Raw genomic sequence first — 231,404 nt, 5'->3', positions numbered from 1 at the left:
GCAAAAAACAATGGGATTGTCAAATACGTCATTACTTATGCAGGTGCTGGGTCAAAGTATTTTACAAACTGAAATTTTGAAATGTATTCCAATCCATCCCAAAAAGAACGTGAATGTCTATACAAATGTGTTGCCAATTTATCTAGAAGACGTTGAGATAAAAGTGATGTCATTGACCTATAAAAGGTCAGGACATGGTGAAAGTTAGTGGAATTTATTGTGTGGGAATGTTTTTGCAAAATTTCATGACAATTCATCAAACAGTTGTTGCTGTATTTCAGTCTGGACCAAAGGGGAGGACCAACTGAATGACTCACAGTGCCAGCCACAGAGCAGCATGACTAATAATAACAGTAATGTGTGATTTCTTCAAATACTTTTATTCCATGACCCAATATGTAGAAAGGTTTTGAAGAGGTAAATCGTCCCATTGTAGACTCCTCGTCATGCCTCAGATGGATGGATGGATGGATGGATGGATGAAAAAAAGGCTTTGACACACAAAGAAATATACTTATCAGAGGGTGAAAAATTAAAGGAAAAATTGAAAAATTTTAACCCTACAACAATGGTCACATTTGAGAAATGACATTTTGCTGCCATGCTTGGTTTCACTCATTCTTTTCAAGGGACTGATCACTGCAAATTAATACAAAGCTGTTCTAAGTGATCATCTTTATCCTATGATGAAACATTTCTATCCTGATGGAAATGGTCGCCTTGAGGATGACAATGGCCCCATCCACAGGGCACGAGGTGTCACTGAATGATTTGATTAGTACAAGCTAAATGCGGAAATACCTCATTTCCAGAGGCTTGGAGAGTAATTTCCAAGGCACCTGGAAGCTATGCTGGCTGTACATGGTGGACAAACACCTTACTAAGAGACTTTAGATAGATTTTTCAAATAAGGGAGAGAACAATTTATTGCAGAACACTAGGGATGCAAATTTTGAATAGTTTTGTAAATGAATAATTAGCAGCAGCATAAACCATTGGGATATTGGACTGCTGTCCTAATTGATTCCAGCTGGTATTAAACATAAGGGCACAAGACCATTAAGCGTCACAGAAGTCTTTTTCATGGTGGCCCATTGATAGCTGAGCCTCTACAATGACCTCTACTGGCCAATATAACACTACCTGTGGGCCTGGTTTATCAAACAGTAAGAACTCCACCTATTGGTGCAGCCAGGTACTACAGCTAACCTAAAATACTTTCTCTATGTACGTAGAGAATACAGGTTATTGGAGCTTACCAAGCTTGATACACCTTTCCCTCTAACACTACCTTTCAGACAGTGCCCTACTGGAGATTTACAACAAGGTTCATGACCATATATGTAACATTTGGGAGCAGCTTGGATGCAGAAATGCATATTCAGGTGTTCAGTTGTCAAGTATATACATTGATTTCAATAACTTGAATTAAGACACTTTACACACTTAAGACACTTCACACAAACACTTTTAGAAACCTTGCATTTTGTACTTTGTAGTCATTGTTATTTCTATTTTACTACTAACCTCTGTGTAATTGTGTATATTCCTCTAACCTTTGTTTATTGTATTGTAGTCTGGCAAAATAATTTCCTCTGAGATGAATAAAGTAAATCTTATATTATATCATATTATCTTATATTATCTTATCTTATCTTACCTGAAGTGTGTATTTTCCAAGAAAGAAGTATTGGATTGTGACTCAGTGTTAGTAGATACTATTAAATGACTTGGATTGGATCAAGGCCAAAGACAATCCCTAATAATAAGCAATTTTCCTAAATTTATTCTAAAAGGTAATAAAGTAACAGTAAGTCTGTTTGTTGAGCAGCTAAAGAGGCCATTGGGTCCATAGAACCCCAAACAGAAAGTTCAGCATGACAAAGATTCACTGAAACATCCATCCTGCCTGATATCCAAGGGAAAAGTGTGAGCTGCTGGCCAAAGCATGAGGGAACAGCAGAGGAATGGAAAGCAACAAGAGACCAACACAGGAGGAAAAGTCGCTTTTTGAAGTCGGCCAACAAAACAGTTTTGATTCAAGTCTCCCACATCTGTCTGCTGCCTCGTGCAAGAATCCTGGAATCCCCCACCCCCTCATCATCACCGTGTCACACACACACACAAATGCAGACTCGATCCCAATCCAGAGCATGAAAACAAACATTTTCAAGGCATTTCTTAAGCCAAGTGGCAGATAAGCATGGCTGCTAACCGAACACGATCACGTGCACACATACACACAAGAGCGCACGCAGCTGGAACAGAAGCTAATGACATGAACTGACATTGACCTAGTTTCCAGCGGGGTAGTGATAAAGCGAGAGTGGAAAGATGAAGATTTGGAAGAGGTAAAGAAACTCTGGGGCATGTCGCGCTTGAGGACAAAGTGTGTTGTGCATGTGAGTGTGTGTTTCCGGTCAGAACGGCCTGCCAGCAGTGCACACACACACACACACACACACACACACACCCATCGCAGCTACCAAGAAGAGCTGTCATGCTAGGCCGGGGTAAGAGGGCCAAGGCCTGGGAGCAGAGGGAGGTAAAAGCTCAAGTCGAGCACTGCTGAGGAGTGAGGCGATCGCTGTGGGGGTTAAACACACACTTATCCACTCTGCACTAAGTCCGGCCAACAGCAACTCACTGTATACTCATTTAACAGAGGCTCTTGGCTCGCCCCTCTGCAACACGCCTTCACTGGTTCCTGACTTGTGGAAACAGGAAACAGAACCAGGCTCAGAAAGCCGTTGGTCTCTTTGTTTGTGTGCATTTGTTTGCAGTCCTCACATGACTCACATGTCTCCTCGTCGGCTCTGTCTCTGGAGGAACATACATGTAGATTTTGGCGTAGCGGTAACTGCTGCAACATGGCCCAGTCAGTGGCCAAGACTTGCTTTGTTTCCTTCCAGATCTGAACTCTGTGTGACTCTGATAACATTGAAATGAGGAACAATTTCATGCTCTCGTACTCTGGGCGCTTTTTATGACTTTAATTGTTCCATTAAGGCGCTTCGGGGTCTGGGAATGCTTTGTCATATGCACAGTGTGTGTGCGTGTGTGTGTGTGTGTGTGTGTGTGTGTGTGTGTGTGTGTGTGTGTGTAGGTGTGTGTGTGTGTGTGTGTGTGTGTGTGTATAAAGTTAATGCCCTCAGGCTCATCAGCACTCAAGTTTATTCAGCAAAGGAATTCAAAGAGTTCAGGCTTTTTAATGCTCTGGATCTGAACCAAAGCCACAGAACCTGAAGATTATTCTGAATGTTTATCATTTCCTGTTTCTGAGGCTGTCATATCACTGGCCTGGTTCGACAAATAAACACACATGCACTAACAAATGCACACACAACACGTGGTTTAATAATTTAAGGTTAACTTCCTACTGTAGTTTGAGCTGCAGACTCTCAGTTTAACCTCCTGCCTGAAGAAAAGTGCAGTGTCTTGTTGCAGAGGCGGAAGAAGGAGCTTCTGCATAACAATTACTGGAGGCGATTACTTCATCAGAGATGTTTAATTACATTATCATAAAATGATTTACGGCAGTCACTTGTGGCAGCTGCTGCACATTATTTAGTAAGTTTAATCACTGGTTTACAGGATTACAAAAGTTAGACAGGGATTATATCATATATGTAAATATATAGTGGAAATTTTATTTCAACTATCAAATATTTTAATAAGCAATTTGTAAACTGATTGTTTTATCAATTAATTTAAGACCTCTTTGGTCTGTAAAGTATCAGGAAATCACTGAAAATGTCACAGTCTGTACTTACCATAACAATATGTTATCAACAGATGACATTCAGATTGATTAATTAGTTTCAACAAACATCTACAAGACAGCAGACTGTCACACAACTAGAGAAGCTGCAGCCGCTCATCTTTGGGTCATGTTTGCTTTAAAAAGATACTTCATTGAAAGTCAATTATCAGAATGGTAGCAAATGAAATTTCTGTCATTGTCCATCAATTTTCAGATTATTCACAGTCATCTTCATAGAAACAGGAGTTGGTAAAAAAAATGTCTTTTGTGAAAACATGTTACATATTTATGCATAAATCAGCCACAAGTTAATCCTCATGTTTTCCTCATTTACAGGCACCAAAAAATATTGTTTCCTTGACTGAAAAAAATCGAAAAAATCAGCAAAAAATTTGTTGTTTTGTTTCCTTTTTGTCTCGCTTGTGTTTTTTGTCTTTTTTTTGTCATTTTGTTTCTCGCTTTTGTCAGTTTTTGTCTCATTTGTGTCAATTTTTCCAGCCCTTTGTAACTTGTGATATTCCTTGTCTCATTTTTGTTTTATTTCGTGTTGTTTGTCTTATTTTTGACATTTTGTGTCTCATATTTGTAATATTTTATCATGTTTTTGTTGTTTCCTTTTTGTGTCGCTTGTGTTTTTTGTCTTATTTTTTGTCATTTTGTGTTTTGCTTTATTCATTGTTTTGTCTCGTTTGTGTCATTTATGTAATTTTTTGTCCCTTTGTAACTTTTTTGTCAGATTTATTGTCGCCTTTTTGTTTTAAATCATGTTGTTTGTCTCATTTTTTTTGTCATTTTGTGTCTCATTTTTGTAATCTTTTATCTTGTTCTTGTTGCTTTTTGTCTTTTTTTTTGTCATTTTGATCATAAAGTAAAATACTACATGACACTGAAACAATATTAAACCGAGGCTTAATATTGTTGAAATTGAATTTATTTTTCTTAAGAAATTTCAAGTTTAAAATGTTTTGTAAAAAGATAATTTCTTAAATATGATTTTTTTTTTTGCACTAAAACAAACAAAAAATTTGGAGTTGTGTTTTTTTCTAGATTTTTATGCAAATTTTTTACTGGTCCACCCCACTGGAGATCAGATTGGGCTGAATGTGGCCCCTGGACTAAAATGAGTTTGAGAACCCTGTATTAAACCATAAAAAATATGCTTCTCTTTTCTTTCATCTTGCACAAGAACATGGAGCTAAACATTAGCATCATCTTGCATGATATTTTTATCCAAAATTTCTGGTTTTCTATCGCAGTAAAATGACTGTTTTGTGAGTTTCTAGCCAGCTGCTGATGACTTCTTCAAAGACAATCACTCAAACACTCACCCAGCCCGTGTTCCTCCCACCACTGCTCGTTCAGAAACACCACACAGGTGACCAGCTGCTGCTCTGACATTAATGAGGGGTTGGAGGTCGAACGGTGACCTCACAGGTTTGACAACATGTGACCGTCAGCAGGCCTCACAAGTCTGAAAGAATGGCATCACACACTAGATCATTGTTATTCTTGGTGAGTTGTTCTGGGTGAGGTCCGTGTGACTCACAGAAAATCCACAGGGACGTAATAGAAGGGGGGAAACCACTTCAGCTGGATGAAAAATCACTTCACTTCACACTTGTGAAAGCCTTTTCATATGAACACATGATCTGATTTTCAGTTTGGGCCGAGTCGAAATCAAATAATGCACATATGATCGCGTTTAATTTGTGCATTAAGGGTGTAGGAAAGAGCAGGGGAAACACCTTTTGGGAGTTTTGGACAGCTCCTAGGCTAAGAATTGTGGGAAGTAAAGAAGCATGTGAATTCTTTGCTTTGAGTTATCTGAGCAGAAACGCTTCAAGTGTTGTTTTTCTTCAGATACAGTCTCGGCATTTATCTTTTTCTTGTATCAGTCCTGAGCAGAGCTGCTTCTCTCCCCATCAGCTGCCAGTTTCTCTCCAATCTCAGCCCAACAAGCTGCTCTGAGGGTGATTAATGTGGGCGAGACCCTCCGAGCCTCTCAGAGGACGGCGAGAGTTGCAGCCTCGAAAACAGCCGACTGCATACATACACGCAGTCATCTTTACTTCACCAAAATCTACAAGTGACAGGATGCTGAAAACTGAGGGAGAGGGGCTGCAGCATTTATTATAGGCTGTTTACTACCAGCCATTTTTACTGCTCACTCAGACACACATCTGCTTCAAGAAATAACCATCAGAGGTTGTTGCAGCTAAAGTCTGCGGTTCCAGCAGATGTGTTTTTGCCATTTTACCTCATGAAGACGTTCTAAATGTGTATACATGTGATGATGGGAAAATGCAGTTTTTAGAAATCTCACCAGATGGTATTTGACCATTTAAAAGTGTATTTTGGTTCATGATGAGGCTGAAAGAACTCTTGTGAAGAGTGACAGCGCCATCTTGTGGCTCCAAGAATCCAGACAGTGAGAAAGTTTAATACTTCATTGTCATAATAAATATTTTTACGTGAAGGCTTACTGTGACCTAAAAATAATGATAATAATAATAATATAAAACAATGACCCAATAATTAATAATGACTACGGGAAGTAGGAGGAATATATCGATTAAATAAATCATATTTTAAAATTCAGTATATATTTTATGGCAACGGCATTGACAGTGATTTCTGAATTTAGTCTGAATTGAATATGGAGGTGTCAAAATTCAATTTTAACCCAAATGAATGATGCACATTTTCATATTTTTTTAAAATGGTTAACATATAAAATGTAATTAAATTCTGTGATTTTACTAATTATCTGTAAATCTGTAAAATTACAGTTAAAAACATATCTAAAATGTTATTATTTTACAGTATAGAGCCTGTGCATTTAATTAATTAATTTTATTTTTAATTTATTTTTATTTTTTAAATTATTTTTTACTAAGATGAAGCAGTACATACTGGAGCAATTTATCATCTTGAGAAAATCAGTGTCTTTATTGGCCGCAAAGTGTTGCAGTATAGAATATAGAAATGCACCAGTGGGATGGCTTGTATTTCATAAGTTGAATTAAAATTCACATATCTATCTACATATGATTTTTAGGTGTTTTAAAGGTTTTTGTCGTGTTTACAGTAGAATAACAGAAGCAAGAAATCCAACTAAAGTTTGACACTTTTTGACTTGTTCTGAAAAAAAAATGGCTAAAATTATGTTGTGAATACAGCGTCAATTGAATATTTTCCATTTTGATTTTATAATTTTGACCTTGTAGCTATGTATTTAGTGTTGTTTGATTGTTGTGATATCAGAAAAAAAAACATCTTGGAAGCATTTAGTGGCTTTGAGTAACAATAAGTACTACAAATTTCATGATGTTAATGGAGATTTTGGAGTGAATCCTTGGATTTTTGTGTGTTTTGTAAAGTTGTGTTTTTGTGGTTAAAGTTCAACAAAAAAGCTAAGTCTAGTAATCTATTCTGTGAAAAAAACTGAAGATATATTTCACCAAAATTCATAAGGAACTATCGGTGCATTTGCCAATTTATCTGAGGCAAACAAAGAGCATTTGAATTCCGTGTTCAGGATGTGAGAAATAAGTGGGATGAAAAGTTATTTCCAAAAGTCAAGCATGGGAAATGGGAACATGAAATGATAACAAAAAGAGAAAGAAAAGAAAAAATCTAAACAAATGAGCACAATACAAATTTAGCATGTGAAAAATGATTGGGAAAGTCTGCCAACATTATGGTAATTTCCTTCCAACACCAGAAACTGCTGCTTGGACTCTGAGTAAACAGCAGAACATTAAGCCTGAGAGGGAGACGGGAAGTTCTGCTCTAAACACAGGCAAGAAGACACAGAGAGGGAGTTGAGAATTTACTCATGTTAGAAAAATCAAACTGACACAGTATTAGAATGACCAGATAACGCAATATTGTCCCAACAAGCTGAGGCAGTTTTCACTAATCGCCCCAGGAAATGAAGTTTGGCGTGTTGACAGGACTCATCTGTTTTTAATATTTCAGGCAGCAGAAGGGTTTGAAGTGTTTTTGCATTGTGCCTCACTCTGTGGATGTTAGTGCGACTGCAGGATCGGCTGTTTGAGACACAGCTCGCTGCTTCCAGAGACGATGGGCATCTGGTTCTCCATGTGGAACCTCACAAGGTGGCCTACGCTCAGAAACACCTGGTCACGTGTTCGCACCTGGTCGCACACAAAACAAAGACAACATACTTGACCCTCCTGTTGTCCTCATTTATGGGCACCAAAAAATATTGTTTTCTTGTCTGAAAAAAATCGCAAAATTCAGCAAAAAATTTCAGAAATTTCTGAAAATTTGCAAAACCTTCAGGAAGAAAATTCCTTAAAAGTTTCCATTGAAAGTTTTATTTAGAAAAAAAATTCCCCAAATTTGGCAAGAAAATTCTTGTAAATATTTTCAAAAAATGAGTAAAAATCTTCAAAAAAATTCCTAATAATATCTGAAGTGATTCCATATATATCAGTAAAACTTCTAATATTTTCTTTAAGAACATTCACAAAAAAATCCATGTTTTTGTCGATGTTTTTAAGAAACATTTTTAACATTGATTTTTTTTTCCACCAAAAAATGTCCAAAGATTTCCCAAAAATGTTGAAAATGTGGACATCAGAAGTTTCACTGTGAAAATATGTATTTTTTTCCCACATTTTCAAACTTTAAAACAGGTCAATTTTGATCCGCAGGACGACACGAGGGTTAAACTCTGAACACATTCTCCTCTTTTTCATTCATGTGTATTTCAAATCTCACAGCTCTACCTGTCCATGTGGGTCCACCAGCAGCAGGTGTCTCACCGTGGCTCCCTCCATACCGCTGAGGACGTACTGACCGGAGGCTGAGCTGCTCTCTCTGACCAGGAAATCTCCACTACAGGTGAGGAGGGACTCGGCCTGCTCCCTTCCTAACCTGGGAGGAAAGACACACAAAGTTACCGGAGAAAGAATGAGGGACATTAGCGGACATTAATGAGTCACTGATGGAAGAGAAGATGCAGAGATGTTGATGAATCACCTGCCGTGGAACCATTCTTCTTCCTGGATCGGGTTCTGGACACGAGTCTCAGACAGAGGAGGGAACTGTTCAATGTCAGATCGCACTGATGGAGACAAAGTAGAAGGAAAAATATTGACTTTAAAACAAGATTTTATCTTTTTTTTCTATTTTTTCACTATTCTCTTGCACCGAATCTTTAACCGTGTTGTATAGACTGGCCAGATTCTAGAAATCAAATCTTCATCTAAAACCACGTTTAAATATCTCTAGATTCAATCAACTCAATCTAAACGTTGTGTTTGATTTTGAATTGATAATTTAGGGGTTTTAATGGCTGCATTTTAATCCAGAAAACCGAGTCGAGGGACTTCACTAGAAATGTTTAAGGCATTACAAGCCAAACAAAAGTCTAATCGGCCAACACAAACGTTGGAGATGCTATCAAACCTGGGAGCATGCTAAAAAAAAAAAAAAAGCTTTCTGGTGGCATCTTTTTGTTTTCAAATTCTGTGACTACCAATTTAAAAAAATGAAATATGCTTTAAATGCATGTAAGCTGCTGTATGTAGCAGTAATGGCACTACTCTTTAAGGTTGTTTGAGACCTGTATTCATTTCTGTTGGGGTTTAAACTAATGTTACGCTTTGGTTGAAGACATTTAACAGAGTTTTAGTAAGTCATGCACTACATGTTGAATTAAATTTGACTCTATCTCAATCATTTTACACTAAGTTTGTCCAAACCATGCACAGAATTGCAGAAGAAGCAGTCAGATGTTTAACTTAAGTAAAAATAGTGCTCTCACAGTGCAGAAATAATCCATCAAAAGTAAAAATCCAGGCTGTCAAAAGTTTACTTCTGTAAAAATGCAGAACAGTTGGCATCAAAATACACCTAAAGTATTAAAAGTAAAAGTACTTGTTGTTCAAAATGTCCCATTTTCAATCAATCAGTCAATCAATCAATCAATCAGTCAATCAATCAATCAATCAATCTATCAAAGTTTATTTGTATAGCCCTTCATAACAGCCCAAAGGGTGACCAAAGTGCTTCACAGTAAAAAACAAGAAAATAACTTTAAAACACTACGGTAACAACAGGACAGACAATCACACTCACATTCACACCTATGGGCAAATTTAGAATAATCGATAAACCTCAGCATATTTTTAGACTGGAGGAGGAAACCGGAGAACCCGGAGGAAACCCACGCATGCACAGAGAGAACATGCAAACTCCATGCAGAAAGACCCCGGAGAGGGAAAATATACTTAGGATTTTAACATCCTAAGTATTATTTTACTGTATATATGCATAATTATTGATGCATCAATGTGTGCATCACTTTAATGGTAGTAAAAGTGGGAATAATTTGAATTGCTTGTATTTCTGATGTTGGAAAGCTTTAAGATTCCACCAATAGAGATCAATAAATGCCTGTTTTCACTCAGAATAAAATCTCATAATTACTTTGTTTGCTTTGACTCAAGTAAAGTACAGTTTCCTCCAAAATGTACTTGAATAAAGGAAGTGAGTAAATATATCTAGTTGCTTTCAGTACAGTTACATATATGCAAACAGACACATACATTATTCAGACACATTTGAAGCTGGTCTGGAGGAATATTTGTGGTTTCACCTGCAGGTGGAGCTGGAGCCTCTTCAGTGACAGAGCAGTTCTCATAGAGGGAAACCGGTGGAGACAAACAGACCTGCAACAGCAGCAGCAGATGAGTCATTCACACAAGACTGCGTCTGTCTGAGAGCATTCAGGGACAGCGATGGCCTAAAGGTTAGACATGTGTTGTAATGACAGGAAAGCTGCTGTCTCACTTCCCAGGCCGGCACAACTATTCTGGGAAGTGGATGAGGAGCGCAGAAGTGCATCTCTTATTACCAACCACCGCTGTGCCCTTCAGCAAGGCACTTAAAACCTCAACTGCTTCTCCTCAGGGAGCAGCAGATAAAACTACAGTAGACAGTCACTGCAACGTGTAAATGTGGGGAAGTTTGTGCTCAGTGAAATGATCCTGAACAAAAAACAATCTAAAAGTCCATGTGTGAATGTTTATATTATGACAGGATTATTCAAGAAGCCCACTCTACTTTAAAATCCCTCTTCCAGAAGCTCAGAGCTGTGTATTAGTTACACATTTGGAGTTTTTTGGGGTTTTTTTGCAAAACTAGCTGAGTTAAATTAACAGAACCAAAGAACACAAAATTTAAAAAAACTATTAAATCAAGCAGTCAAAAAGACAGTAGTTGGAGATAGGTTTGCTTTTCTTTTCCATTTTCTATGCTTAAAAAGTCTCAGCTATTAAAGCCATTTTTCACTCACTAGAAAGGATCTTTGTTTTGGCAAGAATTGCTTTGATTATTATAAAAGAAACAACCATAACTTGATGTAAGAAAGATCTAAGACACAGAAAGTTTTCACCATGTTTGAGTCGCAGGATATCCTTGAAAGTCTGCTTTTATGTTAGTTTTGTGTCTTATAAACTTAAATAAAGTAGGCATTCTTAGTTCGATTGACTAGAAATTAACAAAATTTGTATATTTAAATTAACTGGAAAAGATGAGTTCATGTAATAAATTCCTACATAATGTTTCGAGGTAGAAATGCTCAGTCGTGGTGTTGGATGCTTATTTTGCTCATGATGTGTCTTCAAGCAATAAAACCCACCATTTGGATGTGATACGAACACAAAAAAACTAGATTTTTATGAGAGGGTGTCTTGAAAGTATTCAGTTCACTACTGAAAATATAAGCATTGTGACATTAACCATAATCACCACCACTGTGAAGTAAATCATCTAAATGACCAACACAAGATCAGCTCGTTTCTGAAGCTAATAACCAAAGCCTGTGACCTTCTGCAGTGGAAGCCGTCATTATACAGAGAAGAATCCAAGATGTATTGTGTACTTACATAATATAATCGTTTTGATATTAAAACAATTAAGCCATCTCCGTGACGACTGAGCAATTTAATATGCTGGAGAAGATCACAGGATGTGGTTGAAGGCTTTGGAGAAAACAATCTGGACTTGTTTTGAGTTCTTCTTTCTAGTCAGACTTTGGTTGCCAAGGTTACAATACGTATACAGACTGATTAAACATGTTTTTGGTTTTACAGTAAACTCTCACCCTCTGTAAGTCAGCTTCTTGTTTGTTCTCCTCCCTTGTGATCCGTAGATCTTCTATTCCACCAGGAGGAGGCGTCTTTCCTGGGATGACGTTGTAGTAGTCACGGCGTTCGACGACCTCACCTTCCTTCTTGGCTTTCTGGTGTTTTATCGTCTCGTCTGGGCTCCGTTTGTGGCAGATTCTCACCGCTGAGCTGCATGGAGAGGTTTACACGATGTTCAGATGCTGAGGACGTACAGTCTGATGGTTCACTGTGTGCTGTGACATTAATCGTAGAACAACCTGGGACTGGTGGAGAGCAGCGGCGGCGTTTGACTGAGGAGTTGTCTGAAGCGAGTCTCGAAGGCCCGACCGATGCTGTTGATGACCTCAGAGGCCCGACCATGAGGACACTCCAGGATGTGACAGGCTGCCAGGGAGGGCAAGAGAAACGTTTGTTGACAGGAATCACAGTATGTTTTGTGCATTTACACAATGAAAGCTCAACTCATCATAATGATAGGCTTGAAGCACAAAACCTTCACTTTACCTCTCTGATCGACGAGGTCCTTGGCAACGTAAGCGATGTAATCCACCATGTCCTGCACACAAATACAGAGGAAAATATAAAAAAGGCATGACTTAAAAGCATAGATTCTATATAAAAGATTCCTATAGTGACCAAAGTTTGGCAGTTTAATTTTTTTTAAACCAAACGAGCAAGTGGTGGATCTGACTGAAAATCAAGAACACTATACTTGCCAATACAGTAACAACCTGAAGGGCCCTAAAGTATACCCTGCTTTATCGTCTATTTTACCATAAATAGGACCGTAATTTACAAAATCAAGTTCATGTTGCATTGAAAGAGGCTTGGAAGTAGCAATTTAGATGATAAAGTCATTAGAAAAATGTTTACCAAGGTAACAAATCAAGTGAGAAATAGTCGTTTTCTCATAGGCTTCTATAGAACTTTTCTGCATCAGAAATGACAATTTCTACTGATTTGAGTAAAATTCATTTTGCAAAGATGCCAGAAGTTTTAAAAAAAATAATTCTTAGCAGCAACCTGATCTAAGTATCTCTGGATAATCTGGAATTCATTCGTTTTTCATTTCTGTCCTTTGTTTCAAAAAGAAAAATGGAAAAACTGCTTCGGGAGTCAGAATCAAAAAACAAACAAAAACCCCCCAAAACTGTCAAGAAGGGTCTAGTTTTGGTTTGGGGTGATGTTGTTTGCATTTGGAAATTAAAGTCTTTTTAAACCAAAATTGAAATCAGGTGTTCAGTTTGGTTTTTGTTCCCAGATGAATAACAAGAAACTCCTTCTCACATTTGGGACAGACAGAGTCAGAATCATAGACTCTACCTGTAATTCTCTGTATGGTTTGTTTTGTGTTCCTGCATGAGTGTTAATGAACCTCTGGACAGTGTCTGTTCATAGTTTAAGCTGCTTATCAGGTGGGTTTCGGATCTGTAATCAGCCTTTACATTCTTAATGTAGCTCAGTGGCGCAGACGTTCCCAGCTGATGGTCTTCTGTATGTATTGTCTGTTTAATGTATTGTCTGTTTAATGTATTGTCTGTTTAATGTATTGTCTGTTTAATGTATTCTCTCCCCACCAGTCTGACACTAATACAAGAGCAGATTCAGCTGAATATGTTTCTCCATACAGCTTCTGTGGCAGATTGATTTTAATTCCCTCTGCTATCTTCCATGTGCCCGAGCCAACTGAGCAGAGGCTTAGAGTGCGCTACAAGATTATTTTAGCTAATTAATTAAACAGCCGGCTATAATCCCATCTATAGCTTCGCTGCAGAGAAACTTCCTTCCTGTTCTCTCACATTTTTGGTGCCATGGTGCTGTAATAAAATGAAATATTTCAGCGTGCACACAGCGTTTAGAATCACAAAAGGTGTTCAAACTGAAAAAGTGAACTCATGGATGCCAACAAAGATAAGTGAAGCACAGTTTGAGCTGGACTGACATGTCCTGTTGGCTGCTCACAGATTAATAGCGCTGCATTGATTTTTTTTTATCCATTATAGGCATTTAGGTTACAGGAAATTTTCACTCAGTGTGAATAACCCAAGTTCTGTCACATGGAAATAATGTGGGCACAAAGGAACAAAGCAGTAAAACAGAAAGGAGCAGTTGGTTTCAAACACACTTGGCTCATTCCTGCATTGATGGGTGCATTAATTCACAGAAGATTTCACGATTTGCTGCTTATAGTAATGAATTATCCAAAGAATTAGATTTAAGGGTGTTAAAATGGGCCAAATTAGGAGCAAAGCGCTAATTTGCTGTGTGTGAAGAATACCAGAGATTTATTAAGTGAGTCTTTCGTGAGTGGATGAGTAACTTTTAAAGTGGAAATGAGCTTGTAGCAGGAATATGAAAACAAAAAAAAAACAACAATAAAACCTATTTGAGTCATAGATATACAAACACTTATCACAAGCAAATCTTCATTTTATTCATGTGAAATCCTTAAAATCCCATTAAGGTTGCTATTAAAATGTGAAATTGATAGCATTGTAATGTATTTCTAATATACATGAATGGGAAAATGGTAGAGGAGGTGTGTCAGGGAAGTACTTTAATAAAAGGACTTTAGTGTCACTTTGACCAGTGCAGACAATAAAGACGCAAACAAATTGATTACAGACAAAGTCTCCTATCCTGTCAAGCCTGAGGCCTTTTTTTTTTTTTTTTTTTTTTTTTTTTAAATTTCCGCCTCAAAAACAACCAAATTCAATCAGGAGCAGCTTAATAACTGAAACACTGAACAGCTTTGAGCTCTATGGATACGAGACATTTGGGGGAACTTTGACATGCAGTAAATCTCTCTTTTTCCTTGACTATACCAGAGTGAGATTTGTCCTCTAAAAGTTAAAATTTTGACTTCTAAGTAATCAAACTAAAATAATGACTCTATAACTAAAGACAGACCATGCTGGATTTACTTGTCATATACAGTAGGACACACACAAACCATTACAAAACAGCTGTAAGTTGTGTTTTAATAGAAGATTCAGCTCAATTCTAGTGATTTTAGAGAGGGTTAATGCTGTTTTTTGGCAGAAAGGGTTTATTTTCATGGGAAAATCTTCTAAATGTGCAACTTTATACACATGGACAAGTATTTTGGGGTTTAATCAACCACTGAAGAGGGATCTTAAGACATGTTTGGGGTTCTTTAGGTGTATTAGCAGGAAGATTTGATAAATAGCCTGTACTCTTGCAAAAAGAGGGATTTTTCTCTTTCATTAGAGTCTTATGTTTGATAATTACAGACCCTAAACCACTCACCGCCAATTAAAAATATAGAATGATCAAGAGTTGAGGCAGGAAATAATTCAATGTTCCACGAATGGCAGTAAACCAAGCAGTAATCAAACTAAATCCAATTACTCGCTGTGTGTACATGCGTGTGTGTGTGTGTGTGTGCACATGCTTGAACCATGAATGAGTTTGTACATGTGAGAATGTGAACGTACCGGGTCTCCTCCTGAGGCAAACGAAATGGCCTGCATGGGGTGTCGGGCAATCTTCTGCATAAGAGAAGAGAGGGACAAATACAAAGAAAGGAAACGTTTATACGCATCAATGCACATGTGGCGGTTAAAATGTCGTTGAATCTGTAGCTGAAGCTCTCACCTGTAAAGACGAGGCAGAGATCAGAGTCACACTGTCTGTGGAGACGGTGACGATGACTCTGCTGCCAGAAAACTGCAGGTTGATTTGACCCAGAACAGCCGACAGGCTCTTACATACAGGCTGACGATGACAGAAATCACAGTTACTGCAGTTCTGCTTCTGTTGGTTGTATTGCTATGTGTGTGTGTGTGTGTGTGTGTGTGTGTGTGTGTGTGTGTGTGTGTGTGTGTGTGTGTTGGAGCCTTACCCTTTTAGTTTTTACTGCTGTTTTGGCTGATGTCCTCTCACACAGTCTGCTGATCGCCTCCCTGCACAAACAGACACACACACACACACACACACACACACACACACACACACACACACACACACACACACACACATTATTAGCATGTACACACTGAGACACACTGAACACAGAGATACCTTTGTAAATATGTTGCTTCCTGCTAACATGTGACTTGCATGTGAAAATATTCGAGGAAGGAACTTTTATTCCTGGAAACTCATCTACAGTGAACTAGCATGTACTGTAATCTTATATACAACAGTAGCACTGTACGCACTGGGAGAATGTTACTAAATAGGATTCAGGTACTATACATTAGTGACATTTTGAGGTATTTCAACTTCAGTTACTCATTTACATTCTAAATATTGTAGTTATTTGACAGCTTTAGTGACTTTTCAGATTCTAACAAGAAAAACTCCAACAACAACAAAAACTAAAACAACAACAACATTAAAACAACTACACCATCAACAATACCCACAACACCAACACCATCAACACCAACTACACCACTAACACCAACACCATCAACAACACCATCATCAACAACAACTAAAACAACTAAACTATCAACAACAACAACAACAACTACTACACCAACAACACCATCAACAACAACTACACCACAACAACACCAACAACAACAGCATCAAGACAACCAATACTACCAATAACAACAGCACCATCAACAGCACCATCAACAACAACAACAACACTACAACAACAACAGCTACAGTGTAGTGAAGTAAACAGTGGTGGGTACGACAACATAAAGTACCTCAAAACTCTGCTGAACTTCAGAATTTGGGTAAACTAACATTCTTTTCACCACAAAAAAGAATGTCAATAATACCTCAACAGTCTCAACAATAATGTATCATTATAGGGACAAACTCTTGAGCAATGACTTTAACCCACACCCTGGTCAGAAGTGACCAGTACACAAGACACTCCTTTGACCAGTGAATTTAAAAGTACACCTTAAAATGCAGCTTTATTTAAATGACACAATGCCACAGATGACAAGAGAAAGATGAACAATGGACATTGGTCTGCTGGATGCTGGAGTTTATGTATTTATCATCCAAGAAATGATTTCGGACAGCTCTGGATGGACGCGCCCCACAACATGATGCCAATGATTGTTACTGACTTGTGATTTCTGATCTGTGATCATTTTCATCTCCAGCATACTGTGCCCTTGGTTGTTTCATGACATCAATTCTGTCATAGAAATGCAATGTACTGGAATAAAAATACTTTTTATCCTATGCTAAAAAGAAAAGATAGAATTTAACTAAATATTGGAAGCTGCTCTGACACTGACATGAATCATTCTGAGTAGCTTTGATGCTTTAGTACATTTTCAAGATGATACTTTTACACTGCTGTATTGCTACTACGACTAGGACTGATTATAGTATTTATTGTACACGCCTCACATTGCTCACACAGTAGAATATGATTGCAGGATATGGAATAAAGCAGGGAAAATGCGTCTCTCTGCCATCTGCAGCACTGAAGCAGTGACACTCGAACACACTCGTGGTCATGTGTCTTCAGAGGAGCTGACTGTCGGGTCACAGAGGTCAAAGCACACAAACAGCCACACACACAAAAGCAGGAAGAGCTTTTCTCCTCCTTGAAAGCAAATTGTGTGTGACGCATTGAGGTCTCTCTGCCTCAATCTGCTTTAATAAGACTATGAGACGTCATTAGGAGGAAATTCATCTAATTGGATTTTCTGCCCCATCATTCAGCCGTGCTGCTGTGAACAGAGATCGCTGTGTTTTGGCATCCTGCACTAGAATGCAAATATCAAACGAGAAAGCCCCGGTTTATGAAACATTATACGTTTAATTAGATTTCCCCCTTTGAAATATTTTTTAAAATATGCTACACATGTCTGAATTGGGGTGATGTATGCTGAATTCATTTAGGATAAAGGCGTTTTTGTATTTTTGTTTTTCTACCTCTGTGTACGTGCAAAACATCAGACCGCGTCATGATTAGATCTTCATGTGTAGATACACTACCAGTCAAAAGTTTGGACACGCCTTCTCATTTGATGGTTTTTCTTTATTTTCGTGACTATTTACATCGTAGATTCTCACTGAAGGCATCAAAACCCTCTGTATTCTCCGCCTCACTGACCACTGCATTGTCCATCTCCCCTCCCCCATCAATCAATAACCCCACTGACCTCATCAACCACTATAATCATACTCTCTCTTCCTGTCTTGATCAGCTTGCTCCCCTCAAATCCAAATTAGTCACTTTCTCCCACTCTGCTCCATGGTACACCCCCGAACTCCACCGCATGAAAGCCCATAAACGACAGCTGGAACGTCTTGTCAAGAAAACAAACCTGACAGTTCACCGTCAAGCCTACTCCGACTTCCTCCAACAATACAAAGACGCCCTGAAATCTGCACGGTCCACTTTCTACTCTGACCTGATCAATACCAGCTCCAACAACCCCAAGTCCCTCTTCTCAACTGTCAATAAACTCCTTGCCCCCCCGGACACCGTCTCAAACTCGTTCACCACTGACAAGTGCAACCTATTCCTCTCTTTTTTCCATAACAAAATCATCTCCATCCACAGCAGCCTTGTCACCTCTCCCACCTCACTTGATCCCCCCTCTCCTCCACCAAACCCTCTGAACTTTCCCCCCCTGGCCCACTTCTCGCCCGTTTCCCCCCTGGACCTGCCCAAATTCATCACTGGAACTAAAAACTCCACATCCTGCCTGGACCCCATCCCCACTGACCTCCTCAAAAACTGCCTCCCTGTTATCTCCCCCCTCATCTCTAACATCATCAACACTTCCCTCAGTACTGGCTGTGTCCCCTCACCCCTCAAGCTCGCCTCTGTCTCCCCCATCCTCAAAAAACCTGGTTTGGATCCAACCTCCCCTCACAACTTCCGGCCCATCTCCAACCTCCCCTTCTTATCCAAAACATTAGAACGTGTCGTCGCTGCCCAGTTGAAAACTCATCTCACCTCCAACAACCTGTATGAAACCTTTCAATCCGGATTCCGCTCTCATCACAGCACTGAAACTGCTCTCCTCAAGGTCACCAACGATCTCCTCCTCTCCTCAGACTCTGGACAAGTCACCATCCTCATTCTTCTCGACCTCTCTGCAGCATTTGACACAATCAATCACTCCATCCTCCTGTCCCGCCTTCAATCCTCCATTAACATCACCGGCACCGCCCTCACCTGGTTCACATCATATCTCACAAATCGACAACAATTCATCAAGGTCAACAACTGCACATCCGCCACCGCCCCCCTGTCCCATGGTGTCCCTCAAGGATCGGTCCTTGGCCCCCTCCTCTTTATCCTGTACCTCCTCCCCCTCGGCAACATCATCCGCCGCCACAACCTACACTTCCATTGCTACGCCGACGATATCCAACTCTACATCTCCACCAACACCACCGCCACCACCACCCTCCCCTCTCTCTCCAGCTGCTTGGCCGACATTAAATCCTGGATGAGGAAAAATTTTCTCCTGCTAAACTGCGACAAGACTGATCTCATCTTTATTGGACCTAAATCACTCACACCATTTCCCCACCCCCCCATTACCATTGATAACACCACCCTATCTCCTTCTGCTCACATCCGCAACCTCGGTGTGATATTTGACAGCAACCTCACTTTTGAACCCCACATTAATCAGATCACCAAAACTGCCTATTTCCATCTCTGCAACATCGCCCGTCTCCGCCCCTTCCTCTCCTTCTCAGCCGCTGAAACCCTCATTCATGCCTTCGTCACTTCCCGCCTTGACTACTGCAATAGCATTCTCTTCGGCTCCACCTCCAAAGTTCTCAATAAACTTCAACTCATTCAAAACTCTGCTGCCCGACTCCTCACCCGAACCTGTTCTCACGACCATATCACCCCCGTCCTGCAGAACCTCCATTGGCTCCCCATTTCACACCGCATCCAGTACAAACTGCTTCTCCTCACCTTCAAGTCCATCCATAATCTTGCCCCCTCTTACCTTACCGATTTGCTCCTCCCCTACACCCCCCCCAGGAATCTCCGCTCCTCCCACACAAACCTCCTTTCCATCCCGCACAGGACCAGCCGGCGACATTGGGGGGACAGAGCCTTCGCCATTGCCGCCCCCACACTCTGGAACTCACTCCCCCATGCCCTCCGTGACTGCACCAACCTCACCACATTTAAATCCCTTTTAAAGACTCACCTTTTTAGATCTGCTTTCCTTAAGTGATTCTGTATTTTATCTTGAACTTGTTTTACTATCTATTGATTTTAATTAACAATTTTGTTTTATCTTATTGTATTTTATGTACAGCGTCTTTGAGTTTTTGGAAAAGCGCTTTATAAATAAAATTTATTATTATTATTATTATTATTATAAAACTATGAATGAAGACATATGGAATTATGGCATAAACAAAAAAAAGTGTGAAATAAGTCAAAACTTGTTTTATATTTTAGATTCTTCAAGATAGCCACACTTTGCTTTGATTACTGCTTTGTACACTCTTGGCATTCTCTGGATGAGCTTCATGAGGTAGAACCTGAAATGGTTCTCCAACGGTTCCTAGAGATGCTGAACACTTGTTGACCCTTTTGTCTTCACTCTGCAGTCCATCTCATTCCAAACCATCTGGTGGGTTTAGGTCATCGGACACAGCACAGCATCACTCTCCTTCTTGGTCAGATAGTCCTTCCACAGCCTGGAGGTGTGTTTGGGGTCATTGTCCTGTTGAAAAATAAGGGATGGTCCAACTAAACACAAACCGGATGGGATGGCATGTCGCTGCAGGATGCTGTGGTAGCCATGCTGGTTCAGTGTTCCTTCAGTTTGGTATAAATCCCCAACAGTGTCGCCAGCAAGGCACCCCCACACCATCACACCTCCTCCTCCATGCTTCACAGTGGGAACCATGCATGTAGAGACCATCCATCACCTTTTCTGGTCTCACAAAGATCTCTAATTTGGACTCATCAGTTCAAAGCCCAAATCTCCACTGGTCTAATGTCCATTCCCGGTGTTTCTCTTCTTCTCGTTGTTCATCCTCAGTAGTGGTTTCTTAGCAGCTATTGGACCATAAAGGCCTGATTGGTTCAGTCTCCTCTGAATAGCTGATGTAGAGATGTGTCTGCTACTAGAACTCTGTGTGGCATTTATCTGGGCTCTAATCTGAGCTGCTGTTAACTTGTGATTTCTGAGACTGGAGACTCGGATGAACTTCTCCTCAGCAGCAGAGGAGACTCTTGGTCTTCCTTTCCTGGGGAGGTCCTCATGGGAGCCAGTTTGGTCATAGTGCTTGATGGTTTTTGCCACTGCATTTGGAGATACATTCAAAGTTTTTCCAATTTTCCGCACTGACTGACCTTCAGTTCTTAAAGTAATGATGGACTGTCATTTCGCTTTACTTACCTGATTGGTTCTTGCCATAATATGGATTCTAACAGCTGTCAAATAGGGCTGTGTGCAAGCTTGACTTCTGCACAACACAGCTGATGGTCCCAACCCCAGGCAAGAAATTCCACAAATTAACCTTGACAAGGCACACCTGTGAAGTAAAACCATTTCAGGTTCTACCTCATGAAGCGCATGAAGAGAAAGCCAAGAGTGTGTCAAGCAGTAATCAAAGCAAAGAATCTAAAATATAAAACACGTTCTGACTTATTTCACACTTTTTTTTGTTTACTACATAATTCCATACGTGTTCATTCATAGTTTTGATGCTTTCAGTGAGAATCTACAATGTAAATAGTCATGAAAATAAAGAAAAACCATTAAATGAGAAGGTGTGTCCAAACTTTTGACTGGTAGTGTGTGTATTTCATGCTGTTGTTGTTGTGAGTGTCTCTGAGTGTGTTGTGATCCTGGAAGGACCTCCTACCTTGTGACTTGCATTCTCGTGTTAAAGTTGAGGGTTCTCATGGACTGGGTCACCTCCACGCTGCCCATGTACTGGAAAAACACAACGAAGCACCAGTTACTCTCTGATTTCAGTGTAAAATGATACACTGGGGAACAAGCACAGTAAAGTCTTACATGACCTCAGATAGAGAGCTGATGTGGGCAATGCTTCTGTCCTGTTCCTCCAACAACTTAAGTGTCCTTCACAGATTAGAAAGAAAACAACATATTTCTCCTTTTCATGACTTTTCTCTGTTTCTTCTCTTTTACATAACTTTATCTCTTAATGCCTCTAATCATAATGTTTAAAAATATAAGGAAGCAAAATCATTCTACAGCAGAGGTGAGAGAGTTTGCAAGAAGAATTTTAAAGTTTTAACTGGTCAGAAGCAAAAAATATAGATACTATGAAACAACACTTGAATCTGTGACATCAACTGACCACAGATTCAACACAGAGGAAGTGTTTTTGTTACTTTTTTGTTTTAATTTTGCAGCATTGATAAGTATATAAGTATTGTATTGAACTGTATTATTTTTCAGTGGACAGATCAGCTGCAGCTCTATGATATGGAAACCAAATATATTGAATAAAGGGACACAGTATAGCTAGCTGCACAATATGTGGCTTTTTAAATCTCCTTATTCATTATTTGTTTTTACTCTACTTGCTAAATTGTATTTGTTGTCTAATTTGTTCACCTTATTATTGAGTTATACAATTCTTGCTTTTGTCAATATTTTAATTTGATATTTATCCCAATGAACTGACTTGAATAAAATAAAACTGAATCGAATCGAAAAATCAATATCAAGGCCGCCGGGTCTTCTCACCGTAGGGGTCGAGGGTTGAGGTTTAATTTTGTTGCCTGTCTATGGTTTTAACTGGAATTAAAATAATGGCAATAGGTTTGATTTGTGGCTCAAAGTCTACCTGAGAAATAGGAAAAGTCAAACCTCATCTTTTCTTTTCTGACATTACACATTTCTATGGTGCTTTTATTGTTTCTATTCTTCACTGTTTTAGTCATTATTTAGCTGGACTCCCCAAAAAATCAGTAAAAAAAAGACTGAGTTTTAACCAAGAGTGTGAGGTTGTACTAGATGATGTTCACCGTGTATGTAATGTGAATTAGAATGAAGCACAAACTATAGGTGAGGCAAAAAAAAAGCTTGATTCTCAAGATGTAAAGAGGATGGAGCAGCAATCAAAGCAACCAGGCAACATTTAGGCCATGTGCTCGGATACACTTTGGCCTGCGCCGCTTCTATTGGCCCTCTGTTCCGGTAAAGCTCTCGCTATAGGCTGGAGGCAGGACGAGTAAGTCCATTGATGAAACCAGACTTAAATCAATACGTGCGTGTGTGTGTGTGTGGGTGGGGTGAGTGGGCGGAAGTGTAATGTATGTGTGTGCGATTGTTTATAGAGGACAATCAGACGGTCCGTTCTCATTTCCATCAGTGTTCGGCTCGCTGATAATCACCCATGCGGACACACCTCCAGTTCTAGGACAGCGTGGACTCCACTGATAGCAGATACACTCACACACAAGCAGAGCTGAAGTAGAAGAGGAGCAGGATGAGTCACTACTGCCTACACAGGAAGCTCTATCTGAGAGGGAGGGAGGGAGGGAGGGAGGGAGGGGGTGAACGTACAAAGTGATGGTGTGGATAGACCAGAGAGAGGCAGAGAGTGTTCACATGGGTTTGTTTTGGCAGGAATTAAACTAAATGTGGGGTTTACTTGGAGGTAAGCTGCACTTTGTTGCAGAGTGTAAAGAAAATGTAGTGGTTTAAACCCATTTCTAATCATGCACGGCGTGGATAGAGGTACCTTGATGTGATGGTGAACCGCTCTGCTGTCATCGGCTGCAGAGGAAGTCTTCAAACAGCACAGATTGTCTCCGTGTGGGGAGCAGGGAGGACAGCCGGGGGTCCAGGGCAGGCTGGCCATCCGATGCAGGGTGATGGGTCTCTTCATGCAGCGTAGAGCCGGGTGGATGAGGCCGGTCGACGGGGGGACGCTGAAGGAAGGGTGGCTGCAGAATCTCTCAGTCCTGGAGGAGGGTTTGCTGCTGACAGCTCTGTCCCTGCCCGTCTGTCCCCTCAGGCCTCGCAGGGAAATGGGGCTCTGCAGTCGGATGTTGGCCACTCGGGGGATGAAGTCCCTCAGGGTGGATGCTCCCTGGTGCGCAGGTGTCCCGGGATCCAGCTGAGCAAAATCAGAGTCCAAGCAAAAGTCCCCCTTCAGTGGTAGCATTCTTTGCGGATGATCCTCCAGAGATGTCAGCGAGTCGTTGCGCAGACGGCTGTATTTAGTGCGCTTCAGCATACCTGCAGACAAGAGAAAGTGTTACAATCAGACACGCAGCAAACACTGATCTTCATTGTGCTGATGTGGACTACAAAAGTAGTGACCTGCCTGGTAAGAGTCCTGACTGTGATTTGAACCTGGGTAAGGTTTGCTCTCTCATAATCAGGGAGGAGAAAACTGGAACAAAGTAAAGAAAGATAAAAGAAAACAAAAGGAGTTGCACACCGAGGCTGGACCAGTAGAGAAACGAGCAGCATAAAATGACATTAAGTTACGATTCTATTGCAAATGGGCTGATCTGTGGAGAACTATCGCAGCGTCCTGTGTTCTCAGATTACTGGACGGGACTCCTGCTGCACTCTCCACCAGATTCAACTCACCAGAGTGGGACTGGGAGGCGTCCTGTGTGCTTTAAAGTCCAGTCTGCTCCGCTCTGCTCACGCTGAGTTCCATCCTACTGACCTGGACACTTTCTCAGTCAGCTGCCAGGCGTCCAGCTCTGCTTCATCAACTTTCCTCTCCTCCTGTCTTTGCTTTCTGAGGCTCAGCAGAATTGTGCAGCTTTTATGAATGAACTTTTTTTTTTTTATGAATGAGGACGCTCTCGCTCACTTCCTCTGTCTCTATGACGATGCATGCAGATGAATGTGTGAATGGAGCGGTGGAGAGATTGACAGACGGCCCCTAAGGCTCTCTCTCTCCCCTTCCTCACCCATAAACTAGCGTCCAATCACAGGCGGCCGGGGTGACTCATGCTGTACAACACACACACTTACTGCACTCACAGTTATACACTGAAGCTGAGCCAGTGGAGTACATGAGTGCACGATTCCTCTCCTCAGCACCTCAGAGATGCTTTTAAAGTGTATTATTAAAACATTATTAGCTTGTCCTATCACCCTAAAAATGTTTCTCTTAATTTCAGAAAATGGTATTATATTTGTATAGCAGGAAAAGACTCAATCTGACTTATTTATACATAGTGTGCCAAATGCATGTGTTATCCAAATGAGCCGAACAAAGAGGAAGAGGATTTAACTGGAACATTTGCATTTCTGTTTGATTTTTTATCGTAGCAGTATTCAAGGCGCCAACTAAAGAGTGTTTTACATACCGGTTATTTCTGATTTAACCCTATAAGACCCAAATACAGAAAAAAAAGAGAAAAAAATAAACAAAAAAATTGAAAAAAACCCAAAAAACTACCAAAAAATATATACATATTATTCCAAATATAGAAAAAAAGAGCAAAAAATAAACAAAAATTTAAAAAGACAAAAAACAAAAAAATAGATATATATCTATATAATTCCAAATATAGAAAAAAATAGTAAAAAAAATAGAATAATACTAAAAAATATAAACAATAATAACAATAATATGTAAACACAAATATAGAAGGAAATGAGCAAAAAAAACAAAAAAGGAAACACACATAAATATTAGCAAAAAATGACATAAAACAAACAAATCTAAAAAAAATAATAATATTAATGATAATATATGAACCCAAATATAGAATAAAATGAGCAAAAAGAAAAGAATATACATAAGTAGATATATATCCAACAAATATAGAAAAAAATGAGCAAAACATAAATAGAATAAACAAAAAAATATATATAAGCCCAAATATAGAAGAAAATTAGCAAAAAAAAAACAATAAATAAAATAAATGTTTGTGTATAGATTATTTTCTTCCAACAGCAAGGAGCAGGAAGATTGCAGCAATACTTCCATACTTCTAATGGTATTACACGAGATTTCAAAGAGCAAATAACTATTTTTGATTAATAAAAAACAAAAAAAAAATCACAGATGAACTGGTAAATGCACATGTTAAGTTAACATAACAGTAAAAAGACAAGTCTTGAAGCTGGAGTGGATAAAATGGTAGAGCTTTGTCCCTTCCTAGTGGTCATCCATTAAAATTGCAATCTAGAATCTAGGCCTTAAACAATTATTTTCACCATCAATCAGGATATTTTCTTCATTAATTGTTAAATTTGTTTCAACACCACTGCAAAATATATCCACATTGCTTGTCTCATCGATCATCAGTCCAAAACCCACAAAAACTTCATTTACTACCACATGCGACACAAAAAAAGCATCGAATTGTCACATTTCAGGGCCTTGAAAATGAGAACGGGACATTTTTTAAATAGAAAAATGATTAAAATTATTGACAGATTATCAAACTAGCTGCTTGTTCAAAGGGATTCTTTGGATTTGATGGGATTTCTGTGCAGTGTTGTAGGATTTTAAGTGGATGTCCGATATTGTCTTTTTTGCCAATAACCGACATGCCGATATTGTCCAACTCTCAATTTCCGATTCCAATATCAACCGATACCAATATATGCGAGCTATTTAACTAATTTACAGGGGACATCACATATCTCCTGTGGTGGAATTAACAAATCATGCCAAATTTTATTGTGATGCCCCATTGGATGCATTCTCAAATGCAACAAGGCTTTCCAAATGCTGGTGAAATCCAGGCATTATTTTATCGGTTGTCATGATAGGCAAAAAAACCCAAGAACGATTGACAGATATTACATTTTTATACCAATATCGGCCTAATTTAGCCTTAATTTTGAAATTATTGAGGTATATTGGCACATTGCATAATATTGTGGGCTTGCTGGTAAATTTGCAATGTTAGTCTTAATCCTCTACTAGAAAACACTTTGGCTCAACTTATGTAGTTTAAAATATGCAGAATAAACAACAGTCACTCAGTTTTCTATCGATCTGTTGCACATGCTGAAGAAACAGTGAATAAAAGTTGAGGCATCAGTCAGACGATTTACTGAAACCACATTTTAATGATGTTAATCATCAGTTCATATAGGTTAAGAGTGATAACAGGATTATGAGAAACAGCCTCTAACAATGTTGCTAGTGATGTAGTCTGAAGGAGACGGTCTTAAATATCCATATAAAGACAAGGAACACGTTCATAAAAAGTACTTCATTGAACCTTTTTTTTTGTCCTTTTCTTTTGTTTAGGTTTTTTTTTGTTCACATTAGTTACAAGACCTTTACCAGTACTGTATTTACATAGTGCAAAAAACACACTTGCTGTCAATTAACATACTTCGAAAACACTTTGATGGAAGTCATAGCAACAAAAAGCCGACACGCAGCGTACCTTGAATCAAACTAGAAACACTTTCAGAATCCCAGGTATGATATTCAGTACACTGTCACCTCCCATGTCGCGACATTGGGCTTCACATTGCAAACAGCCCGACATACTGCTTTTTTACATACTGCATCGTTGTCGATGGGCTGAAATCTCACTATGATTCAATGTCAAATACCGTTATCAAATTGGATTCCAACTGGTAAAATGTCAAAACTATCAAATGGCTTTAAGAACATGATGATTGTATTGGTTTTTTTTAATACAATGCAAAATCAAAATCTCTTTTGTACACTTGTATTTACAAAGGTATGTGCATGACTTTGTGATGCCTTACGGTGGTGACTCAGCACTGCCCAGGGAGCTCCTCAACTCAACTGACTCTCGACTGGCGGTTGTCTAGAAAATCTGCTTATAAAATCTAGCCGAGCTGTCTACTAATTCACTTCACGGTGCATTTTTCAACGAGTAAACACCTGCTTGTCCACCAGTTTCCTAATTCTTGCTGTAAACTATACACACAGGCTTCAGTGCTTCACTATCTAAGAAATAACTTTACTACTAAGCTCTGTGTCTAGCTTCTAATTTACCACAACACTCGTAACATTTCTTTCTGGATGGAAAAGGATCTCAGTGTCGATAATAAAGCTGATAAAAATGGTGCTTGGAGCTTTGCTAAGAGACAGCTGGAGAGCTCCCTATCAGAGAACAAACACTAGAGAGAACAAAACAGGAGCACTTCTTTTTTTCTTTTTTTTATGAAGCACAGACAGCATCTGGGAACTCAAGACAATTCCATTCAGAGGAAAAAAACAACAACCCCAGATAGTTTCACACTAGGCAAGATCAATTTGACAAACCATCACATATTGTAGTAGAACCACCTAAACAAGGTTATATTCACAAAGCCTGTTTTGCTTCTTAGAAGTTAAGTCATTTGAATCATCTGAATACAGAATGAGACACTTATTATTTGAACATTAAAAAACACTCTCTGAAGACTGACGGCTGGGAGTGGTTTTGGTACGAAGACAGAACCCCTGACACTGTCATATTCGGTGATGAAAGCTAAACACCAACCAAGCAGTTAATAAGAAACTCTCCGAGGTGAAAACAAACACACACACATTATGTACAAAGATAAAGCCAATGAACACAGCAAAAATAAATGCAAACGGCGTGCCTTTCATGACACGCACAAGCACACGAATACTTGCAGAGCTGTAAACCTTCTGAGCTCTGAGTGAAGTAAGATGGGAGCTGAAAGGTTCCAACCCCCCTCCTCTGTGAGCTACAGACAGCAGTTCAACATTTTTTTACCACTCGTCACTTGCTCCCACAAAACGTCCCTGACTCTTATAAAGAGTTCAGCTTCGGAGGAGGAAAACCAAAAGCTTTCCTCTGAATTCAAGTGTTGCAGGTTATGGGCCAGAGAAGAGAGGGCGTCCTTTTAAATCACAGGAAGAGTTCTTTACTTCCCCTCAGACTGCGTTAGTTGTCAGTTGTGTGTTGGTCAGTTTCTCTGTGTTGTTAATGCTTTGCATGTGAGCATTGGTCAGTCGGTTGGATACCTGAGATTATGTCTGGTGTCAGGGGTTAGAGACGAAGGCTGCTGGCTGCTGTGAGGAAGATGTGTGAGAGCAACAAAGAACAGAGGGAATGAATGCATGTAACGGAGGGAAAAACTGATTTCAACCGGCGACTTTCTTTGCCTCCACTTGTTCGTTGCCCTCCATCCTCGTCTCCGTGATGTCCGCTGAATCGAGATCCTCCTCATCCTCACTCTGCCCTTTCTCCTCCTCATCTTCTTCCTCCTCCTCCTCCTCCTCCTCTTCTGTACTTTCTTGGCTCTTCCCCAGCTGCAGGTTTTCCAGGGTTTTTGACACCCAGGATTCGATGCGGCTGCTCAGGGTGGGCACCTCCACTGAGATAGGTTCAGGAGTGTAGTCCTCCTCCTCCTCGTCCTCCTCCTCGGCCTCCTCCAACATCCCCGGGACCAGGGTGGAGGTGGTGGAAGTGATGGAGGAGTTCAGTGGGCCTCTGCAGCTCCCGTCCAAAGAACCCGTCTCTGTGCTCTGCTGAGAGGCCAGCTCCAGCCGGTCGTCAACCCGGACCTCGTCTTTGTCGCCCTGCGTGGGAGGCCCTGTCCTGGGCTGTGGGGCGGTGGAGCTGGGGGGGACGGCGTTGGTGGTGGAGGCTGCATCGTTGTCTCTCTGGGCGGCTGTGGGAGGTCCAGGGCGACTCGGCTCAGTCTCTACAGGCTCCAGGGCGTCTGAAGTCTCCATCATACTCCTCCAATTGGTCTCTGAAGGAAAAATACAACTGTTAGGCTTCATTTTCTCAGATCAGCAACATTACAGATGACGGCACAATAAAGTGAGTTTGTGACCTCTAACAAAGTATCTACTCAGGGTGCCAAGTGACACATTTAACATGTCTGACGTTTTAGCAGTTCCACCAACGAGAGATTTCACATCAGATGTTTCATTTATATTGTTCTTTAAGTAGTCCTGTATAGCCAGACTATGCAACAGAAAGACTCAGCATTGTGTAGAATGGTCTGGTACATTATGACTCCTATGACTCAGCTTCAGGAGGAAAAAAAAAAGCTCTGACTTGTTTGGATTTCCTAAAATCCAATCACAATCACCTAGAGTGATGCAAAGCAACGATTTCTCTTTGAAGTAGTGATGAGAAAATAGTTTTGGTGTAACATCTACAAACAGGGAGATGCTGTCATTGAAATTAATAATTCAAAGAAAAAAAGATCGCAGGCCATCCTTATTTAAAACTTTATTTTTTTAGGATGGTAGGTGGCTGCCCAGAGATAGATTTTTTCTGTAACAGAGGGGAATTTAAAATCAGTAAAACACAGATAGAAGAAGCGGAGAAGAAAGCTTCGGACAACTGCAGGTTTCTATGCACAATCTGTATCCCCTGAATTGGACTATTTTAAGTTCCAAAAAAGTCAAATTATCTAATTAAAACAACAAAAAACAAATGCTATATAAAAATTTGAAAAATTAAAGTAATTTTCTGTAGCAGAACTTGGTGTTTGTCTTCTTTTCTTTCACTTTAATCATCTCAATGCATCAGACCTTTATAATTTTGTGTGGGCTTGACCTGGAGAAGCTAAATCACCTCAATTAGCTTCTACAGCAGCAGCAATATGTCTATATAGGAGGTCCTCAATTTATGACATCCTTGACTTAGGTCGTTTTGCTGTTACGTATGAACTGGTTCAGTGGAACTAGGTGGCGAGTGGAGCGGATGAATACGTCGTCACACGGCTTTGTTTACATTTTCACCGGTATTTTCCTACCAAGTTGTGCTTAAGTGTGAGCTAATGGTTGTTTGTCGTTACTGTAGTTGTACAAATATGTAAACTGATTGATATCGTGATGCACATACCGGCTTCGTTTACATTTTCACCGGAGTTCCAACTTATGGCGAAAATCGACTTACATCACACTGTAGGAACGGAACTCCGATGTAAGTCAAAGACCCCCTGTATTTATATGACAACTAGTATTTGTATTTGAGTAAATGATTTTAATACTTCTTCTACCATTCATTACATCTGACACTGAAAAATTATGAAAATCAGAGACCCAGAAAAGAGGGAGCTTACCATACTCTTTCTCATTGACCTCCGAAATGGGCTCAGAGAAGATGGAGCAAAAAGAGATGGCTGAAGCAGCAGAGTGGTTGCGTGAATGCCCCATGTGGTGCGGGACCTTCTTGTCATTTTTCAGCGCCTCCTCCGCCTGCTCCTGCTCCAGAGCTGACACCATGTCCTTGTAGGCCTTCCTGGCCTCTTCTGTCAGAGACACTAAGCGGTTGAAGAGGCCCTGAAGGACGTAGAAGCATTTAACCGAGTTAATAAGAGACAAAAACACACATGTTTACATTTTAAACAGCAGTTTGAAAAGCAGCGAGATAAAATTAAAGGTTTTAGTGCAGCAGAGCACCTTACCTCAGCTCCAGAATAGTTGAAAATGCCCACAACGCTAACAGGCACCAGCTTGTTGACGCATCGTCCAAGAGCTTTTCTGCCCAGGGCAAACACAAACGGGATCTCCTGCTCCCTCGCCATGGCGATTACGTTGTACAAAGCTTCATCCAAACCACCTGCAACACAGAAAACAATTAGTGACTCAAATATATCAAATCTAAGAAAATAAACCAATATAAAGATCAAAAAACACAAGATAATGACCTGAATGCCACAGTGCATAAACATGTTATTTTGGTATTACCTGTTAGCCTGAAAACAACATTAATGTGGAACCGCTGGGTTTGAGCTTGTGTATAAACATGTTTCTTTAAACATTTCTAGTCACCTGGTGAATACATGTCTAGCATTCACTCCTAAAGCTGTTTTTGGTCCCCTTGGGATCATTAGTTTGCTGCTGAGTGTGTCTGCCACCCTTTTGATGCTGGCTATTTAGTGTGTTTTCAAAGATTTATTGCTGAATAAAACTCTATGGAAGCAGCAAGTCTATGGGCTGGACAGCTAAACAAATAAAGAAACCTGGTGTAATCATTCTTTAAAAAAAAAAAAAAAAAGAGTGCAGCTACAGATTAGTGCGATCATCCTCTGTATGTTCACCATTACACGTAACCGCATTCACATGTCCCTTTATGCTTTGCTGTAACTACAGTTACTGCTTGTACTCTCTCATCCACCTCTACCTTTGTTCCTGAATCATGGTGTTAGATAACGGCCATGGAAGCGTTTTCGCAAATCATGATGTCACAGTAGATATAACCTTTGATCTTTTGGATATAAAATGCCATTACTTCATCCTTTTAACCTATTAGTCATTTGTGTGAAATGTCATCATAATTTGCGCGTGAATTCTTGAGTTCCGATCATAAACGTGTTCCACGAGGTTACAGTGACCTTCGATCACCAAATTCTAACCAGGTCATCGTTGAGTACAGGAGGAAGTCTGTGCCTAATCTGAAGACAAGTGTTCCTGAGATATCACATTTATGAGAATGGAACATACAGACACATAGCCTACAAACAGAAAGCTTTCCACTGCTGCTCTGGACACCTAAAAAAGTTGTGATTTGAACTTCAATCACATTTACAGCTCAGCTGGTCAGACGTCAGAAATGTTGCAACACACACCTTTAGCCTGGATCTTCTCACAGTTGGGAGAGATGATGACACACTTGATCTTATGCAGCTTCATGTGCTTGGTGACTTCTCTGAGACCCATGACCAGGCGGCGCTTGGACTTGGCCTTGGTAGGATCCTTCTGGTAGACTCGCTCCTGGAAGCGAACCAGCTCCTGCAGCAGCAGAGTCACGCTCTCGTCAATCTCCTTGCTCAGCACCTGGTTACAGTACCTGCAGAAGGAAAAAAAAATTCACAAGTAGTTCACAATGTTAAAAAGATGTTCTGCATCATCATTAGCGTTAACTGCAACAAATAAAAGCTTTAAAATGTAAATGACAATCTTATTAAATGATTAGTCAGTTAATAAAAACAAATATTGCAATTTTTATGTTGAATATTAAACATTTTCTTCTTCTTGTCTTTGAATTGTGATGAGATGCAGCTTTTTTTTAGTTTTAGGTTTTGGAGTGTTTGTCTGCAAGACAAACAATTTGATGGTATCAACTTGACATTTAGACAATCGTAGTGCGTGTTTTCACTATTTTGTCCTATTTTACAGACCAAACAGTCACCAGAAAAATAACTGTAAGCGCCAGCTATGACAAAAACAACTATTTCTGTTGAAGCTCGACAACATGTTAGACTTTGTTAACTTTAAAATGACTCTCACTCTATATTTATGCAGCTGTTCATTAAAACTTCATGTTGTTGGTTGTGCACATGCTATTATACTTTTAAATAATTGATCCACTTGTTAACTGGGATGCAGCCTCTAACAAAAGCAGCTCCATCAGATAACATTCATACTGTACTCCAGCAGCATTGGAGTTTGATGAAATGCCAATAGGGAGGTCAATGCAGTGTGGTCTGAGGAGCAAGTGTCCTGGCGGTCAGAGCTCAGAGGAGGAGCTTGGCTACAGAGGCCTTTTGGAGGCTTTAAATGCAAAATCTGTTAGAGACGGGTGGGCTGAGACAATAGGCCCACAACAGAGGACGCAGAGGGACAAAGCTGCGTTTGTGACGACCGGCATACATTTTGGCGGAGAAAGGACAATGTGCTAGACATCTGTGCCATACTCTACAATCCTTTATTGTACAGTTCCGCCCTTAAAAACACCCTTCAGCTTGCAGAGTTACGCTTCTCACAGCCAAGGCTCTGTGATTTCTGAGTGGGACAAATATTTGCTTTACTGATCATTTTGGTTTCCACATTTTTCAGACATTCCGATGCGAGGGATCCCTACAAAAGGTCTCCCTCGGTTCAATACTAGGGTGAACTCACTCTCTGAAACGTCGGCTGTGGATCTTGGTGATGGCATTTGAAGCCATGGGACTCCCGATGCCAGAGCTGGCGGGGGAACCCTGGGACACTGGGGTGATGCTGTACGGAGAGTTCTGACTGGCTGGCGAAAGAGATGCATCACTGGGCACGCTCAGGCCGTTCTCTGTGGTACAAACAGGCAAACAACAATCAGAAACTGTGTCATGGATAAAGGTACATGTCCACTAGATCCAGCAATTTCCCGCATTCTATTCATTGTCTATGCGAAACAATCGGTGCTGCATGCTGGTCCAGTTGCAGTGCGTCTCCCCGGAGCGGGCCGCAGCTCATTTGCATAAAGTAGACTCGACTTCTACTTCATGCAAATTCGATACGGCGTGCAAAGGTCCAACGCATCGCGAAACTTTCATCAAACGTCTAAACTAGCCGTTGGTGAATTAAAACAAGGACAGATTCAGCTACTGCACAGATTATTTCTTGTCTCAAATGCTTTCAGAAATACTTTTGCTTTTGACATTCACAAAAAAAATCAACCAAAATCCAGCGAATTTCGCTGGATTTTGGTTGATTTTTTGGTGAATGTTCTTAAAGAAAATATTAGAAGTATTACCGATATATATATATATGTAATCACTTTAGATATTTTTAGGATTTTTTTTGGAAGATTTTTACTCATTTTTTTGAAAGCATTTACAGGAATTTTCTTGCCAAATTTGGGGATTTTTAAAAATAAAACTTTTAAGGGAAACTTTGAAGGAATTATTGGAATTTTCTTCCTGAAGGTTTTGCAAATTTTCAGAAATTTGGGGAATTTTTTTGCTGAATTTTGGTTTTTTTTTTTCAGACAAGGAAACTATATTTTTTGCTGCCCGTAAAGGAGGACAACAGGAGGGTTAATAATGAATTCCCCTCACCTTCTTGGGAAGCAGGCTCTCGTGCAAGATCGTCAGTAAAATGCAGGCACTCGTCCCCATGTTCCACATGACCTGAAGACTCTTGTTCTAGACTTGACTTCCCTTTCTTCCCTTCGCGTTCCTTCAGAATGATCTGTTGGAAAACAGAACAAAAATAATGTAGAAGTTACAAATTTTGTATTAAGGATAGTTGACATCATCTAACTTGAACTTATTTACCTTCTTCAGAGCTGTGGGCCGTTTGACTTTGGGGATCTCTCTCTCCTTCCCCCTCTTGATCCGAGGTGCAGTGGAATCCAGGGCGTTGTGTGGGGCTGAGTATGGCTGCTGATGACCCTTCAACATGGACGGCAAGCTGGTGGAGCCTGAGCTGTGGAATGGAGTAGTTGTTCCAACTGGAGAAGAGGACAACAAAGTTAGTATGTAGGCAGAATCTGAGCATGTGTCCTATAGTCTCAAAAAAGAGCACTGAATTAACACATTAACTCATGCCACTTGTCTTATCCATACCTGTGAAAGACAGTGGCTTGGTATTGGTGAGTTGCCTGGCCTTCATAGCCTGCTGTTGCTTCTCTAAGGCTGCCAGCATGTCTCCCAGGTCCAGCTCCACAGATGTTTTACTCTTCTTCCCTGCTGCTTTGGTGAACGCTTCCTGTCGGGCGATGAAAGAAAAGGCACAACAAGGGTAAGAGGGTAATCATAGAGCAGGTGGCAGTGAGAGCCAGACGGTTGGGTTCATACCTGTAATTTCTTCTGCTCCATGCTGATTTCAGAGTACTCCTGTGCAGTGGCCAGAGCAGCAGCCAGAGCCTTCTTCCTCTGGCTCTTGGCCCTCTTGGGAACAGAAGTGGTGATGGGGATGGGTGTCTGCACAATGTTGATCGGGGAGTTTTCTGGAAGATTATCCAGCTGTGATGACACAAAGTAGTATTTAGTGACAATGTAAAGACCAACAGATATAAGAGTCAGTGATCCAGTTGTAACACACACAGAAAAATGAAGCAATCCTTTCAAAGTACTCTCTTTGCCTTTCTTAAGTGCCTTTAGTTTTCAAATCACATAGAGTGTCGAGTTATCACAACATTCACACACTGAACAATATATCAGTGTCACCGTGGACCGTCTGATGTGGAGAAGTGTTGTAAAGTCTGCCAGCGACACACCACACAGCTTGCTAATAATTTAAGAAGGTAATGTGCACTGACAAGTCCAGTCAATACAGGCAATGACGGTAGCTAATGCTAATTCCAAGCTTCAATGCTGCCACTGAGGCTATGTGCTGAGTAATTTACAGGGACTGGCCATGCTGGAGTGGTAAATAAATTATTTTCTGGGGATGCATCTGATTTAGTATTTCAAAACTAAATCATAAACAAATTCATTAAGTCACACTTGTTTTAATGCTCTTCTTGTCTTCATTTATGGGCATCAAAAATATTCAGCAAAAAAAATCCACAAATTTATGAAAATTTGCAAAACTTTCAGGAAGAAAATTCCAATAATTCCTTAAAAGTTTCCCTCAAAAGTTTTATTTTAAAAAAATCCCCAAATTTGGCAAGAAAATTCTAGTAAATATTTTCAAAAAATGAGTAAAAATCTTTCAAAAAAAATCCTAAAAATATCTAAAGTGATTACATATATATCAGTAAAACATCTAATATTTCCTTTAAGAACATTCACCAAAAAAATTTTTTTTTTTTTTTTTTTGGAATGTTCTGAAGAAACATTTTTAACATTTCTTGTTTTCCACCAAAAATGTTCAAAGATTTCCCAAAAAAGTTGAAAATGTGGTCATCAGAAGTTTCACTGTGAAAATATGTATTTTTTCCACATTTTCAAACTTCAAAACGGGTCAATTTTGACCCGTAGGGCGACACGAGTGTTAAAATTATACAAATAGCAAATCCTGAGCAAAACTAAACCAGTTCATATTGAATTTATATGCATTGTTTTTGAATAGAAGAGTGGACTGTCTATCTGAATGCATATCAGACCATGTAAGAGAGAGAAATACACATCCCTAGCATTTGATAACCGACAGAGGGAGCCCTCAAAGTAAATTGTCTTCTTCTTACCAGGTGTTTGGGTAGTTTAGGTTGCGTGTGCGTCTGAGCTGGAGGAGTTTCTGGTTTGTTGCTGCGTTGTGCAGCTCCTCCAGTAGCAAGATTTGGGAACTCGTCTTCATCCTGGCAAACATGTATGAGACTTTTTAATAACAACATAGAAATTCTCTAAAATAAACACATCATTAGTGTGGTGGGAACACTCTTGCATTGAGAATTCATTACAATAAAACCTTCTGTCACCTCGAAGTAGAGGGGCTCTGGAGTGAGGTCGGTGCCGGTGACTGCTGCAGGCTGGAGCCGAGGTTCTGACTGGTTGGGCGGCATTCGACCTGCATAGCCACTGTGGAAATCCTGCAGGGCAGATACAATGAACACGAGTCAGACGAGTAACACTGGTATTTAATAACTTTTAACCCCTCTGTGTATTTGTGCGCTTGCTGTCAAGTGAGAAACACACTGGAGAAAAAGAGCGAATATAGCAGCCTGCGAGCTAATTCATGCAGAGAGCTGTTTTTTTTTTTTTAAATCACTATTTCAAGGCACCTTAAAACAGCACAACATAATGCCAACGACTCACGTAGGTGTGATACTACATATATGCTAATTTTTTCTCAGGATGCCAGAGAATTACATGGATTTGCATCCAAAATTTCAGCTAATTATGGATAAGAAAATAGTGACACTGACTGTCTGAGTACAGTGCTTTCCTGCTCATCTGGCTACTCATTCTGTCAACTCCACTGTCTTTGTTGTTTACTGCTTATTTGCTTTCTTAAGAGCATTTTTATCTCTCCACAACATCAATATCCACATTTGGGCTCAGCTCCCAACAGTTAGAAAGGGGATTTACTGTATATTGATCCCTATATGCTGCTCAGTAAGCTTTACAGGATAGAACCCAGACATTGAAATTAACTGCATTTCACTTTTTTCTCATTACTTAATACAACAGCAGTCTTGTACTTAGTGTCTGCTCCAACTGGATCTACTTTACCTGTGAGAAGTTTCTCTGTTCAGGATTCTTCCTCTGATCTGCTCTGTGAAACTGGCCGTTTCTGTCCCCCCAGGACTTCGGCGTAGCCTGAGACGCTACGTTTACCCAGGTGCCTGCTACTGAAGAAACAAAGAAAAAAGTCATTCTCAAGTAAAAGAAACGCCTCCTTTCTTTCATAGTAAATATGACCATGAAAACACAACGTGACAGGGAGTAATGGAAGATTCTAACACCTCATTCAAAAACCATGGTGCATTTAACTTACCCGTCATTACGCCAGCTTCTACTCCCTATAAAACACAGAAAACAAGGAAAGGTTAAAAAGCTGAGCTACTTGTGTCTAACATGGTGAGGGCAAAAGTAATTTAAAGATTACATTACACTTCCTCCATCGGTGGTAACTCTACGCAGAACGCTAAAATATCCGATCTGTTCTTTCTGTTACATCTATGACCTCTACCAAGATTATTTGTTTGGCCTTTATTGGACAGTTGATAGTGTGTGAGTAGACAGGAAACAAGGGGAGAACAAAAGAGAGAGCAAGTGTGACGTGCAACAAAAGGACCCGGGCTGACCTTGGACGATGGACATTGTAGTTTTGTGGTATGTGCTGTAGTCATTGTGCTCCAAACGCTTTGAGTTTTAAAAGTATGACAGAGGTGACTGTGCAGTTAATGATGTAAAGTGTACTCCACCTATGCAGCTATTTTAAGTGCTTTGGTGCAATGCTCACGTTCACACAGCAAATTAACTCAGTTCAGCAATAATAATAATCTGACAATTCTTAAGCAGAATTGGAAATAAAATTTATTAGAAGTTTCACAAAATCAGAGGAGAATATGTAAATCTTTTGGTACTTTTTCCTTGATAAATGCATCAGTTTAAGCAGCTTTTGCTTCCAGATTGTGTTTTGCTCTTTAATAGTTCCACCAAATCAATCAGTGTAACTAAACACCCCAACAAATTCTGTGCCAGACACAAATCGCATTACTAGAAATACAGATGCTACGATTGAACTTTATCTGTGACTTTAAAAAACCTCAGCTTCTTACTTCCTGACTTGATATCTGTAGAGATTTTCACATACTGACTAATTTTGACACCGCCTGTAGCAAAGGCCCCAAAGTTATGTATATTAAGGCTATAGTTTATGTTGACATAGTGTTGGATTTCCTTTCTGTTGGATTTAGTGCCCATGTGAGACATGTGTGGGGAGTGATGTCATGTAGAAATGAGCAGCGATGAGTGACTGATAGTGTAATGGGTGACTGAAAAGCAACAGTCGGCAGAGAAATCCTTTGTCAGATGTTGGTTGTGTGTGAATCGAAGAGTGAGTATTTTCCAAGGAATGTGTGTGATGTTGTGGCTAGATAATGTTGTTGTCATGTTTATACTGTTTATTTAGTGGATATTTCTATTTTCTGCATATGCTTAATATGCTAATGAGCCGACATTGCTGCAATAGTATGCTCATTAAGTCTTACATGAGGCCACGCAGCAAGTTAGTACACGTTATGTGAAATTCATTATTAAATGTTTATTCTTTCTTGAACTGGTACTGCACTGTGCCTTTGTTAAGTCAGGAATGTAAAAAGAATAAGTTTATCATTGCCGTCTGAAGTTATGAGTGTTAAGTTGCTGCTGCTCTTCTGGTTTCAGAATAAGAGCAAGTGTTTAATTATGAAACGTAAGACAGGAAGTTGTATATTAATAAGTTCCACATAGCGGCAATAAGAGTCTTTTATGGTGTCTATGTATAGAAGTACATATGCTCATGACTGTAGAGCATTTGATTGCATTCCTGTTTGTCATACTTGTCTTACTGGAGTTAGATTATGTATTTAGATTTAAGTTATTGAGATACGTTTATTATTTTCTTTCCTTAACGAAAACCACAACCACAACTACAAGTAAACTACAATCAACCAAGTCTGCTTCTTTTATTCCTATACTCTGGAGAAACTGGCCTCAAGTGGTGTTCTGGCCGACACTCCCTGCTTGAATCTGGTGATAACACAGAACCAGTGCCTAAACCAAGTTCATATTAATATCTCCCTTATACTGCCGAACTGGCTGTGCAGTGCAGCACTAAAAGCATCGAGGAACTACTGCTGAGAAGAAGTATCACTTTACTCATTTAGATTCTATATTGTATTACAAATCTGTTGGATCTGGAGCTCATGGTAAGCAGCCAACATACCACAGGTGCTGCTGTGGACTCTGCTGTTCGCTGTGTTGCCCCAGTCGCCTGGTTGTGTTTGGGGCTACAGTAGCCGCTGTCACTGTCTATGTCAGCCTCACTGGCGCCCTGCTCATTGTAGCTTTCAGCTGGATGGGAGGCCCGTCTTCTCTTTGTTCGGTTCTTCCACAGCAGGGGACTAACTCGCTCAGCAGCACACCGCCCTGACACCTCCCCTGGGAAATCTGAGGACAAGGAAGAAGAAACTTAGACCTGAAATTACACAGAAATAAAGTCTCCAGTCATTGATTTAACCCCTAAAAACTAATCCCTGTATGCTAAAATTACATATTTAGATGTTTTTTTTCCAATAAAAATAATCTTCCTTCCTCTTTTCTCCTGCTGATCTACGTAATCCCATCTCTTCCTTTGGCATCTGAAGCACAACAGCTCTTTTATGACTGCTCAAACACTGTAAAACCTTTCTGTGTTACACAATGGTAAATTGAAACTGATTCTATACACGTTCAAGGCAAAAACTGATCCTGAGAAAGAAGCACCCTGCAAGTTGTCAGGATGAGATCCTTTGAGACATATCAAACAATAGAAGTTCAAATCTGTGGTTTTGAGACTGTTTGCCATGAAGTTGACATCTTATTTTGCTAATCATATGTCTTTTAGCACATAAATAAATAGCACATCAACATATTAATAAAGCAAGAAATCTAATTTTCACCACAGTGGGTCTATAAAATGGAATAAACTGCTATCATCATCAAATAAGGACATTATAGAGGCTCACTGAACACAAACTTGAACCAACTTATCCTGACTAATTGTATGGCATTTTTTGTATGTTTATGAAACCACAACTGAGCAAACTAACTATTTAAATGAGGTCAACAGATTCTCACTGGGAACATCATGAGCTGCACACATGTTAAACTTTTCAAACCTGAAAATCTGCATTCCAGGTCTTTCAGAAGTTAAGCACAAGCATCATCAGCATCAACCTGTAAGACCAGACGTGGCTCTTATTGTCATCGTGTCCTGCTTCCTCACTGACGAGAATGAGTCGGATTCTCAAGTAAAGCAGCTAACTTTAATAAAGTCTGGAATGTGTTGAGCTTCAGCTTCCTTTCAGCCCCAGGACTGAAGAGCATCATTCATGCTGCATTAATCAAACTCAGACTTTTCCATTGCTTCAGTTTGCACGCTATTTGTCTCTGTTGACAAGAGTTCCTTTTTTATGTCATTGATTTTCTTATTGTTAGATAAACTCTGTATAAAGCATGCATAAAGGAATTTTAAAGTATATTTATTTACTGCTACAGTATTATTACCGGTCTGCTGTGCTGCATCCACCAACATGACGGTCTTGGTCCTACCGTCAGGCCCTAAGGTGCACACCTCCTTCTGCACAGCTACATTTCTAGTTGGAGGCCGGCGACCCCGTGGAGGCTGACACACACCCAAATGTTGCTGTGGGAGAAAGAACAGCAGGCAGGGCATGTTTACTAAACAGACTGAGGATGAAGATGTACACTTTCTAGTGTAGAAATACCATATGGCATTAATGTGACAGAATCATGGTGAGGCTGCTGATACCTTTGGGAGGACATTCGATCGGACCATGCCTCTCCCCCTCTGACTGGCCATCCCATAAGTCGGCCCCAGAGGCAGCGGTCTTTCACTGACATCTGCAGAGACAGGATTGACCACTCCAGCTTGCACTGGACCTGCATAGGTGCCAGGGAAGGGCTGGTAGAAGCCCATCACAGGTGGGCATGGAGCAGGCATGATCTGGTAGTAAGCGTAGTCATTGGAGACGGGAGGCTGGGGGGAAGACAAGATGGGGTAGGCCAGGTATGGACCTCCAGGGGTGGGGTTAGGCTGCTGCCAGCGCAGCTCCCCTCCATTATACATAGGGTGTTGTCTGTGAAAGAACAGAGAGGACACATGGTGGATTATTTCTAATAATCTAGTCTTTCAACTAAAGCCGGGCTCAGACAACAGAAGTTTAAAAATCCTAACAGACTCGATTTCGGGTTACATCACACAAAGAAAAAATCTTCTCTCTAATCTCAGATATGCACACACTATAGTATTTGAAAACAATGGTGCTTCACACACTAAAGGACATTATTCAGATTATCATGCCAGAGGAAGCAGTGCACCAACTCATGTGATCTCATGGGGATGTAAACAAAATGAAGGCTGTGGGCCAACAACAAACTGTGATGCTATTCATACTTTTTACTGAGAAAAACCATAAGCAGAGGGCTATATTAGTCTGGATGAGAAAGCAGGTTGGAAAAATGTGGTCAACACAGTTTGTCTATTCTTTAGCTACAACTGGCAATGAAATTTATCTATCAGTTTTAATATGCATAGCTAACGTTTGCCTCGGGGGCTAGAATGTTTAGCACTGCTTGGCAACAGCGTCTACTGCTCCGGGAACATGCGTGATAATCGTAAGCATCATGGTTTGAACTTAGAAATATTAAACATGCCTGATATCACTGATGAGTCTGTGAGCTGTTTTGGAGATTAAAGACTGGATCTGTAAATTCCTCACACTACTAAATAATCTGAGACAAACAACAGGTCAGACCAAATTCTGAACAAGGTTTCTGCTCCAACTGTTGAGAGAGGAGAAAATAGGGACATTGTCTTCATAGTCCTGTAGTGTAAGCCCAGCCTATAAACCACCAAAGTCAGTCATTGATTGTTGAAGTCTTCCCAAATTCAGTCAAAAACTTCCTGTCACAATATTAACAGAATGATACTCCTTTTCCCATGAATATTACACAAAGTACTACAGAATACCACAAAATGTTTCACAAAACCAGAGAAGAAGCTTTAACTATAAAATGTTATTTTAATGTAGGCCAAGTTCTAACAGATGAATTTGCTATGTGGTAAAGTGCAGACTGAAAATAAATATGAACATACTCGGTTGATACATGGCTAGGGGATTTTGAATTAATCGTGACCTTGTGTAAGTTTTTTTTTTTGGACGTTGTTTCCTCTGTTTAAAACATTTTTCAGCTGTATTTTCTCTGGGAAGACTGATTATTATGCATCCTGCAAAATAAGATTTAAGTTCTTTTAGCAAGAGAGGGGTTAATAAGACAGTCTAATGTCTGTGATGCTGCAGTGACATGCATGCCAGCTGGTTTGTAATGGGCTATGTACATAGCATGCACAAACGCTGATAAGAATCCAGATGACATTTTCACAGCCAGCCCACTATAGCGGGCATTTCCTTGCATTCAAATAGTGGGGAAGGAAACAAAGGAACGGATGTGTGCAGGATACAGCAGATCATTCAGGACAAAGAAAGAGCCACTGGAAACATAGATTGTGGTTCCATGTAAACTCTGGGGAGACTTCCATTCATAATTAAGCACCGTTACAGTACAGAGCAATCTAACGGTTCAGCCTCAACAAACAACATGAAACAAAACAAAAAGAGACAAAAAATGTGACAAAAAGTTACAAAGTGACAAAAAATTGGACAAACAACAAAAACAAGACAAAAACTTACACAAATGACAAAAACGAGACAAAAAAATGACAAACGCGAGAAACAAAGTGACAAAAATAGACAAACAACACAAGGGAGACAAAAAACACAAAATGATAAAAATGATACACAAGACAACGAATAAAGCAAAGCCTAAAATGACAGAAATAAGAAAAAAACACACGCGAGACAAAAAGGAAACACAAAACAACAACGGGAAACAAAATGACAAGAACATGAGACAAACAAGTCAGACAAAAAAAGGCAAAAAACAACAAAAACAAGACAAAATACTGCAAAAATGAGACACAAAATGACAAAAGAACAATAAGCAATGTAGTATTTTACTTTGTGATCAAAACAACTTGTCATGGTCTACAAATTATTTTAAATTTATAGTTTTACTAATTTACAGTCTGCAGTTCATGTCTTCTCTGGAATTTTTACACTCTGGGGGCCGGATTGGACCCTCTGGAGGACCAGTTTTGGCCCACGGGCCTAATGTTTGACACCCCCTGCTCTAGAAGACCGCTGTTTGTTGTTGGGATGTCCAAAATTCACCAGACTTTTTACAATGCTAAACAGAAAGGCAATATTTCAAAGTTGACAGCACTGTCAAAATCCAGAATTGTCATGAACAGAACTATAAGAGTCATTAGTTCACAGTTAAATGCAGCGACTGCCTTTAGTTTCATCACAGGGTAACAGTACCTGTTGGGTTGGCTCTCCTGGACGAAAGGGTAGCAGGTGATGAGGTAGCTGGGTATGGGAGTGGTCTCCACACCTCCACTGCCTCCTCCTATACCTCCACCCCCTCCTCCTCCACCCGGCTCACCAGAAAGACTCATGCTGACCAGGGATCCTTCAAGACCTTTCTTCTGTGGGATGAACGGTTCCACTTCAGGTGAAAGCTTCACATCCTGTACAGGGATGAAGGAACAGCCCATTACTGTCACACTGTCAGCAACGGCAACCGGTTAATGGCTACATGATGCATTTCAGAGACACGTCTGCGCTTAAGACCACAGATTTCTTCTCTATATCCGTATTACAACAGATACATTTTACTATATTGCCATCCCACACCTATCTAATGAGATAGCCGGAGAATGAAAGTTCAATCCACAACAACACAGTCATGAAAATCCACCTACATCCATAATATGACTTTACTGCTTGGATAAGTTTGTGAGGATTGTTTAGCTCCGTCTCTTCTGTCTATTTCCCGTTAAAAACCTGAGTACAGCAAATGTCTAACAGGCATGGAGAGAGTGCTCTACATAGTCCAGCAGCTCACTGACCGACCTCTCATTTGTTTCATCAGTATTCATAGCAGAGTATTGCATTTCCTCATTATGTTCCACTTGGTTTATAGTCTTGAGTGCCTACAACCATCCATAAAAAAGGGACGGGAATTAACACAAGGACATAAAACTTTGAGCACAAATATGACATAACACAGGCATGCCAGAGGCTCCAAACAAAGCAGAGCGTCATTTTTGACGGTCACCGATATGACTAAGAAGTCTGCAGTTAGTTAAACAGTGATGAAGAATACAGCAAATGGCCTGGTTTTTGTTAAAATGGTCTATGCTGGAGTGAGTATCTGTACCTCACAGCCAAAAGGAGTTTTGTCTCGTAGTTATTTATCTAGCTGTTTATGACTATCATGTATTTACCTACAGCAAAAAAAAAAATATTCAAATGTTATTTTTTAAGTGGACAGTGGACAAACATTCAAACCTGAAGTATGATGCCTTTAAAAATCCACTAAGACCACCAAGGAACAAGCATTGGTTCAGAACCAGCTCTAAATTCTCAAACAAAAAGCTAGAAACAACAAGGAAGCTGGACTAAGATAGAAGATCGTCACATGTATCAGTCTCCTAACTGGTCTCATAAATATTTAAGTTTTTAACTAAGAATACAAAGAAAAGATTTGCCGATTACTTTAGAAAAAATCCTCCACTGTTACATCACTACAGTAAGACGTAGACCGCTTCCTGAAATCATTATTAAGCAGCAAAGTGGTAGTCGTAGGTATGTATCATGATGTCTTGTGGAATGAAGGGTAGCCAGAAGAAAAATGACTCACCAGCTGACAAAAGAATACAAGGTACGGCTATTTAAAAAACAGATTGGGTTTATGTAAGATGAACCACAACACAAAGTTTCAATCTCTGCGAATTAAACAAAATCTGAATAAATTAGGATTACAGCACTAGTCTCATTATTTAATAGTCACACAAAAAACTACTTCCTTGCACAAACTATACATACAATCAGAAACTTTATGAATTAATCCAGCAACTCAGTCACAAACAATGACAATAATAACTTTTTAAAGACCTTTATAAACATACTAGAGAGCTGCTTCTTGTCGGTCTAATTTTAAGGAACTCTTGATTTATGTTACAAGCACAACAAGTCAATAGGTGAGTTTCTGTGCTGTAGGAAATAAGACAAGTCGCACCACAAACAGCAAAGATTAGAAGAGTACTGGAAAACAGGCTCTGGACTAAAACACAGAGGTACTCCCAAACTTAATCAGCCACTTAAGACAATTGTTCTGTGGAGACATGGAGCCAAATGGAGCCAAATGGGCAGGATAAGCTCTGTGATTATACCACCTGACATACAGGCCTACAAATCCCATAAATAACTATTCGAAATCCAAAACATACTACTGTGTAATGTGCACTATTGTGTACCACATGCAAAATCAGAGTGATGCCTTTACATTACACACTCTAAGCTTATCAATCCATATTTTCAAGTCATAACTGCATTAAAATCATGCAAGATAAGGTCTATATAAATGCATTAACTTTTACTAGCGTGTCAGAGAATGCAAACTAGCAAGAATTCCTCCTAAAAACAGCAACACATAAGTATTGTGCAGGATGGAGGAAATGCACTTAGCATCGCCTGCAATGACATAAAACTTAAAATAGTGAATTGGATATTTCTTGTTGCAAAACCTCAAAACAGACAAAAAAACATAACAAACATTATTGTCCTTGGCTGTTTTGTTTCCATTGCGGTCTGCCAGCACCAGTCCTTATTTGACACCGTGGTGACATTGGTCTAACGAATTTTGCAAAGAATGACATGAGGTGACAGGGTTCAGCGTACAAAGACGCCCCCTCACTTCTCTGCTGCTGTGGTCGGGATGTATGAATAGAGTATCAGTGCAGACTGTGGATGTCACAGAGATAGCTATTGTCTCCCGCTGCTACTGTTTGTGGGTGCTTCTCTCAGTTGTTCTTCGGTGATCTACAGATCCAATCTTATCTCAACAGAGTCTTGGTAAATGTAAAGAACTACAGCGATAACAAAAGATTCTGAAACTCACAAACCCTTTTGGAGGTACGGCAGCCTTCATGTCCAGACCGATATGGCTGCAGGGTTCAGGGCGGCAGTAGTTGGTCTGATTCGGGTACAATGGAGCAGACTGGCTGATAGGTTGTTGTTATAGGATTAAGTTTGAGAGGATAAAGTAGGGACAGTACTACGGGATAAGCTAATTATCCAGCAAGCCATCGAAATGAGGCCTGGCGTGTACGCATGGAGCGTCTTGATTCCTCAACAGCAGTACGTTTCAAAAAAAAAATGTGAGGGAAGACCGAGCTGGTCAGGATTCATCCATATGTCTTTGTGTATCCATGTGCTAGTGAGAGGGTGAGTGAGAATAGCTGTGATTGTAAAAAAGGCAATGAGGTCAGAACCAGATGTGCATCCGTTGGGGATGACAGAAGTGCGATTAGATTGGGGTCTACTGATCTCACAAGCCTCTGTTTGTGTTAGCACTGATTCTCACCAGTTGCTTTCACACACACACCATCAGACGGTGTGTGTTTCTGCACTGAAAGCAGGGTTGGCTAGTTAGAAAGGAGCATATACATTATATGTACATTAAAGTAGGGGTGTCAAACATGTGGCCCGCGGGCCAAAATCGACCCTCCAGAGGGTCTGATCCGGCCCATGGGACAATTTTGTAAAGAGTAAAAATTCCAGGGAAGACATTAACTGCAGATTGTAAATTTGTAAAACTATAAATTTGAAATAATTTCTACAAGTTATTTTGATCATAAAGTGAAATATTACATTGCTCATTGTTCTTTTGGAGCTTTGTGTCTCATTTTTGTAATATATTGTCTTGTTTTTGTTGTTTTTTGTCGTTTTTTGTCATGTCTCATGTTTTTGTCATTTTGCTTCATTTTTGTCACGCTTCTACGTTCTGCCTTATTTTCCTCATTTTGTGTTTCACTTTATTCATTTATTGTGTATCGTTTTGTGTAATTTTTTGTCTCGTTTTTGTCGTTTGTCCATTTTTTTGCCATTTTGTAACTTTTTGCCTTTTTTTGACTCTTTTCTTTTTTGTTTCGTGTTGTTTAATTTTTTGTCATTTTGTTCTCGTTGCTGTAATTTTGTGTCTCATTTTTGTAACATTTTCATTAGTTTTTTGATGTTTTTTGTCTTTTCTTGTCCGACTGTTGTTGTTCTGATCATGACTAAATGTTTTGTGCCTTTGTAGACACTCTGATCTGTAAATTGTAATGTGTAAATGATAAACTGAGAAACTTCAGGTTGTTCATAATGTTTTTTTCATTAAATGTGAACATTTGAAGAACATACTTTTTTTTTGCACAAAAACAAAGGAAAAAATTGGAGTTTTATGGGTTAATATGGGGCTGCACAGTGGCGTAGTGGTTAGCACTTTCGCCTTGCAGCAAGAAGATCCCTGGTTCGCATCCCGGCTTTCCCGGGATCTTTCTGCATGGAGTTTGCATGTTCTCCCTGTGCATGCGTGGGTTTTCTCCGGGTACTCCGGCTTCCTCCCACAGTCCAAAAATATGCTGAGGTTAATTGATTATTCTAAATTGCCCATAGGTGTGAATGTGTGAGTGCTTGTTTGTCTTTGTATGTGGCCCTGTGACAGACTGGTGACCTGTCTAGGGTGTCCCCTGCCTTCACCTGAGTCAGCTGGGATAGACTCCAGCCCCCCCCATGACCCTAGTGAGGATTAAGCGGTGTATAGATAATGGATGGATGGATGGATGGGTTAATATGCTGCAATTTAACTCACTTTAGATCAAATTGGGCTGAATGTGGCCCTTGAACTAAAATGAGTTTGACACCCCTGCATGAAAGCTTTTTAAGAAGTTCACATTAATGAAGACAGAACTGATGAATATTACACCACTGGATTACACATGTTTAATATGAAACACTGTGAAAACCCCATGGTTCAGTGCTATAGATACCAGGGTGATTTCCAGAAGAAAACGCAGCCTAGGGACAGCAAACCCAAACCAAACTTTCTGCATCGCTACCAGCGTCAGAGGAATGTCATACATGCAGTAGAACCAGACATTCCTCTACTGAAACCTCTCCTCCACACACTCATGCACACATTCCTGCCTGCCTGAAACCTTTTTGGTAAAGCCAGCCTCTCCAGATATCGTGACAATATCTAAACAGCCCGCTGCCGCTCAGCTGACGCTCTAATTAAAACAAGTGCCGTCAAATGACAGCTCAGATGTTTAAGTTAGCTTCAGCTAGCTAGCCGTGCTAACATTTAACCAAGCCTGCCTTTCTGGACCAGAGTGCGGTCACAGATTAACATCTTAGCCATTTTGCAAAATGACCAAACAAACACGCACTGCCACAAAACAAACGAACTGGATCGAGGTCTGCCTTTTATAAAGTGCTTTGGTTACCGTTAGCTGTTTGAATGCTAGCTTACTAGCCGCTGCTTATCTTGTTGCATTTGACAAAACAGCAAAACCGATCGCGGTGTTCGCATGAATAAAAACTTAACTAGAATTAAACAACGGTGCTATTTGTGATAACAACAACTAAATACGCTCTTCCTGAATAACACGAGTCCCATTTTGGGGCCTCGACACTGTAAACTAACACTATGTTCCATTTCCATGAGCTAAAGCGTTAGCAGGACCCCAACAAAAACAAAATAAACTGTACCTTATTGTCACTTGCGTCCATGTCAGTCACCGACGCCGCTACAGACCGTCACTGACCACAACGTGGACGTCAGGATGCGGGCCTTTTTAATTTCTTCATTGTAAATTAGAAGCACTAAAGGCGTACAGTGACTCACACCCAGCTCCGACTGACTGGACTCCGCCGTTAACTGTTGCTGGACGCAGCTCCGTCCGCTAGCTGCGCTCTCCGCTGGCAGCTGAAGCTCTGAGCTACTGTCAGTGGAAATGGGAGTCACCTGGAACGGAAGCCGCCGAGGCCCAGAAAGCTCCGACGACTGGAAAATCCGGCAGAGTCAAGATGGGATATAGAGAGCAGAAAATATTTAAGGACTCCTGTCGCTACCAGTGCATTTCAAGATTCAAGAACTTTATTGTCACACACACAGCAGAAACACAGTGGTTACCGTGAGTGATGAAATTCTTAACCCTGTAAAACCCACTGCTGCAAAAATACATGAATTTATTTTTAAAGAATATTTCCTATGATATATTATTTTTGCTCATTTTCTCATTTTTTGCACATTTTTTCTATATAATGTCGAAAAATTGAAAAAAAACTATAGAAATATAGAAAAATTTTTTTATAAATTTTGAGTTTCACTTTTATATATATATATATATATATATATATATATATATATATATATATATATATATATATATATAAAAATTTAGTTTTATTTTTTGCTCACTTTTGTCTATATTTTGGGTTTATATGATATATATATATATATATATATATATATATATATATATATATATATATATATATATATGCGCATACATTATTGAAATTTAGTATTTTTTTTACTTTATTTATTGCTCTTTTTTCTATATTTGAGTCTTACAGGGTTAATTTGAGAGTTCCCTTCACACAACTAAAATAATGAAATGAAATGATATATAATTTTTGCTCATCTTTTTCTATAAAATGTCGAAAAAAACAGAAAAAAATTAAGAAAAAAATTATAGAAATATAGAAAAAATGAGCAAAAAAATTATTTTTTAAAATTTTTAGTTTCATTATTTTCTGTTTTTCTATATTTGGGTTAATATATATATATATATATATATATATATATATATATATATATATATATATATATATAAATAAATAAAAAAAAATTTCAGTTTTATTTTTTGCGAGTTCTCTTCACACAACTGAAATAAATAAAATGACAGAACATAAAAATGAAATAAGAAAAAATAATAATAAAATAGAATATAATAAGATAAAAATAGTTACAGATAAATTCTATGTGCCAATGTTGGCAGTATTGTAATACTGTCATGCGTAAACAGGCAAGGGATATGTTCAAAATATTGCTATTTATAAGACACTGCAGGTGATTCAGTAATTTAGGAGCCTGATGACCTGTGGATAGAAACAGTTTTTCATCTGGCGGTCCTTGCTTTGTCCAATATACAGTATTCAACCTCATGTGCAATACCTTTATGTGAAATATTTAAATAATATTCTAATTTATTACCCTGGTTTAAGCAAATGTATGTCTTTTTTACACAGTACTTCATTTAAACTTACTTTTACACAGTACTTCTTATTCTTCTTATACTTGTAGCATTTCTTATTTAGAATTCTCAGACTTAGATTTATTCTTTTAGTGTCGGTTGTTGTTGCCAGGTACTGCTCTCTATACACCAAGTCAAATTCCTTGTGTACCCACTTGGCAATAAAGGCTTTTCTGATTCTGATATATATTTCCCAAGAAAAAATGTCCTTGATCCTAAATTTCAGCTGGGATTTTTTTATGTTTTGCATCTTGTTTGATGAGAAATTAATCATCTTGGACTGTTGGTTGAACAAAACAGGCTATTTAAAGATATTAATTTGGGTTTTAGGAACTTGTGGTAGGCAGATTTATGGATGCTTTTTATACCTAAAATGAAGAAATTAGTCCTTTTGTAATTATCCTACGGGTCAATACATAATTGAGGGATTTTTGAAGTCCATGGGATATATCTTGCATACATTTTTATTAAAAGTAAAAAAAAATATGTTTTATGTTCATTCACATCTTTTACAAATTCCGTAACTATTTATTATCGAAACAATCACTTAATAAAAAAATGACTGGGTATCACTAAAATGTCAACTAAATAACCGTCTGAATTTAATAACAACCATCTTCTAATTAGCTAAACAATAATAAAATGAGCTTAGTAAAAGATTGTGGACTGTTGTGCTTCTAAAGACATGCAGAAATGTATTTTAAAGACAAATAATCACACGTTTTTGTGTCCTGGTTAGTTGCTAATGGATTTACAAAACAACACCGAGATCTCTGAATACTGTTTGTTTTCGTGGTGACACAGATGCACATATGGCACCGATATTTTAAAATAATCCCAACAAGAAATGCCCTTGATCTTAAATTTCAGCTGTGAATTTTGTTTTCTGGTTTTGCTGTGAGTTTATGTGCAGAACTTGGTGGGTTTTTGTGCAAAAAAAGTTTGATTAAAATATTAAAAGTAAGAATGCCTGCTTTTGTAACAGAAATGCACAAAATGAGGCAATTATGAGGCTTCTCATAAAAACACTGAATGCAAAAGGGTTTATCAATACACAAATCATTCATAGTTGCCTGGTTAGGCTAAAATATGAGGCTAGAAATAATACTGCATTAGGAGCCGTTGGGAGCTGAAAGAGCCGGCTCCTTTGGGACAACCGGGTCTCTAAAAAGAGCCATCTCTACTGAAAACAGCAAAAATGTCAAATATACCTGTCAACTACGTTACAAAAAGTCCTGCAATTATATATTGACCCTGCACATCATGAGCACACAGAAATACCTTCCACAAGTAGACTCCAATCAAAGAAAGATATGTCTATGTGTCATTTATGACGATTTAAAATCATTTATTTGACTCCACATTCAGCCCAGGTCAAACTGCAGCCAGTCAAAGGCAGCTCAATCCTTTTTTAGTGCTGAGAGAAATCTGTTTATTACCAACAGGCAACAGTATACATTAAAATACTGTGTACACGCTTTCATACACATTTGGACTTTTTTTTTGTTTTTTTAAACAACTGAAGCATTTGTGTGTTGCACATGGAAGGATCTGCCAATCAGGAACATGAAAAACAAAAATAAGTGTCAGTGAATTCCTGTCATTGGGACAAAACAACACACTTTGAACACGTTCTCGGGGTTCTGGCGAGTCTTCTTGAAATTGATGCATTCTCAAAAATCTGTGCTGTGTATCTTGTCTCAGAGGATATACTTGAAGAAGCACAGAAGCAACTTAATGGATGTCTTCAAACATGCCATTTTCCTCGTCTCTTGATGTTTACATGCCATCATGTGAGCTTGCTAACAATGGCTTGGTTCAGAGAGTTCAGCTGATTTGTCCATTTGTCTAAAGCTGTGTAGCGAGCCCCTCCTCTTTTCTGGTAGTCCAGTTCTAGTAGCTGGTTCACCTGGTCGATTCGTCCGTGGATTGTGCTGTGAAAAAAAAAAAAGTTTTATGATAAAAAAATATTCAAAACTACTGGGGCTTCACAAATGAGTCCAGTTTCAAGAAACACTTCAGTCGAGCTCTTGTAGTTCAGCTTTGAAATGCCATTTTAGCAATTAATTCTGCAAATTGTACTTTAGCATAACGCAGTAAAAGCAACAATAAATAAAATAAAATATCACCAAGGCAATCATGGAGTGTTAAATTTTCTTTAAACACTGGAGTCTGTATTTAACTAAAAAAACAACATTATTTTGGCTTTGCCTTTCCACCTATGCTTTCAGATGAGTGACATGTTTATTATGAAAGAGCACAATGACAACAATGAAAAAACAATTTAATAACAAGTTATTGTAATCTCGTGTTGTCGTGTCGTGCAAAATCATTTATGTCAGTGAACCAGTAGAGCTGGGTTATGAAACTGCAAACAGCATATCTCCATTACAGTTAGATTATCGACTGAGCACAAGACATAACACACTGTGAAATCATACCGCCTGACTCCCTGAAGGGCCAAAGGATGCAAACTATGAGGAAACGCAACTCTTTACAGGAAGGGAGCTATTTTGTGTTTTATTACTGGGCACGCACGTCAGTGACGAACTTACTTATCCAAGATGCACTGAACCAGCAAACTTTCCACATCGCACACGTCAATGTTCAGCTCCTGAAACACATGAGAGACAAACACTTATCCTCACGTCTGTCAACCTGCATGTCAGCTCGGATGATTTAACATTAAAGCGTGCGCAGATTTCAAAAGAGCTGTGGGCAAAGCATCATGCAAATATGCAAACCAATAACAAACAGCAGGGGTTGGAAAGCCATTAACAAAAATGCAAAGCAGCACTGGTGACGAATATCATGTTTAACGAGAGTAACGTCATTATGTCTTTGCTTTTTAGCTCCTCTACTCTAGTTACTGTCATTTTAAGTAAGACACACCCTTTTACGGGTAAATTATAAAACAAACAAACAAAAAAAACAAGAAGAAATTAGGAAATATGAATTCAGAGATTTATATTTCAGATTCATGTCATTAAACCAATTATTCTGGAACAGCTACACTTTCTAGAAACAGATTATATGAATGTATATGTTGTTTTTCATGGTAGATGGTATGATTTATGTTGATGCTTAAATTTTATTTCATTCATTTGTATTACAGGCTAATTAAGCAAATCAGTAGAGCCTTTAGGAGCCCTACCTCTACAACCAAACTGTTAGCCCTACAAAACCAGATCACATCTTGTAATGTCAGATTTTACTTTGGCACAAGCGTTCAGAAAATGTGCGCTAATCTTTGTGTTTTCATTCCAATTATACCCTCACAGAAATGACCGAATGGGCTTTAATCGACATTAATTTATGACCACATAAAGTCACTGTAAAGGACTTACCTTAGAAATGAAAGGGATGTGTATTCTTGTGTATGGTTTGATGAGTTTGATAAGTACTTGAGTTCTAATGTTCCTCAGAAGCTCTGCAACACAGTATCACACAATCAGCTACACTTTTAAAAAATTACAGTGTTTTTCCCAACACATTTTGCCGTGCGTGTGCACTGATGCCACGTTCTCCACTCACCCTCTATGTGCTCTCTAATGAAGGGGTCGTCCATTATGTTACTGTGATTTGTTTTCAAGATTTTCTCAAATTCGGTGATGTCATTGTTCTGGTAGGCGCTGAAAGGGAAAACAGTCGCTGTTGTTGTACCATATACATTGTGTCTCCATGACCCACACAAAAACTGTCATCCTGACAGCTGTCAAACACATTCCAAAATACAACACTTCCATGTAAACACTATTCTTATTACAGTTTTGGGTGTGCGTTGTTGGTTTCTTGTTTATGTAATAAAAATTTGAAATAAATACATGCAAAACCGAGACAATGCCTGTTATTTAGGTAAACATGGGGACAAAAATGAGCAAACAAGGAAACAGAGGACTACTTAAGGTTTAAGGAAGACAATAGTCATGCTCTATAATTTATATAAATACTGTGAAATGTATGCAAATGTTGACAGAGAACTGTTTATCAAATTGAGAAGAACAATAATACTCATAATGTATCAATGTGTAAGAGGAAAATATATAAGGCAAGGGTGTCAAACATGTGGCCCACGGGCCAAAACCGGCCCTCCAGAGGGTCCAATCCGGTCTGTGGGACAACTTTGAAAAGTAAAAATTACAGAGAAGACATTAACTGCAGACTGTGGATTTGTAAAACTGTAAATTTCTAATAATTTCTAGACCATGACAAGTTGTTTTGATCATAAAGTAAAATACTAGATTTCTCATTGTTCTTGTGTCGCTTTGTGTCTCATTTTTGTAATATTTTGTCTTGTTTTTGTTGCTTTGTCTTTTTTGTCTGATTTTTGTCATGTTGTGTATCATTTTTGTCATTTTGTATTTTTTGTCTCGCTTGTGTTGTCTGTGCAATTATTTGTCTTTTTTTCTTGTTTGTCCATTTTTTGTCGCTTTGTAATTTTTTAATCAAATTTTTTGTCTCTTTTTGTTTTGTTTCATGTCATTTGTCTCATTTTTTCTCGCTTTTGCCATTTTATGTCTCATTTTTGTAATATTTAGTCTTGTTTTGTTGTTTGTCTTGTTTTTGTTGTTTTTGTCTTGTTTTTGTCTGACTTCTGTCATTTTGATCATAAAGTAAAAGTTCCAGATACCTGTGACTAAATGTTCTGTGCCTTTGTAGATACTCTGAATTGTAAAATATAATGCGTAAATGATGAACTGAGGCATAATGTTGCTGAAATTGAACTTATTTTTTAAAGAAATTTCAGGTCGTTCATGTTTTGTAGAAAGATAATTCCTTTCATGTGAACATTTTCAGAATGTACTTTTTTGCACTAAAACAAAGGAAAAAATTGGAGTTCTCGTTATTTATAGGCTATTACGCAGTGATTTTATTGGTCCGGCCCACTGGAGATCAAATTGGGCTGAATGTGGCCCCTGAACTAAAATGATTTAAACACCCCTGATAAAAGATATCCACTGAAATAAGTGAACATAATGCACACAACTGCAACTGCATGGATGAAATACAACTCAAAGCCATAAACTAAGCATATCTGGGCAAAAGAGATCACTATGCATTTAAAACAAGGCAAGATTTGTCACTGTAAGCAATCTGGGTCCATTTGTATAGTTTTGAGCACCAGAAAAACTTAAGATACAGGATACAAACTAAGCACAGTCACACGTACCACGCCTGTTGTGCTAAGTGCACTTCAGTACAAACCTAACGTGCACTTGAATAGTACATAGAATTCTAGAGAATTCATTGTCACAGCCAAATTAAACCTCACCTTTTATCTAGTTGAAAGCTTGTTCTCTCTTACAATGACATACTGATGTTTAGCAATAAAGTGAGCAACAACAAAGTGCACGCAACAATCAGACAGATTTAAAGTCTGCTGTTCAACCACACTAAGCCTACAATAAAGAAGTGAACCACCAAGTATTTACTCAGATGATCTGTGGAAAACATTTCAGAGTATTTACGTTTGTTGTCATGTAAGTCTCTGGATTAAATGACTGTCTGTCTCGCTATTCTTAGAGTAAGAATGGAGAGTATATCTCAGAGTAAGACTGTGGAGTAAAATGGTTTAAAACAATAGAAACAACAGAAAAATGAATGTGCACTTACCTTACTAAGTTTGTCATCGCTAGGATCTCTGGGTCATTTTTGTATGGTTTGGCCTTTGGAAACATATTGAAAAATTGAGTAAATGCTCACTGATTAAGCACAAAACCCCAAAATACTTTCAGGAGATTATTATGGTTAGACATATTTGAGCTGTGCTTTATCAAAATTCTAACTGCATAAACTTATTTGGCAACCAGCTAGCCTGCTTCTTTGCTCTTTTCTGCTGTACATTCTTACATAACCAGTCATTAAAAGCAAACATTCAATATGAGAGAGATTGCTTTCATACCTCTTGAGAGTCAAAAGGGTTTATTCCTGACTTCATCAGCATGTTTGCTAAGACCAGGTACTTCAGGCAAGTTGTCCTTCTTGGGCTTCCGGACTCATCGTAGTTTTTAAAGGCCTCAAAGAAGTCTGTGTGAGCTTTCTCAAATTCACCCTCTCTCAAATGCATCTTTCCACCGCACTCTGGTCAAACAAACAAACACAAGTTATTTAGCAAAGAGTTCTGACATTACACATTCTATGAATAAGTGAGCAACATTATCATACCTCTGATAACTCCCATTATGAGCGGGTGAGGAATGGCAGATTTAATATGGAGTGACTGTTCATACAAGGCTTTCAATTTCTTGTTGTTTTTCTGAGCTGTGTACATTTGGATTTCCAGGGCATAGATCTCCAACAACTGTGTGCCTTTCTTCAGGTCATCCTCTCCATCATCTGTCTGTAGTTGAAAAGAATAGAATACTCAAGTCAGTCAAGAATAATCACTACTGCTGTCATTTCTAATTACACGTATACATGTAAAAGAAAAACACATATAGGAATTAGTGACTATATGTTTGAGAAAGAGGTGCTTCAACAACTCCAAATTCATATACTGAGATAGTGATACTCTTTAAAATAAATTACAGTGAGTGGCCACACTATATTTCGTAATATCTGCAAGATAAAACCTCTTTATTGTGTCAGACCTAGAAGACAAATTAATCCATATTAAGGAAATAAACTATTAGATTTGTAGAGTTAATTACCTGACATGACTGGTGAAGTTGCCTAAGAATCTTTTGTAGTTTCCCATACTCTTCTCTCTCCAAATACAGCTTCCCCAACTGCAGGAAATGAACAAGTAGAGCAAACAAACATAAAAGATCATGTTTTTAATCACCTTCGTAGGAAATGATCATGCTAGAATAGCTGGAGTCTGTCTACAAGGTCTGCTTCTATACCTTTGTATTGGTTTTGAACCACAGTCGATCATTTTTTGCATCTTTCAAAGCCTCCAGTGTGGTTTCGTAGAACTCTTGCAGCAAGTCCATCTAGTAAAACAAGACGCACATTTCAGAAAGATTTTAAACACCAGACACATACTACTGCAAGCACACAGCATATGTATGTGACAGCGTCCATCCATACCTGTTTGGAGGTAGAGATATAGTCCAGAATGGAGTTGATGGACTTCTCCGAGTAGTTCCTGGTGACTGCACTTCTGATGTACGTAAGGAGCTGCTTGTACCGGTTCATCATTTCTGGAAAGTTGGTCTAAAGGGTTGAAACACATGGAAAACAACTCATTAAGAATTCATGTCTGCTGGGATGAGCTTAAAATATGAACAGGATGTTTTACATAACATACCAGCTTAAAGTTGATTTTGATCATCTGTTTGAGAGCTTTGAACCCCCATTCTCCTTTCTCTCCTTCTAGTTCCAACACCTAAACACATCAAAATCAAAACATGCCAGGAAACATTGAGCTTGTAAGCAAATGGGATACACAAACAGACACAGAGAAGAGATTGTTTTTATGGAGCACGACTCCACCTTCTGGAAACTGCTAAGTGCTGCTTTGGGATCATCCTCCTTCAAGGCTTTGGAGTTGTAGTACTGGTTCTCCAGGTCCACATTTGGCTCGGAATTACTGTCCTCTGAGTATTCCTGAGTTTAAACAAATACACACGTTAAAGTTCAAAACACAAGGAATCCAGTTCAAACATATAAGTTTAGCAGAAACAGTAAAGCTAACCATGGCAGACTGCCACTGAATATTATTCTGCAAATACGAGCCATGAGCTAACGCAAAGTTAGCCAACGTCAGGGCTTGCTAACTAGCCCAGTGGCTTGGTTTACAGGCGTGCAGTGTGAATCCAGTGACAACCAAACATATGCATTCTAAGCAAGTCACCCCAAATGTTTCACGTTTGTTAATATTAGTAAGCTGTATAGTAGCTAATACCAACTAGCCAGCTAGGAAGCTAACGTTATTCATCCGCTGTCAGCCTGCTGTTAGCCACCATGCTAACTAAACAGCTAACGTTAGCTAGCCCGTACTTTCGGCGCTTCACTGTTAGCAGCTCAGCGGACAAACGGCGGAAAATTCGCAAACAGGCCGAGCGAGTTCACTTGTAAATACCAGGTCGTAGTCCTCTTCATCGTCGCACATGAAATCGTCCTCCATGTCAGACATCTCGATGGTGTTCCTCGTTCTTGTTCAGAGAAAGACAGTAGTCCGGCCTGTGCTGTGTTTTGCAGCGGTGAGGTGGTGACTCGGGGCGGTTGGAGGCAGAGACGTTGGTCCGTCCATAGATGGCGCTGTTGTATCGCGTCTGATGCAGGAAGAACATCAGGCCCGCATGTAGGTTAAAGCCACGGACCAGGGGTGTCAAAGTCATTTTAGTTCAGGGGCTAGATTTAGCCCAATTTGATCTCAAGTGGAACGGAATTGTCTTAAGAAAAATAAATAAAATTTCAGCAACATTCAGCCTCATTTACACATTACAATTTACAGATCACAAAGGCACAAAATATTTAGTCACAGGTATCTGGAACTGAATGATGTAGTATTTTACTTTACTTTTTAAAAAAAAGGACAAAAAAACCCAACAAAAAAGACAAAAGATTACAAAAATAAGACACAAAATGAGAAAAGTGAGACACAAAACGACAAAAGCAAGAAAAAATGACAAAATAAGAGACAGACAATACAAAACAAAACAGCCAAAAAAATTGGACAAGAAAATTTTGAAACAACAAAAAAATGGACAAATGACAAAAACAAGACAAAAACGACAAAAGCGAGAAACAAAATGACAAAAAAGAGACAAATGATACAAAACAAAATAGCGACAAAAATTCGATAAAAAAATTATAAAACGACAAAAAAATGGACAAATGACAAAAACAAGATAAAAAAATGACAAAAGCGAGAAACAAGATGACAAAATGGACAAAAAATTTGATTAAAAAATTATAAAGTGACAAAAAAATGGACAAATGACAAAAACAAGACAAAAAGTGACAAAAGCAAGAAATAAAAAATAGACAAACAGCACAAGTGAGACAAAAACACAAAACGACAAAAACCATACACAAAACAAATAAAGCAAAACACAAAATGACAAAAATAAGACAAAAAGCACAAGGGAGACAAAATGGAAACACAAAATGACAAAAACGAGAAACAAAACGACAAAAAAACGAGACAAATGACAAAAGTTTGATGAAAAAAGACAAAATATTACAAAAATGAGACACAAAATGACAAAAGAACAATGAGCAATATTTTACTTTATGATCAAAACAACTTGTCATGGTCTGGAAATTATTTAAAACTTATAGATTTACAAATTTACAATCTGCAGTTAATGTCTTCTCTGTAATTTTTACACATTTTTAGACATTCATATTTCAGAGGAAAAGTTTTGCTCCAATACCTGTCTGATATCTATGGTTAGCTACTTTCTAGATTTAGACAACACACACCTTCATTATCAGTTTACAACACATTCTTATGTTATTAGAACATAAAGTAGATCGAATTAACCTCAACCGACAATATTATAATCCTTTCTATGCCATTATGCATCAGTGGCAACAACCCAATAATAATAATCATAATAATAAAACACAATCCAGTAATCTAATATATGATGCCAAAACCTATTCTTCTGCATAATCCAGCAAAATTCCCTGGATTTTGGTAGATTTTTTGTGAATGTTCTTAAAGAAACATTTTTTTAACATTTTTTTTCCCACCAACTAATGTTCAAAACCCTCCCAAAAATGTTGAAAATGTGGACATCAAGAAGTTTCACTGTGAAGATATACTTTTTCCACATTTTCAAACTTGAAAATGGGTCAATGTGACCTGCAGGACAACACAAGGGTGAAAAATAAAGTTTAAAAAAACAAAGTTTAACCAGCAAAATTTAATTAAACCATCAAAAACAAGAGTATATTATCTTTATACATTATTTTTTTGCAAGCAGCATGTTGTAATTGACTTAGTTGGAGTTAATTTTACTTACTTTACATACTGTTGGACATTTTATTATATAACTAAGGATATTTTATAAGAAGATTATATGCTTTGTTGTTTTGCTAGTAACTTTACAGGTTAAAGAAAGAAAGAAAAGTGCTTTATTTGTCCCCATGAAACACAGTGTGAGTGTAAAGTACTTCAGCGTTTACTTTATGTACAGCACTTGGGTTCTTGTTCATTTCCACCGCTGCAAATATCCAATAAATTCCAGTTGTGCGTGTCAGATTTCAGTCGGCCCTGTGAATCAGGTTCATGTCAACTGGATTTCGTGACTCCTTCATCGGTCTTGGCTGCTACACAGAGAGACCGTTGGCAGCATCACGTCCCTCTGTAGCCTCTCTGCCTCACTCTGGGGGTCATTCCACATCCAACCCTGTGAACGATTTTATTACCGAAGAGATTAAGTTCCTGTTCCGAAAATTTACGCAATCAGCCCGTGTGTCATCGAGTTATGTGTCATAAGTTTATTTCAAAAAACTGATGAGTGTGGGTGAAAAACTCAAGTCCATCATCCTACGCAGTCAGTTTGGCCATAATATTTACAATATCCAGACATGAATCACTAACACCAATACGAGAGGGAAGAATGTACTCACAGGCTCACTTATAACTTTAAGAGCATTCAGAACGTCCAGAGTAGCATTACTTGTGCGAGTGTGTGTGTACAAACGTGTCACAGACTGTGCACTTTCCACAAGCGTATTATCTTTCATGTTTGCACTGACAGAGTTATTGCATTTTTTACATAATGTCACGCTGCGGCTGTCTACCGGTTTCACATGGAGACCAAATGATTGTAATTACTCAGGGCTGGTGACCTGGGTGTGTATTCAGTGGGGTGGCATGAGACAGTCTGTGCACACCTTTGTTACATGCGTGAGATGCATCAAACAAGCAGCAGGGGTGTGTGTGTGCTGCGTCTGTCAGCATTTCATTAATTGCACTTGGTTATCAGCACACAGGCTTAACAAATAAGCAGCGCTCTTTTATTGGAGTCAACAATGCCAGGAGAGCTGTGGGTTTGAGACAAAAGAGACAGTGGTACTAATACACCCTGATTTGTCATCACAACACCCACACAACCCCCTCAAATTATATGGAATTAGGCTTCTTCACATACCTGAAATGCACCGTTATGACCACAGACTGACTGTTCTGTTCAAACACTGACAACCTTTGAAGAGAGCAGGTCCCAGCTGTGGTGGCAAAGAAGGACCCTCCCAGTTTCAGCTTACTACAATTCCATTTCAACGACTTTTTATTTATCTGACTGAGTCAAGGGGATTTTGCGATAAACACAAGTTCATTCTGTTTAACCCTGCCATGTAAAACCACTAACCTTATTTAGAGATGTAAAAGTGTGGTATTAAGCCTTATAAACACCTCCAAGCAGGCTTTTTTTCCTTTCCGATAATTGTTGATGAATCATTTGACAAAATTAGTACAGTGATCTTACTCCCTAAGCATCAATGTATACACTGGGCTTTAGAAGCCGTTTAATTTTTGGTTGCCAAAAACTGTTTTATGCCGAACCTAATAACCTTAATAGAGTTAATATAATCTAATTCCTGACAGTTCCTTAAACATAACACAAGAGTTTTTAATATATCTCCAGCAGGGCAAAAGCCTATGTACCTTTCTCAGCAGGCAGCCTGCTTATATATTCTGCACAAATGACTCTCACACTAAAAGTGCTCACGCAGGGGGTGCTAACCCTTGTTGTCCTGCTGCCAACTCCCTTGTAGATCATTACTCATACATTAGCACAAATGCACACACACACAGTCACACCCTAAGAACCTGCACGGCTGCCAACCTTGTACAACTTAGCCTCAGGCCTGCATAGCTGCTCTCACTTCTCAACTTGTGCAAGATGCGTGACTAGCCAGTTTGTTTTTCTCCTTTTATTTTTTAGAAGTTTTTGCTGTTTTCATTTTTATAAGGTATGTAGAAGCATGTCTCAATTTTATGCAACAGCTTCCATCATGTGGGGTTGTTGTCTCAGATGAAATCCAACTTCCAAAGGCTGTAACAGTCGCTGGCGTCCACACGCAGCCCCTCTGCATCACACGCTATGTGACGTGTGTGGTATGGGCTCTGAGTGGGGTATGTGGGGTACAGTTTGAGGGTGTCGGGATATGTGTGCATCATAAATGTATGGAGGCTAGAAAAACACGATCCAGTAAACACTTTTTGGACAAACTCCTGGCACAACACAGTATAGATTTTAAAATTAGAAGTGTTTTTAAAGTCTATCTATCTATCTGTCTGTCTGTCTGTCTGTCTGTCTGTCTGTCTGTCTGTCTGTCTGTCTGTCTGTCTGTCTGTCTGTCTGTCTGTCTGTCTGTCTGTCTATCTATCTATCTATCTATCTATCTATCTATCTACCTATCTATCTATCTATCTATCTGTCTGTCTATAGTCGACCCATTGCTAATGTGCAGAAACTGCACTCAGTTCTAAACTACAAAAACAAGCTTAACAAGAGTGATCTGAACTGAGCTCTTGTGGGTCACGGTATGGAGGTTTGGGTTCAGTACTCAAATTATCAGCTCAATTTGCACTGTGAAATATGAAAACCACTGCTTTCTATCAGTATAGGTAGGAAATTACTGCAAATAACTGTGTTTTCTATCATGATGAAGCACTTCTTTCATGATGACTCTACATCCAGCATTCAATGAAACCTGTAAGAAATGTGTCTCTTAAGCTTTGTGTGCCATCTGTCTCCTAAAATTTAATTAACTTTTATTTTCAGAGCAGTTCATCCTGCATATATATGTACGGGGTTTATTGTTTTTTTATAACTGCAAACATGTCACCAAGTCCAAGCAGTTTAAGCTTTCCAAGAAGCACAGAGCAGTGGAATATCCCACCCACACCCACTGCTGTGACTTCCCCCTGACAATGGGATGGCAGGCTAACAGCTCTGAGCAGTCCTGTTTTTATTATTGTCTTTTGCGGATAGAAATAAAAACAGATGTGGCTCAAAAGCCGGTCCAGCTTTTAGGTCAGGTCCAGGATGCAGAGTGCAGGACAGGACTATGTGAAATACCCATCATCTCTATTGCCCTCTCCTTCCTCCTCCTCCTCCCCCGTTGCTTCATGTCCTCTCCCTCCCTTCTGGCAAACTCATCCCTGTGACTTTGGTTTAGAAAATCAAACCAGGAGACGGGGTATATTTAGACACCCCTACATATTTCACATGCCAAGGCTGAGGCTATGGGACTGGTGGTTTCCAACTTGACGTTCATGCAAAGCAAACAGGACCAGATTGAGTGTGAGCCTGACAGAAGAGGTGTGACCCTCTGGATGCTTTCATTAACATCTGACAGTGTCAAATCCTCAGGCAGACCAGATGCTGGTTCGTACAGAGCGAATCTGTAACAATGAACTTACCTTCTGTTGTCACACTGCTGACCTGTCAGAGTAAGCAGAGTGATTTATGTCCTTAGCTGACAGCCAAGCACAGAGGAGCCACGGCTGTGAAAGCGCTTGTCAGAAGTGGAGTAATAAAACCTCTGCCTGTGTATAAGTCTTCTCTTGTTGAAAGGCTTGCGTGTGTCTTGAGCTTCCATATACTGTAAATATAGAAATACCATCCCTATTTCTGGAAGCTCTCACGAAGCCGGCTATCTGTGGACTATCGTCTTCTTCTGGGTCTGTTTCTCTTGAAACAAATGATCTTCTTGGAGTTTGATTTACAGTTTACTGTCTGTCATCTCTCTCTGGTTTGCAGCTGTCATGAAAAAAGAAGATCACAAAAGACTGACAAAAATACTGCAGGTGCAACGACTGTACTTTGTTGTAGAAAAAACTGCAACATTAGCTAAAAAAAAAAATACTTCTCTATACCAGCGGTTTCAAACATGTGGTCCATGGGCCAAAACCAGCCATTCAGAGGGTCCAATCTGGCCCGTGGGACGACTTTGTAAAGTGTAAAAATTCCAGAGAAGACATTAACTGCAGATTGTGAATTTGTAAAACTATAAATTCAAAACAATTTCTTGACCGTGACAAGTTATTTTGATCATAAAGTAAAATACTAGATTGTTCATTGTTGTTTTGTCATTTTGTGTCTCATTTTTGTAATTTTTTGTCTTGATTTTGTTGTTCTTTGTCTTTTTTGTCTGACCTTTCTCATTTGTCTATGTTTTTGTTATTTTGTGTTATCTTTATGTTGTGCTTGTGTTTCTTGTCTTATTGTCATTTTACGTTTCACTTTATTTGTTGTTATTAGCATCGTTTTTGTAATTTAGGTTTTTTTGTCTCGTTTGTGTTTGTTGTTTATTTTGTTTCCTGCTTTCATCATTTTTTGTCTCGTTTGTGTCTTTTATGTCTTTTTGGCTCGTTTTTGTCATTTGTCTTATTTTTTTGTTGCTTTGTGATTTTTTTCTCAAATTTTTTGCCTCTTTTTTGTTTTTTCGTGTCATTTGTCTCATTTTCTGTCATTTTGTCTCGCTTTTGTTGTTTTGTGTCTTGTCTTTGTTGTTTCTTGTCTGACTTTTGTCATTTTGATCATAAAGTAACATACTATATCGTTCAGTTCCACATACCTGAGACTAAATGTTGTTGAATTAATTTTTCTGAAGAAATTTCAGGTTGTTCATTATGTTTTGTAAAAAGATAACTCCTTAAATGTGAGCATTTTCAGAATGTACATTTTTGCACTAAAACAAAAGAAACATTAGGAGTTGTGGTTATTTATAGGTTATTATGCTCTGATTTTACTGATCTGGCCCACTTGAGATGAAATTAGGCTGAATGTGGCCCCTGAACTAAAATGAGTTTGACACCCCTGGTCTATACCGTCTGCAGAAACAGAAAGGTTCTAGGAGTGGTTTCCTACCATTGGAAGCTGGAAATAGTGTAAATGCTTTCTAGACTTAGTTTTGTCAATTTGAATACAGTTCTGATTGTGCTCTGTAATGCACCGTATGTTGTATTTCAATTAATTGTTTCACATTGTGGGAAGAAAATGCTGTAAATAAGACAATATGACACTAAAACTTGAGGTAGCATGAGTATAATCAGTGCCTGTCAGTGTGCTAATGAATATCCAAATAGTCTGAGCTGAGATCAGGAAAATGCGATTCAACAGCGAGCACATGGCTGGATTCAGTCTAGGTTAGTTTTGCAAGACAGATTTTGTTTCTTGAGTAATTTTGTACACAAACCAGTGCGAACTTTCTTTTGAGCTTAAAAAGAACGAAATGGGCAAAGCCATACAAAGCCCAGACATTTTGTTGACAGAAATTTTCATTTTGGAGAAGAACCATAGCTCACAGCTGCATGCAGTGACAAAAGAACAACACAGATATTATAGTTACTGAATGTACACTGTATATATGGCACTGAGGCTGTGTGTCTGACCTGTTGTCAGTATGACTGGTTCTTTTGCCAAAGTGTGTGAGCATCTCCTGGATCAGACAAAAGCCCTCACATTCATCCATTAGGATCTGCTTTGTTTATTTCTCTACAGAGTCGGACATATTGTGAGCTGAGGCTGGTGGTCTACTACCGGGGAGGCATGCCAGATTTTCCACAGTCGGTCACAAATAGTAACTTTCCATTGCATGGAAGCAGGGTGCTCGCTGAGAGATAACTTTGATGTATCTTATCTGTGGCTGAGTGCCGTCAGTATTAAAGGGCAACAAATTACAGTTCTAGGAAAGGCATCTTGATTATAGAGTGGATTAATGGCCAATTGCTGGCTGGAGCATTATTTATGTTTGGACAGAGAATGTCCCTGTGTGTGTGTAACTGACTGAGTGTTGGTGCACACATGTTGGTTGGTACATCAGTGTTTTGATGTAAGTTGTGTCTGGCTCTGTTGCACAACCTCCCCAGAGACGGATGATCCACTGTGATCTTCCATTTCCCAAACCTGATGAAATCTCTGCTCCCATCAGATACGGGGTTGCCGCGAAGGTGACACAAGTAACTGTCGACACTCCCACCGCTGCTGTGAGTTTCGCAAATATTAACTCACAGGAGTAATTCCAATCGTAGCAGATTACCGTAAACAGAGACTTTTAACGAGAAGCATGATCAAACCCACATCAGAACCACATTTGTTTTCCCCTGTGCCTCTGTGCATGCATAAACTACCACAGATGATGATGTGGTTAACAACATTTATGCAGTCCAATAAGGAAGAGAATGAGAAGGACAAACAGCAGTGCAGCATTTTTCTCCCTCTCTGGCTCTGTGTTAGTCTGGCCCTGCTGAACCTGAGATAAGACCGAGGAACAGAGGGACGATTGGAAAATGGCACAGATTGGAGCTGAAACCGGGACCTTAGATCGGGGCTGGTGTTTAGGATAGAAGGCCGCATCAGATGACACTTTGCGTGCAGACGTTTTTATGAACTCAATCTCAGTTGCCAAAATATTTCACATTTATGAGCAAAGATTCGTGCTAAGTATCATAAAACAAATGTTGTTACACATATCACGATCTATTACTGATTTAGATTAGGCATATGGCTCAAGTTTAGCCATGACCACAGTAAAAGCTGGCGGCCTGCCAACGCTTCCATGTGATTGTAGACTCTTATGCTTGTAAAGGGGAAACAGCCAGAGTTTCCCCCTGGAGTAAACTCATGTGCCTAATGCATAACATACAACACAATACAGTAAACCTACAGTATGTCATTCACAGTGTTGTCTACATGTAAACTGTCTATGTTATGTCGAAGTCTGCTAACCACATATTTACACAGAAGCAACAGGCTATAGCATGGTGTGCGTTTGTTCTTAAAATACCACGGCAAGGAACACATGCGACCCAACCTGTGAGGCTTCGGCCTGAGAAAGATAAATAAATTGCCCTTTTCCAGTGATTGCATCTTTTTTTTCCTTGGGTCTGTCAAGACCCACAGAAAGAAAAGGTCGAGAACCTCAGCAGAGTAACCTAATATAGAAATCCAAAGTTTTACAATCTGTAAAGAGTTAGGAGGCGGCGGAGAAGAGGGTTTACAAATGGTTCTGGGCACATTTCCCACAAAGGCGGGAATTCCATCCCACTTCACCAATCTGGAGATGTTTACCTACAAAATGTGGAAGCATGATGCAGTGTCTATGTGTCGATGTAAGTGTGTGCGCGTGTGTGTGTGTGTGTGTGTGTGTGTGTGTGTGTGTGTGTGTGTGTGTGTGTGTGTGTGTGTGTGTGTGTGTGTCTGTGTGTGTGTGTGTCTGTGTGTGTGTGTGTGGTCAAAGGAGACCCTCGGCTCTCGTGACTCTGGCTGGGGATGGGAGCAGGGGGTGGGGAAGATACTATCAGGCCCTGATTTCTGCGGTTATGATGACATCCAGATAATAGCGCGCACACACCACATGCACAAGCATCTCCTCTGCTTCGAGCCCACCACCGCCGCCACCGCTGGCCTCTCACACACACACCCGCGCACACACACAGAAACACAGACACACACACCAGAGCCTGAAAATTACAGCTTAGCATGCAAGCGTTGAGCAGATGGGTTGCCTAATGACTGTTGTGTACAGTGCAGAGGGAGTGTTCTGCTTTCCCATTACACGTCCCCCTTACAACTCACTAGACCCCAAAGCACAGGTCTGGCTTTCATTTACTTTATGTCTTAACTGGCACTAGCATGACACATGCAAGTTGCAGGTGGTCAGACTACGAGGAGAAAAGAATGAAAACATATTGGAGATTTCTCTGCACTTGCTTTGCGCGGGGGTGGGAGGAGGGGATTGTCACTTGTCAAACTCAATGTAAAGTTTTTTTCTTCGCAGATTCAAACCACTCAGTCATATAACATCATCTGTTTGTTTTTTTAAATACGTGTTTGTTATTTAATGCAGCATTACATGATGAAAGTCAATTATTGTCAAAGTGTCTATAAAACACAATCCCTTTAGAAGAGGAGGATTTAAATGACATCAGTGTGTTAGCGTGAGAGTCGGAGGTAGACTGCTGAGAATCTGTCATGACTGCTGTCAAGAGATGATTACTTTAACATGATCTCATTTATTGATTGAAAAATTTTTTAGAAGATATCGCCCTACTCCCCTATCATTAAAGGGGGATAATTTGCCTCTTAAAATCAACCTGGGCTCCTTTCCTTCTCCTCTGGGAATACAGAGACAGGACTGGAGGATTTACAGAGAACAAAATCAGCTGAAATTGAAAACATTGTTAGATTATTAGAGCTAACACAAAGAGACAACACTAAACTGCCAGTAACTAGTGTTGAACTCAATGATTTATTACATGAACAGCTTATTATGATATATTCACATTTTTTCTACAAACTGCTTGGCTATGTATTTTCATATGTATTATATTCAGACATTTATGATCTACTTAGACAAACATATTTTAAACTGAAATAGTTTACCCGAAATCCCCCGTGGTTTAAGAATTACTGAATATTCTCCAGGTATTATATCCTGTTAATGAACCTCTTCAGTTTAATGACACCATTCTGATTGAAATTAACTATGAGTTGCGTTGTGGAAAAACTTGCATCACTGATTTTATTGTTTGCTTTCTTTGTTTGTCATTGAGAAAATACATGTAAATTGAACGAAGGTTATGAAAATCAAGCTTCCTTTGTCTGAAATACACCAACAAAAAGTTAGGTAAATTTCCCCAAACAAATCTAAAGATGTAATTTAGTTTTAATTATTATTTGTTGTTTTTTTTTAACTACATGTTTTTTAAGGTGTAATTTTATTGAATGGTCTTTCATTTGCACCAGACTACTTATTTTCTGCTGCCTGCTTTTCCTGTTTAGATTTGTTGTCACCTTTATCATTATTTTATGTGAGTAGAATCTAATGGGGATCCAAAAAAGGAGTTTTTAGTCTTTCCTCAGCCTACTGTATTTTTCTTTTTGTTCACACTTACGCCTTCCTTTTTTACAGCTATGTAACACATACATGCAAGATTTGTAGAGATGTATTTTTGTCTTACACCAGCAGTTACTTTTGCTCCCTCATATTAGCAATCTCCACTATGATTAATACATTAACGTCATTTTCTTTGATTACGGCTGTATAGCAAAGGGATCAGCTGACTGACAAGACCACAATGACGACATCTGAGCCGATTCCTAGACACAAACTTGTAGCTAAACACATTTACAGAGCTAAACCAACCACAATACACATTTTAAAAAAGCACGCATCAGCTCACACTCACAGACCTACATTTACACACACCTATCTTTACTGCTAACTCCTTTTAAAAGGCATCAGTCAGCAGCTCGCTCAGAGCGATACGAGAGAGCGACTGATGTTGTGTTCATGTGCGTGACCTCTCCTGAAGCATGTTCAGTGGGAGCGTGTGGGAGAGACAATAGGGGGGGAAAGGCCTGTCTGCAGGCCTGTCTATAGCTAATCTGCTGTTGCATTCAAAAGGTGATGTGTCAGACAACCATGAAGGTAACTTCAGATGGACAAACGGCCGCTCTGAATTACATCACTTAGTGAGGATGCCTTTGTTTCTGTGAAACCAAACACATCCACATGAATGACATGGCGAGCGGGCTGTAATTGAGATGTCTACTCAGGAAGGCGTGCTGAACTTCTGTTAGTCTCAATTTCTCCCCTTCTCGCACGATATCTCATCCATGATACCTCCCTTCCCGACTCTCCTCTTGCTCCCCCTCCATCTTCGTCCTCATCATTCTGTCTCTCTGTGAGGCTCAGTGCTGTGATATCCTATACAGTCTGCACTTTTGACCAACTTTCTTGGATAATGGTTTTCAGACTCTTCAAGGTGGCCTGAATCTGTGCCAGAGCTGAAAATGGAAAGCAAACACGAGTCCACCACCCTCTGTTCCTACTTAGCTCCAATGTAAGCTGATTATTCAGGTTCTTAGAAAATTCTGTCATGCTTTTTCATGTGAGACTCCCATCCCTCAACGAGTGCACAGACAGAGCGTGAGTTTGTTGTTTTACTGCCTGCCTTTATGTAATACAGTCAGCTATGAGGGGATTGGTCATTAATTTTAGAGAGGGACACGCTCCAAGAAGTGTGTTAACATCCATCCGTATGAAACCTGTGAGAGTCAGGTCTGTGTGACAAGGTTAGCTGCTACAGGTTGTCTGTGGATCTGTCCACAGTCTCCCATGCAAACAAGCTCTCCTTCCATCCCACATGGCCTTGGTGTGTGGTTCCTCCTGACCACACAACTGTGTTTACTCTACCAGCCTCCCTTTTTCTAGTCAGACAATTGTTGTGGTTTTGGTCTGCCCAGGACTTGTCTTGCAGTCCACATTTCCTCCGTGGTGTTACTACCGAACAACTGAAAAAATGTGAAATTAAATATTATAATGGCGGGTTCCGATCTTTCATTGCTTTGGAATTTGCTGTGTAAACTGCCAATGACTCAATCAGATCGATGACACATTATCTCTGTGAGGTCCTGGTGGGCATGCAATCAGTTCAGTAATCAGACAGAGAAGGTGATTTCCTGTGAATTCAAACCAAACTGGGGATGTCTGGGTAAATCATAAGATCTCTGGTTTGTTGATGTCTCCAACATGGCTGGTGAAAACAGCTAAAACTAGGCAAAAACTAAGCAAAAACAGTAGAAAGTTAAAGGTTTAAGTGGCTTCCACTTATTTTTCCTTGTCCCTTAGCAATTGCCACTCAATGTGGATGTGGCATTTGCATCACTTTCCAAGATGCTGTGATGTCTTAAGTTCAGATTTTGGGAAAAATTCAGTCTAATGAAGATTCAAACTGTTAGTCGAGTCAAACCCAAGCAATATCAGTAACCTTTATAAGGCTAATATCTTAGCACCACATACAAGTTCATCATAATCACACATCAGCATAGTTCTGTTTTGATAGATAGATAGATAGATAGATAGATAGATAGATAGATAGATAGATAGATAGATAGATAGATAGATAGATAGATAGATAGATAGATAGATAGATAGATAGATAGATAGATAGATAGATGCTTTATTAATCCTGAGGGAAATTCAAATTGCTGCCATTTTTAATGCCTCTACTATACACAGCTTACCATCAGGACATGGAAATAAGGGAAGAGACATAAAAAAGGCAGTAAGACATGAACCAGGCATGTTGTGGTTCATGGTTAGCACTTTAAAGCACCCCTCCGGTGAAAGTCAAGTTTTTTTTTACCTTGTTAACATGTCCATATGGTGTTTCTGCACACTAAAGGACACATCATTTTTAACTTAAAACTGGGAAAAAAAAAAAAAGAAAAAAAAAAACATACTGATTTACTGGGTTTCATATGTAACAAACATAAAGAACAAATCATGTCAACTTGAAGTGTGGTCTGTGTATCATTCTTCTTCAGAATTGGTTTATGGTTCTAAGTTGCATTGGCTGAATTACTCCGATATTACAGCGTTCTGTTTTACAGTGTTTGAACAGAGACTTCATGGATCTGCACATTCTAGAGTAACCAACAATGTAGAATAGGTATTTTTAATGAAAAAAAACACTTCTAAATATGTGACTTTAACACACAGAGATGAATTTTTTGGGTTTAATCAATGACTGAAGAGGGATTTTGACCTCTTGTCCACCAGGGCACACCTGCAGCAGTGTGATTTATGTGAATGATATGACCTTTCAGCAAACTTTCATCCAGGAATTAACACACTATACATCATGACTGTACTGACAGTGACACTTCTAGTGACCAGTGAGGGGAGCTCCAATGCTTTATGATTCAGTGAGTACAACTGGTGAGTCCATAAGCAGTTCATACTGAAGATATAAGGGTTCACTGAGGACATACCAAAAACCCACATTATCTTTACATGTTGAATTGCCGTTGTCTGTGCCAAAGTTGTCACTACTTCCTATTAGTAATGTGAGTATTTTCTCAGCTCTCACAAAAAGATGCTGCTGTTGGGCTTATTATCGTCATCAAAGCGAGTTTATACATCCTGCCAATGTGCATTCTGATGCCCTTTGGCCACGCCAGCATATGCACATTCTTTGGTGCTCAAACTTTCATTCAGCCCTTGTAGAGAGGCCCTTACACAGTGCTGTGCCCACTGTTTATGCAGATCACAACTTTAAAACCACATTCAGGGATATGGCAAGCCACTCTGTCTGTTTCAAGAACACGCAAAGTACCATAGTGGACTGGATTCAACAGCCAGCTTTCTTAAACATCTGCAGATTTTGCAACATCACTGAAATGTTCTCTGCTACGGCCCCTGAGCTACACTGGTCTTTGGTACAGTTGAGTGGTGTGACCACATAGAAGTCACACAGCAGAAACTATATTGATGAGCTCTGAAACTGATTCATGCACGCATTCCACGTTGTACAATCACACAGTCTGCAAACCAGGGAGTTTTTAATCTTGTAAGGGGTTGGAGAGAGAGAGAACACATCCTTCTGGACTTGCACACATTGTGTAATTTGAAAGATCAGTTAGAGACAGCTTTTTGGAGCATGCACAGTGCACCTGAGAAGCAATGTTTTTCAACCTATGATTCAAGAGTTTAGACTACTTCTAATCTAGTGTAATCTTTGACAATGCATTGCAAAACATTTGTATTTTTATGTAAAATACTAAAATGAAATCACATGTTAGCCAATATTTTCAACTTTGACGTGAGTTGCTTCCTTCTCTGCGTGCCAGCCATCAGTGTGTTTTTGTGGAGTTTAAATAGTTCACCATGTAAACCCCTGTCGCTCCACACCCACACACACCTTCCTCCACCTCAATTACCCCCCGGCTATGTAGGTGCGAGGCGTGTGTCTAGTGTGATGGGTGCAGGGCAGGCACTTCTGCAGTCTTAAGAGGTGATGAAGCCAGTAAATCTGCACAGAGGGGTGGTCTCTGAGGCTGCCCCAGCCTTGGCAGGACCCCTGGGCCCAAATTGAAAGCAGACGTTTTTGGAGTTCATTCTCTGAGTTACTACTGTTCAATTGTGATTTACAAGAGTGTGTGAGATATGGAAATCTCTCACGCAACTCAAGATATGGGCTGAGTGAAAGCACATTGTGAAATAGGCCCCTCCGCCCTGTGGGAAGGACTAATCTGTAAACTCATGCTATCCCTCCATTTGGCCAGGACTGTTTATTCAGTGTTTTCATCCTTTTAGCCAGTCATCTTCTCAAATAAGGGAACAATGTCCTCTTTGGATAATGGAAAAGGCATGCCAGCAAGGCAGGAAATTCAGGCTTTTCTACTCAGGGTACAAGGTTGATATCAGGCAAAGGAGCTGACTTATATTATCCTCTATTAACAAGCTAATGGCCGAACATAGCCTCTTCTCTCAGAATAAATTTGTTCCCTTAAATAAATATTAATTTCAAATAAAATATCAGTCATTGACTAACATAATGTCATTGCCTAGTGCCTCACACTTTGAGTTTAAAGTTAATATTAATGAATTTATTAGATGCTTTTGTCTGAACAACATACAAATTAGATCCTATCCAGGTCACAGCAGATTAAGGTTAATTGATCTACATTTTTATTCACATATGTAAAACAGAATTAATAATATGCATTAAGAACAAAATATTGCAAAAATTACTGCTGAAATGACTTTAAATGTCCTTATAAAATTAGGTTGGCTTAAAAATTTATATACACGCATTTTCAATTCATGCATCATTAAATTGAAATATCAGAAAGCATTAAAATCTACCACCATCTATGGCCTTCATGGGCTATTTAAAGACATTTCTTGGCTTTTTGAGCTGCACCTGTCCTGGTTAACATCACCAATAAATTTGATTCAAAACTGAGCAATCACATTGGAATGAATACATTTTACTCAGCCAAATTTTCCAAGTTTCTGACCCAAATAAGAAATGGGTTTCTACATACCTACAACTACCCTATCTTTGCTGTAGAGGCAACAAGGTTACAGTTACAGATTTCAGCTTTAAGTGATAAAAACTGTGAGTCCAATAAAAGTGTATACAGTATTTTTCTGTTTTATATTATCTCAATATTATGCAGAGTTAACTGGAAAATTTTACTTTATGTCTGCACATACCAGTCCGCCACAGCATTAAAACCACCTGTCTGATACTGCACTAGAAAGCACGGACACAAAAAAACTCTGAGTTGTCCTATGGTGTTTGGCACCAGGACGTTGGCAGCAGGTTCTTTGGAGGGTTTGGCCTCAGTGGATCAGGCTTGGTCCAACAAATCGTGTGGCTCAGCTTGGGATCTGTGGAGTTTGGAGGCCAGGTCAACACCTTGTCGTCTTTGTCGTGTTCCTAGAGCCCAACAGTGTGTATCTCAGTGGTACATGTTAAATAAAACATCCACATGAATGCCAGGACTCAAGGTTTCACTGCAGAACATTGCATTGTCATGAGCTGACCGATGTTTTTCACTTCACCTGTCAGTAGTTTTAATGTTGTGGCTGTTCAGTGTAGCTCAGCTGTATTAATTTAGTCACTGTTTTAATATCTTTCATAAAAGATGTGAATTGTTTTCACTATGCGTGCTCTGTTGCTAAGCAGAATGGCAGTTAAGCAAATGTTTCGAGCGCTTTTTATGACTATTTCACTGCAACAGATGTCACAGGTAAACAGAAACACATGTTGCCCTTGTAGGTTTAGCAGCTTGTTTTGTTCGAATGGACGACAGCAGCACACCTTTGGTTATAAACGAGGCCAGTTCAGGACATAACTGCTCACAAATTTATTTCCTCTGGCCTCTAGCCTGGCCTCTTTGCATGCATGTTGCCTCACAAGGGTCTCTGTTGGACACACACACACAAACACATATCCACGTACACAACACGCACCGGGCTCTTTCCTCGAGACAACACCTGCTCTCCACACGAACAGTTCCTGTTCATCCATCTCTGTCTCGCTACAAGACTCCTCCCTTAATGGCTTCCCAAGTGACAGGGGAGGTTAATGAAACACTAAGAAATTCTGACCTGTGACCCTGCAAGAATAAAGTTCAGCCAGTAACACCTAGCAGTTAGCGCATGGGGAAAGGCGAGAGATAAAAAGCTAGATGGAATTACATATGAAAAGCTGGTGTGATGCCACAATATGCATAAATCATCACCTAATCACCCGGCAAACTCAAGACCAGCCACACCAAGCAGACGGGGAAACTTCCTGGTGAGTTAGCTGATATGAGGAACTCATAATGCTGGTGTATCTGTTCTCCCTCCAACATCAGCTCCTGTTCTCCAGCTCTGCTCAGCATCTCCCACCTCCGCTATTAAAAAGACATCCATCCTTACAATGAGACAGAGAGGGAGGCACGACAGAGGCACTGTTATCTTTAAGCCACGGACAGCGGTGCTTTACTTGTCAAAAATAAAACCGCTCGGATACGTCACACGGACATAGATAAGTCCCAGCATGTTCTCACACACAGTTTCACTTGCATCACTCTGCGTAGATGATCCGGTTAGACAAACACATGAAGGATGACTAGCTTGTGGATGCAAATAAATGTGTAAATACCACAGAGATTTAGCTAAGTGTTGAGAGAAATAGATGTAAACTTGATAAGAGGTATTTGTTTTCTCCGTGTTTTGAGAAATGCTCCCATATAAACTCATAGCTGCGAGTGTGCGTAAGTGTGTGTGTGTGTGTGTGTGTGTGTGTGTGTGTGTGTGTGTGTGTGTGTGTGTGTGTGTGTGTGTGTGTGGGTGCATGCATTCATGAATCCATGAACTTGTCATCCTTTTGTAATGAGGGTTATGAAAATAAAACACAAAATACTGGCTCTCATTAACTTCTGTCATAACACATGACACAGACATTCCTCTCAGAAGCCAATGAACAGTTGAGTGACTCAGTGTTATGGTTATGGCTCCACTAAAGCCAGTAGCTATGAGAAGATTAAGGAGGACTTCAGATGGATCCAAAACGAGCTCTGCCCCAAAAGGAATTTTATTTGGCCTTTCATTTGAGCGAGATTAATTGTGATCATGTGTCTTTTTTTCTCCGCTTATTATTTTCACTAATTACCGCTGCCAACACAAAAGTGAAGAACAGCTGATTGGTGTGTGTGTGTGTGTGTGTGTGTGTGCGTGCGTGCGTGCGTGCGTGCGTGCGTGCGTGCGTGTGTGTGTGTGCCTCATGAGCAGCTGAAGGTGTCTCTTCTTACCGCCTCCCTCGCTGGCCTCCACTGCTGTCTTCATGGCTGTAACAACTCCAAACCACACCATAACTCAAGTGTTCCATACAAGTGATTCACACAGTGGTCACTTTCTTTGTTTATTTTTAGGATTTAAAAAAAAAAGTGGATCTACATTCAGGGTTGACATTTTGTTTTTGGATTCTGAAGCTTCACCACACCTGTGTTCTGGGTGCATGAGAAATTAAAGTTGTGGAGTCGCAAGTTCTTTTGGAGAATATATTATTGTGTGTACAGCATATGTTTATCTGGACTCTGGCAGTTGATTATAAACAATAATTTGTTCAGTGAAATCATCACAGAGGTAATGATACACTGCACCGGCGCCTTTGGACTTAACAGCAAGTTTACAGCATGTCACACTGAGCGAGACAAGTCTGATAAAATCTGGGTTTCAATCTATGATAGAGTAGAACATCAATTTGTGCCATTACTACATGGTGGATATAAGCCCTACAATTTAAATAAACAAATCATCCATCTGCCCAATTCTTATGTTTGGAAAATGCAGTCTTTTTTTGCCAGCGTCCAACAAACTTCTTTTTCATGTTGGCTTCATCGTTCATTTTTTGCTTTTTCCAACTAGACTGCATTCAGAATTGGTGTCTATAAAAAGCTCCGCTGACCGATGTAATCCACATCATTTCATGTCCTATTTTGATTGGCTGCTTTGCAGAAAAGAACGCTAACTTTATCCTGGACTTCTGGCGTTGCATGTTGTCTTTGCTTTGCTTGGATATCGGCAGAGATGGACTCACAGAATAAAAAAGGTTTAATCTGGACCAATAACTAAAAATATGCCTCCTGAAATGTCTTTTTTTTTTTTTTTAACCACAGTACGAAGTGCTAAAAGAGATTAAAATATTAGAATGGTCAGGTCCTGTCAGTCAGTGTGAACTCAATACTCTGAGAAGACAGTCAGCATATAGTGTTAGCATTCTGCTAAATACAGCAACGTATAGCTGAAGGGGATGGTTGGCCTCATAATGTACATTTTAAAGCAAAAAAGTGCCTGCCAAAGTAGCCTTGAGCCTCCTATGTAAGGCCACCATATAAAGTAGAGTCATGGAAAAAATTATCAAACCACTCGTTTTCTTCAATTTCTTGTTCATTTCAATGCCTGGTACCACTGCAGGTATATTACCTGAAGAATACAATGAACACAACAAAAAATGCAGCTGATTCCATAATACTTTATGTCCTATTTGACCTGCTTCAGCTTCATTGTATTTCCAGGGTATATAAGAGGACATTTCATGTCATCAGCAGCACATGTAAAAGCCTAGAGTGGTTTCCTGCTGACATTCAAGCTGTAGCACAACTCAGAAGCTGTCAGCTCTCACATAACGACTAAAACTAAAGAATTATGTGAAGCCACAATGGCAGCCATCTTGGCATTGCTGGAAATTGGCATGAGTGAGAGACAGGTAGAAAAAACTGAAGATCTCCAAGACAGTCGTTCATTACACCAAGAAAATCAATCAAGTACTAACTCCTGTGTGTATCATGTGACTAAAACAGACAGAAAAGAAAACATAGAATCCTAAAAGCTGTTTTTGCCAGAACAATGTCATAGCTATTGATGGAAGAACTCAAGTGATTTTAGTTATTATCAAGAAAACCATAGAAAATGTCTAGATATCAGCTCTTAAATTAAACTCATGAGCTATTTTTGTTGTTATTATATATGTCCAAACAAATGCACCTTTAGTGGTACCAGGCATTAAAATGAACAAGAAACTGAAGAAAACAAGGGTGGTCTAATCATTTTTTCCATGACTGTATTTAGGTGACAGTAAGCAGTCCTTTCTGTTTACAGTTTACGATCTAACAGCTTCCATCGCAACGTTAACTCAAAGAGAGCCCAAAAAAAGAGTAGTTTATGGACTTAACTCCAGTTGTTTGGGGACATAGGAACTAGCACAGTGGAGGTTTTGTTTTGTTACCCAATATGGTGAGCCTTATGTTGTTAAAGTTGGAACGGAGAAGACTTCCACTGAACGAGGAATAGAGAGGGCAGAAAAAATGATGTTTGTGTGTCAATTTCCAAGACTAACCAGTCAGTACTGTCATCTCCGAGTTTACACAATCATACCAAGACCCGCACAGCAGCTCTTCAAGGCTGATCAGATATACTTTCTACTTTTGCTTTTTTTCCTCCGCAGTGGTTCTCACGCTTAGAATCTGCACAAAGGCCAAAACAGACCGCAAGTTCCTGCAGTGGAAAATGGCTTAATGTGGACTTTACTCTGCTGCCGAATTCAGGCTGAACTTAAAAATACCTGAGTAACCGCAAGGACACATGTGCCACATATGTAGGTCACACAATATACACGTCTCCCAAGGATGTAGATTATTCCATTGATCTACGTCACAGGTGGCCGTACCAAGAAAACACAGCATGTAGTCAGTACGAGGCAGGAAAGAAGACGACTGGAAAGATAAAAATACACATAAATAATTCAGGTTTCAAACAGTAGGCTTTGCAGCACTTTTTTGAGGAAGTAAAGGATTCAGTCATACACTACAAAATAAAATGTTTATATACAAAACAACAATTTTTCACCTATTCAACAGTTTTCTTTTCTAGTATGTAACAGTGGTTTTACTGTGGTATAATTAATGAATTAACTATTTATATTTATTCAAAAAGATTATAGTAGAGTCGAGGCTTTAATAACAAACCTATAGTGTGTGAATGCTGGTCATACTGGGCTCTTTGTACTGCGATGTTGTGGAAAGATGCTAAACAAATGAACTCACTTTGCCTCGCATGCAAAGTGCAGGCTCTCCAGCTAATTAAGAAAACCCCCAACAATGTATATTTTACTGATAATCGCCTGACAAAATCCCAGCTATGAAACCGCACAAGAAGACGTCAGGAAACACTGAGCAAAACAGCTTTGTCCCGCCAAACCCCCCGGAGCACCCCAAACCCCTCCAATGCAGATTCATGCCAGATTCATTAAGTGCCCCATTTAGCTCACCCCCGTGCACAGCGATTTTTTTGTGAAGTTAATATGCTTGGTGTGTTTGAAACTCACACGTGTTATTATCATTGCACCCTGCTGTGTGAACCCCCTCGCACACTTTTTTAATGATGAGTCTAGAATGTAAAGCTTTGTACCTTGATGAGCCATGGCATTTTATTAGCACGCTAATCTTTAGTCTGTTTTTAAAAGCATGTTGTGTGGGGATTTTAACATGCTATTATCATTGTAAAACAACCTATACACCAGCTGCATGGCTACAGAACCACAGAGACAGACACAGTGAATGTGACAAAGAGGCAGTGGAAGTGAAGTGAGGAAAACAGGACAGAGAGAGTAATTTAGATGCTGAGAGTAATAATGAGACGCTCATCTGGAAGCGTTTTGTGTCAAAGAGGAAAGCAAGTGAGGTTCTGAAAATGATCGTGACAGCGATCTGCTAGAGTACAGACTGTTATCTGATGTATTAATTTCAGATAATTATCTAAATACAGCTCTCTTTAGCCAACACATGACTGCTGGGAGTGATTATGATCACAATTTATTTAGATAATACAATACTGATACTTTGATACCATCAAACATCGCTATTTTTCATAATAAGTAAAACTCCACATGCGCTAATAAAAAATAGCTGCTAAAAGGGTTAAAAGTATGTAGGCATATGTAGATTAAAATTTATTTTTATACTTTGAATTTCACTGAAATAGCCAAGGCAATCAATTCCAAGTTTCCTATTTAAAAGTAAGATTAAAAAAGTAAGTCTTGAGATGTTTAAGTTGCGTGCGTCTCCAGACTTATACATAGCTGTTGACATATTGAGTGCTGACCAAAGATAGCGGCTGGTACACAAAGATATTAAATGGGGCCTTGTAAACTAGTCATAAAATGTTAAAGTCTGTTGTGGAATTGACAGGGAGTATGTGTTAATGAGCTTAAACGGGGTCATGTGCTTTATTTTTCATTGTTTTGGTTCGAACAAGAAGTGCTCTGTGTACAAGTTGAAATATGTTTATACAGTCCAGTTAAAAGAGCATTGTAGAGAGAATATGATGGTGTGAATCCATGTCTTTGTATCAGCAAGACCAGTTAGAGTCTCATTTAAGCAACAGTTCTTAGATGAAAAGCGTATCCTGACAGTCTTTTTAAGCTTTCAATCATCATCTGTGGTTCCAACCAAGCTGTTAGCCTCGTACTGAAGCTGTTTTAAGGCCACGTATTATATATATATATAAAGCCATGTACAATTCTTTCCAGAAAACAGTCTGTGAATTTTTAATATTAAATATTACATCTATGATATTCATAAGATGTTAAATATTAAATATTGCAACTATATGTGCAGGTAAATTATAAAAAACCCCTGCACTTTACAAACTACGAACAGAATCAAACTAGTTTCGATATCCAGTTGAATTTCTGGGAAAAAGTATGTCATGCAAATGTCAGCTGTAATGAATGCTCGGACTGGTTTACAGAACATGTTAGTGCAGTGTCCAACAGACTGTCAGAGGAAGAGGGGAAAAAGGAACTGACTAACTGCGTAGGTGGCTGAAGGGATTTTCAGAGCTCAAACCAACTCAAAATTTGTCACCATGATGAGTCAAATGTAAAGGAACCGAGACACAAAAAGATGAACAGACCTTCACTTCTTGTTTGAATTTGAGTTCTTACTTTGCAATTTAGCATTTTACAGTTTTTCATTGTTTTCTCAGTAGATAAATGTTCCAATAAACAATTTACTTCAGCAACAATTGTACCGTGAACGTTGCAGGCTTTAGAATCAGACTTGAGGGTTAACAAAACCAAGTTACTTCATGTGGACGGGACCACAGCCTTTTAACCTACCAAGAACTGGCTGCGGAGGGAAAAAGGCACCAAAACAGGAATAAAAAATGACACACAAAGACCATAACAAAATGTAGCTGTTACCACCCACTGTGTTTCCTGTGAAACACTAGCACTAGTGGGACTTTCACAGACTGCTGGTACTACAACAGAAGTGAAAACACCCCGAAGCAGTTTCACCTAAATGTCAAATGATTCAACGTTGTATCACCTTACAGTATTTTGATTACTTCTTAGCTGAAGAAGGTGGTATTTGCTCAGATAGAAATTAAAAATATGTAGTTTTAGTGAGTAGAAATACTCAGTAGGAGCTCAGTGCAACAAAAATCAGAACATCTTTCATTACTGAGCTTCAAATCCCTTGTTTTTTGACTCAATCCTCCTTGGCTTGGAGGATACCAGTGCTGCACAGATTTCCAGAGAGATGTTTTGCCGTTCTTTGGAGACTATTTATTTCTGCCGCTCTTGGCCGGAAGGGTTGTGTTCTATTGGATTCAAGTCAGACGATATACTTGGTCAGATCATAGTTTTCACTTTTTCTTCAGTAGAAACTCAGATTGTTGCAGTGTGTTTTGGATCATTATCATGCTGGAATATTCCTTTTCTGTCAGTCTTCTGCAGACTTGGAGTCGTGTTGTCAGCCAGTTGTTTTTTTTTTTTTGTTTGTTTGTTTGGTATTTCCACAGACATTCACGGTGCCATCTATAAATGTCATCTCCGCAGCACCTTTTGAACTCGTGCAGCCCCGTATCATCACAGCCCATCTCTCTGGTTCATTGTTGGGTCTATGCGTTCACTGTGGTAGTCCTGGCCAGCTTCAGACTAAACATACTAGACCCCATCTGAGCCCAACAGTATTATTTTGGTCTCATGTGGCAAAAGAATGGACTGTAAATATTGATCAAGCTTTTTTTCATGTTCCTGAGTAAAGTTTCATCTACTTTTGTGCCAAATAGCGAGCAAGGGTCCTTTTTTTGAACTGTTGTATGATTTTAGCGGTACTATGGTTCATTCTATACCTCCTGATTTCTACCACAACTGTATTTCTTATTCAATTTTCCCATTTCCTTTCTCATCTTTATGAAATCTCACAATCAGTTCTTTTCTATGTTAAACCACGATGCAGACACGCAGGTAGACACGCCAAAACTGAGAAAGTTCTAGTGTTTACAGGTCATTTTATAACCATTTCCATGCAGTTAGGCTCATTGGAAACCGCAGCTGTACTCAATTTAGCATTAGTGATTACAGGTTTTCTAAGCTGCGTGTCAGTGATCACAGGTGTGTTCACTTTCGTTGGACTGAGATTCTACTTTGGAGCCTGTGTTTTCAATATAGTCTTTCTAAGGTATTTATTTTTGATCATTTCTAAAAGAAAATACTCTACTTGCCAACACAGAAGTAATATAATTATTGTAAGGTGACAGACTATATATGGACAATACTGAGTACTGTCTTCCAAAAACTTCGATCAAAGTGCTAATTTTCCAAAGGAACCCACTGTTGTAAAAAATACCAGCAATGCAATGCATGACAGAGTGCATAACAGAAAGCTTAACAGAGCAGAAGAGTCTGTAGCAATGCTAGCAGCACACCAAACGTACTGCAGTTCATCTTAAACAGGATAAGAATGTGTGACAAACCATAAATATCAAACTCATATTCAGTGTTGGGAGGGCTACTTCTAAATGTCTTCTGCTACAATTATTTATTACTTGTTTTAAAAAATATAGTCCATAACCCATCTTCACCTATTATTAGCTATCTAATTGTCACAATATTAGAGTAATGTAACTTGATTACTTTCTGTCACTTTAGGATGACAGAAATAGTTGCACGAAAAATGATTCAACCAACACCCCTGACATTTTTGACATTTACAGTGAACAGTTAGTTTATTGAAACATAATACCAAAAGCAAAAATAAAGATTTAATTCATAATCCATCCAAATTTTCACCTTTTTTACAAAAAGCAGGTTGCAAAATTATTCAACCCCCTATAAGCAATGCTCGGTAAATACAGATAATTGCAGTACAACTCAAATGTCATCCACCTGTACGTATACATTTTGAGATGAATTCAACGGTGACACATGCTAAACATTGAGTAATATTCATGTCTATAAAATGGATACACTTTGTGTCAATACTCCCCACATGCACACTCCATGCTGAAGAACTTAATGCTAGATCCCCCAGACAGATACAGCTTCTGAAGCCACACCATAAGAAAAACCATCTCCAGTATGCTAAAACCAACCTATCAAAGCCACAGAAGTTCTGGGAGACTGTTTCATGGACTTATGAGACAGAACTAGAGCTCTTTGGCCCTATGGATCAGAGGTATGTCTGGTGCAGGAAGAATGAGGAGACGAACACCCTGCCTACTGTAAAGCATGGTGGTGGATCTGGGATGCTGTGGGGGTGTTTTGCTTCCAATGGAACCAGGAATCTCCAACGTATTGAAGACACCATGGATTCATGCAAGTACCAGAATATTCTGGCCAAGAACGTCACTCAGTCCATAAAAAAGTTGAAGCTTGGGCGTAATCCAGCAAGACAATGACCCCAGACACACATCAAAATCAACACAGGCTTTGTTTGAGAAAAAAGCCTGGAAGGTTCTTTCGTGACCATCACAATCTCCAGACTTAAACCCAATGGAGAATCTGTGGTGGGATCTGAAGAAAGCTGTTGCAGCACGTAGACCTAAGAACACTGCTGATCTGGAGACCACTGCCCACGAGGAATGGGCTAAAATTCCCAAGGAGCTGCCAGAAGCTTGTTAGAGACTAAACCTCCTGTCTACAGCAAGTCATTGTAGCAAAAGGATGCTGTAGATACAGCCTCATAGGGGGTTGAATCATTTTGCAACATGTTTTTTGAAAAAAGGTGAAGTTTTGGATGGATTATGAATTAAATCTTGAATTTTTGCTTTGGTATTATATTTCAATAAACTAACTGCTCACCTGTTATATGATTTAGTCGCCTGCAGCTGTAATGTTGCTCATTTTGCCGGAATGTCAAAAATGTCAGAGGGGTTGAATAATTGAATAATAACTGTATTATGTGTGCACATGTCTATGCCTTGGTAGTGTGTTGTTCTATGTTCTAAAATGTATTTTAATATTGTAATCTTTCTAATAATTCCCATTTCTACAAAACATATTGGTAATCTGATCATCACATTTTTTCTATAATACAGTTACTTCTGTTGTATCCTAATGACTTAAAACCATTTTAATTATCCTATTACTGCTCAAGCCTGCTCATGGTGTCACAAGAGGAAAAGACGAGGGTTCATGAAAGTCATTTTAATTTTTCCTCTGGGGACCAAGAACATTTGTATGAAATTTCATGGCAATAGCTGTTCAGCTTCAGTATCTTAGTGAAGACAAAAATGGTGACAGACAACCTGACATGGAGCCACGGTAACATGGGTAGAAATGTGGTGTTTTTCTCTGTCTTCAAAACATTCAAACAATCAAACTGTGGTAAATCACTGAAAATGTCATGTCCATATTTATCCCAAGGGTCTAAGTCAAAGCTTTGACATTTGTTTTACTTTAAGCAGAACACCCTAAAAATAAGAGCCAGCCAAATGCTTAAAAAGCAACATACTTCAATGAAGTGGCATGAGTGAAATAAATCTTTAAGTTGTAGGGGGCAATATTTTCTCACACTGCTGTCACATTTTAAAAGACACTAAATATTCATACTGGCAGATGTAGTGGAATCCATGTTGTGGCATTCCTCAAACACATACCAGTAATGCAAATAAATGTAGAAAGACAAAACAGAAAATGTAAATTTATTCCTAAATCACATGAGACACATACCAGAAAATTCCAGGCCATGTATACACTGTCATTTTTGTATTATAGAAAGAGGCACAAAATAATAGGGGTCTTCTTCCTAAACTCAACCACTCATCCAGTGAAGTGTTAACAGACGGGTTATCTCAACGTGTTTGATCTCGCAGCAGATGGGATGAGGATGTTGTGAATGTGAATGTCACGCAGCACAGAGAAAGGGTCGGGACTCTACTGATCTGAGAACATGCTGAAGATTGACTGTGAGTAGAGTTTAAATTCTGGATTTTCTAACCCAAACTATGGTCTGTTTTGACTTCAAATACACTGTCAAGATAACACGTTTTTCAGAGTTTGGGACCCAAAATTTATTTGAATTCAAAGGCGCAGAGATCCAAAACAGGGGATTACAGTGTACTTTATTATTAATTCAGAAAACCAACCCAAAAAACTAACCAGCCATAGCAGGGGTTTCAAACTCATCTTAGGTCCGGGGCCACATTCAGCCCAATTTGATCTCAAGTGGACCGAACCAGTAAAATCACAGCATAATAACCTATAAATAACCACAACTCCAAATGTTTCCTTTGTTTTAGTGCACAAAAGTACATTTTGAAAATGTTCACATTTAAAGAGTTATCTTTTTACAAAACAGACTGAACAACCTGAAATTTCTTTAAAAAAAAAAATGTATTTCAACAACATTATGCCTTAGTTTATCATTTGCACATTACAACTTACAGATCACAGAGTTTCTACAAAGACACAAAACATTTAGTCACAGCTATCTGGAACTGAACGATATAGTATTTTACTTTATGATAAAAATGACAAAAGTCAGACACAAAAAGACAAAAAGCAACAAAAACAAGACAATATATTACAAAAACAAGACACAACATGACAAAAATGAGACAAACTGCATGAAACAAAACAAAAAAAGAGACAAAAAATCAGACATAGAAGTTCCAAAGTGACAAAAAATGGACACAAATGAGAGACAAAAAAAATGGCAAAAGAGGAACAAAACAACAAAAAATGCACAAAAAACACAAGTGAGACAAAAACGAAATGATTTAAAATTCATGATTATACAAACATACAAATTTACAATTTACAGTTAATGTCTTCTCTTTAGTTTTTACACTTTACAAAGTCATCCTGAGGGTTGGATTGGACCCTCTGGAGGGCCAGTTTTGGCCCGCGGGCTGCATGTTTGACACCCCTGTGCTATAGCAAAATAACCAGGAGGGAGGATGGCAGACACAGAATCCCATGTAAGAAGATGAAACTATTAGATAACACATCAACAAGGGGTTTGTCCTATAAAGAAATTGGTCAACTGAGAAATTACAGGGTGCAAAACTGACACCTTTATATCGCAGAAAACAGTCGCTTCGTGCATTTATGCTTCAAATTATAAACATGAACCGAATTAGAGGTTATGTAAACCGTCCACTGTTTTGACTCAGAAACTCAATAGTGCTTATTTTAGAGCCTCTTTCTCCTTTAAAGCCACTAACGTAGAGCATGTTTTTATAAGCAAGGCTCTGCTTTTTCTGATACATGAGCAGATATGGTGAGTAGTTAAGACTGTGATCCCAAACAGCTGTTCCTGCATTAGATGGGATCACCGTATTCCCCTGACACCGAAGCACAACGTCGGTTCACATTCTGTAACAAGGCCGATTACAGCGGGCCTAACGCACCACAACTCTCCACAACATGAAATGTGCCTAAAACAAAGAGCATGTTTTACGGGAAACTGTTGATATGTACTTCTGTTACTTATTTTTTATGTACTACAACAACATGCAACCATGATGAGCTGTTAGCAAATCTCTCATTAAACAATCCAGCTACATGACCTGTAGGTGCAGAAGGACATTACACTTTAAAAGCAAACCACGCCATCAGGGTGGTTTTAGATTCACGTTGGCTAACTGCAGTAGGAATCCCTTTGGGTAGTGACATTTATTGAAAAAGAACGAGGAAATAGAAATCTCAGTATCACACCACAGACTAGGCAAAAAGGCAGAAGGGAAATCCTGAGCTGTGGCCATGTGTCACTTTTTACTGCACTAAGACTCGTGCCAGCAGGATCCAGGAACAAGCTTCTCAAGGAGGTGAGCAGAGTTGCAGTGTGTGATACTATAGATGTGTAACGTGAGAAACGTAAAGCCTGCCGCCAAAGACCACACTTGACTATTCCTTTTTGTATGCTGCTTTAACTGGTGAGTACAGCTTCAACACCTGAAACCTGTTCTTTTAGTGAGTGCAAAAAATGCAGCCAAATGTATTTTTGTACACATTTGATTTGTAAAATCTGAACTGAATATATTGGGAGCTATCGGGAATTTTCCTGAACATTAAAATATTACTTTTCAATGTATTTCTGTTTGAGTGTACAGTGCGTGTAAGACTGTGCATGTTTATAAGCTACAGTTATTTATAGTTGGAGCTAATGTTGTGAGGCTCCATCCCAAGAGATCCCTAATTATCATGGAATTTAGAAAGCAAAAGTGAAGCCCAAACAGTCTAAAACAGTGCTAAGAATAGAGTGACCTTAGAGATGATCCATTCTCCCAACATAAATGCATACAACCAGAAGACAGAGAGAGAGAGAGACAGACAGAGACAGAGGCTCTTCTCTCTTCAGGAATGCTTTTAGAGTGTTGAGAGCAGATACTGTGTGAAGGCAGATGTCTCTGCAGTAATAGTGGAAACTTTCATAAATTCTGGATCTAGTTGCATGTGTTAACACTCCAAGAGGTTCTTGAGATACAACAGAGAGATAAATCAGAAAGCAATATTCCTGTCCTGCATAGGCGGGACTTGGAACAAATGGTTGAACAACAGCCTACTTGGTGAGCGTTCAGACAAAATTTTAATTAAAAAGAGTTCCCAGAAAGACAAATCCTGTGACACTGTGTTTAGTTCAGGAAAACAATGCATAAATCCCTAACTGCCCCACCGTGTCTTAATTAGTTTAAGAACAAATGGAACACTTACAGCAATAAGACCAATCAATGACAATATCGCTATGAGTTTATGCTGGATGCAGTAGTCAGATATACATCAAGGCTCCGAAACTAGAGCTGGTGGTTAGTGGATGGGCTTTGAGTTCAGGGTGTAAGCTTGCTTCTTTGCGTGTTACATTGCAATCATTTAAGCCCTCGCAGAGTCTCTTGTTGGCTTCAACATAACATTGAACAATAGGAATCAATTGAGATTTTAAATGCTGATCTCTCAGAAAGAAAGAAAGAAAGAAAGAAAGAAAGAAAGAAAGAAAGAAAGAAGGAAAGAAAGAAGCGAGGCAGACAGATGGGAGCGAGGCGTTCAGTCGCTGACATTTAAAAAGACTCACTCACGCAGGACTAGAGTGCCTGCCTCACGGCCACTGCACTTCCTAAGCTACTGTAAACTCCAGACAGTGCCGGGCCTTTGATCCCTGAATGGCAACAGGCAGTCGTTTAGCCTATAAAACTGTGTGTACTCACACACACATACATGTATGCAAGCACACAGATGCATGCACACACACACACACATAAACACAAGATGTATGTACAAATATTTTCTGATCACAGTATGGACACTATCCATGAGGTGTCAATTAACACATAGCTTTCAAGTCTCAGCTTCCAGACATGCTAACAGCCCACTGAAGGAGCTTATAATGCTATCATTCCGACACTGCTCTGACGATTTCATTTCACTTTCATTACAGTAACACCACAGCTACTGCTTACATGACTACAATTACTGGTAGTAAAAAGTAATCATTTCAGTTTCACTATTACACCAAAAAATACTAGTAATAAAACAAAAAGAAACAAATGAAAAAGCAAGAAACAGAAGACAGCTAAAAGTACAGTGTTTCCAGATGTGCTTTAAGGAGTGATTTAAAATCTGATATAAATGAGAGTAAGTTTTTCGGTGGATCATCTTACAGTATCAGAGCCCCATTGGATCGGACGGAACATGACATTAAGAGAAACTTGACAAGCAAAACAAATGATCACATCAGCAATGAATACTTCGGAAAACAGTTCTGGTAACAAAGATACATTTTTCGTTCATAGCACAAAAAGGAATGGCATGTTTTACGTCAAAGCAAAGGTCACATAGGTAAGCCCATACATCTTTGAAGAACAAAGTGGGAGAAGAGAAATCTGATATGCTAAAGAAAACCTGAAGTCTGTCAAGTCTTCAACTTCCTCGTTTCCCATTTCCTCATCATGTAAGGTCAATGATGCCACACTTGACCTGTGAACTTTAATTAAAAACTTTTCAAAAAGGTACATTTAACTGCTGCAAAAAACTTTTTAAGATGTGCATTCAAAGATGCTGTTAGACTTTTCAGATAGATAAATTTACACAATTACGTTTCTATGTATTGGTTTTCAGTTGCAGCAGCGATGTCATTACACGTCCAGACCCCTGAGACATCATCTTCCTTGATCCCACTGATCCAACCAAAAGTGACAACAAGGGTCACGGGTTGAACAACTGCTTATCTAGAGATACATACCCGTCATTCCTCCAATAACCCGACCTCATACCAAATACTATGAAATGGTCAGCATGTGGATATCGGATCGTACTGGAAGTGACCTTTTCCTGTGAGGTTACTCCCTGGAATGGTGACACATGCAGATACTCACTGAAAAGGAAATGGTGGAGTTGCAGAGAATCCCATCGCCCCTTCCATTTTCTGTCACGCATAAGTCCGGGTCGTGGTGGCAGGCTGAAGGAATAATCTACAATGTCCTTCTTCAGATGTTCCCAAGAATGTTCTACACTCCATAACATCACTACTTTCAGAGGGAAACATCCTGATCAGCTGGTGTCTTTTTAAAATGAAAGAGCAGCAGTTCTAGTCCGAGTCCCTTGAGATAGCCCAGTTTCTGGATTGTGTCTGTGGATACCTTGTATCTGTGATTTTACTCCTTCAGGTGGAGTTCAGGGCCAGAAAATACAGACCACTAAGTTAAGGGTTCACACCTAGTCTTACTGATAAAGAAGACTGGAAGATAATATAACCTCTTTACCAAGGGCACAAGTTTATCTGAAAGAAATGTTCTTCACCTGCAACATTGCACCTCGTGACTGTGGGGCTTACTAACTACATCACTGATCTGATTTGTGGTCAAAAGATAGATATTGTCTTCTCCACACCATCTCCCCAAAACTTTCTCACCCTAAACCACCAGCACAGCAGCAGTGAGCTGGTTGACTCTATGTATCCCCAACTCTCTCCCATGCCTCTTTTTTAGGTTGGTTTGGAAAAGGACAGAGTTCAGGCCCTTTCCAGAAGTTTGGCTCCTGAGTTGGAGCTGTGCATTAAGTTGAGACCAACGACAACTGCTTGGTTTTGCTCATTGTCCTGTGTTAGGACTACTAGCTCCAGCTCCTTCCCCACCAAAGAAGGGACATTTCAAAGCCAAGGGGTCAGTGCTCCAGGGATCTTCCCTTCACCTGTAACCCAAATAGCGTGGCACTATAACCCAGCCATGGCATCACACATTGTTTAAAACAATACAGCTCACTTGCAACTTGCTTTAAGGCCTGACTACTGTCTGTTCTGTTTCTGTTAACATTAAAAAACTTCTTAAAGGTAAAAATTTAACTGTAATTTTGCTGTCTAGTTTCCTAGTATTTGTAATATGGTGGTTGTAGTGATTTGCTAAGTGGTGTTTCCTCGGACTATGCAGTAAAAAGACCGGAGTGTGAACCGTCTCTGAGGTGATAGAAGGGACAGATGAACAGGCCACAGTGACACCTAATAGATCAGGTCTTTACGACCACCAGTTTAGAGATGAGAAGGAGACCTGCTGCAGCCAGAAGTCCCTCTCTCTCAGGCATTGCAGCCCTGACCTCCCCAGGGGGGCGCGTCATTAGGGCCCATATAAACTTTTGAAGTGGTGAGTCCAAGGAAAGGCCAGGTATGTAAGGTAATAAATTGTGACTTTAAATACAAACACGAAAAGTGAAAGAGTGCATGACCCCTGACACCGAAATGACTACTTCTGAGCAGTTATGTCTTCTGTTTTTCTCTCCTTGGATGGATACCTGCCAGCCATAACTTATTGCTTCCCACTATTTCGCTCAATAAGAAAGAGAACTGAAGAGCTTCTTTGAAGTTTTTTACTTGAGTCAATAAATCCTTACCCATGATTCAGTGCAGTGAAGTAAAACCACTAATTAATTGAGACATTTAAAATGATATGAAAGAGATTCTTTAATGTTTTGTCATTAGAGCAGATATCTTAACCATCAATAAAGTAAAAGCGAGTCAGTGTGAGATCTGTAACACACACAGCACACACCTATTTAAGTGCAGGATGTTTTTTGGAAAAGGCAAAGAGGTTGTCGTAAGTTCTGCAACAGTGAGTGTGCATGCAAATGTTCTTAAAGTACTTTGGAGTGCATACCAAGGAGAGCCTGGTATTCCAAGAGTTTATAGCTCCCTCTCATGTCTGGTAGGTGAGTGACAGTGAGAGGCAGGCAGAGGGTGTTTCTCCATTGCATCTCAGCCAGGGACAGCTGACTGGTTGGGATCTAATTGCTCTCAAGTGAGGTCAGCAGGAGGCATTTATCTAAGCAGAGTGCACAGCGACAGTGGAAGATGCACAGAGTCAGCCTGCCAGAATCAGGGAAACATACATGGGAATTCACAGAAGCTCCCAGCTCTTGCTTAGCTTTGCTGCATTACTGGGCTTGGTTGACAACTGAGGCTACAGCTTTAGACCTTGAGAATCTTCTAATTAAAACTCTTGCTGAAAGGGAACACACCTCTGACAACTCCTGTCATCACTCAGAGCACATGTAAGTCATTAAACTCCAGATTTTTTAACAAGAAAAGAAGCATATTTTGTTTGTTTAAAAGTGTGTGTGTGTGTGTAAATACAGAGGAGGTTACAGATCATAGATTTGTGAAGTAATCCAACAGCATTGATGCAATATTTCATTGTTTTGGGTCCTTGACAGGGAGACATATGTCTGTCAGTGTGTACCAACCAAATTTTGATTTACTGCGAGGAAATGCGTGATACATATTTGTGTAAACACAGGAAACCAGAAGCTACTAGAAAGTTGAATGAGAAAGAGAATTTATGGGAGCTCCAGTGTAGAACTGGGCTAATCCCTGCAATCACTGATTGTTTTTAACTTGGAAGTGTTCCTTCAAGTAAATCAATTCACTGAATTCAAACAGATTTCATTTTTTACAGTTAAAATCTGCAAGATTGATGTCTCTTGTCGGATTATGGTCTCAAAAGGATGGAGCAATCGATGTGTACCGTCTCTGAGGACTAAAGAGGGACATCATCTGATGATACTGTTGCCCGTCTTCATTGTGAGACTTCTCTCCAGCCGACTCCACACAGCTTCATAAGGTCTCCCCCACAACCGCCCTGTCTCAACATCCCACTAGGAATCCCTGCTGCAGGAAAAAGGACCCGGAGGTCACAAGTCAGGGGTCAGGGGGTCGTTGGGCTGAGGGACAGCGCGCAGATCTCTATCTCGCATTTCAGTATGTTGTTCATTGATCCCCACTGCATTGTATTATAATGCGCAAATGGATGCTGACATGGAACCTTCAAAATCTGTTCTCGGGACTCTACCTGCACACAATCTTCCTGTTCGGCAGTGTGTGTGTGGTCTACAGTGACTGCACTCCAGAGCAACTTGCCGCCATCATGAACTGCTCCAAACACGAGCGTCACACCAGGAACTATGACTACATGGAGGGAGGAGATGTGCGCATCCGACAGCTGTTCAGCCGCACGCAGTGGTTCCTAACTATTGATGACTCCGGAAACATCAACGGGACTCAGGATCCCACCAACTGCCACAGTAAGGATAGCACTTTTTGCATACAAGGTTCATTACACGCTACTGTGCATAACATAAATACCACTAATTTGCCAGAATGTATGTTCCAAGCATGCATTAACTTGAACCAGGGTGTGAACTTGTCCTTGAATATGAAATGTTTGAGGTCACTTGTGAGAGTCAGTGGAGAACCTTTAGCTTGTCAAGGCGACAGAAGCACATGGGGTGTGTTATTGCACAGAGTTCTCCACAGTGTAATCACAGTGTTAATGAGTCATGTGTCTCCGTTACTGCAGCCAAAGTGACAGAAGTAAAATGAAGCAGGTGGGTCTTTGGCTTGTTAAACTACAACACCGTTTAAACACAAGCTGTAATGAAGTAAACTGAGGGGTGTTGGAGACTTATGAGTGCCAGGCCCCTGTGACCCCAGACTCACATCAGAACAAGCTCACATTTGTTCAGCCTGATTTACTCCCCCACAAACCAGCAGTGCCAGAATGAGACACTGGGACAAAGAACTGGCAAGAATATTCTTTAAAAAAAAAAAAAAAAAAATGATATTCACCTTCTGATGAACCTGTGGTTAGTCACAGAGACACCCATCCATTGTTTGGAGTCCAAAATTACTGTTTTATACAACAGAAAGCAAAACATATCGAAAGATGAATGCAAATTAACAGATGAATGGCACATTTTATTTGCTAGCCATAACTGTAATTTCAGTAAATTGCTCAAATGATTGCTCTGGGGCCAACATTTTTCAAAGTTAGTGTTTTCAGATACTAGAAGTTTCTGTCATGGTGAGGACATTTTAAGTAGTTATCATTTCCTCCTATCTGACAGTGCGGCTGTAGCTGGAATGTTGGCATGAAAGAGAGAGATGCCTCGTGGAAAAGATGCTTGTGCAACAATTGGCAGTGAAAGACAGAAAAATTGATACACCCATATGTGGCTGACAATCGCACGCTAAAGGCACACACAAATTCAAGCAATAATCCTTTGATGAGACCAGCCTGATGCAGATGTACATGTAATAAATTACTGAGTCATATTTTTTGATTGCAGTGACCAAGAAGTTCTTAAAAGCTGATTGCAAAAGAAAAAAGTTTTTGTAGTTTAACGAAAAGAGCAAGCAGAAAAGAAGAAACCAGAATGAGAAACTTGGGGCTGCCTTATTTTTGGCTTCCACATTCCATGTGCCTCTGAAACGAAAATATAGTCTTACTTCCAGTGAACTCATGTCTTTAACCACAAGTGTTTTCTGACTTTATTATGCTTGTTTATTTTTTCCTTTTTAAACTTTTGAATCTCAAAAGTAGAGCAAACTAAAATCTAATGTTGATATTGGGAGTCAAAGTATAAAACTGTTTTGCTGAATATATGTTTCTAAAAAAAATACATGTGGGTTCTGGTCAGGGGTATTGCTAGTTTCCAGTACCATTTTGGACTGAATGTGTAAACAAATCCTCAAAAACAAACAATTATAGGAAAACAGGGATAGTCAGTAATAGTGCATAATAATCACAAACACATGTAGGTCCGTGTCTGAGTGAAAGATAATAGCATAACCTAATTTCAGTTTGGCCAAAATGTGACAATGTGACTAAAAAGTTGTGTTAAGCCAAAGTAAAGAGCAGATAAACAACAAGTAGGAAATCAAAAACTCTTAAACAAAAGCAGCTGTAAAGCAGGGAACTGAAACATAGTGATATGAAGAAAGAAGTTTGTTTTCACCTGCTGTAGTTCTCCATAAAGTCACAAATAATAATACAAATAATTGAGATTCTTCCTGAAATCGATACTCAATATTAAACAGTGCGTAATTTTGTGAATGTCAAACTGTATTTGAAGATAAAGTGAAAAGTTATTTGAGTGTATTTGCTACACGTCAGCTCTGTAATAACAAGGTATTCAGTGTGAAGCAGTCACTATTAATCCCGATTTTAGCAATAATGTTCGATTACTGAAAGACTGTCTGCATCGTGTAAACACTGAATACTAACACTGCTCAGAGAAAGTAGAATTAGAGATTACCCGCAAGTTAGTTTAGACAACAAATCTGTTTAATCTGGCCTTGAGAGGCTTTCCACATCAGAGACAAGATGTTAAAAACATGTGTGTGTGGAAATGTGTTTCATCTTTCCACAGTACATCAAACAACTGTAGCTGTAATATTATGGGGATAACACTCCCACAGTACAGCAGCCAAACAAGCGCTTGTATCTTCAGTTCCCACCAATATATGAGCAACAAATTAAGATGTAGCTCAGACAGTGATAATTTAAACTTTAAAACCACCTTTTATCATGATAAATCGAATGGGGAATCAGAAGAATAGGGTTAAATGAATACGAGCCGACAGTCAAAGGTCAGTGATATTAAGTCAAATATCAAGTGCAAACAGAGCACAAACAACATTCCAAGATTGGGAGACTGCCATCTGTTTGTGATCTAGCAAACACTAAAGTGCAGCATGCTCAATGTCAGTCTGAAAAGCTTTAATGGACTTCTTCCTTTTTTTTCTCAGCCTGTCAAATGAAAGAATTTCTGCAATATGTAAAAATTAACAACATGGTTTTTATATTAGCTAAAAATTGAGCATCTGGACCTTGTTGGTGTCCTTTAAAATCAGTGAAGCTTTACTGCTACATGATTCACCATAAATATAACACCATGACCATACTTTCACTCAGAAGAAGTAAATAAACAATATATATCTAACAGCTTGTCTATGATTTATTGAAGTAGAACTGTGTGGATTTAAGGACTAATAAATAATGATCTGTGCATCTGTTGGATTAAATGATAAAGTAAAATCCACTGTTGTTCTTAAGTAATCAGCTCATTCCCTTCCAACACCTCACTGTAATGATTGCAAGTATTGTGTATATAAGATTGATTTTTTGGAGACCAAGTAATATTTATGTTTACATCTGCATTTGTATGTTTAAATACATACATAATTTCAGAATTTTAACACGGAACATTGCGTTCAGTTTTTTTCTCTCAACTAAAGCACCAATTCTTAACACATCACATTCACTGTACTTCAGTACAAAGGTGTGAATTGTGCATTTCGGCATCGTATCACTGCCAGACATAAAGTCAGTCGTATGATTTGATCTCAAGTTGCATGATAAAATAATTTTTGAAAATCAGAAACCAAAATAGTTGAGCATAAGTGCCTTTACCCTCCCACAGATTTGAAGAGCAGGCCTAAAACGTAGCGTGCAAAGCACATGCAAGGAGGTAGTTTTCTCAATCCCAAGAGACAGAGGCCTAATCTGTCTCCCATATGTGCAATGGCATAGGTTGTGGTTTGTGTAATGGCCACCCAGGCCAGTTAACAAGCCTTGAGTAAAGCCAAAGAGACCACAGTCTGATTAATCACAGGAACTTCCATCTCGTTTGTTAATGAAGATGAATGTTGAGTGCACTGCGGAGTTAGAGTGAAGGCTGGATGTTGACACTATCTTATCTGTTCTATAATATGTCTCATTTTCCTAACTGTCTGACTCTCTGCCAGGCATTCTGGAGATCAGGACAGTGTCTGAGGGGGGAATACTGGCGATCAAAGGTGTGAAGAGCCAGTATTATATCTCTATGAACAAAGGTGGACAGCTGCAAGGCAAGGTAATATTTTTCCTCAGTGAGAATAGTCATACACTGTTATTAGCTAATCCATAATCAAGCAGACATAAAACAACCATTCCAAAACATCTATTTGAATCACAAGGCCAAGAACCGACAATAAAGACAAATGTTGGCAACTGCAAACTGCATTGTTTTAATGCTTTGATGTATTTCCATTACAGAGGATCTACAATGAAAACTGCAACTTCAAGGAGGTTTTCCTAGAAAACTACTTCAATGCATACTCCTCTGCAAAGTGGACTAAAAATGGCAAAGAAATGTTCATAGCCCTGTCTCAGAAGGGACGGCCAATGCGAGGGAAGAAGACCAGGAGGGAGCATGTAGCATCTCACTTCATCCCTATGAAATGCAGGGAGGAGGAGAGGAGAGTGGACTGAAAACGCAAAGGACTTAGTTATAAATTATGTATGATTTCAGTCACATATTCTATATGTTATCAGACACATATAAACGCATTACCAACATCACACTCCACTCTCCTCAAACTGTAGATTAGTTGAGTAATATTTTATAATATGTTGCCATTCTCATAGCAGAAAACAATATCAGATGGGCACATGAAACTATCCCCAACATCTGCAAATCAGATGTTGACACGAGAAAATATGGAAATACCACTAGAGGTACTCAATGTAATTGTTCTTTTGACATAAATACTATATTTCGTTATAATACAATTAAATGTTTTATTATAAGCCATGTACTACACACAGTCGGGACTGTATTCTTTTCCAAAGATGATCTACAACCAGCCAGATGAGGAGGCCTGAGTGATCAACAGAGAGGTCCAGAACAGAGATTTGGCTTGACCAAGATGTGCTGAAGCAAGCTGGACTTGTCTTTCTCAGCGGTACAAAGTGCTCAGAGCACACTAAACAGAAGCACAATGAATGGCAATGCCGTGTTCAGTAAATAAAACTAGGCCTAGGACAATCTATTTGTGAATGACCTGTTTTGATCTGTCCTTCCTGCATTGAAAACCAGACTCTGGTCAGATGCACTGTAGCTGCTCACTGACTCTCTCCACATTATTAAGGTGTGATTTTGAAAATGCTAAAATGTTCTGCTGCTGCTGAAAAGATATACAGATTAAAAGACAAAGTGAACAACATAATAAGTGTGTATGCTATGCAGTCTCTTTGTAGAAGCGTGAATAATCCTGAACACTAAAGGGTCATATATTTATTTGTACAGAAATTTGCTTCAGATTCTGTTGAGGCATTTTCACTAAACACGAAAAAGGCAGAAATAAATGCCAGGAGATCCATTTATTTTTTTACCACAAATGATCAAATAGCCTTTTCAATCTGAACGGTCAACTCTCACTGCATGGTATCACTGCAGTTTTACAGTACTGGCTATAACATTACAGTACATTGTCATTTATGGTTGTAAGATATTTGTTTTCTTTATATAAAACAGATGTGTCATACGTGAAAGTGTCCCTGTTCCTTATAAAGTGTTCTACCTGGTTCACTGACAGCAGCACACACTATATTCATGGGTATTTGTCCACTAGGGGGTATATAAGATCCCAAAATAAACTCACGGCAACCTGTTTATGACAAAAGTCAACACATCCTCAACTCCTCAATAAATGCTAGCTTCTTTCTTTATTATATTTCTCATCAATAACAAAGTTGGCCTTAATATTCCAGCACAGGTTTTTGAATAACTATAATCTCAAGTTGTTTTAAGTTCAAAATGTCTGATCTGCTATTTGCTGTGATTTTGATCTTATTAGTCTCATGCTCCTGTACAGAATCGTATTACACGTGAAGTAACTGCAGCGCTTCAAGCTTAGATATCACTGCAGTTCTCTGGAGATATTAAGAAGTCCATTCCACTGCTTAGCTGATTTAATGACAAGATAATAAGATACATGGATGTTGTCTTTAAGATTAAATACACACTGCAAAGAAACATTTGGGAAAACTTTAGTGTCCTCGGACACTCCCTGGCCCATAATATAAGATCACTCAACCTGATAAAGGAGGTTGAGATGTAATACAGCTTGAGGATATATCTATTAATTTATGATGGAAGAGAAAACTACATGACATGGTCAAATGCTGCATTAATTCCCACTGAGTTTATACAGTATTGATTAAAAGTGGAGTCTTGGCAGCGCAGAAGAATATCGCAGACATACTGGCAGGATGCCTAAAACATACGTTCATGCATATAAACACGTGAGCGCGGGCCCACAAACGCACACTGACACAGAGCGTGAGCTTTACCTTTCGCCCGGGTTCACATCTGGCTTGGAGAACCCCTGTCAGATAAAGACAGTCAAATTGAGAGAGCAAACCTCTGAAATACGTTTGACCCAAACAACATCTGAGCAAGGTGAAGGCTTCTGCCAAGTCACGCAAAGTTAGTCTTAGCAGATAATTTGTAACATGCTCATAATGTAAACACATTTCAGACTCAAGGCTGTGTATTCCCAGCAGGACGAGGAGAAGCCGAAGCCAATGAGAATGAGAGAGAACTGTCACAGACGTGAAGCTACAGACTTCCAAGAGCGAAGACGCAACACAGGCACGCCAGACGCATAAATTGTTACAACTTACAAGGCCTTCCAAGATTTACAGATATTGTTTAATAAAATGCTCCTGAAATCACAAATCATTTTATTCTTTAAAAAAAAGCGACTTTTCAAATAGTATAAAACATGACAACCGACTAAACTCTTGCCAGCAATGACACTGAGTTACTTTACAGTAAAAATGATTTCCCTGATATACAGTCATTCAAAATATGAAAGCAGAATTTTTTAACCAGTGTGTCTAAATGGTTTTATTTTTGCATTATTAATAATTACATATGGTTACTTTCTTATGAGACATAGTCATGATTGAAGGTCAGATTTATATGTTAACAACACTGAAGTCCACAATTCTGGACAGTTCAGAGTAATGTTTTTATCCACAAGCCAACAGTTCTGTATTTCTTTGGTCAAAAACGCAGCTAAAAAACAACCATGCAGTTTGATGAACTTCCTGGGATAAACAACAAATCTATGACAATGATTCACTACCCATTGCAATGCTTCAGAGTAGTTCTGTGGAAGCACAAACACAGAAAACCACGTGTCCCATATTACAAGCTACATGTGCAGACGAGGGGTACGTCTACAGGAAGGTCTGACACTGGCTGTGAACGGCAGAGAGTCACAGGAAAGAGGAGGATGACAGAGTGAAGACCAACAGGGACCGAGGCTGGGGAGTCCCCTGCGATGTGGAGAGGTGGTCTTGGGGCAGCGGATAGAAAGGGGAGGCCTGGATGGGGAGAGGGAACACGCAGCTGAACTTGATACATTTCAGGGCTGTAAACCTTCATTTCCCCAGAGGAAATCTGGTGTTATGCAACCTGGGGAATTCTGTGTTTGCAGCCCTTAGCACGGAACCCCCAGAACTCCAGATCATTGTGAAAGAGGGTCAGGACCTCCAACAGCTCACTGCTGAATCACATTTTCACTTGCAGTGGATTAAATCAACACTGAGAGATGATAAGCTGTGATTAAAAGAAGATGTTTATGATCACCGAAGATGTTTAAGACCACTGACTTCTTCAGTCACTACTAATTGCACCACAAAACATGAGTACGAAACGTCTACTGGCTCTGGTATTTCAGTGTGATGCATAAGGAAACTATTGTGGACCACCAGCAAATAAAACAAAAACCTCAAACACCGTATTATAACACGACATGAGTATATAACACTCATTTCCCTAATTCTACACAATTAGTTGACCAATGCAGATATACAGACCGCAGTTTTAAGCATGAACATTACAAATGGTTCAGATTGTATCACCTGTTGCAGATTTCAAAGGTTAGTGGATTCAAGTCCTGGCAGCAAAGTTCCAGGAAAAGGAACGACATCCCCTAAAGTTTTCAAACAGAAGATCATTTCTTGGTTTTGCCACACGGACATTTGCTTCAACCGAGTACTGCCATGGCTGACATCAAGTGCCTCATATGAGATGAGTGATTAATTAACAAAAATCTTATAAGGAAACAGAGGACATGAGTGACCTGTCATCATGCTCATGTATATATAGGATCTGTAGATTGTAGTTTTAGATCTATAGAAGTTTGGCAACAGCTTTCCTCCTGACACCCTCTAAATTCTTGCAAAAGTGGTTAATTACTCTCATTCAAGTGTAATGTGATCTCAAGGGTCACGTTTTTAACATCTGAAATGAGTCATACATGTCTTTATACTAGGTAAAGAAATACAACTCTGACCTGTCATAAAAGTGTCTGCATTAACGTTACTCCTCCATGTTTATAGCCCTTCACAGGGATTACTAAGTGTAGTAGTTCCAGTCAGAAAGGACAGACGAGGTGACCTGATGGCCGAGTGGTTACGATGCAGAGAAAACGCTCAGTTCAAGTCCTCGCCAGCTGGACTATTTGCCGTGTGCCATTCCCTGTCTTTCTCTAGTAACGCTGTCATTAAATGCCCCAAAGAAATACTTTTAAAAGGACAAAGACAATTGTAACAGTGGGATAAGTGAGAGAAGACAATTAACTGACACAACAAACAAACTTCTGCTTACAACATTGCTGTGGATTAACTTGCAAGCTCTAATCAATATTGTAATTATTTTATCATTTGAACTGAAACAAGATAAAGAGCCTATACTTTAATTAAATGGATACATGCATGGCTGTAAAATGCTGTATATGTTATGCTTCAAATATCACCACAAAATGAACTTGTGCAGCTAACGTTGGCTTCTTGGATTGCCTATCTGTCTAACAAACAGAGGAGCTATTTCTTAAATCTTGGGAGATTTCTTGCAAATATCTGTTTTGAGAATTAGAAATCTCTACAACCCTATAGCACAGTCTTCTTCTACCTCTACATGGGCAGTTTGAGGAGTTGGAAAACAGCTTATTGTTGTTGGAAAGACATGTAAGAAATTGATTTTTTTTTTTTTAAACAAATAATTCTTCACAGATTTAATTAGCATAAAGAAAATTTTGTTTCCGTTAGATCAATCAAAAGGGGGAGGCTCAAAACCTATGCAAATAAACCAAAACTATTTCAAAACCACTAGAAAAAAGGTGAGAAAACATTACTGTATATTGACCTTTAATACATTTACTATTTCTATAGATTTTAAAATCTTTATAGTATTGTGCAGCACGTTTTTCAGAGTATATACTAACCTTTAACATTAATGTTACAAAGCTGCCTGTCTTGTCTGTTTGTTATTTCTGTTGTTGTATGTAAGCTGCTGAACACATGAATTTCCCGTGGAATTAATAAAGTATCTATCTATCTATCTAGAAAATGCCTTTTGTGATTGGTCTTTACTGCATCTGGAAATATCTGAATGGAATGAGGTTTTCTTCTCTTTTGTAGTATTTTAAAAAGTATTGAGTTAAGTAAAAACAGAAGGATGGTTTGCAAAACTAAAGTTGTTTCATTTACATGGATTTTCATGAATATGTTATGCTTGTTTAGTAGGTTTGAGCTTGGTTTTATATTCATCCAAGCAAAATGATCTTCAATAAATGCAAAAGTGCACTGGTAATGTATGTGTTAGTGGAAGCATTTTGAGCTTTTCTCTCACCATGAGTGAGGTTTCTCCTCTTTGCACTCATCTCCAACCAGCTGCTGTAACGAGCCAACCTCGCTTCTACTCTGAAAAATACTGCATCTAACCGCTCAGAAACTCACAGTACGTCAAGTATGAAGGAATTGTAGGTATGTATCATCAGTGCATGGTTACCTGAGATCCAGAAGGTCACCAGGGTCACGAGATATCGCCTAAAGCTGTCAGCCAGCTGTTCATCTGATGCAGGGAACGGTAGGTAAAACGCTGTATTGACTGCTTGGGTTGAGCTGCCTGGAAAGACCTGCAGGATCACATAGCACATATTTGATTTTTATGCTTTCATTTGTCTGTATTTTGAGTTGGGAGCAACACAGAATACAGGGGAAAATAATGTATCACTAACAGTTTTCTTCAAATCTAATCTGGACTGCCATCAAGAGTAGGACAAACATTCCTGAAACAGTTTGTTTTCACAATTCTCAGTGTAAAACTAAACAGAAAACGAGAGAACATGAATGAATATTAACGATAAGACATGTCAGGACCAGTCAATCTATGATTTCTTTTTGGTAGATGGACTGACGTTGTGTCTAGCTAAGTCATAATTTAATGATGAAGGCAATGCTGAGCCTACAGAGCAAAAAAATCCCTTCTATGGAACCTCAAGCTGTTTTTAATATGCAGGGTAAGGTAAGCCTTGTGTGAATATGACTAATATTTATAAATCGTGCTTTCCTGCCACGATTCTCAAACCAGCCTGGCAACGCAGTACACATTTGGCAGATTTCTTATTGTTTGGAATCTAATATAGCAGACAATGAATGTTCTCCCTCGATACACATCTGTTTGCCATGGAAGTCTGCATGCAATTGTCTGTTTCATAAAAAGTGTGACAGCTCAGGTATCTTTGAAATCTGACATAAAACGATCTGTTTCACATCATACCAAGCACATCTGGTTATGAAGAAGACAAATGCACATTAATATTTTACACTAGGTTTCCCTGAAATAATGATCTTTCAGGGAAAACTCATGTAAAACATTGATCTGCGTTAGTTTTCCCTGAAATAATCTTTTGTCCATATTGCTGTGAAACTTGCATTTTGTGAATGCTTCCTCACTTAAAAGCACCATCCTAAACAACAGTTTGTAGAGCATTCTAGGAATATTCATTGTAGTAGCATGAAAGCAAATCATTATAATTCAACTTAATTACAATTTTATGTGACATTAGTATTCATTTCTATTAATGATATTTGAATAACGAAAAAGCAGAGACCAGGACAGAGTTCTGGATCCAGCCTACAATAAAATCTAAATTCAGACCTGCAGGATGTTAGACTACACAAAGCACATTGCAAAAAATAGACAAAACTAGGTCATTGTAACACCTGTTAACCCTATAGAGCCCAGCGTAGCACCTGCACTATGACTGGATAGTCATTTTTAACTGGTGGTGGATTTGAAGCCAGATAAGACAGATCGATCATTCTTTTTGCATATAAAATCTGGGGAGTTAGACTAACATTTCACACATTCACCAGGTCTCAGAGCACTTTTCATTGCAGTGATAGGTTTGTAAAAACACACAATGAAGCACACATAACAAAAACCTTTATAAACGAGACCACGGGATATTGTGCAACATTTTTACATTTATAAAATCTGAGGGATACAGCTATGCAATTTCTGTATTTTGAAATATATATGTGAAAAAAACAAAAAATGATTTTTATTGTTTTAGGTTTATTGCACTTTTAAGCAATTTATTGTAGTAGTAAAGACACAAGTTAATACATATTATTAAAACTTGGGATATATGGGTTATATTAATGTAAAGCAAATGTAAAGTTAAAAAAAATACTCCAAAGAAATGTACTACAGTATGTAAAAATGTAAGAATATGACCTGGCGGACCTGCACAATGGTAGATCTTAAAGAGTTAAATGGTAAATAATAGATTTTTTCAAATATCAACACTTGGTTTTCTCTGACTAAACCTTACAAGCCCGGTATCACAAAATTTGACAATCAATACTGCATAACAACATCACTAATTGTAGACACTACAAATTAACAGGATTTTACCATTATTGCACATACTTTAAAATGATGGAACAGGACCAGGATGTCAGTTATTCACAACTCAATTCAATGTTGCACAGTTGTAACTTATTCATATATATATATATATATATATATATATATATATATATATATATATATATATATATATATATATATATATATATATATATATATATATAAAGCCTTCTTATTGCAGCATTTTTATTATGCGCCCAAACTTGGGATGCCCGTTACTCAATTTCCTAAAAACATGCTGATGTCAGTTTTACACTGCCAGTATTGCAGCTAATATAACACAGATTAGTGATTAGATTGGTCTGCTAATATCTATCACAGAGAACATGTAATCAATAAAATATTTTCAGTTCCATTTGACCAAAAACTAATCCGATTTAATGTATCCTTCTGTATGGGGCAGTGTCAGACTTAAAGCTGGCTATGTCAAAGTTATTTCATAGTACACCTCTGCCGGAAATTTTTGATTTCTTTTAAATAAATAAGAACATTTTCACCATAAATTGATGTAGACATGTTGATGCATGAATAACAACAATTGCAGAAGTGACATGTTCCACACTCAAAAGTTTTTAAATTGGAGGTGGCTGCTGCTTCTTATTGTTTCATTTTGTTCCCTCAGAGTTGTCCTTGTGCACTCTTGGCTACCAAGTTAAATTGCAGGGCAGTATTTTAGGTAGAATAAATGTTTAAAGTGATATATACTTGACCAGAAAGTAGTATGGGATTCACATTTATACCTATATCTAATTTGACAGAAAGCGGTGTTTTGAGTGGAATAAACCTTTCAAACAATAAGTTGTGTCTTTAAAACTAAAAGTACTTGGATGGAAAGTAGTATTTTAGCTGGAATAAGGCTTTAAAATGAAATAAGCCTTTAAAACTACACACACGGTTGAAAAGCTGTATTTTAGGTTAAGTTAATCTGTAAAACTTTACATAGTTTAACAGAAATAGTATTTTGTGTGAAATATTTTTTAATTAATTTAAAAGTACACCAAGTTGAACACACTGTAGTATTTTAGGTGGAGTAAACCTTCAAATCTTGAACCATTTGAGTGGAATAAACCTTTAAAACTATATACTTGACCAGAAAGTAGTATTTTAGGTGGAATGGACATCTATAAGTATATCTAATTTGGCAGAAAGTGGTGTTTTGAGTGGAATAAACCTCTCAAACTATAAGTTGTGGTATTTGGGTGAAATAAACCGTTAAAATTAAAGGTATTTGGATGGAAATTAGTATTTCAGCTGGAATACACCTTTAAAACTACACACACTTGGTTGAAAAGAAACAGAAATTAGTATTTGGGGTAAAATATGGATTTAAAACTACACCAAATTGAACACACAGTAGTATTTTAGGTGGAATAAAACTTTAAACAATAGAAGTTGCGCAATTTCGCGACCATGTACTTCAGTAGGTGGCGCTGTCACGGTAATGTCACCATCTTGTCTTTTTGTGTTTTTGTTTTTATTATTACAAAGCTTTTATATATTTTTTGTATTTTGCACTGTATGGCCTGCACCTTACCTTTCGTTGCACTTGTTGCAATGACAATAAAGTGAATCTGAATCTGAATCTGTCACGATAAACAAGGGTCCTGAGAAACCAGTTTCAGACGCTTTGAACACTATCATTAGCTATTTTGAGTCAATATTTCAACCTAGCTTTAACGTGGTTGCTTATTTGACTGGCTAACACATGTTTCTCCGCTTAAATTATGAATACTACCTGACAGTTGGCAGTTTTCTTGTATTTAATTAACAATATTTGTGTCCGAGTACCTTCTTCGGTGCAGTTCTTCTTCTGTCCTCCTCGACACGTTCGCTGCTTAGCAACGGCTAACTGAACACGGAGCAGCACTTCCGGCGTAGAAGAAGACGCCGGTGCACATCATTTAGCAAACACTGGTAGGCACGTTTGTGTGACGATTGTGAGCTAGTGGATTTAACTGAGCTGTAAACACGCAGCCGTCTGTCTCTGTGGGATCTTTTCTGTTACCTACCTTAAGTAGTGTTTATGATTATTATGTCTGCTTACGTTGGTAGCCGTGCATGCTAAGGATAAGCTAACAGAAGCTAGCTTCACTGGGAGGTGAGGTAGTGTTAAAGATGGGGCAGATGTGAGTTTGTAGCCTGCTGTCAGAGCTAGAAAGGAAAACAAAGACATATACGTTGTTAACTACATGTTCTCTATCGTGCTAGCTACTAAATTGTATATAGCTGGGTCTTGCTCACTTTATATCCAGTTACTAATGCTGGTGTTCACTTCAAGTTAAGATAAGATAGTCCTTTATTACTCCCCACGTCAGGGGAAATTTCTAGTGTGACAGCAGAAAAAACCTTTCAGAGCAGCACTAACCATGTGTACAGTAAAGATAGTAATTATAATAACAATAATATGTACAATATATAGAAGAATGAAAAATGAATAAATACAGTATTACTACACTAGAAGTGACATCAGCATAAAAGTGGCTTGTGGAATAAATGTAACTGTAAAAGTGCAGAAAATGCCAGCAGTGCAAGGGATTGTTATGCAGATTATACCACGGTTTAAGATGATATGATATAGTCCAGTTTATGTTAGCATCAGCCAGTGATGCTGATGTTGTAAAGTCTTATAGCAGATGGAATGAAGGACCTGTGATAGCGCTCCTTCTTGCAGGGTGGATGTCTCAGTCTGCTGCTGAAGGAGCTGCTTAAAGACCCCACAGTGTCATGCAGTGGGTGAGAGGGATTGTCCATGATGGATGTGAGCTTTGACAACATCCTCCTCTCACCCACCTCCTCTATGGAGTCCAGGGAACAGTCCAGGACAGAACCAGCCCTCCTGACCTTCTGTTTAGTCTCTTTCTGTCCCTTTCAGTGCTCCCCGCTTAGTGTCAGACTTCAACAAAGCTGTAACCATTAGCCCTATATCCTGTTTTTTTTTTTTTTTTTTTTTTTTTTAGCACTGCTGTCTCTTAAAATGGTTGAAAAACACTTAACATATGTTTGGCGCCTTGTCTCTGCTCATAATGTGACAGTATTTTGAGCCTGAGTGTTGATGCTTTCATACTAGCACTAGGAATGAATAATGTGCTGCCAGAAGAGATCATTAATCACTCACTGTGAATAGGAGCAGAAAGACTTTCAAGAGGAGTTCACTCTAAAGAACAGTCAAATAAGGGCAGCGAATTGCATCACTGATGATTATAGTGGAATTTATTCCTGGCAAACAAAAAAACTACAAGAAAAGCCAATAGGAATACAATTTCAAAATATAATGTGTATGAAAAAAGCAATAAAGTTAAAATTAAATTCCAAGAAATAAGAGTCTTACAATCCTCAAATTGGCGAATCGTTCATACAGATGGGTGATAAAACAACATGAAGTGTTTGATGAGAACAGCATCAATGCACTTTGGCATTGATTCTCCAACTCTCTGGAACTGTACTACAAGGATGAAGCAGCATTCTTCCAAAAGATATTCCCTTATTTGGTGTTCTGATAATGGTCTTAGAGAGAGCTGGTCCAAAAACTCACTTCGGTGTTCAGTTGGTTTGAGATCTGGTGACTGTGAAGGATATATAATATGATTAACAACATCTTCATGGTCTTTTAAACCATGAAGATGATGGTTCTATCCTGGAAGAGAACTCTTCCATCAGGATAGACGTTTTTCGTCACAGGTTCTCATCTATCAGGACAACTTTGTGTTGATTTGCTGGGACCCAAACGAGGCCAGCAGTAAAACAGAGGCAGTAGATTCCCTCACTGTTGAGGTCAAGTGTTCATAATCTTCCTTTAATTTGTTACCTATCTGTATGTAGACTGATTGTATTGGCTAGGTGAAAATCAAATTACATGACAGCCTCTTTTCTGATTGACGAGTCCTGTAACAGAAAGCTTGTAACATGAAACTAGATTTTGTTTGTGATTTAACTCATGTGAAACTTTATAACAGGACAGCATTCAGGCTCGGTCATAAACTAAAATCCTACTCATGATCCAGTCTCATCACAATGTTAATGTTATATTATTTGCTGCTGTAACACAGAAAATTTCCCTGCTGTCGGATCAGTAAAGGTTTAATCTGTCTGTCCATCTGTCTGTCTATCTATCTATCTATCTATCCCAATATCAGCCAGCTTAGTTCCAGTCATTTGTCTGAAAAAACCTTCCTCTGACCTTTGGAATACCTACCAGCTCGATAAATGGTTTTTCCACATTATTGCGCCACTTAATTCTAAAGTTATGCAAATGTTGGATATTTATGTCTTTTCATTTTTGTCTCATTTGTTTCGTCCTCAGCTTTGAATGTCTGCCCAACATATTCGGAATCTGTCAACATCTAAAGAGCAAGCATGAGTAGTCTGGACCAGGACCAGCGTCTCCATCCTGGTTGCCGTAACAAAACAACAGTCTCCAGTGATTCATCGGATGCTCATGAGCTCGCCAAGCAGCCTCTCCAAGGTCTAAAATTGGCGTCACATGCGGTGCTGGAGGAAGCGCAGCACAGGGGCAGGTTGAAGTGCTCTAAATGTGGAGGATCAAGGATGTTCTTCTGCTACACATGCTGCGCATTAGTGGGTGTCAGCCTGCAAGAAATCCCCTCATTAAAGGTCAGTGGGAGGTTAGGGCTGCCTTGATTGTTCTTTTACCAGAGCAGTGGAGTAATTTTCACAGCTGTGCCTTATTGTGGTGGAAAATGTTATGTCTTCGATGTGAGATGTCAGAATTTTTTTGGGTGTGGTTTAACTGAAACTGTCTTCTGGATGTGACTCTACATATTTCACGTTGTGCTCAGCTTCCCGTGAAGATAGACATCATCAAACATCCCAATGAGACAGATGGCAAGAGCACCGCCATCCACGCCAAGATTCTCGCACCCGGTGATGTCACCATTTATACGTACCCCTGTATCCCCGAGTATGAAAAGGACAAGGTTAGTTGTGGCCAGTTGCCATTTTTTGGCTTTTTTTTTACCTTTACTAGATCGATATAGTAGAAATCTGTAAGAAATGAGGGCAAAGAAAGCATTGAATGAAGGACAAAGTGCCATGGGGCTTTAAAAATCAAAAAAGGCAAGCGGAAGCACAAACTACCTGTTAGAAATCAAAAGTAGCAGCTCCAAAAGTCTTGTTTCATCCAAAGATATACAATTTACTAATATACAATATAAAAAAGCAGCAAATCCTCCCTTTATTTATTAAATTAAACTAGTGAATATTTAGTGTATTTTGTTTCAAATCAAAAGTGGATTTTTTTTTTATCCAAGTAGTTGCTAATTACTTTCTTTTTATCAGCTGATTGATAAATTGTTTTTCCTTTAGTCTATCTTCATATTTTTTCTCCCACCTGCGGCTGCATTTTAGTCTTGTTTTCATGCTGTAAATACCCACTAAATTCACGCATTATGTATTTTTGTGTAGCTAATTTTCGATTTTTTACAATTTCATAGTGAAAAATCATAGAACCTTTAAATATTGATAAACATTGAGTAGCTGCATTTTCAGATTCAGTGCTTGTTAGGTTTAAATTTGATCACACTGTTTATATCAGATAATCAGATTCTGTAATTCCACTTGACTTGCAGAATTCCAGTGGTTTTAGTTTACACAGCATGTATGTTTATTGTATTTGACAGTTTAAAACTCATTTTTTCCTCTTGCTTTCCCATCCATTTTACTCGACCGAATGCTCTTGTGTTTTCGGATTTTTAGGTTTGTCTTCTGTCAAACTGTTTACCTCTGTTTCACGGCTTCCTAAGTTTATAAAAATCACTGCACGGTAGAAACAACATATGTTAGAAAATCAGATTGTTGTACTTGAGACTTTGCTGATGAGATTGTGTTTCGCTCTGCTCCCTCTCTCTCCAGGTAGTGCTGGTGTTCCCGGGTCCAGGAGCTGTTTCAGTTCAACACATGATGCAGCGTTTACATGACAGGAGCAGCAGCAGGTCACATGACTCCTCCGATGAACCCTGCGTAAAGAGGAGGAAAAGCGAGGAGGTTCAAGGTCCCACAGAGAACTTGGAGTCAGGAAGCCCAGATGAAGCAAAGAGCTCAGAGTCAAGGGTGTATCCCCTACAGAAGGTGGTCTTCATTGACAGCACATGGAACCAGACCAACAAGATCAGCACAGACGAGAGGCTACAGGGTAATCATGAAAGAGTGCATTTGTGCAGCTTTTCAAAGACTTGTGGTGATTATTAGGAGTAGCTTTACATCACCCCCAGTGTAGTTAAACATGATCTCACTCTGTTCTCGTGTGCTTCCTGACACGTGTTCTCCCACAGATTTGCTCCAGGTAGAGCTGCAGATGAGAAAAACATGTTTCTGGCGCCGTCAGAAGGGCAAACCGGACACCTACCTAGCTACCATCGAGGCTATTTATTATTTCCTGAAGGACTTCCACGAGAATTGCCTCGCTCAGGAGTACAGTGGAGAATACGACAACCTGCTCTTCTTCTACTCCTACCTGCACACAGTTATCAACAAAGCTAAGACTTCTGCTGGAAAATGCTGAAATCAGCCGCAAGAGACTGAACTGAGAGAAAGATCAGATTCATTTGTAAGCCTAACATTTGAGTGTGATGTCCAGTTTTGTTTTTTTTTTAATTTTGTGGCTAAGTTTTTTCTTTTAAGATACTGTGACATCAGTTTGTATAAGAATATGCAATAAAACCAAAAAAAAAGGTCAAAATGTTGAACGAATGAATAAGTACAATGAAAAGCCTGCATTTGCAACAATAATTGGATCATAGCATAAAAATGGAATAAAGTTGTCTGCAAAGTGACACACAGTGACTTAACAAAAAAAACTGTAGTTTTGAACTTGAACTCAAAAGGTTGAATGATTCTGAAAAGAAGTAGAACGCATCAATTTCTGCAGGGAAATCTCTGTTTTCTCTTCCTACTTAAGCTATGATTTTCCTATGATTAAGCCTCCGGTTGTCCTCAATTACGGGGACCAAAAAATATTGTTTCCTTGTCTGAAAACATTTTTTTAAAAAATCAGTAAAAAGATTCCCCAAATTTCTGAAAATTTGCAAAACCTTCAGGAAGAAAACTAGAATAATTCCTTCAAAACTTCCCTTAAAAGTTTTGTTTTTTAAAAAATCCCTCAAATTTGGGAAGAAAATTCTTGTAAATATTTTCAAAAAATGAGTAAAAATCTTCCAAAAAAATCCTAAAAATATCTAAAGTGATTCCATATATATCAGTAAAACTTGTAATATTTTCTTTAAGAATGTTCACATAAAAATCAACCAAAATCCAGCGAAATTTGCTGGATTTTGGTTGATTTTTTTCTGAATGTTCTTAAAGTTTTACTAATATATATATATATATATATATATATATATATATATATATATATATATATATATATATATATATATATATATATATATATATATATATATGTAATTGTTGATTTTTTTTTGGAAGATTTTTACTCATTTTTTGAAAATATTTACAAGAATTTTCTTCCCAAATTTGGGGAATTTTTTAAATAAAACTTTTAAGGGAAATTTTTAAAGATTTATTGGAATTTTCTTCCTAAAGGTTTTGCAAATTTTCTGAAATTTAGGGAATGTTTTTTTTGTGAATGTTCTTAAACATTTTCAACATTTTTTTTTTCCACCAAAAAATGTTCAAAGATTTCCCAAAAATGTTGAAAATGTGGACATCAGAAGTTTCACTGTGAAAATAGATTTTTTTCCACATTTTCAAACAGGCCAATTTTGACCCGCAGGACGACACGAGGGTTAAAAAATGGAACATAAAAGAATTCAAGTGCAAAAACTTCAGATACGTCTAAATATTTTATTTACAAATCAGTACATATTTGTGTTCGACTAATTCATGTCCCTTATTTTCAAGAAGTCGTGTTCAGAATCTTCCCCACCGCGTTTGTTGCAAACCCAATAAATCTGTTCTCCAAAAAGATATATCTCCTTAAGGTCAATGCTGGAAACGTAGCATATGTCAATCTACTTAAGAAGTGCTGTACACATTAATAATGATGAGTGGTAACTAGTAGTAGGCCTCTCTGATCTTGGCTTGCAGACTGTCGCAGGTCTTCTTGGCGTCTCCCAGCAGCATGGAGGTGTTGGGTTTGTAGAAAATGGGGTTGTCAACGGCAGCGTAGCCGACGCCCAACGTACGCTTCATCACGATCACCTGGAGTGGAATTTAAAAGAAAAAAAAAAAAAAAAAGTGGATATGATGACTTTTTGTACCATAACTCTAAAAATCAAGTCATGATGTTGTTGCATCAACACATTTTAACACTTTTAATCCAAAGCAGTATCTGGGTGTTTTTGCTCCTTCTACTCATTTTTCCTCATACTCATAAGTCCTGCATCTTTATGGAAACAGCACAACCATGACTAGAAGTGGAGAGAACTCAATTTCTTCCTTGCAGTATTACAGTTGGAACACTATACATTAAAAGGAAAAAAAAGGAAAATAAACAAAGTAGATTTTTTTTCAATTAGTTCTTTCATAAAAAATAAAAAAAAGGGAAGAAAAATCTTAAATTAATATGTACATTTTTCCTATGGAATCACAGGAGTCCCATAAAAAAGGTAAATCTGTTAAAAACAACAAGGAAATAAATGTGTAAAGGAATAAATAAGTAAATATAAAAGGCAAATTTTGTCTTTGCTTTTGCTTGATGGATTGAGCTGTCAATCAAATGCCTTTGGGCAAAATTTAGTAAACCCAGTGATGTTATAAATACTGGAGGAAAATGGTGACTCTCTAATTAATTAGTTTCCTCTGCATTGTGTAAACACGGCCTGCAGCTCAGCTGATTTTTTATGTGACTGTTTACTGCAGCTCAGTCACTTTGGCTTCAAGGTTGCAGCAACAGGAGCAATGTTTGCTGTTCTACACAATCTGGTTAGAATAAAGTGATTTTGATACAATATGAAAATTTTAAAGCTTAGATTTGGTAAAGTTTCTCAACAGAACAGCCTGTCAGAGATGATTAGCTCGAGAACCATCTGATGATTCTTTCCCCTTTCACAGTTTCTGTCCCTGACAAATGGTGGAATTGTGACGACGTGTGTTTCAAGCCTGACATTTTGGGGTTTTGGAGTTCCGTAGGTTAAGATAAACTGACCTGTTTGGACTTCCACACCTCCAGGACGGGCATGCCAGCAATTATAGAGTTGGGATCTTCTTGTGCTGCAGAATTCACCGTGTCATTGGCTCCGATAACCAGCGTCAAGTCCGTCTCTGTGGGTCACAAACATTTACACTATTATACACAAGACAGACGAGCACACAAAGCCCTGCGTCACACTTATCTCCGTGCGTAATAAACACAGCCATGTGTCTCGGACGGCATGCCAGGTTGCTAAGAAAACAACTGTTGTCCTAAAAACACAACATGATTAAACATCCCGACACAACAGTGGCCGCTCCAAGTGCACATCAAAAGGTGGAACGCATTTATTACACAGAACTGATCATCTAGTCACTTTTTTTTCCTGAGAAAATGACAACCGTGGAGCAGTAAACACAACAGTTCCCCATAGAACTAATCTTAAAAGGGTTTTGCCTGGGAAGTCTTCATTGATCTCATCCATCTCCAGGACCACATCATAGGGAACGCCGGCCTCGGCCAGGAGGACGTTCAGCTGGCCGGGCATACGACCAGCCACTGGGTGGATACCAAACCTGTCGGAGATGGATGGAAAAGAATCATTATGTCTCATAAAATGTTGATTCGCACCGAAAACTCACACTGCTCCCTCATCGATGGTGCCAGCAGTAAAACAGGCACCTGTCTGTTTCTAACGAACTTCAGATTGCTTGTAAAGTGCATGGAAGCAGCAGTGGAAGAAGCGTTTAGATCGTTTAAACTTCGTACCTGACAGCCTTGCCCTGTTCGGTCAGCATCTTCACCATGTCAGCAATCGGGTACTGGGCTTTGGCTGCACACAGACCCCAACCTAAGCATGAAAAGTACAGAAACATGCATTAGTCTTATGAATTATTGCACTCCGGATCTGCAGATTTAGCAGTCCCCTTCTGTTATCCTACAGCAGGCGTGTCAAACATGTGGCCCGCGGGCCAAAAGTGGCCCTCCAGAGGGTCCAATCCGGCCCTCAAAGTGTAAAAATTCCAGAGAAGTCATTAACTGCAGATTGTAAATTAGTAAAACTATAAATTTAACATAATTTCTACATCATGATAAGTTGTTTTGATCATAAAGTAAAATACTAGATTATTCATTGTTCTTGTCATTTTGTGTCTCGTTTTTGCAATATTTTGTCTTGATTTTGTTGTTTTTGTCTGACTTTTCATCACTTGTGTCATGTTTTTGTCGTTTTGTTTTTTGTCTCACTTGTGTTTGTCTATTGTTTTCGTTTGTCCATTTTTTTTGGTCACTTTGTCTAATTTTTTTTGTCTGTTTTGTTTCGTGTCATTTGTCTCATTTTTTCCTTGTTTTTGTCATTTTGTGTCCCATTTTTGTAATATTTTGTCTTGTTTTTGTTATTTTTTTGTCTGACTTTTGTCGTTTGTCTCGTTTTGTGTATCGTCTTTGTTGTTTTGTATTTTTTGTCTCGCCTGTGTTTGTCTATTTTTTGTCCTTTTGTCGATTTTTTGGGTCATTTTTTGTCTCATTTGTGTCTTTTTTCTCTCATTTTGTCTTTTTGTCACTTTGTAACTTTTGTCAAATTTTGTTGTCTCTCATTTTGTTTCATGTCATTTGTCTCAGTTTTCTCACTTTTGTCATTTTGTGTCTCATTTTTGTAATATTTTGTCCTGTTTTTTTTGGTCTTGTCTCACTTTTGTCATTTTGATCATAAAGTAAAAAACTATATTGTTCAGTTCCAGATACCTGTGACTAAATGTTTTGTGTCTTTGTAGACACTCTGAATTGTAAAATATAACACATAAATGATAAACTGATGCATAATGTTGTTAAAATTGAACTTATTTTTGTAAGAAATTTCAAGTTGCTCATAATGTTTTGTAAAAAGATAATTCCGTCAATGTGAACTGTTTCAGAATGTACCTTTTTCCACTAAAACAAAGGAAAAATTTGGAGTTGTGGTTATTTATAGGTTATTATGCTGTGATTTTACTGGTCCAGATCACTGGAGATCAAACTGGGCTGAATGTGGAACCTGAACTAAAATGAGTTTGACACCCCTGTGTTACAGCATTTCATATTCTGGAATTGTGCTTTTTTTATATCCCTATTGGAAAAGACACACCTTTGACAACCATTGTTCATTCTGAAATAAAAGCACAACAATCCAGCAGGACAACAATACACCCAGTTATTCCTCTCCCCATCGTTCTTTTTCTTTTGTCCTCTTCTCCCTGTCCTCATCCACCACAAGTCTCCTCGCTGTATTAAATCACAACAGTTCAATGGTCCAAGAGACATTTTTCTGAGGGAAACTTGTATGTGTGGTGTGCATTCGGGTCCCCTGCGTGCAAAGAAGTGTTTTCCCTGCGTCTGCATAACCCCCATTTAACCCTGGTGGTCAGGTACTTCGTAGAGTTCACCATCATCTCTAATCTAGAGGGGTTTTTTTTTTTAAGTCAGTCACTTGTAACCCGTATCTTCTAATTCCCCAGACAACCGGAGCCTTCTGTTTCCTCACCGCCGTGCTTTGTTGCTGACAGCACATGGAGAAGTCCTCAGTCTGGACTCAATAGTGCTTATGACATTTCACTGTTTCTCTAATCAAAGCAGCATGTTTGACCACACAGCTGTCCTTGCGTTGGTTCGGAGCCACTGGAAAACAACAGCAGTCCCAGTATCCAAGGTATTCAGAGTGGTTCCTCTCGCTCAGGCCACTCAACAACTACTCAGTCATCAGACAAGCCTGCCTTTTTCTGGTTAATAAAACAAGATGTGGTCATTAGCTCACACAAATACAAAAACCCCAACGTTTCAGTGTCTGTGACCAGGTGCCTGGAGGATCATTTGTAAGCAAACTACTCCCTCTTGTGGTTAACAATTCATTCTGAGTCAATCAACCATCAGTCCTCATCATTTCCAAACACTTTGCAAATGTTTCTACCTTTTTTTCCAGATTTGCTTTCTGGATCTACGTTTTGGCAGAGCAATCAGGCTTAGTGAAGTTAATCAGATGAGAGACGGGTGATGTTATTGAGCGAGACAGTTTGAAAAGCTGCAGCTGGAGCACAGAGCAGGATTCACACTGTCATGAGAGACTAATGGTGATGTTGTGCTTCACCTCAGTCTCTCATGTCAACCCAAACATCTTTCTACACTTGTCTCACCCAAAAGTTCGAGACTTTTCTATGCTCTCTGCTACGAAACACATGTATGGGTTTAAACGTCCATTGAAAATTAGTCTTTAGCTCATTAAAAATGCCAAAAAAAAAAACAAAACACAGATTTACTCCAATGGCAATGAATAAACCAACTTTGTCCATTTTTGGACTGCCTCCACCTAAAACAGTAGCGTTTAAAGACCCCCCTGGTAGAAAAATCTAATTTATCACATTGTTAATATGTCCATTTAAAGGTTTTTTATATACTGGAAGACATAGCTTGAGCAAAATAAGTGGTCAAGGCCACAGCAGAGCATTTCCACCTTGAAAGAGTAGCATACTGATGACAGCCTCAAAAATATGGATTCAGACCTTCGGGGTTTCGTACATAACAAATCTGAGGAACCAACCAAATTAATTTACAGAGTGGGGCTTTCCATTTATTTATTATACTATAGTTTCCAGCTCAAACAGGTCTGACTGAATTACTCCAATATTACAACTTGCAATTGTGTATCAAGGAATAGTTTTACGGTATTTGAGCAGAGTCGGAGGTGAGCTGGTGTGCTTGAGCTGCCGCAATGACAGAGAAGTGAATGGAAAGAGAAGTGGGGATTTTATACATCTTTAAGGTAGCAACAGTGTAAGATTCAGTTCTTAATTTTGATGCAGGAAGTGGTATCTTAGGCTAGTATCGATTTTATTTTGCTAGATGAAGCTGCCGCCAAGTCGCAGTGCCATGCCTTTCCCATTTTATTTGGATGGAATAGTGACACAAAATAGCGCAAAGGAAAGAAGCCTGCAAGTGAGGAGCATCATCCTTAACTATAGATACAGGAAGGGATTTTTTTTTCATGGAATCAGTAATCAGAGAGGAACTTGAAATGCCTCCCTGGTGTTCCTCTGATGTATTAATAGCTACCTGGGCTTAGCTGAACATTTACAGGGAACTCTGAACACTGATTTTGCACATAAAACCTGTGTCTTTTTTAGTACTTCTGCATATGGTAAGAAAAATTGTCTGAGAGTTTTGTGGCTCAAAAGGAGACTGTGCAAAATCGACACATTTTCTCAAGTGCTGTTATTTAAGTCATCAGCAGCTAGAGATCAAAACTGAGTCTAAAAATGCAACAACTGAAGATAAAAAGAAGTGACACAATCAGACCACTGTAGTTTGCTCTACACCTCTATTTGAAGCTTCATTAATCACCTTTAACCTCTAATGATGGGCATAGCCACTGGGACATCAGCCATCACTTTGTGGACTGTTTTGAACCCTTTAGTTTGCCATTTGGAAGTTGCCATCTCAGACTTTATCATCCATTTTCTTCTAAAAAAGGACCAGAATTTAGAAAATTAACACTATGCTGTATTGAAGAAAGATTTAAATTAGATATTGAGATCATTAACTCTTTAGTAAAATGTTTGCTGAGGTAGGAGGTTAAGTGAGAAGTAGGGTCATTTGCTGATACGATCAGACTTAATTTTGCAACCAAAGAAGTCGCCCCCTGCTGGCTGGTAGAAAGATTGCAGGTTTAAAGTATTTTTACTTCACTTGTCAGAAGCTACGTCTACCTTTTACAGGTGCCTCTCTTGTGTTGTGTGTTCAGTGTGTACCTGGTGTGATGATGATGCTGTTAGCTTCTTTGATGATGTCAATGGTCTGGTCCACATTGACCTCAGTGTGAGTCCCGACGATCTCCATGGGCTTCCCACCAGCTGTGGAGGTGGTGCCGTACCCACCCAGAATCACATTGGGCAGGGAGCGGTTCATGGCCTTAGAAGAGACGGAGACGACAACTCGGATAACTATCATGAGTGACTTCGCTCACGCACAGCTGAAAATGTGTCTCTACTCACCACACACATGATGTAGGACAGAATAGCACCAGAGGAGCCAATCAGAGCTCCCACAATCGTCATGAGGTTGTTGTCTAGTAAGAAGCCTTCGGCACAGAGAGCCCATCCGGAGTAGCTGTTCAACACTGTGATGACAACGGGCATGTCAGCGCCCCCGATGGCTGCTGTCAACGTTACACCCTGGGAGAGGTTGAGGAAGAAACACGTGAACCAAGTTAAAACCAACTTAAATGACTGTTTTTAGTGGATTTCTTCCTAATCAATGAGAACAGCCAAGAGTTTTAAAATATCTGCCATCTGATATAAAGAAGTTGTTTATCACGTTCAGGTTATTCCTGCATTCAAGAGATTTTAAGGATCGCTGAAGAGATTTTAGCCAGCACCAAAGGAAACTGACCAGGACAAAGTGATCAAAATTAGCCCTCTTCACCCCAAACCCTACCGGTGGGTTTAAAAGGCATCTCATCTTCAAACTAAAATGTCAAATGACACCATTTATCATAGCAAATAACTGTGAAAACAGAAGGAAATGCCAGATTTTCCACTTTCTGACGGTCCTTGAACTACTCATCCACAATGTGCTGCTTGTTTGGAAAAATGCATCCAAATCCAAGCTTGAAATTGTGGTATTTCCTCAAAGTCATGCTATTCTACATGCCTCATTTAAAAATTTGCCAAAAATGAATACATTCCACTAACCGCATTCTGCGGAAAAAAGAAATCTGCACTTCCCGGCAAAACTAAGAAGCCAGTGATTCAGCTTCAATGAACAGTGACGGGGGGAAATCGGCTGAATTACAAGCTGTTATTACACAGAGCAGATCGATAAATTAAAAATGCATGTAGGAAAATATCTATAGTATGTGGAGTCGCATGTTTGTTTTGTATTGATAACACCTGTGGATACTTGAGAAAATGTTGAACATGTTTATTCCGGGGGATTTCTTAATTGTTGTAAAATAATGAAAGAAATTCAACTTTCATTTTTTACAGTTTATTGCATTTTGACTTTGTTATTGTTCACAAAAGACTTCTAGTCATGAGGTACAGAATTTTATACTGCAACGCCAAATGACCAACAAATGAAGCTACACTGGGGTTCAGAGGGTCAAGAAGAAAAAAAATTTACTTTTTTTTTTTTAAACCTTTTTTGCTAATTGGGGTTTAATTGATTCAAGTGTAGTAGACATTTTTGTTTATCAAATGGTCAAAATTAAAGGAAAAAGTCAAAATTTCTGTAAAATAAGTTGCAGTTACTGTACACACACCAGTCATGCCGGATGTGAATCATAGTCCCCCTCCAAAGGCCCATTCTGAGCCAGAAAGACTGTTTTATTCCATGCTGATGTCTCAGTATATCAGTATAACAGACATTTCTAGTGAAGGAGAAACTGCAAACCTTTTTCCTTTTTTTGCCCCCACCTGACTGCAGCTTCAAAACTCACCATAACAGTGGAAAGTCCAGACACTCCCAGCAGACAGCCCATGCCAGTACCATAGCTGGAGCTGAGCATGAAGGGCACCATTCCTCCCATCGACGCCGCCATCAGTCCGGCGTTCAGCATGTGTCTTCCAGGCAGCAGCAGGGGGGCAGAGTTCAGGATCCCTACAACCCACAACATATTTGAAAAACACATTTTCAGAGAAGCCACAAATTACTGTCACTGGGATAACTGGCAGATAAAACATGCGAGCACACTTTTCTCTTAATCAGTGTTGACTGCCTTTGTGCTCTCAGACTCAGCCTCTAATCAGCTGTCTGAGAGTCTGTCTCATCCACAAATCAGCCAGCAGCCCTCCGCCGACCACAGCCATGCAGCCGCTGCCCTGCCCTGCCCTGCTCAGAACAAATTACCAGAAAGCTTCTCATGTGTTCCTCTTGATCAGTCGCACTACTACGTAAATTAGAGACTGCCGACACATGCACCCGAAGCCCTCTAGTCCAGGCCTGGATTTAACAGAGGATCTTTGGCTTTAACTACATGAAAGGGACAATCAGAGCAAGAGGACATAAAGCTCGTCATGTTTATACAGATATTAGAACGTCTGTGTCTAAAGAGGAACCCCGATCAGACCTGAAATGGCGGTCTACTGACTTCAAACATCTCACATGCACGATATCTGCATGCACTCGTACGGTAGATGCTAGGACGTTTTACCTTGCAGCTTGCCGTAGGCCACCAGAGACCCACTGAAGGTGACGCCTCCGATGTAGGTGCCCAGGTAAGCTACCGTCTTGAGCACACCTGCTGCTGGGTGAGTTTCCAGGTGAGGATACTCGATCATGAACTCTGCAACGCAGGTGAGGACGGCCGCCAGCCCCACGAGGCTGTGGAAAGCTGCCACGAGCTGCGGCAAGTCTGAGATTTCAATGCGCTTGGCAATGGTCAGACCTGCAGTCAAGATTAAAAAAAAAAGACAGATCTCAGTGAGTTATTATGTTTGGCTGAGACAAACACCAGAACCAAACTTCTCATGCTCTGTAAAAAGCATCTAAGAGGTAAAAACATGAAAAAATAAAGAGGTTAAAGCACGGGTGTCAAACATGTGGTCCATGTGCCAAAACCAGTCCTCCATAAGGCCCAATCCAGTCCTCAAAGTGTAAAAATTCCAGATTATAAATTAGTAAAGCTATAAATTTAGTTTTTTGTCTCACTTTTGTCATTTTGTTCTTTTTGTCATTTGTCCATTTTTTGGCAGCTTTGTAACTTTTGTCTAATTTTTTATTATTTTGTTTCTCGCTTTTGTCATTTTTGTAATATTTTGTCTTGTTTTTGTCTGACTTTTGTCGTTTGTCTCATGGTTTTGTTTCTCGTTTTTATGGTTTTGTTTCCTTTTTGTCTCATTTTGTCACTTTGTGTTTCGCTCTATTTGTTGTTTTTTGTCTCATTTTTGTCATTTTGTGTCTTTTTTCTCACTTGTGTCGTTTGTCCATTTTGTTGTCACGTTGTGTCTCGACATTTCAGGTTGTTCATAATGTTTTGCAAAAAGATAATTCATTACATGTGAACATTTTCAGAACAGACTTTTTTGCGCTAAAACAAAGATTTGGATTAGTGTGCTCTGATTTTACTGGTGTGGCCCACATCAAACGGGGCTGAATGTGGCCCCTGAAATAAATGAGTTTGACACCGCTGGGTTAAAGGGCTAAACGGCTGAAGTCTGCTTTCATTTATGGGGCCTGATCTTCAAAGACAAACAAATGAGTTCTAAGCATTTAATTGTGTTTTCTCAAAAGCATACGGACACTAATTTAACACCGACTAAACCCTCGTGGTTGTCTGCCCGTGTGTGTGTGAGGATTACAGCATCATTTATCATCCTGCTTCTTAAATTACTATTAACATGTACAACATTCACACATGATGACGGAATCCACTCATCTCTGCGTCCAGACAGGATGACTGATGCTCTGTTATGAATTAGCAAAAACTTCACTCTCTTCAAAGACCCGAGGAGCCGCATGCAAAGTTAATAAGCAGCAATTCATTCATGGTGGTCTGGTAGTTTTCTAAACAAACTGCTGGACTTCAAAAAAAAGAAGAGCCACACCCCAACTTTATAAATTTTGTTTCTTTTTCAATCCAAAGTTGCCTCACTAATCATGAGACAAAAAAGTACAGCAGATTCAGGCTGCAATGAACCATAATCAGAGCCAGAGGATGCGTTTTGCAGCGCAGTAATCCAAGTCTGTCATCACTATATCATGTGTACACTGCAAAAACTCAAAATCTAACCAAGTCCATTTGTCTTATTTTTAGTCAAAACGTCTCATCCTACTTGATTTAAGATAAATTCACTTAACAAGAGACATTTCAGCAGATGGAGGGACTTGTTTTAAGACAATGCATCTTAAATGTCTTGTCAAGTCAAACAATCTTGAGATTATCTTGTTTTGAGTTGAATTTTACAAGAAAACTCAAAATAAGTTTAATACATCTCAAATTAGGAGGTTACATGAGAGCAAAAATCTATTTTTGAGTGAAAAACTATTATTTTTAAGCATATCTGGCTTATTTTAAGACACCTAAGCTTGACAATCCTGGTAAAATATAGCTGAAAATAAGTTTTCTCAGCTAATTTTAAGATCTCAATATTCTAAATATCATATCTTATTTCAAGAAATCTCACCAAGCCATGATTCACTTGTTCTATTGGCAGATTTTTTCACTTATTTCAAGGTAAAAGTTCCTTGAAATAAGTTTTTTTTTTTTTTCTTGTTTTGACAGGGGCATTTTTTTCCAGTGTATTATAGTTGTGGGTCCTCTACATGCAGAGATCTACCTACCCAGGGTTCCTCCGGTGGCCATGGCCAGAGACATCTGAGACAGCAGCTCTGGGGAGGGTTTGAGGGCCCCGAGGGTGGCAGCGATGCCTCCAGCTACTCCCATCATGCCCAGGGCGTTCCCCAGGCGACTGGTGCCCTGGGCAGAAAGACCGGCCAGCGCACCGACGCAGCACATACCCGAGCCCAGGTACATCATCTGAGGAGAAAACACAAGTCAGACTTAAATCATAGTCACAGCAGAGTGAGCACGAAGGAATACACTAAATTAAAAAAGGGGCCATATTGGGCAAAATCCATTTATTATTGGTTTTGAAGAGGCATTGACCAATATGGGTTTTCCAGGGCCGATACTGATGCCGATAATTGGAAATCAAAAGAGGCAGATAATCAATATTTGGGACCGACATACATTAAATGTACTGTTTTAACAGCATGTGATAGAAGAGGACCTGTCATTCATAACTAGGCTTCTTCATTAATAAGGGTGACGATAACTGAATATGTAAAATAAAAACAGGAGTGATTAAATTAGGACGCTCTCCTCTGTTTATGTGGGATCGACTGAGATTGATCAGTTTGTCTCTGGCAGTTTTGTCTGCTGTTGTAAGTTTATATATTTATTTACTGATCAGTGCTGCTGATTATGTTGTGACAGCTGCACTTTAGAGCTCCTGAACTTCACACAAACAGGATATTGAACTGCATTAAGTTCCAACACTGTCCTATAGTTTTTGGCCAAATCAAAGTAAAAGTAATACTAGTAATTGAATGTTGTATCCAGTTTTGCTCAAAGACCTGAATTATTGGAGACACGAAAAAAGTTATAGATGCCACCTTTGAAATATTTCAGTATTCTGACATTTCATAGTCTTAACAATATTTAATACCATAAAATAAAATTATAATTATAAAGAAACATAGAAAATTATATGCATTATGTGTAACATTAACTATGCTTAAAAGGTAGTTATACAAGCAGTAGTGACCACATTTAAAACAAACTATGAATTCGCTATAAGCACCACTTCAGTGACTCCATTGACTGACAAGCCGTTTCATTTATGCATTTCTAAGAGGAAAGACAAGACATTTGTCCCTTCACCTGCTCAATGCTGTATCCAGCAGCCACCGAGGCTCCATACCCTCCAACAAACGCAGCTCCGGGCAGCGCATACAGGTAGTTGTACTCCGGAGGGTCAGTGGGACGTTTGAACATGTCCAACATCCTCTGAGTGATCAGAAAACCACCTGAAACCACCAGAGATAAGAAAGAGACAGTTAGAAATTGGTTGAGCCAGCAATGAATCATGTTCTCTACAGTTATTTTTAATGTCAAACCGGCGATGTTGATGGAGGAAACGAAGGCAGCAGCCAGAGCGAGACTCTCGGGGAGGGTGGAGGGAGTGAGGCCTCCACCCATCAGCACCAGACCTCCTACTGCCGTCAGACCTGACAGAAAAAAACAGAAAAAAATAAAATACTGTTACTCTAGGATCACCGCTCCATGAATGAGGTGTAGGCAATCTATTTCCAAACTTATAGGGGGGTGGTAGGAAAGTTTTTTCCCCAGTGGGATGGGTTTTCGTTCCTACCTGCTACCTGATATATCATACACTCTGATTGATCTTAATAATTGTCATTTGGATTTTATAATCTACAGGAGAATGTGATCAGTTGTATTTTGATTCATATTCTGATTTGAAATGCTGTTTTTAAGATGCTACAGGATCAGTTGTCTGGATTCTCTGACCAGGTTTCCTCTTGTTGTAATTTTCCCTTTTGAATTAAAGTTTAGGTTTGATCTTACAATCAAAAAGGAGGGATTTGTGAAAGAAAAATTACTCTCTTTCCCCTTATCGAGGTATTTCCTTGCAGCTGTTAGTTTCCAGAATATCATGCAGGTTGCATCCGTCAACTGCAGTCACCTTGAATCAAGTTGTAGAACTTATAGATCACCTCAAATTATCCTACAGGTTATCACCTTTGACCTCTGTTCCTATTTGCTTCTCCCAGACTGAGGCTGGGAGCATTCAGGCCTCTCTGTCCCTAATGTGACCCTGAGAAACGCAGATGCTGCAAAAGAAGATACATGAGAGAGACAACTGCTGTAGAAAAACATGATTTGGTTAAGATTAGAAGGGTCAATATAGAATTGCGGGACTTTTTGTAACGTAGTTGACAGATATCGATGTTGACATTTTTGCTGTTTTCAGGCCTAAAATCAACATGGCTGCCTATAACCAAACACCACATGGCATTTTAGAAAAAGATTCTTCTAAATATTATATATATATATAACTGAGTAAAATTGAAAGTTATTTCTAAAGATATTGTAGTAAACCTGTTGACATGTGACAAATCCAAACTATACTCACACACTACTTTATATTAAATATCTATGAAAGCCTCGGAGTCTTTCCAATCAAAATTTGATATATTGCCAAAAAAGAAATATCTGTCATGATTATCTCAACTTAATAAAAAGAACACAATCAATACTATTTCTAAATGAGCTCATTTTATTACTGTGTAGCTAATTAGAAGGTGGTTGTTATTAAATTGGGATGGTTATTTAGCTGACATTTTAGTGATATCGAGTCATTTTTTATTAATAAGTGAATGTTTCCATGATAAATAATTAAGGAATTTATAAAAAACATGATCATAAAGAATATTTTTAAATTTCTTTTTTTTTTTTTTTTTTAAACTTTCAATAAAAATGTATGCAAGATCTAGCCCATGGACTTCAAAAGTCCCTCAATTATATATTGACCTGGACAATTTTCTTGTCAATTTCAACAAGTTTTATGTCAGCTTGGATCGTGTCTCATCATTTTGGATCATTTTTGTGTCTTTGGGATAATTTTCGAGTCATTTAGGACAAATTTTATGTCATTCTGGACTAATTTTCTGCAATTATGGATTATTTTCAAGTCATTCTCAACAATTTTTGAGCCAGTTTGGACAAGTTTTGAGTCATTTAGGACAAATTTTCCATAATAATGGATCATTTTCAAGTCATTCTGGACGGGTAAATATATAATTGCAGGACTTTTTGTAACAGTTGACATTTTAGTGATATCCAGTCATTTTTATTATGAAGTGATTGTTTCCATGATAAATAATTATTGCATTTGTAAAGATATGATCAGAATGAAAATAAAAACATTAGTTTTTTTTTTTTTTTACTTTTAATAAAAATGTATGCAGATATATCCCATGGACTCTCTCAATTATACATTGACCCAGATACTGTTTAGTTTCTTAGTAGACAAGTTGTCTCCATATTGGGCCGTAATCTAAATGTGGCATTAATCCCAACTCAAGGTTTAAGAGAATCCTCAGAGTTGATGCTGCCAGTGCTCACATCACCTCTCCTGATAGCAGTAAACCTTATTCTCAACATAATCCATCTGAGTCCGTCTCCTCACTCGTCTCTCAACATCACAGAATTCCCAATCAAAAACCACCTTCACTAGGTTTCTAAATGTAGTATCTCATATCTGACCTGAGATGGCGTTGGTGACCGACATGAGGGGTGAATGCAGGGCGGGAGTCACGCCCCAAACCGTGTGGTATCCAACGATCCCGGCCAAACCGAAGGTGGTGACCATCTGAGTGAAGGCGGCGTTGGGGGAGATGATGCCGAGACCCAGACAAGTGGACAAACCTGCAGACAGACAGAGCAGTGTTGTTGTTGTTGTGTTTCTATGCCTCTGCGTGATTACAGTGTAGCAGGAAATCATGAGCGTCAGTTGTTTTCCAGTCAGTTTGCAGCCAATAATCCCCATTAAAGCAGTGGAATAACTGAATAAGACGAACCCTTTGGTATTATTAAAACCAGTAATCCAAGTGTTGTGATTCATAGTTTCTCTGAAAGAACTGAACTCAAATGTTAGATTTAATTAATCCACTGAGCTCAATTATAGTAGAGTAGCGTTAAAAAAAAAAAAAAAAAAAATCATATTAAAATCTAGTGGTTTCAGTAATTTTAGCAATCATGACTGTTGTTCAAAAAATGAAAACTGACTTCCAAATAAGATCGTTTGGAACGAGCTGTTGGGGATTTTCCATCCATGAATCAGCCAGTGACTGTCTGGAGTAATAAATTAATCGTCTGATCAATAAAACATGGCAAGTGGACATCTCCAGATTACTCCATCAGGTCCAAGTCTAAACATTTTCAGTTCCATAATCTAAGTTAAGCAGCCAAGAGAGAGAGCCAAGGCTAAATGTTTGATATTATTGCTTGAAAACTGATTCCTTATCAAAATTACTGTTGACTTTTTCCCCTTCCGGCTCTATTTTGAAGTGCTCCATAGTGAGCAGAGAGGAATTTAATATCCGACGAACACAGAGCAGAAAAATCCCAAGTTTGTTCAGACTTTTCAACTTTTTGCACTAAAACAAAGCAAAGATTAGGAGTTGTGGTTATTTATAGGTTATTATGTTGTGATTTTACTGGTCCAACCCACTGGAGATCAAATTGGGCTGAATGTGGAACCTGAACTAAAATGAGTTAAACACCCCTGCCTTAGTAGCTTCACAGCATATAAGATTGTTCCAAACGTGTAGAAGTCTGAACATTTCTGCGTGGCTCTGACCTGCTGTATAGACACCAGCAGAGGTCATGGTGCGGTTGAAGGGGGAAACTGCCGCCGCCTTCTCGGCCTCCAACTCTGCGACTGTTTTCTGTTTAACTGGGGCTGGCGGGGCTGTTTTCGGGAGGGGGGACGGGAACATGTTCTTGCCTTCCTGCACACACCAGAAGAAGAAAAAAAGAAAACACGCAGGAACACCAGTGAGAACACAGAGGATGTCCACAAAGTGGTGCGTGAGAAACAGACATCAAGCCTTTTGCGTTGTGGGAGATCTCAGCTGGAAGGTGGGAGCACTCGGAGTACAAACCCAGGGACTGCCTCGGAGATTATACTGAACAAACAGCAATCATGAACCAGTTAGCAGTGGTTTCGAAGATAAATTCTCTTTAAAGGGGCCTGAATAATGCTCAGTTTAACAAGGGGTAAACTGATATGTCCTGTTGAGGTTGCATGCTTTCTCTGCCATAAACAATGTGTCGAAGCCAAAATTCCTGGGAAAGTATATTTTGAAACGTTCATAACATTCTTGCTGGGATCCAACAAGAGCGATTCCCAGCTGGGACTGGGTTTTAGTGCTCATTTGGCACCGTATCGTAGCATGACAGGATCTGACAGCTCACGCTGAGAGGGAGGGACGGATGCCAGCGGAGACGGAGGAGACTGCCAGGAGACACTTACAGCAAATCAGAACCCACCTGCATCACCAGAGTCCCACGGATAACATGGTCCATTGTTCCGTAGTCAAACTCCTCTTTGGGCTCATAGTAGAAGTATTCCTTGTCAGGGCTGATGGCCTTCAGCAGCTTCAAGATGTTGTTGGAATACAGAGTGCTGGCTTGTGTGGCCATGCGGCTGGGCAGGTCTGTGTAGCCGATGTGTGTTACTCCCTGGTTAATATAAAAAATAAAGAATAGACACGATCTGTAAATGTTCCACAGTGGTTGACAAACTCTAAATATTTCTTTTGGATTCTTTTTTCCTCAACATCTGCTGGCGAAGCAGAATCCTCACCTTGTGAACGTGCAGCTCTCCAGGCCTGGTGGTCTCGATGTTGCCTCCCGCTTCTGAAGCCAAATCCACCACCACAGATCCGTCCTTCATGGACTCCACAAACTCCCTCTTAATCAGAATGGGAGCCCGCTTACCTGCACGGGAACAGGAGCACATGCAAATAAGGAATTAGAGAGGACAGTGAATCCACATTAAAGCTGCAGTGGGCAATTTATGGCCACAAGGGGGGAGAAAAACACTTCAACAAGTAGAAAAAACAGCTTGCCTCATTGGTTCACAGCCTCATACAGTCAAACAAACCAGGAAAGTTTGCCACTGTTGGATGTCTACACACCACATTTTGTAAATTCCTCAATCTCCGCTCCTATCAAATAACATATCTGGGTCCTTGGGCTGCTAAATGATCCATTTTTATACGTTCTGAATTCAAAATCACATCAGTTGGCTTTAAATCTCAATATTTATTGCTGTTGTCCTTGCAAAGCACATACTGTTGCATACAGTAACTTCTATAATACTGCACCATTTGCACATATATCTGTCAGTTTGTTGTGAAAAAAAGCCGTCATCCGTCTGCGTATTCTCTGCAGGTCAAGCTTGTTTATGCTTGCAAGATTCCATGACGTACACGACCAGTCAAAAGTTTGGACACATTCTCATTCGATGCTTTTTATTTATTTGTATCATTTCCTACATTGAAGATTAATGCTGAAGATTCACACTTTTGTTTACAACATAATTCCAAACGCATTCTTTTATAGTTTTAATGTCTTCAGTATTCATCTACAATGGAGAAAATAATTAAATAAAAACCACTGCATGAGAAGGTGCATCCAAACTTTGATTGGTAGAGTATGTGACGTATCTTTGGTTTCTGACTATGCAGGTCAGAAAAAACATTCTGGCTTGCATACTGCAAAATGGGACCTGCACCTTAGTATTTTGAGGATACTACATTTAACATACAATGTATTGGGACATACTAATTTTAATTAGAGCAATTGAACCTCAACTATACACATTACCAGGCCACTAAAGGTCGGCACACTTGCAGAGTTTGGTGATAATTCTCAGTAGGTTTATGGCTACGAATAATCTCTTTCAATTAAGTCATTTGGTTCAATGTTGCTGCAAAATAACAATAATTAACGATGCTTTAAAAACCAAAACATAAAGACAAAAGTAGGAGAAGGTACCAGTGTGACTGACCTGGAATCAGGGCGGTGCTGATGACAATGTCGACCTCTTTACACTGCTTGGCAAAAAGGGCCATCTCAGCTTCAATGAACTCCTTTGACATCTCCTTGGCGTAACCGCCGACCCCCTCGCCAGACTCCTTGATGTCTACTTCTAAAGGCTCTGCCCCAAATGACTTGAACTGCTCCAGAGCTGCTGGCCTGGCAGACAAGAAACACTCAGCTCACTGTCAAAACCAGAACCATCACCATCATCATCACTGAGTCGGAGAGATTTTCTTTCCTTCTTTCTTATACCTGGTGTCAAACCCTCTGACTATGGCTCCCATTGACTTGGCTGCTCCTGCTGCTGCTAAACCAGCGACTCCACCTCCGATAACCAGAACCTGTGTTCATCAGAAACATGCATAAACACCAGGAGACTCACAGTCCACATTACACTTCTATTTAAGTTAGAATGAAGAGAAAAAAGTGTGAGAAGCTGGAAATCAGACCAGCTGGAGGTAGCTTTTACCTTAGCTGGAGGTACTTTTCCTGCAGCTGTGATCTGACCAGTGAAGAACCTGCCAAAGTGGTTGGCAGCCAGAACTACAGCTTTGTACCTACAAAATAAATGTTAAAATCACATTTACTGCAGCTAGGCATTCCTGAACAGAGACTGCACACAACGATGCGTTTTCTTTACCCAGCGATGTTGGCCATGGAGCTGAGAGCATCGTAGCCCTGAGCGATGGTGACTCTGGGCACCTGGTCCATGGCCAGCACCGTGCTCTGCCTCTCCGACAGCTTCGACATCAGCTCTGGGTTCTGTGCCGGATAGATGAAGCTCACCAAGGTGGACTTCGGCTTCAGGTGATCCGCTTCACTCAAACTGGGGGCTCGAACCTGAAATGTTACAAAACAGAAGTTGAAATCCAGCAGCAAAAAATTGGTTATGTCTCAACTTAAACTGTACAAAAAAAAGACTAAATTAGCAGACCAAAGTCCTGAAACTCCAAGAACATACAGGAGGTTCATTTCACTGAACAAGAGCTGACTGAGAAATTTAAGGAAAAAAGTATATAATTATATTACTACAAATAACTTTAAAAATACAAATCAAAATAAAATAAACTGAGAACAATGATGACGAGGAATCTATTTAAAATTTATGTGAAATTTAATTTACAGTTTCTAAAGATTTTCAAAATATTGTGTAACATGATAACAAAGATGTATTTGAATTAATTTGAATATTTTTTTCATTGTAATTCTTAATAAGAGCCTCAAAGACTTGCCTCACCAAAAATGAGTGGAATGAAAAATTTAAATTTTCACATTTGTTTGCTTATTTTTTAACAGATTTATTTATTTATATTAGTACACAGTGTACATTTTAAACATCTAAACAATAAAAGAACAAAACATCTTTTTAAAACTTTACACTTAGAGTGAAGAAAAGATGATTGAAAGATGTACAAACCTTGATGAATCCATTTTTAAAAATTTCTGTGAAATTTAAAGCAAAGTTTCTAAAGATTTTCCAAACATTGTCCATCATGATAACATTAGAAATGTAAATTCAGAATAAGAGCCTCAAAGAACATACAGAAGGTTCACTTCACCAAAGAAGAGCTGATGGAGAAATCTAAGAAAAAAAATCTGAATTATACTACCACAAACAACTTAAAAATTACAAATCAGAATAAAATAATAAACTTAGGACAAGAAAATGTTAGTTGTAGGGTATGGCCATCTGTTCACACGACAAAAAGCATGTTGAAAACCAGAAGTAGAAATTGAAAGTTAAACAAAGAAGGACAGCATCAGCAGCAGATGTGTACCGACCTTGAGGACCAGATCTGAGCCCAGCGCTCCCTTCACGTCGGTAATCGTGGCTCCTGCGTCTCTGTACTGCTGATCGGAGAACTTGGACTCGTCTCCGGCTCCGCTCTCCACCTGCACCCTGAAGCCCTGTTTGACCAGAGCCTGGACGCCGGCAGGAGACAAGGCCACACGACGCTCATTCTGGACCGTCTCCTTAGGAACTCCAACCACCACGTCCTTGTAGAGCACACCTGAACACACGGGACGGGAGACAGGTGAGGGTGAATATTACAACCAGTTACTGAAAAACACATTAGAAGGAAAAACAGGGGGAATATTGTTCATGTTTTTGTGCGACAACACAACAGAACATGTTTGTAGTTTGGGGATAGACCAATTATTGTGGTTGATATTTGGCTTCAATCAATAAATGAAATGCTCTACTTGAGGTCTGATGCTGCCTCCTCTCTCTGTCGGAAGTCACTCTGTGATCTCAGAAATGTCTCTAAATCAGAGAACTGAACAAGAACCACAAGCTTTTGCCACAAACCGGGAAATTAACTACCCTCACAGTAGCTAATGCTATGCTAATGGCTAGGCTAGAAGGCAGCCACAGTTTAACCTGAAACAAAGTCTGGAAAACAATAAAAATAAAAGCAATAGAACAGAGAAAGTTACAGCTTTAGTCACCCTTACCAATGAAGAAGTCTAGATGGCTCAGTATATAATTGCGGGACTTTTTGTATCATAGTTGACATTTTTGCTGTTTTCAGGCCTACAATCAACATGGCCGCCTATAACCAAACACCACATGGCATTTTTACAGAAAGATTCTCCTAAACATTATATATACAGAACTGAGTAAAATTTAAAGCTATTTCTAAAGATATTGTAGTAAACCTGTTGACTACTTTATATCAAATAACTCAGAAAGCCTTAGAGTCTGGCCAGTCTTTTCTTCAGGAGGAAATGACATCATGTGGAGCAGGTCATGTGATCTGGAATTAACACACTTCCTTGAGAGGTGTTTTTGTAATGGGGAACTTGGAAGTCATTTCTCAGACACAGATGCAATTTGTTATTTTCCAAATTGCCAAAAAAGAAATATCTGTCATGATTATCTCATCTTAATATAAAGAACACATAAGCTCCTTTTATTATTGTTTAGCTCATTAGAAGGTGGTTGTTATTAAATTCAGACGGTTATTTAGTTGACATTTTAGTGATATCCAGTCATTTTTTATTAATAAGTGATGGTTTCCTTCATAAATAAATAGGGAATTTGTAAAAACATGATCATAATGAACATAAAAATGTCAGTTTTTTTACTTTTGATAAAAATGTATACAAGATATAGCCCATGGACTTCAAAAATCCCTCAATTATATATTGACCCAGCTAATCTCACAGTATCTAATGCTATGCTAATGGCCAAGTTAGACAACAGAGTCTGGAAAACAACAATTAATAATGATTTACAATATGATTGACCTTAGTAGGCAATAAAAGTGACAGAACAGAGTAAGATTAAGAAAATAGAGAAGAACAGCAGACGCATAACTGCAGAAAACAAACAGTCGATCCCACATAAATAGAGGAGAGCATCCTCTTATTTCTATTTAACATATTCAGTTATAGTTACCCTGACTAATGAAGGAGTCTAGTTATGAATGACAGGTTCTCTGCCATCACATGCTGGTAAAACATTTTATTTAATGTATATCGGTTCCAAATATCAGCCTTTCTTGATCACCAATAATCGGTATCGGACCCGGAGAACACATATTGGTCGACTTCCAGTGTGGAACTCAGATTGTGCGTCTGGGAACAGTATCAGGTTACACATTTCCCTCCATACATGGTACGGTGACCTCGCCACCATGGAGACATTATTAGCAGGTGATTGGTGGCGAGCCAGCACACACACACACACACAGACACACACACACACACACACACACAGACACACACAGACACACACAGACACACTCAAAATTCAAACTTAAAACGCTCTCAGTCACTCAAAACTTCCACAAACACTCCCTGGCATGTGCCCTTCCAGCAGCTCCATAAACAAAGAGAGCTGTCAGCGGGCTGTAGACGGGTTCTACATGTCACCTTTAACTGACCTCTCACATGTTAGCAGTGTCTGGGGCTGCGGCCTGCTTCACAACAGCTTGCCCTATTTTGGGAACATCTCTAGGAACCTGCTGCAAACACTCGCTTGAAGTTTTTTTTCCGCCGTCGTGTCCTTGAGTGAACCAGAGGAAACCCAGAAAGAAAAGCACGCGAAATGGGGGGAAATGTTTTCAGCTGAAGCAGGGAGATTTTAATAGAGTTGAACATTTCCTACCTCTGGAGGCCTTTTGGTCCCATAACACAGGGAAAGTCCTGAAATGCCTCCTTCCGGGTGCCTTCCTCTGGACACCTCGCTGGAACAAAACCACAGAAGGGCTGGAGATGCAACGCAGGAGGGTCGACATGGCACCTCCCTGAGACTCCCTCTAGCTCTTTATTAGGAACACAAACAACAAGCAGAGACAACTGGTGACTACTTCTGCTGTCAGAGAACAAAAAACATGATAATCCCCCCTCAAAAAAAGCTCCAGAGCCTCCAGCCACACTCTCAGGATGTCTGTGGTGAGAGGCCTACATGCAGCAGAGTGACATTTCAGCCCTGCAGGACACACAGGGCCCAGGGTTGGACACACACTCCAGGCTTGTTCGCGAGATCTGGTCTTATGACGGCGCTGAGGGGAACCGTGCCAAGTCTGGCCTGGTTGCTGTGAGCAGGAATCAGTGCTCAGATAAAGAGTTGTGGGGCAGGAGGAGACGGATCAGACACCGCTAACACCTTCTTACACAATCAAAACAGCACAAACGTGGTGTTTGCACATCAATAAAAACACTAAACATCACAGCTGGGAAGCACATGAGAGTGGAAACTTGCACTGCTGTGAATGGAGTGTTTGATTAGTTGTTTTTTTAACGTATTCGCTTTTGTTTATTTTATTTTATTTCATCCATTCATTCATTTACTGAATCATCACATGGTGCCATTGAGCCTCCACTCATTCAGTCACACATTAACTGACTGCTGGATGGTTATTCTCACACTTGCCTTTCAGATTTCCAGGTGGTTCAACTTCCCCTCAGCAGCAGGAGTCACCTGAGACAAGTCCGACCCCAAAATCCTTCCGTCCGTTCGCAGGGACAGACAGACGACCTTCCGCAGTTTCGATATCACAGCCGCACTATTTATGTATAAATAGGAAACCACGTGACTCCACTCCTGACCACCTTGACGCAGATGGACTCAGGCTACCTGCCAATTACAGGCTGGATTAACATGTCAGAAATCAGGATTACCTGTCGCCTGTAATTTCATTTTAAAAAGATCTGCGTCGATGCTCGGCCTCTCAGGAGCTCCTGTTGTTTTCTGGGAAGCTGTGAAATAACATTAGTACGCACATAATTGGGGGCATAACTTCTAGTCATGTTTGTTTAAATATTTAATGCATTTTAATTTCTTTTTTGCACACAAGGTGACGCCAGAGAGCACAGAAAGGTAGTAGAATTTAGAATTTGTTGGACGACCACGACTGTTTCTTTAGTGTCTCTCCTGCACAATAATTCCACACACTTTTATCAGGAATTTGTCGATTTTTTAAATGTTAGGTTATTACCATAGTTTTTTTTAATGTGCAAATTTTACTTACAAGATGGTGGCGCTATAAAAGAAATGTACCGGATTAGATTTTTTTTTTTAACTCAACAACAAAAAATATTTTTTTTAAAATAATTAAGAAACACTATATATGAATATGGAATCTTAGGATGATTTTTGCAGAAAAATGTTCTTTTTTTAAAAATTTATTTATAGTAATGTTTCTAATAATTGTAAAAACACATTTCCTTCATAACAAGACCTAAACTGTGTTAATAGCGATACTTATTTGAAAATAAAAACCATACAAATGAATTAAGATGAAAAATAATGAGGTCATTTGTTTATATGGTGGTACATTCATAATATGGGATACATGTTTTCCGGGAAATCTATGGTGAGGTTTCAAATAATAATAATAATAATAATAATAATAATAATAATAATAATAATAATTATTATTATTATTATTATTATTATTATTATTATTATTATTATTATTATTATTATTATTATTATTAATGATAATGATAATAATAATAATAACAATAATAATAACACAAACTTAACAACAATTAATATGTTTAAAAATTTTATTATTATGAAAATGTATAGTGAAGTTTCAAATCATTTTCAAAACGTCATCCTTATTAATAATACTGAAATGAGATAAATATTTAATTTTTAAATTATTCTTATTATTATTATTAGTAGTAGTAGTAGTAGTATTTATAATAAAATGTTATATTATAATAAATTATTATTATTGTTATTATTATTATTAGAAATAATATTATCTATAAATATTGCAATAATTATAGTAACAATGAAATATAATAATAATAATAATCATTATTATTATTATTTGTAATAATAATAATAATAATAATAACTCAACAACAATTACTTGATTTAAAAATGTCAATATGAAAATTTATAGTGAGGTTTCAAATCATTTTCAAAACGTTGTCCCTAATAATAACACTGAAATGAGATAAATAGATATTTCATTTTTAAATTATTATTATTATTGTTGTTATTATTATCATTATTATTATTGTAAGTTATTATAAATAATAGAACCTATAAATATAATATAATAATTATAATCGTTATATTTATTATTATCAGTAATAATAAGAACACAAATTGAACAACAATTGTATTTTAAAATGTTGTCATTTCATTTATTTTATATATTCGATAGAATGTAGTACAACAACGTCAAACAAGAAAACAAGAAGAAGAAGAAGAAGAAGAAGGAGGTTCGCGCAGGCGCAGGGAAATGTTTTGGTTGGCCATCTTTTGTCGCCACATGGGTTTAGTAAACATCAGTCGGTCTGTTCCTGTCAGCTCCTCTAACATTGATACTTTTTAGCTGTTATTGCCCGGTGTTAGCAGTTATCTGGTATGTGATTATGTCACCGTTTTTATTCAGTAATAAATCCAGCTAATATGAAGCTAACTAGCAGCTAGCTGCTAGCATGTAGCCTGGCTAACCTTTAGAATCAGCTGAAGCTTCACTTCTGTGTTAAACCGAAACTTATCTGAAAATGAAGAATTAACGTCTGTTTCCCTGTTTTTGTTTCACTGCCAGCAGCTGATGGAGTCTCTGCGGCTGCTGTCGGCGGCTCCATCGGACCGGGGCTCCCAGAGGTGCAGGCTGGGTCCGGGCTTGATGTCGGCGCTGGGTCTGACTCTGGGCTCCCCGCTGCTGGTGTCTGTTCCCGGTGGAAGCTGCCTCTGCACCGCCTGGCCCCGGCCGGACCTGGCGGAGGGCTTCCTGCAGATGGACCTGAAGTGCTGCTCCCCCGGTCTGATCTCTCAGCTCCCCGCTCACCTGAACCTGGAGCCCGGCCACCTCTCACCTGTGTCCTGTCCCAAACTGAAAGGTGTTAAAGTCTCAGTGGTGGTCCAGAGGGTTGAGTTTAAGAAACACACACCTCCTAAACTGGTCCATGAGCTGGTGAAAGACATGCTGAAAGGTGTGTATGTCCACAGGGGCTTTGTGATCAACCTGGAGGAGTTTGATACAGATATCAGGTATGTTGTTGTTGAAAGCATCAATCCAGACTCTGTTAGCGCTGGAATCATCACCTCAAAAACTGGTGTGGAGATTTCTGGCCTCCAGACGGTCCGGCACTACAGGAGTCAGCTGCAGGACCAGGAGACGGTACCGCTGGGAGGACTGGAAGAGGTCAGCTCAAATTCACTGACCTGATTAGTATTTATCTTTCTACACGGTGTGTCCCACCTACATTTGTGTTTTTTGCTGTATTTCAGGTGAGTGCTTCCCTGAGAGAGATGCTGCAGCTGCCTCTGCTCTATCCAAACACCCTGAGCTCTCTGGGGGTGTCCTGCCCCAGAGGTGTGCTCCTGGTGGGGCCTCCAGGCGTGGGAAAGACCCTGCTGGTGCGCCGGGTGGTGGGGGAGGTGGGAGCCAGCCTGGTGGTGGTCAGAGGGCCAGAGGTAAATAAAAACAATGGTATCTTTTCCTGTACTGAGTTAGTACGCTGACATTAAAAGCATGACAAAGACAAGAAAATGTAATAAAATAAAAGGTTATGATTCCTATGAAAGATCATCATCTGACAAATAGCAAAATAAACTACACAGTCTAAAATAAAATATATCATTACAATCCCACGTTGTAATCATTACAGACCCCTGTTGAATGTTTTTATCTTCCTTTTGGAACAAGTAATCATAATTTTAGCTGAATGACATCTGATAGGATGGCAGTGGTGGACGTGGAAGTGGAATCAGCCAATGAGGCGATTCTCTTGTCTATGTTTGGTTATATTTTTCTGAATTTGGCAGATAAAGTTCCTGACAGTACAGCAAAAGATTGTAGCTGCAGGGTTTATATTATGGAATCATTAAATCATTTTGTGATTTTGTGGTTGTTGCAGGTGAAGCTCCTACTCAAGAAAACTCAGAGAAGCATCATTTTTAAGATCTTTTGTTTATTATTAAAAGATCTGATTTACTTTTCTCTGCAGAGATGAATATCTCAGATATTATTTTTTTGTTTAAAACAGGTTTTCTTGAGTACAAGCTTCCCCTGGTGGTATTAACCCTGTAAGACCCAAATATAGAAAAAAATAGCAATAATAAATAAAACTAAATAATAATAATAGCAATAATGTGTGTATGTATATATATATATATATATATATATATATATATATATATATACACACACACACACACACATATATATATATGAACTCAAATATCGAAAAAATTGCAAAAAATTAGCAAATCAGCAAAAATAATATATTAATATATATAATAGAACATAATAAAGATAATAAAAACAGAAACTGATGTTGTATTTTTGCAACACTGGGTTTTACAGGGTTAAACTGCCAACAACAATACATTTTTTGGGCTGTGTGTAATAGTTTTCTTGTATAGTAGCAGATATTAAAAAAATAAAATGTTGCTCCAATGAAAAATGTTATCTTTAAGTCAAAAAAAGAATCACAAAGCATAATTCTGTTTTACTTTATAATGTGGCTTTGTAACTTTCTGTTAAAGGCTACAAGGGTTTGTGCTGGAGGCCTGTTATTGTTGTTACATGTTTGGGCTGTTTTTGCACTCAAAACATACTTAGTTCATTAATTTTGTTGTATTTTTTTGAAGTGTTTTGAGCAGCATTTAATGTGGAGATGCAGTTTGAATCATTAGGAGTAATAATTGGATGGACGGTTATTTCAGGTGGTGGGATCACGGCCGGGTGAGAGCGAGGAGAAGCTGAGGACCATGTTTGAACGAGCTCGATCTGCAGCAGAAGAAGGTCCCTGTGTTCTGTTCTTAGATGAGCTGGACTCTCTGTGTCCGAGGAGAACCGGCTTGTCGGCACCGGAGAACCGCCTGGTTGCTCAGCTCCTCACGCTGATGGACGGGATCGATCAGTCCGACCGCTTCCTCATCGTCGGAGCCACAAACCGGCCGGACAGCTTAGACCCGGCGCTGCGAAGGCCTGGAAGGTTTGACAGAGAGGTGAAATTTATTCCAGCAGTTCTAATCCTTATTTGTCTTTCTGTAGATAAATGATCTAAGTTGTCTTTTTTTAAGGAGCATAGATAGTTTAGAGTAACTTTGAAAGGGTTACTCTGAAGCATTTAACAGCTTTTTTACTTACTTCAGAAGGTCTATTGTACACGAACCCTCTGTAGTAACTCTGAAATGCAAAGCAAAAAATGACACATCAGGATTAAAGGACAGTTCTATTTTTCCCACTTTATCCCAAAAATGCTACATCTGCAGCCCACTTCACCTGTACAGATCCACACTTCTTCCAGCAAGAGTTCAGGGCTGCAGTTAATTGGGAGTTCTGTTTAGGGGTTTTACAAAGAATCGGCAAAAAGCCCTCCAGAAATAAAAAAAAGATTCATGCCATTAGAATATTACTAAAGAGACCAAGATCGTGGGGTTCAAGTAAAATGTTTTTGGCTGGCAGGAGTCAGCACCATTCAAACTGTGATTAAAATCTCATGTCTACATTTATTGGCTGGATTGATGTCTGGGCTGAAGTGGAGACTTTACAGTTTTCTCTTCCTCGGACACTAGTTGTTTTCTTGCTGTTTGTCTGGACTGGTATTTTTTGTTTGCAGTGTCCATCCATCCATCCATCCATCCATCCATCCATTTTCTTCCTCTTATCTGGGGTCGAGTCGCAGAGGCAGCAGATGAAGCAGGTCATTCCAGACGTCCCTCCCCTCTTTCCAGCTCTTCCTGGTGGCCCAGGGCAGATGAGGTATATAATCCCTCCAGAGGGTTCTGGATCTACCCCGGGGTCTCCTCCCAGGAGGACACGTTCAGAAAACCTCCAAAGGAAGTCTCCCTGGAGGATCTGAATCAGATGTCCAAACCTCCTCAACTGGTTCCTTTAGAGGTGAAGGATCAGCAGCTCTACTCTGAGCTCCCTCCAGATGTCTGATCTTCTCCCCCTATCTCTAAGGCTGAGCCCAGCCACCCTACAGAGGAAGCTCATTTCAGACGCTTGTATCCACGATCTCATTCTTTGGGTCACTACCCAGAGTTCATGGCCATAGGTGAAGATTGGAAGGTAGATGGATGGTAAACTGAGAGCTTCTCCTTGCAGCTCAGCTCCCTCTTCACCACGACGGTTTGGTACAACATCTGCATTACTGCTGACGCCACCAATCCTCCTGTCCATCTCACGCTCCATTTTCCCATCACTCGTGAACAAGATCCTGAGATACTTGAACTCCTTCGCTTGGGAAAGCAACTATCCCCCAACCTGGAGGAAGCAATCCACCGGTTTGCATCAGAGAACCATGGCCTCGGACTTGGAGGTGCTGATCTGCATCCCCACCGCTTCACACGGCTGCAAACCGCTCCAGTGCTGCTGAAGGTCTGAGGAAGCCAACAGAACCACATCATCTGTAAAAAGCAGAGCCATGCTCCTGAGGTCCCCAAACCGGACACCCTCCTCACCCTCTTGTAATATCTTTTGTCTAAACTCTGACTCAAGTGTGATCGATTGATGGAAGTGAACCTCTGAGTCTTTGTCTTTCTTCAGGTCATTATCGGTGCTCCCACCCTGCAGCAGAGGAAGGCCATCTTATCTGTGCTTTGTGAGAGGATGCCGCTGTGTCCTGGTGTCAACATGGCCGAGCTCGCACAAACAACCACAGGATATGTAGGAGCAGACCTCAGCGCCCTCTGCAGGGAGGCCGCCATGCACGCTATACGGGAAAACTCCAAGGTAATCACCAGAACATGTCACACAAGTTACATCTGACAAGTTAATGAAATAGAATTCAACATTATCCCAAATGCCTTTTGTGTTGAAGATGTAGACTCATGCATGTTCTTTCCTATGTTTCCTCAACGTTGTTTTCTGCAGGATTCAGGAGAGCAGTCAGTGGGCATGAAGCACTTCCAGGAGGCCCTGAAGTTGGTCCGTCCGTCCTGCCTGAGGAGCAGCCTGGGCAGGACGGAGCTGTCTCCAGTAACATGGGAGCAGATAGGAGGCCTGGATGAGGTCAAGCTCAAACTCAGACAGGTAGCAGAGCTAAAATGAGGAAAACTCTACTGATTAGTCGATTAGTTGTCACCTATTAAATTAATCTGCTTCTCTGATTCTAGCTTTGAAAATGTTGGTATTTTCTGGTTTCTCAGTATCTTTGATATCTATCAAAAATACAGCAAAAATATCGAAAAAAATTAGCAAAAATATAGAAAATATGCAGGAAAAATACAGTAAAAATATAGAAAATAGACAGTACAAATATCGTAAAAATACAGCAAAAATATAGAAAAAATATAGCAAAAATACAGTAATATTATAGATAATATACAGTGAAAATATTGTATAAATACAGTTAAAAATAAAGTAAAAAATACAGTAAAAATCTCGTAATAATATATTACAAATATAGTAAAAATGCAGTAAAAATATACACTACTGTTCAAAAGTTTGGGGTCACCCAACAATGTCATGTTTTCCATGAAATACCACATTAACAATATCTGCACTGGATTTATCATTCATTTAATGTTATCTTCATTGAAAAACTGCTTTTCTTTCAAAAATAAGGACATTTCTAAGTGACCCTAAACTTTTGAACGGTAATGTATTTGCAGCTCAGAAATTACACAACAAAAAATACAGAATTGTCAGCTGACAGCTTGTTCATTTTCTCCAAATTAAAGAAAAACACAAGTAAGTAACTTATTTTCCCTCCGTCTGTCCCCCTTGTGCCTCCATAAGAGTATCGAGTGGCCCATGAGATACCCCGAGGCGTTCATTCGTCTCGGTCTGAGCCGTCCTCGTGGTGTTCTTCTCTACGGACCTCCAGGCTGCGCGAAGACGACGCTGGTTAAAGCTGCAGCCGCCTCCTCCCACTGCACCTTCCTGTCCATCAGCGGCGCCGACCTCTACTCTCCGTATGTGGGAGACTCGGAGAAAGCTTTGGCACAGGTATGTTCATTTCACAGTCTGTAACATCCAAACAGTGATGTTATGTTCTCCTGCATGTTTCATCCATAAACACCTCCATCCCTTCGTAGCTGTTCAGGCAGGCCAGGGCCTGTGCTCCCTGCATCCTGTTCCTCGATGAGATCGACTCTCTGATCGGCTCTCGGTCAAACAATCAGACGTCCAACAGCGTACAGACTCGTCTCCTGTCTGTCCTCCTGAATGAGATGGATGGAGTCGGTCTGAAGACGGTGGAGAGGAGGGGGACGGAGAAGATCCTCCAGGCAGGAGGGGAGGAAAGTCACACACAGGAGGAGGTCAGACGTCACGGAAATGTGCCTGAAGCTGATCAATACGAGCTGATTATTTGAGCTGTAATCTGTTTTTGCTCTTTCAGTTGGACAGCCTGGAAGTGTGCAACAAAGACGTGATGGTTGTAGCCGCCACAAACAGACCTGACTGCTTAGACAGCGCCCTCCTCAGACCCGGCAGGCTGGACCACATCATTTATGTCCCTCCACCGGACCAGCCGGTAAACCATAGAAAGTTATAGTATAACAGCAATCTAGTGAGAAAGTAATATAAAAGATGATAAGCTTCCTTTTGTAGCAGCGAATCTTTAACTACTCCTTGATTAACCTCATATATACCTCAAAAAACTGGATGCTCTTTATCACTCAGACATCAGCTTTGCCGCTAACACACCCTTCCACACTCACCACTGTGATCTGTGTGCCATAATAAAAGATAAATCTGTTTAAAATAAGGAAATAAATGTGTAAATATAAAGAGAGATAAATAGATATGGAAATATAAAGGTACATTTTGTCTTAGCTTTTCCCTTTTTCCCTTTGTTTTTTCCTTTTGTTTTTCCATTTTGTCACTGCTTTTACTTGATGGACTGAGCTGTCAATCAAATGGCTTTGGGCGGGGCTTTCTGTCCAGGGTATGTAGTCAATACCTGATCCATAGACTGTATAATAATCTTTATTTTACAGTCTATGAGCTTGCGCCAAGCAGGAATCCTGTGATACATACCCTGGACAGAAAGCCCTGCCCAAAGCCAGATTAACAGCTCAGACAGTCAAGTTAAAGCAATGACAAAAGACAAAATGTACTGTTATATTTCCATTTTTTTATCCCTCTTTGTATTTACACATTTCCTTATTTTTTTACAATTTATTTTTTATTTATTCCTCTTTATATTTACACGTGTATTTCCTTATTTTTAACATATTTTTAAAAATGTATTCTTTTATTTATTCCTCTTAATATTAACACATTTGTTTCCTTTTTTTTAACAGATTTTTAAAAATGTATTCCTCATTTATTTCCTTATTTTTTGACAAATTTATTTTTGTATTTATTCTTTTTATTCCTCTATATTTACACATCTATTTCCTTATTTTTAACAGATTTATTTTATTCTTCTTTATATTTACACATTTATTTCCTTATATTTAAACAGATTTATTTTTTTATTTATTCTTTTATTTATTCCTCTTAATATTTACACATTTATTTCCTTGTTTTTAACAGATTTTTTTCTTTCTCTTTATAGTTACACATTTATGTCCTTAGTTTTTTAACATATTTATCTTTTATTCTGGCACTCCTGTGATTCCACCATACACCTCTCTACCTGTCCTCTCTTATTCTCATCGCCCATAATTCATATCCTGCTAGGTCTAGTGAACACATCAAGCTCATCATCCCCAATACTTCTACTATTTTTGGCCGTAACTTCTTTTGCTTTGCAGCACCTAACAACTGAAACACCTTCCAAAACACTCTCAAACTTTCAACTCAAAAATAAATGTGTTCTTTGTGTGTCTAGGCTCGACTCGCCATCCTGAAGGTTTGCACAAAGTCGATGCCTGTTAGTTCTGATGTGTGTGTGGAGGAGCTGGCAGCAAAGACTGAGCTTTACTCTGGAGCTGACCTGGAAAATCTGTGTAAAGAGGTAAAGAAAATACAAAACACTGTTCTGTTGATGCAAAGAAATGTACTGATAGGATATCTAAAAAGTGTTTTTATTGTCTTCCAGGCTGCTCTTTTGGCGCTACTGGATGACAACATGGAGGCTTCAACTATCAAACACACACATTTCTTGCGGTCGCTCAGTAAAATGAGTCCGTCTCTCACCACCCAGCAGATCCACACGTATCAAACAGCTCCCAGATGACAAACAGAACACACGATTATGTTGTCTGCATTCTTTAACTGTATGGAAATTCAAATAAAACTACGAAAACTGGACTCGTGTTGCCTCTTGTGTTGTTGGGTTTGAAATGACCTTGTTTCAAAGCATCCACCAGCCATCGACTTTCACTTTCACGGCCACAGGATGGCGCTGCACTCTCATAAAATCTATTGATCTCATTAAAGGCTCTGTTGACTATTCGCCCCCCAGCGATGCATTTGAGTGCAGGAAGCTCCTTCTGTCTACGTGCCTCTCACCTCGTACAACCTCTCATCCTGCCTACATCAGTCTGGCCGGCGGGGCGTTGCTCTAAGAGAATTTCTCAGCAGCAGGTGAGAGCTGTGGCACACAGCTGCCCTCTGATTCAGCATCTGATTGCTCATCTTTACGTTAGAATATTCACTGCGAACTGGAAATAACAGCTCATTTCTCTTTCAGGTGTTTGAAAACTTGGAAAGATGTCTGGATTTTTCCAAATGTTGAGGAAGAAAAAGGAGGTAAGCTGTTCAATTTTAATTTGTTGTGTTGCAGAGACTTAGATTGTAGCCTCTATAGAGAAATACATGTGTTTTAATAATATTCTGGGTATTAAAAATGATTTTATATGTGTTTTCCAGCTGATCCCTCTGATAGGGTTCATGGCTTTTGCTGCAACAGGAGCCACTACTGCTTCTCTCTACTTTCTGTTTACTAAACCTGATGTTATGTGAGTGGTAAATTACATTTACTGTATTTATTGCTGCATTTTAATGCACCTTTTTCTTTTTTTTTACTCAAATCAGACTCTGGCATGTAAAAAAAAAAAAAAAAGCTTAACAGTAATGTGACATTTTAATTTTGTGTTTGTAGTTTGAATAAGACCAGAAACCCAGAACCCTGGGAAAGACTGGACCCATCCAAACCACAAAAGGTAATGTTTAAGATGCTATAATGTTTGTGTACAAGCTAATAAATGAACTGCACTTACATGGCATCTGTTAACTTTAGTGCTTTACAAACTGCTTTATATTTATTGCCTCTGATGCACCCGTTTACACACACATCCCAGCCACCAGGTTGCAAAAGGACGCTCTGATTGAACCAACAACTCTGCTAATGAAGCTTTTGATTCTTATTGACTCTTAAATACGACCAGAATCTTGCAGCCGGCAGCTTCAACCTGCTGAGTCACTGATGATGACATGTTATCATCCCTGCCAGTTGCTCTTGTGGCATCAGATAAATTACATTAATGTGGTCGCCGTGCAGCCGTTTGCTCACTCACCTGTCACTTTAAGTCGATGTAACACTTTCAAATGGGTCGTGTGAAGCCTCGTTTTTTTATTTCTGGCTTTTTCCTGCAGCTCATCACCATCAATCAGCAGTGGAAGCCCGTGGAGGAGCTGGAGCTGGTGAAGAGTCTCACCAAGTAAAAAAAACAACAAACACAAAACCAAGGCGGGCATCTCCTGTAAAAAGTCTGACCAGCTGCCTGCCTCCCCCATCAGTCTAACAGAATCCTTTCTGCACAAACTAGGATGCTTTGACACTCAGTGTGCGGAAATGCTTCTGCTCAACTGGTGGGGTTTGACCCTCCTCTGTAGCGACCCGTCTCCAGGACGTCCATCCACATCAACACCCGAAAACAAGCTGGGAACAGATTCTCATACTGCCGTGAAGTCTATGTGAGGAAAACGTAGAATAAACTTCATCTGGATTTCTTTGATTACAGCAAGACAGAATATAGTCTAATAACCCTTAGATGCTCCAGTGATTGGAGCCTGCACTCTTCCATAAGTGGGTCAAAAATGACCCATATAAGAATCAGTGTTTTTATGCCATTTTTGTCATTTTGGTTAAGAATAATTATTTGTTTTCATGTTTGAAATATGTTTATTTTCCTTTTTTTTTTTTAACAGATTTTGACCATTTTAATAATTGAAAAAGAAGAATATTACACTGAACAGCAGTAGAAGAATGTCAACATCCATTTTTTAGACATTTTTTCAGCTCTTTTCCCCCAGCTGTTGCTGCTCTCCGTGAGATATCAGCATCTCCTCTTAGCCTCATTTGATTCCCAAGAAGTGTGTTTGGCCTGCAGACACACTGCTAATAACCTGAATTTAGCTGGAAGAGGTACAGAATAAAAGGATACGGCTGGTGATGTTTTGTAGTTTTTGCAGCAAAAGATCCCGTGAACATACAAAAAACAGCAATTAATCCATTCAGAGTCTGTCTCTGTAGTTGACCCTTCATGCTTTGTTCCAGAATCCTCCATTAGCCTTTTTCACAGCAGCTGTATCCACTCAGCAAAATGAGAAAAGCACAGGTGTTACTAATTGCATTAAGTGTGGATTCAATACATTGAATAAAGCTGTTCAAAGGGTTTTAGAGCAGTGACACTGCTAAGTGAGACTTAATGTACTGCAGACAGTTTGACTGGGCAAAAACAGGCAAATGGCTACGGCCTTCATTTGAATACCGGGCATCAAATACTTCATTTTCTGTATTCTGGTGAATTTTTATGCACCAATTTTAGCATTTTCTGCATCAATTTATGCTAAAATAAAATGTCTATTTATGGAAGCAACCCCCTTGGAAACACAAAAATGTATCTGCATTTTATTATGTTTTACACAATAGATTCAGTAGTTGTTGGAGCTCATAATTCATTTATTTTGATTGTAAAAAGTAAAAAGACCTGCCTCTGTACTGTACTATTGCATCTATTGTTGTTCATTTCCTCAACACCAGTTCCTTGGAGGAGGCACACCTAGATGGCATAGAGCCATTTAGAACTGACCTCTCCTCCACATTTACTGCTTTCAAAGAGCAGATCAAATCTTTATCACTATTTCCCAAAACAAATCTCCCCCTAAAACCCATTCAGCAGCTTTTTTTCTGACACATTTGACAATTGAGTGAAGATGTTAGTAATGAAATCTTCACTAAATAGCTCCTTTGAAATGACTGTTTCATGAGCTGCAGTTTGTAAGGTGAAGAAGTGAACTTTGAAGTCCCACCAGGTGCTATTTTGCTTCCTCATTCTCTAATTTAGCTTAGTGTTTACAGCGAGGGTGGCTGTAAAGTAATTACTGCCATCCAAAGCGACGGGCGAATGCACTCATCTGCTTTAGTTTATGGCTGTGTGGGCATCGACGCTCCCATTGTGTTTCATGAGACACAATCCTCTTAACTAAAGTGTGGCTCAGAAGAGAGCAGAAACACCAGGAAATGTGAAGTCTGCAGGACTGAATGGACTTCTCTTGACTTATTAAACTGTGACCAAAGAGAAGGCGGGACACTGGGTATTGTTTCCTGCTCAGGGAACCCGTTCTCTCTCTGGTTTCACCTACATGCAGGGTCACACAGGTCAGAAAGGGCGCTCCGCATTTTAAAACACTTCCTTCCCATTGGCTGCATGTCAGTTTTTTTCTCTCACATAAATTAAACTCTTATTTCACAGCTGTGGAGAATGTAAACGAGATGGAACGTGTGGACAGGCATTGATGAATGCATGGTGAGGCCAAGAGGTCACCTGCTGCAACCTGATGTCACCTGTCAAGCTGTGAGTGCAGCTGAGAGGTTATTTAGGGAGACAATGACAGAAGGGGAAGGATGCAGTACTGATGCGTTGTCGGGAGCTTGTGTACGTGACTGTATATCAGACATCATGACACCACAGACCATGTGACCCAGCAGGTGCTGCTCAAAACAGTACATTAAAATCGACAGATGGAATTCGCCTCCATTCGTTATCAGTGGCTAAAAGTTCTCTGAGTTGTTGTCTAAAAATACTTAACTTGTAAGTGAAAGGATTATATGGTGCTTTACAGGAAGGCAGGGACACAGGTGAATGTTGTCTCCTCTGGAAGACAAACAGAGGAGCCGACCGCCTTCGGTTCATTAGTTCGGTGATAAAGCAGCTGTTGCCTGGAAACGGAGACACTCCTACTTTATCCATGTTGTCAGTAAAATGTCTGGAATTTAAACATTAACCTCGTTATGTGTGACAAGCCTTGAATCACCGAAGTGTCAGTTTTATATAGTACGCTGCACTGCATAGTTGTGACTCAGTCTTTAGTGTTTTTGCCTATTAAAGTCTAAATAAATATGACTAATTTACCAGTTTCAGCTCTATATCTGTACACTTTGTTTTTCAGTTTCTTGCTGTAAGTAAAGCACATTTTTCTACATCCATCATACAGTATCAGGAAGCTTAACTGCACAGAGAACAAGTACAGAAATGTTTGATCAGTCTGTCCTCTATAGAAGTGCACCATCTAGTGCTGAAAGGGTTGGATGAAATATGGATGAAAATATGTCAAATAGAAACTAAGACACTCCTACTCCATCTCTATTGTCTAGAAAACTCTATATTTTAACCTTCATATGTGTGAAAATCCGTTAAAAATAGAAAAGTTTCAATTGCATAGAGTGCTGCATCACATAAATGTGACTTATTATTATTCCCTAAACACGCACGTTTAAGTGGCAATTCACCAATTTTAGCCAAATATCTGAGCACGTGAATAAAATACATTGTTTGACAACCAAACCTGTGCACCCATCATACAGTTTAGGCAGCGTTTCATTCTTCTTTCCTCTACAGAAGTGCACCATCTAGTATTGACAAATGATCAAAAGCTACAGCTAACATTTTCAAATCGTGTTCAGACTTTATATTTCTTCAGTTTGTATTAACACCACATAGGTCTGTACTGATGATCATTTCATTTTAATTGCACATTAAGGCATGAGTGAAACATCCACTAATTCTGCAAACATAATACTCCTAATTTAAGTGGAACATTACTGGATATAGTACGAATCTGTGTCGTTTCCTGACCTCAGTTTGCTTCCGAGAAACGAGACGGCGAGACAGAAAAAGTTTAAAGGCTTTATTACAAACAAAAAAGTGATCCAGTTCCTGATTTCCTGTGATGATTAATATCAGAGACGTGGAAAGGTTCAACCACAAACTTTCCACAGCCTCACAACACTTGGAAAAAAAACACTATAAACAGCATTATTGGCAAATTTTAACTCACTCCCGCTTCAACAAAACACTGCAGCGTTGAAATACTGAAAATGACTGAGATCTGTATGCATTAATATACTGTCAGTTTATGATATGGAGGAAAAGCAGGAGTGTAGAGTGGAAGGATGAAGTCAGCCCATCCACATTTACTCCTTACCCAGTCAGACTCACTCTGATTGTCAGTTGCTCGTTTGCAACAATTAATTAAGAGACATGCTAGAATAAAATACCAGTGTCAGAAATGTCAAGTTATTTTAGGTGTTGGTCAGTACAGCCACAGTAGACTACTTAAACAATATCTCATGTCTCAAGTTCTCTTTCAAAAAAATCTGCTTTACAACAGACGTCACTGAGGAATATTAATGATTAAGTGCATTTTATGAAATGTCGTTTCTACCAAAGGGATACGATGATAAAGGTTTGTTCCTCACCTCATCTGCCGGTGGTGAGGAGTACAGCTTATACGCACTGTGACCAGTTATTACCAAACCACATGAGGTACCTTTTTATCTGCTGACATCCTTTATAAAATAAGAAGCTCTCACACCTAGTAACACAAAGTAAAATTTGTACATCCGATGACAGAACGTCAGCTGCGATAAATCAAAGTGTAAAAACAAAAGTTACCTGTCGGAAGAGGCTTTAATGGTGAATTAAGGGCAATTTTTTTTTCATTCTGCTCAGCTGAAGCATTCAACTTCCACTCCAAAAGCTTTGCGAGCATGAGGGCATGCGGTCCCTGGAGGCTCCTTTAATTAGAGATGTGCATCTGTTGGTTGTCCACTGACTGTCCTCTGGCGCCACCCTGTCTCCACATACGTCCATGTGATGTGGCTCCTGCTGTGCCGTTGAGCAGCGTAACGTACAGGCCCCTCTGCCGTCTGGCTCCGGAAAACGAACCACGGGAGTCGACGTGAGCGTCCGTTTAGGCGTTGGGCTGCTGACATTGTGCACAACGGCGAACCACCCTCTGCCGGTGAGTCTGGATCTGCACCGTGCACCTGCTGAGACCGTAGGTGTGGAGCAGCAGGTGGCGCACCTTCGCCTGGACGTCCTCCCAGCTGTGAGCACTAGAGGGCGCTGTCAAGACAAAAATGGATTAAAATATAAAGCAAATAACTTTATCTCATTCCCCACATCCTCAATTCCTCTTCTTGTGTCTTAGTTCCTCCCACCAGAGATGCAAGAAAAGCAGGTGAGGAGGAGATATCCTGGCCTCAAAACTGTTGTTTTAAATCTGAGGTGTCCAACATGAGGCCCGCGGGCCAAAAGCGGTTCTCCAGAGGGTCCAATCCAGCCCTCAAAGTGTAAAAATTACAGAGAAGACATTAACTGCACATTGTAAATTAGTAAAACTATAAATTTTAAATAATTTCTAAACCATGACAAGTTGTTTTGATAATAAAGTAAAATACTACTGCTCATCATTTTTTTGTAATTTTGTGTCTCATTTTTGTTATATTTTGTTTTTTGTCTGACTTTTGTCATTTGTCGTTTGTCGTTTTTTTGTATCCTTTTTGTCTCGTTTGCATTTTTTGTCTTATTTTTGTCATTTTTTGTTTTGCTTTATTCATTTTTGTGTGTCGTTTTTGTCGTTTTGTGTTGTTTGTCTAATTATTTCTTTTTGCTTCATTTGTGTAATTTTTTTGTCTTGTTTTTGTCATTTTGTCACTTTGTAACTTTTTTATCCAATTTTTCCTCTTTTTGTTTGTTTCGTGTCGTTTGTCTCATTTTTTGTCATTTTGTTTCTCATTTTTGTAATATTATGTCTTGTTTTTGTCCAACTTCTGTTGCTTCGATCATTAAAAAAAATGCTATATCATTCAGTTCCAGATAGCTCTGACTAAATGCTTTGTGCCTTTTTTTAAAATTTTTTTTTTTTTTTTTTTAGATAAACTGTGATCTGGAAGTTGTAATGTGTAAATGATAAACCGAGGCATAATTTTGCTGAAATTGAACTTATTCTTGAGAAATTTCAGGTTGTTCATATTGTTTTATAAAAAGATAATTCCTTAAATGTGAACATTTTCAGAATGTACTTTTTTGCACTAAAACAAAGGAAACATTTGGAGTTTTTGTTATTTATAGGTTATTATGCTGTGGTTTTACTGGTCTGGAACACTGGAGAGCAAATTGGGCTGAAAGTGGAACCTGAACTAAAATGAGTTTGACACCCATGATTTAAATCAACATCAATTAAACATGACATGTAAGAGCTGTATCATCCGCCCATTGTTTTGTTGCAGCCTATTTTATGATATCTGTCAGATGATAAGAACGTATAGATTCCACACATTTTCAATTATTTGCTTACCAGAGTCTAAAGAAGACATGACATGGTTTGTGTATTTTACCCTCTTCAATTCAAGCCTCTTTTATGTCAAAGGTGTAAATATGATTTTGGTTGAGGACACATCATGGATACACCTGTTGCTCACAGCTTCTCCACCAACAATAAGGCTCATCTCATGCTGCTAAGTTTAGCCTCCTCATCTCCTTTCTCCTCCACCTTTCTGCTCGTGACCAGAAAATCAATCTCAGCGTGCCACGTTGAAGGACGTCTCAGTTCCTAAAATGTGTCTCAAGGGCAGACGAAGCCTGGTGAAAGAGCTATGAGCAAGGATGCACAAGTGTAGAAGTCTTTTTGGCATCCACGACGTATGAAAGAGTCGAGACACACATCTGAAATACACAAGCCAAGCTGGAGCATAAATGTGTGGATAATATACACTTGTATTCTTTTGTGTGTCACATCACTTTTATGAAATGAAAAAACAGCTTGTGTGTTAAATTAAAAATCCCAAAATGTATAAATCAATAAATAAAAAATGACCTTGCGGTGAGCACAGGCATGTGTTATGTATGCATACTTTATGTACGGACACCAAATTCTGTGACCGAAACATGCAGCAGCTGACGTAGCGTTCACTTGTTGTCATGTCACAATCCTCAGCACAGCTTTGTGCCCAACCATCAGCTCAACTTCAGATCTGGCCCCTTATCTCACATGGTGTACCGATGAATCAGGCAGACAGAATATTTTTTCTCCCTTAACCCGCAGCGTAGTCTTACCCTATTGCTGCTTTAGCTTCCTTCCTGCTTAAACGATTCATTCACTATCTTCCCCTGTATCTGACGGTCTTGTACATTTTCTCTTACTGTCAGTAGAGCTGTGGAATGCACATACCACGGAGAGCCATATCATCTGCCCATCTCTCTGCCTTGTATAAGTTCAGGCCTTTTGTCTATTTCTTCTTCCTTTTATCTTGCTACCTGCTCTTGAGTAGTCATGTGATGTTGTAGCGCTTCCCACATTCCTCAAATTTTGCCCTCCTTAAAAGGTAAACTGGAGAAAAAAGTTTGATTCTTAATTTGAATGAATTCTGTCCAAATGACCATACATACTTTGCCTAACTTCTCAGCTAAAAACTCCTCTAATATCTGTGGATGCGTGGAAAAGACCTCTGAGCTTGCATTGTGATGAAGGGGATCTTTTTGAACTTGAAAAAATGTAGGGAAAAAGAGAAAACATTCACTGAGTGACGCTGTGCTGCAATGATACAATAAAATCTTTAACTAATCTGTAGATCCAGACTATAAGCCGCATCACTGCTAGAATCTAATCACTTGGTCCTTGAGTCATTTCTGACCTTCCCTGAAAATTTCATCCAAATCTGTTAGTCTGTTTTTGACAGATTCACAGAAGGACAAACCGATCGTCACATAACTCGTTCCTTGTTGGACTAAATATAGCAAAAGACAGATGACGTAACTGTGTCAAGTGTCTTATTTAATTGCTGTCATTTTTAAAACGGCTGTTGGAGGATATCTCATGTTGTTAAATGGCCGTAGGCTTGACTTCTCTCTCCTTGTGTTGTTTTCCACACGTCTCTACTGGTCTAAGACACAATTAGAGGAACTGAGGAAGAGCAAATGGAGAAATTAGTAGGAGGAAGGCGTCCCAGCAGACCTGAGGGGTGTCCTACCAGTCATAATCAGTGAGTTAGAGAGCTATTGTAAGTCTAAATCCATAGTTTTCAGAGTCACAAAGGTGGCTTTGTTTGAACCTGGCTACATCACCATGGTAACTGCTGCTGCAGAGCTGATGCAGGTGTGAGTGTCAGTAATCATTAACATCATTACTTTCACCTGAACTCTCCTGCTGGGTCAACTCTAACTGTAGGTGTCTGTTTTTTCCAGCAAATTTATAACAACATCCAGCACTTTTTACAGGATATGAGAGCAGACATGCTGCAGTCAAACTGCTACTTCATCACAGACAATTCATTTAAAAACTCACAAGAGACTTAAGTGTTTTTTTGTTTGTTTTCACAAAGCAGTTGAACTATAATCTACAGTTTCATTTCATTTTTTTGCATCTCAAGTGTTGGTTTAGTTCAGACTGACATATCTGCACATTTGTTGCTGTTGACTTTTATTTCCAGTGGGCAGGAAGAAGAACTGCTTCCACAATGACTGAACAGCTCCCTCTTGTGTAGAAACTGCAGTTTGCTTAACAAGTTGTATGAATATAAAGTGTAAAGCACTTCCATTATGTGCATAAATGTCATATATGTACAGTAGTCTACATATTAGTGTGTCTTTGGTCAAGATTATTTAAATTCTGTGATACATTGACAGCGATAATACAATTATTTGCACAGATAAGGTAAGACAAAAAGTAAGAATTGGTGCTCCACTTTCTTACAAGAAAAACATTCTGTGGACTGATAAAAACTCCTCCAACATGCTTTGTTTGGCAGCAACAAGTATCAGCAAACCACCCGTCCAGCATCATCCCTGCTGTGAAGGCTGATGGTGGCAGCATTACTAAAAAAAAGACCAAAGCAATTCCAGAGGAGACGGATTTTACACAAACATTTCTGCTCTGACAGGTCAGTGACATTTAACGCAATCTCAGTCAGAGCCAAAAAGCAGTGAAGCCACGACGTTGACATGTCAAAAGTTCATTGACACTCATTACCTAACTTTACTGCGTTTGAAGAAATCTTACATAAACGATGAGCCGTAGTGTCCAACAGCACACTGCCAATGATATCTAATGGATTCAGTTGTTAGGGGTCAATTGAGGGACTTCTGAAGTCCATGGGCTCTATCTTGCATACATTTTTATTAAAAAAAATAAAAAACATTGTATCTGTGTCCGAGAAATCACTTTCAACTAAGTTCCCCATTACAAAAACACCTCTCAAGGAAGTGTGTTAATTCCAGATCACATCAACTGCTCATTTTGCTTCTTTTTTGGTCATTTTCAGTCCGTTTTGTGGGCATTTTAGGTCTTTTTGTGGCAGTTTTCAGTCTGTGATGTATTTTAGGTGTTTTTGTGGTGATTTTGCAATTTTTTGTAGTTATTTTGTGTCTCTCATCATTTTGCGTCTTTTTATGATAATTATCTGTCTCACTGAGTGATTTTGTGTTTTTCTGTGGTCATTTTGGGTTATTTTGTATGCTTTTATGGTCATGTTGTATCTGTGGTTGTTTTGTGTGTCTTTGTGCTCATTTTGTTTCTTTTTTGGTCATTTTCAGACTGTTTTGTGGGTGTTTTAGATCTTTTGTGGTCATTCTATGCCTTTTTGTGGCTGTTTTCAGTCCATTTGTGGTCATTTTGTGTGTCTCTGTGTTCATTTTACAACTTCTTGTAGTTATTTTGTGTGTCTCTCGTCATTTTTATCTTTATATGATAATTACGTGTCACATTGAGTCATTTTGTGTCTTTTTGAGCCTCTTGTGGTCATTTTGTGTTTCTTTGTCAGTTTGTGTCTCTCTGTGGTCATTTTTGGTCAATATCAGTCTGTTTGAAGTCGTTTTGACTCTTTTTATGACAATTATGTGGCTCATTGAGTCATTTTGTGTTTTCCTATAGTCATTTGTGCAATTTTATAACGTTTTAAGTCAAGAATACCTGAAAAACACAATCATTTTCTGCGTGCAATCTCTGTTTTTGACTCTAATAAACTCATGTAAGTACTCACTTAGCTGTAGATGCACTAGTGCTGCAGTCTTATCAGCTGTCAGCGACCAGACGTTCAGCTCATCGACTGATTGGACATCCTCCAGCTGCAGGAGGTCCTCTTTGATTCGCTGAGTGTCCAGGTGCCAGGGAACGCCTGATGCAGCGAGATAAAGACAACACCATTACTGTTCTCAGACCGTCGCTCACGCTAAACAACACAGCCTGACAGCACTCTGCAACAGGAGCCAAGACTCACCCTCCAGCACGATCACTCCTGTGTCTCGAATGATGCGGAATGTAGTGAAGAGGACCAGAATGGAGAAGATGTAGGTACAGATGGGGTCCACCAACTTCAACTCCGGCTGTGAAGTCAGAATCAAAGTTTATACATTTCATCAAACACAATTACCACAAGTTACTGTAGTTAATGCACGTCTTTGTTGCTGCTGATTGCAGTTATCACAGTAGTTAACCTCAAGTCAGTTAGAGCCAACAATTACACAGACATACAGTACATCACTGGAAAACGAAAGACTGTCAGGTGTTATGGCTACTCGTTTTACAAGTTGTTGTTGACGCTGAGTCAATATTTTTCAGTTTAAATGTCTCGTAAAGATGAGTTAGTGTTTGACAAACATTACTGCACAGTTTTAAAGTCAGACAAGGATGACAGCTCAGCAAACATTTAAGCTGAGTTCACACTGTGCTGTGGGATGTTCTCTAGTATAATCTTCAGTCAGCCACTGACTAAATGAACATGAACTAAACTCAGATAGGAACAATGCTTCTCACCCAGTACAGTCTGGAGGTGTTTAGGGAGAGCACTTTCAGCCATAGATTAATTCCTCCACAGTGTAGGTCTGAGTCCAGCAGGAAGTCCTTCCTACCAGCTGCAGTTAGACTTTTCAATTCTCAGTAATTCTTACTAATTTTAACTTATGAGTATATGCTGAGCATATGTTTTAACATTTTATGTATTTTCCCCTCCCTAACAAATATAGATATACGACTAATAGATCAATATTTAGACTACTGTGTTGGTCGAGTTTGTGGGTTGTCTGTGTATCAAATGCTGCTGTCAATAAAGCATATATTCTATTCTATTCTAAATTACCACTGAACTTTTTATCATGTAAAACTATTATTGAATCTACTGAAATCAATAATAAATTATATCAACTGCAAGAGATTTCCAAACGATGGCTCCAGGAACATTAAAAGTAAACCTTGCTAATGGTGAACATTCAAAGGAATATTTTGCACATACCCCCGGCCTGTTCAGATACGACACACATATAATTTATTTGTACCTATCTTTTATCTCATTTTATTTCATTTTTATTTTATTATTTTTATGATCTCATTTTTATCTGATCTCATTTTATGTGCTATTTCAAATAAATAAATAAATAAGAATTTCATCACTCAGGGTAACCACTGTGTTTCTGCTGTGTGTATAACAATAAAGTTGAATCTTGAAACATTCATGGAAGCGGTTCTTTCACAAAGCTGTGTACCTTGAACCGGACAACGTAGGCAGCGATGAGCACCCCGACGCTCTGGACGAGATCTCCCAAAGCGTGGATGAAGGCGGCTCTTACAGCCAGGCTGCTGTGAGCCCTCTGCTGACCTGAACCAGCCGACTGTGAACTGGAAGCAGCTGCAGAGCCGTGGGAGTGGCCGTGCCCGTGGCCGTGCCCGTGCCCGTGCCCGTGCCCGTGCCCGTGGCCGTGCCCGTGCCCGTGGCCGTGCCCGTGGCTGTGGCCGTGCCCGTGCCCGTGGCCGTGGAGGTGACCGTCTTGGTTTAACAAGAAACCCATTCTAAAAATCACAAAAGAAGAGGCTGATTTATTCAAAGCATTAGCACTAAATTAGGGATGTCCGATATTGGCTATATATGACAGTATCGGGCTGATAACACCGGTGGGCTGATATTATCATACGCCCCTACATTAAATATATTTAGTCCAGCTGACATCATGGTTTCTGACTCAGAAACTGCAGTTGCTCTGTTTAACTACACACTGTGGTAAAAAACACTGGAAGCTATGACGTACAGCTCTGACTTTACTTTTGACTCAACCGTTCAACCTTTCTGCGACACTCTTTCGACGTGTTTCTGCATTTCTTTTGTAAAATCCTGTGGATTTTCCCTTCACTGACCGCTTTCACTTACATGATGTTAACAGCCACACCCACAGCTGCAGTGATGAGCATGACATCTCCATCGATGTTGAAGTCTGGGTGTACCGTCCTCTGAACTGCCTCGTAGAGCAGGAAGGCCGTCAGAATGTAGATGAGCAACACGCTGAGCACCGCCGACACAACCTCTATAGCAGGAAGTCACAGTCAGTCACATGTACAAAGCATATTTAGAGCAACAAAAAATAGAAGCTGCGTAAGAAAAAAAACATATTTCAACAGCTACGTCTAAGACAGAAAGGATGTGTGAGAAGAAAAGCGGTTACACAAGAGTTATTCTATCTATTCAATTCCACTTACTGACTAAATTACTTTCAAATTATTAAGCATAATGTCCCTCTTTTAATAAGATCTAAAATGTGTTCTGTCAGTTAGTCTTAAGGATGCAACACTCTCAATGCAACACTCGGTTTCTGAATAAATACGGCATATTTTTGGCTCCTGCAATAATCTAATTTGGAAACAGCCTTGTAATAATGCACTAAGAAATTGTTTCTCTTTAACAGTCTGCCTTGCTTTTCCTCCTTTTCCTCCATTTCTCCTTGAGTGTTTGTTTTTATTTCATCTTGTTTTGTAAGAGCCTCTAAAAGGGGAGGATTTGTATGCTTTGCAAGAAGTGATCCAAGTCTTAGGGGAATGGAGAGAGGAGAGGTAGGGGATTGCGGGAATATTGAAGACTAATGTCTAATCATTTTCTCTCTGTAAACTGTGTCTCAATTATAGCAGTATGTCAAAGAGCAGGGGAATATAATCACATCTGTAAGATATCCATGAAAGCTGTATATCTCATTAATGAAGGGAAAAGTAAAGACAGAAAGAAAACAAATATCTATCATCTGAGGACAATATAATCACACTTAAATCAACAGTTTCTTCCTCTGATCTGATGTTATACATGGTGTCCTCAGACACCAACAGATTACATTTATCACCAAAAATGAAGTTCAAAACTGGTAATAGCTTTATATACTTTTTCATTATTTAAAAAAAATCTTTTATTTTGCTGATTTAAAAAAAAAATCTAACTTGGTGCATTTCTTTTCTAGCGTCACCGTCTTGTAAATAAAATAGCTATTGTAACAACCTAATATGAAAAATCAACAAATTCCTGATAACAAAAGTGTGTGGAATAATTGTGCAGGAGAGGCACTAAAGCAGGGGTGTCAAACGTGGTCCGCGGGCCAAAACCGGTCCTCCAGAGGGTCCAATCTGGTCCTCAAAGTGTAAAAACTACAGAGAAGACATTAACTGCAGACTGTAAATTTATTATAAATTTAAAGTAATTTCTAGACCATGACAAGTAGTTTTGATCATAAAGTAAAATACTGCATTGTTCATTGTTCTTTTGTTTTGTGCCTTGTTTTTGTAATATTTTGTCTTGTTTTTGTTACTTTTTGTCTTTTTTGTCATTTGTTTTTGTTGTTTTGTGTTTCCGTTTTTTTCGCTTGTGTTTTTTACCTTATTTTTGGCATTTTGTGTTTAGGTTTATTTGCTGTTATTTGTCTCGTTTTTGTCTCGCATTCTTGGTCCAGACCCACCAGAGGTCTCATGTTCACGCCCCGATGTGTCAAAGCTGTTTTGGGGTCCTACACAATCCTCCAGGCAGGTGGTTTTAATGCTGTGGCTTGTCTCTGTATATCCATACCAAACTCCACTGATGGAAAATAGTAACATAGTTTTCAAAAGAAATAAAAGATGTTCATAATGGTGACATCCAAAGTCAAATTTATCTGTTCCTGACAGACAGAAATTTCAACAATCTGCACCTCCAACAATCAAAGCCGTCCTGTTTGGAACCTGAGCTTTGCTTAGAACTGCTGAACACACGGTTTCTTTTTTGAGCGTGATTCATCTGCATCTGTTTGCTTCACACAAAACAGAAGAAGCTCAGAGGAAGTGAAAGAAAGAAGTGTGAGCGCTTCTGAAACTCACCAAGGCGATGCAGCCCGAAGGTGAATCTCTTGGTGGGTGGTTTGGTGGAGAGCCAGAGGGCCAGCAGAGAAAACAAAATCCCCACCACGTCCGTAAGCATGTGCACGGCATCGGTCATGATGGCCAGGCTATTTGATACATACCCACCTGGAAGCAGAAGAAAATGTGAAAAATTTAAATCGCATACTTGTGCACAGCAACTTCAAGACACAAAACACTAATTACATGAGTGTGGCTCCCTGATAACGTACATCAGGGGTGTCAAACTCAGGAGCCGGACCAGTAAAACCACAGCATAATGACCTACAAATGACAATAACTCCAAATCTTTCCTTTGCTTTACTGCAAAAACAGTACATTCTGAAAATGTTCACATTTAATGAATTATCTTTTTATTAAACATTATGAACAAACTGAAATTTCCTCAGAAAAATAAGTGAAATTTCAGCAAAATTATGCCTTAGTTTATCATTTACACATTAAGTTTACAGATCACAGAGTGTTACAAAGGAACAAAACATTCAGTCTCAGATATGTGGAACTGAATGATGTAGTATTTTACTTTATGATCAAAGCGACCAACGTCTGACAAAAAAAGACAAAAAAAACCCAACAAAAACAAGACAAAATATTACCAAAACGAGACACAAAATGACAAAAATGAGACACAAAATGACCAAAAAATGACGCGAAACAAAACAAAAAAGTGACTACATATTAGACAAAAAAGTTACAAAGCAACAAAAACGAGACAAAAAACAACCAAAAATGAAAAAAGCAAAACACAAAATGACAAAAATAAGACAAAAAAAGCATGAGACAAACAGTAAGTCAGACAACAAAAAAACAACAAAGACAAAAAAATCACAAAAATGAGACACAAAATGGCAAAAGAACAATGAACAATCTAGTATTTTATTTTATGATCTAAACATCTTGTCATGGTCTAGAAATTATTTTAAATTTATAATTTTATAAATTTACAGTTTACAGTTAATATCTTCTCTGTAATTTTACACTTCACAAAGTCGTCCCTCGGGCCGGATTAGACTCTCTGGAGGGCCGGTTTTGACCCGCGGTCCGCATGTTTGACACCCTTGACATATATCAACAAAGTATGTGATTAGACTTCTAGGTAACCTGCTGTGAACGGACAGACGCCTTGTGGAGTGTGTTTCAAGATGTATTTTTCTGGTAACTGTGCTGGATAAATAATAACCGAATTATACAAACAGGGAAAATAGTTCAAGATCTAACAAAAAAAGGTGTAAACTGTCACACACTATTAACAAAAACTAGTCAGCCTTGTTTTATTAGAAACACTGACTCAGAAGGAAAAAGCCCTCCATCTAACATGGAAAAAATAGGGCCCAAAACAAAAGTCCAGCAAATGTAAACCTAATGATTTTTGTACTTAACATTTTTATGTTTCCCCTCTGAAATATTGGTGCTTTAAGCAGATTATTATTAATCCACAGCTGAATAAATTGTAACAACAGCAGAAAGTAAACCAACAATGTAAAAGGTTTGCCATGAGAAAGCAAGTCTGACAGGTTTTAGACTTCCTACAACATGTCTGAGATGGTTGAGCAGATATGATAAATCATAGGGGCCTGCAGCTGCTTGCCACACCGACTGAGATGCTGCAGGAACCATGATGTTGATGTAGAACTGGGAGATCTTTAGTAGGATGAACAACTGCTGAGTCAGTTAAACACAAGAAACAGCTAGTGCTATCTTTTTTATTATCCGTCTTCCTAAAGGTTAATGTTTCATGATGTTACAGAAGGCTGTCTTTTTTTTCTACTAACTTGAGTTTTGACAGTAAAGAGAAAATCTAACGTGTTTTGTTGTTGATCATTGAAGGTTTCTGCCTTTCAATGGGTCTCCACCAAGTCACTGATTGACCAGCAGTAATAAAATAACTGTTTAGTCCAGGGGTGTCCAATGTCTGGCCGGTGGGCCAAAAGCGGCCCTCCAGAGGGTCCAATCCGGTCCTCAAAGTGTAAAAACTACAGAGAAGACATTAACTGCAGATTGGAAAAACTATCAATTTAAAATAATTTCTAGACTATGACAAGTTGCTTTGATCAAAAAGTAAAACACTAGATTGTTCATTGTTCTTTTGTTGTGTTGCGTCTCATTTTTGTAATGTTTTGTGTTGTTTCTTGACTGACTTTTGTCACTTGTCTCACGTTTTTGTCGTTTTGTTTCTCATTTTTGTTGTTCTGTTTTTTTGTCTCACTTGTGTTTTTTTGTCTTATTTTTGTCATTTTGTATTCTGCTTTGTTCGTTGTTTTGAGCATCATTTCTGTCGCTTTGTGTTTTTTTGCCTCACTTGTGTTGTTTGTCTATTTCTTGTCGTTTTGTTTCTCGCTTTTGTCATGTTTTGTCTCATTTTTGCCGTTTTGTGTAATTTTCTGACTCGTTTCTGTTATTTGTCAAATTTTTTTGTCACTTTGTAACATTTTTTGTCTAGTTTTTGTCTTTTTTGTTTGGTTTCGTTTTGTTTGTCTCATATTTTGTCATTTTGTTTCTCGCTTTAACTGTTTTAGGTCCATTTTTTGTAATATTTTGTCTTGTTTTTGGTTGTTCATTTTTTGTCTGACTTTTGTTGTTTTGATCATTTGATCATGATTAAAACACTATATCATTCAGTTCCAGACACCTGTGACTAAATGTTTTGTGTCTTTATAGATATTTTACAATCTGTGAGTTGTAATGTGTAAATGATAAACTGAGGCTGAATGTTGTTGAGATTGAACTTATTTTTCTTCAGAAATTTCAGGTTGTTCGTGATGTTTTGTAAAAAGATAACTCCTTCAATGTGAACATTTTCAGACTGTACTTTAAGGCACTAAAACAAAGGAAAGATATGGAGTTGTGGTTATTTACAGGTTACTATGCTGTGATTTTACTGGTCACTGGAGATTGAACTGGGCTGAATTTGGACCCTGAACTAAAATGAGTTTGACACTCCTGGTTTAGTCAGAGGTTCAGTCTGCACGTGCTTACCTATAATTTCACCCGTCATGAAAAGAAAATACAGCAAAGCCGCAATGATGAGCCTCTTCATCACCTTCCTGTGTTTGATCATCTCCCTCTTCTTGGTGCAATTGTCACAAGGGTCCATGTTTAACCCCGGGCTGCCCAGGCTGGAGGAGGAGTCCAGCAGGAAGTCATCGTCATCAACCGGTGGCACCACCACCGTGTTCACCGCCACTCCGTTGGACGGAGCTCCGGCGGAGTAGTCCAACATTTCTCCGGAGACCACCACCTTCAGCTTGTTGAATCTGGGCGCCTCATCCTCCACCAGCTCATTGGAGAAGTCAAAGGGAGCCGTGTCGCTCAGGTCCCAGTCGCTTGTTTCCCTCCTGAAGGTCGAACGCACCTTGCTGAAGAGGTTCCCACCTGACATCTTTGACGTTTACGAGGGCAAGGTATAACCAGATGAGCTCTTTATGTCACTGTCCTCCGAGGTAATCATTCACATTTTTGCAGCAGCGCACCATGGTAGGGTTGCATTTCTAATCCATCGTAGCACCTGCGGGGAAACAAACCGCAAATAATGGTTAGGGAAGCAGATAACAATGAAAAGCAACTACTTCTGAAGTGACACATAATGAAAACATCAATGAATATAACAATTGTCTTAGCATAACCTATTATAGCCAGGGGAACCACCAGAGACCCCTCACACCCAGGACACTCTCTTTTTCCTCCCCTCCACTCAGGCACACGTTACAGCCACAACAAAAGACTCATAAACAGCCCTATATTCCTCCAAGCTGTCAAACGTCTGCTGCCTCCCCCTTGAATGACAATATCACACGCCAACAAGTGCAATATTCATGTTTAAGTGCAACTCATACCACGTGCGATAATTATGCAGGTCTGTAACCACAAACTGTTTCCACACTGTATATTTAGCTCCTATATTTCAGTTGTATATATTTTAGTACGCGTTAATATCAGAGGTGTCCAACATGTGGCCCACCGGCCAAAACCGGTCCTCCAGAGGGCCCAATCCGGCCCTCAAAGTGTAAAAATTACAGAGAAGACATTAGCTGCAATTTGTTAATTTGTAAAACTGTAAATTTAAAATAATTTCTAGACCATGACAAGTTGTTTTGATCATAAAGTAAAATACTACATTGGTCATTGTTCTTTTGTTTCTCATTTTTGTAATATTTTGTCTTGTTTTTTTTGTCTGATTTTTATTGTTTGTCTCACGTTTTTGTTGTTTTGTTTCTCGTTTTTGTGTTTCCTTTGTGTCTCATTTTAGTCATTTTGCGTTTTGCTTTATTCATTGTTTTGTGCATCGTTTTTGTCGCTTTGTTTCATGCTTTGTCATTTTTTGTCTCGTTTGCGTCATTTGTCCATTTTTTTGTTGCTTTGTAACTTTTGTGTCATTTTGTTTCCCACTGTTGTCAATTTGTATCACATTTTTGTAACATTTTGTCTAATTTTTGTCTTTTTTAAAGTAAAATACTGTATCATTCAGTTCCAGATACCTGTGAATAAATGTTTTGTGCCTTTGTAGATAGTCTACAAATGATAAACTGAGGCATAATGTTATTGGTTTGTAAAAAGATAGCTGATTAAATGTGAACATTTTTAGAATGTACCTTTTTGCACTAAAACAGTGGAAAAATTTGGAGTTGTTATTTATAGGTTATTATACTGTGATTTTACTGGTCCGGTCCACTTAACCCTCCTGTTGTCTTGATTTATGGGCACCAAAAAAAGTTGTTCCCTTGTCTGAAAAAAAACAAAAACTCAGCAAAAATTTCCCCAAACTTATACAAATTTGCAAAATCTTCAGAAAGAAAATTCCAAAAATTCCTTAAAAGTTTCCCTTAAAAGTTTTATTTAAAAAAAAGATCTCCAAATTTGGCAAGAAATAAGAATTTTAAAAATAAAAAAATAAATAAAAAATGTAAATGAATAAAAATCTTCCAAAAAATCCTAAAAATTCCCCTTAAAAGTTTTATTTTAAAAAATCCCCCAAATTTGGCAAGAAAATTCTTGTAAATATTTTCAAAAAATGAGTAAAAATCTTAAAAAAAAACTCCTAAAAATATCTAAAGTGATTACATATATATCAGTAGAAGTTCTAATATTTTCTTTTAGAACATTTGGAAAAAAAATCAACCAAAATCCAGCGAATTTCGCTGGATTTTGGTTGATTGTTTTCTGAATGTTCTTAAAGAAACATTTTCTTTAGCATTCCTTTTTTGGCACCAAAAAAATCTTCAAACATTTCCCAAAAATGTTGAAAATGTTCAAGTTTTCACTGTGAATCCCCCCCCACCCCCCACCCCCACACACACACACACACACACACACACACACACACACACACACACACACACACACACACACACACACACACACACTCTCTCTCTCTCAAACTTTAAAACGGGTCAGTGTGACCCGCAGGACGACAGGGGGGTTAAGATGAAATTAAGCTGAATGTGGTACTAACCTGAACCAAAATGAGCTTGACACCTCTGTCTTATATAGTTTATTTTAATGCTGCTATGTGGAGAGTGCTAAACTGATTTTCATTGTTTTTTGCAAAGGTGACAACAAAGACCTATTCTATTTTATACATATGGCTCACATACACAAACACATCATCTGTTTTGTCAACATCTTGCATTTTTTCCTTTCTTTTTAGTGTTTTTTGGAGGGGAACTGCACCATCCCTGATATATCCATGACTGTAAAGCATATTGATTTTTACCTGCTATCAGTTTAACGCCTCGAACAGCTCAACAATTTCAACGACAAGTATCCGAACACATCTATCCACACCGCCAACAGGCTGGTAACTTGTTTTGTTAAGGACAAACGCCTGACTTACTAACATTTCCACTTGAGCTGACAAACTCGGAGCTCAGTTCTTCTAAAAACACCCTCTTCGGCTGAACAGCGACAAGCTAGCTGCTTATTAGCTCTCCGAACGGGTCGACTAACGGACAGCGTGTGAACTGTGCGCTCAGTTTGCGGAGAAACACGAGGCGGACTTACCGGTAGATGTGGTTTTCAGTCGTACAAAGTTAGCTGTTGTTCGAAATAAAAGGCGTCATTATAATACCGGAGGAAACATCGGACCGTTTTCACCACCTCTGCTCTCAGTCCGACTAGCAAGTTTGGCTTCGCCCGCACCCGCACCGCTCGCAGTCATATGATGACGCGGGAGTCACGTGATGACGTGCTAGTCACATGACGCTTTGTACTTTTCCTTCCTCCCCAGTCAGTCGCAGCAGCAAAATCGAACAACTCTTTCTGTTTTTGTCGTCCATCTCTGCCAACATTAACTCCTCACGACTACATCCGCCGTTAAAGAGACGTTAAATCAGGTGAGACGTCGACTAGGGTGGAGTATTTGCAGATTAGAGAGCTGCTGACTGGTCATGCTTCACTCATTATAGAGCTAGCCTGGGATAAGCTAACTAGCGCCTGCTGGTTGAACTGGTTGTTTACATCAGATAATGTAACTGTCAGAGGTCTTGGTGCCTCTGTGCAGGTTTTTAAAAAAGCAGACTGAGTCGGCAGAGTCGCTGCACATGGAGGTGGAGGGGATGGAAGAGGACGGACCCTCGTCTCAGAGTGAACTTCCACAAAGTGAAGGTGTGTCAGCTCATTTGCGACCTGCTGTCTGCTGTGAATCTCACTACAGAATATTTAACCATAAATTTAACAGAAAAATCAACTGGATTTTGGTTGATTTTTTTGTGAATGTTCTTAAAGAAAATATTACAAGTTTTACTGATATATATGTAATCACTTTAGATATTTTTAGGATTATTTTGGAAGATTTTTATTCATTTTTTGAAAATATTTACACAAATTTTCTTGCCAAATTTGGGGGATTTTTTTAAAATAAAACTTTTAAGGGAAACTTCTAAGGAATTATTGGAACTTTCTTCCTGAAGGTTTTGCAAATTTTCAGAAATTTGTGGGATTTTTTTTTGCAGAATTTTTGGATTTTTTTCAGACAAGGAAACAATATTTTTTTGGTGCCCGTAAATAAGGACAACAGGAGTTAATCCAGTTGTATGCCTTCATATGCACCATTATTCACCTATGAGCCATGAGCATTCCTTTTTCATGTCCCTAAATGGGTTATTTTAGCTTTTAATCTCCAGCAACACTTGGTTAAGAATAGAACTGAATATATACTTTATTGATCCTGTCAAGGATTATTTGTGACAGCAGCATTTCATACACAGACAACCCACAAACCCTACAAACACCAACACAATAGTCTAAATATTGGTCTATATAAGAGAAAAAATATGAATAAAAAGTTAAAAACATAGGCACAGCATGAAACTTAAATGGTTACTGCAGAGATTAGTGATACGCAAAATAAAACTTGGTCATCAAATTGTCATTATCTCAATAAATATTGCAGCATGAGTCACATTTTTAGTGGGAATGGTATTACTAGGGTGACCATATTTTGATTACTAAATATCAGGACACTTGGCCTGGCAATGAGATACTCAAATGGTAGCCGAAGATTACTCAAAGATGCCTTATAATTTCAATACATTTAAAGTAAGCCTCTTCTGTATGGATAGAAAATTGTTATATTACCAGATAGGCTTCTCAGAGGTTGCTCAACGTGTTTTATTATGACAAGTTTCAAAAATAACGAATGAAATAAAGATAGAAATAATGTCTCTTCTGTATTTAAAAAAACTAAAAAATACCTCTGCTATATTAGCAATCCAACTTTAATAAAAGTAGCTCTCACAAATTTACAAAAGCTAACTAACAAAAATATCTGTATCAATTTAGTGGCACAATGAAAACCAGGACATTTTCACCACTTTATAAAAAAAAAAAACAACCAGGACAGGACGAGAAAACAGGACGTTTGGTAACCCTAGTTTTACTGCATTCCTCCTTCACTCAAAAACATGCAAAAATGATGGTGTGATTTCTGCTTTGGTCTGTACCAAACTAGAATAGAATAGAAATGATGCCCAAGGGGGAATTCTGCCGTTTCATTAGCAGGCTGAAAGAGTAAAGTGACAATACACTTCATCATATCTGTAAACTCATCTGCGCCTTCTTATGTCGATTGCACATATAAGCACACTCTCATTTGCACATTTCTGTATCACTCTTGTATATTCTTGTATATTTTGTTAATTTTTGTTCTATCTATATTCTATTTTCTATATTCTTATTTTATTTTATGTTATCTTCACTTTATATCTGACCCTAATATTCTGTGTTGTCTTGTTGTTTACTCCCTTGTTGAATACGAAAGCTGCTGTAACAACTGAATTTCCCTCTGTGGATTAATAAAGTCTGTCTAATACAAATGAGGAAGAATATAGAAAAATATACCTGCATGTTTCCTTCCATCCGGGTGAATCTGATTTGCAGGCATGTCTCTCACACCATAGTGATTGTTTTATAGTAGTACGTTGTGAATCATTTACCATAGTCCAAACAAGATTGCAGTTCCTGTAATTTGGATAACTGTCGCCCTAGTTTCCTCCAGGGACTTCCGGTTGACATATTTTTAATTAATTATTAGTAATAGTGGATTTTGCACTTGTCATGATGCAAGTCAGAAACGTTTCTGGCAATGCAACAGTCATGTCAGGCACGACTTATTGTAATTACCAGTTTATGGCTCATAAATAATATTTATGTTAATGTCCAAGTTGTGATAATGACCAAGAAATGTCTGACAAAGCAGTTTGGCTTAGTATTCCTGATGTGCCAGAACGTCAAACTTAAATTAGCTCAAATTATTCAGCTAAATTTGCATAATATGTAATATCGTAGAGTCTTAAGAGTATTATTTAACCCTCCTGTTGTCCTCATTTATGGGCACCAAAAATATTGTTTCCTTGCCTGAAGAAAATCCAAAAATTCAGCAAAAAAAATCCCCAAATTTCTGAAAATTTGCAAAACCTTCAGGAAGAAAATTCCAATAATTCCTCAAAAGTTTCCCTTAAAAGTTTTATTTAAAAAAAATAATAAAATAAAAAATTGGCAGGAAAATTCTTGTAAGTATTTTCAAAAAATGAGTAAAAATCTTCCCAAAAAAATCCTAAAAATATCTAAAGTGATTCCATATATATCAGTAAAACTTTGAATATTTTCCAACCAAATTCTTTTGGTTGATTTTTTTGTGAATGTTCTTAAAGAAACATTTTTAACATTTCTTTTTTTCCACCAAAAAATGTTCAAAGATTTTCCAAAAATGTCGAAAATGTGGACATCAGAAGTTTATATATGTTTTTTTCTACATTTTCAAACTTTAATACTTCAAAAGTCACAAACATCTCATCCCTACTATCTCTCCCTAATGTCTTGATAGCATTTTTAAACCATCTGCACTCACTGTAACTGCCAGTATGTTTCCACCTTCACATTCAAAGTTGAATTCTCCAAGTTCAGAAAAACCCCAAAGACTTGATATTCTTTTTAAAGCTCCTCCAGAGGCAGAGCTGTCTATACAGACAAAACAGTAATCATGATGAGTAAACTCACATTTATGATGAGAGCGGCTGTGGTTCAGGTAACGAGGCGGAGTGTCTACTAAACACAGAGCAGTGTAAGTGCAGTCCATTTACCATTAAAGTCACTGGAGCATCCCATTACACATTACACAGACTGTTTACTCTATAAAATAACAGGAATAGTCATCAATAAAGTAGAACAAAACATAATAAACAAGATACAAGCACTTGCAGACAGTTGCTATAGACAGGTGCTATAGGTTTTGAATATTAGGTGAATTTAATGAGTAAAACTAGTTTTTGTCAGATGATTTCTGGCCCAGGATTCCTGAAGCATAAATCGGTCACTGCAGTAGGTCAGACTGGAGATTCAGAGCAGCAAAAATGAGATACAAGATAAGGTGAGATAAGCTGAAAATGTTCTGAATCACTGTCACAAACAATTCAACAGTATGCAAGTCAATTTAAATGAGTTCACAACACTGTTTTACTGTGTTCTGCTTATTATACGAACATTTTCAAGTGTTTATTTTCATGAAAAACTAATAAAATATTAGAAGAGTCTTCAACATTTTTTAAATGTGACATAATGTAGATAATTTTAAACAAAGTTGTAGTTCCAGTCTTTGTGAAGCTGTCAGACCTCAGTAAAAGGACAACTGGTTAATTGTTTGGGACTTTTATGACACGACACTAAATGCTTCGAATGTCTTTTCTTAAACATTTGACAGATCTCCAATCAGAACAGCTGGAATCACAACAACCGGAGAGCTCGGCGCCGGTAGAAAATGTCTACGTGGATAAGAAAACAGTGGACAAACTCACAGAGGGATTACTCTCTCACTACCTACCAGATCTACAAAACTCTAAACGAGCACTCCAAGAGCTCACGTGAGGATTCCCTTACTTACTGTTTCATGACACGAGTCAACACTTTACAGGTGCAGCAGTGGTTTCACCACTAATGAGAACTATATAATGTCTCATCCAGTCTGTTTCAGAGGAGGTAGCTGTAAATGTGGAATGGCATTTGGCTCAATCAGAAGGAGATAATTAAATGGGACAACAGGGTTTATGTCCTGGTTTTAGTACAGCTAAGACTGTAATCATTGATGAATTTGTCCTTGCAGGTGCAGTTTTTCAGATTAGTTCAGGGATGTGGGGGCGGATCTCATCAGTCATTAAACTTTTCAAAGATTGAATTCAAGTGTAGAAAAACAGTCATAAAACACATGAGTAAAAACAGCTCAGGTGCTGAGATAATCTGACCTAATTGGCCTCTGAAACTGTACAAAGGTGCTTGTAGATTGTCCTCTGAGTTGATGTTTAAAATTTGAGTAAAGAAAAACTAAAGGTTATTCCATCCAAAATCGTCAGGGGCCTTCTGCTCGACCTTCTCTGAGTTGCTTCAAACTTTTTAATCCTAAAATATGAATGTCTAAAACAGCAATTGTGAAATTTTAGCGTAATATATCAAATACTTTCCAAGATATTATTTTTCAAAAATTGCTGTCAACGCACTTTCTCCCATTAAAATTTGAGGAGCACACATTATCCAAAAAAATGATAATGCAGATGACAGTTAGTGATGTTTTCTGAACCATATGTAAGGACTCATCACAAAACAAAACCTAGATGGCGATTTCTAATGAATTACTTGTTTAAAAAATGGGGGGACAAAAGATAGAAATAAATAAATTCAGGCAAATCGGAGATGGTTGAGTAGAAGTAAAATGTTACGATTTAAGATGAGAGCACTAAAGAGATAGATAGATAGATGGATGGATGGATGGATGGACGGACGGACGGACGGACAGACAGACAGACGGATAGATAGATAGATAGATAGATAGATAGATAGATAGATAGATAGATAGATAGATAGATAGATAGATAGATAGATAGATAGATAGATAGATAGATAGATAGATAGATAGATAGATAGATAGATACTTTATTAATCCTGAGGGAAATTCAAGTACAAAACAGACAGGTTTGTAACCAGATTAATGTTAACATTAAAGTTTAGTATATTTTCTTTAAAAAAAGTTTCCTATTAATAAATAAATAAATAAATTAAAAACAAACAAACAAACAAACAAACAAAAAAAATATTTATTTTAATATATATATATATATATATATATATATATATATATATATATATATATATATATATATATATATATATATATATATATATATATATATATAAAAACTCAAATATACAAAAAAAAATTGCAGGAAATATAAATAATAATAATGATAAAGATAATATATAAACCCAAATAGATGAAGAAAATGAGCACAAAAAACAAAAAAGAAAATATATAAAACGTATATAGAAAAAAAATTTACAAAAAATTTAATAAAACAAAAAATATAAATAATAATAATAATATGTAAACCCAAAGAAAACTCAAAGAACACAAGAAAATGAGAATGTATGTATGTGTGTATGTATATATGTGTGTGTGTGTATATATTACTAAATAATATTTAAAAAATAATAAAACTTATGTCCTATTTCTGCAACAGTGGGCTTTACAGAGGGGTTAATGTGGTTTTGGGAGGTAGTAAGAAAACAGTTGTAGTAAATTACATGAGGTGCAGAGACATTTAACAATCACATTGGATCAGTCCTGCTGTGATCATGGCTGCGAACCCCTTTGACCACTCAGTGATGAGTTGATGAGTTGCAACGATAGAGTCTATTAATGCGTGTGAATTAAATAAAAAGATGTAAAAGATCTTTTATTAACTGCCCGTACAGCAGTAACACACATACAAACACACTGACAAACAGCCGCAGTACGGAAACATGAGAAAGAGGTGATTCATTAACCTGGATGTGGTTCTTTATGTGGTTATAAAAACTTTCACTTACTGGAATTCACTTCCACAGATTAGATCGTGTAAAACAACTAGAAATGCTGCATGTGGTTTTCTGCCTCAGTGAAGTTTTGATGTTAAATACTCAGTAGTTGTCCAGAGACACAAGTGATATTTTTTGGTAGAAAAGTGCACTAGCTGACATTTATTTCCTGCTTTATGTTTTTGTCTCAACCAGACAAAATCAGCTGATCTTGTTAGACACACTGGACCAAGAAGTCACTAAGTTCAGAGAATGTAACACCTTAGTGGACCTCAACTCCCTGGTATGTTTGGGCTTAATTCTAATCTCATTCATACTCGTGTTTGTACTCGCTGCTCTCAGCAGGATTGATTTCTAATCCAGTTCGTTGTCTTTAGTTTACAGAGGCGAAAGTTTACCACAATAAGCTGGTGAACATAAGGAAAGAGATGATTATGCTCCATGAAAAGACGACTAAACTAAAGGTATCCGTCGACGCTGTGCTCCAAGATAAAGGCAAATTATTGCATGGAAACTCATTAAAACTGCGCACACGCTGATTAAATCATGGCTTTTCTTTTTCCACAGAAAAGAGCTTTGAAGCTGCAGCAGCAGAAGCAGAAGGAGGCGCTGGAGAAGGAGCAGCAGCGTGAGAAGGAGCAGGAGAGGGAGAGGCAGCTCATCGCCAAACCTGCCAAAAGAACGTAGGATCCCCAAGCATGTCTGCTCTATTCCAGGACCGCTCAGGTGGTTTTGCATGTTTTAGGGCGTCGTTCTACGTCAAATATACGTCACAGTACAGCTGACCATTTTCCAAAGTATTTAGATTTTAAGATATTTTTGACAAAACACAGAAAGAGAATCAGATGTTCAGCTGGAGAGGAAATGAGATACCAAACATGATTAACGAACAGGGCGACTTCTGTTTCCAATCAGTTAATTATTGTATTTCCATCTACTTGAACCATGCTTCATACGTGTAATCCTGACTATTAACATGTACTTTAATTATCTCCCAACCTGTATTATTGTTACGTTCTACTGCGGTGCTCATGGCTGCTTAAAAATGATGCACAATGTCACAGTTTAGGCAATATAGATGTGATTTTAATCAGTTAAAACTGGAATTGTGGTGCTAGAAATATATTTGAGTTCAAGTTAAGCACCTGTTAGGTTCTGAACTTAACACAGCAAGGCTAATAAGAAGCCTCTAAAATGCTGATTATTCTACAATCATTACATTTGTGCAGTTAGCATTTACTTCATAAAGATAGGTTCAAGTAAAGAACATGTCTATTGCCTTTTTAAAAATTTTTGGAGGACAGTTTCTGCAGCCATATATGTTGTAAGAAACCGTAAAAAAAAAAAAAAAAGGACTGAGATTGGCTTCAATCATATATTCAGTTTGTCTTTGTTTCCAGCACAGAAATGACCTGGAACCACTTGAGTTAGGACAGGGGTGTCGAACTCATTTCAGTTCAGGTTCCACATTCAGCCCAATTTGATCTCCAGTGGACTGAACCAGTAAAATCACAGCATAATAGCCATTAAATAATGAGAACTTCAAATTTTTCCTTTGTTTCAGTGCAAAAAAAAAAAAAAAACACATTCTGAAAATGTTAGGAATTCTCTTTTTACAAAACATTATGAACAACCTGAAATTTGTTAAGAAAAATAAGTTCAATTTCAAAAACATTAAGCCTCAATTTAATATTTACACATTACGATTTACAGATCACAGAGTGTCTACAAAGGAACAAAACATTTAGTCACAGCTATCTGGAACTGAACAACATAGTATTTTCCTTTCTGATCAAAATGACAAAAGTCAGACAAAAAACAACAAAAGACAACAAATCTTTTCAAAATCGAGACACAAAGCAACAAAAAAAAAAGGAGAAATGACACAAGTGAGACAAAAAAGACACAAAATGACAAAAACGAGACAAAAAATGAATAAAGCAAAACACAAAATGACGAAAATAAGACAAAAAAACAACAAAAACAGACAAAAAAAGACAAAAACATGACAAAATATTACAAAAATGGGACACAAAACGACAAAAGAACAATAAGCAATCTAGTATTTTACTTTATGATCAAGACAACCTGTCATGGTCTAGAAATTATTTTAAATTTACAGTTTTACTAATTTACAATTTGCAATTGATGTCTTCTTTGGAATTTTTACACTTCGAAGGCTGAATTGGACCCTCTGACGGGCCGCTTTTGGCCCGTGGACCTCATGTTGGACACCCCTGAGTTAGGAGCTCCAAGTTGTTATCTGGTGGTCTGACTCCTGTGGTTTCCTCTATGACAGCTCTCACCTGTCTTTGCACTTAAACTGCATCAAGAAACAACCTTGAAACAGTAGTTTTTAATTTGAAAGCATGAAACAGTCTTTTTATAATTACTTAGAAGCTTAATCTTTGTAAAAAAAAACAAAAAAAAAAAACAATGCATTTCAATCAACAGTTTCCTGCTTTGGAAAATGGTTGACCCTAGAGACTGTATATGTGATTCTCTGTAAATGTTCTAAAACCTGTAAAACCTCTGCTTCGATCCTCTCTGACGTTGCCAAGATCGCCACAAACCAAAGACATGGACTAAATCATCAAATGCTGGTACTTCCCACTATCAACCTTGCATTCCCCTGCAAACAGAACAAATAACTTTTGATCTCCAGGGAGAATCCGTGCGTTCGCTGTCTTCTGCTAAAGACTCAGTATTAATATATGTTGTTGTGGGCTTCAGGCCCTGTTAATGTTGAATGTTCTAGAGCTGGTACGTCGTTTAAAGTCAAATAGTTCTGCACTGAGTTTGTCTGACTGTATTTGTGGGCTCCAGATAATATATATATATGGATAATATATGATAATGGATGATAAAATGTACCAAATTTTGCTCCATACACAGTATCTATACATTAGTTTAACGGACCTTTCAAGAGGCTTCTATGCACTAGTCACGCCTGGATCTCCACTGTTAGTACAATTAATAATAAAAGCAACACAAAGTGATTTGTAGCAGCTTGACTGGCATTTTATTTCTTTATGGCTTGAGTGCAACATTTTTATCAGGACCTGTTTTTATACATATAAAGTTCCTCTCTGGTCAATGATTAAACTCATAGAAACTCATCTCTGGCTATCACTTAGATTGTGAGTTATAATAACCCTTGACTTCTGCATTCTAATTTTTTTTCCTGTTACAATGCGCTCAAAGGTCGGATGACAGATTCCAGTTGTTTTTTTTTTTTCTCAACTCACCCATAACCACACATGATTTAATCCACTGGGACCACCGTGCTTCACATCATGATGTTGCCACCACCGTGCTTCACTTTATGATATAATAATAATAATAATATACAGAATCTTTCTTTCAAATACCAGTAAATAGCTGTAAATTCATGCTATTGTAGCCAGTTTGTATGAGAATCACATCTCGTGTAAACTTCCTTGTTTCAGTTCCACCTGACTGCTGGAGCTGCACAGTGGCTTGGTGGTTCACGCTGTCGTCTCGCAGCTAGAAGGTCCCCGGTGGACTTTCCATATTCTCCCTGTGCATGAGTGGGTTTTCTTCAGCGTCCTCCCACAGTCCAAAAACATGCTGAGGTGAATAACTGATGATTCTAAATTGTCTGTAGGTGTGAATGTGATTGTTTGTCTCTATGTGTAGCCCTGTGACAGACTGTTACCTGTCCAGGTGTCCCCTGCCTTCACACTAAGTCAGCTGGGATAGACTCCAGCCCCCCCATGAGGATTCAGCAGTGTATATATAATGGACGGATGGATCAATAGATAATGGATGGATGATGACTGCTGGATATGAGCTGCATTAAGCATCTGAGTCCACCAGGTGTCAGCAGAGACTAATTCACTTCACCAGACCTGGAGACACGAGGTCCAGATGTGCTGCTTCTTCACCTACTGATGTTACTGATGATGAAGGATGATCTGATTAGAGCATTCACCCCTTTTACACCTCAACTCTATCTGAACAGTCTCTGTCTTCCATTCAGGGCGTAAACAACAACCTGGTTTGTTGTTCCTTTATCCCATTAGATGCCAGGTGAATGTAACTGACTGTAAGCAGAAGAACAACTGATCTTTGTTTACTGACTCTTGTCCTCGTTGGTTTCCAAGTCGGTCCCCACATAAACCCTAAATTGCCGCTGAATTGGTAAACACTAGGCTGATGTTTTCACGAAAACATCGTCTCTATTCACAAATTTTATATATTATTGTCACATACCAGCCGTGCAAACAGCAGTTTGTTGACAGAAAAAGTAGGTTACATTCCTCTGTGTCCCAACGCCACCATGTGTCCGTCCCACCCCCTTCCATTTCACATAAAACTAATTTTATACTCACTACTACAGCAGGAAACTCAGTCAAAACCAACACGGCTCGGTCCACCCACGCCCAGTCATTCTTGGAGCGGAAACTGCACCACAGTGTGGCCACGGACGGGTCCAGAATCAGGGAGAGGGGCAACAGGCTTCCAACACCGATCAAAGTGAGCCAGAGCACTGGAAACCGCACTTCTCATTTAGCTTTCAGTACCTCCACCTTGGCTTTTTGTTTGACAGATTTTCTGTGTATACCTAAATACAGTGGCTGGATATATGAACGCCTTACGCAACGCCAACTGCTGTTGTTTGTCTTCATTTTTCTGAAACTGGGTCAGTGTGATGTGAAGACCACAGAGGGAGAGAGGTTAGTTATGTTTGGACATGCCATAAATCAAAGAATGAGAGGAAAATGATCTCCAAAAACAAAGAAAAAAGAAAAGAATTGCAGGTGTAATGAATCAATCAGGTGTTTTTTGACTAATTGGGGCTTTCTTGAAGTATTTTACTCACCAGAAATATGTATTAAAAGTGCAGACTCTCATTCAATTACTTTATTTTAGGTGATTTCTTGTTCACGTGATCTACTTTGCAACCTTGTGTGTTATCAGGTGACTACGCATTCCTTCACAATGAAAAGCATTTTTTGTGTTTTATGAACCCATGATTATTAATTATCTTGTTACACTTAATACCTACGGCTGGCAGCACTTTTTATTTGTTTATATGTTACTATATGTTATGTTTGGTTGATTTGTTAGAATCAACCAAAATCCAGCGAATTTCACTGGATTTTGTTTGATTTTTTTGTGAATGTTCTTCAAGAAAATATTAGAAGTTTACTAATATATACGTAATCACTTAAGATATTTTTAAGATTTTTTTGAAGATTTTTATTCATTTTTTGAAAATATTTACAAGAATTTTCTTGCCACATGAGTTTTTTTTTGTTTTTTGTTTTTTTAAATAAAACTTTTAAGGGAAACTTTGAAGGAATTATTGGAATTTTCTTCCTGAAGGTTTTGCAAATTTTCAGAAATTTGAAGAATTTTTTTTGTAGAATTTTGGGATTTTTTTCAGACGAGGAAACACATTTTTTTGGTGCCCGTGAATGAGGACAACAGGAGGGTTAAATCTTCAGCTATGGGGTGAAAAGACATACAATACAACTAAATGAATAATCTTTACAATGCCAACAGAGTTTGTCCAATAATAAGTGAATCCAGACATTCATAAAACATTTAAAAATCTGCCTTAAAGTCTCCATTTGCAGGCTTTTTCCTGAACTTTCTGTTTTCATTCATTAATCGTTAAACAGTCGCTTTAATTCCAACCCTCCACATGCTTCTGTTTTTGTTTTCCCTGCTGTGGAATAGTAATGTTTGACCAGCTGAGTCTCCAACAGGATCTGCTCTTAATTATTTAATGCTTGGTTTGAATGAGGCTCTGTTCTTCCAGAGGGAGGAGGCGTAGGAGGCTTTGGAGGTAGACAGCGGCGGTTTCCGAGGCCGGGCCCTGCTGCCTCCAAGCATTTGGTTTTGACTTGTGTCTGCTTTTAGAAACTTGGCCGTCAGGGAAAACACAACCTCCTCCTCCCCCCTTTTTTCACCAAAGCCACAGGCGAGTCACAGACGCGGAGCAGCAGATGATGTTGTAGCGGGCGGCCTTCCTGTCTAAGCAAACAGTGATTCAGATGGGTGAGGAGTGGGAGGCTGTGGTCCGCTCCAGACTGGCAGCACCAGGCCTCTCCCAGACCCACCACAACAGGATATGGTCCTTGAACCCACACTGGGCCTGGTTGCATCATGTTATTATTGCCCTCAGGTTTTACCATTCGGTCGCTGTGGCAATATTTATGCACGCTGAGCACCATGTGAAAAGCCGGCGCAAAAGTCCTGGAAAATGTATCTGTGTGGTGTTTTTGACCAGAGGGACAGCGAGAGAGGTTACTTTTCCTTCTCAGCCGGGCCTTATATAACCCAACATACGCAAGTCTGGATAAGTGGGCATGGAGAACATTAGTAATTAGGTTTCTGTGACTCAACAGATGGTGCAGAGAAGAAATCATAGCAAAATAGCTTACTATGTAACCGCCACATCTTTCCAAAACAATCGTTTCACATGGTAACTCTATTTTAGCCTAATGCACTGATTGGAAGGTGCTAAATATAAAAACTGTGGGATATTTTTACGGTTTTACTTCACTTCCTTGTCATGCTGTGTGACTTTTAATTTTGTTCTATACCCTAATCCACCATATTTATCTGAGAGTTATACTTGATAATTGCTATTAAATGCAACTCAAGCAATTTAACCCTCCTGCTGTCTTCATTTACAGGCACCAAAAAATAGGATTTCCTTGTTCGAAAAAAATCCAAAAATTCAGCAAAAAAATTCCCCAAATTTCAGAAAATTTGCAAAACCTTCAGGAAGAAAATTCCAATAATTCCTTCAAAGTTTCCCTTAAAAGTTTTATTTTAAAAAATCCCCCAAATTTGGCAAGAAAATTCTTGTAAATATTTTCAAAAAATGAGTAAAAATCTTCCAAAAAATCTTAAAAATATCTAAAGTGATTCCATATATATCAGTAAAACTTCTGATATTTTCTTTAAGAACATTGACATAAAAATCAACCAAAATCCAGCGAATTTTGCTGGATTTTGGTTGATATTTTTTTTTGTGAATGTTCTCCAAGAAACATTTTTAACATTTCTTTTTTTCCACCAAAAAAATGTTCATAAATTTCCCAAAAATATTGAAAATGTGGACATCAGAAGTTTCACTGTGAAAATATACTTTTTTCCCACATTTTCAAACTTTAAAACAGTTCAATTGTGACCCACAGGACAACACAAGGGTTAAATGAGTCAAACTTAACAGATTAATCCTGAAAAACAGGCTCCTGCAGGCCCCTGGGATCCTCCTCCCTACATTGTGAACAGTTGTTTCTCTGCTTACACATCACTTGATTTGATTAAACAAATTAATGCACGTGAAAGCCTGCCAGCCCAAAACTGAAAAAATAAGTCCTGAAACTAGATTACCGACACAGGGCTGCTCTCCAAGGAGGATCACAAGATTAGATTTGATTATTGTGTTTTTGTACAGTTTGTACAAAACCAAAATTGACAATTTAATGTAAAAGTGATAGAGAAGGATCCCTTTAAGCCTCTAATGCTATGCTGTAGTGGTGCAAATAAATGTACAGTTAAATCTGTGCAGGCCAGCTGACACAATAAGGCAATTCTACAATAAACTACAGCTCCTGATAACGCTTTAAAAGTGGACTTGTTTTGCAAGAGTTAAGGTAAATCTTGTGATCCTGCTTTCAAAGAGTGATCACAATGCTATATTTGATGATTGTGTTGCTGTATAGTTTGTACGCACCAAAACTTGCAATCAAATGGAAAAAGTTCTAGAGCAGGATCCCTTTCAGTCCCTTATGTTATGCTTTAGTGGTGCATACTCCCAAAGAAATGCAGTTAAATCTGTGCAGGCCAGCTGACAGGATCAGACAATTTCATAATAAACTACAGCTCATGATAATGCTTTAAAAGTGGCCGTGCTCTTCTAGAGTTAGATTTAGGGTTAATCTTGTGAGCTTATATTTGATTATTATGTTTTTGCACAGTTTGTACAAAACCAAAATGACAATAAAATGGGAAAACTGACCGAGGAGGATCCTTTAAGTCCCTAATATCATGCTTGAGTTCCATCTGTGCAGGCCAGCTGACACAGTAAGACAATTCTATAATAAACTACAGCCTATGCAAATGCTTTGAAAGCCTCCTTGTTGCGCTTATGTAACTCTACTCCAGTAAAAATCTCTGAATACACTGCGGCTAAATGTTTTTTACTCTTTGTTATTGTGCCTTTTACTCAAGTGAACAGCCTGCACGCTTCATCCACCACCTCTGCTCTGCAGCAACGTCCTGCGGCGTGCACACTTTAACTAGCTAACGCCATGTCCGGGCTGCAGGGCGTCTTGTTGTGTCTGCACTGTGGTATAATTTCACCTAAGTCTAGCTGGGTTCAGCACAAACACAGACAGAGCGGCTTGAACCGCAGTAGATGTTTTCACTGGAGCCCCCACAGGTGCAGCTTTAACCCCACTCTGCTCGCTGCCACGCCGAGGGTCACACTCTCAAAACAAGTCCGCACAACAACTCCCAATTGTCACTAAAGGTTTTATGGCACGGATGGCTGGTTTCATGGGCTCCTCTAAGACTGCAGTAAAAGCACTAAATATAGGAGCAGCTCGTGGGCTGGGAGGAGGCTTTGAAGAGCTGCGGTGGAGGGGAAAGGATGATTTGATTAAGTGAATGTACCCTTGTTGTTTTCTTTATAACAGGGGTGTCCAACATGAGGCCTGCGGCCCAAAAGCGGCCCTCCAGAGGCTCCAATCCGGCCCTCAAAGTGTAAAAATTCCAGAGAAGACATTAACTGCAGATTGTAAATTAGTAAAACTATAAAATCATTTCTAGACCATGACAAGTTATTGGGGTCATAAAGTAAAATACTAGATTGTTCATTGTTCTCTTCATTTTGTATCTCATTTTTGTAATATTTTGTCTTGTTTTTGTTGTTTCTTGTCTTTCTTTGTCTGACTTTAGTCTCATGTTTTTGTCGTTTTGTGTTTCCTTTTGGACTCACTTGTGTTGTTTGTCTTATTTTTGTCATTTTGTGTTTTGCTGTATTCATTGTTTTGTATGCCTTTTTGTCGTTTTGTGGTTTTTCTCATTTTTGTCGTTTGTCCATTTTCTTCTCACTTTGTAATTTTTTGTCAAATTTTTTCTTTTGTTTTGTTTTGTGTCGTTTGTCAGATTTTTTGTCATTTTGTGTGTCATTTTTGTAATATTTTGTCTTGTTTTTTGTCTGATTTTTGTCATTCTTCTCATGTTTTTGTCGTTTTGTTTCTCGTTTTTGTTGTTTTGTGTTTTTTTGTCTCGCTTGTGTTTTTTGTCTTATTTTTGTCATTTTGTGTTTTGCTTTATTCATTGTTTTGCATGCCGTTTTTGTGTGGTAAAAACTGGTCCGGCCCACTAGAGATCAAACTGGGCTAAATGTGGCCCTGAACTAGAATGAGTTTGACACCCCTGCTCTATATGTTAAGGGACACATTTGCAAAGACAAAGAAACTGTTTTGAGACGCTGCAGTCACCTCTGCTGCCAGGGCGGTTAGCGGTGTCCCGTCTGACCTGTGTGAGGTGCAGATGTGATAATCCAAACCTTAACTGTATGGAGTTATAGGTCTGAAGGGAGGATTTATAGGGTTGTTTATACAGTCTATTTGAGTCGACCACAGCAGACTGTTGCTTCCTCTGCTTTTCGAACACACAGTGGAGAGGTGTGCAGGGGAGACAGAGGACAAGACGAGCAGACAGAAAAGCAGCCTCACACAAACTGACTCATGGACAAAAACAAGATCCAGCAAGAACCAGAGCTGCAGCCCTCATAACCCTGAGTGTGGCGGTCGCTGTGGTTTGGCAAACTGCAGGGTTTGTTGTAGTCCAGAGCAATGTTCCCTCTAATTTTTCATGAGTCTGAGCAAACACACAAACTCCCTGAGCGTTCCTTGGACCACTGTGAGCAACATCAGACGTGTGCACTGTGGTCACACCAGCATCACATCCATTCAAGTTACATGGTTCATTAAAAGAATCAAATTACAGCATTTACATTTCTGTTAAAACACTTTGTCAACAGGAGCCAGTTGAAGGCTGCAGTGATTTTAGTGACACTACAATGTATAAGAGTGAAGTTATTGAATATTTGTCTCTCTTTACTGTTGCAGCGATTTTGCAAATTGCAGACGGACCCTGTTCACTCCATAGACACCAATGTTATTCCTGTAGCTTGAAAGACAGCTACTTTTGATAAAACTGGGCTTGTAGCACATTGTCTGCCTTGCAACAATGGGAAAGAGGCACCGTTTATGTTTTGACAACCTATATCTAATGAGTTATTGATGCTGGAAGTCCGAATCTGTGAATATCTTTCCAACTTTACTGAACTTGGGGCCACTACCACCTAAGGAGTGATATATTTAATTTAGAAAAAAGCATTTAGCCATACTTAAAGCTTTAAGTGCTTTATTAACACGGAACTAAAAATTTTGTATTGTTTTATTATCACAGGTTCTGTCTGAAAAGAGGTGGCATCATTTTAAACAGTGAAATCAAACTAACAAAATGTAATGACCAACCAGTGAGCAATACTGGATTCTGCAAAAACATAAACAACTTTTTTAAAATCTAAATCTTAACACAGTTAAAGTATTAACTTATTTATGTGTGTATGCATGTATTTATTGATTTATTTAGTACTGTTAACATATCAGAGTTCTGAGTGAATTTTTCTTAAGATAGGCAAAGGCCATTTATTGATTACATATAGGCTGTTAAATGTTTATTAAAAACTAAAAAGCATTTTAAAAAAAACAACTTAGGCATTTATTGAGTCACTAAAATACTGTAGAGTACAGACCACATCAGCATGATTATAAGCATCCTCTGGTAAATTAACAACCAGATACTGATGTCTCTCATCATATGGACTTCAGGAGATGACTGGGGGATGATAAACTGTGACCTACTGGTTGGGTTCTCTCTGTTCTCATGTTTCTTACATGTTTGTCCCCTGACAGCTGGGTCCTAATGTTTTTTGAGCAACACACCATACTATGACGTTTTTACAATGATGGTTCTACTATGGAACCAGTTTGACATGTTCAGGTGTTCTTTGTGTGAAAACTCAGAGATTTCAGGGATCAGAAGGTGGTTTTCAACTTTCTTTGTTAACTTTCTGCTTCAACTTTAAACTAAATTTCCTTCACTAAGCCAGCCCTCTGGACTTCCAGTAAGCTGTGTTCCTATTGGCTGTCCAGGTGGCTGCTTGGTGTTATCAGGAACACCTGAGCAGCTTGGTGTTATCAGGAACACCTGAGCAGCTCACTGTCTTCCTGCTTTATTTAGCTGCAGACAAACATTTCCTCTGCTTCTGTTCACCACTGAACCGGGTTTGGTTCCGTTGCTTTAGTTTGTTCTTTAGGCGTTGGCTTGCAGCTTCCAGCAGTAAAATAGACTTTAATGTGTTTCTTGGTGTGTTTTAGGGCTTTGTACTGGATAGTTGTCTTGGTAAATGTGGTTCTTTAGCCACAGTTAGCACATGGTGTTAATGTGTGCAGTGATTAGTGGATTTGGTACAGCTGAGTTGTGTCTTTATCTTGGCTGTAGTGAGTCTTCAGAGGTTTCTGGTCAGACACATTCTGTATTCTTGTTAGTGAACCAACGTTGGTTGTCCAGAAGGTAAGAGTTCCTGTCCTGATTCTCTGTTCTCAGAGCTTCTCTGGTAGGCTGCAGGAGACTTTAGCGTTTAGGTTGTACTAGTTTGGTTTTTGTATGGTTTCATTTGGACGACTATCTTGAGGCCCCTCCATGTGGTTTAGTGAGGTTTTCTGCAACAGTTCTACAAAGCAACCTGCAGCAGAAGAGACTTTGAGAGTTTTTAGGAAGTTCTGGAGACCAGACTTTAGAGCAGCAGAAACATTTGTCAGCAGTTTGAGCAGGAGAAGGTGAGCTTCAGAGTAGAAATGAGATGGAAACCTTCTTGACCCGTGTGGTGAGGTCCTGTACCAAGAGTTTGAGCAGGTTGTGAAGAGTCTGTAGTTCTTTGGTCTGAAAGCACAAGAAGAGTCGACTCAAAAGGAGAAAACAGGAGATATTGTTGGTTCTTCTGTCGCTCTGCAGTTTCCTTAGACTGAATATCAAGTTTATATTTTAAATGATTTCCCATGTGAGCCCAAGAAGACTTCAATAAACTCCCTCCATCCCCTGGACACATTTTATTACCATGTTAAAAATTTTTTTTTTTTTTTTTTTTTTTAAATGTTTTTGAGTTTTAATCATAGTTTTAGCATAGTTTTTTTTCTTTTTGCTTGTTTAGTTTTGTCATTTGTGTAAAAGGTGCTAAACAAATAAAGCTGAATTGATAAACTGAATAACTGACTAACTCATGATTGTGACAACAGAAGTATTTTCATTGTGATTTAAGGGTTTATTTCATTTTTAAGGTTGGGGTTAAAATCTTGACAGAAAAAGAAGATTAAAGAAATAAACCACATAACAAAAAGCAATTAACTCAAAGGGAAAAAAAATTAATACAATAAAACTTTTTTAAAGTTTTATTATTAAAAACATTTAAGAAATTTAAGATGTAATTTTCTAATTGAACATTTAATTTTTTAATTAAATGTTTTGTCTTTTTAAAGGTTTAATAATCTAATTAAATGTTTTGCATGTCTGTTTAATATAATTTAATTGTATTTAATGTTTAACTCTATTAAACAGACAAAATATTGAATGAGATAATTCAACAAGATACAATACATGTCATTATGAAATTAAACAAAATTTTTAAAATACAAATATTAAAAATTACAGATAAAATATTTTCCATAATTAAACATTTAAAAAATACAATTAAACAAGAAGAATATTAAACATTTTAAAAAATGCAAAACATTTAATTAGATTATTAAACCTTTAAAAAGACAAAACATTTAATTAAAAAATTAAATGTTTAATTAGAAAATTACACCTTAAAGACAATAAAACTTCAAATAGGAATAAAACAGAAAATACAATGAAGCATTTAAAAAGAAAATTAAACATTAAAAGTTGGTAAAACATTTAAAAAGAAAAACCTTAAAGATTTAATCGAAACATTAAATATTGGGAAAGGAAAAAAAAGTCAAACAAGCCGATAAAACATTTGAAAAAACAAACATTAAAAAGACAAAACATTTAATTAAAAAATTAAATGTTTAATTAGAAAATTACATCTTAAAGACAATAAAACTTCAAATAGGAATTAAACAGAAAATACAATGAAGCATTTAAAAAGAAAATTAAACATTAAAAGGTGGTAAAACATTTAAAAAGAAAAACCTTAAAGATTTAATCGAAACATTAAATATTGGGAAAGGAAAAAAAACTCAAACAAGCTGATAAAACATTTGAAAAAACAATTAAACATTAAAAAGACAAAACATTTGGAAAGCAAATCAGACAGAAAAGAATAAAAAGTGAGAAAAGAGCAAAACTAAACGTTTAAGAAGAATCAAACTAAAGACAAAACATTTGAAAAGACACCAGTTAGACTTTAGAAGATCAAATTAAACAGAAGAGACAATAAAACAATCAAAAAGAGCAAAAACAGATAAAGGTCTTCAAGCGTTTTCTAGTCTGAAACGAAAACATCAAGTTGTTTCTTCAAACATTTCCTCTTTCTATGTTCTTGGTTTGATTGTGGACAGATTTACTAAGAAGTCATTTCAGAAAACAGCTTTCCAGATAAAGTCTACTAGTAGTTGAAGGCATTTATCAAACTAATGTTACCTTCTGATCTCCACAAACTTTACTGTTCAGTGAAGAGAATCAAAGTTTGTTGAGGATTTCTAAAAAACCCACAGGTGAAGGTCTGAGAAGAACTCAGATGGATGATCTAAATGTGAAATCAAGACTCATGGTCACAAGTTTTAAGGCTTCTGTTAACCACAAAGTTCAAACTAACAGAGAAGTACTGAGAAACTTTTAAAACTTCAGTCCTCAGACTGTCTAAAGGTTCAAACTAACAGAGAACTGCTCAAGAACTTTTAGGTTTTCAGTCCTCAGACTGTCTAAAGGTTCAAACTAACATAGAACTACTCAAGAACTTTCCAGATTTCAGTCCTCAGACTGTCGAAAGGTTCAAACTAACAGAGAACTACTCAGGAACTTAGAAGATATCAGTCCTTGGACTGTCTGAAAGTTCAATCTAACAGAGAACTACTGTGGGACTTAGAAAATTTCAGCCCTCAGACTGTCTGAAAGCTCAGGTCCTGAGGACTCGGGAGGTCTGGAGGCTTTGGAAAGTCTTGGAACTGAGGGTTCCACCCTCCAGCACAAAGGCTGAAGTCCAACCTCCTGAGAAAAACGGTCGAGACAAGACTCAAGTTAAAAAAAAACTCGAAAATGACAAAAAGTAGATGACAAATGTGCAAAAAAATGAAGAATTAGTATCTGAGCGAATAGCTCAGGGGATAAGAAGAGCGACTACCAAGTGGAAGGTCGCAGGTTCAAGACCCACCACTGGCCTTTTTCTTTCTTTGTCTTTGTCAGAATTTTGAGAAAATTTAGGAAGTGTCTGGTCTTGAACCAGCGACCTGCAGCTCCATAGGCAAATCCTTAACTCACTGAGCTACAGATCAGATGAAAAGAAATAAATTCGTCATCCCTTTGGCATCGTAGTTCCTGAAGTGACCACATGGGTGGTGCCAAGGCGGAGTCTGGGTGGAGTCAGGGCGGAGAGTAGGCGGGGAGGTGGGTGGCGGCCTCCCCCCCTACTCCCCCACCGCCCACCACACCTTCCCCCGCCCGACGAGTTCTTTGAGTCTCGACGAGTTCTTTGAGTCTCGACAGGGTTTCCCGAGTTTCTGGAGTTTCCACCAGGTCTGAGGCAGAACAAGTTGTCATGAAGAGGTGTTGAAGTCGGCCAGGATGGACTGACTTTTTACAGCGACTAGAAGGAAGACCACTAGAAGAGCAGGTCTTTAACCACCATCCATAAAATCCATGGAGTCACTCCAGAGAAATGAAGGGAGGTCAACTTTTATCAACCTCCATCCAGATGTTCAACTTTATATCTTTACTTTGACATTTTTAGCACCACAAACCTTTAGTATCACACTTTATTATCATTTATTAGGACTTTAATGGAATCCACCAGCAGATTTAGTTTTTGTTGACAAACTTTATTCTTGTCATCGTGGGACTGCAGAGTTTAAAACTGTTCCTTCTGTTTGACCTCATGTTTATTAGTTTTAGTGAAGAAACTTATTTTAGTTGTCGATTAGTCTCTTAAAAACCAAGTAATAAATTGGATTAGTCAAGAGATTTAAATTTCTTACTTTGTCATATTTTAAATATGACAAAAAATATAAAAATAAAGTGTCTTGAGACAATTTGACCTGTATTTGGCATTATATAAATAAAATTGAATTAAAATTGTATGTATCTTGTAATGTTGGAGTAATTCAGCCATATATGTTAGAAAACACATTTTCTTTGTCCATTAATCTGTTGATTGTTTTCTCCAGTAATTCATTTCTTGTTTTGGTTTATAAAATGTCAAACCCAAATATATTCAGTTTACCATCATAAAAACCAAAAAGATTTACATTCATGATGCGGGAATCAGGCAGTTTTTCACTTTTTATCTTAGTTTAGTCAGAAAGATAGTTGATAATGTGTGAATTGTTGCAGCTTGTGAGCCGGAAAAGGTTTTAATCTTTGGGGCCGAGTGTCAAAAAACATTTAGAAACCAACATCAACAAAACACTCAGCAAAGATTTGAACATCATTAAAGGGAAATCCAACTTTTGCATGACAATGTCTAATTAAAGGACATTTATTTCCAACGTAAATGTGTGATATTCATCCTCTGGAGCTTTCTCTTCACATTGTCTTCCACCTGGACTGGTTTGGTCAGGAGAATGTGCAACAAACATTTGAAAAACTGCACTTTAACATCAATGAATGACACTGAAGTTTAATCTCTACATAAATGAGACTGAGTCTGGATGTGCTGCTCTGTCATTAACTCCTAAGTTCAGGGAAAGTTCAAACAAAAGAGGACAGTTTAGATAAGACTTGAGAATGAGCTTATTTTGAACAAACATCTCAGACTTTCTGAGCTTCAGCAGCTCTAGCAAGATATTTTAACAACAAGCAACTCAAGAGATCCAGAAGTTGGAGAGAGTTAGCTTTAGCTGAGCCAAAGAACATGTGGGACGCTAACCTAGCAAACATTTCAGACTTTTCTCTGTGAATTCTGAGAAATAATTTCCTATTTAATGACAGAGCTACACATCTTAACTCAGTCTCATTAAAACAGACTCTAATTCAGTGTCATCCATCCATATTAAAGTGCAGTTACCCAAAATGTTTGTTCCATGAGCTCCAACAAAACCTGTCCAGGTAGAAGGCCACTTTGACAAACAGGAAGTGGAAGATTCCAAGCAGATTTATAGAAGGGGGAACCGGACTGTACTAAGTCTGGTCGAGTATAGAGGGGTGTTTTGTGGGTTTTTAAGGCTGATAATGATTATTAGTGAGACATTTGGAGTAGATATTCATTTGCAGTAAATGAAAGTATTTAAAATCTTGGAGTTAAACTTTGAAGAACACAAACTCTAACAGAAAACTTTGTTGATACGTTTTTGTTTTGTTTACAGATGTTAAGTTAAAGGAGTTTTATTCGTGACGTATAACCAATCAAATCACTCCAGAAGACAGAGCCACCACAGGTAGATAAAGGTTCAGAGCCAAAGTAGCACCATTTTTAAATGTATTTATTACCGTAAATCAGTAAAAAATAAAATACTGACAATCAGTAAATCAGTCAGCCCACAATTACTACAATTCTACAATGTATGTCTCTTTGACTTGTTATTTGTACAATATACGATGTATATGATGGTGTTTTTTCATACCAAAGGCTATACTATGATGTTTTCTAAGAGACATATGATGCTACTCTGCTTGTTCTGGCTTTGGGCTGCTGCACTCCTCCTCTGTTGTTTTCTGGATTGTACTCAGCTGCATGCCTTCGTCCACCCGGCCTCCGTTGACTTGTCCCGCCTGCCGTCTCTGGAGCTGAAGCTGGATTGGAACAGACCAAAGTACAGTCCAATCACGATACCAGCTGCCTCTCAAAAGGCTCCTTCATCTGGCAGGTGGCAGCACTTCTTCTGAGGGGAAGCTGAGCTGGCCCGGCAGAACTTTGGAGATGTGTTCCAGTGGTTGGTGGATGTGTGGGGAGATAGAGAGGGACCTTTGAATTGTTCACAAAGGAAAACAGGGAACCCATTGGTAGTTTTAGTTTAGGGTGCTACTGTGGTGTGTTTTTGGGTTTTAAGAGGTGAACAGGAAGAGTTTTTTTTTCCTATTGATTATCTTTTACTTTGTTCCTGGTTGGAATGCCCATCAATGTCAACGTGAAGTTCACTTTTAGTTCTGTTTATTTATTTTTATTTTACTAACACCCATTTGTTTTTAAACCCCCTCACATGTTGTGTTGTTGTAAACTTACTCTTTCAAATAAATTCTCGTCTAACCCTCTGGAAACCAGCGTTTGGACTGTTTTGGTGTTGCTCCTCACCTACTGACAGCTGTGGACTAAAGGCTATACTGTGACATTTTTAGAGCGACATGCTATACTGTGATATTTGTTGGGCGACACACTATACTATAGGCTTTTTTAATTGACATATTACTGTGACGTTTTTTTGGGTTTTTTTTAGCAACATATAATTTTTTCGACATTTTAACATTTTTTAGATGACATATTATACTCTGATGTTTTCTTGAATTACATACTATTTTGACAATATACTGCACTATGACATTTTTTGAACCACATATCATACATGACAATTTTAGGCAACATCCTATCATTTTGCACTTTTTGAACCACATAATAATCTATGTTTTTTTTTTTTTTCTTGCCAACATGCTGTACTATGAACTACAGGCCATACTATGTTATTCTTGAGTAAAGTATACTATACTTTGACATTTTCTGAACTACATCCTATACTATGGCGTTATACACAGAGTGCTTTGGTTACATGTTGATTTATAATCTAGATTTTTTTTCTGTTTTGTTTTTTGACGGGATTACCACAGACCTGACTGTGAACACCGTCGACACCCACCTGAGGGAGACGCTGTCTAAGATCTCAAGGCTGCTTGGTCGTGGTCTTTCTGGCACGTACTCTTCCAAGATGAGCCGGGAAGTTTAACACTGATGGAATGACACCAGGTCTAAGCCGACAAACTTCCAATTCCTCCTCAACCCATAGTCTCTGGGAAACCTACATGGAGTAAGAAAAGTAGACAGAGAAGTAATTAAGTCTGTACACAACATATTAAAAAGAAATCATGCTAATAAATTAAGTACAAAGAACCGAATTCGCCAATATACTGGAGACCAGAGCTATTTAATTTGATAAGTATAACCTTGTTTAGTAACCTTTCAATTATTTGAGAGCAGTCCTAAAGAACTGCCTGTAATCCCAATCATAAAATGAGTTTGGAGGAAGAACATAGATGGTAATCTGGATATACATGAGTTGGGCTTTATAACTACTATTGGTAGTATTGGTGGTAGTAATAGCAATATGACTACTACTAGTAGTATTGCTAGTACATTAACTGTTGCTGATACTGGCACTGCTACTACAACTTGTAATACTATTACAAATGCTGATACTACTTCTACGACTCAAACAGCTGTTTATACTACTACTGCTGCTTGTACGTTTAGTATTACTACTACTGCTTGTACAACTATACTACAGCTACTATTAATCGTCTGGTATTTGCTTGTCAAGCTGCTAGCTCGCCTTAGCGTTTTGCTAGTGGCTAACTAGTTAGCTCTCATAGACTGGAAGCTCTCAACAAGATTTAATAATGAAAAAAGAGCCAAAAACTATTCTTACCTATGAAAAGTCATTCCAAGTTTCCTTGTCTCAATCGTACGACGTAGTGTGTAATTGTATGCAGCACAGTGAGACGGCATACTTCTTGTTTCCGTTTTCACGCCGTCTACATCAACGGAATGCACTGAAACTTTGCCCCCACTAGTTTCGCCTCGCTGTAGCACGCAGCTCAAAGGGGCGTGTCCTATCTACTCATTCATATCTATGAGAACAACGGTAGCTGCACATAAGGACGCCTGACGTAGATTAGCTGCGTAAATACCATTATATACAGTCTATGGTAAATACGTATGTGAATCGCATCATTGGCTGCAGCAGCCAGTCACCGGTCACTCACTGACTCACACTGAAAAATAGCACAGAATGAATTGTTACGTGTTTATTTTATTTACAATTTAGGTTAGATTTTTTTTGTGCGCAGCAGATTTTCTGTGCGCGGAGACCGTGTCAGCAGTGCGCAATTGCGCACGCGCGCAGTTTAGAGGGAACAGTGGTCCAGAGGCAAGATGGGTGTCAGAGGATGATGTCCTCCATCACCACAGAGCTATTCTACTATCTGTGGTGATGGAGGGCGAGGAGTTTACAATAAGCTCCTTTTACTGGAAAAAAAACAAACAAACTTTTAGCTCTTTTTCTGAAAAAAAAAAAATCTTTGACAATCATATGGGTCAATATTTTGTCCATGGAATGTATCTTGGATACTTTTATTCAAAGTAAAAAACATAAATAATGTTTTTAATGTTCATTGTGATCATGTCTTTACAAATTCCATAATTATTTATTATGGAAACAATCACTTCATAATAAAAATGACTGGATATCACTAAAATGTCAACTAAACAACCATCCCAATTTAATACCAACCACCTTCTAATGAGCTAAACAATAATAAAATGAGCTGATTCAGAAAGAGTTTGGATTGTGTTCTTTTATTAAGTTGAGATAATCATGACAGATAATAACAAACTGTAAGTGCCTCATTACAAAAACACCTCTCAAGGAAGTGTGTTAATTCCAGATCACATGACCTGCTCCACATGATGTCATTTCCTCCTGAAGAAAAGACTGGCCAGACTCTAAGGCTTTCTGAGTTATCCATCCATCCATCCATTATCTATACACCGCTTAATCCTCACTAGGGTCGCGGGGGGTGCTGGAGCCTATCCCAGCTGACTCGGGCGAAGGCAGGGGACACCCTGGACAGGTCGCCAGTCTGTCGCAGGGCTACATACAAAGACAAACAATCACTCACACATTCACACCTACGGGCAATTTAGAGTAATCAATTAACCTCAGCATATTTTTGGACTGTGGGAGGAAGCCGGAGTACCCGGAGAGAACCCACGCATGCACAGGGAGAACATGCAAACTCCATGCAGAAAGATCCCGGGAAAGCCGGGACGCGAACCAGGGATCTTCTCGCTGCAAGGCGAAAGTGCTAACCACTACGCCACTGTGCAGCCCCTTTCTGAGTTATTTGATATAAAATATTGTGAGAGTCAGGTGTGGATTATGGCACATCAACAGGTTTGCTACAATATCTTGATAACTTTCAATTTCAATTTTACTCAATTGTATATGCAATAGTTAGAAGAATGTTTGTCTAAAAATGCTATGTGGTGTTTGGTTATAGGTGGCCATGTTGATTTTAGGTCTGAAAACAGCAAAAATGTCAACTATGATGCAAAAAGTCCCGCAATTATATACTGACCCAATAATGTGTGTTGTTTGTTAATTTTAACGTTACTTCAGAGCATGCAGCAATAATTTAGGAGGTGTTAATAACTAATGTTAAGACTTTAAATGTCAAAGCATTTTCCACAATAACAACAACAACATATCAGAAGGGTTAACCGACTAATAAAAAGCAGTTTGTCAGAAGAAAAAGAGTCAGAATTCAAAATATATTGACCCGTATTGTGATGCAGAAGTAGAGGCCAGCTGGGAGGTAGTTGTGCCCCAGTGCAGATCTAAAACCCTCCCCTCTTTTCTTTTCTTTTTTTCTGGGGAGGCCTCGCCGGCAGCAGTCGGTTATATAACCACTTATCTCTCCCATTCAAGTCTAGACTGACGAGTTGACACCCATTTTAAAATGAGTTCGCTGCCCTTTGAGGAAATTATCACCATCTCAAAATGATTTTGGCGTCGATGTTCAGCATATTTTGAGCTACTGTGAAAATGTTGACCCACATGACGACGCTGGTGTAAAGAATATCTGTTCTGAGAGCAAGAGAACGTTCAAACTCTGATATGTTCTTATGTAACTTTGTAAAAACTAACACAAAGTTCTGCCTCCCACAGTTTGGTCCAAGCCAAAGCCCCGCATTTTAAACTAATGGGCTGAAGTATTTTGGTGTTTGTGCTGCTTGAAACTAAAGAAGGCTGCTGGAAATTCCCAAGATGGGTGAGATTGTAATAAGATCTGCCTCAGACAATCTCTGCCTCTTTTCCTCTCTGCTCACTCAACAGTCTATAAAGTGGAGCTGCATCTCACTTAAAGCCGAAACGGAAGCGAGCAGAGAATATTCTGGAGTTTGAATGTCATAAAGTGTGTGTTGTTCAGCCTGTGGTTGTGATTCAGAGGCGATGAATGAGTACATGTGGTGTGAAGCAGACACAGCTCAGACCAAAGGAACTGGAAGTTGAGACAGACTGAATATTTATATGTGAGGACACATAGAGCAGGTATGTTGTCAGGAAAGTAAACACGGAGAAGTCATTTGAGGCGATCAAAATGCACAAATATGACAATGGGAACTAAATCGTACATGCAGCTCTGTGAAAACATAATGTGTCTCATATTATTTGATACAAGTGTATTAAACAGATGGTCTGAGACAGATGTCCACTGTGTATGTCTGCGCTGTTGCTGCAGAAACTCTCGTATGTCAATAGTCTGTCTGGAAGCAGAGAAAAACCCCATAAGAGCTGCTTTGTGCCCTGTGAATAATACAACACATGCTCTTTTTGTCCGAGCTCCGTGCACACATGCGTGCAGCGTAATATCAACTGAGCAGAGGCAAAACAGTTTAAAGGAAAAAAGACTCACACAGACCTAAAAATATCAGTTTGTTTTAAAGATTCTTTTTTTTCGGCCAAAATGATTCCATAACATTTCAAGAAGAAGAAACTTTTAAACACTAATGGGTAATACAGCTTCTCACACACAAAGAGAGGGAAAAGAACTTCTCACATGTAGGCCAAGTGCTTCCCCCCCACCCCGAACACACACATATACGTCTGACCTACTTCCATACATTCCTATAGCTGCATTACATAATGTGCGATTTTTACACTCGAGTGAAGACAGAACACAGTGAAACCAATTTCACTTCCTCAGAGGGACCTGACACACCCATGACTGAGACAGTTTAAGACTTGTGTGAATGCTGAGCTTAGATTTCAGCGTATCGGTGCAATAATAAGCAAGGCAGAGGCCTCATGCATCATTAACCCTCGTGTCGTCCTGCGGGTCAAAATTGACTCGCTTTAAAGTTTGAAAATGTGGGCGGAAAAAGTTCACAGTGAAACTTCTGATGTCCACACTTTTTGGGAAATCTTTGCACATTTTTTGGTGGAAAAAAAGAAATGTTAAAAATGTTTCTTTAAGAACATTCACAAAAAAATCAACCAAAATCCAGTGAAATTCACTGGATTTTGGTTTATTTTTTTTTTGTGAATGTTCTCAAAGAAAATATAAGTTTTACTGATATATATGTAATCACTTTAGATATTTTTAGGATATTTTTGGAAGATTTTTACTCATTTTTTGAAAATATTTACAATAATTTTTGCCAAATTTGGGTGATTTTTTAAAGGAATTATTGGAATTTTCTTCCTGAAGGTTTTGCAAATTTTCAGAAATTTGGGGAATTTTTTTCTGAATTTTTGGATTTTTTTCAGACAAAGAAACAATATTTTTTTTGGTGCCCATAAGTGAAGACAACAGTAGGGTTAAGACATTGCATAAACTCGTCAAGACTCATATTGCTTCAGTTAAAAACCTTTTGTCCTGTACTGTTACATGCAAAGATAGAATTTTATATTAAGCTTACAGGTCTCATTATGTGCAAGGAAATGCCATTTATGCCTCTGATGTAATGGATGCTGTAAGATTTTAATCTGTATTTACAATAAATGCACACATTAAAATCTTTAAAAATGGCTAATTGGATTCTGTATTTAGCAGCCAGTCATGCAGTTAAAGCTTGAGTCTGATGTTTGGTCACGACTACAGCAGTCTCAGCTCAGATGGCAGTAAGTTATTTTAATGTTTAGACTATTTATTCCATGCTGCGCTTCAATTTAGCTCGACACTTTGATTTGTGAGCTATTTGCGGTTTGTTTTGTACCGCGCTTCCTACGCACGTTCATTTATTGTCGTGCTGAATCCAAGAAATAAAAGTAAATTAAATGAAGTGCACATTTTATATACAGACAAAAAAAATAATGGGATTAAAACCACTGCTTTGAAAGCAGTTACTCAGAATGACTGGAGCTGGAATAAAAACATTTCCCAGTGTTTTTTTTTCCTCCAAGTGATGGTCTGTTTGTACCCAGCGATGCTTCAGCCCAGCAACCACATGCCCAAACCCATTTAGTACAGGCTTTTTTGTGGGAAACCAGTGAAGTCACATACATTATGTACTGTATGTGCTCAATATGTCACTCAGTTCCTACATATAGGACATTAGACTGTTAATCTCCTTTAAATTATGAATTTTCCTGAACTGTTTAACACAAAACTGTTGTTCTGGAAAAGGAAAGTGACCTTTAAAGTTATGCAATTTCAAGTTTATTCTGCAGGAAATGCTTCCAAAGAAACGGGCCCCGAGTACGTGTGTGAATTCAGATAAGTTGTTAGATTTGAGACCCCGTTGTCACGAGGTTCGACCTTGCGAGTTCCCTTATCGCTGTACCACCTGTTGCCTGGGAGTGAGATAGTGAAAACTGTCTGGTCACTGCTCAGCAGCTATTCAGGGCCCTAAATGTTAAAAAGGGGATTACATACGCACACATAAAAACGACAATTTACAAATGTCGGCGCAGTTCAAGGTGAAACTGTGTGCCAACTTGAGTGTGGCAGCTGGAGAGGGAGCGTTTTATTGCCTAAAAGTAATCACAAGAGCACACAGTTGGCAGGAGGGATCATTTATTGACATATGCAACTAAGTGCAACCATCCTGTGAACAAATCCGTCAACTCTCTTTGAGTGTAGGCTGTAACAAAGCAATAAATATGGTCGATATAAAATCATGCCAGCATTTTATGCTGCCAGTTAAAAATTTACAAAAAAAAAAAAAAAAAAAAAAAAAAAGTCATAGCAGTCAGCTAAATGAGCTGCCAGGTAGAAAGCTTAAGGCAAGGCGGTCTTCTGCTTGCAGGTTGAGTATACGCTCCTTTAGCCGATCTGATGACCTGAAACAGAAAAATTCATCAGTAATGCACAGTAAGAGGGAAGGTTCTTTAACGGTACAATAGAGGATATTTTCGTACCTTTGTTAGAGAGACTTCTGGATGTTATTCAGGATGTCACCGTAGACAAAGTTGAACAGCTGCTCCTTTGACTTGGTTCCATCTAGCTGCACTGTAAGAGCAAACACACATTTAATCAACACTGAGAACTTACTGTCACAAATACATTTTTACAGCACTATGAAATGTTGTTTTTGCATATTCCATTTGGGGTCAGAGTGCAGGGTCAGCCATGGTACAGCAGCCCTGGAGCAGGAAGGTTTAAGGGCCTTGCTCAAGGGCCCAACACTGACCTTCTGATCAGTAGTCCAGAAACTTAACCATTGCACCACAACTGCAGCAACTTTCATTTATCCGTATGACAATGTGGTCGCATGAAAAAAGCAAACTTACAAACATCAACAGCTGATTCCTCCATGATGTTCTTGTGTTGCAGGTACATGGGCCAGACGTGGCCATCGAACAGGCCGGGGGGGTCTGGCACCGTGTAGTTCCTAGAGCTGCACACGGAAACAACAATTAGAAAAGGCAGCAAGACGGCAGACGAAACCCAACATGAATGAAGAACAGCGTCCCAACACTTACCACCTCCTCTTTTTGCATTCTTCATATGGGATGGAAATAAAGTAACGTTGGTTTAGCACGTCGATCAAAGGCCTACAAGCAGAGAGACTAATTAGAGTCATTTCTTTTACGATGAGCAAAATCCCTCCATTCCAGGACAAGCTCCTACCTGTAGGTGTAAAGCAGGAAGCCCTCCACAATGAGGATGTGAGTCTCCTCCTCCTCCTTGTGGTCGGACTTCGGGACGATCTCTGTGTCCAGGGTGTTATTAACGCCATGAGACTTCTCAAACTTCACCGGGTTCTCCAGCCACGCGTAGATCGTACTCATCATTGCGTCCATGTCCAAAGCAGTGATGACTGGAGGAAGAAGCGGGTAGGAAGGACGGAAGGGGAAAAAAAAGAAGCGTGTAGAAAAATTGCAGAAAGCAAGTAAGAAATGTGTTCAGAGTCAAATTGTGTCTATTTTGCATGCAGATTACAAATGAAGCACGATGCCACAGCTTTAGCAAACACACAAAACACCCACGCACACTCACACTCGCACACACCCTTTCATTAAAAACCCAGGCTTACCATCGTACTGCTTAAAGCCATCTTCACCAACTTCAATCTGATCTTGGGGCTGAAACATACATTGATAAGATGTACCAAGGTACATTCCACTACACTCTGCTATATGGAAGGCTCTGATGGTGTCTTAACACGCTAGCTCAAACTGAATCTAGTAACACAAGCGGCAAAGCGGTGACACCCCGCCAACTTGTATTACTCAGAGAAATCCCTTCGGTTAACTATATCCAAAATTCAAAGAGATGTGAGAGTGTGTAGGGCGGCTCACCTTGAAGAAGTCATCCTGATGTACCACGCAGCAGTTGGGCAGGTTCTTGATCAGGCGGTTGGTGAGGGTGGTTTTCCCTCCATTGGTTACGCTGTAAAGCAATAAAAAAAATTTAAAAAGTGAATGAATGGAGGAGACAACCCACGCATGAGGGTGTGTAGCCGGCAGATTAAACATTATACTCAAACTGGCTTCCATTTCATAAGGTCTAGGGTGACCAAACATCCTGGTTGTTTTTTTTATAAAGTGATGAAAATATCCTGATTTTCATTGCTTTTCATTGGGCTACTAAACTGAGCAGTTAAGCAACAAAAAACTACTGGGAAAGATCAGCTCTACAGCAAAATATAGATGAACACTAAACAAGGATGATGAGGAAGAAAACTAAAGATATCGCTAGTTTTTGTAAGTTTGTGAGAGCTATTTTTGTTGAAGCTGATGGCTAATATAGCAGAGATATTTTATTTTTTCCTAATAAAGATAAGACGTTACTTCTATCATTATTTCTGAAATTTGTCATAACAGAACATGTTGAGCAACCTCTGAGAAGTCTATCAAGCAATAAAACAATTTCATATCCATGCAGAAGAGGCATACTTAAAATGTATTGACATTATAGGGCATCTTTGAGTAAATTTCGAGTATCATTTGAATGTCCTGGTCACCTAATGAGGTCTGTACACCCTTCTAGGTCAAATATACTTCCAGCACCACTCATCTATTGCGACAGCACAGATTTCCAAACAAAATAGAACATTTAAAGCCCTTTATATAGCAACTTTAATTCAAAATTTAATCATTTAAGTTGGGGGTGCACGGTGCGAAAAGGGCGGGTCAGCCAAGTACACGACGTGTTTATTCGTCTCCATTACAGGTAGCTTAGGTACTGTTTAAAAAATACAACAGAGCATTAGCTTAGCAGTTTACACAGACTATTCGGTGATTTTTTTTTTTACATATTTGAATACGGAAAAGCTTCGAAAAGGGAAGCAGCACTTTAGCGGATGTCATGACCGACCTCTCCCCCACGTGTACCGGGCTTTTTTTACGGCCTAGCAGCTCAGTCTTAGCCAGCTAGCTTAGCTTGTAGCATCGCCATTCATCCGCCTCTACTCACCCGCCGATGCCGATGATGTACTTCATGTTCTCGGAGTGGTCAAAGCTCGCAAAAGGGTCAAAAACGTCAACAAAAACCGGGTCGGGAGTGATCAGACGTGGAAGAAAGCTGAAAAAGAGAAGGTTGCAGCAGGAAACGTCAACTACTTGAGTCCTCCATGGCACTTGAGTTTAGTGAGTAAGGTAAGCGCAGAAGGAGAGCTGCCACTCGGACGCGGTTCTTCCACCGAGAGAGGACCTCTTTCTGCTTTCGGTGCTACACATACTGGAGACAGCGACGTGATTGGCTATTTAAACACTTCGAGCTGCCTGGAATACCACGGACAGCCAATCAGGAGCGAGCTTCACGGCAGACCCGCCCACCTCCGCTGCCTCCCTCTGCTAAACCCTACAACATGATGTAATTTTAATTTTTACCAGAGAAATAGGGGGGAAAGAGACAAAACAGAACAAATACAAATACGCCTGTACTATCCTGCTATCCTTATGTGAACTCCTCTCTGTAGCTGTTCACTATTTAATAATAATCATTTCAGAAGCACTTTCCAGTTACAGAATGATTTAATTCCCAAACCTCATCTAAAGCTACACGTTTACATTCATTTTCCATGAAAATAATGCCTTCTTGACTTGCAATGCCTTAGATTTAGATCCACAGCATTTTGCTTTCTCTAGAATGTGTGGACCTGCAGCATTTTCTTCACATTTTTTTTAAAGGATTCAGCAGTTTGATGTGTCATAGTCGGAAAAACACGTGTTTGAATAGTAATCACGAATAGTTTTATTTTTGTTTCAAGTTCCTGTTATTGAGCTCTGTCACACTAGATGTGTTTCCATGATGTATTTTTATGCACATTTTGAAGTAACACATCAGAAAAAGTGAACTGAAATGGCAGTATTTGGGGAAAAAACGTTTTTACATCTACTTGATGTTTTTTTTATGCAGTTCTTGGGAAATTTTTAAAGCATAGTGAACATTTAACTCACATAACTAACCAGCTTCTACCACTTCTGTCATTGTTTTCATCTTATAAAATCATGGATCATGTCCAATACCATCTGACATTAAAGAATAATTCCAATTTTCTCAGATGAAAATAATTCCTGAAGACTTTTCTACATTTTCTGCTGCAGAGAAGACAAAGTTTTGTTAGTTTCCTTTTCTTCTTTGTGTTATTTTTTAGACAACCGGTCTGTTTATTGCAGTCATGTCTTACATAACATATGACCGCCTTCTGACGACACAATCCAGACGAGTTTATTTACTTCTAACCCGCACATAGAAACAAGCTTAATTTGCTTGTTTTGTTTTTTTTTTTGCTATATTTCAAAAGTTCACTTCAAATTCTTCTGACAGTTACTAGCTCTTCTCTCCATTCACCCTTCCAGCTGCAGCTCGAGCACACCAGCTCACCTTAACTCTGCTCAAACGCTGTAAAACTACACAATAACAAGTTGTGTTGTTGGTGTAATTCAGCCAGACATGTTGGAATCTGTGTTTTTTAAACTGTTCATGGCATTAAATGCTTGCTTTGTTCACGACAGGTCTTCTTGGATGTTGAAAAGACATCTTATCGACATGTTAACGGGGTAAAAACTTGTCTTTCTTGGGAAGGGATCTGAAATCTATGGCAGCAGTTAAAGGGCGGAATAAAAAATTAATGTATGAAGCGAAATAGGAAATGGATATTTGATGCATCACATGTTGAAGGGTCAAACCGAGATAAACTTATCAGCTTCTGCCACCGGGCACTGTGGCCGCAGGATGATATCAGCAACAAGTCATATGAAAATTACCAGCAAATTCTCGCTTTTGTTATTTAACCAGCATGATATAACGAATGCTACGACTCTTAAAATGTCACTGAGACATTCGTGGTCCTGAAGAGGAAACATAAAGGCTAAAGGCCCTTTCTCAATACTAAATATGAGAAAGGGCTTTTCTGTAAATCTCCATTTTAAAAGCCTGTGATGTAATATTTATGATACAAGAAGACAGTGCCCTGTTCAGTCTTTCCTTCTCAGAAAATCACAATAAAACATTTTATTTTATTTTTGATTAATTTAATATATTATATCTATTTTGTTTTTATTCAGTGTAATTTAATACAATTTTATTTTATTCACTGTAATTTAATTTAATTATATTATATTATATTTTATTTTATTTTAATTTAATTTTACTTTATTCAATGTAATTTAATTTGTTATATTTTATTTTTATTTAATTAAATTCAATTTTTTTGTTTTATTCAATGTAATTTAATTCAATTTAATAGTATTTTATTTTATTCACTGTAATTTAATTTAATTTAATTATATTTTAAGTAATTTAATTGAACTATATTTTATTTCATTTTTATTCAATGTAATTTAATTTTATTTAATTTTATTTTTTTCAATATAATTGAATTGAATTGTATTTTATTTTATTTTATTTTTATTCAATTTAATTTAATTTTATTCAATGTAGTTTGATTAAATTAAATTAAATTAAATTTTATTAAATTTTATTTTATTCCCCTATATCCTTATCCAATATTTCAGTTACCTGCCAATATGTCATGCATCAGATCACATGCATTTTTAAGCTCATAAATGTTATTTTCCTCATTAGATTTGTAGTTTAGCTGTCTCTGTGAATGGCAATAGCTACATAACTATTCAGAATTTCCAAAGACAGTTTAATAGTTGTGGTCTCTCTTGTATCAGTTGCAACAGAAAATAGTTTTTAAGCATCATAAGATAACCAGAAGTGGCGAACATTTACAAGTTTAAAGTCATTACAAGTAGTATTCTAAATTTTATAATGGACTTACATAAAAGTATGGATATATCATCTTCATCATCATCAAAATGTTTCAAAGTATCAAAAGTGCAAAAAAAGCCATTAGTTGGCTCCTGTCTGTTTCTCTCATTTTAATTTTTAAAGCAATGAAGGAAAATTCAAAGCAAAAAGTAAAAATCCATCAGTCTGTGCCAGCCAGCCTTCATTGCACTTCAGTCTTTCCATTTGTACTTTTTTTTCGTACAGTTATGTGACATTTGCAGTTTACATAACATGTGTGCTGCTGCTATTTGAATGCTTCTTGCACCTCTGTCGATTGGTGTCAGATGGCCAACATGTTTAAGACAGACATAAATCCTGGCTAAGATGAAAGTAACAAAATACACCACTTTAATCATAAACTCTCCTTTTAAAGCAGTGGCCATAAACTTTAGTGTTTTCATTTTACAACACCACACTTAGATTACATCGTTTCCTGTTGCATCTCAGAAGGAAATATGGTTTTGTACAATACTTCTGGTGTTAGCTTGTATTTGAGGTTTTCAATGTAAAACATACCGAAATAACACGACTATTCAGCATTTCAAGCTACTTTTACTCATAAATCACTAAATCTTTGGCAAATTGTGCCACATATGGATAAGAAAAGACCCTTATCCTCATGAGACCGAATCTTGTGATGGTTTAATTAAATAAATACGGTAAAACGTCACTGTTTTATTGAACTAACCAGTGAAGACTGTCTCTTTTATTTAGTGGGACTTTCACAGACAAACACCAACCAGCCACAACAATAAAACCTCCTGTTTAATACTGACTCTGGCAGGTTCTTCGGGTCTGTGGGTTGCAGCTTGTGACCTCCATGGACAGGATTGTTCCAACACATCCCACAGATGCTCAGTCAGATTGGAATCCAGGGAGTTGTGAGAAGTTAAAGCTCTTGGTCGTGTTCCTCGAGCTGTTCCTCTGCACTTTTTTATGGTGTGGTGAGACTCACTAACTTGGCTTTTTTGACAAGAATTGACCAAAACAGACTCTTTTGTGTCAAAATGAGAACAGATTCTTACAAAGTACTGTCAAATAATTAAAAATATAAATTGCATAAGAATTCACTCCCTTTCAAGTGACTCACCTATCACTCCTTCATATATCTACATCATGAAGACAAAAACGATCAAAGTGACTCTGAAAAGGTTATTATTGAAAAGCACAAGTCCGTGGATAAATACAAGAAAATTTCTAAGTCACTGGTTCAATTTTAGCCATAAGTAGTGATTCACCAGAGACTGGACCTCCCAGGGTGGGGATTGGATAGTTGTGTAATCATTTATTATTTTAAATTTTTAAATATTTGACATCACACTGTTAAAAATGTTTTCAATTTGACATGAAAGAATCTTTTTTTAAATAATTTTTTTCGTCAAAAAAGCCACATTAAACTGACCATGATTCAATGCTGAAAAGCAATAAAGACAACGAAGAAAACTTCTAATTGGAATTAATGCATGTTATAGGCAGTGTGAACATTTTTTGGTGAAAAAAAGAAATGTTAAAAATGTTTCTGAAGAACATTCACAAAAAATCATGATTTTTTGTGACTGTTCTTAAGAAAATATTAGAAGTTTTACTGATATATATGTGATCACTTTAGATATTTTTAGGATTTTTTTAAAGAAGATTTTTACTAATTTTTTGAAGATATTTACAAGAATTTTCTTGCCAAATTTGAGGGATTTTTTAAAAATAAAACTTTTAAGGGAAACTTTTAAGGAATTATTGGAATTTTCTTCCTGAAGGTTTTGCAAATTTTCAGAAATTTGGGGAATTTTTTGCTGAATTTTTGATGTTTTTTAGACAAGGAAACAGTATTTTTTGGTGCCTGTAAATGAGGACAACAGGAGGGTTAAGGTGAGTTTTGAAGGTCGGTTATGTGGGACACTCCCTTATGGAGAGTGGAAGACATTTAACCATGCACTGCTTAAATATGTGCATAAAATACACCAGACGAGTCTCCCAGTGCTGCTGTAGAAGACACTTCATAGCAGTATCTGAATCAGAGACACAGAGGAAGCAATTATAACATCTCATAACAGACTCACATTGCTGTGGTGTTTATTTCACCAGCCTGCTGCTGACCTCTCTCTGTTTTCTTTAGAAACTTCCCAACCAACTCCATGACACAGTTTCCTGAGGTTACACCAAAATATTGCCTCTGTTGGGGTTTACACCCTCCAGAACCTCAACTATGAGGAGGAAGTCGCCAAGAGTGGAATTCACTTCAGCTTTTAAGATTTCTATTCTTAGTTTGACTCAGCTTCATTTTGCCAATTTGGAACCTGAGATGGAGATTTTCTTACATTTCTTCAACAATATTCTGCACAGAACTTGCTCCATTCGAGGATAAAATCTGGTGTAATGTTCCGACAAGGTCACAGGAAGATAAATAAAGCTCTCCACCTCGCCTGGATGCAGCAACAATAGACTGATAGCAGCTCAGTTTTCATGTTGAGGAGCTTTTTCCTCCAAGCTCCAGCTTTCTCCTTTGACCAGCATGTGATAAAATTGTATCACTTTGGCAATGTGGCACAAATAATTGTGTTTTTTATGCAAATGAAACTGAAGTGATCTTCCCTTGTGACGGTGATTTCTTGTGTGCATGTATTGTCTGCTTCAACGAAAGTCACGGAAAATAATTCTCTGTAAACAATAGTGTTGACGTGTCCTTGTGGTTTGTTGTTAATATGTTTTTAGCCAGAATATCAAAGAGCAATATTAATGCTGTGGTGTTCAGTGGCTGTTTGTGTTATGACATAATAAACTATAAATGTTTGATTTATCACATGCTTTAATTAGGGCTCAGGTCATTTACACAATATGAAAACATTCCATTATAAGTAATAATCAGACATTGAAAGGTTAACTGTATGGAAAAATCCTTCAAAAGTATTTGAAAGGCCTCCATCAATGTTAGATCACTGCATGATTGCAATATTGAGTTATGATTGCTGATATTTAACTTCAAAGACTGCTGGACAGATGTACATAGTTACACATTTATAAGCTGATCATGTTTCGTGTGTAAACTGTGAATCTGTAAAGCAACGAATAGATAAATCTGATATGAATGTAAAGTAGCATGAAGTGGAAACACATCGTATGCTCTGCTGCCAGTTCCAATATATCAGAATAAAATGCATGAGTCAACAGGACAGTAGTGTTTTCTGATGACATATAAGGCCTTTTATTGTGCAAGACTGAGCAAAAGGATTGAACAGTGTAAGTTCTAAAGGTAACAAACATATATTTTAGTATTTTATGTGTTAAGCTTTTATTGCAGACTTTTATTTTGTTACCATTTAGCAGCATTCATCCACATGTCTTTATAGCTGTAAAATTACATTGTCTGCTGCAGTAACTTAACCAGATGAGCAGCGGCCTGCTGGTTTATGCTGTGCACATAAAACTAAACAAATAAAAAATATTTTAAATTCTTGTGCAGGTCCCAAAGTCACCAAAGATACCAAATATAAGAGGCTGAATGTTGGCGAGATTTGTACAAAATGTTGCATAAGACACAGCACACTCGTAAAAATCACAGTGTTTGTGTTCCCGACAGGGAAAATGGTGCTCAAGTGCAAAAATATAAACCAGGAGTCACAATAAAAAAGGCAGCACCCTGTAAAAACTTCTGTCTGAGTACTAAACATCATTTAATGAGACTGAAGAGCAAACAATGAGCTATAACTGTCAGAAAGTGAGGAAAAGGTGGTTTTAATGACTGTTAAACGAGTTAAAGGGAAATGAAAGGTGTGCAAAGTGCTGAATAAATATCCATATTAGTGTGTCCACTCACAAATATTGTGTCACACTCTTTAGGTCATGGGTGTGACGGTCAGAGATGCTTCCTTTCTATGAATTTCAGTCATCGTGATCCCATTATTCTGCATGAATCCTCAACCTTTAACTTCTGTTTAATCTGTCTGGTATGTTTTACACTGAATACCCAAAAATACAAAAACAAGACACAAACTGACATAAACGAGATACAAAGCAACAAAAAGAAGACACAAAACAAAAAAACTGAGACACAAACGAGACACAAATGAGACACAAAGCAACAAAAGCAAGACACAAACTGGCATAAACGAGACACAAAATGACAAAACCGAGACATGGAACGACAAAAACGAGACACAAAATGACAAAACTGAGACACAAAGCAACAAAAACAAAACACAAAATGATGCAAAATGAGACACAAAACGAAAAAACGACACACAACAACAAAAAATTAGACACTAAAAGACAAAAATGAGACACTAAACAATAAATGAGGCCCAAAACAAAACAATCGAGACACAAATGAAACACAAAGCAACAAAAATAACACACAAAATGACACACAAAAGCAACAAAAACAATTCATATGGGTTCTGTAAAGTGTCTTGAGATAATCTGAACTGTAACTGGTGCTATATAAATATAATTTAATTGAATTCTGTCTGTTCTGCCATTTAATGTGATTTACATAAGAACTGAGATCACAGCGCTGAAATTCAACCCTGATTAGTTTATTTTTTTGCTGGTGGAAGTTGTGTCACCGCTGCTTTCTGACATGAACCTGACAGAACAAGGAGAAGCTGAATCAGCAGCACAGCAAACAGAACACTGTCCCACATAGAAATGCCTCATGAACCTGACAGATGCTCACACTGGAGCCGCTGTACACTGTGTTCTCTGTGGATCTTTCCACTCAGACATCACCTTTCATCTCACATTTTCAGACCCACATCTGTGTCAGCCTTCATTCTTCACATTTAATCTGATTGTGTATCCATAAATGTCAGATTTTCTGCACGGCTGTTCACATTAAATGCAGGAAATCCAGGAAATCTGACGTCCAATCTGGCTGAGAGATGCAGACGGTGTAAAATCACGGCATGTGTGGTGTTTCAAAGGTGTTGATTAGGATTTAAGATACTGATGCTTTTTAAAGAGTTTGTAGCTCTAATAGAAGTGAGTGTGGTTTAGCAGATTCTGCACATTTTGTTCTGATCTTATTGTTGACTGAAAGCCCAGAATCATCCGACTGCCACCTGCTGGCTGTAAATTAAAAATACATCTGAGAAGCCAAAAGACAGACCCAGAGAGTTTTGCCCTTTAATTATTTCTATGTATTTATAATAATAATAACAATAACTTCATTTATATAGCATCCTGAATAGCAGGATAGCTCCGACAAGGTCACAGGAAGATAAATAAAGCTCTCCACCTCGCCTGGATGCAGCAACAATAGACTGATAGCAGCTCAGTTTTCATGTTGAGGAGCTTTTTCCTCCAAGCTCCAGCTTTCTCCTTTGACCAGCATGTGATAAAATTGTATCACCTTGACAATGTGACACAAATAATTGTGTTTTCCATGCAATTTGTGACAATTTATTCTTGCCTGAAACTAAAATATCTTTGTGCCTGTTTCTGTAGAAATCAGCCACCTAACTTCAGCATCTCACACAGAAACTGTCTCTCTAAATGGTTCTTCACAGCCAGCAGTGATGCTGAGAAATGTAGCTTCTGACATTCAGTCTAACAGCTCAAACAACCCTGATTAAGATGTATTTTTTTGTTCTTTTGATTGAAAATACACACACACACACAGATTTATTTTAGCATTTAATAAAGGATCTTAGTCCAAGACCAACAATGAATTAAAAAACAAATGTAAAACAATGTTTTCTACACATACACATAGGTATCTTTCTATATATTTCACATTTGTGGTAAAAAGGTTTAAATTAGAATGAAATTATATGTAAGAATGAAGCAGAAAAATGTGTCAAAATGTGTAGAAAATGTCAACAAAACAGACATGACATGAAAAACTCACCCTACAGTTTGACATTCAGTCAATGGACTGACTTTATTAGTGTGCTGCAGAACCAATTTGGGTTTTAATTTCCTACTCTTGGACATGTTTTATCTTACTGGATGATTGGAAATGCCAAAACAGGCTCTGTATTGCACCGACCCTGTGCCACTATGCCAAACAGCCGTATAGATAGAGTGAGACGAAACTACAAAATAAAAGCAGGGTTTGGATTCTTAAAGGGAGCAAATAATTCAGACTAAGAGCAAATTTGTGCAAATTTTAAAAGCATGAACACTAAATAAGGGACTCTGTGAGCAAAAGCTGCAATTTCAAACAAATGCATCAACAGAAACATAAAAAAGTCACTAGTTAGAAAGTGCTACAAGTGTTAAAAGTCCAAGCTACGCAGCAAACGTGATCTCCAGGGATCCGTTCTGTGCTGCGGTTGTAGCAGACGGAGCTTCGATTATTGGTTACTGAGGAGCTTCTAGTCGTCGCAGCCGAGCAGCTCCATGCGTAGAGTGATGCGTTCGTGCCATTCCCAGGGGATGACGCGGATATATCGAGCGTAGAACGGAGGCTCGAACAGATTCTTTTTGTGGGTGTTGTTGTCGATGTTTCCTTGGAAAAGCTGCAAATAAAAGATCAGAAAAAATATTTAGTCACCGAGCAAAAGCATTGTGTATTTTCACACAACCAAGCTGAACCTGCACACTTTCATGATGCACTCTGGGTAATACATGTACTCAACGTCTTCACCCTCCTGTCGTCCTGCGGGTCAAAACTGACCCGTTTTAAAGTTTGAAAATTGGGGGGAAAAATATATATATTTTCACAGTGAAAACTTCCACATTTTTGGGAAATTTTTGAACATTTTTTGGTGTAAAAAAAGAGATGTTAAAAAAAATAGTTTCTTTACAAACATTCGGAAAAAAATCAAACCAAAATCCAGCGAAATTCGCTGGATTTTGGGTTGATTTTTTTCCGAATGTTCTTAAAGAAAATATTAGAAGTTTTACTGACATATATGAAATCACTTTAGATATTTTTAGGGATTTTCTTGTAAGATTTTTACTCATTTTTAAAAAAAAATATTTACAATTTTTATTTATTTTTTTTTACTTTTTAAATTTTTATTTCTTGTCAAATTTGGGGATTTTTTTTTTAAATTAAATGTTCAGGCAAACTTTCAAGGAATTTTTAGAATTTTCTTCCTGAAGATTTTGCAAATTTTTATAAATTTGGGACATTTTATTTGCTCAATTTTTGACGAAGGAACAATATTTTTTGCTGCCTGTAAATGAGGGCAGCAGGAGGGCTAATGACTGATCGTGATGTGTGTTTCCAGAGGCTTCCAGCTCCACCCAGACGTTCAGAAAAGTCAGTCAAAGCCTCGGGCAGCATCCATGCAGCTCAGTAAAAACTTCAAGGCTTGTTTTGGAGTTTTAATGGCTCATCTGCAGCTAAAATTCTCCATAATAAAAGGCTTCATTGAGGAGAAACAGAACAGGAAGCTGATAATAATGCATGACTTCTTAGACTTGTTTCTTGACAAGCTGCAGGTTTTGTGTACTACTTTTTGAATTCATACAACACTTCAGAAAAGAGCTATTGCATGTTTTAGCATTTGCAAGAACCACGCAAAAAATGCCTAAAATGACATGAAAATGTGTGCAGCTTTGTAACTAGTCTGTCTATATACATGAGTGAGGTCTTGCCACGAACAGCACCTCCTTTAGTTTCTTGTGAAGATGTCGAAAACTTGGAGGTGATACAGAAATTGAGCAATGGACATTTGAACTCAGTAAAAACGGAAGATTTTTTTGGCTTTATTTGACAGGTTAACCAGTTGAGCTACCTGGGCAAAAACGGAAGATTTTGATTAAAGATTTTCAGTCTAAGTAATCACTATGATATTTGCAATCCTGTAACTTTTGCTGTGAAAATGCTGCAAGAGTGACAACCTGCAGTGTCATTTTGTACAGTGTGTGTTTGGGTCAAATTAAAGGAAAAACCTGAACTCTACAGTGAGATAGATAGGTAGATAGATAGATAGATAGATAGATAGACAGACAGACAGACAGACAGACAGACAGACAGACAGACAGACAGACAGACAGACAGACAGACAGATAGATAGATTTTCGAGGGGGTCTGGTGGTTGTAATGTATTTCACATTTTCTGACCTTATCGTTGTCGGTGTTCTCGTCCTTCACTGTACTCCACAACTCTCCATCGTTGCTGTAGGCGACTTTAAACACAGACACAAACTGAACCACACCAAAGTCCTTAGCACCCTGAGTGATGATGCCTGTGAGGCGTTTTGTCTTCTCTAGATCGACCTGGTGAACGAATAAACAAAAAAAACCCTGTAACATTCTGCTTGACATTTTACTAATACTGACATCTGACTACAAATGTCCCCTCACCTGGATCCACTCTGAGCGGTTGTTGTGAGCAGGAGACCAGGCGTTCGTCTTCCCCGCCTTATCCAGCCGGGCGAACTGAGGGTGCCATGTGAAGGTGTCGATGCCCCACGTACGGAAAGTGCTAGAGGCTGAAAGCTGGCCGTCTGAGACGAGCCGAGACTTCATCCCCAGAGGCTCTGAGCAACCTGCCGTGTTTGAATAAACTGTGAATCCGAAGCAGATGGGAAGACGGAGGGAGGGAAAAACCAGAGCGACAGAAGGAGAAAGAGCAGACGAGAAGGGGGAAAAGACAAGTGAGTTCACCCAAAGGAAAGAAGAATCAACTTCACCCAGAACTTGAAGGCATAAGGAACATTTTTAAAGCAAGTGACTGATTAAAATTCATTAACACCCATTGATGATGAAGTGGAAGCAACAAAAAGAGGTGTAAAGAGTAGAGGAATGCATGCCATATTGAGCTAAATCTGGTTTTCTGGAAATGTTTAACTTGTTATGATTCAAGGAGACAAACACAAAAGCGTGTGTTTCTGTCTGAGTGCTTCAAATTGCTGCTTGTATTGTTTCAGAGTGAGTGTGAACCCACACAGTGCTGTTTATGCTATAGATTTTCTCTGCGGTGTGACCACGGCTTGATGTTATGCAGTTAAAATAAACTCTGTGACTGTCATTTTGCCCGTCAGCAAAGACCACAACAAGAAGACATCAAGACAGTAAAACAAGAGACAGAGAGGAAGTTAAACAAAAGACATTCTCAACGTTTTTGGGTTTTTTTGTATATTTTTGTTGACTCCCTCAAAACAGGAGTTCACAGAGGACATAGCTTGACTAGACTTGAACCTAAAGTAGGGTCAATATATAACTAAGGGACTTCTGAAGTCCATAGGATACATCTGGCATACATTTTTATTAAAAGTAAAAAAAAGAACTCATGACAGATTTTTCTTTTTTGGCAATAAACCAAATTTTATATGGAAAATAACAAATTATATCTGTGTCCAAGAATTCCCTTCCAACTAAGTTCCCCATTACAAAAATACCTCTCAAGGAAGTGTGTTAATTCCAGATCACATGACCTGCTCATTTAGTTTCTTTTTTGGTCATTTTCAATCAGTTTTGTGGGCATTTTAGGTCTTTTTGTAGCCGTTTTCAGTCTGTTTGTGATCATTTTAAGTGTTTTTGTGGTCATTTTGCAACTGTTTGTAGTTATTTTGTGTCTCTCCTCATTCTGTGTCTTTATATGACATCTGTCTCACTGAGTCATTTTGTGTGTCTCTGTGGTCATTTTGCAACTTTTTTTTACTTATTTTGTATCTTTATATGATAATTATATGTCTCATTGACTCTTTTTGTGTTTTTCTGTGGTCATTTCGTGTCTTTTTGAGCCTTTTTTGGTCATTTTGTGTTTCTTTGTCAGTCTTCTGAGTTATTTAATATAAAGAGTCAAGTGTCAACAGGTTTATTACAATATCTTTATAAATAACTTTCGATTTCAATTTTACTCAATTGTATATATAATATTTAGAAGAATCTTTCTCTAAAAATGCCATGTGGTATTTGTTAAGTTGATTTTAGGCCTGAAAATAGCAAAAATGTCAACTATGACACAAGAAGTCCTGCAGTTATACATTGAGCCAGTAGGTCATTCATCTCTTTTCATTGATATCAAATTTGTTTCTGAGCTTGCTGTGAAAGTTAAAGCTGTATCTGACATTTTCTTTGTGTTTACCGTTCAGCTCACAGCCCACCAGCTCCATGCGCAGCGTGCAGGCCCTGCGACAAACCACGGGGATGATGCGGATGTACTGGGCCACGATGGGAGGGTCGAACAGGTTGGTTTTTGTGCTGTCATTGTCTGTGTTGCCCACAAAAACCTGCAGTGCACAGATATGCAGAATCAGGTGAGCAAACTGAAGAAAGAGAAGCTTTCTGTGCCCATATATTAACAGAAAGTAGCATCTAACCTTGTCCCGACGCTGATTATCCCCTTTGTAAGTGACGTAACTGTTTCCATCAAAGCTGCTCGCCACCTTGAAGGCCTTGATGTACTCCGCTGTGCCCATTCGACTGGCTCCCTGGGTGATGATGCCCGTCAGACGCATCTTCTTCTGCATGTTAATCTGCAATTTATTAAAGGTTCCTGCGTCAGTAAACATCATCCTGTTCTCACTGGTCCGCCTCACAATTTTAAACTTCCCCCACCTCGATCCAGGGGTTTCTGTCGTGGCTGGCGGACGTCCAGGCGTTGACGATGCCTTGGTTGTTGAGTCGAGCCAACTCCGGGCCCCAACGCTGAAGACCCAGGATGCCATAGTGCACGGAGGAAGCCGAAATCTGAGACTCCACGATCGCTCCTCCTTCCATCCCCAGCAGGGAAATGCAACCTGGTGTATAGTACAAAGCTTTGTGAGTCACCAAATGACCATTAAAGCTCTAGTTTAGGGTATTTTACCATTTAAAACTCTTGCGCCAACTTTTTGAAAAGGATTTTTGATGAAAAGCCGTACTCATCTGACCGAAATGTGACTAATGACTTGGTGAACTTACGTAGCTGGCACTGCTTCCCAACGTATGGCGAGAGGCACTGGCAGGCGTAGTCTCCATCCAGATCTCGACATGTTCCTCCGTTCTTACACGGCTGGTTGGCACAGTCGTTCACATCTGAAAAACACAGCAGCATACATTATTCTCACATCCTCAAACAAGTGAAATAACCTGTGAAATACAACGTGGACACCTGAACACAAATAGCTCAGATAAAGAACAGAGGAGGTCAGCTGGTGGACGACTCCAACAGTCTCATTCTGTCTTCAACACACAGTCCATGACTGTCGCCATATTAGAGTCTAATACGGTGACAGAAATGTTCCTGAAGGCTGATAATTGTATTTTTGTGTCCCGCACAAGCACAATCCCGATTAAAAGCATAATCTGTTAGTCGAAGACACATTAATCCACTTCTAATGGCATCTTCACATATGGTTACGGCTGTAAAAAGCTGCAGTGTTTTGCTATTTGTTTTCCAAGCCTGACATAAAGAGAGGGTTTTTTTAGTTTTGTTTTTACAGTTGTGAAAGAATTGAAAAAAGACACAGAACATATTTAGAGGTTATGTCCATGTTGTGTCACAGCCACACAAACTAAAACTTAATTAATTCTGATATTCACTAATAACAAATGTACAAACTGGGCTCTTTATATTCAGTTCATAGGTGTAGATTTCTGGGGGACTAGCTTCAATAAATATTTGAAAGTAATAAAAAAAATCCTGCATTATAGCTCATTACCTTTTAAATCAATCTCTGAATTTTGTGTTAAAAGAAATAAAAACATTCCACTTTTTCTGCATCACTGAAAAACGCAGTGTCACCTTTAATAATGCTGCTCACGTGCAACCTCCTGCCCATATTTATTCTATTCTGTTCTATTCTATTCTAGGAAAAGTGCAAACTGATGCCAATCTACTTCCATGTCTCAGCTGATGGTGAAATTGGTCAGTGGATGTCATTTGTGAGGATTTCCAGATTTTTCTCCTTCATCCAGTGCAACAGACTAAAGCCTTTCCTCCACAGTAACCATGGCAACAAATTACGTCTGCAGACACTCCTGCTGTGTTATGGTGACCAATCGTCCACAAGGTGGCGGTCTTGTACAACAAGTCTACATGTTTATGTAGAGACGCGGGATGAAGGCATCAGAATAGAGACACAACAGCCTTCACTGTCAACACAAAAGAGCTTTAAACAGATCACTTGGTAATGATGTTTCTCTAGTATGTGATAAATCTTCTTGATGTTTCCCCAACGCTAACCAACACATTTAACCCTCCTGTTGTCTTCACTTACGGGCAACAAAAAAATATTGTTTCCTTGTTTGAAAATAAAATCCAAAAATTCTGCAAAAAAAATCCCCCAAATTTCTGAAAATTTGCAAAATCTTCAGGAAGAAAATTCCAATAATTCTTTTTAAAAAATCCTCCAAATTTGGCAAAAAAAATTCTTGAAAATATTTTCAAAAAATGAGTAAAAATCTTCCCAAAAAATTCTAAAACTATCTAAAGTGATTCCATATTTATCAGTAAAACTTCTAATATTTTCTTTAAGAACATTCACATAAAAATCAACCAAAATCCAGTGAAATTCACTGGATTTTGGTAGATTTTTTTGTGAATGTTCTTAAGAAACATTTTTAACATTTCTTTTTTTCCACCAAACAATGTTCAAAGATTTCCCAAAAATGTTGAAAATGTGGACATCAGAAGTTTCACTGTGAAAAAATTTTTTTCCCCCACATTTTCAAACTTTAAAACGGGTCAATTTTGACCTGCAGGATGACATGAGAGTTAACCCAAGCAGCCAGATCAGGTCTAACATCTGTGTTACTTCCACACAGATCCACTAAAAACAGCAAGAAAATCACAACCAGATGACTAAGAATATGCATCTATACATGAGCTGCTATTCAATTATACAGAAATGTATCATTTATAGTCCTTACATGTCTATCTACAGATGGGGGACAAATTAAAGGAAAAAGCTGGGAATCTGGTGCCTCTATGGGGACATTTTTCTGGCATAGTTTCAGGAAACTTATGCACTATGTGGGAAAGTTCACTGCAAATCCATACAAAGTTGTTCTGAACGTTCACCTTTATCCTATGAAGAAACATTTCTGTGCTGATGGGAGTGGACCTGTGGAAGATAACGTCTCCATCCAGCAGTCACTTAATGAAAATGAATCATATTTTATGGCGTTTGCAGTCACCAGATGTGGAGATTTTGGACCGATGTGTCCATTTAATGAGAGAAAGAATCGTGTTTATCTACGGTAGCTCCAGTATAGTTCTACAAACTTGGAGAATGGATGTAGTTTTCTGGCAGCATGTGGCGGCTCAACACCTTACTAAGACACCTAATGTTGTTTTTTGCTTTAATTTACTAAGTGTCTGTGTATGTTTAGCTGCCAGCAAAAGAAAGCAACATTTTAACTGTGGCACACCTAAAATTTGGTGACCACATTTTGTCTTCATTAGATTAAATTTTACAGTATTCTAGCTGGGATAATATTTTATTTTAAATAAGGGCTCTGAGCATTGTCTGGCAGGGAGATCATCACCTTCTATTTTTTACATCCCTCACTGTTTAATTTGGGCTCCTACACCTGTTGTAGTTTTAATCGGGCATTTAGTATAAGTTAACCAAAGAAAGTCGTTACCAATTGAGGATATATTTTATGTTTTTATATAGTTTTGACAACAATAATTGTACAAAATGTTTCTAATACAGTATTTACATGACCCAAAAGTGCCTTTGTCGCTTTTTTTTATTAGTTTAGCACACTGAAGTAGTGGAATGTGAACAGTGGTATGTATAATTTTGGATTAATGGAAGGAGAGAGAGACAATATTGCACTTACGAGGACACTGATACCAGGATGTTTGTACATTCGAGTTTGTTAATTGAAACCAAAATGATACAGATGTAACCTGGAGGACAGAGAGTGTCTGCGTATTATCTCCTGTATCTTGCGGGTATTAATTTTTGTTACTGTGGTCCTGAGAAAATATCATTGGAACACACCTTTTTAAAAATAAGTAACAAGCCTAAACTGAGTCTAAATAAAACCTGTGTGGTCACCAGCTGCCCCAGTAAATGCATGAAAAGCCGTATTTAACCGTCCATAACAAACTTCAGAACTAAAGCAGATGACGGGTTGACGTAATGCCTCATGGGTCTTTTTAAATTCTTGTTCCTGCTAATGCTAAGAGGATTGGTCACCACTTAGAATGGCTGTATGGCGGCAACAACACTGAGCCCAGCACGGCTTCTGACACTGAGAAACAAGCGATCTTACCGAGAGATGGACCGTGAAATAGCCTCACTCGTTTGATCCCTAGATCCAGCTCTGCAGACGCTGATCTCACTCAGCATTTCATTTAGTCAACTATGATTACTTACAATGTGCTTTGGCAACACTGTTGACATGATGTTTATACTAAATACACAAGAATTACTACATTCAATTAAAATGTATAAAGACACCTCATTTTGATACCTTCTAAAATGTTCTTTAACTGCAGTCATATCAGTATTTTTAACTATGAGCTAAATGGAGTGAAATTAGTGCCACTAGAACCTGAATTTGAACTGCTGAGCTTGAATAATTGTATCTCAAATTTAAATGTAATATACTGAAATTTTGTTTGAATAAACTTGAAACTGAATTTCATATATTGAAATTGAATTCAGTTGCTGTGATATTGTGTTGAAGTTGAATTCAACCAGTTAAATGCTCTTTGATTGCAGTCATACAAGTATTTTTAACTATGAATTAATGTCTGTGCTTTCAATGGAGTGAAATATGTGTGACTAGAAAGAGAATTTGAATATCTGAGCTTGAATAATTGCAATAAAAATTTGAATTTGAATCTCAAGTTTAAACATATTAAACTGAAATTCTATTCCAATAAACTTGAAACAGAATTTAAAATACTGGAATTGAATTCAGTTGCTCTGAAACTGCACTGAAGTTGAATTCAATCAATGAAATGCTCTTCAACTACAGTCATATAAGTATCTTAACTATGAGTTCATGTTTGTTTGTTTTACTGGTGTTACGGCCACCAGTATTGTGCCGCCTGGTTTCTGGGTTGGTGTCCTGTTAGGTCTTTGTGTAGGGAGATTACTTGTGTGGGTCCAGCTGTGGCTGTTTTCAGAGTGTCTCCAGAACCCCAGCTGCCAGCCATTCCAATTAATGACTCCGGAGTTGACGACCTGCGCTGCAGCCCTGTTCTCCCCGCCTCCCGACCTTCCTGATTGGGCCACCATCCAGTTCCCTTCCACCTCTAACCAACCAGACACAGCAATCACCACACCTGCAGACTACATACCTGCAAGCATGCTCTTAATCTGGGCAGCTGGTATCTGTGACCAGTCTGCCCTGGTGCTGCTCTGTGAGTGTTACATTGTTTGTATTCCTGGGATGTGTTTCGGTCTGTAAATACTTGTGGTGGGTTCTATAGACACTTCGGGCTTCTGTTGGCAGTTGCTACTTTGGTGTGGAACCTACAGTCTCAGTGGAGGCTGAGGCTCCAGGTAGCAGTCCACCAACTTAATGAAGAAGCTGTTCATTATTTAGAGTCTTCGTAAACTGTGTGTTCAGTATGTGAGTGTGAGGCACCAGTTTTGTTTAGTTTGTCCTTTTGCACTCTTTGTACTAGTTTCTGATACTCGTGGTGGGTGTTGCTTCTGTATTTAAATTTGGCTAGGGAGCTTAGTTACTTTGTGTTTAGATAGTTTAGAAACTCTGTTAGCCTTCGTTTTGTTATATTCTGTTCTTTGATTTGGCAACATCCACCAGTTTTGTGTTCTTTATCACTTTTATGTTCCGTTTGCCACTAAGCAATAAAATTCCTTTACCCGAACCATTAACATCTGGTTATATTGTTGTATCCAGCCACCCTAGAGGTTGGATCGTAACAATTGGGCAGAAATTAGTGCCAAAAGAAACTGAATTTGAATATTTGAGCTTGAATAATTGGAATAAAGATTTGAATTTGAATCCTGAATAAACCTGAAACTGAATTTAATATACTGAAATTGAACCCAGTGGCTCTGAAACTGTACTGAAGTTGAATTTCCATAATTTAAATTCATCCTCATTGAACCTTCCTCCCTCCCTCCCTAACACTTCTCTACCAGTCCAGCCTGTAAAATCTGCCTGATTCCAAGTTAGAAACTGTTTGGGAGTGGACCCCCAGACCGGTGGTCAGTCTGTGGGCTTTAGGAGACTGAACTGTTCATTCACTAAATCCAACTTTAGTTGAAGTCCTGAGAGTTAAACCTACATTTTCAACCTTTTTACAGAGTGAATCATAAACACAAATAAGCATAAGCCAGGATTATAATCACAGTTCAGAGGATTTACGATGTGATGTTTGCAAAATAATCCCACTTTTTGTCTTTTCCTCTAATAAAAGCCAAACTTCTGCACCAACCGCATGCCGACTCAGTGATTATATTCCGAGGATACGATGGAATTTGCTGCTATTCTGTTCTTGGTGTGATTGGGTGAAACTGGAGCACAAATGGATGCAGTGTTGGCCCAGTGTGGAGGGCGTCTGCATGCTAAGAGACTTGGAGTGGTCTTTTACTAATTAGCCAAACAGAATAACCACAGAAAGCCGCTGAATGAGTCCTTTTCATGAAGCTGCTGAGCGGACTACACATCTCCTTCACTGCCGGGTTGTGACAGGCAGGAAAGAAACGCTCATATGTTCACACTTGTAGAGAAATCTGCTGAAAGTGGAGTATTCTGGGGTTTGTGATGCACTGCTTGCTGAGATGTTCCAATCACAGACTGTATAGGTTCTTATGGTCTCTATGGTTCGGATTAAATCTGACTTGAATTTCTGTCCTTTGCCTCCTTTTTCTGGTATTAAAAGTAGGGATGTCCGATAATATCAGACCACTGATATTATCGGCTCAACATTGGCATAAAAATGCAATATCTGTCAATATCGTCATCGTTTTTTTTTGCCTATAATGGAAACCGATAAAACAATGCCTGGACTTCGCCAGAATTTACTCACAGAGGGACTACTGTTTGATACAATTTCAAAAAAAAAAAAAGACATTTTTTTCCACAACTTCAGTTGAAGTAGTTTTCTTGTTTTGCACAGACAATGTTTCCATCTGAAAGCCTTGTTGCATCTGAGAATGCATCCAATGGGGCATCACAATAAAATGAGGCATGATGTGTCAATTCCACCACAGGAGATATATGATGTTACCTAAAATTAGTTAAATAGCCCACAGACATCGGTATCAGTTGATATCGGGATCGGAAATTGAGAGTTGGACAATATCGGTTCTTGGCAAAAATCCAATATCGGACATCCCTAATTAAAATCTATCTGATGTAGATTTTTTTTGCTTGAAATCTAGGTGTTAATACTTCCTCTGATTGATAAATTCTTCACATTAACTTGTTAATAATAATAATAATAATAATAGCTTTATTTCTATAGCACTTTTCATACAGAAAAATGTAGCACAAAGTGCTTTACACTCAGAGATAAAAACACGCCACCAAACTCACAATCATTAGTTACATTTAAAACAAAAACAAATTAAACTGAACAAATTAAAAACAATAAGATAAATAAAATGAAATAAAAATACCTAAAATATATTAAGTTAAAAATTTAGTTAAAAGCCAGACTAAAAAGGTAGGTCTTAAGTTTGCTTTTAAAAATATTATTACAAGTCGCCCTCAGATCTTCAGACAGGCTATTCAATAATCGAGGGGCATAGTAATAAGCTTTGGCTCAGGTTAAGAAGCTTTCAAGTTAGTAGTGGTAATTTTATAGGCGCGAAAGGCATAAAGGGGGCAGATCAGGTGAGGAGAAACTTACTGATCTGGCAGTGAACTCCTTCAAAGCCCGGCTGACACTTGCAGACGTACTCGTTGAAGACGTCGCCTCGTCTGGTCGGAGCGATGACCTCACAGGACCCGTCGTTCCTACAGGGGTTGGGACTGCAGGGTCCTGAGAAGATAACAGATTAGTCTTAGTCCAAAAATAACCTCGCTTCTCATCCAGAATTTTTTCTCTTTTCCTCTTTTGTCCAGCTCTACCTATCTCTGTCAGGTTACAGGTGTCTCCTCCAAAGCCGTCGGCACAGATGCAGATGAAGGGATCGTCTCCTAACCCTGTCACACATGTCGCCCCGTTGAAGCAGTGATTCACTTCACAGTAGTCACCTGAGGGGAAGGAAGGGACAAACAGGGAGTGTATTGAATATTTCAAATCTATTTTAAAATTTTTGACATGTTATGCAGTGGAGTATTTATCTTGTTGCCACGGTAACCCAAGATTCAAACAGTTTCTGCACTGCAAGCACACATTGTTCTGAACAACCTGCTGTTTCTAGAATGAGAAAACTCTTCTGATCATGTGCTTTTATTATGTTTGTGAAAGAGAAGAAATTAGAAGAGAATAGAACAGAATAGAATAAAATAGAACAGATCTTTATTGTCACTGTTACAGAAAACAATGAAAATCAGTTTAGCACTCTCCGTATAGCAGCATAAAAAATAAACTATATAAGGCAATATTAACACGGCCTATAAAATATATACAACCAAAATATAAGAGCAAAATATACAGTGTGGAAACTGTAAATAAATGCAGGTTGTGTGAAATAAAATGTTTAATCACAACAATTAATCATGAAATTATTCCTGGGAAACATTATCATATGTCATATTCAGCATTCAGTACTACCTGTATCGTTATTTTATTTAACTGATTCCTGACAAAGGGCTGCACAGTGGCTTGGTGGTTAGCACTGTCGCCTTGCAGCTAGAAGATTCCTGGTTTGCATCCCGACATTCCTGGGATCTTTCTGCATGGAGTTTGCATGTTCTCTCTGTACATTAGTGGTTTTTTTACCGGCTTCATGCCACAGTCCAAAAATATGCTGAGGTTAATTGGTAGCTCTAAACTGTCTGTAGGTGTGAATGTGAGTGTTGTTGTTTGTCTCTGTATGTAACCCTGTGACAGACTGTTACCTGTCCAGGTGTCCCCTGCCTTCACCCTAAGTCAGCTGGGACCCAACAGAGGATAAAGTGGTGTCTAGATAATGGATGGATGGATGGATGGATGGATGGATGGATGAAGGCCGCTATCAACCAGCATTTTGCACCTAAGTGAGCTCAGAAATTCAAGTCATTGCAGTCCAATAAATAGTCTAATTAGTTGTCATTTCCACTTCATAATGCCCAACAAACCCATTTGACCTGCTTTATGATGTGCATGTGAAGGCATCACTACCCCACCAAACTGACAATGTAGCAGAGTTTTGCATAAACCCCAGACTGCCTCCTTTCCACACCATTTAAGGTTAAAATGAAGATATTTATAACTGACATAATTAAGAGCATAACTATTATATTTAATTTACAGGTTTCATTGTTCATGTCTGGAATCTCAGAGTTACTCCCACCATCAAATTGAGAAGAAAAAAGTGAAAAATGGATGGATGATTCCTGATAAAATAAACTAATATAAAAATATACCACTTTTTTTTATGATGCAGCTGCCTCTAAGTCTGTGTTCTCCAACAAAGTCCCAGTCAGCACTATCTGGTTGGCTGCACACCACAACTAACAGCCAAAGAAAATCAAAGACAAGCTGAAAATCTCCCTTTAAATAAAACATTTAATACAAATATAAAATATTCCAACAAGGTTTCCTGTTTAGGTTTGTGTTTATTGACTTGCACGAGTGCTGCTTTCAAAAAGAATCACCATGACTGAAGCAGGAGAGGATGAGATATTCAAATGCAAACGTTTGATTTAAAATATATTCACATTAAGACTCCACCACAGCACTAGATTTCCCAAAATTCCATTTAAAAGCAACTTTCAAATTTAAATGTATTAGACTGAAACTCTGTATGAATAAACTTGAAACTGAATTTAATATATTGGAATTGAATTCAATTGCTCTGAATTTGTACTGAAGTTGAATTCAACCAGTGAAAAGCTCTTCAACTACAATCATACAAGTAATTTAACTATGAGTTCATGTTTGTTTGTTTTATTGGTCAGAAATTTGTGCTACCAGAAACAGAATTTGAATATCTGAGCTTGAATAATTCTAATAAAGATCTGAATTTGAATCTCCAGTTTAAATGCATTAAACTGAAATTCTATTCCAATAAACTTAAAAACTGAATTCAGTATACTGGAATGGAACTCAGTTGCTCTGAAATGGTACTGAAGCAGAATTGTCATAACTGTACTGAAATTGAATTTTCACAATTTAACTCCTGAAACTCCAGTTGCGCTAAATGTCCATGAGTTTGACTGTGGCTTTGTTGAGTCTGCAGATGCATAAATGGCACCTCAGAGCGGTTACAAAGAAAAGCTAAACACTCTGGACGTTTTGGTTGTGTATATTATGGTGTAGCTGGGTCGTTGTTACTCCGCCAAGGAACGGCGGAGTTATGTGACAACCGGGGTGCGTTTGTCTGTGAATCTGTCTGTCTGTCTGTGTGAAACATCACTCTAAAACGGAGCAACAGATTTGGATGAAATTTTCAGGGAAGGTCAGAAATGACACAAGGACCAAGTGATTAGATTTTGGAAGTGATGCAGCTTATAGTCTGGATCCATGGATTTGTTAAAGATTTCCCATTGGGAGATATAGCAGCCGGCACGGTGTTCCTGTAACCATGACACGAACACTGTGTCAGTTACCTGCTGACGATCACACGATTTCATTCTACCACAAAATGACTAATTTATCAGTTGAAATTCATACAAGGAACAAATGATTAAACTGTTGGCTGTTTCTGAGTCCCGCTACATATTTAGGTCATGTATGTAGCAAACCCCAGCCAGACACATTAAGTTCAGCCGTCAGCCTTATTTTGAACACAAATTCCCCTTTCTGTCCTTCCCTCCTTTCTTCAGGAAACACCATCAGAGCTTGTCTCCATTCCAGCTGCTTCTAAGTTTAGACACATCCTTTACTAGACAGCAACAGCTGGAACCGTTTTCTTTCATCTTCATGTGACTTTGCCTGTGCTCAGCACAAGGTCGTTTTTGATTAAAGATTTTATCCGTCGGAAATGATACTTCAACTGAGCAGCCTTGGAGGAGTACTGCGCTCTCTGAGTGCTTTTCTAGTTAAGCCTGTTGCAGCTGTGAGACCGGATGGAGCTTTGAGCCTGAGCAGTAGACAGGATGAAGGTAGCAGACGGGATAAAGTTGCAGACAGATGTTCAGCTCTGTATTGACTGTCAACACTCTTCTGTTTGTATCCAACTCCTGTACGCTTTTAGAAATCCTCACTGGCAAACTAGGCCAAAAAAATCCTTCAGCAACTTGGTTTATTTTGTGTTTGTTAAGACAATAGATCTAGTAGTGATAGACACAATCTAAAAGAACTTCGGCTGCATGCTCAGGCGATAAAGCGTGTCTTAAAATGAGAATGTGTGATTGGAGGGTTTAAGCAGGGATCTACTGTGTTTCCTGCTGCAGCTTCAGCAGTGAAGCCCAAAGTGCTGAGTCACTGATCTAGTCTGGATCAACTCAAAAGATGGCAGAGGCCTCCGATGGGAGCAGCAGGGCACAGATTTATGAGTCACACAGGAGATGTCAAAGCTACACAACCTTTAACTAACAGTGTTTGTTTTCTTTCTTCAACCAGAACAATGACTCATGAGACGCCACGTCGGACTCACAGAGCAGCTCCAGGTGGAACCGCTGGAGTTTGGTGTATTTCACAAAAATTACGAGGCGTAGAAATGTGATTCTGAGCATGTGAGCGAGTCCATTTAAGCAGTTGTCACCGTACTCAAACCAAGTGGCACATCTGACAGCTGTGGTTTAAACTGGGCCGACTGGCTTTACCACTAAAGTGACATGTTTCAGCATGAGAGCAAACCACAGAGGAGGTTTTTACAGTGGAAAATGTGAGTTTTGATAATAAAACTGCTTACAAAAAAGGTAAATATGGAAACAGAATGCTTCAGAAGTGTGCTGAGGGATACAAGTGTGAGAACAGAAAATAAAATCTGGAAACAACCGCTTTTTATGAAAGCAACCCTGATGGCAGAATGTGTCTCTGTGCAGGATTAACAGCTTGCAGGATTAGCCAGGTTGCACAAAAGCAGCTCTTTCGGGAATGAATTACAGTTACACAACATGACAGGGCAGCCGGACACGCAGCAACGTCGACTGACAGGTTGGGAAGAAGCAAAGCAGTTAGTTCCTGCATGTACACAAACATCATGGCAGCTGAAGAACAAAAAGCCACATTCAAAAACTCCAGATAACGACTCCAAGTCCTGCAGGTTGAACTAAAGCTACTGGAAGTGAGCAGACAGCTGGCTCATGTTGGCCTCAGACAACAACACATATGGTGTTATTTCCATCTCCATCTGCACCACCTCCTAGTGCGTCACGGAAAACGCTCAAATAAAAGCTGAAAAGTCACCTTTAAGCATGTTGTAATGTGTCACAAACTGCTCTGAATCCTCATCTGTGTGATGCATGGGAGAGCAAACAAGAACTGAGAGCAGCATCTCTCTTTTTTCCTGAACCTGCCTCTTCCAATGACCACTGTGCAAAATAGAACTTAGTAATAACAGAGTCTCACATGTAATAACAGAGCAGCCTCACATTTAATCACCCATTCTGCTGTGACAATAATAATAAGTTTGCTTTTATAGTATTTCTCAGTTCGTCCAGGTCCTGGTCTTTTTAAGTGTTGTAGCAGAAGCCTGAGGAACTAAAAATAAGTCCAACTGCTTTCTGTGGAAACACTTAGGTCTCACATCTGTATCTACCAATCACATTTTGACTGTTTTTCATGGAAAACTACATATTTTTGTGCTAAAGATGGAATAAACGTGCTTTTAGAGCATCTATTTGAATATAACAAGTGAAATAACAGGAGTTAAATAGAAAAACACTTCCAAACACATGCACTGAGTTTGAATTTGCACATATCCTCATTCATTAAAAGCACCTTTTTAGTGAAAAACCGAAAAGTAGATGCAGCAGGCCTGTGGGTGGGGAAAAGGAAAGGAAAAAGGGATGGAAAATAAAGGTGGCAGTGCCAAAGTCCGCTTGTGGATCATATGGAAAAAGAGTAAAAGCAGCCTGGAGGTAGAAATGTGTGAGAAACAAGTGACCAAGTAAACAGCAGAAGTGGATCAGAGTTCATTATAAATGCGATTAATCTGATTTATGTCAAAGAGCACTTACCTCTGATAGAATACAGGCAAAGCAGCAGAGTAAAAGCTCCTAGATACGTTGTGATCACATTTCCAGGACGTTTCATATTTGTCTGTTTCTAGCTTTATTCTTTCTCTCTGCTGGTTTATTTGTCCGGAGCGACGCGCTGCCGCTGAACTTCTGACTAGTGCTGCCTTAAAGTGCTGTGGGAAAAACCGGGATTCAGACCGAGGAGTCAGGTGAGAGCTGGGATTTTCCGATAATACCGAGTTAACGACGTGTGACGTCATGCGATGGGCGGAGCCTGGGAGGAGGAAGAGAGTCCAGCAGCATGTTAATGAACAGAACACTGTTGTGCAACTCTGCTTTATCTCTGCTGCCTGTTTAATTCACACAGTGTTAGTGCTGCAGGAATTCAATTCAGCCTGAAGGAATCTTTGTGCTCAACTATTTTTTTTAAAATATATTCTTATTTGTACTTATACTGATGCATCATAAACAGAACATCATTAAAAAGATATTTTCCATTCCTTGTTTAAGAAAGTGAAAATGTAACATGTTCTAGATTGTTGTACAGCTCTACGTTATCTCTGCTGCCTGTTTAATTCACACAGTATTAGTGCTGCATTATTATTGGAATTGTCCAACTCTCAATTTTTATCGGTTTTCATGATAGGCAAAAAAAGGATAACGATTTTGACCGATACTCCATTTTTTCGCCAATATCGGGCCAATCATATCGGTGGGACAATATTATCGGATATCCCTTATAAATACACACACATACACACACACACACACACACACACTAGTGTATCTAAAACAATTAGAACAACATGAAAAAGTTTGGTATTTTCCATTAATGGTTAGTTGTTTAAAGTGAAAATTTCAAGTAAAGCACTTTCAGCTTCCATCTGCTGACAAGCTTTATGGAGGTGCAGATTTACTTTTCAGCAGGACTTTGCAGCTGCCCACAGAGCCAAAACTACAACCAAATGGTTTGCTGACTGTGATATTACTGTGTTTGATTGGCCAACTCATCTGACCTGAAGCCCAGAGGACCCCATATGGAATATTGTCGAGAAGAAGATGAGAAATACACAACCCAGAAACACAGATCAGCTGATGGCTGCTACTGTGGCTCATGTCCTGGCCTTCCTGGGGTCTTTCTGCATGGAGTTTCCATGTTTTACCTGTACGTGCATCGGTTTTCTCCAGGTTCTCCAGCTTCCTCCCACTGTCCAGAAACATGCTGAGGTTAATTGATGATTCTAAATTGCTGATAGGTGTGAATGCATGTGTGATTGTTTGTCTGTATATGTAGCCCTGTGATAGATTGATTCCTGTCCAGGGTATCCCGTCTTCACCCTCAGTCCGCTGGGATAGATTCCAGCACCCTCTATGACCCTACAGAGGGTTAAATGTTGAATAGAGAATGGTCTGAGGTCATGGTTCTCTGTCGGAAACTGATGGATTGCTTCCTCCAGGTTGGGAGATAGCTGCTTCCTCAAGCGAAGGAGTTCAAGTATCTCAGGATCTTGTTCACGAGTGATGGGAAAACGGAGTGAGAGATGGACAGGAGGATTGGTGGCGTCAGCAGTAATGTGGACGTTGTACCAAACCGTCATGGTGAAGAGGGAGCTGAGCCACAAGGAGAAGCTCTCAGTTTACCATCCATCTACGTTCCAGTCCTCACCTATGGTCATGAGCTCTGGGTAGTGACCCAAAGAACGAGATCCTGGATAGAAGCGGCTGAAATGAGCTTCCTCTGTAGGGTGTCTGGGCTCAGCCTTAGAGATAGGGGGAGAAGCTCAGACATCTGGAGGGAGCTCAGAGTAGAGCTGCTGATCCTTCACCTCTAAAGGAACCAGTTGAGGAGGTTTGGACATCTGATTCAGATCCTCCAGGGAGACTTCCTTTGGAGGTTTTCTGAACACGTCCTCCTGGGAGGAGACCCCGGGGTAGATCCAGAACCCTCTGGAGGGATTATATATCTCATCTGGCCTGGGAACGTCTCGGGATCCCCAAGGAAGAGCTGGGTAAGTGGAAGAAAATGGATGGATGGATGGATGGATGGATGGATGGATGGATGGATGGATGGATGAAGGCCGCTATCAACCAGCATTTTGCACCTAAGTGAGCTCAGAAATTCAATTCATTGCAGTCCAATAAATAGTCTAATTAGTTGTCATTTCCACTTCATAATGCCCAACAAACCCATTTGATCTGCTTTATGATGTGCATGTGAAGGCATCACTACCCCACCAAACTGACAATGTAGCAGAGTTTGCATAAACCTCAGACTGCCTCCTTTCCACATCATTTAAGGTTAAATGAAAATATTTATAACTGATATAATTAAGAGCATAACTATTATATTTAATTTTACAGGTTTCATTGTTCATGTCTGGAATCCTCAGAGTTACTCCTACCATCAAATCTAAAGAGAAAAGTGAAAAAACTGAGTGATTTACTTAACAAGTTGGTACTTTGAATTAATCCTCGGGAACCAGTTGAGGAGGTTTGGACATCTGATTCAGATCCTCCAGGGAGACTTCCTTTGGAGGTTTTCTGAACACGTCCTCCTGGGAGGAGACCCCGGGGTAGATCCAGAACCCTCTGGAGGGATTATATATCTCATCTGGCCTGGGAACGTCTCGGGATCCCCAAGGAAGAGCTGGGTAAGTGGAAGAAAATGGATGGATGGATGGATGGATGGATGGATGGATGGATGGATGGATGGATGGATGAAGGCCGCTATCAACCAGCATTTTGCACCTAAGTGAGCTCAGAAATTCAATTCATTGCAGTCCAATAAATAGTCTAATTAGTTGTCATTTCCACTTCATAATGCCCAACAAACCCATTTGATCTGCTTTATGATGTGCATGTGAAGGCATCACTACCCCACCAAACTGACAATGTAGCAGAGTTTGCATAAACCTCAGACTGCCTCCTTTCCACATCATTTAAGGTTAAAATGAAAATATTTATAACTGATATAATTAAGAGCATAACTATTATATTTAATTTACAGGTTTCATTGTTCATGTCTGGAATCTCAGAGTTACTCCTACCATCAAATCTAAAAGAGAAAAGTGAAAAACTGAGTGATTTACTTAACAAGTTGGTACTTTGAATTAATCCTCGTGGGAAAGCTCTGCTTTTTTTTTTTTTTTTTTTTTTGTCTGCATTTGTTCTCATTGTTTAACTCCACAAAAGGGGAGTCAACATTTTATGAGATTGATGCATATTTTAGTCTTGCAGCCAAATATTTTAATATTTAGTGCATGTGTGTGACCATCACCGGCCCTCCCTGAAAGCTAAGCAGATATTCTTTATTAGAATTCCCTATTATGAGCCAGGGAGGGCAGTGCTACACCTCAGTGATGTGTGGGGGAAACAAAGACTGGACAGGACGAACAGGACGAACAGGATGAACAGGGATAGAAAATAACAGGCGCTGCTATTGCAATTAAAGATTGTAAGGTGGTGTGTTATGCCCAACTACTAATTGCCCATCAATAAAAAAAAAAAATAAATAAATAAATAAAAATTTGAAAAAAGAAAAGAAAACCAAACCAACACAAAAGAAAAAGAGATTCAATAATAAATGAACAAATGGTACTGAGCACCATAATTGTGGGTGTCTTGATAGTATAGAATAGAATAGAATAGGCCAGAAAAGGATACTAGTGCGAGAGAGAATGAGTTTAGGGTAGAGACTGGAGAAATTCTCAGCACATTCTGGCGGGACCCATCAATCGCTGAAATGGGACTCGGCAGTAGCTGGCAAGACCTGATCAAACATGCAAGTGTGAAGAACCCCGAAGCCCAGAACAGCAGTCACGGCAAGGCAGGGCCAAGTCAACAGGGCATCCCTCCCCCCGGGCCGTAGGAGCCACAGGGCGGCACCCCCAGAGAGCCACCGGGGCCACCGTGAACGACGCGAACCCGGAGAACAAGAGGGAGCAGCTACTGACACCCCCTGCGCGCCCAGACCGACCCAGGTGGCCCGGGGCACGAGGACCCACCCGCCACCCAAACCCCAACCCCGCCCACCCCAGTCCCCACCAAACCCCCCACCCCACCACCCGACCCGCCCACCCCCACCCCCTCTCCCCCCCCCAAGGGGGCCAACGGCCCCACACAGCCAGGAAGCCAGACACAGGGGCCGAGCGGCCCACCGAAGGGATGGCAACCAGCCCATCACAAGGCAGGCCGCCACCGGGAGCCGGCCAGAGGAAATCGGAGCCGGGACCCGATGTGAGTCCAGAGGGTAAAAATGGACAGTGTGGTGGGGCCCGGCGACGCCGACAGGGAGGCACCCCGCATACCCCCCCGCACCAGGCCCCAGGTGAGCGCAGTACTCCCAGGGCCCCCACTCCCCGCAATGCGCCCTGACAACCCACCAGGACAGAGTCACCACATGCCACCAGCCCGCAGTACAGCCACAGCGCCCACCAGGACGGCCAATCCAGCCCCCGCAGCCCACCAAGAGCCATCGCACCTGCCCGGACCCGTCGGGCACGCAGGAGAACCCCCCCCGACCACAGCCCCCAGGTCCCGGGGACCCCCCAGCCACAGCAACACGGATGATGGTCCACCCCCGCCACACCATAGCTATAAGGGGGCCGGGTCCCACCAGTGAGGCCATATTAGTGAGATCCCCCCATTACTCCCTGTTAATATGTCTCCCGATCCCAGACTGGAGACATTATCCCTGCACCGTGATAGTGTAACCCTGAGTGTCATGTGGTGCATTAAAAGTGGGGAGGCTGGGCGAGGCGTCCAGGGGGCGGGCCAGAGGACCACAGAGGATGGCTACTCTGCAGCCTACCCTGGCCCAAGTTCCCCGAGCCGTCCCAGACCTACCCCCAAGGTGTGAGTGTATGTGGTGCATTAAAAAGAAATTAGAGAGCAGGGGAGGCAAGCAAGAGGGTGATGGGGAAGAGACAAGGCCGTAGAGCCCTGCCATCCGCCCCACCACAGAGCCCATCATTCCTGCCCCCACCTGCTCTCGGGGCCCTAGCTGTTGTGTCCCTATATGTGCCTAAGACTAACTATATACAGTGACGTGTGGAGTGTGTGAAGTGCACAGTAAGAGGCAGTCTGGTGTGGATCCGGCCCATGAGGAGAGAGCAGCGGGGGAGACAGGTAGTAAGACCACCGGTACTGATGCAGAGGGCCCCCAGAGCCCAGAGGCAAGAGGCCAAGGTGAGCCCACACGAACCCGACCGGCCCGGCCAGCACCGAAACCCCCAGAAGTCGCAGCGCTAGAGCAGCGCCCCGGTAGGCGCCACAGCCCCACCACGGGCCAGCCGCATGCAGCACCCCGCCCCGGAGGGAGGACCAGGCCGCACCACTAGGAAGCAAGGGCCATGAGCCCCCACGCCCACCCCGGAGCCGGCACGTCCAGGATGCAGGGCGCCCACTCCGCAGCACCACCGAGACCCCACCCACCCCACTACTCCCCAGGACAGCACCGGGCCCGGACAGAAGCCCCCAGCCAGCAGAAATTTATCTCCAGTGGCGGCACACAGGCAAGTACCAAGGCCTGTGCCCGGATGAGCCAGAGCCACCCCCCCAGAGAGACCACCCGGCCCCCATGCCAGACCCCCAGGCAGCGGAGGGCCCCCAGCCCCCCCAGGGGAGGGAGAGGGGCGAGGACGAGCGGCCAGGCAGGAGAGGAGGGAGGAGGAGGGAAGCAGAGCAGGAAAGGACAGGGGAGCGACCGGAGGGCCGACCCACCCCAAACCCCAGGGCCAGCCAGGGCGCCCCAGAAGAGACCAGCCGCCGCCACCCCCAAGGCCCCAGGAGAGCGCACAAACCCAGCAGACCCAGGACTCAAAGGGAGAGACACCGGGGACACCCACCCCCAGGCAGAGGGGCCCGAGCCACGCAGGCCCCGCAGAGCCAGAGAGCAACCCCAAGAGCAATAGGGAAGGGACACCACCAGTGTATGCACACAGCCTTGAAGTCCATGGTGCCATCCTACTTAAAAAGGTAGAGGGTTAATAAGCTGAAATAAAGCAGAGAGAAGTCAGACCATACACACAGACAGAATAATAATTACAATTTTATGAGGGAAATGGCATACGCCCACATACAAGCGGAGGCTATAGATTAATATTTATTGATTTAATAAATGGAGACCATTTTTCTTTGAAGGAGTCCAAATGGTTTTTTTCTGATAGCAGATATTCTCTCTAGTGAAATGTGTTCTGTGAGGAGGTTCAGCCAATGGGTGATGTTGAGGGCTTTCTTATCTTTCCAGTTAACTAAAATTGTCTTTTTGGCAATGGCGATAGCTGCAAGTGTGGGTTGGATATGAATGTCTGGAAGGGCTGTTTGCGTTAGATCACCAATTAGGCAAACGTTCGGGGAATGTGGAATCCCGCAGTCCAAAATATTGGAGAGTTTCTGCGTGATTGTTACCCAGAATTGATAGACGGGTGTACAAAGCCACAGAGCGTGAAAGTAAGTGTCAGTCATGTTTTGGGTGCATTGCGTACATGTGTCTGAGCGTGAGAAGCCCATTTTATACAGTTTATATTGCGTTATATGCGTTCTGTGAAGCACCTTAAATTGGATCAATTGTAAGTTGGTGTTTTTAG

At 39.0% G+C, this 231,404-nt stretch overlaps 12 protein-coding genes and 2 long non-coding RNA genes across 29 annotated transcripts; 5 read left to right on the top strand and 9 right to left on the bottom strand.

The window, feature by feature from the left end:
• Positions 1 to 7,582: 7,582 nt before the first annotated feature.
• Positions 7,583 to 24,742, bottom strand: LOC111565759 (SHC-transforming protein 4). 3 transcript variants are annotated; one of them, XM_035946295.2, is made up of 14 exons: positions 24,456 to 24,742; positions 24,180 to 24,252; positions 23,596 to 24,095; positions 21,742 to 21,812; positions 15,794 to 15,854; positions 15,547 to 15,666; positions 15,387 to 15,440; positions 12,433 to 12,484; positions 12,186 to 12,312; positions 11,904 to 12,096; positions 10,395 to 10,467; positions 8,774 to 8,858; positions 8,521 to 8,668; positions 7,583 to 7,923 (listed from the first exon to the last, which is right to left on the bottom strand). In XM_035946295.2, the coding sequence occupies exons 3-14, from the start codon at positions 24,091 to 24,093 to the stop codon at positions 7,795 to 7,797; spliced, it is 1,611 nt and encodes a 536-aa protein (XP_035802188.2). In that variant the 5' UTR covers positions 24,094 to 24,095; positions 24,180 to 24,252; positions 24,456 to 24,742; the 3' UTR covers positions 7,583 to 7,794. The 3 variants fall into 3 exon arrangements, with proteins under 3 accessions (XP_035802188.2, XP_035802187.2, XP_023121760.3); XM_035946294.2 differs by having other exon boundaries at positions 24,184 to 24,252; XM_023265992.3 differs by lacking the exon at positions 24,180 to 24,252.
• Positions 24,743 to 26,889: 2,147 nt separating this feature from the next.
• On the bottom strand, positions 26,890 to 49,572 carry secisbp2l (SECIS binding protein 2-like). Of its 2 annotated transcripts, none has more exons than XM_023265951.3 (18): positions 49,313 to 49,572; positions 44,036 to 44,244; positions 41,404 to 41,731; positions 41,139 to 41,277; positions 39,817 to 40,040; positions 37,882 to 37,906; positions 37,617 to 37,732; positions 36,863 to 36,973; positions 36,632 to 36,742; positions 35,298 to 35,465; positions 35,067 to 35,208; positions 34,776 to 34,951; positions 34,557 to 34,689; positions 33,643 to 33,805; positions 32,370 to 32,590; positions 31,206 to 31,360; positions 30,861 to 31,080; positions 26,890 to 29,534 (listed from the first exon to the last, which is right to left on the bottom strand). In XM_023265951.3, exons 1-18 carry the CDS (start codon positions 49,331 to 49,333, stop codon positions 28,921 to 28,923), a joined length of 3,276 nt encoding a protein of 1,091 aa, XP_023121719.2. In that variant the 5' UTR covers positions 49,334 to 49,572; the 3' UTR covers positions 26,890 to 28,920. The 2 variants fall into 2 exon arrangements, with proteins under 2 accessions (XP_023121719.2, XP_023121718.2); XM_023265950.3 differs by having other exon boundaries at positions 37,617 to 37,735; positions 49,313 to 49,571.
• A 2,694-nt stretch (positions 49,573 to 52,266) lies between these two features.
• On the bottom strand, positions 52,267 to 59,048 carry cops2 (COP9 signalosome subunit 2). The gene is made up of 13 exons (XM_023265952.3): positions 58,889 to 59,048; positions 58,300 to 58,413; positions 58,115 to 58,192; positions 57,895 to 58,020; positions 57,708 to 57,797; positions 57,513 to 57,590; positions 57,028 to 57,202; positions 56,765 to 56,943; positions 56,476 to 56,528; positions 54,397 to 54,494; positions 54,210 to 54,292; positions 53,418 to 53,476; positions 52,267 to 52,796 (listed from the first exon to the last, which is right to left on the bottom strand). The coding sequence occupies exons 1-13, from the start codon at positions 58,940 to 58,942 to the stop codon at positions 52,652 to 52,654; spliced, it is 1,332 nt and encodes a 443-aa protein (XP_023121720.1). The 5' UTR covers positions 58,943 to 59,048; the 3' UTR covers positions 52,267 to 52,651.
• Positions 59,049 to 59,821: 773 nt separating this feature from the next.
• On the bottom strand, positions 59,822 to 106,575 carry LOC129349619 (uncharacterized). 2 transcript variants are annotated; one of them, XR_008602684.1, is made up of 3 exons: positions 106,520 to 106,575; positions 102,803 to 102,929; positions 59,822 to 61,169 (listed from the first exon to the last, which is right to left on the bottom strand). It is a non-coding gene; the product is annotated as an uncharacterized LOC129349619 (long non-coding RNA). The 2 variants fall into 2 exon arrangements; XR_008602683.1 differs by lacking the exon at positions 59,822 to 61,169 and adding an exon at positions 99,665 to 100,332.
• Positions 92,117 to 98,168, top strand: fgf7 (fibroblast growth factor 7). The gene is made up of 4 exons (XM_023265989.3): positions 92,117 to 92,389; positions 92,794 to 93,418; positions 96,924 to 97,030; positions 97,213 to 98,168. Exons 2-4 carry the CDS (start codon positions 93,133 to 93,135, stop codon positions 97,426 to 97,428), a joined length of 609 nt encoding a protein of 202 aa, XP_023121757.1. The 5' UTR covers positions 92,117 to 92,389; positions 92,794 to 93,132; the 3' UTR covers positions 97,429 to 98,168.
• dtwd1 (DTW domain containing 1) lies at positions 106,556 to 111,519 on the top strand. 3 transcript variants are annotated; one of them, XM_023265986.2, is made up of 5 exons: positions 106,556 to 106,645; positions 109,032 to 109,342; positions 109,528 to 109,665; positions 110,600 to 110,879; positions 111,019 to 111,519. In XM_023265986.2, exons 2-5 carry the CDS (start codon positions 109,085 to 109,087, stop codon positions 111,246 to 111,248), a joined length of 906 nt encoding a protein of 301 aa, XP_023121754.2. In that variant the 5' UTR covers positions 106,556 to 106,645; positions 109,032 to 109,084; the 3' UTR covers positions 111,249 to 111,519. The 3 variants fall into 3 exon arrangements, with proteins under 3 accessions (XP_023121754.2, XP_023121753.2, XP_035802192.2); XM_023265985.2 differs by lacking the exon at positions 106,556 to 106,645 and adding an exon at positions 106,670 to 106,829; XM_035946299.2 differs by lacking the exon at positions 106,556 to 106,645 and adding an exon at positions 106,670 to 106,857.
• Positions 111,520 to 112,535: 1,016 nt separating this feature from the next.
• Positions 112,536 to 135,034, bottom strand: LOC111565744 (NAD(P) transhydrogenase, mitochondrial-like). Of its 2 annotated transcripts, XM_023265964.3 has the most exons (22): positions 134,879 to 135,034; positions 134,111 to 134,267; positions 131,779 to 132,008; positions 130,637 to 130,836; positions 130,466 to 130,553; positions 130,249 to 130,337; positions 129,965 to 130,152; positions 128,756 to 128,889; positions 128,440 to 128,631; positions 127,748 to 127,898; positions 126,652 to 126,813; positions 124,482 to 124,592; positions 124,246 to 124,391; positions 123,144 to 123,339; positions 121,015 to 121,248; positions 120,301 to 120,461; positions 118,856 to 119,035; positions 118,613 to 118,772; positions 114,606 to 114,687; positions 114,294 to 114,412; positions 113,853 to 113,968; positions 112,536 to 112,906 (listed from the first exon to the last, which is right to left on the bottom strand). In XM_023265964.3, exons 2-22 carry the CDS (start codon positions 134,238 to 134,240, stop codon positions 112,760 to 112,762), a joined length of 3,216 nt encoding a protein of 1,071 aa, XP_023121732.1. In that variant the 5' UTR covers positions 134,241 to 134,267; positions 134,879 to 135,034; the 3' UTR covers positions 112,536 to 112,759. The 2 variants fall into 2 exon arrangements, with proteins under 2 accessions (XP_023121732.1, XP_054868690.1); XM_055012715.1 differs by lacking the exon at positions 134,879 to 135,034 and having other exon boundaries at positions 134,111 to 134,476.
• A 1,639-nt stretch (positions 135,035 to 136,673) lies between these two features.
• spata5l1 (spermatogenesis associated 5-like 1) lies at positions 136,674 to 144,638 on the top strand. Of its 2 annotated transcripts, none has more exons than XM_023265968.3 (11): positions 136,674 to 136,832; positions 137,022 to 137,621; positions 137,708 to 137,893; positions 139,148 to 139,432; positions 140,979 to 141,164; positions 141,306 to 141,464; positions 142,173 to 142,382; positions 142,472 to 142,696; positions 142,777 to 142,911; positions 144,217 to 144,342; positions 144,427 to 144,638. In XM_023265968.3, exons 2-11 carry the CDS (start codon positions 137,028 to 137,030, stop codon positions 144,562 to 144,564), a joined length of 2,244 nt encoding a protein of 747 aa, XP_023121736.2. In that variant the 5' UTR covers positions 136,674 to 136,832; positions 137,022 to 137,027; the 3' UTR covers positions 144,565 to 144,638. The 2 variants fall into 2 exon arrangements, with proteins under 2 accessions (XP_023121736.2, XP_023121737.2); XM_023265969.3 differs by having other exon boundaries at positions 136,681 to 136,832; positions 137,025 to 137,621.
• A 179-nt stretch (positions 144,639 to 144,817) lies between these two features.
• Positions 144,818 to 147,278, top strand: c1h15orf48 (chromosome 1 C15orf48 homolog). Of its 2 annotated transcripts, XM_023265972.3 has the most exons (5): positions 144,818 to 144,914; positions 145,021 to 145,079; positions 145,200 to 145,288; positions 145,432 to 145,492; positions 145,926 to 147,278. In XM_023265972.3, exons 2-5 carry the CDS (start codon positions 145,041 to 145,043, stop codon positions 145,992 to 145,994), a joined length of 258 nt encoding a protein of 85 aa, XP_023121740.1. In that variant the 5' UTR covers positions 144,818 to 144,914; positions 145,021 to 145,040; the 3' UTR covers positions 145,995 to 147,278. The 2 variants fall into 2 exon arrangements, with proteins under 2 accessions (XP_023121740.1, XP_054872047.1); XM_055016072.1 differs by lacking the exon at positions 144,818 to 144,914 and having other exon boundaries at positions 144,930 to 145,079.
• A 2,170-nt stretch (positions 147,279 to 149,448) lies between these two features.
• On the bottom strand, positions 149,449 to 168,135 carry slc30a4 (solute carrier family 30 member 4). 3 transcript variants are annotated; one of them, XM_055015938.1, is made up of 9 exons: positions 165,747 to 165,900; positions 162,726 to 163,254; positions 159,711 to 159,857; positions 157,753 to 157,906; positions 157,322 to 157,397; positions 157,094 to 157,291; positions 155,833 to 155,938; positions 155,596 to 155,730; positions 149,449 to 150,682 (listed from the first exon to the last, which is right to left on the bottom strand). In XM_055015938.1, exons 2-9 carry the CDS (start codon positions 163,126 to 163,128, stop codon positions 150,528 to 150,530), a joined length of 1,374 nt encoding a protein of 457 aa, XP_054871913.1. In that variant the 5' UTR covers positions 163,129 to 163,254; positions 165,747 to 165,900; the 3' UTR covers positions 149,449 to 150,527. The 3 variants fall into 3 exon arrangements, with proteins under 3 accessions (XP_054871913.1, XP_035802178.2, XP_023121726.2); XM_035946285.2 differs by lacking the exon at positions 165,747 to 165,900 and adding an exon at positions 168,084 to 168,135 and having other exon boundaries at positions 157,094 to 157,397; XM_023265958.3 differs by having other exon boundaries at positions 157,094 to 157,397.
• Positions 165,934 to 177,110, top strand: bloc1s6 (biogenesis of lysosomal organelles complex-1, subunit 6, pallidin). Of its 3 annotated transcripts, XR_008603546.1 has the most exons (8): positions 165,934 to 166,078; positions 166,246 to 166,349; positions 169,942 to 170,101; positions 172,281 to 172,368; positions 172,463 to 172,549; positions 172,653 to 172,768; positions 175,535 to 175,636; positions 175,746 to 177,110. XR_008603546.1 is itself a non-coding variant. In XM_023265959.3 (7 exons), exons 2-7 carry the CDS (start codon positions 166,286 to 166,288, stop codon positions 175,542 to 175,544), a joined length of 525 nt encoding a protein of 174 aa, XP_023121727.1. In that variant the 5' UTR covers positions 165,934 to 166,078; positions 166,246 to 166,285; the 3' UTR covers positions 175,545 to 177,110. The 3 variants fall into 3 exon arrangements, 2 of the variants coding, with proteins under 2 accessions (XP_023121727.1, XP_023121728.1); XM_023265959.3 differs by having other exon boundaries at positions 175,535 to 177,110; XM_023265960.3 differs by lacking the exons at positions 175,535 to 175,636; positions 175,746 to 177,110 and having other exon boundaries at positions 165,935 to 166,078; positions 172,653 to 175,204.
• A 12,030-nt stretch (positions 177,111 to 189,140) lies between these two features.
• On the bottom strand, positions 189,141 to 191,117 carry LOC129350229 (uncharacterized). The gene is made up of 3 exons (XR_008603580.1): positions 190,961 to 191,117; positions 190,175 to 190,333; positions 189,141 to 189,291 (listed from the first exon to the last, which is right to left on the bottom strand). It is a non-coding gene; the product is annotated as an uncharacterized LOC129350229 (long non-coding RNA).
• Positions 191,118 to 196,095: 4,978 nt separating this feature from the next.
• Positions 196,096 to 199,224, bottom strand: mibp2 (muscle-specific beta 1 integrin binding protein 2). Of its 2 annotated transcripts, XM_023265956.3 has the most exons (8): positions 198,957 to 199,222; positions 197,840 to 197,930; positions 197,575 to 197,623; positions 197,169 to 197,358; positions 197,021 to 197,092; positions 196,829 to 196,935; positions 196,457 to 196,547; positions 196,096 to 196,378 (listed from the first exon to the last, which is right to left on the bottom strand). In XM_023265956.3, exons 1-7 carry the CDS (start codon positions 198,980 to 198,982, stop codon positions 196,462 to 196,464), a joined length of 621 nt encoding a protein of 206 aa, XP_023121724.1. In that variant the 5' UTR covers positions 198,983 to 199,222; the 3' UTR covers positions 196,096 to 196,378; positions 196,457 to 196,461. The 2 variants fall into 2 exon arrangements, with proteins under 2 accessions (XP_023121724.1, XP_054866625.1); XM_055010650.1 differs by lacking the exon at positions 197,575 to 197,623 and having other exon boundaries at positions 198,957 to 199,224.
• Positions 199,225 to 207,400: 8,176 nt separating this feature from the next.
• LOC111565745 (EGF-like repeat and discoidin I-like domain-containing protein 3) lies at positions 207,401 to 225,033 on the bottom strand. Of its 2 annotated transcripts, none has more exons than XM_023265966.3 (10): positions 224,818 to 225,033; positions 219,673 to 219,798; positions 219,452 to 219,583; positions 212,584 to 212,697; positions 212,239 to 212,420; positions 212,001 to 212,156; positions 211,766 to 211,910; positions 210,040 to 210,224; positions 209,797 to 209,952; positions 207,401 to 208,240 (listed from the first exon to the last, which is right to left on the bottom strand). In XM_023265966.3, the coding sequence occupies exons 1-10, from the start codon at positions 224,891 to 224,893 to the stop codon at positions 208,097 to 208,099; spliced, it is 1,416 nt and encodes a 471-aa protein (XP_023121734.1). In that variant the 5' UTR covers positions 224,894 to 225,033; the 3' UTR covers positions 207,401 to 208,096. The 2 variants fall into 2 exon arrangements, with proteins under 2 accessions (XP_023121734.1, XP_023121733.1); XM_023265965.3 differs by having other exon boundaries at positions 210,040 to 210,242; positions 224,818 to 225,032.
• Between the last annotated feature and the right edge of the window lie 6,371 nt (positions 225,034 to 231,404).

This window comes from Amphiprion ocellaris, chromosome 1 (genome assembly GCF_022539595.1).
Source record: "Amphiprion ocellaris isolate individual 3 ecotype Okinawa chromosome 1, ASM2253959v1, whole genome shotgun sequence".
Classification (NCBI taxonomy): Eukaryota; Metazoa; Chordata; class Actinopteri; family Pomacentridae; genus Amphiprion; species Amphiprion ocellaris.
The sequence above is the reverse complement of the archived record's forward strand: the minus strand, read 5'-3'. Positions and strand labels throughout refer to the sequence as shown.

What these genes read in the sequence shown, in the direction of transcription:
- LOC111565759 (XM_035946294.2), bottom strand. Translation starts at nt 24,235, where the DNA reads ATGAGAGAGCAAACCTTACCCAGGTTCAAATCACAGTCAGGACTCTTA. An exon ending in GAAGAATGGTTCCACGGCAG is followed by an intron (nt 8,669 to 8,773) that starts GTGATTCATCAA and finishes CTTTCCTCCCAG; the next exon opens with GTTAGGAAGGGAGCAGGCCG. An exon ending in TGGTGGACCCACATGGACAG is followed by an intron (nt 7,924 to 8,520) that starts GTAGAGCTGTGA and finishes GTGTGCGACCAG; the next exon opens with GTGCGAACACGTGACCAGGT.
- secisbp2l (XM_023265950.3), bottom strand. Translation starts at nt 49,333, where the DNA reads ATGGACGCAAGTGACAATAAG. An exon ending in GATCGAATGTCCTCCCAAAG is followed by an intron (nt 41,278 to 41,403) that starts GTATCAGCAGCC and finishes TTTCTCCCACAG; the next exon opens with CAACATTTGGGTGTGTGTCA. An exon ending in GGCCCACAGCTCTGAAGAAG is followed by an intron (nt 34,690 to 34,775) that starts GTAAATAAGTTC and finishes GTTTTCCAACAG; the next exon opens with ATCATTCTGAAGGAACGCGA.
- cops2 (XM_023265952.3), bottom strand. Translation starts at nt 58,942, where the DNA reads ATGTCTGACATGGAGGACGATTTCATGTGCGACGATGAAGAGGACTAC. An exon ending in GCGATGACAAACTTAGTAAG is followed by an intron (nt 54,495 to 56,475) that starts GTAAGTGCACAT and finishes TTTCCCTTTCAG; the next exon opens with CGCCTACCAGAACAATGACA. An exon ending in GTTCAGTGCATCTTGGATAA is followed by an intron (nt 52,797 to 53,417) that starts GTAAGTTCGTCA and finishes TTTTTTTCACAG; the next exon opens with CACAATCCACGGACGAATCG.
- fgf7 (XM_023265989.3), top strand. Translation starts at nt 93,133, where the DNA reads ATGCGCAAATGGATGCTGACATGGAACCTTCAAAATCTGTTCTCGGGA. An exon ending in GGATCCCACCAACTGCCACA is followed by an intron (nt 93,419 to 96,923) that starts GTAAGGATAGCA and finishes ACTCTCTGCCAG; the next exon opens with GCATTCTGGAGATCAGGACA. An exon ending in GTGGACAGCTGCAAGGCAAG is followed by an intron (nt 97,031 to 97,212) that starts GTAATATTTTTC and finishes TTTCCATTACAG; the next exon opens with AGGATCTACAATGAAAACTG.
- dtwd1 (XM_023265986.2), top strand. Translation starts at nt 109,085, where the DNA reads ATGAGTAGTCTGGACCAGGACCAGCGTCTCCATCCTGGTTGCCGTAAC. An exon ending in AAGAAATCCCCTCATTAAAG is followed by an intron (nt 109,343 to 109,527) that starts GTCAGTGGGAGG and finishes CGTTGTGCTCAG; the next exon opens with CTTCCCGTGAAGATAGACAT. An exon ending in CACAGACGAGAGGCTACAGG is followed by an intron (nt 110,880 to 111,018) that starts GTAATCATGAAA and finishes GTTCTCCCACAG; the next exon opens with ATTTGCTCCAGGTAGAGCTG.
- LOC111565744 (XM_023265964.3), bottom strand. Translation starts at nt 134,240, where the DNA reads ATGTCGACCCTCCTGCGTTGCATCTCCAGCCCTTCTGTGGTTTTGTTC. An exon ending in TGCTGGTGTCTATACAGCAG is followed by an intron (nt 126,814 to 127,747) that starts GTCAGAGCCACG and finishes GTCTGTCTGCAG; the next exon opens with GTTTGTCCACTTGTCTGGGT. An exon ending in TTCCTCCATCAACATCGCCG is followed by an intron (nt 124,392 to 124,481) that starts GTTTGACATTAA and finishes TGGTGGTTTCAG; the next exon opens with GTGGTTTTCTGATCACTCAG.
- spata5l1 (XM_023265968.3), top strand. Translation starts at nt 137,028, where the DNA reads ATGGAGTCTCTGCGGCTGCTGTCGGCGGCTCCATCGGACCGGGGCTCC. An exon ending in CTGGAAGGTTTGACAGAGAG is followed by an intron (nt 139,433 to 140,978) that starts GTGAAATTTATT and finishes GTCTTTCTTCAG; the next exon opens with GTCATTATCGGTGCTCCCAC. An exon ending in CTATACGGGAAAACTCCAAG is followed by an intron (nt 141,165 to 141,305) that starts GTAATCACCAGA and finishes TGTTTTCTGCAG; the next exon opens with GATTCAGGAGAGCAGTCAGT.
- c1h15orf48 (XM_023265972.3), top strand. Translation starts at nt 145,041, where the DNA reads ATGTCTGGATTTTTCCAAATGTTGAGGAAGAAAAAGGAG. An exon ending in TGTTGAGGAAGAAAAAGGAG is followed by an intron (nt 145,080 to 145,199) that starts GTAAGCTGTTCA and finishes TGTGTTTTCCAG; the next exon opens with CTGATCCCTCTGATAGGGTT. An exon ending in TTTACTAAACCTGATGTTAT is followed by an intron (nt 145,289 to 145,431) that starts GTGAGTGGTAAA and finishes TTGTGTTTGTAG; the next exon opens with TTTGAATAAGACCAGAAACC.
- slc30a4 (XM_035946285.2), bottom strand. Translation starts at nt 163,128, where the DNA reads ATGTCAGGTGGGAACCTCTTCAGCAAGGTGCGTTCGACCTTCAGGAGG. An exon ending in CATGACGGGTGAAATTATAG is followed by an intron (nt 159,858 to 162,725) that starts GTAAGCACGTGC and finishes TTCTGCTTCCAG; the next exon opens with GTGGGTATGTATCAAATAGC. An exon ending in CCTACGTTGTCCGGTTCAAG is followed by an intron (nt 155,939 to 157,093) that starts GTACACAGCTTT and finishes CTGACTTCACAG; the next exon opens with CCGGAGTTGAAGTTGGTGGA.
- bloc1s6 (XM_023265959.3), top strand. Translation starts at nt 166,286, where the DNA reads ATGGAGGTGGAGGGGATGGAAGAGGACGGACCCTCGTCTCAGAGTGAA. An exon ending in TGAACTTCCACAAAGTGAAG is followed by an intron (nt 166,350 to 169,941) that starts GTGTGTCAGCTC and finishes AACATTTGACAG; the next exon opens with ATCTCCAATCAGAACAGCTG. An exon ending in AAAAGACGACTAAACTAAAG is followed by an intron (nt 172,550 to 172,652) that starts GTATCCGTCGAC and finishes CTTTTTCCACAG; the next exon opens with AAAAGAGCTTTGAAGCTGCA.
- mibp2 (XM_023265956.3), bottom strand. Translation starts at nt 198,982, where the DNA reads ATGAAGTACATCATCGGCATCGGCGG. An exon ending in TGGCTTTAAGCAGTACGATG is followed by an intron (nt 197,359 to 197,574) that starts GTAAGCCTGGGT and finishes TTCTTCCTCCAG; the next exon opens with TCATCACTGCTTTGGACATG. An exon ending in GGAATCAGCTGTTGATGTTT is followed by an intron (nt 196,548 to 196,828) that starts GTAAGTTTGCTT and finishes TTGCTCTTACAG; the next exon opens with TGCAGCTAGATGGAACCAAG.
- LOC111565745 (XM_023265965.3), bottom strand. Translation starts at nt 224,893, where the DNA reads ATGAAACGTCCTGGAAATGTGATCACAACGTATCTAGGAGCTTTTACT. An exon ending in TTGCCTGTATTCTATCAGAG is followed by an intron (nt 219,799 to 224,817) that starts GTAAGTGCTCTT and finishes CCTTCCCCTCAG; the next exon opens with GTGACTACTGTGAAGTGAAT. An exon ending in AGGAGTTCACTGCCAGATCA is followed by an intron (nt 212,698 to 219,451) that starts GTAAGTTTCTCC and finishes TGTGTTTTTCAG; the next exon opens with ATGTGAACGACTGTGCCAAC.